The 245,247-nt window shown below is 46.4% G+C and overlaps 3 protein-coding genes and 1 pseudogene across 9 annotated transcripts; 2 read left to right on the top strand and 2 right to left on the bottom strand.

The window, feature by feature from the left end:
- Positions 1-5,510: 5,510 nt before the first annotated feature.
- On the bottom strand, positions 5,511-7,170 carry LOC308555662 (RNA-binding protein 8A pseudogene; annotated as a pseudogene). The gene is made up of 2 exons: positions 7,153-7,170; positions 5,511-6,047 (listed from the first exon to the last, which is right to left on the bottom strand). The product of its transcript is annotated as an RNA-binding protein 8A pseudogene (transcript).
- A 7,082-nt stretch (positions 7,171-14,252) lies between these two features.
- UIMC1 (ubiquitin interaction motif containing 1) lies at positions 14,253-104,939 on the top strand. 5 transcript variants are annotated; one of them, XM_081134634.1, is made up of 16 exons: positions 14,253-14,435; positions 26,503-26,657; positions 35,282-35,366; positions 45,807-45,931; positions 46,892-46,997; positions 47,309-48,048; positions 54,861-54,925; positions 56,881-56,957; positions 61,715-61,818; positions 69,694-69,847; positions 93,774-93,833; positions 97,713-97,791; positions 100,597-100,768; positions 102,852-102,915; positions 103,927-103,969; positions 104,500-104,939. In XM_081134634.1, exons 2-16 carry the CDS (start codon positions 26,511-26,513, stop codon positions 104,708-104,710), a joined length of 2,232 nt encoding a protein of 743 aa, XP_080990760.1. In that variant the 5' UTR covers positions 14,253-14,435; positions 26,503-26,510; the 3' UTR covers positions 104,711-104,939. The 5 variants fall into 5 exon arrangements, with proteins under 5 accessions (XP_080990760.1, XP_080990761.1, XP_080990763.1 ...); XM_081134636.1 differs by lacking the exon at positions 14,253-14,435 and adding an exon at positions 14,528-14,617; XM_081134635.1 differs by lacking the exon at positions 93,774-93,833.
- A 6,049-nt stretch (positions 104,940-110,988) lies between these two features.
- Positions 110,989-127,734, top strand: HK3 (hexokinase 3; the record flags this gene model as incomplete). Its single annotated transcript, XM_081135771.1, has 19 exons — positions 110,989-111,052; positions 113,697-113,818; positions 117,882-118,044; positions 118,254-118,408; positions 118,492-118,611; positions 118,704-118,799; positions 119,867-119,966; positions 120,048-120,231; positions 120,727-120,882; positions 121,036-121,269; positions 121,616-121,911; positions 122,022-122,161; positions 122,241-122,360; positions 124,657-124,752; positions 124,925-125,024; positions 126,580-126,763; positions 126,863-127,018; positions 127,185-127,418; positions 127,506-127,734. 19 exons carry the CDS (start codon positions 110,989-110,991, stop codon positions 127,648-127,650), a joined length of 2,865 nt encoding a protein of 954 aa, XP_080991897.1. The 3' UTR covers positions 127,651-127,734.
- A 75-nt stretch (positions 127,735-127,809) lies between these two features.
- Positions 127,810-184,070, bottom strand: UNC5A (unc-5 netrin receptor A). 2 transcript variants are annotated; one of them, XM_081135402.1, is made up of 16 exons: positions 183,619-183,903; positions 141,513-141,734; positions 137,561-137,704; positions 137,233-137,336; positions 136,946-137,126; positions 136,179-136,346; positions 135,511-135,675; positions 134,359-134,547; positions 133,950-134,252; positions 131,267-131,354; positions 130,848-131,016; positions 130,460-130,693; positions 130,179-130,328; positions 129,934-130,098; positions 129,162-129,340; positions 127,810-128,919 (listed from the first exon to the last, which is right to left on the bottom strand). In XM_081135402.1, exons 1-16 carry the CDS (start codon positions 183,686-183,688, stop codon positions 128,754-128,756), a joined length of 2,697 nt encoding a protein of 898 aa, XP_080991528.1. In that variant the 5' UTR covers positions 183,689-183,903; the 3' UTR covers positions 127,810-128,753. The 2 variants fall into 2 exon arrangements, with proteins under 2 accessions (XP_080991528.1, XP_080991529.1); XM_081135403.1 differs by lacking the exon at positions 136,179-136,346 and having other exon boundaries at positions 183,619-184,070.
- Between the last annotated feature and the right edge of the window lie 61,177 nt (positions 184,071-245,247).

Here is a 245,247-nt window from a genome sequence, read left to right as displayed (position 1 = left end):
GCATAGTGTTGTATAAATACTCAGTTATGTCAATATGGTTGATAGTAAATTCAGATCTTTTATATCTTTGCTGATTTTTATTTAGTTCTGTCAATTATGGGTGTGTGTGTGTGTGTGTGTGTGTGTGTGTGTGTGTAGATCTCCAACTATGATTTTGGATTTGTCTACTTCTTTCTTTGGTTCTGTTATTTTTTTGCTTCATGTATCTCATTTCTAAATACATAAAAGGAAAGTGATATTTTCAGTTAGGCAGACACTTCTATTAGTATGCAGTGCCCCTCCTATTTCTAGTAATACTTGTCTCAACGCCTGCTTTGATATTAATTTAGCTATGCCATCTCTCTTTCGTTTGTATTCACATAGTATGTATTTTTCCATCTTCTTCTTTTAATCTCGATAAACATATTTAAAGTGTGTCTCTAGTAAATAGCATATGGAAGAGTTTGTATTTTAAAAATCCAGTCTGACGGTCTTTTATTTAGAATGTTTAGTCCATTTCCGTTTAGCTTAGTTACTGATAGTGTGTTTATTTATTATTATTATTTTTTAATATATCTTTATTGATTTCAGAGAAAGGAAGGGAGAGGAAGAGAGAGAGAAACATCAATGATGAGAGTCATTGATCAGCTGCCTCCTGCAAGCCCCCGACTGGGGATCGAGCCCAAAACCCGGGCATATGCCCTGACTGGGAATCGAACCCCTAATGCCTGGATCCTAGGTCGACGCTCAGCCCCTGAGCCATGCCCGGCGGGGCAGTGTGTTTATTTCTATCACTTTGCTATTTTGTTTCTGTTTATTCCACCTGTTCTTTGTTTCTTAATTCTCTCATTTTTGTCTTCTTTCGGACTGAGCAATTATTTTGTATTACTCCATTTTTATTCGTTGCTTTGAATTATTATTCAGTTATTTAGGTATTTGATTATTATTTGATTATCCTTTTAGTAGTTACTCTGGAGATTATAATATACATCCTTAACTCATCATGGTCTACCCTAAATTAGTATTTTTCTCATTTCCTGAACAACGCTAGAAACTTTAGTTTAACACTTTCTCCACTATTGTTGTCACATATTTTGTTTCAATATATAAGAAATTTTTTTTTATCCTCACCCGAGGATATTTTTTCCATTGCTTTTCAGAGAGAGTGGAAGGAAGAGGGAGAGGGAGAGAGAGAGACAGAAACATCGATGTGAGAGGGACACATGGATGTGTTGCTTTCTGCACCAGCCCCAACTGGGGCCGGGGACTGAGCCTGCAGTGGAGGCATGTGCCCTTGGCGGGAATAGAACCTGAGACCCTTCGGCCCTTGGGCTGATGCTGTACGCACTCAGCCAAGCTGGGTAGGGCTGTGCCAGCGATTTGCAACACTAGCATGCCATGAGAATTTTAAACATTCGATAACTGACAATTTAGTCAGGGGCACTGACCTCTTTTTCCTTAGATTGTCAAATAAAAAAATGACAACAGGTAACACAACAATAGCCGTCTGGTGTAAATGCATCAAAATTATACCTTTTTTTTTTTTTTTTTGTCAGATCGGCAAAAGATATATTTTTTGGTGTGCTGCAAAATTTTCTTTTAAATATATTTCTATTGATTTTAGAGACAAGAAGGGAGAGGGAGAGAGAGAAACATCAATGATGAGAGTCATTGATCTGCTGCCTCCTGCACGCCCCCCTACTGGGGATTGAGCCCAAAACTTGGGCATGTGCCCTGACCGGGAATCGAACACTGACCTACTGGTTCTTGGGTTGATGCTCAACCACTGAGTCATGCCAGCTGGGCAAGAATTTTAATAATTAGTTTATATGTGCCATCAGATGAAAAAGATTGAAAATTGTTGCAATATGTTTTATTTATTTATTGTTCAAAATATTACAGATGTCCCCTTTTTTCCCCATTGACCCCTTCCACCCCGCACCCACTCCCTGCCCCAGGCCTCCACCACACTATTGTCATGGGTTGTGCACATATGCATATAAATTCTTTGGATAATCTCTCCCCACCCACCCACCTACCCACCCCCACCTTCCCTCTGAGATTCGTCAGTGTGTTCCATGCTTCTATGTCTATGTGTGCCATCAGATGAAAAAGATTGAAAAGCGCTGCAATATATGTTTTAAATCTTATGAGACATGATTAGTGTTGTTGTTTTAAGCTGTCGGTGGTCATTTATATTTACCTACTTAGTCATCCTTTCAGGTGTTCATTCTCTTTTGCAGTTCCATGTTATCATCTGGTTCATCTTCCTTCAGGCTAAAGAATTTCATTTAGTATTTTCTGTAGTGCAGATCTGCTCATGACAAATTAGCTCAGCTTTTGATTGTTAGAAAATATCCTATTTTGCCTTTATTATTTTAAAAATTCTGGTTAAAATATACGTACCATAAAATTTACTATTTTAACCATTTTAAGGGTACAGGTCAGGGGCACTAAGTGCATCATATTGTTGTGCAGTCATCGCCACCATCCATCTCCAGAACTTTTTCATCATCCAAACTGAAACTCTGTGCCCATTAAACACTAACTCTGTTTTCCTCCTCCCCACAGCCCTTGGTAACTACAACCACTATTCTACTTTCTGTCTTTATGAATTTGACTATCCTAGGTACTTTATATAAGTAGACTCATACAGTACTTGTCCTTCTGTGTTTGGCTGACTTCACTTAACGCAATGTTTTCTTTTTAATTTAAGAAAAAATTGATCTTACCCCCAGCTGGGCGTGGCTCAGTGGTCGAGCATCAACCTAGGATCCAGGAGATCGAGATTGTATTCCCGGTCAGGGCACATGCCCGGGTTGCAGGCTTGATCCTCAGTCTGGTGTGTGCAGGAGGCAGCTTATCAATGACTCTCTCATCATTGATGTTTCTATCGCTCTCTCTGAAATCAATAAAGATATATTTAAAAAAGAAAAAAAAATTGATCTTAGAGGAAGGGAGGGGGGAGGGAGAGAGAGACAAAGAAAGAGAGAGAGAGGGAAACACAGATGAGAGAGAGAAACATCAATTGGCTGCCTCTCACACTCGTCCAGACCGGGGAGCGAACCAGCAATATGGGTATATGTTTGGTGTAGGGACGACATTCCAACCAACTGCTCCACACTGGTGAGGGCAACATAATGTTTTCAAGTTTCATTCATGTTGTATTGTGTATCAGAATTTTCTTTTAAAGAAATTTTTTACTTATTGATTTTTAGAGGGAAAGAGGAAGGCGGGAGAAATATCAATTTGTTATTCCACCCATTTATGTATTCATTGGTTGACTCTTTTTAAAAAAAATATATCTTTATTGATGTCAGAGAGAGGAAGGGAGAGGGAGAGAGAGAGATAGAAACATCAATGATGAGAGAGTCATCAATCGGCTGCAGCCCGCAACCCGGGCATGTGCCCTGACCGGGAATCGAACCCCGATCGCCTGGATCCTAGGTCGACGCTCAACCGCTGAGCCACGCCCGGCTGGGCTCATTGGTTGACTCTTATATGTGCCCTGTGTGGGGATTGAACCCACAACCCTGGCATATTGGGAAGATGCTCCAACTAACTAAGCCACCTGGCCAGGGCCAGAATTTCCTTCCTTCTTAAGGCTGAATAATACTCCATTTTACGTATATGCCAATTCCAATTTGGTTTACCCATCCATTCATCCTTCAGAGGACACGGGGTGCTTCCACCTTTTGGCCATTGAGAATAATGCTACTATGGACGTTGGTGTTCAAATATCTGTTTGAATTCCTGCTTTCAATTCTTTTGGGTATATATCTAGAGATGGAATTGCTGCATCATATGTAAATTTTATGTTTAACTTTTTAAGGAGCTGCCATACAGTTTTCCACAGTGGCTAACCATTTTACATTCCCACCAACAACACATGGAGTTTTCAATTTCTCCACATCTTTGCCAAGGTTTCTTATTTTTCATTTTATTTTTGAAGGATGATTTTGCTGAGTATAGAGTCCTAGGTTGATAGATGTATTTTTCATCAATTTAAAGTGCCATTTTCCCATTCTGTTCCATTCCATGTCTGTTTTCCACTGTTTCTGTTGAAATGTTAGTCACCAATCTTATTCTTACTCCTTTGATCATAATATATCTTTTTTATGTGACTGTTTTTAAGAATTTCTGTTTATCATTGGCTTTTAGCAGTTTAGTGTGATATGTCCTTATAGTTTATTGTATTTATTTGTATTTATCTTAATTGGAGTTCAGGGAGCTCCTTGAATCTATGGTTTGATATTGCAGTTTTGGAAAATTCTTGAAAAATATTTGAATTCTTGGAGAAAATATTTGGAAAAATCCAATATTTCTTCAAATATCATTTATGTTTCATTCTCATCTCTCCCCCTAGGACTCCTGTTACTCGCGTATGTTTGAATTGTTCATCATGTGCTATAAGGCTCTGGGCAATGTGTATCCTGTATTGTTTCCCCTGTGCTTCTGTCTGGATATTTTCTACTGTCATTTCTTCTAGTTCACTAACCCTCTGTCCTACTCTTAACCTATTATTAAATTCACCTGTGGTGTTTTTAATTTTAGATACTGCACAGCATTTTTAGTTTTAGAATTTACATTTGCTATTTGTGTTATTTTTAGATTCCAGATATCTGATGCAGTTTCCTCATCTTTTTTCTATTTTCTTGAGCACCTTAATAATAGTTATTTTAAAGTCCTTTTCTGATGAATCCTACTGTCTGACTCACTAGCTGATATATTTCTATTGTTTGTTTTGTTCTTTTCATTTTCAGTCAGTTGTTCCTGTTTTTAGTATGACTCATACATAAGTTTTGATTAAATGCTGAGTATTATGGGGGAAAAAGTTAGATGTTTTGGTTAACGTAACAGTTTATGTTAACCAAGAAGGTTAAGATTTTTTTTCTGGCAGGCAGATAGGATTAGCATATTGCCTTTATCCTGTGGGTTCCTTCCTCCCTCCCTCCCTCCCTCCCTCCCTCCCTCCCTCCCTCCCTTCCTTCCTTCCTTCCTTCCTTCCTCCCCCCTCCCTCCCCCCTCCCTCCTCCCTCCCCCCTCCCTCCCTCCCTTATTTATTTATTTATTTATTTATTTATTTATTTATTTATTAAATTCTCACCTCAGGATATTTTTTCCATTCCTTTTCAGAGAGAGTGGAAGGTACAGAGAGAGAGACACATTGATTGGTTGCCTCCCGCACCAGCCCCAGCCAGGGCTGGGGATCAAGCCTGCAGCCAAGGTACTCGGAGTCCAACTGGGGACCCTTCAGTCTGCCAGGGGTGGGGTGGGGTGAGTGGGGTGGGGGGTGCTCTAACCACTGAGCCAAATCGGCTAGGGTGATCCTATGGATTCTTGCTTGACTCTTTTTTCTTTTCAAATGTTGAAAACAAAAATGGGACATTTATTTATAACTAAAAAACCCCAAACACTACTAAGCAATATGGTAAGAGATGAAACAGTGAGTTCCACCCTGGCTCTATTTCTCCAAGACTGCAAGGTCAAATGGAATCTCTAAAGAGATCACCTGGGCAACAGAGGACCTATCAGCAATGCTTCCGGTCTGGACTTCTGCTTTGTCTTCGGCCACCTCTCCTCTTGCCCTTGGGTGGACCCTGAACAGAACACCAGTCCACCTTGATCCACTGTCCCATCAAATCCTGGCCATTGAGTCCTTCCTTGTATGTTTCATACTAACTAGGGCATATCCCTCCGGGTATCCTGTACGTCTGTCCAAGTTGAGGTGGATGTTTTATATTTCCCCATACCCTACAGATTTGTCATGGATGTCTTCTTTGGTGGCTTCCTCGTGGGTTTCAGTGACAAAGAGAATATGGCCTTCAACAGTGTGTTGTGGGTGGGTTCATCTCCATCCTGCTCCATGCTATCATAATCCTCATATATCTTCTGCGCTAGAGACCCCTCATGCCAAAGCCATGGCCCTTCTGTTTCTTCCATTTTTCTTTCAGTTTGTGGATGCTCTCATCACCACCCCTATCCTTGGCGAAATCCTCTCTCCGGACCTCATGAAGATCCAGTGGTGCGCCATCTTGCCTTTCTTGTCTTGACTCTATTTTTAATTGCTAATTTTTAAAGCAATTTTAAAAATTGCTTTAATTTTAAAGATTCATCAAACATCCACTTTGACCAGGTACAAATGAGTTTTTCTGTTCTCTTTCTAAAATACCATTATGGAATAATTAATTTTTTTCATTGATTCAAAGTGTTTTAATCTTTGGTGAGCAGTAATTTAATCCTTGATTAGTAATTATTTAATCCTTCCCTTCCTCTAAAACGATCCCAAATATACAGAAAAGTTGCAAGCATGATACAAATAACTTTTCTTTCTTTTTTGTTTGTTAATCCTCACCTGAGATTTTTTCCCATTGATTTCCTAGAGAGAGAGAAGGGAGGGAGGCAGGGGGAGAGAGAGAGAGAAACATCCGAGAGAGATACATTGATTGGTTTCTTCCTGCACAAGCCCTGTCCAGGGGGGTGAGGTTGGGGTGGCGGGGGTGGGGGTGTGTGGGGATGGCGGTGGGATTGAACCTGCAACCCAGGTGCCTGTCCTTGACCAGGAATAGAACCTGTGATCCTTTGGCTAGCAGCTGACTCTCTAACCATTGAACCATACCTGCCAGGGCCAAAGAACCTTTCTTTTCTTTTCTTTTCTTTTTATTATAGATGTGGTTATAGTTCACAATTTTTATTTATTTTTTATTAATATATCTTTACTGATTTCGGAGAGAGGAAGGGAGAGGGAGAGAGAGATAGAAACATCAATGATGAGAGAGTCATTGATCGGCTGCCTCCTGCATGCCCCCCACTGGGGGTAGAGACTGCAACCCCGGAATGTGCCCTGACTGGGAATCGAACCTGGATCTCCTGGATCATAGGTCGATGCTTAACCACTGAGCCACTCTGGCCAGGCCTATCTTAGCCATTTTTAAGTGTTCAGTTCCCACCATCATCTCTAGAACTCTTTTCACCTTGTAAGATGGGAATTCTATACCCATTAAACAATAACTCCCCAATTCCCACCTACCCCAAACCCTGGCGACCACCATTCTATGTTCTGTCTTTATGTTTATTTCACTTAGCATAATGTCCTCAAGGTTTATTCATGTGTTAGCATACTGCAGAATTTCTTTACTTTTTAAGGCTGAGTATCCCACTGTATGTATTTACCACATTTTGCTTATCCATCTCTCAATGGATATTTGGGTTGCTTCCATGTTTTAGCTGTTGTGAATAATGCTGGTATGAACATGGCTATACAAGTATCTCTTTGAGACCCTGCTTTCAATTCCCAGAAGCAGAATTGCTGGGTTATATGGTAATTCTATTCTTTATTTTTTGAGGAACCTAAACACTGTTTTCCATAGTGGTTATACTATTTTACATTCGCATTAAGAGTGCACAGTATTCCAGTTTCTGCAGATCCTCACCAACACCTGTTATCTCTTGTGTTTTTGATGACAGCCATTCTAACAGGTGTGAGGTGATATCTCATTGTGGTTTAGATTTTCATTTTCCCCATGATTTTTGATGTTGAGTACCTTTTTATGTCCCTGCTGGCCGTTTGTTTGTCTTCTTTGTAAAAACATCTATTCAGATATTCTGCCCATTTTAAAATCAGATTATTTGCTTTTTTCCTATTGAGTTGTATGAGTTTTTTTATATATTTTGGATTCTTTGAATCCCTGCTTTCAGTTCTTTTGGGCATATACCAAGGAATGGAATTGCTAGATTATATGGTAATTCTGTGTTTATCTTTTTGAGAGACTACTAAGCTGTTTTTCACAGCAGCTACACCATGCTACATTCCCACTAGCAATTAATGGGGTTCCAATTTCTCCATATCCCGGACAACACTTGTTCTTTTCCATTTTTTATTTATTTTTATTTTCCTATGTTTTATTGATTTCGGAGAAAGGAAGGGAGAGGGGGAGAGAGAGAGAGAGAGAGAGAGAGAGAGGGAGAGGGAGAGAGAGAGAGAGAGAGAGAGAGAGAGAAACATCAGTGATGGGAGTCATTGATCAACTGCCTCCTGCATGCCTCCTGCTGGGGATCAAAAGCCTGAAACCTGGGCATGTGCCTTGATTAGGAATCAAACTGCTGACCTCTTGGTACATGGGTCAACGATCAACCACTGAGCCACGCCTGCCGGGCATACCACATCTTTTTTGTCTACTCATCTACTTATGGGCACTTGGGCTGTTTCCAGATCTTAGCTATTGTAAATTGTGCTGCTATGAACATCGGGGTGCATAAATTCTTTCTGATTGATGTTTTGGGATTCTTAGGATATATTCCTGGAAGTGGGATCACTGGGTCAAATGGCAGTTCCATTTTTAATTTTTTGAGGAAACTCCATACTGTTTTCCATAGTGGCTGCACCAGTCTGCATTCCCACCAGCAGTGTACCAGGGTTCCCCTTTCTCCACACCCTGGCCAGCACTTGTCGTTGGCTGATTTGTTGATGGCAGCCATTCTGACAGGTGTGAAGTGACACCTCATTGTTATTTTAATTTGCATCTCTCTGATGATTAGTGACTCTGAGCATTTTTTCATATGTCTCTTGGCCATCTGTATGTCCTCTTTGGAGAAGTGTCTATTTAGGTCCTTTGCCCACTTTTAAGTTGGATCGTTTGTCTTCCTTTTGTTAAGTTGTATGAATTCTTTATATATTTTGGACATTAACCCCTTATGAGGTGTATCATTGGCAAACATGTTCTCCCATACAGTGGGCTCCCTTTTCATTTTGTTGTTGGTTTCTTTTTCTGTGCAGGAGCCTTTTATTTTGATGTGGTCCCATTTGTTTGTTTTCTCCTTTGTTTCCCTTGCCCTAGGAGATGTATCAGCAAACATATTGCTACGAGAGATGCCTGAGATTTTGCTGCCTCTGTTTTTTTCTAGGATTTTTATGGTTTCACGACTTACATTTAAGTCTTTTATCCATTTTTTTAATTCTTCTGTATGGTGTAAGTTGTGGGTCTTGGTTACATTTTTTTTTTTTTTTTGCATGTACCTGTCCAGTTTTCCCGATACCATTTATTGAAGAGACTGTCTTTACTCCATTGTATGCTTTTGCCTTCTTTGTCTAATATTAATTGAGCGTAATGGCGTGGGTCGATTTCTGGGTTCTCTGTTCTGTTCAACTGATCTATATGCCTGTTCTTGTGCCAGTACCAGGCTGTTTTGATTACAATAGCTATGTAGTATAGTGTGATAACTGGTATTGTGATCCCTCCAACTTTGTTCTTCTTTCTCAAGATTTCTGCGCATATTTGGGATCTTTTTTGGTTCCATATACATTTTTGGAGTATTTGTTCTAGATCTGTGAAATATGCCATTAGTATTTTAATATGGATTGCACTCCATCTATAGATTGCTTTGGGTACTATGGACATTTTAATGATGTTGATTCTTCCAATCCATGAACACGGTATATTCTTCCATTTGTTTATATCTTCTCCATCTGTTTTTTCAATGTTCTGTAGTTTTCTGCAGGTCTTTTACCTTCTTGGTTAAGTTTATTTCTAAGTATCTTAATTTTTTTGTTGCAATGATAAATGGGATTTTTTTAGTTTCTCTTTCTGAGAGTTCATTATTGGTGTATAAAAATGCTATGTACTAGCTACTGGAGATATAGCAATGTGCAAAATAGAGTCCCTATTCTCATGGAGCTTGCACCATCTTGCAACTTGCTTTTTAAAAATATATATATTATTTTTTAATCCTCACTTGAGGATATTTTTTTCCATTGCTTTTCAGAGAGAGTACAAGGAGAGAGAGAAACATCGATGTGAGGGAGACACACTGATTGGTTGCCTCCCTCACCCACCCCAAATGGGGCCCAGCCTGCAACCGAGGTATGTGTCCTTGGCCAGAATCGAACCTGGGACCCTTCAGTCCACAGGCTGACACTCTAACCACTGAGCCAAACCAGCTAGGGCTGCAACTTGCTTTTTAAAGTTAATTTTTAAAGATCTATTTATGATGAATCCCTGGCTGGTGTAGCTCAGTGGTTAGAGTGTTAGGCTGTGTATCGAAGGATTGCAAATTTGAGGTCAAGGGCACGTTCCTGGGTTGCAGGTTTGATCTCCAGCCTGTCAGGATGCATGTAGGAAGCAACCAATTGTTGTGTCTCTCTCACGCCGATGTTTCTCTCTCCCCCTCCCCCTTCCTCCCTCTCTTCCACTCTCTAAAAATCAATGGAAAAAATATCCTCTGGTGAGGATTAGCAACAACAACAACAAAAAGATCTATCTAAGATGATACATTTAGATCTGGTTCATTTCTTTTAATTGTCCTGTTATTCTATTATATGAATATACTATACTATGTAATATATTATTTTCTTACTGATGGCCACTCAGATTTGTATCAGTTAGGATGTTGTCTACTGCAAGTAACAGAAAATATATTTCATAGTGATGTAAACATTAAGGATATTTATTATCTCACATCACAGAAAGACCAGAGTGAAATGGTCTCTAGGTATATGTATGTGATCAGGGCCCTCACCCTCCTATTTTCTGTTTTTGTTTTCTAAGCTGCGTATTAGTTCTCTTTTGTTATATAACAAATCGCCCCCAAACTTAGTGATGAAATGTTTATGAAAACATAAACATTATTTTTGTGGGTCAGGAATCTGGGCATGATTTAGCCTGAAGGTGCTTTGACTTAAGGTTTCTTATGAAGTTGTGGTTAAGCTGTGACCGTGGGTGGGTGGAGGGTGGGTGGAAAATCCTCTCCAACATGTGAGTCTCTCCACATGATTACCTCATGACCTGGCATTTGGATTCCTGCAAATTGAGCAAATTCAGAGGTTGAGAGTGCCCAGGAAGGAAGCCACAGTCTTTTTATAACCTAGTTTTAGAAATGATATCCCATCCCTCTGCCTTATTATATTAAAAAAAAAGAGTCATTAAGTGTAGCCCACCTTCAAGAGGAGGGAGAGGATTACACAAGAGTGTGATTGCCAAGAGGTTGGATGATTGATTGTGTTACCTGCTGGTTCAAAGTCTGTGTGCTGGATACTTCCAAAGGCCAGTATTCAAAACATCAGAATTTGGAATCAGGAAAGGTTTATGGATGGAGAAGGTGCCACCTTGAGAAGAAGGGGGCACTTATAGGTGCTCAAATTCGTCCCCAGAGGGTCCAGAATTCAGGCTTCTTTTATGTCAAGGGAAGGGAGAAAGGGAGGGACAAAGGGTGATTGACTACCTAGACATCTGGGTACCAGCAGGAATCCAAGAAGAGTGAAAAACCTCTAAATCTGTTTGTTCCTGGTCTGTTGACCCTTACTGATCTGAGTCACCCCTCTTCCACAGAGGTACCTTTTGGCAAGGGGCCGTTCTTCCAAAACTCAAGCCTCGAGCAGAATTCCTGTAATGGTTAGCTTATCTATAGCAGAAGCTGTTTGCCTAAAGGCCTGAAGGCCACAGGAAAAATGCAGGCTAGAATTAAGGTAGCGTCACAGAGAATGAGCATTTCACTCCATTACAATTGGAGGCCTTATTAGAGGCCACCTACCATAGGCTGGCTCTCCTTAGGGTTGCAAGTTGGCTGCCAACAACAACTGCATCACCAGTCTTCTCTGAGGTAGGATTCTCCAAAAGGACCCTTCCGGCCCTGCACTGAAACCTTTGCTGATTTCCTTTCTTCACAATTCAATTCAATCAACATGTATCTAGTGTTGCTTTTGGCCAGGCTCTTTGCTGCTTGCTAGGGTTACATGGATCATGTCTTCAGAAAGCTAACAAGTCTTATATAAGAAATAGATATATACGGCAGATAAATGCATGGGTGATTGAATGTCCCAGAAGCTGAGGAAACAAGCAGGAGAACTGAACTGGAGTTAGAGGCGGCAGGTGAAAAAGTGGTTTAGCTGGATTTGGGAGGATCGTTTGGAGGTAGGTGATTTGGGGAGATAGGAAAACAGAATTCTAAGAGTAAGTGTTACAAAAAAGTACTGAGAATAATGTGTAGTTCTACTACCCAACTGCTAACATTTTGTTATGTTTAGTTTTAGGTTTCTTCTTTTTAAAAAAGAAATCATTTAGGCAGGATAGTAGGAAGCTAGGAAAATTCCTTGGCAAGTGGAATGGGGAGACTGAGACAGATAGCTGAACAAACTGGCTAAGCACTTTACAGCCAGATACAGGTCACCTCTCTAGAGATAACATTTAAGCTTCAGTTGTATTTCAGCTCCAGGCGCAGAAAAGCAGCAAAACCAGGTGGGCAATGCCAAAACCAGCTGCAGTGACTAATGACCCCCTGTCCTGGCACCAACCAATCAGTGGGGACCAAGGCCCTGAAAGGATACTCCTGGAAAAGCTGATGAATATTCTATTGAGATCCTTCCCTAAGACCACCCCTAAACTCTCAGCCTTTAAAACCCTCAAAACTAAGGTCCCAGTATGAATTCTCCCTCTTGGAGAAAGACACAAGCCTGCGTCTTTTCCTGCCTCCTCTCCTTCCCATTCCCCCTCTTCTCGCACAGGCGTGCATCTCCTAAACTCTAAGGGTCACTATGAGACTTGAAACCACGGGAGCAATGGGCAGTGGCTATTGTCCCAGGCTAACCCCCTGAACTCGACTCCAAGGCCCCTTTTCTTGTTTAAAAAAAGAAATACATTTTTATTGATTTCAGAGAGAGGAAGGGAGAGGGGGAGAGAGAGAGAAACATCGAAGATGAGAGAGTCGTCATTGATCAGCTGCCTTCTGCACACCCCTGACTGGGGATCAAGCCCGAAACCTGGGCATGTGTCCTGACCAGGAATCGAACCGCAATCTCCTGGATCCTAGGTTGACGCTCAACCGCTGAGCCATGCCCAGCGGGCAAGGCCCCTTTTCTTTGACTTCCCAGTGAGCTAAAGCAGCTCCACCTAGGCTCATTTCTTTCCTATAGTATTTCCATAGAGCCAAAGCAGCCCCGCCTACGCTCTCCTGTTGCTTTTTTTATCCTAAGCCCTTGTGTCATTGTCCCCAGCTTTAACAAACATACTCTCAAAATCACCTGGATTCATGTTGTGAAATCTTTTCTGCATGAATCAAGAACCCACACACTATGGGCCAGCCAGAGGCAGACCCATTAAGAGCCAGGTATCCTTTCCAGTAATATCATGACATATCTGAAGTCCTGTTTATCACCTCTCTGCATCCATCCTGGCTTCCACTCCTCCTCTTTCTTGCCGTCATAACATCATTGCGTTGTGTGTTTATCTATCCATATAGTTCCTTTTTTATACATGTATTTTCTATAATCAGGATATACTATCATCCTGTGTATTTTTTAATTTACATATAGCATTTTGTAGTGTACGTATTTGTTGGCATGCTGCTATTTCAAAAACTCATGCTATGAGCTATCAAACATTGTTACTTATAGGACTCATTTGTTAGTTTTATTTGTTGTAATATTTTATCTTAGGAATATATCACATCTATGTGGTATTGGATATTTCTGCTGTTTTTATTTTTTGCAAGGGAGCAGGCTTGAACATGAACATGTCTTTTTGTGCACACCTGTAGCAGTTTCTTTTTGTACTTTTCTAGACATTAAATTGCTGGGTAATGCACATTTTAAATTTCACCAAAAAGAAAAAAAGTCAACCTACTTACAGATTATCATAAAAAAATAAATTTCAGCACAGCTGGTGTGGCTCAGTGGTTGAGAGCCGACCCATGAACCAAGAGGTCACTGGTTGGATTCCCGGTGAGGGCACACGCCCCAGTTGCGGGATCCATCCTCAGTAGGGGGCTTGCCTGCGACAGCCTATCCACCTTGATGTTTCCATGATGTTTTTCAACGACGTTTCTCTCTCTCTCTCCCTTTGTCTCTCTCTAAAATCGATAAAAACATATTAAAAAAAAATAAATTTCACCAAAAGTGGCTGTCTTGATTTTACACTTCACCTGACACCTCTGAGTTTCCCAGATTTCCCCCTCCCCTGAAATGATTAGGCTTGAGCATTTACCATTCCGAGAGTTTTCAAGCGGTCATGTGAACAGGTTAATTTCAGTGTAACTCTAGACACATGCAAAGAAAGGGCCGAAGGCGGCTGGATGCGTCAGAGAAAACACCGAAGGGTTAACGGTAGCGTTTGGGGGGCTCTGCGCTACTCCGGTTTCCTTCAAGCGCTAGCAGTTACTACAGGGAGCACGCACACTGCGAGGGCACCCGCAGGGCCCAAGGGGCCGCAGGCCGCCTGCACCTCGGGGTGGTGGCGCCCCTCGCCTCGCGCAGTTGGTACGTCCTGGCGCTGGCCTCCCCCCGCGGTGCGCGTTGGTTTCGTCACCGGACGCGGAGTCTGCGCGGGCCTGCGGAGCGCGGCTCCTGCAAGCACATCCCAACTTTGCGCGCGGGTCCGCTCGCCCGCCCCCGTTCCCGGCGTGCTGCGGCCGCTCGTGACCCCCAGCGCGCCGGGGGAGGGGCTCGGTCCACCGGCGAGGGCCGCTCGGTGAGTACCTGCGGCCCCCGCGCTCTCCAGTGCGCCCTCTTGCCGCCTCTTTCCCTCCCTCACCGGGGCCTCACCCTCAGGGGCGCCTCTGACCAACGGGCAGGGTCCGCTCGACGCTGAGTCGGGCCTCTGGGGACGCCGGGGGCTCCTTGGGACACGAGATGGCGCCTCCTTACGCCGAGGTGGGCCCTTCGAGACGCCCGTGGGCTTCCGCCCTAGGGTGCCGGGCCCACCCCCCTCACCCCTTCTCACCCCGGGGCCTTCATCTTCCCGAGTGTCCCCCTCGGCACTTCTTGCCCTCCGCTGAAGGGCTCTGCTCCCCGCCCGCCGCCCAGAGACGTCTTCCTCGGGCGGAACCCCGGGGGGAGGCTGCGTTCCGCCGCCTCCCGGAGCGAGGGTAACGGCCGCTCCGCCGCCGCCTTCTCGCGCCCCTCCCTCCGTCGGGCCGCCGCTTTGTCGGGGCGCGATGCTTGCGTTCACTAGTTACTTTGCCGGAAAAAAAGATTTTCTTTGGAAGTCCTTACCACTTAGACTTTCCCCTCTAGCAAAGCTGGTGAGTCTCGCCTCTGTACGACTGCAGACAGTGCTTCAAGCCTTTTGCACATACGCATTTGTTTAATCTTCACGAATAGGTGCGGGACCATTCTCTTCGCTTTACAATGATCAAGGACATCTCGAAGTGGTAGAGTTGGTTTTGATTCCAGGCAGCTTGACTCCAATGTTCTTGTATGTCATACTGAGATATAAGTAACACCCAGGAAAAAGTGGAAGTTTTATGTTCTGGCTTTATTTTTTTCTGTCAGGGAGGAGGCAGTGCTTTGTAGTTCAATCAAGTGCCTTTTGGAATCAGACACATCGTTCTTCAATTCTCAGCATAGCCAATGACCAACTTAACAACTGATTTTGAATAAGTTTCCTAACGTGTCAAATAGTGATAAAAATAGTTTATAAAAATAGTGGTAAAATAAAGATACCTGTCACAGTTATTGGGAAGAATAATCGTTATAATGCATGTGAAGTACCTAGAGTAGTGTACCAAGGACTCAATAAATAACTACAATTTAATTATTACTCAAAATGTGTCTTGTTACACACTTGTCCTAAACTGAGGCTGAGTGTGAACTGGGAAATAAAGCATCAGGGTGCGTGTGTGTGTGTGTGTGTGTGTAGGTAGGCGTAGTTGTGTATTTACCTTCTCTTTTTAAATTGGAGAAACAGACTGATGTGGTCAGTTGATAAAGAGCTGGGTACCAAAATTTCATTGAATAGTGACTTATTTGGGGTAAGTCAATCATAAAGTATTGTTAAGGTTCCCCTATGCCCTCAAGCTTTTGAAGCAATTTTGACAGGTTTGGTAGGTAGAATGTTAAGATTTTAAGTTATCTTGTCAGTGATCGTTCTTCAGATAGATCAAGATGATGGATGTGCTGAAAGGAAAAGACAAATAATATCCCAAATTGGAGATTTTCAATGACACTGTCAAAATGCTATCTGTGAAATAAGTTTCATTATTTGGTCACCTTTCCTGCTTTTGCATTCTTTTAGAGACATTTTATTCCTGTCATATTATGAAGAGGCTGTTGGCATGCAGACTCTACTCCTTCGCAGATGCTTATTGGTATTTCATTCTGTAGTCTCAGTTCAAGTAATTGAAGATAAGCCATTACTTTAGTGAGTTTTTCTTTTTGAAGGGTAAAAACTGAAATAAATAGTTGATTATATGCTAGCTTGCTTGTTTAAATTGGCTGGGCAGTGACCTTTTTTACTCTTAGAATTACTTCAGAAATAGTGTGGCTAAATCTCATGAAGCACTGGAATTTTGGAATCTGTATCTGTGTGATGCCTCTCCTTAACACTTCTTATTGATCTCTTATCTGCTATGATTCTTTGAAAATCCACTTTGGGCCCGCAGGTGGTTCTATCCTAGGGAGAAGGGTTTTTATTTATTTACAAATGTAAGAAATTATGTACATATATTTGGTGGTGTAGCTACCGTTGCTATCAGATTTGAGCATATTGGTTTAAATAACTCCAGGATACAGAAAACATTTAATAACATGGAAACTATTCCATATAAAATGTTTTCCCATGCTAATCCCCACTTCTAAGTCCTACTCTCAAATTCAAGGGTAACTGTAAGTCTTATTATCCTCCATATAGCTTTCTTCAACCTATAATAATTTTATTCTCTGTGCCTGTATGTAGCATTTAATAATTTTAATATATACTTTATGCTATTTATGAAAGCAAATATTTATGTGTGCATACTATCCATACATTATGGAGAAGTTCTGGTTAGGAGAGGTATAAAGATTAAGTCATGAATTATTTGAGTTAGATTTTGGAATCAAGAGACACGTGCAAGTGCCTGCTTTGTGACTTTGGGCAAGTTACTTCTCTGAACCTATTACTTTAGAAGTAGTGTTACTACTTAATAATCATGGTTACTGATTTCCGTCGTGGCCAAGCTGTGTCTCAATGGAAATGGGACGCGCTGGCCGAACGTCTCCCCAGAGTTCCCGGCGGCCGAGGCTGCGGAGGAGACAGCAGCTGGGAGGTGGGGACTGCCCGTAATGGAAGAAATTGATGGTGTTTTTATACACCAATAAGGAACTCTCAGAGAAACTAAAAAAAACAATCCCATTTACTATTGCAACAAAAAGTAAAGATGCCTAAGAGTAAACTTAACCCAGGAGATAAAACGCCTGAACTCAGAAAACTGCAAGACAATGAAAAAAGAAATAGAGGAAGATATAAACAAATGGAGGCCTATACCATGTTCATGGATTGGAAGAATTAACATCATTAAAATGTCTATACTACCTGAAGCAATCTATAGATTCAACACAATCCCTATTAAGATACCAACAGCATATTCCACAGATCTAGAACAAATACTCCAAAAGTGTATATGGAGCCAAAAAAGACCCCAGTAGCCACAGCAATCTTGAGAAAGAAGAACAAAGTAGGAGAGATCACAGTACTGGATATCAAGTAATTCTTCAAAGCGACTGTAATCAAAACAGACATATAGATCAATGGAACAGAAAAGAGAACCCAGAAATCAATGCAAGCCATTATGCTCAATTAATATTTGACAAAGGAGAAAAGAGCATACAATGGAGTAAAGACAGTGTCTTCATAAATGGTATGGAGAAAATTGGACAGGTACATGCAAAAAAATGAAACTATACCACCAGCTTACACCATACACAAAAATAAACTCAAAATGGATAAAAGACTTAAATGTAAGTCGTGAAATCATAAAAATCCTAGAAGAAACCATAGGCAGCAAAATCTCAGACATCTCTTGTAGCAATATGTTTACCGAGAAGGTGACATTTGAGCAAGGTCCTGAGAATATCTGAGGGAAGAGAATTTTAGGCAAAAGAACAGTAAGTCCAGGAGTCCTTGGCAGGATCATGCCTGGCATGTGTGAAAACAGCATAGAAGCTAATGTAGAGGGAGTGACCAGTAGGGTGATAGAAGATACGAACAGAAAAAGATGTGGGAATGGAGAAATGCAGATAGTGCAGGGCCTTGTAGGTCATTTTAAAGACTTTGGTTTTATCCTGATCAACATGGGAAGCTGTTGGGAGAAATTGCCCTCCATGGGTTTCTTGCACTCCTGTGTGTCTTGCTAAGTTTGCCCAGAATGCAAGGCCCTGACCCCTCTTTGCCCAGGCTATTTCTCAGAATCGTGCTTATAATGAGCAACCTTGAGGGATAAAGTGATATCTTTCTCCAGGACAAAAAGAAGGCTTGCTTAGTGCTTGCTATAAAATGGTGGGTTTCTTGAGCACAGTGTTCCTCTCCTGTAATGCAATGCGTTGTATATACACATGATCATTTTCTCATGGAATTTGAAGGTTATGTGAAACTTGATAAAATATGCTGATGTTTATGCTACTTGCCAGGCTATGAGTAATAAAGTCTTTGTTTTGGGGAAAAAAAATAATTATGGTTACTAAAGTTTTTATGAGGATCAAATAAAATATTAATTCACACATATTATTCAAAACTTTTAAAAAAGTATTGTTTAATATAGTGAAGTGAACCAGTCTCAACTGTATTGCTCAGTGTGCACATCCATGTAACTACCACCCAAATCAAGATACAGAACGTTTCCAGCATTCTACAAGGCTCCTTTGTGCCCCTTCCCAGTTAGTACTCTTCAAAGGTAGCCAGTGTTTGACTTGGTCACCATAGGTTAATTTTTTTTTAACAGCTTTATTGAGATACAATTTGTACATCATACAATTCACTCAAGTGTACAATTCAGTGGCTTTTAGTATTTTCACAGAGTTGTATAACCATCACAACACTCTACTTTAGAACATTTTCATTACCCCAAAGAGAAACTCCATGCTCCTAAGCCATCAATACCCAGTCCCACTCAGCCCTAAGGAATCACTAATCTACTTTCTGTCCCTATAGATTTTCTAATCTGGGTAGTTCATATAAATGGAATCATACAATATGTGTTCCTTTGGGGCAGGCTTTTTTCATGTAGCATTATGTTTTCAAGCTTATTCCATATTGTTGCATGTATCAGTACTTAATTCTTTTTTATTGCGGAATAATCTGTAATATGAATACATCACATTTTATTTATTCATCACATTTTATTTATCAGTTGATGGACATTTGGTTTGTTTCTAGTTTAGGGCTCTCATGAATAATGCTGCTATGTACATTTGTGTACAAGTTTTTGTGTGGACATAAGTTTTAATGTCTTTTGGTTATTTACCTAGGAGTGAAATTGCTGTGTTGAATGGTAATTCTAATTTTAGCATTTTGAGGAACTGCTAAACTGTTTTCCAAAGAAGCTTCATTATTTTACATATTCACCAGCAGTTTATGAAGGTTCAATTTCTCTTCATTCTTTTTTTTTTTTTTTTAATAAATTTTTATTGATATCAGATAAAGGAAGGGAGAGGGAGAGAGAGATAGAAACATCAATGATGAGCCCGGCCGGGCATGGCTCAGCGGTTGAGCGTCGACCTAGGATCCAGGCGATCGGTGTTCGATTCCCGGTCAGGGCACATGCCTGGGTTGCGGGCTGCAGCCGATCAATGACTCTCTCATCATTGATATTTCTATCTCTCTCCCCCTCCTTTCCTCTCTCTGAAATCAGTAAAGATATATTTAAAAAAAAAAAGAAAAAAAAACATCAATGATGAGAGAGTTATTGATCGGCTGCCTCCTGCACACCTCCTGCTGGGAATAGAGCCCACAGCCCTGGCATGTTCCCTGACCGGGAATCCAGATTCAATTTCCTGGATCATAGGTCTATACTCAGCACTAAGCTGTGCCAGCTGGGCTAATCTTTTTTTAAAATCTTTATAATTCTCTTTATACAACAGATACACATCCTGCACCATGTGCACTTGGGAACTCTAATGAATGAAGCAGAACTGATTAAAACGGAAAGTAGAAGACAATTTCAGTCTCTCTTTTAATTTTAAGTTTATTGTTGAAAATATTACAAATGTCCTCTTTTATCCCCCTTGATCCCCTCCAATCTGCAACCACCGCCCCCAGCCTTCACCACACTGTTGTCCATGGGTTATGCATATAAGTTTTTCGGTTAATTCCCCCACCCCCCCGCCTTCCCTCTGAGATTCGTCAGTCTGTTTCATGCTTCTATGTCTCTGGATCTATTTTGTTCATTATATTTCACATATGAGTAAGATCATGTGACACTTGCCTTTCTCTGGCTGGCTTATTTCCCTTAGCATGATACTCTCCAGGTCCCACCATGCTGTCCCAAAAGGTAAGAGAGCCTCCTTTTTTATAGCTGCATAGTATTCCATGGTGTAAATATCCAAGAAGATGCTTGATATGATTTTAATCTTCTTGTAGAGACTTGTTTTGTGTCCTAACATGTGGTCTCTCTTTGAGAATGTCCCATGTTCACTGGAGAAGAATATATATTCTGCAGCTTTGGGGTGAAATGTCCTGTAAATGTCAATTAAATCCATCTGATCTGGTGTCTCACTTAGAGTCACTGTTTCCTTGTTGATTTTTTGTCTGGAAGATATATCCAATAAAGTCATTGGGGTGTTAAAGTCCCCTACTATGACTGTATTGCTGTTGATCTCTCCTTTAAAGTCCTCTAGAATTTTTTTTTTTTTTCCAGCCTGTATGAGTCTTTTGTTCTGAGGTGTGACTCTTGTAAATAGCATATATTTGAATTTTGTTTTCTTATCCTTTCAATTACCCTATGCTTTGGAGCATTTAATCCATTTATATTTAAGGTTATTATTGATAGGTACTTATCTATTTCCATTTCATTTCTTTATGCCTATGTTTCTCTCTCTCTCTCTATTTCTACTTCTAATTACAGCAGTTCCTTTAACATTTCCTGCAATGCTGGTTTGGTGTTGCTAAACTCCTTTAGGATTTTTTTTGTTTGGGAAGCTCTTTTTTTCACCATCTATTTTGAATGATAGCCTTGCTGGATAGAGTATTCTTCGTTTCAGATCCTTGGTTTTCATTATGTTGAATACTTTCATGCCATTCCCTTCTGGCCTGTAGAGTTTCTGATCAGCTGACAGCCTTATGGGAGCTCCTTTGTAGGTAACAGCTTGCTTTTCTCTTGCTGCCTTTAATATTCTTTGTCTTGAATTCTTCGCTTTTTAATTATGATGTTTTTGGGCGTGGGCCTCTTTGGATTCTTGCTTGGGACTCTCTGCCTCCTGAACTTGTGTGACTTTTTCCTTGATGAGGTTGGGGGAATTTTCTGCCATTATGTCTTCAAACAGGTTCTCTAACCCTTGCTTACTTTTGACCTCCACTGGCACTCCTATGATGCAAATATTGTAATGTTTCATGTTGTCCCACAGCTCCTTCAGACTGTCCTGTTTTTTAATTGTTTTTTCTTTTTGGATCTCTGAGTGATTTTTTTCTACCCTGTCTTCTAATTCAGTGATCCTACCCTCAGCTTCCTCTAATCTGCTGTTTATTCCTTCCAGTGTATTTTTTAATTTCTACTATGTCATTCATTTTTTTTTTAAAAAAATATCTTTATTGACTTCAGGGAGAGGAAAGGATAGGGAGAGAGAGAGAGAGAAACATCAATGATGAGAGAGTCATTGATCGGCTGCAGCCCGCAACCCGGGCATGTGCCCTGACCGGGAATCGAACCCTGATCGCCTGGATCCTAGGTTGACGCTCAACTGCTGAGCCACACCTGGCTGGGCTATGTCATTCTTAATTTCCTGCATAGTTTCCATATCTTTTCTCATGCTGTTGAGCATCCTTATTACCAGTATTCTGAACTCTATATCTGATAGGTTGCTTATCTCCATTTCACTTAGCTCTTCTGGAGAACTCTTTTGTTCTTTCACTTGGGGCTTGTTATTTTGTCTCCCTATTTTGTCTGCCAGTTTGGGTTTGTTTCTATGTATTAGGTAGATCTGCTAGGACTCCCATTCTTTTGGATGGTCTCTGGTGCAGGCCAGTGTCAGACGCCGTTTGTGACTGGTGGGTTGGGTGAGAGGTTTTCAATGGGTGGGGCATTTGCTTTCCCCACAGGCAAAAGCTGCCTGGATAGTAAATGTCTACTTGAATTAGATGTCCTCTGCAGTATGGAGGAATAACTCAGCACAGGAATCCAAATAACTGCCATCTGAGCTCTATCTTCCAAGCCAGCTTCCCTAGATTCTCCTCATACAGCTCTAGTTCACTCTGCCCTGCCTATGCTGGAGCCCAAAGTGAGTGGCTGCAACACAGAACTCTGTGTGTTGGCCCTTTAAGAGGGCGCCTGCATTTCCAGCTTCCTCTTCCTGGCAGACAGAAACCTGGCCACTTTTTACAGCCAGATGGTATGTGGACACCTTTTTCAGTTCTGGTGCTGCGGTCTCTGCTTTACATCCTAGGTTATGAGGGTGCTCTCCAGTTAGTCTGCAGTTGATTATTCAGGATTGTTTTTCTATATTTTAGTTGTAATCCCCGTTTTGTCCTGGGAGAGTGTCAGTGTAGCTTCCACTCAATTTGCTGCCATCTTGGAATCCCACTACAGTCTTTCTGTTTTTTAAAAATACATCTTTATTGATTTCAGAGAGAGGAAAGGAGAGGGAGAGAGAGAAATAGAAACATCAGTGATGAGAGCTGCCTCCTGCTCGCCCCCTGCTGGGGATTGAATCTGCAATCTGGCCATGTACCTTAATGGGGAATCAGACTGTGATCTCCTAGATCCTAGGTCGACGCTCAACCACTGAGCCACGCCTGGCTGGGCCCTACAGTCTCTTTTAAAGCAGGAAGTTACTTATTGAGAAGATATCTTTTCATTCTTATATGGGTACTATTTGCTATAAAAGACGCTCAACCACTGAGCCACGCCTGGCTGGGCCCTACAGTCTCTTTTAAAGCAGGAAGTTACTTATTGAGAAGATATCTTTTCATTCTTATATGGGTACTATTTGCTATAAAAGAAAGGCCACTATAGCTAAGGAAACAGCATTTCCCACATCTAACAAAAAATAGAACATGAGAAAATGCAGTCATATCTGAAATCCTGGGACATCCAGCCTAATATTTGCCAGTTTGATCTTCTGTTAGATTCTCTTCCTATAAGTCTCACAATGGTAACATTTAAGTGAGCCTAAAAAGTAGCTCTGTCTCATTCTGAGAGAATGTTGCAAAGCTGGAAACTGGGGAAACAGAATGATCACTCCTTTCAAGGAAGAGATAAATAAACATAATGTTATTCCACTTTTCTAGATTCTTCTTATTCTCTCTCCCTTTTTTTTTTTAAGTTCTCACCTGAGGATATGCTTTTACTGATTTTAGAGGGAGAGGAAGGGAGAGGGAGAGAGAAACATTGATGGGAGAGAAACATTGCTCGGTTGCCTCCCACACGCCTCCCAACTGGGGATGGAACCTGTAACCTGGGTATGTGCCAGCTGGATTTGAACCTTTGACCCTTTGGTGCATGGGACAATGCTCCAACCAAGTGAACCACACTGGCCAGGTCTCTTTTCATTCTCTTTTTTATTTTTTTAATTTTAATTTTAATTTTTAAATATATCTTTATTGATTTCAGAGAGAGGAAAGGAGAGGGAGAGAGAGAGATAGAAACATCAATGATGAGACAGTCATTGATCGAGCCCGCAACCCGGGCATGTTCCGTGACTGGGAATTGAACCCCGATCGCCTGGATCCTGGGTCGATGTTCAACTTCTGAGCCACACCCGGCCGGGCTTCATTCTCTTTTTTAAAAATCATTTTTTATTTTTCAATAACAGTTGACATCCAATAGTATATTAGTTTCAGGTGCACATCCCAGTGATTAAACATTAACTTACTAAATGATCATTCCAATAAATACCCATCTGACACTATACATAGTTATAGAACATTATTGACTGTATTCCTTGTGCTGTGCTTTATATTCCAATGACTATTCCAGCCAATTTGTACTTCTTAATAACTTCACCTTTTTCACCCTTCACTCTAACCCCCCTCCCATCTGGCAACTATCAAAATATTCTCTGTATCTATGAGTTTGTTTCTGTTTTACTTGTTCATTTGTTTTGTTTTTTAGATTCAAGTATTGATAGTTATGTATTTATTGCTATTTTATTGTTCTCTTTTTGTTCTTTTTCAATCCTCATCCTAGGACATGTTAATTGATTTTAGAGAGAGGAAGTGGGGGGCAAGAGAGAGAGAGAAACATTGATCGGTTTCCTCCCATACCCTACTGGGGATTGTACCCGCAACCTGGGTATGTGCCCTGACTGAGAATCAAACCCACCACCTTTTGGCGTATGGGTTGACGTTCTTTATGTATTTCGGATACAGTTACTTTATTACATAGATAATTCGCAAAATTTTTTTCCGTTCTTTTTTTCCCTTTCAGTTTCTTTCTTCCTTTTAATCCTCACCAGAGGATATGTTTTTATTGATCTTAGCGAGAGAGGGAGGAGGAGAGAGACAGAGAGAAACATTGATGTTGAAAAACATCGATCCCGTATGTGCCCTGACGAGATTGAACTTGCAGCCTTTTGGTGTGCAGGACAATACTCCAACCAGCTGAGCCACTTGGCCAGGGCTCAATTTCTTGATATTATGGGTTGAAGCATGAAAGTTTTTAATTTTTTAAAGTATGTTTTTATTGATATTTATTTTATTTTATTTATTTTTAAATATATCTTTATTGATTTCAGAGAGAGGAAAGGAGAGGGAAAGAGAGAGATAGAAACATCAATGATGAGAGAGTCATTGATCGAGCCTGCAACCCGGGCATGTGCCGTGACCGGGAATCGAACCCCGATTGCCTGGATCCTAGGTCGACGCTCAACCGCTGAGCCATGCCTGGCCGGGCTTATTGATTTTTAGAGAGAGAGGAAGGGAAGGATAGATAGAAACATTGATGAGAGAAAAACATCATTGATTGGCTGCCTACTGCACACTCTCTTCTGGGGATTGAGTCTGCAACCCGGGCATGTGCCCTGACTGGGAATAAAACTGTGACCTCCTGGTTCCTGGGTCATCACTCAACCACTGAGCCACACCAGCTGGGCACAAAGGTTTTTAATTTAAATAAAGCCTACTTTCTCTATTCTTCTTTGTTTGTTTCTTATGTTTTTAATATCATATTTAACAAACCATTGCCTATTCAAGATCCCAAAGATTTATGCCTATGTTTCATTAACCTAAATCCATTTCTTGCAACTTTTTGTATATGTTAAGTAGGGGTTTAATTGCATTCTTGTGCATGTAGATATCTACATTTGTTGAAAAGACTATACTTTCTCCATTGAATTGTCTTGGCATCCTTGTTGAAAAGTGACAATGTGTGGGTGTTTTCTGGACTCTCAGTTCTGTTCCATTGATCTTTGTCTATCCTTGTGCCAGTGTGCCACAGTGTTTTGATAACTTTGTAGTAAGTTTTGAAACTGAGATATGTGAGTCCTTCAAATTTCCCCCCCTTTTTTTTCAAGATTGGTTTGGCTATTCTGGGACCCTCTGTTTCCATATGAATTTTAGGATGAGCTTGTCTGTTTCCTCAAAAAAGTCAACAGGGGTTTTATTAGGGATTATGTTGCTTCTGTAGAGCAATTTAGGGAATATTGCTGTCTTAACAATATCAAGTCTTCCAATTCATGAACAGTGGATATCTTTGCCTTTATTTAGATCTTTAATTTCTTTCAACAATATTTTAAAGTTTTCAGTTGCAAATCTTCCGCTTCCTTTGTTAAGTTGATTCCTAAGCTGTTAGAAATTGAATTTTTCAAGTTTCATTTTTGGATTGTTTATTGCTGTTGGATAGCAGTACAAGTGTTTTTTGTATATTGACCTTGTAGTGTGTAATTTTGTTGAACTCACTCATTAGTTCCAGTTTTTTGTGGATTTTAAAAAAATTACAAGATTATGTCATTTGCAGAGGATGATAGTTTTACTAGGATGTCTTTAATTTAATTTTTTTTATTTTATTGATTTCAGAGAGAGGAAGGGAGAGGGGGAGAGAGAGAGAAACATTAATGATGAGAGAGTCATTGATTGGCCGCCTCCTGCACATTCCCTGCTGGGGATCAAGCCCACAACCCGGGCATGTGCCCTGACCGGGAATCGAACCCCGATCGCCTGGATCCTAGGTTGATGTTCAACCTCTGAGCCACACCTGGCTGGGCTATTTCTTCTTGAATAATTGACCTGCTTAGAACCTTCAGTGTAATTTTCAATAGAAATGATGAAAGCAGACATTCTTGTCTTCTTCCTGTCTTAAGGAGAAAGCATTCAGTCTTTTATCTTTAAGTGTGATATTAGTGGTGGGGTTTTTGGAGAGGTATTTTTATCAGGTTGAGGCATTAATATTAAAAAAAAATTTAGATAAATTATAATATGCAGACAAGAAAACCAATTATCTAAGTCAATGTTTAAGGAACTAGGATAATTTGTTATATTATTCCTACTGAAATTTCACTATAGCGTAGTAGAAAAGTTCAGAAATCTAGTTTTACTTTTATTAGATGGGTATCTTTTTCTTTTATATGACTAAATTACAAATAGCATCTAGAAAACTTATACTTTGATTGAATTATTTGTCCTTGTATCTCAGACAGAAGGATGCCACGGAGAAAGAAAAAAGTTAAAGAAGCCTCTGAAGCTCAGAACTTGGAGAAGAAAGATGCAGAAACTGCTAGTCCTGTCAATGTGAAGAGGAAACGTAAATTGGAGGATGCATTCATTGTGATATCTGATAGTGATGGAGAGGTCAGTATTTTGAAGAGTGGAGCTCTGGGTCTCAAACTAGGCCTTGTTTTCCAAAACTGGCTTGTGTTGTGACTAAACCTTAATGCTAGCTTGCCAGATCATGCAGTTTTTACTCAACTTCATTTTGACTTGTAAATGGAATTAATAATTATTTAAAAGTAATCATACTGTTTGGCTGAGGATGGATCATGGTTCCTCAGTTTTGTAATGTATTAACTCAAGGTGATGTTTTAAAACTATTTGAATAACCTACATAAAATGTAAATCTTAATTTTCATGTGTCTGGAAAGTGAGAGAAAGAGGATGTAAATGCTTTTTAAATCTCTGGATATACACTGTCCAGTGTGTTAGCAATTAGCCACCTGTAGCTATTTAAATTAAAGTTAAATAAAAGAAAATCAGTTCCTTTGTTGCACTAGTTACATTTCAGGTGATCAAAGCCACGTGAACCTAGTGTCTGCTGTATTAGCACAACTGTAGAACATTTCCCTCATTGTAGAAACTTTTTAAAAAAAATATGTTTTTATTGATTTTTAGAGGGAGAGGAATAGAGAGATAGGAACATCGATGAGAGAGAAACATCATCGATTCCCTCCTGCACAACCTGAACTGGGGATTGAGCCTGCAACCTGGGCATGTTCCCTGACCAGGAATCAAACTGGTGACCTCTTGGTTCCTCTGTTGACACTCAACCACTGAGCAACATGGGCTAGGCTAGAAACCTTTTTTTAATGCCCATCCCCCCATACTCCTCCCTTTAGCAACCATCAGAAAGTTCTCTATATTTACAGGTCTGTTTCTGTTTTGTTTGTTCTTTTTTTGTTTTGTTTCATTAGATTTCACATGGGAGTGAAATTATACAGTGCTTGTCTCTCTCTCTCTGGTTTATTTCACTTAGCATAATACCCTTTATATCCATCCATGTTGTCTCAAATGGCAAAATTTCACTTTTTTTTCTCTTAAAAAAAACAGAAATCTTTTAAAAAATTTTTAGAAAGAGGAAGGGGGTGGAGGGAGAGAGAGAGAGAGAAACATTGATGTGAGAGAGAAACATTAATTGGTTGCCTCCTCACCTGCCCCAACTGGGGCCAGGGATGAACCTGCAACGCAGGTACATGCCCTTGACTGGAAATCCATCCTATGATCCTTGGGTGTGTGGGCCGATGCTCCAACCAACTGAGCCACACCAGCCAGGGCTAAAGCCTATGGTTTTAAAATGATAAAATTCAAAGTAGTGAAATCAATCTTACATTAAGTAATAAGATTGTGGTGGTTTAAATTTTTATTTAGATGAGCAGGAAAATCCTGTATTTCAAAATTCATTTTTTTTTTTTTTTAGATATATCTTTATTGATTTCAGAGAGAGGAAAGGAGAGGGAGAGAAAGAGATAGAAACATCAGTGATGAGAGAGTCATTGATCAGCTGCCTAGCCCGCAACCCAGGTATGTGCCCTGACCAGGAATCGCCTAAATCCTAGGTCGATGCTCAACCGCTGAGCCACGCCCGGCCGGGCAAAATTCATTTTTGATCCTTCTTGGTAGCTAGGTCCAGCAATTTTTTCTGTAGTATTATAGTTATCTTTTGAAAGAAGTGGAATTCACATTCATGAATTGCCTATGGGTTAATTTTTTTTGATGTGACATAAAATTCATAAGTTTTTAATCAAATTTGTAAGGTCTTGAATGTTAACTTCTTGTGGATGTGTAATATCAAGATTACCACCTAGATCATTGATGTTTATTACACAATTGGAAAACACATCACAATCTGTAGAATCTCTATTCTTCCAATAATTTAACTTTCATTTTTGTCCTTTGATCTTAGCTGCCATTGAATTCCTTGCACGGAAGCATTAAGTTCATTGAAAATACTGAAAATATCAGACAAATAAGCAAGTCTTGCTTTCCACTTTACAAAAATCTTAAAAAGTTACAGAAGCAGTAAGCATTTGTTTTGTAGTTCAGAATTCTCCACAGAACTTTTCCCTTTAACAATATATCTCTGCACGTAACTACAGTTGTTTATGATCTATTTACATATCACACAATAAAGAAAATATTCTTGAATTGAGTGCATTAGGCTTAGTCTTTTGTTTTTTTTAATCCTCACCCAAAGATATACTTTCCATTGCTTTTCAGAGAGAGTGGAAGGGAGAGAGAGAGAAACATCGATGTGAGAGAGATACATAGATTGGCTGCCTCCCTCATGCACCCTACCCGGGGCCAGGGATTGAGCCTGCAACCGAGGTACATGTCCTTGGCTGGAATCAAACCTGGGACCCTTCAGTCTATGGGCTAACTCTCTAACCCCTGAGCCAAACCCGCCAGGGCTAGCCTTAGTCTTTATGTAATTTACATTTTCTACTATGCAGAGTATTTAGTTTGGCTGACATTTTTTCAGTAATGGAAATAGTGCATTGATTAACATTCTGGCACGAGCTCCTTAACCTAGGAAATTTTCCCGTTGTTACTGCTGGCTACATAAAAATTTAAACGTTTAACCCTTTATGGTTTTAAATAGTTCAGAACGTAATGTTTGTAAAAAATAAAGCTGAAAGGATTTTTCTACCATCAAGTTCATCACACATTTCCTAAAAGTATTGCTGTGTTGCCAATATCTGCATTCATGAAGTTGCAGTGAAAAGTATGTTGCTAGCTTTATTTGTTTTATTAATTGGTCTTGCACATCATTCATTTTTTATGCTTCTTGGTAGCCAGTTCAGCAATTTTTTCTGTAATTATAGTTATCTTTTGAAAGAAGGGGAATTCACATCCATGAATTGCCTATGGGTTAATTTTTTAAAATTTGCTTCCTGAATATGTTAAGCTGTGTTGTCATTGGAATATGGTACCCGAGCTACCTTCTTTGCCTCAGACTCACCCATCATTTCTAAGTAGACAGCTTTGCTGTCTTTTATTAATTTCTTTACAATTCTATATAGTTTTTTTGGTCTTAGCAAATCCAGTATTTATAAGAAGTCTACAAAGTGCTAATATTTACATATGAAATATTAAGCATCTGTGTGAGCTTATTAATATACTCATAGAATTAATTTTGGACTTACTTTGTTTTCTATATATATGTTTAAGTTTTCATAGTTTTTTAGTTAGTATGTATTTAGAAATAAGACACCCCGATTGTTATACTACGTCATCAATTGTGGGTTCAAAACTGAACTCAATATGTGAAGGAGCATACTTTTTTTTAAAATTTATTTTTATTGTTGAAAGTATTACAGATATCCTCCCTTTTTCCCCCCATTGATCCCCTCCACCCTGCATCCTCGCCCCCCAGGCTTTCACCACACTATTATCTGTGTCCATGGGTTATGCATATATGCATATAAATTATTTGATTAATCTCCCCCCACCCACTCCCCCACCCCCGCCTTCCCACTGAGTTTCATCAGTCTGTTCCATGCTTCTATGTCTCTGGATCTATTTTGTTCCTCAGTCTATTTTGTTTATTAGATTCCACATATGAGTGAGATCATGTAAAACTGAATCAGGAAGAATCAGAAAACCTGAATAGGCTAATAACAACTGATGAAATTGAAGCAGCAATAAAAAAACTCCTAGCAAACAAAAGCCCTGGTCTAGACTGCTTTACAGGGGAGCTTTCTAATCCTTTAGTTGTAGGGTTAGATAGTTTACAAAACTTTTTCTTGCTTTTTGCGGTAGGCCTGTAGTGCTATGAACTTTCCTCCTAGGACTGCTTTTGCTGTGTTCCATAGATTTTGGGTGGTTTTGTGTTCATTTTCATTTGTTTCCAGGAAGTATTTTATTTCTTTCTTGATCTTATTGGTAACCATTCATTGTTTAATAACATGCTATTTAGCCTCCATGTGTTTGAATGTTTTTGAGTGTTTGTACTGTAGTTGATTTCTAATTTCATGCCATTGTGGACTGAGATGCTTGATATGATTTCAGTCTTCTTGAACTTGTAGAGACTTGTTTTACATTTAAGGTCATTATTAATAGGTAGTTATGTATTGCCATTTTAATTCTTTATGCTTATGTTTCTCTCTCTCTCTATTTCTACTTCTAATTACAGCAGTTCCTTTAACATTTCCTGCAGTGCTGGTTTGGTGGTGATAAACTCCTTTAGCCTTTTTTGTCTGGGAAGCTCTTTATTTCACCATCTATCTTGAATGATAGTCTTGCTGGATAGAATAGTCTTGGTTTCAGATCCTTGTTTTGCATTACTTTGAATACTTCATGCCTTTCCCTTCCGGCCTGTAAAGTTTCTGATGAGAAGTCAGTTGACAGCCTTATGGGAGCTCCTTTATAGGTAACAGATTGCTTTTCTCTATCTGCCTTTAATATTCTGCCTTTGTCTTGAATTCTTGGCATTTTAGTTATGTGTCTGGGTGTGGGCCTCTTTGGATTTTTGCTTGGGACTCTCTGTGCCTCCTGAACTTGTGTGACTTTTTCCTTGACCACGTTAGGGGAATTTTATGCCATTATTCCTTCAAACAGTTTCTCTAAACCTTGCTTACTTTTGACTTCCACTGGCACTCCTATGATGTGAATATTGTAATGTTTCATGTTGTCCCACAGCTCCCTTAGACTCTCCTCCTGTTTTTTAATTGTTTTTTCTTTTTGGATCTCTGATTGAGTGATTTTTTCTACCCTGTCTTCTGTTTCAGAGATCTGATCCTCAGCTTCATCTAATCTGCTGTTTATTCCTTTCAGTGTGTTCTTTATTTCTACTATGTCATTATTAATTTCCCGCATAGTTTCCATATCTTATGCTGTTGAGCATTCTTACAATCAGTATTCTGAACTCTATATCTAGATAGATTGCTTATCTCCATTTCACTTAGCTCTTTTTCTGGAGACTTCTCTTGTTCATTCCTTTGGGGATTGTTATTTTGTCTCCCCATTTTGGCTGCCTGTTTGGATATGTTTCTGTGTATTAGGTAGATCTGCTAGGACTCTCAGTCTTTTTGGAGGGTCTCTGGTGCAGGCCGATGTCAGACACAGTTTGTGACTGGCCCTGAGTACTCTGTTTGGAGCTATCAACAACCCTTGGCTTGAGGTCTCCTCTGCTGGGGCTGGGTGCAGTTGGACAGGACCAAGATGCACACCAAAGTCTGCTTTTCCAAGGCCTGGGTCCAGAAGCAGATCAGGCAAAGACTCAAAGCACCCTGAAGTCTGCCTCTGCCTGCAGGCTGATTAATCTGATTCACTTAATGAGCCTCAGGCTGTAGAAACTCCACAGGGTGGGGCGGCTGATTGTTATAAGTCTTAACCAGCCTCAGGTGGTAGAAACTCCTTAGTGTAGGGCGAAAGGTTTTCCAGCAGGGTGGGGCAATTGCTTTCCTTCCAGGCAAAAGCAGCAAAATGTCTGCCTGAGAGAGATGTCCTCTGTAGTATGGGGGAATGACTTGGCACAGGAATCCAGAGGGGTGCCCTCTGAGTTCTATCTCCAGAGCCCACAACCCTGCATTCTCCTCACACAGCTCTAGTCCACTTTGCCCTCCCTCTGCTGGAACCCAAGGTGAGTAGCTGCACATGAACCTTTGTCCTTTGGCACTTTAAGAGGGTACCTGCATTTCCAGCCACCTCGCCCTGACTGCTGCTTTCCACAGCCAGATGTTATATGGGCATCTTTCTTAGTTCTGGTGCTCTTGGCTGGGAAGCCCAGCTTGGGTTTACATCCCAGAGTCCTCAGTGGGAACCCCCCATGGCTGAGATATCCCTAGGGACCTTCAGCTGCTGCCTGTGGGAGCACAGCCAGCCCTCTCACACCTCTGCACTTCCTACCAGTCTCTATGTGATCTCCACTTTTCCTCCTTGGTTAGGAGGGTGCTCTCCAGCTCATCCTTAGTTGCAGTTGATTATTCAGGATGGTTTTCTATGTTTTGTAATTCCAGTTTGGTCCTGGGAGAGTGTCAGTGTAGCTTTCACTCAATCTGCTGCCATCTTTAACCTCAAGGATCATACTTCTGAGTAAAACTAGAATGAAACTTTTGTCCTTTATTTCTTCCCAATTACTTGGATCATTCTTTCTTTTACTGCTACTGCTCCATTCAGAAAGAGTTGACTTTTTTTGATGACAGAAGTCTGGTGAAGCTTGTTTGAAATCTGTAAATTAGAATTAAAAATAAATAATATGAACTTTACTGTTCTTATTTAGCTAATAGTATTTAAGTATAATTTAAAAAATAGGGTTGATTAAAAATTAAAATTGTAGTTCATGTAATAAGTTATAAATAAATGTCTATAATTTTTCAGATACTTATATACTTAGGATTTTAATAAATAACTTTTAAGTGTCACATACTATAATTTGATGCTTTTGGAAATGACTAGTCTACAGCTTTCACCATGGAAGTCCTCTTATCCTGAATGGGTGTTGTGGCAATGTCAGATTGCTATAAAACTTTCTAAATGCTTATTCTCAATTCCTATGCTTATTTTGTTACAGACTAGTAACAAGCAGTGTGCTGCTTGTCACCTATAGATCATTCATTGATTAGCATTGATTGAGGTTATTTATAGTCTTTTACAATGACAAAACATTCTACTCTGAACATTATTGTGCACACATCTTTGTGCTAATGTGTGAGCATATCTGTAGAATAAATTCCTGGAAGTATATTGCTGGACAAAGAGTATGTATATTTCTGATTTTAGAGGTAATTGCCAATTTGCCCTCTAAACAAGAATATTTCATCCATTATATCTCATCAGTGGTATGAGAGTAGCTGTGGTATGAGAGTGTTTCATAAAACATTTTCATTTTTACCTTTTATAGGTAAAAAAAAAAGTATATTATTATTTTGATTTGCATTTCCACAGTGAAGTCGAGCATCTTTCCATATACTTATAAGCCTCTTGTGTATGTTTTTCTATGAAGTGTCTTATCATGTCCTTTCCTATAGAAAGAGGCTAAATATTGGTCTTTTTATTGATTTATAAGAGCTCTTTATATATAGTCATGCACCACTTAAGAATACGTTCTGAGAAATGCATTGTTAGGAGATTTCATTGTTATGTTAACATCATAAAGTGTACTTAGACAAACCTAGATGGTAAAGTCTTATATACCTAGGCTTATATGGTATAGCCTATTGCTCCTAGGCTACAAACTTGTACAGCATGTTACTGTATAAAACAGCACAAGATTAATCATGCATAAAAGAAAATGATGCAATCAAGAGATACGGTAAGCAAAAGATGTATGAGGTTACTGCTGGTGTAATGTGGCATACTGTTTTATTGTAAACTTTTTTTTATAGTTAGAAGGAGTATACTCTAATGGTAAAAAGTATAACATAGTTAATACATAAATCAGTAACATAGTCATCATCATTATCAAGTGTTACTTACTATACCCAATTGTATGTACTGTGCTTTTATATGACTGGCAGCACAGTAGATTTGTTTACAACAGCATCATCACAGACATGTAATAGGAATTTTTCATCTCCATTATAATATTATGAGACCACTGTAATACATATAGTATGTTGTTGACTAAAATGTCTTTATGCAATGTATGAGGAAAATTAACCCTTTATCTGACAAATATGTTGCATACTTTCCCCAAGTTGTTTGCTTGCTTTTTGAAGTACTGATTGAAAAAAATGAGTATGTACTGAGTTAAAACATTATTATTGATTTTTAAACTTTTGTTTTGTTTTGATAATCCTCACCTGAGGATATTGTTTCCATTGATTTTTTTTTTTAGAAAGAGTGTAAGGGAGGGAGGGGGAGAGAGAGAGAGAAACATCGATGTAAGAGAGACACATGGATTATTTGCCTCCTGCAAGTGCCCCAACTGGGACCGGGTATTGAACCTGCAACCCAGGTATGTGCCCTTGTCCAGGAATTGAACCTGCGACCCTTCAGTGCTCTAACCTTTTCTGAACTTGGGTGCATGCTTACTATTTTGCAGATGGTTCAATTTTTACATTTGCATGTATATGACAGAAATAATGTCAATATATTATATATTTTTAATTTCTATGATATTTATTGGTTCCATATCTACATTTTTTGGTACTGTAATGAATCTTTTTAAAAAAAATCAATTTGAGAGAGAGAGGAAGGGAGAGAGAGAAACATCGACCTGAAAGAGAAACACCGATTGCTTACCTCCCAAATGCACCCTGCCAGGGGATCGATTGAACCTGAAGCATAGATATGTGCCCTGACAGGGAATCAAACCCGCAACTTTTTGGTGTATGGGACAGTGTTTCAACCAATGAGCCACCCGGCCAGCGCGGTACTGTAAAGGATCTTGTACTGATGTTTTATGTGAATACAGTGGTACCTCGGTTTTCTAATGTAATCTGTTCCGGAAGACCGACCGAGTTCTAAAATGTTTGAAAACCAAGGATAAATAGCCGACAGCTAGGCCTCAGGATCTTGCACTCAGCAGAAGGTGTGTGGCATGTTCGACTTCCGAGGCGTTTTCGAACACTGAAGCATTTACTTCGGGGTTTACAGTGTTCGTAAACAGAAATGTTTGGAGACGTTTGAAAACTGAGGCACCGCAGTGTTTACAACCACTGACTCTTCAGAGGCTCACTGGCCTCCTAGCTGTAGAGGAGTTTGAAAGAGTACTACTTTTCATGGTAGCCATCCTGATCATATTTCTTGTTTTGCAACAGGAACCAAAGGAGGAGAATGGATTGCAGAAAATGAAGACAAAACAGTCGAATAGAGCAAAGTGTTTGGCTAAAAGAAAAATTGCACGTATGTTTTCATTTTTGTGGTGAGAATAGTTTACAAATTATAAGTCCTAGTGTTGGCAGTGGTGAGAATGGCACCAGGTTAGACAGTGGGGTCAGGCCAGATCTTGGTTCAGCAACCTTGGTACCTGAGTTCTTGCTAGGAAATAATTCAGAGCCAAGACCCAAACTATAAGAGAAAGTTTATTTAGAAAGTCACAGAGGTAGAAGAAGCGAATGGTAGAAGAATTGGGCTCAGGAAACAAGTTACCGAGGCAAAAGAAGGGCCCTTGGAGCTTAGGAGAAAGAGAGAGGCAAGGAAAATGCACCTGCGGGGAAAGGGAGGGAGGGAAAAGGAACAGGCTTGCTCCTGGGAGGGCAAGTGTGCTGGGTCCTCTGTCCTAAAGGCTTTTTTAAGGCTGGGGACTTTAGGGGAGGTCCCAGAAGAAGGATCTCAGTAGAATATTCATTAGCTTTCCAGGTGTGTTCTTTCAGGGTCTTGGTCTCCTGCCAGGGCAGGGTGTCTTTAGTCAGTGCTGCTAGCTGGTCCTGAGGTCATGTCTGGTTTTGTTGCTTTTCTGGGCCTGGAACTGAAACACAACTGAGGTCTAGATGTATTTGATAAGGGCCAGAGCCTCATTGGCCTGGGGGTTTAATGCTTAAGGGCTATTCTCCAGCCCCCTTTTTCATTCCTCCTCTAAGAGGGTTTAACCCACATGACTAGCAATATGCCAGGGGTGGGAAAGGTCAGGGGAGGATCCGAACCTCATACGGCCAGCAATATGAAGGGTCAGGGGGCCTAAACCTTATGGCCAGCAATGTGCTAGGGGAGAAAAGATTACCCTGGGGGCAAGGTCCTGGTTTTCCCAGTGTTGCTGGTTGCCAGGTGCTTGGGGCCTTCCACCCTGGCCCATCATCCTTGCTCTGCTCATGTCTGTCTAACTGCGTACCACAATAGAATTAACGCTAGATTCATTAGGAAAATATTTTATTCAGGATGTATGTGTTTCTTGTTTTTCTGGATTCCATTAAAATTTTTAGGAGTTGCCCTGGCCAGTGTGGCTCAGTGGGTTGGATGCCATCCTGTGCATCAAAAGGTTGGTGGTTCAATTCTCAAGGGCGCATACCTGGGTTTTGGGCATGATTCCCTGTAGGGGGCGTGTAGGAGGCATGCCCCTTGTGCTCTCACATCAGTGTTTCTCCCTCTCTCCCTCTCCCTTCTCCTCTCTCTAGAAATCAATAAACTAGTCTTTCTCTTTTTTTTTAACCCTCGCCCAAGGATATTTTTTCCATTGTTTTTAAGAGAGAGTGAAAGGGGGAGATAGAGAGAGAAACATCGAGGTGAGAGAGACACATTGATTGATTGGTTGCCTCCCACATGCACTCCGACCAGGGCTGGGGATCGAGCCTGCAACCCAGGTACGTGCCCTTGGCTGGAATCGAACCCAGAACCCTACAATCTGCAGGCTGATGCTCTAACCACTAAGCCAAACCGGCCAGGGACAATAAACTGTTCTTTAAAAAAATTATTTTAGGAGTCATTATTACCTATTGCTTATACAATTGACTTCTTAGAGGCAGAATATTAAAATAAAAAATGTGACCTTCAGACTTAGGCACACTTGGATTTGAGTCTTTAGGCTTTAATCCTACTGTGTGGACTTCACTGCTTTCAGCCTACCTCTTTTTCCTTATCAATAAAATGCAGATAATATCACTCACTTAGAAAGTCAGTAAAACTGTAGGGGAAAAAACTCTTCTGTGTGTCTCCTCTACTCCTAGCACTTCACTCTGGTCATGAAATGTGTAGGGTTCCCCCCCTACACCAAGCAGTTCTTTAGCTCTGGCAGACACAGACCATGTGTCCTACAACTTAATTCTGACACTATCTCCTGGATAAGGACTTAGTCCCACATGGCTATACCCAGGTTAAGGGCTCATTAGTTCATCTAGTTCTTTTTAAAAAATAAAATAAAATCTTTATTAATTTCAGAGAGAGGAAGGGAGAGAGAGAGAGATAGAGAGAGAAACATCAATGATGAGAGAGTCATCATTGATCCGCTGCCTCCTGCACGACCCCGACTGGGGGACTGAGCCCGCAACCTGGGCATGTGCCCTGACCGGGACTTGAACCGTGATCTCCTGGATCCTAGGTCGATGCTCAACTGCTGAGCCACGCCTAGCCGGGCAGTTCATCTAGCTCTGAAGGGTTATTCAGAATCATCTTGGTCAGCCAACCATCTTCATGACAAGATTTGTTGAAAAGTCCTGGATTTTTTGCCAGAGCTTCATTAATTTCAGTTACTTCTCTTGACAGAGGAGAATATAATTCACTAGCAGGTTTCACACTTTCTAAAGCACCAGACTTACCTTGTTTGTTCAATTTTGTTCCAGCGTCAGGGAGACTACATTAAACAACATCTTTCAAAGCTCCCTGTGCAAAACTGCTGTTTCCCACTGTCCCAGTAACATTTTCTGTTGTTATCCATTAATCTTTGTGAATTTACACACCCAGAGCAGAGCAGGCTGTGTACAACGCCAGCATAGCCCCCATGCTCAGCCCCCAGGGCCTTGTGAGCACTGAGGCAGCCTGTTCTGTGCTGCTGGTAGCACCATGTTGGCAGGGGTGCAGGGGGTGGATTGCCGCACAGCTTCTCTGACTGGAACCAGCTGGCTGGACTGGGACACGGGCTAATAATTATATTTTTGCATTTTAATGTGATGCGAAATGTTCAGATATTTCAGTGAACTTTTTCAAAAGGTATGATAACTAGTTGAAATTATTACAACAGTTGATTGAAGATAAACAAGGCCTATTTTTCATTGTTAATTTGTGTTTTGGTGATTTAAGGCATAATTCTCAGCCTTGTAAAATTGATCAAAAACAATTCTTTGTTGTTAAATCACTGAATTATATCTAGACTTGGCTATTACTATGGTTCGATCTGTTGAATGTACTCAAGTTACTTTCAGACTTGAAATTATCAATATTAGTTACTTTTTGAGATGCAATAATCTTTATCAATTGATGGTTAAGTTTTTACCACCACTGCTAGACTGTTGATAGTTGTCTGGTTAGTAATTCTTGAACTTCATAGTCAAATTGGGCTTTACTTGTTTATTAAGTTGTGTCATGCTTTTTTGTCCAATCTGACAACTTCTGTCTTTTTCATATACATTTAAAGTAATTATTGATGTGATTCTATTAAAATCTATTTTGAAAGCTGTTTGTTCCAATTGTTTCTTTTTCTATCCTTTCTTACATTAACATTTATTTATTTATTTATTTATTTGAGAGAGGAAGGGAGAGAAAGAGAGAGAAACATTGGTTACATTTCATTGTGCATTCATTGGTTGATTTTTTTTTAATCCTCACCTGAGGATATTTTTTCCATCGATTTTCTTTTTTCAGAGAGTGGAAGGGAGGGAGGGGGGGAGAGAGAGATAGAGAGAGATAGGTAGACAGAGAAGGGGAGAAACTTCAATGTGAGAGAGACGCATCAGCTGGTTGCCTCCAGCACGCACCCTGACCAGGGCTGGGGATCGAACCTGCAACCCAGATACATGCCCTTGAATGGGAATTGAACCCATGACCCTTCAGTGTCTGGGCTGATGCTCTAATCACTGAGCCACACTGGCCAGGGCCATTGGTTGATTGTTATATGTGCCCTGACTGGGGATCGAACCCACAACCTTGGTTTATCAGGTTGATGCTCTAACCAACTGAACTACCTGGCCAGGGCCTTTTTTGCATTTGTTAAGTATTATTATTCTACTTGACTTCTTTTGAGTTATTTGTTTTTAAAAAATGTTTAATGGTTGCCCTAGAGTTTGCAGTACATATATTTAATCACAGTCACTTTCAAATACTGTTAATTTCTTCACATGTGGTGTAAAGACTGTGTAATAGTACACTCCCAATTTCTTTATACATTCCTTTGTATTATTTTTACTTTTACATGTTATAAATACACAATACCTGATACTCTTTTGCTTTAGATAGTTAATAGTCTTTTAGAGCAATGGAAGTAAGTAAAGAATTATATACTTTGTGCCATCTCAAGGGATCTTTCTTTGCTTAAATTCCAGTTTCTGTCCAATATCATATTTTTTCTGCTGGAAAAGCTTTTTTTTTAATGTTTTAATTTATCTTTATTGTTGAAAGTATTACAGATGTTCCCCTCCCCCCCCATTGATCCACTCCACCCCACATCTGTTCCACCCCAGGCCTTCCCCATACTATTATCTCTGTCCATGGGTTATGCATATAAGTTCTTAGATTAATCTCTCCCCAGCCACTCACCCACTCTTGCCTTCTCTCTGAGATCCATCATTCTGTTCCATACTTCTGTGTCTCTGGATCTATTTTGTTCATCAGTTTATTTTGTTCATTATATTCCATATATGAGTAATATCATGTGATACTTATCTTTCTCTGACTGGCTTATTTCCCTTTGCATAATACCCTCCAGGTCCCACCAGGCTGTTTCAAAGGTTAAGGGATCCTTTTTCCCCCCAGCTGCATAGTATTCCATGTCCAAGAAAATGTCCAATATGATTTCAATCTTCTTATAGAGACTTGTTTTGTGTCCTAACATGTGGTCTATCTTTGAGAATGTCCCATGTGCACTTGAGAAGAATATATATTCTGCAGCTTTGGGGTGAAATGTTCTGTAAATGTCAATTAAATCCATCTGATCTAGTGTGTCACTTAGAGTTACTGTTTCCTTGTTGATTTTTTGTCCGGAAGATCTATCCAGTAAAGTCATTGGGATGTTGAAGTCCTCTACTATGACTGTATTGCTGTCAATCTCTCCTTAAAGTCTTCCAGAAGTTTTTTTTCAGCCTGTGTGAGTCTTTTGTCTGAGGTGGGTCTCTTGTAGACAGCATATTTTTGGGTCATGTTTTCTTTTTCCTTTTTTTTTAAATAAGATTAAAAAAAAATATGTATCTTTATTGATTTCAGAGAGAGGAAGATGGGGAGAGAGAGACACACACATCAATGATGAGAGAGTCATTGATTGGCTGCCTCCTGCAAGCCCCCCATTGGAGATCGAGCCCACAACCCGGGCATGTGCCCTGACCAGGAATTGAACTGTGATTTCCTGGATCATAGGTTGATGCTCAGCTGCTGAGCCATGCCTGTTAAGCTCTATTTCTACGTATTACAGCAGTCCCTTTTAACATTTCTTGCAATGCTGGTTTGATATTGCTAAACTCCTTTAGCCTTTTTTTGTCTGGGAAGCTCTTTATTTCACCATCTGTTTTGAATGATAGCCTTGCCGGATGGAGTATTCTTTGTTTCAGATCCTTGCTTTTCATTACATTGAATACTTCATGCTATTTCCGTCTGGCCTATAGAGTTTCTGATGAGAAATCAGCTGACAGCCTTATGGGAGCTCCTTTGTAGGTAACAGCTTGCTTTTCTCTAGCTGCCTTTAATATTCTCTCTCTGTCTTGAATTCTTCCCATTTTAATTATGATGTGTCTGGGCATGCTTCTCTTTGGGTTCTTGCTTGGGACACTCTGTGCTTCCTGAACTTGTGTGACTTCTTCCGTGACCAGGTTAGGGGAATTTTCTGCCATTATTTCTTCAAACAGGTTCTCTAACTCTTGCTTACTTTTGACCTCCACTGACACTCCTATGATGCGAATATTGTAATGCTTCATGTTGTCCCACAGCTCCCTTAGACTGTCCTGTTTTTTAATTGTTTTTTTTTTTTGGTTCTAATTAGGTGACTTTTTTCTACCCTCTCTTCTAATTTGCTGATCTGATCCTCAGCTTCCCCTGATCTGTTTATTCCTTCCAGTGTATTCTTTATTTCTACTATGTCATTCTTAATTTCTTGCATAGTTTCCATATCTTTTCTCATGCTGTTGAGCATCCTTATGACCAGTATTCTGAACTCGACACCTGGTAGATTGCTTATCTCCATTTCATTTATCTCTTCAGAGGAATTCTCATGTTCTTTCCTTTGGGGCTTGTTTTTTTTGTTTCCCCATTTTGGCTGCCTGCTCGGGTTTGTTTCCATGTATTAGGTAGATCTGCTAGGACTCCCAGTCTTTTGGATAATCACTGGTGCAGGCCAGTGTCAGACACTGTTTGTGACTGGCCTTGAGTACCCTGTTTGAAGCTTTCAGCAGTCCACAGCTTGTGGCTCCCTTTTCTGAGGCTGGGTGAAAAGGACCAAGATGTGTACCAAGGCCTGCTTTTCCAAGCCCTGGGTCCAGAAGCAAATCAGCAAAGATTCAAAGCACCCAGAGGCTGATTGTTATTCACAGTCTCTTAATGAGCCTCAGGCTGTAGAAACTCCACAGGGTGGGGTGAGAGTTTTCCAATAGGGTGGGGCAATTGCTTCCTCCCCTCCCCCCAGGCAAAAGCTGCCTGGATAGTAAATTTCTGCTCGAGAAAGATGTCCTCTGCAGTATGGGGGAATGGCTCAGCACAGGAGTCCAGATAGGTGCCCTCTGAGTTCTATCTCTAGAGTCCACAACCCTGGATTCTCCTCACACAGCTCTGGTCCTCTCTGCCCTCTCTCTGCCAGAGCCTAAGGTGAGTTGCTGCACACAAAACTTTGTGTGTTGGCCCTTTAAGAGGGTGCCTGCATATCCAGCTGCCTCTCCCTGGCAGATAGAAACCTGGCTGCTTTTCACAGCCAGATGTTATGTGGCCTCAGTTCTGGTGTTCTTGGCTGGGAAGCCTAGCTTGGGGTTTAGACCCCAGAGTTCTCAGTGGGAAGCCTCCACAGCCTAGGTATTTCTCGGGAACTTCAGCTGCTGCCTTTGGGAGCAGTTAACTAGTTTCTCCCAGGGCAGGCCTTGTTCAAAAGAACAGAGTACCCTGCCATATTTCAGAATAGTTTCTTTTTCCCCCTCCCTGTGGGATGTTCAAGAGGAATTTCTCCCCGTATTTATTGTGAGAACCTGGTTGAGCTCTTAGAGGTAAAACTCACAAAAGTGTAGGGCCCCCCTATGACTGAATCCCACTGGAGATTTTAACCTTAAACTTGTCCACACTGAGCCTTCAGTAATCTTTCAATTGCAGTTTATGTTTTCTTACCCCAGCACTGGCTTCTGTGGCAGTTTCCAGTATTGAATCTTTGCTCTGATAAGCCATGACTCCCTGTATTTCCTTGTCTGTCTCTCATTCTTAGGCGCAGAAGTTTGTCCTGTGTCCTCCCCTCTCAGGGATCCAAGAATTGTTGACTTTTCAGTCTATTCAGCTTTGTGCTTGCCGCTAATTAGGGCAGAGTGGCAACTTGTAAACTTACTTGTAGAACCAGAAATTGGTGTGTTGACCTCATTGTATTTTCACTTGGCTTTTACAGACTGTATCATTTTTATATGTCTTTATGGTTAGCACTTTGTTAACTCTTAAGTTAACATGCCATAATTTACTTAATCATTGCCTTGTTTTAGGCATTTAAGTCAATGCTCTTAAAGATAATAGTGTGGGTGAACATCTTTTTGTTTATAGCACTTTTCTTTTCAGTGATTGCTTAGGGTAAATTGCCAGATATGGTATCACTTTGAGAATGTGCATCTATAAAGGTTATGGCACAGTGCCTTATTGCTTTCAAAAGTGTTTTTTTTAAAAAATATTTTTTTATTGATTCTAGAGAGAGAGGAAAGGAGAGGAAGAGAGAGAAACATCGATGTGAGAACACCCATCTGCTGCCTCCTACATGCCCCCTACTGGGGATTGAGCCCACAACCTGGTCATGTGCCCTGACCAAGAATCTAACTGGTGACCTTTTGGTGCTTGGGTTGACACCCAACCAACTGAGCCACACTGGCCAGGGCTCATTGTGGTTTAATTTGAATTTCTCTGGTGATTAGTGATACTGAGTATCTTTTCATATGTCTGGCAGCCATGTGTATGTCCTCTTTGGAGAAATGTCTATTTAGGCCCTCTGCCCATTTTTTAATTGGATTGTTTGGGTTTTATTAGTGTTAAGTTATATGAGTTGTTTATAAATTTGGATATTAACCCCTTATTGGATGAATCATTGATGAGTGAATATCTTCTCCCAGTCAGTAGATTGTCTTTTTGTTTTGTCGATGGTTTCCTTTGCTGTGCAAAACCTTTTTAGTTTGATGTAGTCCCATTTGTTTATTTTTTTCTTTGGTTCCCTTGCTGGAGGATATATGTCAGAAAAAATATTACTAAGAGCAATGCCAGAGTTGACTGCCTATGGTTTTTTTCTGGGAGTTTTATGCATAGAACCAATTTTTTTATTCAAATTTTTTCTCTGTTTTATGCCATTTTCTATTTTGTTGATTTCTGCTTTTTATATTTTTTTCTACTTACTTCGGGTTAATTTCACTATTTTTTAAAAGTGTGAGGTTTGGATCAGATTTTAAACATTTTCTTTTCTAATGTGATCATGTAAAGTTATACATTTTCCTGTAAACATTGTATTAGGTGCATCCCATTAAGGTTATTTCAAATTCAGTTGGGTGCATTTTTTAATGTTTGGATTCAATTTTAGGGATCTACCATCCTTATAGATTTTATTTTACTTTTTAAAAATATGTATAACATTTATATGATTTTATAAGTCAAAGACATGCAAAAAGGTTTAGTCAAAGAAGTGTCACTCCCTCTCTTATCCCTTCCACCTTGTTCCCAACTGCCTGTAGGTAACCACTTGGATTAGTTTCTGACTTATCCTTTTTGTGTCACTATTTTAAAAAATGAGCAGGTATATGTATTTTTGTTGTTTCTCTTTGTTACACAAAATGTAGCATACTATGTATACCCTGTTTTGTACTTTGCTTTTTTTTTTTAACTTAATATTATATCCTTGAAATCATTATATTCCCATCCTATAGGTATCTTTCTTATTCTTTTTTTTTTTTTTTTACAGTTATATGTATGTATACCAGAGTTTATTCAGGGAATATCGTATGTTGATCATTAAGTAGATTCCAGTGTTTCACAAATTCAAACAATGCTGCAATGAAAAATGTACTGCATATTTATCTTTCTTTTTAAAATATATATCTTCATTGATTTCAGAGAGAGGAAGGGAGAGAGAGAGAGAGATAGAAACATCAATGATGAGAGAGTCATTGATCGGTTGCCTCCTGCACACCCCGACTGGGGATCGAACCCACAACCTGGGCATGTGCCCTGACTGGGAATTGAACCTCGACCTCCTCGATCCTAGGTCGATGCTTAACCACTGAGCCATGTCTGGCTGGGTTCTTTATTTTAATTGGAAGTATATCTTCAGAGAAAATTGCTACAATTGGGATTACTGGGTCATATATGTGACTTGTTAGACATCGCCAAAATCCGCTCCATAAACATTATACAAAATAGTGATGGTCTATCATTTTTTTAAAAAACATTTTTATTAGCTGCTATACTTCTTTAAAGAGAAACTTCTCTTTATTTGGTTACCCAGTAATATGGCTTGTGTAGGAAGAGTAAAACAAAAACTTAGTTCTCTATCTTTTTGTTTTTTTCTTTAATCCTCACTTGAGGATATTTTTTCCATTGCTTTTTAGAGAGAGTGGTGGGGGGGGAGGGGAGAGAGAGAAACATCAGTGTGAGAGAGACACTTGATTGGTTGCCTCCTGCAGCATGAGCCTGCAGCCGAGATGCGTGCTGTGCCTTTGGCCAGAATTGAACCCTGGACACTTCAGTCTGAGGGCCTACACTCTAACCCCTGAGCCAAACTGGCTAGGGTGCTCTATCCTTTTATTTACCAGTTTTCAAAATAATTGATTCACTAATGTTCTTAAACAATGACCAGTTAGTTGTGTGTTTTTTAAAGTATCATTATGAACTCATAGATTTAAACATGTTTAATGTGTTTTAATTCATTGCATTCATTAATGCTCCAGTTGTGGCCAGTGGGAAGTGATGTTTGGAGATCACATTCTGGTCATTAGGGATGGTCTTTTCTACTGGGTAAATAGTCCCACCAAGAGGATTCTGATGAGTAAATTATTCTGGTTAAATGTCAAGCATAAAGCAGTGTGATATGTAGCAGAAAGCCCTGAAAGCCTGTTCCTCTGTTTATTCATGCACCAAATATTTGAGTGTCTACCAGTTGCCAGGCATTCTTTTATACGGGTTGGACAAAAGTAGGTTAATAATAATAATAAATGGTACAATAATTGGTAAATGAAAAATAAAAGAATAAACTTTCATGTACTCATAACTGTAAACCTACTTTTGTCCACCCCTGTATGCTGAAGAAAACGGGGAACAAAATAGGCAAAAACTGCCTTCATAGGAGCTCACAGTCTAGTTGACCCAGGGTTCTTGGAACTTTTGCTACTGATCTTGGCTAACACCTTACTTTTGGGGGTTTTCTTCATTTATAAGATCATAAAATTGTATTAAATGGTCTGTAGTGTCTTCACTTGAAAAGTTTAATAACTCTATTCCTTGCCTTTATGCTTATTCATTTTTTGTGGTGTCCCTCCCCTCTCTTTCCTTGTCCTACAGAAATGACAGAAGAAGAACAGTTTGCTCTGGCTCTCAAAATGAGTGAGCAGGAAGCTAGGGAAGTGAACAGCCAGGAGGAGGAAGAAGAGGAGCTCTTGAGGAAAGCCATTGCAGAAAGCCTGAATGTAAATATGCTATGTTGAAAAAGTTTGTGAGGATTGATAAGCAATATTCTTTTACTTTTACAGTGTTATTTGCATTAGAAACTAGCTGTAGTAGTTTATAGGGTTTTCAACTAATGAATATTTCGCACAATTTTTAAAGCCAATGTTGAATTGTTGATAAACCTCATTTGAAGTGTTTTGCTAATTCCATATGAAAGGGTTTTTTTCCATCTCACAGATTTTCATTCCATGGCTTAAGAGAACCATAGTAGTTGGCAGCTTCTGAAAAGAATTGCCTATTACCAAGAAACCAAAAGGGGCAAGATAAAGAACTTACCTCTCCTGTTTTGTGGAGAGAGCAAAGAGAAGGAGAACTAGAGGTGGGTTATGGAGAGAAAGAATAGGCAGCTTAAAAAATTTTAAAGTAATGTTAAATCGTGATTTGAATATGCATAGTTGAAATTATTTTAAATGTGAAGGATATTTGCCAGTGGCAGATCTTGAGCCATTTATGCCATGTACTTCTCTATATTAGAAAAGGGTTTAGTATAGTGATCTAGGACAGTACTTTGTACATAGTAAGCATTCAGTATGCATTGTGGAATTCATTTGAATTGAGCATCTACATTTTATTTATTTTTTAATTTATCTTTATTGTTGAAAGTATTACAGATGTCCCCTTATTCCCTCTCCATTGACCCCCTCCACCCTGCATCTGCCCCACCCCCAGGCTTTCCCCATACCGTTGTCTATGTCCATGGGTTATACATTTATGCATATAAGTTCTTTGATTAATCTCTCCCCACCCACTTCCCCACCCCCGCCTTCCCTCTGAGATTCCTCAATCTGTTCCAGAGCATGTACATTTTAAAGACGAGAATCTCTTAGGGACAGTGGCCTCCCCTTTTTGCCCTTCCTGTGACCCTTCATGTATAGCTATTTTAATAATAAACCTGGTCTGGTGTGGGATCACTGTTTCAGAGTTGCCCGCCTTCTGATGCTTCTGCTACTAGATCTCGACCTCTGGCCAGTGGACCATCTTCACAGTCCCACCAAGAGAAAACCACAGACTTTGGGATCACTGAAGGCATGTCTCCCTGTTCTGACTCCTTGCACTCATCAAGTATAACCATATCACAGGGATTTCATGCTGAGAGTAGATATACAGAAGTTCCCCAAATTTCTTTGGTGGTATTAAAGAGGTTAAATCAGAAAGTAGTTGAGATCTCACTAATATCCAGCATACTTTTATCTCCAAGGAAAAGCCAACATTTGGTTAAACCCAAAGAAGAGCCTTTTTTACCCACATTATGTAGTTCTTGGTAAGTGAGAACTTACCAAGCCCTCTTAATAAAAAACAGTTTGTCCTTAGCCCTACTTTTTCTCAAATACCTACAGGCATATGGCAGCTGGTACCTCCATCACTGTTTAAAGGCTCACATATCAGTCAGGGAAACGAGGCTGAGGAAAGAGAGGAGCCTTGGGACCACACTGAAAACACTGAAGAGGAGCCGGTCTCTGGCAGCTCAGGAAGCTGGGACCAGTCAAGCCAGCCAGTGGTTGAGAATGAGAACGTTAAATGTTTTGACAGATGCACTGGCCACTTGGCTGAGCACACACAGTGTGGGAAGCCACAGGAAAGTACTGGGAGGGGATGTGATTTTTACGAAGCTGCCCAGGGTAGGGGGGACATATCTAGGCACTCTCTGCCTGCCTCAGCAAATGCCAAACGTCTCCAGAACAGTGGGGGCACTGTGCACTACTTCTGGGGTATTCCATTTTGTCCAGCTGGAATAGACCCTAACCAGTATACCAAGGTCATTCTCTGCCAATTGGAGGTTTATCAAAAGAGCCTGAAAATGGCTCAGAGGCAGCTCTTTAAAAAAAAAGGATTTGGGGAACCAGTGTTACCTAGACCTACTTCTCTGATCCAGAATGAATGTGGCCAAGGAGATCAGGCTAGTGAAAAAAATGAAGGCATCTCAGAAGATATGGGAGATGAAGACAAAGAGGAGGAGAGGCAGGAGTCTAGGGCATCTGTCTGGCACTCAGAAACCAAGGATTTCCAAGAAAGCCCAATTAAAAGCTTGAAAGAGAAACTTTTGTTGAAGGAAGAACCAACAACCAGTCATGGTCAGGTAAGGGTCAGTGATGCTGTGATTAAGGATGATTTATTTACAGAGTAAAGAAAGATTTTAGCTATTCTTTTTTGTGATCTATTCCCCCTTATTTTTAACAAAACACATGCCCACTATGGAAAATTAGGAAAGGACAAAAGATTGTAAAGAAGAAAAAATTACTCATGATCCCAGCACCTAGAGAGACAGTCATCATTTCTGTGCATATAAAAATACTTTTTCTGTTTAATTTTTCAACAAAATGAAAATTTCTGTATAAGCTTTGTTTCTTTCCCCTACTTAATAGTTTATCTTAGATCTTTTCCTATTTATTAGCTATATTTGAAAATATTTTATCATATGAATGTACCATAATTTATTCTTTTGTGTTTTAAAATTTATATTATTTCTAAGAAGTTAAGTTTTTGAATGGGTAACAATGTTCATGTGGCTCAAAATTTAAAAAGATGTAAATAAAACATCTATGTCTTCGGTCCTTATCCCCAGCCAATCAATTTCTCTCTCTGGAGTGAACCTTTATGACTAGTTTTCTAGTGTGTCCTTTCAAGATATTTTATGTAGTACAAGCAACTTCCTTTACACAGATCACAGCATTGTCTACATATTTTTCTGCACTGTGCTTTTTTCACTTAATATCTCAGATCATTTCATAACAGTACATAAGGAATTTCTCTCATTTTTTTTTTTTTTTTGCATGTGTAATACACCATGTATGGGTAAGCTTTATTTTTAAAATTTATTTATTGATTTGTGTGTGAGAGAGAGAGATATCAATTTGTTGTTCCACTTATTTCTGCATTCATTTGTTGCTTCTTGTATGTGCCCTGATCGGGAATTGAACCTGCAAGCTTGGTGTTTCAGGATGACGCTCCAACCAACTGAGCTACTTGGTCAGGGCTGGATGAGTTTTATTTTATCCAGTGCTTCTATTGGTGGACATTTAGGTTATTTCCAGTATTTTACTATTACAAAAGCTACTGCAGCGATTATTGTAGAGGAGATGTTTCATTCACATGGGAGATATTTGTAGAATAATTTGTTGTAGATGTAATTAGTGGATCAAAATATATATGCATTTACAGTTTTGTTAGCAGTTGTCAAATTTTCTATCGGTAGAGGTTGACTAAACCTACACTCACTGCAATGTATGAGTACAAGCTTCCCCATACCCATACCAATACAGTAGTATTAGGGCTTCTTGATCTTTTTTAATCTTGAGAGATGAAAAATATTCTCTTAATGCAGCCTTAATTTGCATTTTTCTTATTATGTGTGTAGTTAAGACTCATTTGTATTTCCTTTTCTGTGTTTAGATCTTACAGGCATTTTTCTTTTTGAGAATCTTTTTCTTAGTGGTTTGTAGGCATTCTTTCTTTCTTTCTTTATTTTATTTTTTAAAATATATCTTAATTGATTTCAGAGAGAGGAAAGGAGAGGGAGAGAGAGAGATAGAAACATCAACGACAAGAGAGTCATTGATCGAGTCCACAACCTGGGCATGTGCCCTGACCTGGAATCGAACCCCGATTGCCTGGATCCTAGGTCAACGCTCAACCGCTGAGCCACGCCCGGTCGGGCTAGGCATTCTTTATATATTAGGGGAACTGGTCCTTTGTGATGTGAAGTACAGATAGTTTTCCAGTTTAACCTCCCCCATAATGGTCTATTTCTAATTTTGCTTGTGGTAATTTCCTATAATTTAATGAAAACAGCCCCTTGTTTGGGGACATTTAGGTTGCATTTTTAGTTTTTTCTGACATACCTAGATTGTATTATGTATGAAAGCTTATATTTAGTTTTGTTCTCTGAATATTATAAAAACAATTATATAATTTCAAAATTTATAAACTATAGAGTATTGTGTTTTATGACTTTATTGTTTTTTGTTGCTATTTCTGTTTTTGGTTTTGTTTTGCTGTTATCGTATTTGTTCTCTTATGATAAGGGTTCAAGAAATGGTAGCTATGAGCAATTTCATAGCTTAGTGTACAGAGTATGGATTTGAAGTTTGAATTTTGACTTTTTTGCTTTAGTAACTGTGTGCCCTTGAGCAAACCATATAATACTCTGAATCTAAATTTTTTACAACTGTAACATGGGAATAGCAAGTCAGTAGTTATAATGATTAAAATGAGTTAAGTGCCTAATATAATGCTTAGGACATTCAGTAAATGGTAGTTCTCTCCAAGGGACCAGAAGGTCATTCCTCGAGAGTACCTATGGGAATCATTCTTCCCTAGCATCCTCTTCATCCACGTATGGAAAGATTGCTGTATGTGAAGAGAAAGCATTTTTCGTAACAGTACTTCGAGTGACTTGACTCTTTTCCAAATGAAAGCTTATGCTTATAATAACATGTTTCATTTCTTAGTTTTTTGCATTTTAGAGATGCTTCCCCTTCAAAGAATAAACTAGCTCTATAATGATTTATTATAATTCAAGTTGTTAGCTTGAGAGATTCCAGGGGCCAGAGTTCTAGAGCATAGACTTGTCAAGTTCTGAGGTTTGAAAGCAGTGCCTTTGGAATAGCGTGGACGTGGTCAGGCTCTAGTGCCTGGCCTTATTAGAGTGAAGTTCTTTTACTTCATGAACAGACCACAAAATACTACAAATAGTATTAATTGGGACTATTTGGCTATAACAAATAAAATCAAGCTATCTTAATTAAAAAGAGGACTTTATCATAAAGAAACATGGTGCCTCATAAATTCTAAAACAGGATGGTAACCAAGCTGGGAGAAGGTACTGAGTCTAGAAAATCATATGTAATTTTTCTGTATCTCAATGCTATATTGTATTTACTTCATTTCCCCCCCTGCAGACTGTCTTCCTTTGCTTTTCTGTTTTACATGGTAGGTAGAAAACACTGGTCCTACAGCTCTCAAACTTAAATACAGATTATAGGAGATTTATTCTCTCCCCGTGCAATCTCAGATTTCTAGGGAAGGAACTTATGGCCCATTTGAGGTTAATAGTCCTCACCAGAACAGTTGGCTGCAGCCTGAAGTGGGTATGTGTCAAATTGTACAAATGGCTGTGATGCTATAATGCAGTGGTTGGGGTGAGGGGCAGTCCTCAGTAAAAGGAGACCAGGCAGACAATCTAGTGAGTATCCAGTGTAGTCATTAAATTAATTTTAGAGATCACTTAGAACTATTGAAAAATGTTCAAAAGTTGTAAGAATAAAGTTGAGCCCTAGCCGGTTTGGCTCAGTTGTTAGAGCATCGGCCCTCGGACTGAATGGTCTCAGATTCAATTCCAGCCAAGGGCACTAGCCTTGGTTGCAGGCTCAGTCCCCAGACCTAGTCGGGACTCGAGCGGGAGGCAACCAATTGATGCGTTTCTCTCCCTCCCCGCCCTTCTGCTCTCTCTGAAAAGCAATGGAAAAAATATCCTCGGGTGAGGATAAAAAAGAATAAAGTCGAGCCCAGCCCGCCTGGTTCAGTGGTTGAGAATCAACCTATGATCCAGGAGATTGAGGTTCAATTCCCGGTCAGGGCACATGCCCAGGTTGTGGGCTCGATCCCCAGCGGGGGCGTGCAGGAGGCAGCTGATCATTGACTCTCATCATTGGTGTTTCTATTTCTCTTCTTCACCCTTCCTCATTCTGAAATCAATTAAAAAATAAAAACAAAAAATAAAGTCGAAAGCATCCACAATTCTACCATCTAGTGATATATTCCTTCTTTTTTTCTATAGCTGTTTTTTGTATGGTTTAGATCATATTTTTGTCTTTTAAAGTTAACATGTAAACATTTTCTTATAATGTTAAAATTATTTATAGATTTTATTTTTAATGACTAATCTGGCTTATGAACTTACTGTATTTTAAATATTTTTCTATTGCTAGATATTTTGGTTGTGATAAACATCTTTCTAAATAAAATTTTCTTTATTTAAAATTAGTGTCCTTAGGGATAGGGTACCAGAAAAATGCTGGGTTAAATTATGAACATAAAGATTTATTACTTATTGCTAGATTGATTTTCAGAAAGATTGCTCAAATTTGTACTCCTTCCTTCCAGCAGTGTATCAGAATACCTACTGCACTGTAACCCTGCCAACATAGAATAGTATCTTTTTTAAAAAAAGAACATATCTTTATTGATTTCAGAGAGAGGGGGGAGAGGGAGAGATAGAAACATCAATGATGAGAGAGCAATTGATCAGCTACCTCCTGCACTCCCCACTGGGGATCGAGCCCACAACCCAAGCATGTGGCCTGACTGGGAATCGAACTGCGATTTCCTGGATCACAGGTTGATGCTCAACTACTGAACCATGCTGGCCAGGCTAGATTAGTATCTTTTTAATTGTATAGGCAAATAGTGAAAGTGTTATGATTGTAATTTCACCTCCTGTCTTGGTCTTTTGCTTTTAGGAACTGTGGGTAGAAATAATTTGTTTTTTAAAAATATTTTCTGTTGATTTTGGTTTTGCTGGAGTTGCCCACGTTTGAGACTATTTGGTTGATAGAGATAGCAAGACAGTCCCAGAAGTAGGGATTCAGAAAAACGTTCACCCTAGGGCAGATTACTTAGTCTATATGAAGGTTATAAAAGTTTTAGAATCAGATGTTAACTGGTTTCTGGCATCACTGAGATAATAGGGAAATTATTAATGAAGATGGAGAGATTATCTTGGTGACTGTACAGCAGGGAGGTGGAGGGTAGTATATTAAAGTGATCACTATTTTTCAGTGTCCGATCTTTAATTTTTCAGTTCAGATACTGGAATTTGTTTACCAGAAATGATCAAATTGTGTGGGGGTATGATAACTGACTTGACTAACCAAACTTCAAGCTGACACGAACACCAAATGACAGTTTGTTAATTTATTATGGAAGAGAGACATTTTTAGTGACTGGAATACTCAGGTCCATCATCTACTGTATCTCTTCCTAGGATGAGGTATATGGAAAGCTGAAATAGTAATCAGAAAATGGAAATTTTAAGAGATGATTTAACTAGTTTGTGGAAAGACTTGATAAGCTACCAGTGCCTAACAACAGAGGACATTTCTTTGGTGACCAGATGATATGTCTATTTACTTTTACTTCCCAGGCCATCGTGTTGAAGGCACTGCTTGATTCTGGATCTTTGAATTTTTCTTTTGTAGATTTTTGTGTGAACTATCCTTTTCCCATTAATGTACTTCTTCAGGCAGAATGCTATGTCTTGATTGGGCCACACTTTCCTTAGTTAAAGTTATATTGCTATCATGCTTCCCAGTCCACCTTGATTAAATTTGGGTATTTGAATCAAGTTTTGTTTGCTTGTTTCACTGTGTTATTTTCATATTCTGGAAGAACCTCACTTTACCACTGTCTTCAGATTACTGCTATTGAGGTACAAGTTTAGAAATTTAAAACGACTTCTTGAAATGAAGACATTCTTGGGATATTTCAAAATGGTTGGGAAGAAGATCATTTGAGGAAGCAACAGAACAGTAGTGATAAGAGCATGGATTTTGGAGTTAGATAGGTCCTAGTTCCATTTTTGACCAAGTCTGTGATTTTGGGCAAATTATCAAACCTGTCAAAGTTTCACTTCCCTCATTTCTAAAATAATCATTTCCTCAAAAGTTCTTGTTAGGAGTAAAGGTGATTGTCATAGGCATGGCATATAATAGGTGCACAATAATCTTTTTTTAAAAAAGATTTTAAAACTTACTCTGGGAAAGGTAGAGATGCTTTAGCCAAATGTAGAAGTTGAGGTATCTTACAACTTCTTAGTGCCTTGATTGCTTCTGAAGCCCAAGGCTTAGTGGACACTAGGTGTCAGTATTTAATTTTTTTTGAGATTTCAGGAATGAAACTGGTTTGTCACTACTGAATTCAGACAAATAGGTGAAGTATTTATTGCTGTTGTATTTAGTACTTCTGACAGTTTGTTCAACCCTTATTTTTCATAATGGCTACATTACTGATCATTGTACAGCTTTATCTTCCCTTTGACAAGGGATTCCTGTTTTTTAGTATATTTCATCATTTACCTGAGTAGTAGAGAGATGCCTAACTTGTTTAGGTTATTTATACCCTACTAGGAGATGGTTTAAATTTCAGCCAGTAGCTTTACATCTATTGGAAGAAGCCTTACAGCCCAGGACTTCCTCAGAAGTCCACCTAAGTCAGCAGTAGCTGCTTTTTCTGTGTTCTTCTGTGCACCTACATTTAATGAGTTGATATTTGCAACAACTCTACCATTAATCAAAGAAAATAGTCTTTTTCTTATCCAGTCTCCCTATCTGTTATATTTCTAGTAAAAGGAATCTTTATAACCTTCCTTTTGGGATGTTCTCTGTTATGACTCTGTTGTGCCCAGAGAGATGTCATTCATTGATTGCAGTGTTTTTCCCAACTCAGTATTTCCCATGAAAACTGGACTTTTCTCTCTATCTCCTCCTCCAACAACAAAAGCTTTATAATGCTTTTCTGAAATCATAATTCACTTGACTCACCAATTCATATTTATATCTTGCATTTACAAAGTGCATGACATATCTTACCTTGTTCAATTCTTATAGCACTGTGAGGCAATTGTTAATACTCATTTTAAGATGAGGAAACAGATTTAGATGTGACTTACCCAAGATTACAAAGTTAACAGGTGATTCACCCATGATTTAAATCTCAGTCTTTTGACTCCACAGGATATGCTCTTTTTACTGAAACTTACTGACACTGTAAAATGTTATTCACATTGCTAACTGCTGAGTGGTAATGTTGAACAATTAGTTTTTTCTTAAAAAACGGAAGAGAAACTAGTTCATCTGTGCCTCAGTATTTAGGATGTTATGTATTTCTCTGCAGTCTTCCCAAGGGCTATTTGCTGAGGAAACTTCTGAAGAAGGAAACTCTGAACCTGCCTCACAAAGGTAAGATTATATGTTATGGGTCTGAATTCTCCTCTGATGGTGCCAGAGTAAGAGAGATGAACCACATGAGTGAGACTTGGGGGACAGCTTGCCAGGGATTTTTTTAGCTCTTTTACAAGTACAGACTCGGAGAAATCATTGTCTTCTATATGCATCTCATATAAACCTAGAGTATTTGGGTGGAAGAAATATTGGGGCTTTTTTTGTTGGTTTTCTTGTCCAATCCTGTCATCTAGTACAAATCCCATTTACACTGTTTCTGAACAGTGGTTACATCCTGCTTTTCTCTTAACCACTCCGCTAGCTTCCTAAGCCAATGTGAAGGCTCTAACCTGATTTCTTTACATTCCTTCTAGTTCTATCCCCTTTGTTTTCTCTGCTTATGCTTATTTTACCCAAATATCTAAACCATATCATCTTTTAAGTCTGCTCTTAAGACATACCTCCTCTTTGAAGCCTTCATATTATTCAGGCCACACACAACCTGTATCACTCTCACTCCCTATCCTGTGCCACTTTTCATCTGATTATATCTCATCTGTCCCTTAAATGGTACTATTTGTATTACCTCCTTAATTATTTTTGCTGATTGATTGATGAGGTTACTTTCCTAGGTCTTCTCACTTTAATATATAAGTAGGTGATTGGTTATAAACTGTATTATTAGCTGGATCAGGCTTCCAATAGCTTTTCCCTTTATCTGGTAGTTGACCTTTGGGGATTACTCTGTCTCCCATATGGAAGTAGAAGGCCAATTGCCATTTGCTGTAATTTAGTTGGTGTTCTTAGGTTTTTGGTTAATAGGAGTAGGTATTTCTTCCTGAGTTGAAGCATATGGCTTTGGTTTGATTCTCCTGCTGTTAAGACAGTTTTGGAAGTGATTTGAACTGGAGTAGGCCTTCTGCTTCCTGCAGGCCTCTTTGCTTTGTTGTAGTGAGCCTTGTGCAGAGCAGATGTAGGTTTTAATAAACAATTATATGCTTTTCACCAGGAGAGAGTTGGAACTGCAGGCAATGTGGTTTGACTTCAGATTGATTAGTCTATTTTATAAATGTCAGCAAATTGTTTTGTGATGGACCCTTTGAATAGAGCAGAGTAAACTGTCTGGTTTGGGTTTATAACAAATGCTATGAAATGTTTTAGTTAGAGAGAGAAATCACTTGTGGTTTTCTATCAGGATTTAGTTATTTATCACAAATCAGTAGTGGTTATTTTCTCTGTGGTTCTTGGTTGATGTGAAGATTTGTGTCCTCTTGTAAACTTGATCAAACTAATCATAAAGCTCTATGAAGCAGGTGCTCAGATCTCTTAGCCATGTGTTCTTGTGTTAGAAGAGATTGCACTCCATGAAGAGGCAGGGTAAACCAGGAGGTCAGATGAGGACAGCCATTCATAATTATGTTTTTCTCAGAAGAGATTTTCAGATTTTGTGGGCAGATTTTTGCTGCGCCAGTTTGGAATTATATCTTATTTTTGTTGCCTACAAAGCCACATCTTGAGATAAAGAAGAAATTTAACAGCAAGGTGCTGGAAAAGCTAGTGTGTTGTCAGGAGAATCTTCATATTTTCTCTCATGAGTTTACAAATCTCTAGTTTTCGGAAGGCTGAGATGGAGGCTCTGAAACACCTTTGACATCCTTATATTGGAATGCAGTTTTTGTCTTCTGTGATATTCATAGATAGTCCTTACCCTTCAACCTTCTTTTGTGAAGACTCTAAAAGGGGGTTCTTTTCATTCAGGAATTTCACTGGAACCAAATTTGTAAGCATGTTTATTTCCCCTATTTTTGGCCGGAGTTTTCACTACCGTTTCCTTGCTTCCCTGTTGAGCCTTTTTGGTATTGGACAGCAGGTATCAGATTACTTGTGGCTTTGTGAATGACTTACCATTGCTTTAGGTGCTATGTTCTGATTTATTTTACTGGGAATTCATTTGGGGATTGGTTCTTTTCCAGCATTGCTGCTTTGACCAGTAAGAGAAGCTTAGTCCTTATGCCAGAGAGTTCTGCAGAGGAAATCACTGTGTGTCCTGGTAAGCACCCCATGTGATTTGACTGAATTTCTGATCCCTAGCTGTCTTTGTGCTATTAATTTGCCTGACTTTTCCACCCCACTCCCAGGATGTTTATGTGTGATTGATGTGTTTGTGTATCACCACACACATACATATGTATATACCATACATATTCACACACATACACTTTTTTTTTTAATAGACATTGGCTCTGATTCTCAACCATTTCTCAGAGATATTTGAGTTTTGAAATTAACATGGCTCGTTTGTTGTCTTTGCTGACCAGCCTCATCAGAGATGGCAGCAAAGTATCAGGAATAGGATGCAATTGTACATTCAGAGCCAAGAGGACGTTATGTTGGTTTTGGTTTATGGATTCTCAAAGTTGGGCTGTCCTTAAATCTGCCTGTCATTGAGCAGATTTTTCTCAGAGGCTTTTACTAGTTAGTTTTACATTGCCACTCATTGCATAGGGAATCAAGAAATTGAATTTTGTGCATAGTTCTATCATTGACTTATATTTTTAATCTCAGACAAGATACTTAAACTGTTTAAATTCTATACTTTGATTTTTGTTAATTATAAAGATGAAAAGATATGTGTACCTTGCTTTAGATACAAGAGCTCTTCATTCAAAGATGCACATGCATAGATTTTGATATATAAATAATTTTAGATGGATTAGGGTCCCACGATCTAAGAGAACTTTTGGGTTGAATTATTCTGTGCTATGAAGAATTATTTTGTGTTAAGAACCACATTTCATCTCTACAATTAACATATGTAAGCAATTTGTTTTAGCTTGTATTTTTTGTTTTTGCTTTTCTTAAATGTTGGGCCCATTGTATTTATCAGTAACCTTATTTGTGTGAGATTGAATTACTTCCTATTAATGTTTAAACTCTTGGGCAGCAAGTGTTGTACAAATATTATCATAAGTCATATCTAGTTTTCCCCTGGGAAAATCTGTCAGGGTCAGAAAGACTAGTGTAAACCAAGTTTGAGTTTTTGTGGAAAAATAGTTGAAAGAAATCAAGGAAACTCTTTAGTCCTGTAAATATTTTTAAACATTTGACAGCATATCATTAAGATCTTTTTTACTCATTTTAAAGTTTGACTCTGTTGATTTTAAAAAAAAAATGTTTTTATTGATTTTCGAGAGAGAGGAAGAGAGAGATAGAAACATTGATGAGAGAGAAACAACATCAATCGGCTGCCTCCTGTATACCCCCTACCGGGGATCGAGACTGCAGTCCGGACATGTGCCCTGACTGGGAATCGGACCAGGGACCTATTGGTGCATGAGACGACTCTCAGTCCACTGAGCCACACTGGCAGGGCTCTATGTTGGTTTTTATTGAAAGTGGTTTCTTAATTTGTTTGAAATGTTTTTGGATTATTGACTACTGAGAAGCCCCACTATCAAGTGCTCCAGTTTTGGCAGGAGCACTTAGGAATGTTGTGCTATCTCTGTGAAAAGAAAGCTTTACCCCCCCCCCTCTGTTTAGGACTTCTGACTTATGCCATTCTGCTCAGAGTCACTCACTCAGTCTGTCTCTTTAGGTTGATGGCATGTGACATCACCCTGGGATCTCACAGGAGAAACCTGCAAATACAATAATCTTGAAAGCCCTGGTTAATAAGAGAGGAAAAAGCAAGCCCTTTATGACTGAGGTTAGATAACTTAGATCATGACTTGTCACTAGCCTGCTAATTAAGTCCAGCTGTTTGCTGACACAGCCACTTTTAAATGAAATCACAAAAGGTTTTCATAACCTGTTCCTTTTGCTAAGAAAGTATAACCCCTTCTTCATGGAGTCAGACTCCTGAGTCTCTAAATATATATATAATTCTTCTAAATATATAATTTAAAAGCTGTGCATTTAAATTGCCTGAAAACTTTGTTCTAAATGGGCGAAACACAGATTGGGTATAGTAGTCCATCTTATTTCATTTTACAGATTTCTGATTGTCCTGATATTGAAAATTATAGCATCCTTTTAGAGTTACTCACTTTGTTGAAGAAGCAGATTTATAGCTTTATGTCCACATTGTGCATGACAGTAGCTTTGTTTATTTCTAAGGAGCTAATGCCCTCTTAAGTTGCTTTTACAGTTGAACATTTCAGCCATTTACAGAAAGCTTAAAGACTTTATTATTACTGTAATGTAAGCAGTGAGCAGTTATTTTCTGATAGACTGAATGTCTCTTTTGGTAATATTTCTCAGGGAAACTTGACAAAAAATTTGAAGTTTATGTACTGTAATCCCTTTTTCAACAAGGTGGTAAAATTTTGTATGTGTGTGTATCCAATTTTCAAAAAATTGTGATTTATTAAAATATATTAAACATGCCCGGCCGGGTGTGGCTCCGTGGTTGAGCGTCGACCTGGGATCCAGGTGATAGGGGTTTGATTCCCGGTCAGGGCACATGCCTGGGTTGTGGGCTCGATCAGTGACTCTCTCATCATTGATGTTTCTATCTCTCTCTCTTCCTCTCCTTTCTTCTCTCTGAAATCAATAAAGATATATTTAAAATATATATATATAACACTAGAAATGTATTTAATCCTTTTTTGATGATTGAGAAGATATCTCAGTATCTTGCTGGTTCTTTATTTGCTCAACATTTGCAATTTATTTTATTTGAGAAGCACAGAAGTACAAGTTAGATGTATAATGTGTATAGTGTAGATCACAGAACTTACTGGATTTGTGTTCTGAGATAAATTTCTTTTCCAGATTTATTGTCCTTCTTTGAAATATAGTTACTGTTCTTTTGTTATATTAAGAAATAGGGGGCTATACCAGAGGTTGGCAAACTTGTTCTATAGCAGGCTAGATAGTAAATATTTAGGCTTTGTGGGCCATACAGTTTTTGTTGAAATTCAACTCTGCCATTTTAGCACAAAAGCAACCATAGACAATACAAAGAAGAATGAACATGGCTGTGTTCAACTAAGTATTTATTAACAAAACCAGGCAGCTGGCTGGGTTTAGCCCATGAGCTAGATGGTATGCTGAACCCTGAATTGTGACACTAAGAGGGACCTCATCTTTCATCTCCATATTTCCAGTAATTTGTACAGTGCCTGGAACTTGTTGAATAAATATTTGTTGAATTAGTGTTGAATGAATAGATGCTGTTTAAAGAATATATTAAAGAAAGGCATATCTTTGTTCAGAATGTATTTTCTATTTCTGCTTCCAAATTTTTGTCATCTCTAATCATCCTTTACCTCAGAACTAACATTGGCAGGATTTTGTTTTCTGTCAAAATAAATATACTTTAAAAGCACAACTATGCTGGAAAGAAGCCAAGTGGATTAATTGATGAATGGATAAACAAACTGAAATATCCATACAGTGGATTACTATACTAAATGAAAGAAATCAGACACAAAAGACGACATACCATGTAACATCTAGAAAAAGCAAAACTACAGCGACGTAAAGTAGACTGGTGATTGCAAGGAGCCAAGTGGGAGAGGATTGAGTACAAAGGGGTACACTTTTGGGGTGATAGAAAGGGAGAATTTTTGGGGGTGTTAGAAAGGTTTTATATCTTGGTTGTGGTGGTAATTATATGGTATAACTGATACATGTATAAATTTTATATATTTGTCAAAACTCATCAAATTCTATGTAGTAAACCATCGATTTTGTGGACCTTGATCTAACAGACTTCAGATTTAATGGGCAGAATTTCCAGTCCATATGTCATGTGTGAAAATCAACACCCTGTTAATTTTCAAATGCTTTTATTAACCAAGATTTGCTTACAATTAAGTTAACAGGTTATTTTTTTCTTAGTTCATTGTTATTTTTAACATTTTATTAAATAGACCATATGTTGGAAAAAACACTAGTAATTTTGCTGACATAAATAAATATTACATATCTACAACTATAGTCTACATACAGTGGTACCTCAGTTTTCGAATGTAATCTGTTCTGGAAGACTGAGTTCTGAAATGTTTGAAAACTGAGGGATCAACAGCCAACAGCTAGGCCTCAGAATCTTGCCCTCAGCAGAAGCCATGTAGCATGTTTGACTTCCGAGACATGTTTGAAAACCGAAGGGTTTACTTCTGGATTTATGGTGTTCATAAACTGAAATGTTCGTCAATGGAGACGTTCGAAAACTGAGGTACCACTGTATTTAAATCCAAGAGTTGCCACTCACAAACAATGTTCGGGGAATGATTGGCATGTGATCACACCTCATGTAATTGGTTCTGTTGTCATGTGACTTCCTTTAGCAGTTTTAACTAATGCCAATGTTCTGATGTTCGATAACCCATGTCCCAGCCATGTGCATTTGTTTACTCTTGGTGACTGGTGAATACATGCATTTCCTAGACCTATTCAGTGTAAATTTAAAATTATATATAGAAAACTTTTCTGTGAAATTAAACTTTTATACATGCTTAATTTTAATTACACAAATGTGTCTACATAAGTAAAAACAGGTAAACTAATTTGTCAATTTTTTAACATTCAGAAAACCTACTTACAATATAATGGACTTTCAGCTTTAATAGACACCCCGTTGCCTGAATTAGTCTGTTATATCGAGGTTTTACTGTACAGAAAATTGCTGAATTCTATTGTATGTAAATTATGCCTCCGTAAAGCTGTAAGAAGAAACAAGCAAACTGGATGTACGTGGCCACCGCGGTTTTATCATACCCTTTAGGGGAAATAGGTGTTTGTTTTTTCAACTGTGAAAATACAAAATGAAAATTAATGAGATTTATATTTTTTCAATTACAGAGACACAGCTAAGTTCCCCTGAAACTTTTGACCTTGAAAGAGAAGCCTCTCCAGGTAGCAGAGACACCCCAGATGAAGTAACAATAATAATGGCAGATGAGGAGGTGAATATTCTGTTTAATTTTTCTCAGTGTTCTTTTTCTATTGATCGTCCTCTGTCTGATGCTATATTGACCTTGGTAGAAAGACTTAGGTGATGGGGGGTTGTAGCTTTTAGGACACTTACCTCAGAGAGGGGTTCTTATAGTTAAGATCAGTTCAGCATTGTTTCTAAAAACAGTAGTGACAGACTGATAATCTCAGAGGGAAGGGGTGGGGGTGGGAAGAGATTAACCAGAGAACTTATATGCATATATGCATAACCCATTGACACGGACAATAGTTCGGTGAAGGCCTGGGGTAGGGGCAGGTGCCAGGTAGAGGGGACCAACGAGGAAAGAAAGGGGACATCTGTAATATTTCCAACAATAAAGTAAATAAAAATAAAAATAAAAATAACAGTAGTTACCATTTCTTGAGTACTTTAACATGGTTTATTATTTCTATTACAGATGGGAAAATGGAGGCTTAGGATGTTTAAGTAGTTGGTTCAAATTCAAACTGCTAATAATGATAGAACTAGAATTTGAACACAGATTTATTTCTAAAATCCGGGGTATTTTCCATTATATATTGATGAGTAACAGAGATGAACAATCTTGGAAATAGTCGTTATATATATTATGATATAACTAAGTTTCAGCCCTGATTTCTTTCTGTCTTTTTTAAAAAAATATATCTTTATTGATTTCAGAGAGAGGAAAGGAGAGGGAGAGAGAGATGGAAACATCAGTGATGAGAGAGTCATTGATGGGCTGCCTTCTGCACGCCCCTCACTGGGGATCGAGCCTGAAACCTGGGCATGTGCCCTGACCGGGAATTGAACCTCGATCTCCTGGATCCTAGATTGATACTGAACCGCTGAGCCACACCCGGGCCCGGATTTCTTAATGTGATCAGAAATGCAAAGTCAGAATAGCAGTGTGATAAAATAAGCAAATCTCTATTTGTAGTATTGCCTTTACAAACTTCACATATCTGGCATTAACTACAAACCTGATTGATACAAGTTCGTACTTCTTTTTAAAAAAAGTTTAAATCATTTTTTATTTTTCAATTACAGTTGACATACATACAATATTAGTTTCAGGTGTACACCCCAGTGATTAGACATTATCTAACTTACTAAATGATCATCCTTATAAATCTTGTGCCCATCTGACACCATATATTAGAACATTGTGTTTCCTGTGCTGTACTTTACATCCCCATGACTGTTCTGTAACAACCATTTTGTACTTCTTAATCCCTTCACATTTTTCACCCATCTCCCCAACCTTCCTCCCATCTGGCAACCATCAAAATGTTCTCTGTATCTATGAGTCTCTTTCTGTTCTGCTTGTTCGCTTATTTTGTGTTTTTTTTTTTCGATTCAATTGTTGATAGATATGTATTTATTGGTATTTTATTGTTCAGATTTTTGACCTTTTTTTCTTCTTCTTAAGGAAGACACTTTAACATTTCATATAATACTGGTTTGGTGGTGATGAATTCCTTTAGCTTTTTCTCTGGCAAGCTCTTTACATGTCCTTTGATTCTAAATGATAGCTTTGCTGGGTAAAGTAATCTTAGTTGTAGATCCTTGCATTTCATCACTTTGAATATTTCTTGCCAGTCCCTTCTGGCCTGCGAAGTATCTGTTGAAAAATCAGCTGACAGTATTATGGATGCTCCCTTATAGGTAACTAACTGCTTTTCTCTTGCTGCTTTTAAGATTCTCTCTTTGTCTTTCACCTTTCGCGTTTTAATTATAATATGTCTTAGTGTGTGCACCTGTGTTCATCTTGTTTGGGACTCTGTGCTTCCTGGACTTGTATGTCTTTTTCCTTCACCAGGTTAGGGATGTTTTCTGTCATTACGTTTTCAAATCGGTTTTCAATGTCTTGCACTCTCTCTTCTCCTTCTGGAATCCCCATGATATGGATATTGGTATGCTTGAAGTTGTCCCAGAGACTCCTTACACTGTTTTCATTTTTTGAATTCTTTTTCCTTTTTGCTATTCTGATTGGATGTTTTTGCTTCCTTATATTACAAATCGCTGGTTTACTTCTCAGCTTCATCTACTCAACTGTTGATTCCCTGTAAATTATTCTTCCTTTCAGTTAGTGTATCCTTCATTTCTGACTGGTTCTTTTTTATGTTTTCCATGTCCTTTTTATGATTTCTATGTTTTTTTTTTACTCTTGAGGTTTTCTCTAAGTTTACCTAATACTCCCCTAAATTCCTTGAGCATTCTTAAAACTATTGTTTTGAACTCTGTATCTGGTAGTTTGCTTGCCTCCATTTCATTTAGTTCTTTTTCTGGAGATTTTTGCTGTTTTTTCATTTGGGATGTTTCTTTGTCTCCTCATTTTGGCAGCCTCCTTGTGTTTGTTTCTATGTATTAGGTAGAGTGGCTACATCTCCTGGGCTTGGTAGAGTGGCCTAATGTAGTAGGTGTTTTGTAGGGTCCAATGGCACAGCCTCCTTGATCACCCTAGCTGGGCACTCCAGGTGTGTCTCCCCCAACCCCTTGCCCTGTGTGGGTGTGTACACCCTCATGTTGTTGTTGAGCTTTGATTGCTGTTGGCACATCAATGGGAGAGATTTACCCCCAGGCAGACTCAATGCAAGGACTGGCCATGACCACCATGGAGGGTCAGCTGTGCAGCCTCCCCCCCCCCCCCACACACACAGAGCAGGACTTCCTTCAGTGGGGCTCTGGTGCTTGCTGAGTCCATTCCTTGAGTCTTGGGTGTGTCACTGTGGATGTGGTTGGGTGGTGTTTCAACATGGCCTGAAATTGTCCACCAGGTGCGTTGGCTTTGCCTAAAATCAGCCGCCACTTTTTCTGCCGAAGGTCACCCAGCTTGAGTTATAAAGTGATCTGCAGCTGCCTGCTACTTGTGCTGGGCTTGGAGGTGCCGAGGAGAGGCCAAGCTGCAAATCATAGCCAGCTGCTGCTAATGCTGGGCCTAGGGCCACTTAGTGAGAGATATGGGGCATGCTGAGACCAGATGCTGCTTGTTTGAGAGATTTTAGGAAAGTATGAAGCATGAACCAACATAGGCTGTTCATATGGAAAAGGCACTGGAGACAGTTTGGTGGGGCAGGGCCTTGGAATCACCAGGGCTGGGCAAACAGTGGTTGCCAGGTTGATGGAGACTCGGATATGGCTCCTGTCTCTATGGGGGGGATGGCTCATCAAAGGAACAATGGCCTCTGCCAGCACTTTTCTGGGAGAAAGCTGTTCCCTCAGTTCTTGTCCTGATGTCAGACACTTCAGTTCCTCCTCGTATGTCCCTGGTGCCTTTGGAGCTGCTATCCCAGTGCCAGTGTTCAGAAAGAGTGAACTGGAGTAAGTCCTTGTGTGGATCCTTTAAGAGGAACTGCCTGGGACTCCAGAAGCCCTCGGTTATCAGTCCATCTCGTTTTTGCTGGTTTTTACAGTCAGAAGTTATGGGGACTTTTCTTCCTAGCACTAGAACCCTGGGGTTGGGGGACTAGCATGGGGCTGGGACCCCTCCTCAGGGGGGACTTCCTCAGCTGAGATACCCCTCCCAATTTTTATATGCTACATGTGGGTGTGGGACCAGCCATTTCTGCATCTCTGCCTCTCTTGACAGTCTTGATGTGGCTTTTTTAAATCCCTAGTTGTAGGACTTCCATTCAGCTTGATTTTAGGTGGTCTGAATGATGGTTGTTCTCTAGTTTAGTTGCAATTTTGATATAGTTGTAGGAGGATGTGAGCACTACTTTTACCTACACGGCCATCTTGACCGGAAGTCCAAATTCATACTTCTGATAAAGATTCTCAGTGTATATTTTACATATTTGAGTCTATTTAGTTACCAAGAATTCCTTTGAAGAATTTAAAGTCTTTAAAATCTGTTGATGTGAAAAGCATCCTGAGAATTAAACTAATTTTTCTGTGGAAATAAAGATTTTGTTTATATTTATGTATACTCTTATCCTGAGTACCTTAAAAAGGCTTCATTCTCTTACTCCTTTTTATATTCTAGGTTTTTTTGAAAACAGTTTTTACAGTAGAAGTTAGATCCCCTCCCTAGTTTCTGCACTGCAGGTAACTGGGTAGAAATTCTGCTTTCCTGAATCATGCACACTGCTTCGTTCCCTGGAACCTGATTTGTCACAACTGACAGACCAAGATTCCCTGATACCAGTGGTGGTAGGAAAGATGATGACACTCCCTGCAGCAGAGCAACTAAGGACAGATCTTACTAGATAATGTCAAAATGGCCTCAGGTCTTTTTTCTAAGGAGGGACCAGAGCATTCTAAATGGAGATGGGGGACCAGAGTATTATTAACACAGTCATCTTAAGGTATAGAAAAAGCCCTGCAAACCTTTAATTAATCAAGGCTGACTTCTTACCCATCCATGACTGCAAAGGAGACTGTTCTGTGTTTGGTGCAAAGAGCATGAACCCTATTTAGAATGTATAGTTTATATGTCTGCACCACTACACATCAAATGGATGTAATTGTATGGCCTTTCTCACATTGAATGTCCTCCTTTCCAGTTGCTGTTTGCTGATATCAATGGATGTCTCTACTTTGAGATACTGTAGTGTTTCAGTTGTTGAATAATCACTTACTAGTTATAAGTCACTTACTAGAAAGATATAATGTGTACATTTTACGTACACAAAGATAATATAGTGGGTGTGGATTCTTGCCCTTGGAATCTGTGTATAGGATCATTTGTCCTAAGATTTCCTGTTTGTTGGAAGGTGATATGGTATTGTGCTAGTGTAGCTTCAGCATTGGAATTGGAAGACATGATTTTGAATACCAATCCCACCACTTAACTTTGTGACCTTCAGTAAATTATTTAATTAATCATTTTATTCATTTATGTAGCAGATATTTAGAATTAGTATGCTGGAATCCTGTCATTGTTTTAGACTCTTGAGACATTAAAATGAATAAGGAAAAAACAGTCTTTGTCTTCAGAGAGTCCTATTAAGGGAAGAGATAGACACATAAACAGAAAATTATAATTATAACGTGGTCTGACAAATATAATGATGGAGATATGCGTAGGGCATTAGGGGAACATACAAGAGGAATGCTTTTCTGAATTCCAGTTTTTCATGTGTAAAATGGAGACATTCACTAGCTTTCTCTGAAGATTAAATTAGATGAATATAAGACACACAGTAGAGATTTGGCAGAAGTAGAAGTATGTATGTGGAACCAGTTATTTTACTGCTTTGTAATGTATTGTGGCTGTTCATTGATATTATTTTATTAATGACAGAATTGCTCAACACTATTTGAGGCATTTGGAATACTTGTGGCAGAACTGTAATTCCTCTTAATTTGATTTCCTGCAGTGGTCAGGTTCCTTTGGAAATAATGTTTTCTGAATATCTTGCCTGAGAGTTTCCCTTAGTTAGAGTCTCAGATAATCTGTTTTCAGAAGAGTTAATGGATATTATTCATAAACAAATAGTTGGTTTAGTCAGTTGGTTTTTAAATAAATTGTATTAAGAGACCTATGACAAGAGGGAAAATAACTAAAGGGACAGCTTTCTTAGCTACACATGAAACAGGTAGGGAAGGGCAGGGAGTTGGTGATTTGTAGGACATACTTTTGTTTTCATTAGGTTCATTGCTTGAAGTGCAGTTTCTTTTGAGGCCAGAAGGTAAGAGACCTTTATGAGATCAAGATTTGGTGTCCAACTGCCTCTTTTGAAAAATGGCTGTATAGTATTTTAAAAGAAATAGAAGCAGTTCTGCAGACTTAATCCCTGACTGTGTGGTCCTAATAAAAGTTGCTTTGCTTGTTTTTTGTTGTTGTTAATCCTCACCGGAGGATATTTTTTGCATTGATTTTTAGAGAGAGTGGAAGAGGGAGGGAGGTGAGGGGAGAGAGAGAACGAGAGGAACATTGATTTGAGAGAGACACATTGATTGGTTGTCTCCCATGCGACCTGACTGGGGCCAGAGATCACACCTGCAACCCAGGTACGTGCCCTTGACAGGAAATCAAAACTGTGACCTTTCGGTGCACCACACTGGTCAGGGCTGCTTGTTGTTGTTGTTTTCTGCTTGAGGTTCCTCCATTATAGTTATTATTTAAATAGACCATTTTAATGGTACTGGAAAAAATCTTAGATTATTTTCTCCCCTATACTCAAATGGCTTTGCATGCACAAGATGACTTTTCATTGTAAAATTTATGAACAGAAAAACCTGGATTCATAAAAAGCTCAGTGACTAAGCTTGGGATAAATAACACCTAGAACTTTTAGACCCACCTCCTAGAGAAAAGGAATAGAATCGTGTGGTCTCCCAGTACCTGGCAGAGTCGGCTTCTAGAAGCAAAGTGGAAGGGGGTCACTTTTGCTTTTGCCATACCATGATGGGATGGAAATACTCAAGGTTTGATGTCATACAGGCCTGGGTTTGAGTCTAGGTTGCCTACTTACTAGCTTTGTGATCAGTAGGTTATTTTGTCTTTCCAAGCCTCAATTTCCTCTTCTGTAATACTGAAACTAGTGATACCTTTACCAGTTGGGTTGTTGTGACGGATGGAAACGGAAATTGCTTGGCTAAGCCTGGCGTAGTATAGGAACTCAACCACTGTTAGTTCCTTTCTTGTCTTTCTTTTTTTCCCTTTTAGAGCATATCTTCTTAAGTACAAAACACGTGTGTCGAAAACAACGTATTTTGGCAATTGTAGAAACTGTTTGACTTGGAATTTAGATGACTTGTTTCCCTCTCTGCTGGATCACATTCACAAGCAGTAGATTTCAGGGATGGCCTAAACTTAGAGACAACCCTCTCCTCCCCCAGACCCAGTTGTTTCAGAGCTCAAATTATCCACCCATTGCAGTTTTGGTCCTGTTTTGTTCTTGTACTAGAAGATGGTTTATTTTTTCCCTGTAGTAAAGCATAATGACAGCCCAGGTGCTCCTTGCTCTTAAATAGAAGCAGTGGCTATGCAGGACAGTTTCACATTGATTGGACAGGACATGCTGTCCTTTGAAGCAAGTATTAGGCAGTAGTGCTGCAGTGCTTACGCATACTGTTGAATTAATCACTGCAGAGTTCTCAGTTCTGACCTGTAAAGGTAAAATAAAGCTGCCTCTGAGAGACACCAGCAACTGTTGGAAAAATGGTGACTATAGAACAAGGAGAGGAATAAGAGAGATAAGGTATAAGAATGGCTTCAGCAGAATTGTCTTAATGACTTTCCTTTGGTCCTCTTAAATATTTGGGTCTTAGTTTTATTTCTTCTTTCAATCCAAAAGTCATAAATAAAGCACGAGAGGTGGTGTGTCTTACTGGTGTAAGCTGAGACCTAGGTTCTTAAATTTTAGTTGTGCTTCTTTTGCTTAGAGCTCTTTTGTTTTCTAACTCCTTATATATGTTTCATCATGTACAGTGTCACAGTTCTTTTGTGAGATTGAAAAAGTGTCTTTAAGGTGCTGTTGCTAGACACTGTTGAAACACTGCACACAGAGTATACTGACACAAGGAGAACAGTGCCTTGCAGCACGGTAGAGAGGAATGCCCTCAGTTTTTGGAGCCAAATAGTCCTTGGTTTGAATTTTAGCTCTGCCACTTATTTGTTCTGTAACTTTGTGCAATTTGCTTTACTGTTTTGGACAATGCTTTTCTCATTTGTAAAAAGGGTATGTGAGGATTAAATAAATGATATATGCAGAGTACTTAGCACATAGTGGGCAGGCACTGAATAAGTGTTAACTATGTTATCATATCTGTCAATCCTCAGTCCTGAATTTGCAAACTGATTGGTATTGTCTCTTTGAAAGTAAATGAAGTATGGATAGAGTTTCTTGCAGTTCTTTGGGGGAAAATTATTTTTTAAAGTAAAGCTGTTACAGTTGCTGCTTGTCATATTCTTTAGGTTGGTAACAGGGAAGATGCTGAGAAAGAAATACCTTCTTCTACCTTCTCATCCAGCACCAAGGTATCCTGCCCACTCTGTGACCAAGGCTTCCCACCCACAAAGATTGAGCGACATGCTATGTACTGCAATGGGCTGGTGGGGCAAGATACAGGTAAGGACTTACCTGTCTGTGTGATGGTTTTGTAATTTTATACAATACAGTGCAGAAAAGAGAGTTCTTCAAAGTTCCAGTTGTTGTTTTTTGTTTTGATTTATATCTAGTTAAATTTTTAGTACTTTTCATGTTCTTTATTACTTTGGCAGGTATGTTATTTTGTGGCACATAACTGAGGAGAAGGGGAAGGGGAAAATCTTTTATCATTTTAATGTTTCAACTTGCTCTTTGCCCAGATTCAGTGCAATGCCATGGACTTTGCATTTCAATTTATATATTCAAATATTGAGATTCCTATGGAACTTGAGGAACTAATTTTCTAGAGCTGCCCGTTTTCAATTCAAAATAAGTACCTTGTGGGTCTTTGTGTGTGTATGTGTGTTTGTAAGTAAACTCTACCTAAAGACAGCAGCTGAAAAATACTTCTAATTTTCATTCATGTGCTACATGTCTCTGCTGCATCACCCTGGACCTATTGGTTATTTAAAAAAATGTTTAAATTTTTGGTTAATCTTCACTAGAGGATATTTTTCCCATTGATTTTTACTGGGGGTTGGGGGTGGGTGCGGGAGAGAAACAACCGTGTGAAAGAGACACATCGATTGGTTGCCTCCTGCATGCACCCCGACTGTGCCAGGGATTGAACCTGCAACCGAGGTATGTGCCCTTGATGGGGAATCGAACCCGCATGCCTTCGGTGCATGGGCCAACACTCTACCCACTGAGCCACACTGGCCAGGGCATTATTGGTTATCTCTTATTGAAGAGTGCACCAAAAACCTTTTGTTTTTTGTGAGGTTAAAAGCCTTAGTTTTGGTGCAGTGTGAGATATTGGCCCTTGAAGTACCACTCTTGATCTTGCTTTTCTATGACCTCAAATTCTAAGTATAATAGCATCAGTACAGTTTTCTGTCATATAACATACTGATGTAACCATACCTTACATGATTGGTAGTGTTGCAATGTTTTTCTCAGTGCTACTTGATTCCCATAAGTTAGAGGTATTTAATCTGAAATTGTGAGGTATTTTGTAAGATTTTTGGGAAAGGTACGTGTTATTTAATTTTTCTGAAGCAATACATTTCTTATGTATTAAATAAGGAAATACCAAAACTTATAATTTAAATAAATTTGTTGATTTTTTTCTGATTATGAAGTAGTACATGTCCACCGTAGTAGTAGTAATAATAATAATAATAATAATAATAATAATAATGGCTTACATTTATTGACTACTTAAAATGACTCAGGTGCTACTTACATAGGTAGGGCCATGCCATATATATATTTATTTATTTATATATGTGTGTGTGTGTATATCTGCAACTTGTCTTTTTAAATTTAGCAATAAATTTAGGTCTTTCCATGGGCAGGTAATTTTTACATAGTTGAGATCAGACTATATATAACATTTTGTATTATACTTTTTCTATTTAAAGCATAAAATTTCCTTCATGAGTCACTAAAAGTTAGGTATAAAAATATTTTTAATGCCTATGTAATATTTTGTAATTCGAATTGCCTCTATTTACTTAACTGTGTTTAGAATGTTGCAAGTTGCCATGTACATAGCACTGAGCTTCTTGTGCTTAAAGTTGTTGCTGTATTTTGGGGTCATTTTCCAATGATATATTTCTAGTTTGGGTGGTAGTAAAAAAGATGGGATCTAGATTTCAGTTAATCTGAGGTTGAATCTCACCTCTTTCGCTAGTGTGTGACCCTGTGCTAGTTTCTAAGCTTCCCTTTATGCATCTGTCAAGTAATAGTAGTAATGGCCTTACTTGGGTTTTGTGAGGTTAAAGGAGATATTTTAAGGAAAATGCCTCATACAGTGCCTAGCACATAGTAAGTACTTAAGAACTTTTAGCTGCTGTTACTGCTCCCAATAGTGAAATACTAGGTCAAATATTTTGTCATCATTTTTAAGGATCTTTATGAATAGCATTGTAGTCTTTTGAATACAATGAAAGGTGAAGACCTAAACCTGATTATCAAAACGTTTTAATAGAAGAGTACTGAAGGCCTAGGATTCTAGATGCAGTTTAATTTGACATAGTTCTTTAGTCTGATTTTTAGCAGAGAGTTCCAATGGCTGAAAGAATTCTGGGGCTGGACATTTGGAAACCAGAGAAGGGAGAGACTGTCCTGTGTATCTCACTGAACATGCTTACCCAACTAGTATTACTTGTCTAAGCCAACAATCTACTTAGCATTGAGGTCCAGAAATAAATGAGTTTAAGAAGCTGAATGCCTTTTGAGCTCTAGGAATAGATGACATTCTTCTGGTCAGAATTACTAGATAAGGAGTAGTCTAGAGCAGCTCCGATTTATATCTTCCAGACTGAACTCTGATAGTTTATGTTTAAACAGGAAGCTTTAGTATTCACTGTGGTCAGACACCTTTCAGCTATATGTATGATATTTGCTTTTTAAGCCTGTTCTTCCTTGAGTGGTGGGGTAACTCACAGCCCCAAATACTTGCTGTTGAAATTGATTCAGGCTTGTTTCTGACTTTTCTCAAACCAAATCCAGACTTATACCACCAGAACCAGGTCATTCTCATTGAACTTGAGAAGCTGACAGTAGAGTGAGACTTGCATTGTCATTCATTCAGGGAAAGCCTTCAGGTTCTCTTTATTCCCTTGGGCCAAGGGTTAGTGACCCTCTCTAATACTATTTAATTGGATTTGCACTCTGGTCTTGAGGACTCTTTCAGACATTATAGATATGTGTTTTCTTATATAACTGGAAGCTCTTCTATTTTTAGCACTGTATGTCTTGTAGCTCTGATCCAAATGTCTCAGACTTCCATCCAAAGATGTCTACTGTATCCTGAAAGAGAGTCACACTTTCTTTTTCATAGGGAAATTTGTTTTAAAAATTAGCTCAGAAGTATAATTAAAGGCAAACTTCTTTTCAATACCAACTCGTCTACCTAAAATCAGAAATTTGATTCCTTTCTATCACGTACTGCCTTCCTACTTAACTTTAATTCATCCGGATACTTACAGAACTTTTTTTAAAAAAGGTGCTAGACCTTATGAGGGTTACTAAAGAAGAGTAAGACAAGATTTGTGTAGTTAAGAAGCTTGCCGTCTCACTGAGGAGATAAGCATTAACCTAAGAAATTAATTGCAAGGTGACACAAAGTGAATGACTATGTACTCAGATGAATGTCCTTGACAGTAAGTGAAATAGGAAAAAGAAGAGCTGCAGTGAATAGGGATGCTGTCTCAGAGAGGCTGGGCTTAGCCTGAGCTGTAAGGGCTGAATAGGTTTGGACAGACCCACAGGAAAATGGGGGACCCTATATCCTCTTATGGGTCAGATAAGATAGGAAGCAAGGGAAACAGCACTAAACAAGCTTCCTCTTCATCTTCCTAGTAGTGTTAGCTTGCTAACCTAAATCACCCTCTCTGGTGACATTTTAGGCCCTATAAGAGAATTTGGAGGAGATCCCATTCTCTGCTTTTCTGGGAACAGAATGTGGGGCTGCAGGTGGGGTGGGAGGTTAAAGGAATTATGCGAAGCACCTGCTAGTGTGCCTAAGCGTAGGTCCTCAGTAAGTTTTCTGTGTATTTGGTTTCTCTATCAGCTTGCCTGCTCCTGTCATCCTTGCCAGAAGTAGTGATTGTTCTGGTTCCTCTCAGCTTTATATCTGGAGACAGAGGCCAAGCCCTCACCCTAATTTTGTTATCTTTGGTAAAAGGAAGCCACTCCTGCTATGGAGTGGAAAAAGTTACTTTTGAAGGTACATCACCCAGGCTGGGAGGAGACCATTAGCCCATAGGATATGGAAAAGGAGAGAGACCTCCCAGAGTTAAGTACCCAGCTTTCCCCTCCCTGTTTTCCTCTGAATCTGATCCATGACATGCTTAGCGTGGCTGTGTAAAAAAAAGTAATTAGAGTCATTTACATGAAGTGTCTACCATTTATGACTAGTTACTGTGCAGCACAATAACAATTATGCATATCATTAAATATGTGTCTGATTAACTTTGCTGTAAGTTTTATGTTATTATAATATGTACTACACTCTGGTTACGTTGGCCCAGTCTGCTCACTCTATTGCTCAGTGACATTGCTATCTATTCACAACTATGGACAAATTAGAGTGGTTTTTAAAGGCACTGTTTGTGAGGGGAAAGGATTTGCTAAATTAATCTAGACTGGGACAAAGGCAGGTTGCCTTTGCTCTGGAAAATGTCTTTGAGACCATTTATTTAAGCACCTAGGAAGCATAAGGCTCTTCATTGTTCTCAAACTACTGTATACCAGATACATTAAACAGAATATTAGAGTCCCTGTTCTCAAGGAGCTTGGGATACTGACAATAAACAATATGTCAAGTGATGATAAGTACTTGGGGGAAAAAGAGAGAGCAGGGAAAGGAGGGGGTGTGGGGAGTCTGAGGTCAGGCGGTAGCAATTTAAACCTGAAAAGACACTTCTCCAAAGAGGACATAAATATGGCCAGTAGACATCTGAAAAAATGCTCAAAGTTAATCATCAGAGAGATCAAGTTAAAACCACACTGAGATATCAATAAATCAACAAATAACAAGTGCTGGTGAGGATGCGGAGAAAAGGGAACCCTCATGCACTGTTGGTGAGAATGCAGACTGGTGCAGCCACTGTGGAAAACAGTATGAAGTTCCCTCAAAAAATTAAAGTGGAACTGCTTTTCACCTAGTGATCCCACTTCTGGGAATATATCCTAAGAATCCCAAAATACTAATTTGAAAGAATATATGCACTCCTACGTTCATTGCAGCGTTATTTACAATAGCCAAGATCTGAAAACAGCCCAAGTGCCTATCAGTTGATGAGTGGATAAAAACGCTGTGGGACATTTACACAATGGAATACTACACAGCTGTAAAAAAGGACATCTTACCTTTTGGGACAGCGTGATGGACCTAGAGATTATGATAAGTGAAATAAGCCAGTCAGAGCAAAACAAATACCATATGATCTCACTTATATGTGGAATCTAATGAACAAAATAAACTGATGAACACACAGAAACAGAGGCATGGAACAGACTGACAGCTGTCAGGGCGGGGGGAGGGGGAGGACTGGATGAAAGAAGGTGAGGGGATTAGCTAAAAAACATATACATAACACATAGACCCAAACAACAATGTGGTCATAGCTAGAGGGAAAGGGGGGTGAGGGGCTGGGTGGAGGTGGGCAAAGGGGGGGAAATGGGGATGGAAAGAGACTTTGCTTGGGGCAATGGGCACATGATGCAGTGTGCAGATGATGTTTTATTGAGTTGTACACTGTTGAGTTGTCCACTTGAAACCTGTATGGTTTTGTGAACCATTGTCATCCCAATAAATTCAATTAATAATAAAAAAAGTAGGTCAGGGAAGAGTCCCTTGAGAGGGTGACATTCAAGCATGAGACCTAAAAGAAGTAAGGGGATAAGCTAAGAGGATTTCGAGGTGGAGAGGAGAAGGTGTTACAGGCAGATGGAATGATAAATGCAAAGATGCTAAAGTGTGAGCAGGCTTGGTGTGTATAAGGAATGACAAAGAAGCCAGTGTGGTTGGAGTGGAGTAACTAAAGAAGAGATAAACAATGAGACCAGACAGGTAATTGGGGAGGGGGACAAGTGAACAGGGCTCTTAGGCCATAGTAAGGACTTCAGTTTCTACTCTCATCAAAGGAGGAACCATTGTAGGGATTTGAGCAAATAACAAATTAATATTTCAGCAAAGGGTCACTCTGGCTGCTGTGGAATGAATAGATTGTTGGGATGAGGGACAAGGGTAGAAGCTGGGAGAACAACCACTGTTTTATTTTTGGTAATATGATAGAGTGGGAGAAACATGGGCGTGGAACTAGGTGGAGCTGTCATACTTGTCAGGATAATATCTGAGAAATTACCTTACCTCTTTGAGGATCAGGTGCCTCATTTGTAAAATGAGTCTGACATTATCAGGATTGTCATGAGAATCTGAGACACTTCATAAAGTACCTAGCACTGTGTCTAGCTTGTAATAGGCATTCCATAAATGGTAGCTGCTGCTAGTATTGAATATTATTCTTGCCTGTGTGGCCTCAGTAAGGTCTATGAGAAGCCATCAGCCAGGTAGAGTTAAGGGAAAGATGAAAGGCAGGGAAAGGCAATCCTATAGTCAAAGTGGTAAGAATAAGCTAGTGAGAAGTAGATCATAGGAGAGTTAGGAAACTGAAGGCATCAACTGTATACACGTTGGTCCTAGATCATAGTAAGGACTTCAGTTTGAGTTAGGATACTGCCTGGAGTGATTATCCCTTCATGGATATCTCCTAGGAAAATAATGGTGTGTAAGTGGGTAAGTAGAACTAACAGAAAAGGACTCAGGCCTAGAGTAGGCTTGACTTGAGTAACTCAGCAAAAATCATAAGACATTTCTTTAATTGGACAAAATTGATTTTTTTCTTTAATATATACCTGCATTTGCCTACTTGAATGTAATTTGTACCTCATTCAGTCCTCTCACTTGTATTAATGTGGCTTTTGTGGTAGCAAGGACGATTAGATTAAGTATATTGCTGTTGACACCTAACTAAAATGGTGTTAACTCTGTGCTCTTGGGAAATAGCATAGGTTTAGTAGAAATAACATGGATTTGGGATACAGACTGACCTGTGGGGAGATACACAAGTCCAAACACTGAGATTACAGTGTAGTTGGGTAGATAAGACATTCACATGAACACCTGTAATACAAGGTCAAATCTACTAAGGGACATACAGATAAAGTCCTGTGGTGTTTCAGAGGAAATGTGATTAGAGAATGAGAGGGAAGGGCATTAATGTAAAAGAACAGTAGACAAAATCACATAAATAGAAGAATGTGAAGGGTGTATCGGAAAGAGCAAGCAGTCCAGTGTGGTGGTGGCGTGGGCGGTATGCAGCGGTGGGTGACTGGAGGACAACAGATCTAACTTCAGTTATGTGGGTTAATACGGGGCGAAGTTTTTTTCCAACTGTAAAATAACTATCTGTATGCTTACCCCATTGTAGTGTGTAGGACTCTTTTGGATTCAAGTGTTGGAAATATAATTAATTAACCTTAAGCAAAAAAAGAGAAAGTTTGCATGATAATTGAGAAGTCTGGTGTAGGCTTTAGGCAGAGCTAATGTTTCTCTCCATCTTTTGACTCACTTGTCTCTATTACACGTATTTGATAGGACCTCCCTCCCTCCCTCCCCCCCTTCTTTTTTTTGTTAATCCTCACCCGAGGATATTTTTCCCATTGCTTTTTCTAGAGAGAGTGGAACGGGGGTGGGGGGGGTGGCGCAGAGAAACATCGGTGTGAGAGAGACACATCGATTGGTTGCTTCCCGAACTTGCCCTGACCAGGGCCGGGGATCAAACCTGAAACCCAAGTACATGCCCCTTGACTGGGGATGGAACCCAAGACCCTTTGGCATGCGGGCCAGCGCTCTAACCACTGTGCCACACTGGCCAGGGCTCAACAGATAGGCTTTTTTAAGGGGAGAGCAAAATGGCTGCCAGCAGCTATACACTTTTAGCCTTTAATGGCAAGAAGGAGACCACATAAGTCAGTGTAGAGAAAGATTGATTGACTGATTTTAGTGTCCACCGTAATGAAGTGGATGTGTATATATCTTTTATAAGTCAGAACAAGTAATGGAAAATCCTATTAGTATCTATCAGAAAACTCTATCAATCACAATAACAGAAAACACCGTTAACAATGGGTTTACATATAGTGTTTTTTTCCTCACATAGCAAGAAGTCTAGAATGAGGCAGTGGCTCAGTGATATAGTGAGAACTTAGGCTTTTCTCTTTTGGCTCTATAGTCCTTCATTGGCTTCTTACCGACTTAGGTTTCAGGATGGCTGCTTCATCTCTATACCTCACACCTGTGTTCCAGGTAGGACGAGAGAAAGGGTAAAGGGGAATGTAGATTCTGACTACTACTATTACATTAAAGTGCAATCTAATACTCCTATAATCTCGTGAAATTGAGTTTATTCCAAATTATGGTAGAATTAGGTCAGTTATAAATATTGCGTTTGCTTGGTGTCTTTTATGTGTGTTCAGATGTCTCTATGTGTATACAATTACACTATCTCTGAAATCATTGATTAATTGGCTTTATACAGTGATTCAACGTAACAAAAATTTTTGTGGCCTGCTATTAGTGAAGAATTGTGTTAGGTGCTGGGAGGAGGAGTGCTCTAGAGGTGGTAAGGGATATGATACAGAGCTAAATGGGACCTGAAATTTGTATTCAGGGAATTCACAGTTCAGTGAAGCAAACAGATTTGGGCACAACTAAGTATGATACAAATCAGTTGAAGTGCTAAAATAGAGGCACAAACCACTCACAGAAGAGGAAGGGATTACTTCTGATTGGTGAGAAAAAAGACAGGTTCTTACTTCAGTGTTCCTTTACCTTTTTTTTCTATTAAAGATATAGATCTAAAATAGCAATGAGCCTTGAAATATATAAATTGTCTGAATTTCTGGTGAGTTATTTCCTTAAATGGGATTGTTGGATTATATGTATAAAGTTTTTAGATTGTTTTTGGAAGGTTATAATCATTTAAACTCTGACTAGTAGCAAATGAGTGTTCCTCTCATCATACCATTCCAAATACTGAGAAATACTCTTTTTTAAAAAAGCATGGCGTATTTCTGGTAATCAATGACATTTTATTATACTTCATATTTCTTTGATTAGTAGTAAAGTTGAAATTCTCTTTTTTTAAAAAAGCCAATTTGTATTCTTTCTTTGAAGAATTGTTCTCTGAACTTCACCTAAGTATTGGTTTCTTGGTATTTTTATTATCAGTTTATGAGTTTTTTATAAGGCAGTTACCTTTTTTAAAAAAAAATATATCTTTGTTGATTTCAGAGAGAGAAAAGGAGAGGGAGAGAGAGAGATAGAACATCAATGATGAGAGTCATTGATTCGCTTCCTCCTGTATGCCCCCTGCTGGGGATCGAGCCCGAAACCCGGGCATGTGCCCTGACTGGGACTCGAACCCCGATCGCCTGGATCCTAGGTCGACGCTCAACCACTGAGCCACACCCGTCCGGCCAGGCGGTTACCTTTTGCTTCAAAGGTGCTTTCCAAATTTTTTCCACCCACCCATCAATTTTTACTAAGTTTCCAGATTTATGCAGCTGGGATGGTAACTCCCTTTTGTGTGAATACTGTCAAAGCTTTTATTTCTTGAAGCAGAAGCAGTGCTGATCCTGCAGAAAGATCTAATCGGTGTGAATAGAAGTGGCAATGATATAGGAAAAAGAGTATTGGAATCCATGCAGAATTAAGAGGGGGAGTGGGCAGGACAGCAAGGAGAAAGAGTAAAGAATTCATTGCTGCTGATGATGGAAGGAGGAAGCTAAGAGGTAGAAGGAGGTGGTGGCTTGGTATAGGGGTCATCATAGTTGTCTTCTGAAAGTTTTTGTTCAACCTTTTTGTGGGACATTTCTCATAGCAGCTCCACTCTGATGCATTAATAAAGCTGCTGTATGATGTGGCATGTGAGATGGCAGTCTGAATGCAATCTGTGTCTTCTTGCGTCCTCAGTGCCTTCGCTGTTCCCATCTTGTTCCTTTCAACATTGACTGTCTTCGCTTGCTTTGACTCATTGTGCCTTGCTGCTGAAGAGCCAGGCCTCCTGATTTCTTTTAGCAGCTTTTTTTCTGCCAGGTGTGCGTATTTCTTCCTTGAAAAATAAAATAGCTCTTATTAACACCTGAGTTAATACCCAAAGCATTATGTGTTGAAGGAATATTAACAGCTAAAAAAAAGAACTACTTTAAAAACCACTTTAAAGAAGTTCTCTCACTTCATGATCTAGTCATACTTTTAAATTTAGGCATCTAGAACAGCAATTTTCAACTGGTGTGCTGTAAGAGGTACACTGGTGTGCCACAAGAATTTTTAAAACATGCAGTACCCGACTAGTCAGGGGCACTCACCTCTTTTCCCTTAGGTTATCAAATAAAAAAATGACAACAGCCAACACAGCAATAGCCATCAGGTATGAATGAATGTAAATTACACCTATTTTTTTGTCAGATTGGCAAAAAATATATTTTTTGACGTGCCATAGAATTTTAGTAATTAGTTTATGTGTGCTGTGAGATGAAAGGGGTGACAACTGCTGATTTAGAGCATTTTAAGAAAGAAGAATGGTCAAGGAATTAATATTAGATTACTCATCTCCATTAGAACTGTTTTAGAACTAGTCAGGACTATAATTACCGTAAAGGGTGTTGTTATTTTCAATTTACCTGTGTGGAAACTGGTATCAGAGGAGTTTAGTACTTGTCCAGCATCAGACATTTAATAAGGAGCAGAGCTGGGGCCCATGCCCAGGTCTACCTGACTCCAGAGCTAGCATTCTTCTTCATTGTTATGTTCTATCTGCCTTCCCGTGTGTAGATACAGGGACATACATAGTCAGGGCAAAGTTTGAGGAGACCATAGACGCCTCAGTCAGTTTTAGGAAGACAGTGTACTAGAATACTTCACCCCTGAATGTAAACATGAAATCTTATCTCATCAGTATTGACCTTGTCAGCTTTTCCATTACCTGGAAGAAACAGTTTGATGGATTCAGACTATTTCCTGGTAAACTGAGTTAATGTGACATAAGTCACCTCTGTGAAAGTATATGTGCAAAGTCAAAGGATCAGATGAACTATCAGAATTACTTCTATGGTGGCTATGGAGATTGACCACTCACAGACTGATTTGCCAATAAAGAATTTTCTAAGGGCCCAATATAAAGGAAACTCTTGATAGCAAGGTATTTTTCCCATTAAGCAAAAGGATTTAATTTGCTAAGTCTTTATAAATCATATCTAATTTTAACCAACAATAGCTACCATTTACGAACACCTGCTATATGCTAGGAGCTGTGCTTTTTGTAAATTCTGTTTTAATTCTCACAACAAACTTTTGAAGCAGATACTATTCTACTTTTGTAGAAGAGGAAACTGAGGCTTGACAGGAGTATTATTTTCCCAAGATCACATGCTTAGAAAGCAGCTAGAGCTGGGATGTACAACCAGCTTTAATTCAAAAGCTTATGCTCTAAAGAGTCATCCATGAAAGTTCAGATTAAAAAAATGTTTGAGAATACTAAATCCAATATGATAGTCAATATATTGTTTTAAGAATTTATGGTAAGACTGTGTGGTATAAGAACAAAATAATAACAGTTTTGAGAATAAAGGTTGCTTCTTGTGTAGAGACAAAGGATGGGATCAGGAAGCACACAGCTAATTGGTTTTGGTAATGTCTAGTTCTTAAGTTGGATTGCTTATATATTCTTTTGTACATATTATAAAACGTTTTAAAAAGCTCACATATATTATGTTCCATTGTCATTCATTTCACTTTCATAGGAACCTTGATAAAACAGCCACTAGTAAAATTCAGAGTTCAGAGATTTTCCTCCATATGAAATTCATTTAGTATTATCTTAATTTAGGCTTTGATGACAATATTCGACCACTGGCTTTGACTGCTATTAATGATTCTTTAGAAAGAGGCCTCTTGGGGTTTTTCTAGGTCCTTATATTTGTGCCACCAATTTCTTTAAAAGACAGTGGCCAATTTAAGCTTGATTATTGTCTTGCAGAAGGACTTTGTGTGTATTTGTTTTACTTTTAATTACAGAAAAATTGAAACATAAAAATTGAGAGAATAGTAATACCTTGAAACTCCCATGTGCCACCAAATCATCAATTTATGGTCCCTGTTGTTTCATCTCTATTTCATCCACGATCCACCTCCCCAGATTATGTCAGATCAGATCCTAGATATCATATTATGTGATAATGAAATATCTCTTTTTAAAAAACACCAACCATAATATTATTACACCTGAAAAGTTAATATCATCAAATATCTGGTTTGTTGAAATCTCCTTGACTCTTATAATTGTTTTTTACAGGTGGTTTGTTGAAATCAGGATTCAAACAAGGTTCACACTTTGCAGAGAGATTTTAATGCTAATATCTCAGGCTCTCCTAATTTATATGGGAGTCAAACCCAAAAATGTTTTCTTTTCTAAAACATTAATGATGTATACTCATAAGCTTAACATTGTTATTGAGAGTGTCACAGTCATTTTTATTCCTTCAACATCTTTTTTTTAAACTATGTTTTTTGTTTTTTATTTTTTAGAGAGGAAGGGAGAGGGATAGAGAGATAGAAATACCAAAGAGAGAAATATCAGCAATCGGCTGCCTCCTGCATGCCCCCTACTGGGGATTGAGCCCAAAACCTGGGCATGTGTCCTGACTGGGAATCGAACCAGGAACCTCCTGGTTCATGGGTTAATGCTCAGCCACTGAACCACACCAGCTGGACCCTCAGGAAAGTATTCTTTGAAAGCAAAAGTTGACACACTTTTCTTAAATAGACACAAAGTAAATGTTTTAGGTTTGTAGGCCATTGTGGCCTCTGTTGCAGCTACTCATATCTGTCACAGAGACTTAACTCTTGTTATATCATGAAAGCAGCTGTGGACAATAAGTAAGTGAATGAAGTGGCTGTTTTCCAATAAAAGTTCATTTTTAAAAACAGGTGGCCAACCCCTGATTTTTCTCTCCCTGTTCTATAGCATTGGTTCTTCAGAATGTATTTTATAAATCACCAGGGTTCTTTGGAAGTGTGGAAAGGGCTATGTGGTCAGGATGAGTACTCGTATAACAGTCCACCTTTACCACCCACCTCATCCAGAGTTCTACTTTTTTGTATTACATATAGGATTTCAAATGAGATGTTACTTAAGCACAGCTTGGGACATAGATTATGCACTTGAGAATGTTACAGTAGGTTTCTTTACAGTGATCTTCATCAGCTCTGAAGACGAGAATCTTACTTTCTGCATCAATGATTCTCAACTTTCCAGTATGAAGAGCGGTTTGTTAACATCATCACATTATCTTATTAGAATTTGTACTTTTTAAGTGTTTTACTAAGAAAACAATAAAAGATGGATGACACATTAAAAAAAGTTATTTGAAAATAGGGTTCTCTTGTTTAGGAAAAAAAAAGTTGAAATTTATGGGTCTATAACATATTCCTGGTCTTTATAATAATAGTGACTATAATTACTACTGGTTTGTGCTAGTCATCAGGCACTATGTTGGTATATTTACCCTTATCTCACCTGATCTTTGCAGTAACCTTACAAATTAGATTTTATCATCCCCAGGGAGAAGTAGTTGGTCAAAATCACTAACTAGTAAATTGGATTTTTTGACTTTTTATTATTGAAACAGGAGTTCTTCATATGTCCTGAACACCAGTCATTTGTTAAATATGTTGTACTGATACTTTTTTCTAGTTTGTGACTTGCCTATTCATTTTCTTAATGGTGTCTTGATGAGCAGAAGTTTTAAGATGAAGCCTAACTTATCAGTTTTTCCTTCTTCTTTTTTCAATCCTCACCTGGGGATATTTTCCTTTCATTTGAGAGAGAGAGAGAGAGAGAGAGAGAGACAGACAGACAGACAGACAGACAGCAGTGTTCAAGAGAAACATCAATCAGTTACCTCCCATATGCACCCCAACCAGAGATTGAACCAGCAGCCTAGATATGTGCCCTGACTGGAAATCAAACCCGCAACCTTTTTGGCCTTTTTGATGTACCAGACGGCGCTCAACTGAACCACTTGGCGGGACAGTTCTTTCCTTTTATGGTATTGTTTTCTGTTTAGGTTCATGACGCATCTTGAATTGATTTAGTTTGTAAGGATTGAGGTTTAGTTCTTCCATATGGATATCTATTTTTCAACTGTTTGTTGAAAAAGACTTCCCTTTCATTGTTTTACTTTAGTGCTTTTGTAGAAATTCAGATTACTGTATAAGTGAGGGCTTGTATCTGGGTTCTCTGTTACAGTTCATTGATCTATTTGTTTTTCCTTATGCCTATACCACAAATACCTTGACTACAATAGCTTCATAGTAAGTCTTAAAGTCAGATACCTTTGTTCCTACTTAAATTTAGGAAATAAGTCCTTGCCAGGTGACTCAGTCAGTTGAAGTGTCTTCCCACACACCAAAAGGTCTCGGGTTTGATTCCTGGTCAGGGCACATACCTAGGTTGAGGGTTTGATCCCTGGTTGGGGTGCATACAGGGGGTAACCGATTGATGTTTCTTTCTCACATAGATGTTTCTCTTTCTCTCTTCCTCTCTCTCTAAAAATCAATAAAAAACCATATCCTTGGGTAAGGATTAAAAATATATTTAAATATTTATATTTTTATATTTTAAAACTTAAAAAAATTTTAAATTACAGTTGACATTCACTATTATATTAGCTTTAGGTGTACAGCAAAGTAGTTAAACATTTATATAACTTATGAAGTGATTCCCCTGATAAGTCTAGCCACCCACCTGGCACCATACATAGTTATTAAAGTGTTATTGGCTATATTCCCTGTGCTGTAATTTACCTCCCTATGACTATTTTGTAAGTGCAGATTTGTACTTCTTAATTCATTCACCTCTTTTACCGAGCTCCCTAACCCTCTTTCCATCTGTCAACCATCAGTTTGTTCTTTTTATCTATGAGTCTGTTTCTGCTTGTTTATTTTGTTTTATAGATTCCACATGTAAGTAAAATCATATGGTATTTGTCTTTCTCTTTCTGACTTATTTCACTTAACATAATACCCTGTAGGTCCATCTGTGTTGCTTATTTGGGGTTTGTGGACCTTTGAAAGATTTTAGGAAAGTCTGTAGCATGGGCTGAGGCTGGCTGCTTATGAGGAACAGCCATTGAAAGAGGTTCGGGTGGGTGCACAAGTTGGGTGGGGCGGGGTCTCAGGAATCAGCCGGGTGAGGTGAGCAGTGTTAGCTCTTAGCAGAGACTCAGATTTGGCATCTGCCTGTGCCTGTAGGCTGAGTGGGTTGGAGGTATTCAGTGAACTGCCAGCACTTCTGTTCGGAAGAGAGCTGCCCTTCCAGCCCTTGCCCTGAAGGCAGAAGTTCAGTTCCTCCCTGTATGTACCTGGCAGTTTTCAAGTTGCTGTTCCTTTGAGGCTTAGGACAAGTGGTTGTGAGTGAGTAGTGTCTTTGCGTGGGCCCTTTAACCAGTAGCCTAGGTCTACAGTAGTCTTCAGTCTCACCTGGACGCAGTCCCTGCTGATCTCCACAGCCATATGTTGTGGGGACTCTTCAGGGTGCTGGTGCTCTGGGTTGGGGAGCCCAGTGTGGGGCTGATCCCCTCACTCCACAGTGGAGATATTCCTCTGCATTCTTAACTGCCACATTTAGCATCTCTGTTAAACTACCAGCCCACTTAGTATCTCTGCCCTGCCTACCAGTCTCAACCCAGCTTCTTTTTTATATCCTTAGTTATAGGAATTCTGTTCAGCTAGTCTTCAGGTGGTTCTCAAAGGTGGTGGTTCTGTAATTTAGTTGTAATTTTGATGTGCTCATGGGAGGAGGCAGGCCAACATTTATCTACTCTGCCATCTTGACTGGAAGTACCTTTGTTCTTTTTTAAGATTACTATGGATATTCTAGTCTTTTGCATTTCCAACTTGTAAGTATGTTGTTTTTAACTTTGTCTATGGTAATATGCTTTTTCTTGATGTGCATTTCTTCTGCTAGAGCAACTACACATGGTTCTAGCAATTTCAGTTCTTTTATGCCTGCTGTATGCCTGGATATCTTTTTCAGTTCATTTACTTTTAAATATTTATGTTTTTATTTATTATTATTATTTGATCCTCACCCAAGAATATTTTTTCCATTGATTTTTAGAGAAAGTAGAAGGGAGGGAGAGAGACAGAAACATCAGCATGAGAAAGACCAAAGACACATCATTTGGTTGCCTCCCTCACAAGCCCCAACTGGGGCCGGAGATTGACCTGCAACTGAGGTATGTGCTCTTGACTGGGAATCAAACCTAAGACCCGTAGGCCTGTAGGCCGACGCTCTAACCAGTGAGCCAAACCAGCCAGGGCATATTTATTATTATTATCATTTTTTTGTTAATCCTCACCTGAGGATATTCTTTCCATTGATTTTTAGAGAGAGTAGAAGGGAGGGATGGAGGGTGGGGGAGAGAGAGAAACATCCATGTGAGAGAGACACATCGATCATTTGTCTCCCGCATGTGCCCTGACTGGCCCTGGGGATGAACCTGCAACCCAGGTACATGCTCTGGACTGGGAATCAAACCTGCAACCCTTTGATGTGCAGGCTGACGCTCTAACCACTGAGCCACACCGACCAGGTCAGAAAGTTGTTATTTTTGTTTGTTTCATAAGACAGTTAACTGGGTTGGAATCAAACTGAAGACTGTTGTTTTGGAAGGCAGTTTAAATCTCAATTTGATTATTTTATCCTTAACAGGAGCTCATCTAGTGCCTGGGTGGTTCTGGAGACAGCAAGAGAGATGGGCAGAGTTTATTCATAGAATGTAGAGTTTCTCCTTTCTGGTTTTTTCCCCCAGAATATTCCTTAGTTTGGATTTGTCTGATGTTTTCTTATGATTAGATTCAAGTGAAACATTTTTGGCAGGAACATAACAAAGGGAATGTTACATTCTTCTAAATGCACCATGTCTCAGTCAGTTTGGGCTGTTCTAACAAAGTACCATAGATTGGGTGGCTTATAAACAACAGAAATTTATTTCTCACAGTAATGGAGGCTGCAAGTCTGAGATCAAGGTGCCAGCATGGTTGGGCTTTGGTGGGGTCTCTCTTCTGGGTTGCAGATTGCTGACTTCTTACTGTGTCCTCTGGTCGTAGAAGGAGAGAACTCTGGTATCTTCAGCCCCTGTAATAGCACTAATCCCATTTCATGAAAGCTGTACTCTCATGCCCTAATCACCTAATCACCACAAGGTCTCACATTCTAATATCACATTAGGGGTTAGGATTTCAACATATGGATTTGGGGGGGACACATTCATTCATTCCATAACATATCAGGGAATAAGTGATATTAGTTTGTGCTGTTGGGGTTGTTAAATTCAAGCCTGTCTCTTAGGTGGTGCCTATCAGGTTTTCTTATGTAAAGGTACTTTTTTCCCTTTGCCATCAGTAATGTTATCTGTGGGGTAATACTTTGAGGCTGTATGACTATCCTGTTCCCAAATAGACATTCTCAAGTGGTTTTAGCACCCATTGGTAATTCTTGCTTAAATTAATTATTACTATAGTAGTAAATGGTGATTTTTAAAAATTTCTGTCAGTCTTCTGCATTAATTAGCTGACATTCTTCTATAGAGAGGAACTCTCTCTCCCCTCATTAATGTTTTTTTAAATGTGGTATGAACTTATGGATTCATTTTTTAAATTTAATATATTATGATTTATTTTATTTTTTTAGAGAAAGTGGAAGGGACTTTCTCTAAAGTCCCTTAGGAGGAAGGAGAGGGGAGAGAGAGAGAGAAACATCGATGTGAGGGAGACACATTAGTTGGTTGCCTCCCACACTCACCTTGACCGGGGCCAGGGATCAGACCTGCAACCCAGGTAAAAGCCCTTGACTGGGAATCCAGCCAGCAACCCTTCTGTGTGCAGCCCGACACTATAACAATTGAGCCATACCAGCCAGGGCGTGATTCATTGTTTTCAATAGTCATTTTGACGTTCAAATTGTTCCAAATTTGAAAGTCCCTTCAAGTTGTCTTCTATCACCTCTTGGTATATGGCCATTTGATTTTTGAGCACCTCCTTACTTTTATTATAAAAGGTCATGGGGTTACCTTGACTTTTCCTGCTTCAACCCTGGAATTTGCCATTTATTAAAGGGTTCCACTCTTAATCATTAGCCTGTTTTTGCCTTCTAACAATTTTTTTAAAGTAGTACATCTTTATTGAAGATTTTAGGGAAATTTTACTCACAAAAAAATTATCCATTGTCCACTTCTATCCAAAGCACTGTGTTAACAGTTTGATGGGTATGCTTTCCTTTTTTGTTTTTACATAGATAGCTTTTTTTTCCCTCTTTTTTAAAAATATGTCTTTATTGATTTCAGAGAGAGGAAAGGAGAGAGAGAGGGGGAGAGAGAGATAGAAACATCAGTGATGAGTGAATCATTGATCAGCTGCCTCCTGCACGCTCCCTGCTAGGGATCATGCCCGAAACCCAGGCATGTGCCCTGACTGTGAATCAAAGAGCGATCTCCTGTATCATATGTTGATGTTCAACCGCTGAGCCATGCCTGGCCGGGCCATATGTAGCTTTTAACAGTAGGTTTTATTTAGATCCAATTTTTATTTTTATTGTTTAACAGTATAATGAATCCCTCTGAACCCATTTTGCAGCTTTAACAATTATCAACATATGACTGGTCTTTTTTCACATATAACTTTTCTCTCATTCACCCTCTACTAGATTTTTTTGAAGTAATTTTCAGGCCTATTATTTAATCTATAAATATTCTAATATGTATCCCTAAAAGATAAGGACTATTAAAAAAAATAAAGCCATAGTACCATTATCACACCAGTCAGCATCTCCCTTTCCTCAGTTAGCTCTTAGTGTGTTTTTTAACGGTTCAGATTAGGGTTTAAACAGAGTTTACACAATACATTTTGCTTATATCTCAAGTTTCTTTTAATCTATGTTACCCTCTTTTTTTTTTTTTTTTTTTTAATGGTTTATTTGTTAAAAACTGGTTTTTGTCTTTTAGAATTTCCCTCCTGGATTTTGCCGATTGTACCCCTTCTCTATCTTTAAAATGTTGTTCTGTTCTAGACTATAATTTCTGGAAACTTTAGTTAGATTTGAGGTTGATCAGATTCAATTTATTTAATTTTTTTGACAAGAGAACTTTGTAAGTATTATATATTTTATATTGCATCAGATTGGGAGGTTACATACTATCTGGTTACCTTTCTTTTATGATGATAAGATTGAACAGTGGGATCAGACTAATCTATCTATTAGAAAGATCAGCTTTCAACTAATGGTCACTGTTGGTCATTGCCTAGACTTGTTTTCATTTAGGGTGTCCCTCAATATTTAAACAATTTTTTAAATGAAAAGTGGTATATGCTTATTGAAAAAAATTGGCAACATAGAAAAATAATCATCCCCAAATAATCACCCAGGTCCCCAACCTACCCCCGCCTGCCGAATTACAGTTGATATTTTGGTATATTTCCTTTTAGTCTTTATTTTGAATTCCTGCATAGTATTTTATCCTGTATTTGAACATTGGGTTGTTTAAAATTTTTATTGTTATAAATAATGCTTTGATAAAATATCTTTGTCTTACGATCTCATCTAAATTCAGATGATTTCCTTGGAGTAGATTTCCAAAGTATAATTCATGGGCCAGAAGATATGAGTTATTTTAAAATACTTGATATATATTATCAAATTGCTTGAATAAAAATTCCAGCTGTTAAAAAAAATGATTGAGCTATACATTTTATACACAAGTACTAGTAGGAGCTAGACAAGTGGCTGTTTTTCTAAGACCTCTAAATTATTCAATACCTCATGGACTGAGAAATTTCGTTCATAAAAATATAATGATTCTAGACCCTTTATTTTCATATCCTAAATAGGAATTGTGGTCTAAGGATGTTATCAGTATTGACTTTTCCCTTGAGCCTCATGGTAGGCAACACTGCTAAGAATAATTTTATATGAGTACTTTTGTCTTTGTATGGAAAGGTGTTGAACAAGCTATGTTAACACTTCAGATGCAGGGGCTAACTACAGCAGCCCTGGAGATTAAGGTCAAGAGCTCAGCTTTCAGGTGTACCTCTTGAGAAATAAAGCTTCTCTCTAAACTTGAAAGGAAATTGCTATGACTTCAGTAGGGACGGGGTCCTCTGTGGCTTCTAAGCAGCAAAGAAGGCAGTTTGGTATTATACTGGCTTTGAAGTAAAACAGACTTGGAATCAGCCTAGACCAGGTATTTATAGGATTGAGGCTTCTGAGCCCTTACTTACTGGTCTGTAAAGTGGACCTAGGGATGCTTGTCTTTTTTAGAGTTATTTATACTTAGGAACTATTGACATAATCATTAGGATTTGGGGGTTAGAAGCTATTCTAGTAGAATAAGACTGTTAAGTCTAGTATCGAGAATACAATAAGTATTTATTTGGTGGAATGAGGCAGATAGGGCCTTCCCATTTCAGGAGTTATTTCAGGCTGTAGAGACATTTTCATCTAAGTTATAAAAATATTCTATTGTTCTTAAAGCCAAGAAAGTACTCCATCATACTTGTGAGTAAGAAACTGCCTTGACAGATTGATTCATTAAATATACATTTATATTGAGTGTCAATTTTATGCCAGGAATGTGAAATTCTGAAGTGGTGAAGAGAGATTCTGCTGGGATATGATTAATAGGTAAAGCAGTAATTAGAATGTTGTATGAAAAGTGCTGTAATAGATATGGACATAGGGTCCTATTCAAGTGCAGAGATTGGAGCCTTCTTGGGTCAGGAAAGGCTTCCTGGGTACTGCCACTGGTAATGCTGGGCCTAGTTCTTCTTTGAGCAGTGTGAAAGATGGGTTGGAGGGCCTAAGACTGGAAACAGGGAGACAAGCAATGAAGCAATGCCAATGGGAATGTACAGATTTGAGAATCTTCTGGTGAGAGAATCAGTCAAACTTTGTGACAGGGTCAGGATGAGAGAAGGCAGCTTTGGCCCAGGTTTCTAGCTAAGCTTACTGTAGGATGCTCAACTTAGAGAGTCTTCCTGAATAATTCATAAGATGACAGTGCTGTTTATAATGTACTTATTATTTATGCTTCTTTAACTGACAGCTCCAATATTTATTTAACACCTACTATAACCCAGCTACTGTTATACAAGCTGAGAATACAGCACTGAACAAAAGAGATCTGTGTTCTCATGAAGCTTACACTCTCAAGGGGGAAACAGGTAAATAAAATTTAAGAAAAGTAAGGCAGGAACAAAGGATAGAGAATAACCAGGGCAGGGAAGATTTGAGGGGTGCTCTTAAATAAAAAGATGAAGGAAGACTTCTTGAGTCGATATTTGAATCGCATCATTCCAAGTAAAGAATATGTATAAAGGCCCTAATGCAAGAGTGTGTTTGGCATGTTTCTTAGTGTAGCAGGGAAGCCACAGTTAATGAAGTGGGATGAATAATAGGGAAAAAGAGAAGAGAGATAAGCAGTGGTCACTTCACACAGGGTATTTGCACTTTATTCTAAATATGATGAAAAGCCATAGTAGGGTTGAGAGCAAGGGATTGATGTAATCTAACTGGCTACTATGTGGAAAATTAGTCTGTAAGGGACATGAACAAAAAGTAGAAGCAAACAGACTAAAGCAGGAGGCTGTTGCAGTGTTCCAGGCAAGGTCTAATGCTTACTTGGATCAGTAATAGCTGTGAAGTGAAGAAACTGTCAAATTTGGGATGTATTTTGAAGATTGAATCTACAGGATTTGTTGAGTGTAAGAAAGAAAACTCAGGGGTTTTGCCAAGGTTTTGCCCCAAGCAACTGGTTAATGGTGACTCCATTTTTTTTTCTTTTTAAATATATCTTTATTGATTTCAGAAAGAGGAAGGAAGAGAGAGAGATAGAAACATCAATGATGAGAGTCATTGATCGGCTGCCTCCTGCATGCTCCCTGCTGGGGATCGAGCCCCAAACTCGGGCATGTGCCCTGAATGGGAATCGAACTGTGATTTCCTGGATTCTAGGTTGATGCTCCACTGCTGAGCTGTGCCTGGCCGGGCGGTGACTCCATTTTTTGAGATCTGGGAGATACAAGGGGTCCAGAATAGGCAAAAAACAGCCTTGATAAAGGACAAAGCTGAGGGTTTACACTTTCCAATTTTACAACTTATTAATCAATACAGTGTAGTACTGACATAAGGATAGATACATAGATCAATGGAATAGAATTGAAAGTGCAGATGTAAAACCATACATTTCTGCGCAGTTTTTGACAAGGGTATCAGGACAATTCAGTGAGTGAAAGAGTCTTTTCAACAAATGTGGCTGGGATCAATGAATATCCACATGCAAAATTAGTGGTATCTACCTCATACCATATATAAAAAAAATGGATCAAAGACCTAAATGTAAGTGCTAAAGCTATGAAACTCTTAGGGGTCAATCTTTATGACCTTAGATTTGGCAATGGATTTTTAGATTCTTAGACACCAAAAGCACCAACAATAAGAAAAAAAATAAATTGGACTCCATCAAATTTTAAAACTGTTGTGTACCAAAGGACATTATCAAGAAAGTGAAAAGAAAAGCTACAGACTGGGAGAAAATACTTGCAAATTATATGTCTGTACAGTTCTGTATTTCAGAATATATAAAGAACTCTTACCATTAAAAACAAAAACATAAACCAATTAAACTAAAGGAGTTAAATAGACTTTTCTTCAAAGAAGATATACACATGAAAAGATGATAAACATCATTAGTCATTAGGGAAATACAAATCAAAAAGCACAGTGAAATAACACCTCATATACCCAGTAGGATGGCTATTAACAAACAAACCAAAAAAACCCAAATGTTGGCAAAACTGTGGAGAAATTGGAACCCCAGTACATTGTTGGTGGGAATGTGACATGATGCAACCACAGTGGGGAAAAAAACCAGTAAGGTACTGACACATGCTATAACATGAAAACATATGTTAAATGAAGGAAGCCAGTTACAAAAGCCCACATATGTATGATTCCATTTATAGGACATGGCCAGTATCCGCAAATCCACAGATTAGTGGTTTCCCAGGACTGGGAGTTTGAGGAAAAATGGAGAATGACTGCTAATAATAACATATTCCTTTTTCATTAACAAAAATGTCCTAAAATTGATGTGGTGATGGTTGTTCATCTCTGTGGATATACTCAACACCATTGAATATATGTGAATTATAGCTCAATAAAGTGGTTATATTGAAACAAAAAAGAATGACAATGGCAGAGTCAGGATGGGCATTGGAGGTGTGAGGATAGTGGAGAAGATGTGAAATAGCCTCTGGGAGAGTATAAGAATAAACTGACTATGGAAACATTAGGATTACTAAGCAATACTTGAGGGGCCACTTGAGGTTTGTGGTGTTAAATATAATGTGAGCCCGGTTGGCACTGTTGTGTTGCTTAGGTAGGAACATATAAGAGGTGGAGGGCTAGATTTAACCAAAATTGGGTTTTGCCAGGAGTACAAGAGAAATTAGAAATAAGCTGAGGGAGTATTCAAGGGAATTGTTAATGTAATAACTGAGATCTAAGGTAAGAAGGAAATTGAGACCATAACAAGGTAATGAACACTGAAAAGGTGATAGTTTGGAATTAGATATCCTAGAGAGGCTGAAGAATTATTGGAGTTGGGGTACTAGAGGGAGTGAATTGGAAAAGCTCGGTGATGGTGGTCAGAGAATGGGCCATCTGAAATTGAGAGCTTGCAAGTGGCATGATTATTATTGACAGGCTCAACCAGGGTTTCTCATCAGAACCACAACACAGAAAATGAACAGATTGTTATCCTACTTCTCCCAAGGATGGTACAAAAAGTACTAACCATTCTAAGTGCAGCAGACAGAGGTTAATTCATCATATACAATGCATGCCGAAGAGCATTAGGCTTGCTTCTCTCTCAGAACCCCCCTTGAGAAAGGCTGGGACGGTATGATCCATGAACTAGATAGCCAAGAGGTTAAGGAACTGAGAGGCAAGAGTATTGGATGGATCATACCTTAGGTTGAAATGTATAAAATCTGCAACTTCATGTGCTTCGGTGTAATACAGTATATACATATTGAAATCACCAAGAATGATGGCAAGAGGTGAAGAGAAAGATGGTAAGTGATGTGTTAAAATTTTTAGTGAATGGCTGGAAGTGCGGGTGGCTGGTGGGGGGCAGGGGACCAGGAGAATAGGAGATGACTACTTCAGGGTTGGGTAGCAGGGGTAACACCATGGTTTGTGCTTCAAACTAGGTTTTCCCAGTAGGCTGGAATCAACAGCGAGGAAGAAGAGGATGTCTACCCCAACTGCAGGTCAGTAGCACTGTGGTGTAAGGAGAAACAAGCCAAGTGCTTGAGAATGTGCAAGAAGCAGTATCCTCAGAGGACAGCCGTCTTTCAGTGAGAGCAAGAGGAAGAGAACTTTCAGAGGAGGTTGAGAATGTCGGGGGCTTTGTTGATCACCGACATGAATTCCAGAAGGCAGAGTCATTTCCAGAGTAGGAGAGGGTAATTCAGTCAGATTAGAAAAGTCCTCCCAGATGACAGATTAGTTATGTGAGGATGAGAATCTTGGGGATGAGAGATGCCAGGGAGGCTTGGATTTCTTGTGGTGTCCGCGGTAAATGGACTTAAGGCATGCTTTATCCTAGTTATTCTTAAAGGAGCAGTGCTGGCCAATGGAACTGTCTGTAATGATAGAAATATCCTAGATCTGTGGGGTCAAGTATGGAAGCCAGTAGTCATGTGGCTATTGAGCACGTGAAATGTGGCTCATGGGACTGAGGAGCTGAATTTTAAATTATATTTAATTCTAATTAAGATTTAAATTTAAATAGCCACATTGCTCAGAGAATGGTAGATAATTAATTCTAATGATAGCCTTTTTTTGGGCACTAGATTCTTAGTGCCAAATGGCCAGCAACATTGAGGCAGGAACCTGCAAGTGAAGTGCACCTTTCCTTCTTCCTCTTACATCCCACTGAGGAATTGCCTGGCTGGAGGAGGGGCACTTTTAACAGGAAAAGTTATTTTTTGCTGAGGTGGTTTTCAGGTTGAGGGAGATAAATTGAGGATGACAAATCTCTCTTCTTTGTATATAATTTCTACTGTCCTCAAGGAGTCATTGTTTTCACTGTTATAGTTCTAGTCCATATGTTTTTATTTTTGATTGCTTCTCTTTGGATTTTTGGAAACAAATGTGCTGATATTTACATAGTATTGATAATTGCTCTATAATTCTTTGGTTATTTGCTGTTTGCTCTGTTTGTACAAATTAGTATGGGAACCACTTAAAACTGACACCTAACCCAAATTAGAGATAGGCTGATAAGTGCTTATTCTAAGATGGGCTTAAATCTTTGGCTAAGGCTAAGAAATAAGTCTGGAAGAAGAATATGACAATTACAATTAATAACTTATGTTTGCTGAGTGCTTTCTGTGGGCTGAACACTCTTACAACTTACTTGGATTATCTGATGGGATTCTCACCAAAACTCATGAGGGTAGATGCTGTATCATCTCATTTTGTAGGTAAGTCAACTAATACTCAGGTCAGGTTATTTGCCTATGCCTACTCTATTCCGCTAGGCATTACTGCTTCCTTTTATATTAACAGTGCCAAGACGAGTCCCAAGTGCAGCTCCTCAGGGTGTTTTCCATCTCTCAGGTTTTAGTGACACTCCTCCTCTCCTCCGTTTTGCTACTGTCCTGGTGGTGGTTTCCCTGGTAGTTGTCCTCAGACTCCATTGTTCCCTTTTGAAATCGTGGGCTGTTGTCACCAGCAGCAAGGGTTTTGGATTTTAGTTTCATACTGAATTCCCTCTGCCTGCTGCTAGTTGAAATAGCTGTCTTAACCCTCATAAACTGGAGGTGGAGGCTCCTTTAAGAGCAACTTAATACTTTTCCATTCCTTTGTAGGGGTGGTAGGTTTCAAAGGAAAAACTTAGCTGCAAGGTCCATCCTGATCCTAACATTAAATAATAGAATTAGCATGTAGTTCCCAGCCATCTGCAAATCTCTCCCCTCAGATTCTTTTCTACTTGCCCACTTACCACTTACTACTTTTTCTCTTCCCATCCTTTACCCTCTTATTTCCCTGGAGAGGCAGCCTGCTCTTGGAGAAGAACATGTGCTTCTTTAAAGTCAGACTTGTGTTGCATTCCATGGTGGTTGTTTTTTTGGTTTGTTTTAGCTTTGTGATCTTGATCAGGTTACTTAATATTTCATCATCTATAAAATATAGATAATGATATATGCCTTGTAGGGTTTTGTTCTAAGGATTGAGATTATGTTTATAAAGTCCCTGGTACAGAGCAGGTCCTCATAAAAGAAGAGCTCTTTTCTCCCCCTTGAATCCATTGCTGTGATTTAATTTGGCAAATATTTAATAGTGTCTAATATGTGCTAGATTCTGAGGATGCTGAAGAGATCAAAACAAAACTCAGGATCTCTAAATTCAGAAAGTTGCATGGTGTAGAAAGGAGATGGACATACGAACAAATAACAGGAATGTGCTAAGTGCAATAGCGATATATATAAAGTGCTAGAAGCAATTAATTTTTTTCCAGCCCTGTCTGTAGAGTGGTTTCCAAGTATTTCTTTTGGAAAAAATACTTGGTAGTCAAGATGGGGGACAAATGGAAAGAGAGAAAGAAAAAAACAACCCTTAAAAGTTTCTGTAATATGTGAGGTGCCGACCTTTTAAGAATTGATTTCAGCAAGGCCCTTGATAAAATCTCTCATGAAGTCCGTGTACATAAGATGGAAAAATGTGGACTGGCTGATAGAATAGAAGGAGGACTTGAAGGTGGCTAATACAACTATGTCCAGGATATTTTTTCTCCTGTAGTACTTTATTTTTACTTATAAAATCTCTGTGTTGAAAGGAACCTAAGAAATAGATTGCCTACTCTCTCTGTATTCTGCTCTTTTTCTCCCTTTTAATTTTAATTCAACTGTACAGAAAGCATGTAGTGAAAAACATACCTCCTTCCTCTTCCAGCCCCCAAGGGTTCCTGTCATTCTCCCCAGAGACCAACACTGTTAATAGTTACTTGTGTGTATGATCTTGTTTTATTATGCCTCTATCTTTACACTTGGTGTTATAGTTATTTGAGTGTATATGCTGTTTCCCTTAATACATTGTAAGCTCCTTAGGAGCAAGAACCCCACCTCATAATCTCCCCAAATTACTTGCACATTGAAGATTCTTTATAAATATTTGCTTGATTAAGTATTTAAAGGCAACTTGGACTAGGGAGCAGAAGAGAGCCTCCTCTGGTAACATTCTATAGTTTTCCGTCTTTGGCCATATCCATTACAATCATTTTCCCCCCAGTGACTTGGATGAAGATGTAGAGATGCTTGTCATATATGCAGATGACACAAAGCTGGAAAAGAGAGCTAATAACATTAGATGACACAATCAAGATTGCAGATGAACTTGATAGGCTGGAATGTTCACCTGTAAAGAAAAGGGACAGCCCTGGCCGGTGTGGCTCAGTTGGTTGGATGTCGTCCCAAGCACCAAAGGTTGCCAGTTCGATTCCTGGTCAAGGGTACATGTCTGGGTAGTGGGTATGCAGGAGACAGCTCATCAATGTTATGCTCTCACATTGATGTTTCTCTCTTTCTCTTCCTCTCCCTTCCCCTCTCTCTAAAAATAAATTACTAAAAAAAAAAAAAGAACAGGGACAAATATAAAGTTCTGTGTTTAAGGGGGGGAAATACCTAACAATGTGGTTACCCAAGGATAGAATTAGGAGATACGTCTTGATAACATTTTATTTGAAGATGACTTGAGGGGGTAAGAGATGGACCTTAATTGCCTTTAAGTTCAATTGAAGTCAGTCAGAATTTGGTTGGAAAAGTATAAATCTCTCCCTCAGGTACTGCAGGTTGGGGAGTACACAAAAACCTGCCTTGGTGTGGACTAGGTCTTTAGGTCTCATGGCAAATAGGGGATAAGTAGATCTCATTAGCAAATATGGGCATATCTTGTGGCTGGCAGTTTCAGTACATACGATACAGGCATTACTCTCTGTACTAGAAAGGCAGAGGTTTCTCAGACAGTGCCCATCTCCCAGTGGAATAGGATTTTAAACTTTGCCTCTTATACATTTTGTCTTTTATATTCAGAGTCTACTGCAGACTAACAGTTTTTCTTCTCCTTTTTTCTTTTTTTGTTGAAAGTGTTGACTTGGAGACAAATAGAGGCCCAGAGCAAGAGCGACAGTGGGACAGCTGCCCAGACTTCCCTGGACATTGAGAAGTAAGTTCAGTGTTCAGGGAGCTCTTGTTTAACATACCATTGCTTGGACCAAAAAGACCAATTCTTCTCTTATCCTGGGTTTCTTTGGCCTGCCAATCAGTTTGTTGCTTGGATGCCTGAATTTCTTTTTCTTATTCCCAGTTTATGTCGGTGTATGTGGCCTCTGTATATCCCTTTTTATTACCTTAAAAAATCCTGCTACCCACTCCACTTCCACATTGCTCTTAACTTTGGAATCAGAGCATAAGGGAAAACAGTAAAGCTAAATTTCAACATATCAGTAGTGGTTTAGGTTACAGTGATTTAGTAGAATACAAGAAAGCAAGAAAATGTGTCACACTTAAACCAAATTAAGGATGCTGAGTTGTATTACTAATGTCTGCAACTTCAGTTTTGTTTAACAATATCTGTCAAAATAAACTCATTCCTTATAACTTAAAATGTGTGTGTGTGTAGTAGTTTATTATGTACAGTTAATCCCACTGTTTTGGCTGCATTAAACTAATTTTGAAATTAAAAAAATTTTTCTTTGAATTTGCATATTGGTGTTTGGTGCTTTTGGGAAGCAGGGAGCTATTTTGAGATATAATGGTAACAGAAGTTGAGTTGCAAAAGGTTGGGCAATATGAAAGACTTCCTTGGGTTGTGGTTGCAGCTTGGCTAAGAAAGCACATTCTAAGGGGTTGGGTTTGAGTGGTGTCTCCCAAAAGTAAAGATATTACCAACAATGCATTAGAGCAGTTAGTCATTAGGCAGAAACGTTTATCTTTGAAACACAGATTTAGACCCTAAATTTTAGAGTTGCCTTCCCTAATCCAGTTGAGTGGAGTTATCACTTGCTCCTTTTGGAATCACTGTCGTGTGGACATTCCTCTAGGACTGTATTCATCACAGTGTATTGCAGTAATTTTGTTTTGTTCGTTTTTGACATTTCTGTTTCCCTTGCTAGGCTGTTAGTTATTTGAAGGCAGATACTTGCCTTCATTCATGCTTTATTCCCCAGCATCTAATAAAATGTGTCTGAGACAGCAACAACAATACCTATTTGTTTAGCACCTAATACTGTGTACCAGCTACCGTGCTAGGTGCTTTATTTACTGATTTACTGTATAACTCACAATAACTGGTAAGGTAGTTACTCTTTTTTTCTTTTCTTTTTTTTAAATAAACTGAAGAGAAATTGTAAGTAACTGGTTGAGATCATGAGGGCAGAACTGACAAAGCCTACCTGACTTACGCTCCTTCCCTAGTGATACCGTCTCTCACATAGTAGGAGATTAATAAATGTTTTTTGCATTAAGTGATAAATAAATACACTGGTCTGCATTCCTCATAAGGAAGAGTTTTACTTGCATTCTTCCAGATGATTAATATTTTAAAGACCTCCAGAGAAATTCCTCCTTAGAGGCAGTCCAAATCTCCCTTGCTGTAGTAATTGAGTAGTAACGGCCAGAAAGAGAAGTCTAAGGTAAGGTAGCAAACTTTGGAAAGTTTTCTGTAGCTTCTTAAAACTAAGATGATCTTATGAGTCGTGCAGACCTGGCTTCTGACAATTATTAGCTATAGGACCTTGAGAAAAGTCCCTTCTTTTTTCTTTTTTTTAAATATATCTTTATTGATTTCAGAGAGAGGAAAGGAGAGAGAGAGAGATAGAAACATCAATGATGAGAGAGCCATTGATCGAGCCCGCAACCCGGGCATGTGCCCTGACCGGAAATCGAACCCCGATCGCCTGGATCCCAGGTCGACGCTCAACCGCTGAGCCACGCCCGGCCGGGCGAAAAGTACCTTCTTAATAGGGCTGGAGAATTAGTTGGCAAATTGTGTTTGAAGCACCTTCCACCATTATTAAATAATAAATGTTCATTTTCTTCCTTTGTCCCCAATGATTCCATTTTCACCGATGTCCAATAAGCCTTACCTCAAGGACACAATTTCCTCTCCACAAACTCAACTGTTACAAAAAGATAAAAATAATTATGGGTGCCCTGGCCAGTTTGCTCAGTGGTTGGAGTGTCAGCCCTTGGACCGAAGGGTCTCGGGTTTGAGTCCGGCCAACGGCATGTACCTTGGTTGCAGGCTTGATCTCCAGCTCTGGTCGGGGCCTGTGTGGGAGGCAACCGATCAATGTGTCTCCCTCACATCAATGTCTCTCTCTCTCTCTCTCCCCCTTCCACTCTTCTCTCTCTCTCTCTCCCTTCTACTCTCTCTGAAAAGCAATGGAGAGAATGTCCTTGGGTGAGGATTAAAAAAACCCACAACTGTGTGTATGAAATTATGCAGAAGCCTCTGGCAGAACCACATGCTTTTGGTAACTTCCTAGTTGATGTTGCAGGTTGTAGAATTAAGGAAGTTGGCATATGGACAGACTTGATTTACTAATCAGACAAGTTCATCTACCCTGGTGAAACTGTCATCTTGATTTAATGCTATTGGTGCTCCCTTTTCTGTCTAAATTTTAACTTCCCTTTGAAAAAACTATTACACTTAATTTCAGAAGAGTTTGACAGAATATTTTATGTCTGAAGAGCAATCAGCATTGTTTGAGATAGTTAAAAGTGCTGATTTTATTACCATCCCACTGCTGCAACAGCAGGGTACAGAGAAACAGCCAGGGAAGACCACTAATCACTCAGTCCTTTTGATTGTCATCGGGTTAGTTTTATTGGCGGTCCTGCTGAGCAAATCTGCATTGGTTGACGTGTCTCTTCCACAGAATAACTTTGAGATGTAAAAACACAATTTGAGACAGTGGCAAAAGCAAATCTTAAAACTGCTTTCCCCCTCTTCCTTCTGATTGGCTAGGAATGAGAAGTGTTATCTCTGTAAATCCTTGGTCCCATTCAAAGAGTACCAGTGTCATGTAGAGTCCTGTCTCCAGCTTGCAAGGGATGACCGAGGAGCTGGGCCTGCGGAGAGTGGGAGAGTCTCCTCAGCTGTGCGGGGGAAGCAGCGGCAGTGGCCGAGGAAACCAAAGGTATGTGGAGTGTTTTAACAGGAGAGGCTACCTAACCACCTCCAGTTCTGTTCTGGGCTTTTTCTCCCCTCCTTTTCTCTCTTGTTTTCTTCTGTTTATCTTGAAACAAGATTTGTGCTTTAAAAAATTTTTTTTTCTTTTAATTACAAATTATATATGTGCATTGTAGAAAATATGGGAAGTGTTTCTTTTAAGTATGAAGATATTGAATATAAACTATAATTGAAAAAATAAAATAAATTTTAAAAGTATGAGGAATCAGGAGATATTATCAACCATAATTTCTTCCAATCTTTTTTTCTATGTATTTTTAATGTAGTTGGCACCATACTGTGTGTGTGTTTGTATGTGTGTGTATACACTTAACATTGTAGCATAAACACCTTCCTTGTTGTTTTGTTGTTGTTGTTAATCCTCACCTGAGGAAAGTTTTTTCCATTGCTTTTCAGAGACAGTGGAAGAGAGAGAGAAAGAGAAAGATCAAGAGAGAAAGATCGATGTGAGAGAGAAACATCGATTGGTTGCCTCCCGAACGTGCTTTGACCTGGGCTGGGGATTGAGCCTGTAATCGAGATATGTGCCCTTGACCTGGAATCAAACCTGAGACCTTTCAGTCCTCAGGCTGGCACTCTAACCACTGAGCCAAACCGGCTAGGGCTCTTGGTTTGTTTGTTTATTTATTTATTTATTTAAATATATCTTTATTGATTTCAGAGAGAGGAAGGGAGAGAGAGAGAGAAACATCAATGAGAGAGTCATTGATTGGCTGCCTCCTGCACGCCCCCCTTGCTTGGGATTGAGCCTGCAACCTGGGCATGTGCCCTGACTGGGAATCGAACCCCGATTGCCTGGATCCTAGGTCGATGCTCAACCTCTGAGCCACGCCCGGCCGGGTGCTCTTGGTTTATTTTTAAACTATTTTTAAAAATTGCTCTTAATGTTTGTATCACACAGTCACTTATTCATTCTCATTATTGGACACTCAGGTTCTTTCCGGTTCTGTATTATAAGACTGTGTTTAAAATATTAATCAGTCTTTATACCACTGATTCTTTTTTTTCTTTTTTCTTTTTTTTTTTTTTTTTAATGTTTTTATTGATTTCTAGAGAGAGAGGAAGGGAGAGGGAGAGAGGCAGAAACATCAATGAGGGAGAAACATCAACATCTATTGGCTGCCCCCTGCTGGGAACCAAGCCCGAAGCCCCGGCATGTGCCCTGACTGGAAATCAACTGGTGACCTCTTGGTGCCTTGGTCAATGCTCAACCACTGAGCCACACCAACCGGGCCGATTATTTTCTTAGAATAGATTTCCTGAAGTGGAACTCTTAGGGCAGTGGATATAAACATTTAAAAATCTTGTGAAACATACTGTCAAGTTGCTTTCCAGAAAGGTTATCCAGTCATACCCCACTGCCAATATGCGAGATCAGCTCTCTTGAACGCTTTGTGTACCTGGCCTAGGAAGCTGTTGGGTCTGGCCCCTGGTTGCAGGGAAGATGGATGTGCTTTCTGGGCTTTGTGATTAGAGATTAGGAAGAGCAAGTCTTGGCTTAGGGATCAGAGATAAAACAGCAGCTCCATATTCTAGGCTTACTCACATAGCAGTCACTGTACACTAAGATAAAGAAGCCATTATCTGTCATGACAGAAGAAAGGGACCCCTGTATGAATGGGGTGGTTTGTGGTAGTGATTTGGAGTTGAGTTTTATAGATATGTGCTTATACCATAGAGCCAGTTTATTATTCTGATTACTTCCCCTAGAAGTTACCTCAAAACCATTAGTTTCTATTTTAAACCTCTCCAAATTTGTTATAGGTCAAAGGCTACTGTTGTTTAATATGATCTTGGTGGATTAATTTTCCTTCACTCATATCCATTCTTGGATAATATTGGCATAAAGATGTATTCTCTTCATCATGGTTTGTGTTTTTACTTGTGTACCTTCATTTATTAGAAAGCAAAAGACTTGCCTCTTCACATCTTTCTTCTGGAGACAGGTGTGATTTAGGCTAAGAAAGTTGTATTTTAGATTCTCTGCTATGCGGTAACCCTTCCCTTTCATCTATTTATCTCTGTCACAGGAGAAAGGCCGCAATGAAGGCCGACTCCTCAGTCTCTTGGAACAATCTGAGCACAGGACTGCAGGTGAGGACCCCAGGACCAGTTTTCTGGGCTTTTGGCTACGGCTCTCCAGTGAAAAGAACCACAGCCAACTCCTTATTTGTTGGAGTTATGTAGGTACACATTTGACCTAAGTTGCTGGCCTTTGAGATTCAGTTCAGGTCATCTCTCCCTGAGGAAAATGGGGAGATAGCCTGTCTTATTCATCATGTATTTCATTTCAGGTTTTGTAAAGCTTAAACTTTTAGGACTGCCTGTTGAGCTGGGAAAATACATTTCCAGATGACAGGGCAATGATACAAGTCCCAAGTACCTTCTAAAGGAACAGCATGGGAAATCAGGCATGCCGACGTTACTGCCTCCTCCTAATGTTTTGTGCTTCATTCATATGTTACCTTTAGCTTAGTGTACTAACTTATGCTCCTGAGGGTTTGTAGGAAGTAACTCTGTCTTTTGTGCCTAGTAATTAGGGAGCAGTAGAGTAGATTGGTTACGAGCATTGTATAGAGTTAGTAATACCAACTTCACAGATTGCAAGGATTATATCTAGCAAAGCTCCAAACATACTCCCTGGCACGAGTAGGCCCTTGATAAATGTTAGCTGCTGTTATTACTGTGGTTGTTATTAGTTGCTATTGTTAAAATTCACTAGATGCAGATGGACGAGGAACTTTTGGGTAACCATTTCTGATGACTATAAAAAGGCAGCTTCTCTGAGCTGCCTCTCATGTCCTGCTGCCTCTAGATCAACAGGTTGTCATTCTCTGCAGGTGGCAGATTTCCCTTGGCAATTCCTTGTTCCTCAAGTCCAGATTTGAAGGAGATTTTATTCAGAGGTTGTTCACCTCAGTACCTCTGCAGCTGAGTCTGTTGGATCCTAAATGCTCACATTCCATTCATCTGGGGATTGAGGAACTGAGCTACATGGATAGGCCTGATGAAAAGCAGTGTCCAGAATACAGGAAGCACATGATCAGTGAGAAGTGCTATGAGTACAACATTACTAACATTATTACTTTTTCTCTCCTATCACAGATGCAGAGATAAAGAACAAGTCTTCAGAAACAGTGGCCTTCAGGTGAATTGGGGTGTGCATTGAAGTGTGGCTGTCAGCAGTTCTAGACAAGTGCAGGCCTGGTCCTGGCTTCTGTGTATAGTGTGATACTCAAAATGTTGAAGGTAGAAATCACTGTGGACCTCTCTCTGCATACCTCTGTGACCCCCCCCCCCCCATCTTGGCTAAGAATTGAATAGTAGCTCAGTTCACCTATGGTGTTAAAACAAGTAGAGCAAAAGCTATTTCTTATTCCTTTCCACCTCTCTATCCCCACCCAACTCTGCTCTTCTGACTTGGATTTCAAGCAGCTGGGAATTTGGGTCTGAATCCTCATTCTCTCACTGCCCAACTGTGTGGCTTTAAGGTATATGATTTACCTGGTGTCCTCATTTGTAAAAGGGGAATGGTATTACTTATCTGGTTGGATGATTACAAAGATTATGTGAATTAATAATATATGTAAAAGCCCCTGCTACAATGCATGACGCATGCTTAGTGCTTATTATTAGTAGGTGTATATTGAATTCTGAATTTGTTCCCCTTCTCTCTAGGGTACCCTCACCGGGGATGGAAGAAGCAGGCTGCAGCAGAGACATGCAGAGTTCCCTTGCACATCTTGACTTAAATGAGTCTCCCATCAAGTCTTTTGTTTCCATTTCAGAAGCCACAGATTGCTTAGTGGACTTTAAAAAGCAGTTTACTGTCCGGCCAGGTAGCCGGACACGGTCCAAAGCAGGCCGAGGAAGGAGGAGAAAATCCTGAATTTCTAGGGTCCGAAGGTTGACAAAACCATTAGCAGTAGGGATGGACCATGGTCATTAAGCTTTAGTGGCCCCCAGTTCATTGTTGAGCAAGTTTTGATACTACAGTTTCCACCACTCAGCATTCTGGTTTTTGTGTTTTCTATGATCTATACAAACAACTGTGTATAGTATTCTGTTTTATAACAGCTTGTTTGAATTCATTATAGTTAAAAGAAAATTTAAATATATTTATCTATGTATGAAATCTTATTTCAGTGAGATGGAGGTCTTCCTTTTTTCCCTCTGTGTTACAGGGTTTTGGGTGGGGATATTTTAATTGTGGGGCCAGTTCTTGGACTCATAATTACATGTTTCTGAATGAATTTTTTTACTGGTCTTTGATAACTGTCTATATTCACTGGATGTGTAGTGTATAACACCAAACATTGTGTGGTTATTCCCTTGACTTTTTCTGACACCATTCTGCAAGGGGCCAGGGCACTGAATTCTATTCTTTATCCTGCTATCCCTACTGGTAGTTCAATGACCCGTTACTTCATTTCGTTGCCTCACCCAGTTAAGAATTCTTAGCCAGCCCTGGCTGGGTGGCTCAGTTAGTTGGAGTGTCGTCCCGTGCACCAAAACGTTGCAGATTGGATTCTTGGCCAGGGTACATCCTTAGGTTGTGAGTTTGATTCCCAGTCAGGGACATGTACGGGAGACAACCGATTGCTATTTCTCTGTCACATCAACATCAATGTTTCTCTTTTTTCCCTTCCTCTCTCTACACATATCCCCAAGTGAGGATTAAAAAAAAAAAAAAGAATTCCCAGCCAGAGCATAGGACCTTTGAGGGATATGTCCTGCCATTCTTTCCAGGAATTTGTAAGTGAGCACTCTGTTTTTAGTTACTTCCTATGCAATTATTTTCTTTCCTAGTTTAACCAGTGGAGATGCCAGGCATATTCACTGTTAAAACCACAATTGGTTCTCTTGTTGTCAGAGGTCACAGCAGTAACAGGAAATAGGTTCTATTTCAGTACATTAGTAGAAAGTGCACATTCTCAGTCACATTGCCCAGGAGCTTCCAGAGCAGAACAGAGATGTGGTCTGTTGTCAGTGCATGAGCAGCCTTGGAGGGTGTTGGATGGCAGAAGGACTATCTGAAGATGACCAAACAAGGATGTTAGAAAAGCTAGCTTTGGCCCAATCTGATTTGAAGATGTAATGAAAAACTGTGGGAGGTGGTTGGTGAACAGGAAAGGATCCTGGGACAGGATAAACAGGGACATAGTCAGACTCTCCTAACTTCTGATTTATCAAGTCCAAAGTTACCTTTTCCTTTATTTTAAAATGAAAATGAGGTGTGTGTGAGACTGGGGAGCTCAGAGATAGCTAGGATGGAAGGCGCAGCATAGGCCTTTAAGGAAGGCACTGTTTCCTGTCTGGGTGCCTTGCACGCAAGACCTTTCAGTTAGACGGCGGGATGGCTGGCTCACTGTCCATTCCTTCCATCCCTTGGTGTTGGATGGCACTCACGGTGAGGCCAGCATCACATAATACCAGTTATTTTTTGAGCAAATACTATGGTTCAGGCAGTGTATGTACCTTCATTTAATCCTCACAGCAGTCCTGTGAGGTAGGTATTATCCTCCCCAAGTTTCAGATGAGGAAACAAAGGCTGAGAACAAATAAAGCCACTTATTGTCGATGGCAGTGATACTCCAGTGCCCCTCCTCTTGACTCCTAAAGAAAATGCTATATTTTGACTCTAGTATTATTTTCCTTCTAATGAAAATTAGCTTATCAATTATGTCCCATCAGCTTAACTCTCACTAGTCTTCTCATTAAATAGCAATTTATTGGAGGTGTTCTACAAGTAGGAGATAGTATGTTATCTTTTGCCTAAAGATAAGAAACAGGAAAGGGCTGATTCCACAAAGTGAATTATTTAGCTTAAAACTGAGCAGTCTACTAGAACATGAGTCAGTGGCAAGTCGTTGGAGGAGGGTGTAGATAAGCAGGACCGGCGACAACAAGCTTTTTGTTAGTTAATGGGATTGGGGAAACAGCCACTTCCTCAGTTCCCCTTCCCCATCCCCCACTATTTTTGGTAAAGGCTGCTGGTCTGTCTTATCACCCCTCCTCCACTGGTGGTCCTGTGGGAGGGGCATTGCTGAGCCGGTGCGGAGACAAAGTCACTGGAAAGAATGTCATACCAACCTGAGTCTGAACTCCTGCTTCTGATATAAGTTAACCTTTCTGAGATCTAGTACCCTTGCCATAAAATGGGAAAAAATCTTACAGTGTTCTCAGGGTTAAGATAATGTGTATGAAGGCATAGTATCTGTCACATATAACGTGATGCTAGTTTTGTATGTCATAAATAGTGTTACAGTGAGAGGTGGAAAAGCCAGAGAGAGGGGTGGGGTGCAGGGAGAGGAGGAAACAGCTCTTGGAGGAGCGAGCCCTCTACCTTAGCTCCATCAGCCACTAGCCTTCCACAGCAAGCTCAAACCCTGGGTATCTAGAGCTCTCCTAGGGGCCCTGGTGGGTTTTTTGCTTCTTCCAAGATGAGAATCACCTGTTCTTGTGTTGCCGACTCGTGGAGATCTAGGAAGCTCCGTGAACTTCACAAGTGGTTGCCATAAATTGGGAAAGAGAGGAGACTTTTCTGTGTTAGGCATTATGATTGTTATTTCCTCTCATCCCTCTAATAGCAGAGGCAGTGCCTTGCCCATTTCCCCTGGGTACTCACCATTCTAGTGCATACCACACATGGTCCTATTGCAAGAACCTTTGACTCTGCCGTAGCACTCTTCTAGGCTTGTGTGGCACAGGCTGGTTGTGCCAGGTAATTAGGGCCCCCGAAGCAGCCCTCAGCCAGTGCAAGATGAAAGTTGGATAAATACCACAGCTTCCTCACCTCTCATGTGAGTGCATTTTAACCAGTTCCCTGTAGGGCTTAGCTCGCAGCAGCAACTTGATTACATACACTCATTGGCTTCCTTCCCTTCCTACTTCACTGTCAACTCCTCTGTCAGTGCTTCCTATATCAGGGCCGGAACTAGCCTGCACTCTTGGGTTCACGTAAGGGTGAGGTTGACACTTTTGTGAACTCGAGGGCCTCTGGAAATTCTGTAGCAGGGCACCTTACATGCATCATCCTAATCCCAGCCCTGGCCTGGATAGCTTCCCAGTTAAGCTGTTTGCACTCAAATTTGATCTAATTCTGGGGAACCCAAACTAAGGCAAATGCTATGGAGAAATTAGTCTCCATGTTTTACACACAAACTGAGGCTCAGAGAAGTGAAGAAATATGCCTAAGGTCCTACAGCTGGTAAATGGGATGGTATTTGAACCCAGGTCTGTCTGACAGCAGAGCAAATGCTCTCTCTACTTCACATACTACCTCCTACCTTTTCCGTTGAGTCACAAAACAGTGGAGATTTCAGATTTGGATGGGCTCCTTCCCACCTGTGAGTCAGGGCGGCTTTGGCCCTAAGTTGATTTAGCAGGTAGAGACCAGGGGAAGGGGAAGGCAGGTAGTGCTAGGTGGATAGTAGTACCAGTGGGAAGATGGAAGCATGTGTAAACCTAGTGGAAAGGCCACTGAAACCATAGGCACTAGGAAGGCAGGAAGAGGTTACTAATTTCCTCTCAGTTTCAAAAGCCCTGGACTATTGAGGTTGTGGGAGGGCTCTTCAATTTAACAAAAATTAACATACTTACTCCTTGTCTGGTCTAGAACTGGGTCCCACAGCTCTAAAGATGAATAAGAAGCATATACTTGGAGCCCACAGTTGTCAGTGCAACGATGGGAGAAAATCCAAGACACTATGGGATCCATAGGCCACTGGGGTTAGGGCCAGGAGGAGTTTATAGGGGAAGCATCAAGCATCGGGCGGTGACTGAAGTGTGATTTAAAGGTGGAAAGGCTGGAAAGGGCAAAGAGGGAGTCATCCCAGAGAGATCAGCATGAACAAAGACCTAAGAGTAAAGCAGCTTGATGGATGTAAAAGCTGCAAGGCACAACCTGGCATGGAGGGAACTGTGGGGAGCTTATTGAGTCTGTTGGCCTTATTGCGGGACACTGCCTGCTGTGAGAAGCAAGCCTGGGGGCAGCTCAGAGCAGGGAGGGTCTGGCTCCTAGCCCAGCAGTAGTACTCTGGCTGTGGCCCACCTTTCCTCCCCATTTCTTAGTTCCTTCTGGACAGCTGGAGATTGGCACTAAGGGGCTGAGAGAGCCTTGTCAGGATTTGTCCTTCCCCTTGTTGGTCAGTGGCCATCTGGTGTCTGAAGAGGACTGCTGGCCACTGCTGTGCTTCTTGCTACAGCCAGGATTGTCAGCTGTTCACAGACCTCAAGTCCAGGTTGCCTCCTCCCTCCAAAGGCCCTGACATAGACCTTCCCTGACACTTAGCCTAGGGTTCTGGGACTCCTGCTCCTGGGGAGATGGACATAAGATTTCCAGAAACAGACGAGGAGCCCTGCATTGCTTGTCAGGGGCATATCTTCACTCTGGGTTGGGACTGCAGACTGGCTGTCAGCATGAATCACAGCTGGGCCTTTCACATTCAGTTCCATGTTCTCCTCTGCCAACTGAACAAAGACGAACTCCAGGCTAGGCAGGGTACTGTCATGGATGACTGTCCTCTCCACTTCCAGCCCTGAGTTTCCTGCCTTTCGGGGCCTGATTGGTACCCAGTGAACTATGCAGCAGGGCTGATGTCTGGCATTTCCAGGCCCAGTCAGTGCCAAAACTCATACAAAAGCTACTGTCCCTGGTCTCCATCATCCTGTTGTCATGTGGAAGTCATGTACTATCTGTGGATAACGGTAGGGTTACTGCTGATGAGGTAGCCTGAAGTTTTAATTTTTTAAAATAAATCTTTATTGATTTCAGAGAGAGGAAGGGAGATGGACAGAGAGAGAGAGAAACATCAATGATGAGTCAGCATTGTTTGGCTGCCTCCTGTCTCCCCCCCCCCCCCCCAGTGGGGATTGAGCTAGCAACCTTGGCATGTGCCCTGACCGGGAATCGAACTGCGATCTCCTGGATCCTAGGTCGATGCTCGACCACTGAGCCATGCCCGGCCCGGCTTGGCTTGCCTCAAGTTTTAAAGTATCTGCCTACCAGTTTTCCTGAAACAAAAATTGGTGCAGTATGTTGTCTTCTACCATGGTGGATGTCTTAGTTCGATTGGGCTGCTATAACAAAATGCCACAGACTGGGTAGCTTATAAACAATTTATTACAGTTCTGGAGCCTGGAAGGCTGAGATCTGGGTGCCTGCATGGTCAGGTGAGGGCCCTCTTCTGGTTGCAGACTTCTGGTTGTGTCCTCACGTGGCGGAAGAAATGAGGGATCTTCTGGAGCCTCTCTCATGAGGAGACTAATCCCTTTCATGAGGGCTCCATCATCATGCCCTAATCATTTTCCGAAGGCCCCACCTAATACCATCACCTTGGGCATTACGTTTTCAACATCAGTTTTGGAGGGACACACACATTTCATACCATAGGAGCGAGCACAGTGATGCCCCAAGTTTCTGTGCTGTCAAGAAGACTAGTTCAGGGGAAAACCAACCTGGTGGCCAACAGCTTGACTAGAGCCTGAGACTCCCCTTCCCCTTTCAGTAGAGAAGGCCTATGTTGCAAACCTACTCTCCCCCCTTGGCCTACAGACTAAAGGCTGGACTCCACAGTCTAGCTCCCACCACTCGCACCACGTGGCCCCATCTACATGTATCCTCATTAGGCCCTTGGAGCCGTACTCCATTCCAGGAAGGTGCCTGGTGCTCCATGATGTACATGCTCCCCTTTCTCAAGGACCACCTCTGCCAGAACACCACCATTCCTTCAAGGCTCAGCTTCCTCAACTTGCCCTGCCCACTCGAGGGCAGTTAGTTTCTTCCTCTTCTGTGCTCACATGACCGTTTTACTCGCTAGTACTTACACATTTTGCCAAATTGTCCATTGGATTGCATATTTCCCAGGCTAGGCCCCTTCATTTTCTTTCCAGGGGTGAGCCACCACTTCAAACTGAGTGTCTGTAAAATGGAAAGAACTCCCAGCATTGCAGAGGGCATGTCCTAGGGCCCTTGACTTAGTTCAGGGCTCCAACTTCCTGCTGTCTTCTTGCTTAACTTTGCACCATGGCCCTGCCTACCCTGGGCTCCTCTTAGGGCAGACTCAAAAGGAAGTGAATTAGCTGTTGTCTAGTAAGAGGGTGGGACTTGGGGACATTATTACTCTGGTCACTTGTTTCACTTTGGGTACAAACCAAGTCAGTGGGATGCCTCATGTTGAGAGAAAAGAGCTCAGGCCTGAGGAGACTGACCAACTGCTGCTTTCCTTGGGTAAGAGCCTCTGTTTCGTTCCTACCTGCCTCAGCCCCAACCCAACCCTCATCTCTGCTGTTTGGCCCATACTGGAGGAGTGGAGGCTGGAAAGACTAAGCCTTTGGTCCTCAGTGGTGGATCCCTCCCCAGCAAACATCTTTGGGATGTCTTTCCAAAGGCAGGCTCATTCCATGTAGCTGGCTCAGCTGAGCTGAGGGAAGCCAAGAGGCCCACAGTTCTTCAAATGTGTATAGATCCTGGGCTGGGGGCTGGGGATCTAGTGATATGGGAGACATGTCCCTCTTTACAAGGACTCTCAGCTGGAGGAGACAGACATGGACACATTTACTGAGAGGGTAAATGCTAGGGTTTCTTGGGGGAAGTTTCACAGTCCCCCTAGACTGTCATGGAGAAGTGCTGAACAAATGTCAAACAGAAGAGGAAATGAATGAATGACTGAGCCAGCTGGGCCTTGAAAGGAGGGTGAAAGCTCACACTGTGCGTAGCCCTTGACCCTTTCCAAAGGTGATTGCCTCAGTTACCCCATTTTAATCTTTGAAACTGTAATGTATGTGGAACTAACATTCCCATTTGACAGATTTAGAAACTGAGTGTCGGTATGTGTGACTCAGGGAACATTAGTTAGAAACTGATTTCTTGGTTCTCTGAATAAGACCACCTGCCCACCCCCAGTTTTATGATGGGTGCTGATGGTGCAGAGATGACTCAGACACGGTGGCTCCAGACTCAGGGAATGCTGAGTGGAGGCAGGACAGCAAGACTGGGTGAGGCTTGTCTGTGTATAGCCTGGGTGTGAAGGGAAGTAGTGAGAGGAAGCTTGGTTGGAGGACAGTGTGAGGGACCTGTAATGCCACAATAAAGATTTTGAACTTTTTTTTTCTGCAGTGGAAGCCATCGCAATGCGACAGTTGACTTCCTTAGGGGAGATAGATCTGGGGAATGACATGATAAAATCCATTTTAGCACAGTCATTCTGGTGACTTGTTGAGAGTTGGTGGGGTGGGAAGGTGGACAGACCAGAGCAGGAGAAGGTGGAGGACAGGAGAGTCATGGGCAAAAGTGAGGGGAAAAATGAATGTGGCTCTGACTGTTGAGTTTGAGGAGCCTCTCCAGCATCGATGTCTAATAGACCATTAGAACTTGGGATTTGGCTCAGGACAGGTATATTTAGGAGCCCTTACAGAGGAGTTTTCATCAAATCATGGCAATGAGTGAGAGAAAGAGGGAGTGTGGAAAGAAGAGCTATCAGAAACCTGTGAGCCCCATTGTCTAAGGGGAGAGGAGAGAAGGGGTTAATGAAGATGATGACAGATTTAGGAAGGGGGCCCAGGGGAAACTGGCTGTTGAAACCAAGGGACAAGAGGATTTTGTAGTGAAGAGTAAGCTCGTGGCTTTGCATGCCTGAGAGAGGGCAGTACTGGTGGGTACTGAGATAAAGGCAGTTAGGAGACTATAGGTGACCACACAGAGTGATGGGAGTAGAAGGTGGGAGGGGTGGGACGGCATCTTTCCTGCAGTTTGCTCTTCCAGGAGGAGAGGCGGAATGATTTGGTGGACAGATGCCTTCTGCCCATCTTGGGCCCTCCACTGCCTTTCTTGTTTCCTTCACCCCTGAAGGGCACCCAGATCACTGAAGGCTCCCCTGGGATCCCCCTGGAACAGTAATACTGCCTTTAGCCTGAGTGAGCACAACACCTGACATTCCTACAGTGCTTCAGAGTGTGCGAAGGACTCTCAGAATCATTGCGAGCTGAACTTTTTTTCCTGTTCTAGAAGAGGAAATTGAGGTTCATAGAGTTTCCATTCAGCTAATTAAACCTGAAGACACTGAACGAAGTTCTTTTGAGACTGAGTCACTTGGGGCAGTGGCTCTGAGACCCTTTCAACTCTGCACTGCTACCCCTCCCCAAACCCACGCAGGAGCTGAGGTTTAAATTAAAATTCCCAAAGCATTTTCCCAGGTGTGATTCCACGTAATTCTCACAACAACCTCGTACAAGTAGATATTTCCTTCTGTGTTACAGAGGAAGAAAATGAAATTCAAGTAAGTCATAAATGACTTGCCCCAAGTTTGTGCCACTAGTGGGAGCCCTTACTGAAGCATACATCCCCGCCCCCACCCGCCTTCTCCATCTCCAAGAAGAAATCCATGCCCTTCAGCTTGGCACAAAGACCTTCTGTGGTCCAGCCTGCTTGTTGCTACAGCACATCACACCCTTTCTCCCAAAAGCTCTAGCACGTTCCTGAACTCCCAAGCACAGCAGCATGCCCATCTCAACAGATGCCTATGTCCACCCTACTGTGACTGCTGTAGGGCTGTGAGACCCCTGAAGGTGGGGCCCAGATTGGCTTCGTTCTGTACCCCAGCCTGCAGCAGAGTAGGCATCAGGAACCGGTAATGCGAATGAATGACCATGAATGAAAGGCTTTGGAAATATCAGCTCTTTTATTACACATGCTTCTGGAAACTGACAGCCTTCTGGTTGGCTACTAAGGGATCTCTGATGGTCAGAGGTTCTGAGCTCTGCCCATAACTTCCTTCCTGTCCCCTTCAAAAGGAAGAAAGTTAAGGGTCTGAGTCACAACCTCCTAGGGCCTGTAGAGTAAGTGGTTCACCCAGGCTGCCTCTTTCCTCCCATAGGTGGCCACTCTCAGTTGTGGAACCACATGGCTTCCATTGGTCCTGAACGATTGTGGCAAGGGGAAGGAGCCCCCGGCTGCCCCCAGGAAGGCTTGCCCTGCTCCCCGGACAGCTCTAAGCTGGTAAGTTCAGCACTGGGTTCCTGTCCTGTGCCCATTGAAGGCTGCCAAGAGCAGGATTGACTGAAGATGATGTGGGGCCATGGGATCACATCTATGCAGCCCCTTCCAGTTTTCAGAGCCTTTCATATCTGATCTGGTAACTGTCTCCTACGAGGCTTCACACAACTACAAGGTGGGGATTAGCAACTCACTTTACAGCTCAGGAAAAGGGAGCGCAGAGCAGTGATGTGCCTTGGGCTAAGGCCTGACAGGAGCCTGAGCTGAGCTGAGCTGAGGTGTTTCAGCCCCAAATATATTGCTTTGGCCACTTTGCCACATAGGCACCACCTCTCCCCAAGTGGGTTGACAGCCTAGAAAGGACCCTCCCGGGTTTTCTGGTAGAAAGCTGTGTTCTTCAGGCCCTTCCTCTCCCCGCTTGTCTAGTTACCCCTGCCGGCCTCCTGCCCCTCCACAAGGCCATGCAGCCGGGCGCACAGAATCCAGGCTACAGTGCAGCTTACTACATACGCTTCCCGTTAGCTCAGAAGCGAGTCCCTCTTTCTCCTGTCATCTTGACCAAGATTTAGAGCCTTTGCATACCACATCCTTGGGCAGGAAACATTTGTGTAAGTCATTTCACATCCCTTAGTCTCTGTTTCCTCATCAGTAAAATGGGGGGAAAGAAAATCGAGCCTTCCCACCCCTTGGAGGGTTAAGTGAGTTACAGGAGATAATAAAGGACAGAGGGGGCCGTGTGACAGGGTCCTCTAATCATTTCCTGCAGCTGCTTTAGTTTTCCAGCTTGTTCTGACATCTGCTGGACTTGGCTTGTTACCTAAGCTGTGGGGCACACCCCTCACTGCACCTTCTGCTTCTGCTTCCCGTGTGTCCAGCCCCCGCCCCAGCCCCCGCTGTACCCATGTTCTCTGTGCTCCGCCCGCCGCTGGGCCCAGTGAGCAATGCCACCCTCCACTCGCTTTATGCCCCTGCGTCCTGGGGCTCCCGTGGCCGTCCCACATCTGCCCTGCCGACTCCAGTGCGCACACCTGCAGTTTAGACATTCCCTTTGGCTTTGGGGGACTTCACAGGGATATCATATTTCCCATGGCCTTGGCCCCCACCTCAGCACCGCAGGCTCACCCTCTGCTCCCCTTCTCAGAGTCCCTTCCCCAACCCTCCCCCCAGGTCTCTTTTTGTCACCAGAAGGGCAATAAATCAGCCTCTCCAGGTCGGCCATACCTCATGCTCTGAGGAAAGGAAACCCACGTTTCAGTGAGCATGTCCTATAGGCTGGCCACTACTCCACCCCTTCTCAGTCCTTGCAGAAAAAGTGGGTGCTATTTTTCCTGCTGAATAGAGCAGGAAATCTGCTCAGGGGTGAGGCAATGGGCCCAGACTGACCGACAGTCAAGTTGGTCGAAGGAGCCCACTTTGAAGCTGTATTGGATTCAGCCTCTCTTGTGCTTCGCTTTTCGCGCTCTTGGCTGAGGTCTCTCCCTATTCTTCCCTGGGGGAGGTTGTGGGGGAGACTCCAGTAGCTTCTCTTGGCTGCTGCACACCCACCAGAATTGGCCAGGGACGCCCTCCTGTCTTTCTCGTGGTTTCTGCCATCTCCTTCTCACTCCTTTTGCACCTTTCACTGGACCCAGGACGAAAAGGAAGAAAAACATCCATCTGCCCAAGCCATCAACTCCGTAATTCTGCTGTTATCATTAAGCAATAAAAACACACCCCTCACACCTGAGCAGCACTTTACACTCTCACATACATGATCCCCTTTAATTCCTATGCCCCCACAACCTCTCAGCCAAGGAATCCTTCCAGAGCGCCTCCAGCCCCCATGCAGCTGTGACTAAGATGGCCCTGGCCCTGGAGGCATGGGGGGGGGGGCGCTGCTGAGTATAATTATTCTCTGGGTTTTACATAAGAGGTGACTTGTTATCTCAGAGAGAAGTTTGACTTGCCCAGGGCCACACGGCCAGGAAGTGGCCTGGCAACACTCAGATGTAAGTTTTCTCACCCCAGGTCCTATGGGGTTTCTTCACTGCAACTTTCATCAGCTTTGGGGTCTTTTCAGAAATTGCTAGTTTTTATAAGGCTCCATATTTATGTAGAAATAATCTCTGCAGTCAGACAAATCTGGGTTCAAATCCCACCCTGCACCTTAATAGTGCTTGGCTTAGGCAGATGACTGTCCCTGTCTGAGCCTCAGTGTTCTCATTTGTAACGGGAATAACCCCTCTGAGCATTCCTGGCTGCTGTAGGCATCTGCTGTAACATAAACACGCCACTGAACACCTGGCACTCCTGTGAGGGTCATTTGCCCCCTTAGGGTTCTGTCTCTCATCACTTCCTAAAGCGAGGGGTGGGACGGAGTCATCCCATCTCCCTCAGTGGGCAGCTTCTCTTCCCAGTCTCTCCCAGCCTCCTTACCTAGGTGTCCCAGCAGTTACTTTACAAATACAGGTCCAGTTTGGGGCAGCAGGTTACAGGAATGGAATTCCTGTGCAACAGGAGGTGGGGGCCTGGGAAAGGCTAAGCCCAGGAGAACGGGGTCACCGGCTGGGACCCTCCAATAAACCCAGGGAGGCTGCTGGGCCTCTGAAGGACAGGCCAGAAGGTTGTCCGGAGGAGGTTTCCATGTAGAGGGGAGGTCTCAGGGCCCTTTTTAAGCTCCCCTCAGTGGGCTTCTGGTGGAGAAGAACCCAGAGTGTTCTGTCCTCTGTTTTCCCTGCCTACTCACCCCTCCTTTCTCTCGGATCTGCTCCTGGCCCAGCCTCCCCCTAAATTCATCCCCTCGCACTGCAGAAAATCCCTTTATGCTCTTTCTCCAGATTTTCCAATGGCTTGTTTCCTTCCTTCATGTAGGTCACCTCCACAGGAAGGCCTTTCCCGACCAATGTCCAAAAATACCTCTACCTCCCTGGTCACTCTTGACTTGCTTTAAAAAAAAAAAAAGCTCCCATTACTACCAGGCCATCTTATTGGTTTATTTGCTTATTTTCTGTCCCTACACTGGAGTCTGAGCTCCACAAGGGCAGCCTCAGCTGGCGACGCAGCATTCGGTGCTTAGAATGGCGCTGGGCGCGTAGGTGGGCCTCACCCAGGGTCTGCGGGAGGGATGGCCCACTGAGGGGAGGGCTGTCCTCCGAAGCAGGGCCTCCAAACTCTCCTTACCACCTCACCTTCAGACTCCCGTCATATTTTCCTGACTTCTACCCTCTTACCTCAGTTTCCCTCCAGTCACACGCTGATGTTTGGCTTGGCAGGTTTTGAGGCATCACGTGACCTCTCCCTACCTGTCCTGCTCCTCTAAGGGAGCTTTCCCAGGTGTGACATAGCCCCAGGCCCGCAAGGGTTCTGGGCTGGGAAAGCCTTGGGGGAGGACTCACAGGTCCTAGGACCACCACCAAGCCTACCTGGGTGAACACACTGGGCTCCCAGACAGATCTCTCCTTATGGAGGCCCAGCGCCCCCCAGCTTCAGCACTGGTCTATTGGACAGAGAGGGACAGACAATGAGGGCTGGGCTTGCTCAGGCTCCAGAATCAAGTGGACCTGGAGAGGGAAGCACCTGAACTTGGAGTTTGTTCATGCATGTGCTCATTCATTTGCTCCTTCAATGACAACTCGCTGAGCAGCTTGCTCAGGGTACTGGGGACCCAGAGCACATCAGTCTTGGTGTGACGGGAGAAAGGCCTTGCCAAACCCTGAATTCAAAGAAGTAGAAAGGGCTGGGGGGTAGTGAGCTGAGGAGCCATGAAGGGATGGAGCAGGAGGAAGTGTGTGGGGGAGTCTTTCCTCTAGAATGGAGCCGTCTGAGGGCATAGGATCTGGGTGCAGGCTGTAAGTGGCCAGAGAGCCAGAGTGTGGGAAAAGGTGAGGTGAGGGGCTGGGTGGTACTGGGGAGACCAGCAAGGCTCAGAAAGGGCTCAGGCCAGCCCTTTGGAAGCAGAGGAAGGGATGCTGGTCTGGACAGGTGAGAGGAGGTATGAGCCGGGCAGGGCAGGCCTGTCCTGGTTGGAGTCGGGGAACTTGGCTAGGCCAGCAGGGCTCTGTCCAGACGTCAGCCTGTTTTTCTCCAGGTACAGGAGTGCCTGAACCAATTCAAGGTGACGGGCACACAGTTGCGGCAGATCCAAGCCAGCCTTCTGGGCTCCATGGAGCAGGCACTGAGGGGCCAGGTCAGCCCTGCCCCTGTAGTCCGGATGCTGCCCACATATGTGGGGTCCATCCCACATGGCACTGGTGGGTGACATAGACTAAGATGGGTGGCCAGGTCTGGGGGGAGGGCTGTAATCTGGGGAGGGGGAAGTTTCTTATCCCTGTCCCTATCTCTAAGGTTCCCATTTCTAAATTCCCTTGACAAGACTTTGCAGGCCTTGGGCATGTTTCTGGGAGGCAGAGGGCTTGATATCAACAGCTGCATGCCTCTCTGTGACCTGCTTATCCCTCAGAGCAAGGAGATTTCTTGGTGCTGGAGCTGGGAGCCACGGAGGCTTCATTGCGTGTTCTGTGGGTGACCCTGACGGGCATTGAGGGGCACCGGATTGAGCCACGGAGCCAGGAGTTTTTGATCCCCCAAGAGGTGATGCTGGGTCCTGGTCAGCAGGTGAGGGCTCACTGCCCAGGCTCTGGGACCACAGGTGGCTGGGGCTCCGGTGGGCAGAGCTGAGCCCCTCACGTGTCCCACAGCTCTTTGACTTTGCTGCTCGCTGCCTGTCTGAATTTCTGGATGCGCACCCTGTGGGCAACGAGGGCCTGCAGCTTGGGTTCAACTTCTCCTTCCCTTGTCACCAGACGGGCCTGGATAGGGTGAGAAGAGGCAGAGTGGCTATGGGCCTGGTAGGGGGAGGGGCTGCAGCCCCATGAAGACTGTTGGAGTGACCCCACTTTTCTGCTCCCAGAGTACCCTCATTTCCTGGACCAAAGGTTTTAAGTGCAGTGGTGTGGAAGGCCAGGATGTGGTCCAGTTGCTTCGAGATGCCATCAAGAGGCAGGGGGTGAGTGAAGGCAAGGGGGATGGGATGCCGATGTGGCCTGCCAATGCTTCTGGGAGGGCCTCCTCCCCTCCCTTCCCCTCTCCCTCTTTTCATTTTAAAAATATGTTTTTATTGATTTTAGAGAGAGAGGAAGGGAAAGGAAGAGAGAGATGGAAACATCAATGATGAGAGAGTCACTGATTGGCTGCCTCCTACATGCTCCCTACTGGGGATTGAGCCTACAACCCGGGCATGTGCCCTGACTGGGAATTGTACCAGTGACCTCTTGGTTCATGGATCAATATTCAACCACTGAGCCACACCGGCTGGCTGGGAGAGCCTGCTTTTCTTTCCTGCTTATATCCTTTATCCAGTTTAACCCTGGGATAAATGCTGCTACTATTTCCATTTTCTAAGTAAGAGACTGAGGCCAAGAAAGGTCATATCAATGCTTAGGACCATGGGGGGGAAACAAAGATGAAAAGCATTGACCCTGTCCTCATTCCAATAAAAGATTGTCCCTGTTAGGAGGTGGTTCTGATGACTCTGGGAGCACTGGAGAGGGCCCATTGTGACTTGAGCAGGGACTTGAAGGAGGAGTTTCCCAGATGCATAAGCTGGGGCTGGGGAAGATCTAGCTTCAGAGAAGGGCATATGGAAAATTCTGGTTGCCTGAGGAGGCCAATCTGTCTGGATTAATGGTCGTCATGCTGTGTGAGTGGCTGGAAGTCAGGGCTGGGAGGAAGGGCTTGAGGAGTCAGGCCAGGATGAGGGTGAGCCAGCAAGGGGCCTCCAGTGCAGTCTTCAAGGTGCCACACTGGCTCACTCTGGTCCTGGTCCTGTGGGGGCCACTGGTGTTCTGGAGAGGATGGCTGAGGCTGGGAGCCACAGAGACCCCAGGGCCTGAGTTGGGGGTGGAGTAGCCAAAAGAGTGGGGGATGGGGGAACCTCCCTAGAGGGCCTAGAGTGCCTGTGACACAGATGTGTGGGGCATGTGGACATGTTTCATGGACTCTGGGTATCTCCATCAAAGACAGGGCCCCAGCCCGGCCCAACCCCCAGGTTTCCCTGCTCCGCCCTCTGTCTAGACCTACAGCATTAATGTGGTTGCCGTGGTGAATGACACAGTGGGCACCATGATGGGCTGCGAGCCTGGGACTGAGCCATGTGAGGTCGGGCTCATTGTAGGTGAGCCGTGGGCCATTTGTGGCGGTGGGTGGGAGGCACGGTTGCTTGGTGGGCAGGCCCTGATGGGATTATCTCTGCCAGACACTGGTACCAATGCGTGTTACATGGAGGAGGCGCGGCACGTGGCGGCGCTGGATGAGGACCGGGGCCGCGTCTGCGTCAGCATTGAATGGGGCTCCTTTGGTGATGATGCGGCCCTTGGGCCAGTGCTGACCACATTCGACCACATCCTGGACCAGGAGTCCCTGAATCCCGGTGCCCAGAGGTGGCCTGACCTTCTGCTCTAGGCCCTTTACTGCTCTTCTCTCCACCCCCTCAGCTGTCCCTGTGCTCCAGCCCTTAGGGCCCAGCCTCTCCCTCTCAGCAGCTCCAGGTTGCTCCCTCGGGGGCCCTGGCCAGGCTCAAAGAAGGAAGGGCTCAAGGTTCTAGAACTCAGAGTTTTCAACCCTTGGCCCTCCCTTATTCCTGACTCTGGCTAGCCCTGACAGGAGTTGGAGATTGGGGGTAGCTGAGCAAAGTGTCCCCACCCTCCCCTTTGGGTCCTGTCACCCCCCAGAAGCCCTCTAAACCTAACCTAAGCTGGAGGTGGCAGTGAGGTCTGGGTAAACACCCACCTGTCTCCTAGGAGACCATTGGCTTCTGGAACCTCCAGTCTGGGGACCCCAAAGAAAATGACCCCTCCTTGAGGGCTCTTGCAGTTGGGCCCATGTGGGCCAAGGGCTTAGGAAAGCCTCTGTCCAGCCACCCTTCTGTCCGGCAGGTTTGAGAAGATGATTGGCGGCCTGTACCTGGGTGAGCTGGTGCGGCAGGTGCTGGCTCACCTGGCCCAGCAAGGGATCCTCTTTGGCGGCTGCACCTCCCCTGCCCTGCTGAGCCGAGGGTGCATCTTGCTGGAGCATGTGGCTCAGATGGAGGAGTGAGTGTGGGAAGATAGTGGGATTAGACAACGGGATTCTCCGCTAGGGAGAGGGAGGGTGCTCTGTCCCCCAGGGGGCCGTGGGGCTTTGGGGAAAGGGGGACAGGGAGCATCTGCGATACTTGAGCCTCATAGCAGCACCCTGTCCCCCAGCCCCTCGGCTGGGACAGCCCGTGTGCACGCTATCCTGCAGGACTTGGGCCTGAACCCGGGGGCCTCAGACGCGGAGCTGGTGCAGCACGTGTGCGCGGCCGTGTGCGCGCGAGCTGCCCGGCTCTGCGCTGCTGCCCTGGCGGCCGTCCTCACGCGCCTCCAGCACAGCCGGGAGCAGCAGACGCTTCGTATCGCTGTGGCCATTGGAGGCCGAGTGTTTGAGCGACACCCCAGGTATTGGGAAAACACAGATCCTGCGTAAGCAGGTAGCAGGAACACGTGTGTGTGAGACGCACCCAAAGGGCACTCTGGTACCGTGGCTGCAGGGCAGTGGGTACAAATGTCACCCAAGCAGAGTGAGGCCAAAGGGAGGCTGGGGGCCAGAAGAGGTTAGAGGAGAGAAAAGATGCTTCTCCTTGGGTGTGCAAGGGAGGGGTCTCCAGGGGCACTGGGCATGTAGTTGGTGCACAGATAAATTCAGAATTGAACTGATTTGAAATGATGGGGACTAGGCTTCAGTAACCCGTGGGGGTCAGGGCCTGGTGCCAAGCCAGGGTGCGCCTCCCATGTGTCTGCATAGGTTCCTCAGCATCCTGCAGGAGACAGTGAAGCTCCTGGTCCCTGAATGTGATGTTTCCTTCATCCCTTCTGTGGACGGGGGCGGCCGGGGTGTGGCAATGGTGACCGCTGTGGCTGCCCGCCTGGCTGCCCACCGGTGCCTACTAGAGGAGACCCTGGCACCCTTCCGGTTGAACCGTGAGCAGCTGGCAATGGTGCAGGCGCAGATGCGGGAGGCCATGGCCAAGGGGCTCCGAGGGGAGGCCTCCTCCCTCCGGATGCTGCCCACTTACGTCCGGGCCACTCCTGATGGCAGTGGTGAGGACCTGGCTTGAGTGTGTGGCTGGGACGTGGGCTCCTGGGGCTCACAGTGTGTGCTGGGGTGAAGCCACCACTCTGTCCTGACACTGAGGGTTTCTGCCCCACAGAGCGGGGTAACTTCCTGGCACTGGACCTAGGGGGCACCAACTTCCGAGTCCTCCTGGTACATGTGGCCACAGAAGATGTGCAGATCACCAGCCAGATCTATTCCATCCCTGAGTGTGTGGCTCAGGGATCTGGACAGCAGGTACCCACAACCTGGGGCTGAGTCAGGGGCAGGGGAGCGCCAGGTGCCCCCGCCACCTGCTGACTTGCCCCGCCCTCAGCTCTTTGACCACATCGTGGACTGCATCCTGGACTTCCAGCAGAAGCAGGGCCTGAGCGGGCAGAGCCTCCCCCTGGGTTTCACCTTCTCCTTCCCGTGCAGGCAGCTTGGCCTGGACCAGGTGAGAGGGGGGGGCTGGGAGAAGCCATCCCCAGGGGCTTTCCACCCACATGCCCTTCATGGAGTCACAGGAGGCTGGGGAGAGGCTTCAGGCGCCCTGGACTGGGGGAGGGGCAGGCGGAGGTACCGCTAGGCTGAGCCTGCACTCAGTTTCCCTAGATGTAATGTGTCCGAATGGATGGATGTGGTCAAGTGGCCTGGAATCCAGGGTCATGAAGAGGGAGATGGAGAAGGGCACGGTATCCCTGGGGGCTGCCAATAAGCAGGAGAGTGGAGCCAGGTTCAGGTCTGGGCACTGGGGAGCAGTGTAGGCCCAGATCTGGGCTCACCCAAGCACTTGTGTTCTGGCCAAGGGAGCCTCGGGGAGCAGCATTTGCTCCAGTCGCTCGAAGGGGCTGTGCTCACACAGGTTCTTTGCCCTCTCTCCCCTTCCCAGCCTTGCCAGTGTCCCTCTCAGTGCCTGGCTGGGGTTGGGCCCCTAACTGGGGAGGCAGAGCAACAGGCACTCGGCACACCCCTCCACGTGTCCTTCAACAAGAGCACTAGACTTTTCGGGCACACACCTGAAGCCTGTCATGGAAACAGCTCTTTCTGGACCTCTGGTCCAAGTTCCCAGGAGTACTGTCCTCAGCACCCCCAACTTCTGCTGAAAAACTGCTATGATGAGGGACGCACTGTCCCTGAAGGTGCCCACTGTGTTCTTCCCATACCTCTGCCTCCTGGGCTCCAACCAGCCCTGTGCGGCTGTTGCCCTCTGCCCCAGCTCTGACCTCCCAGATGCGCGTCCCTGCCCTCTGCCTTCCTCTACCCCTCACACTCCACAGCATCTCTGCTGGTCCCCTCTCTCCAGGCCTAGCAGCTGGCGCCTTTTGATTGTTTCTTGTAAGGTATGAGAAGCAGGTGGGACTCAAGATGCAAAATCACACATGCAAGAAACACTATCCTATTGATCTTCTATCACTGAATTAAGTTTCTGTGTTGAGCCCACATTCTTCGGAGTGGTGAAAACTTGATGTTGATCAATTCAGAGGCCCCCTTCCCCAGGTAGCCCTCCCCACCCTCCGCTGCACAGCGATCGCGCTTTGGTGTAAAGAATGTGCAGACACAAAGGGGAAACTCTTGGGGAGACGCCCAGGCCTCCACCATCCGGACTCTGCCACGTCCTCTCCTGGGTCTTGACACCTCCTTGGGCAGAGGCCGCCTCTGCGCTCAGACCACCCAAATCCCTTGTCTCTTTTCCTCCCCCGAAAGGGTGGGCCCAGGGTGGAGGGCATGGAATGCCTTTCTCCAGAAGCTATCCGAAACCTGCCTGTGACTGCCGCACCTCCCCTTCCCCAGGCCAGGGGTTCTTTGTCTCGTCCTGGAGCAGGGAAGCTTTGCTATTTCCCACGATTTGGTCTTCCCCAAACTGCCTTCTCTCTCATTCACTCTCTCACTCTTTCTGGTTTCTGTTTTTGGGACAGTGAGCACAGAGCACCCTAGATGTGGTCACATAGGAAAAGTGATAAAACAGAATATTACTGGGGGAAATGTTGGTTAGTACTTCTAAAGTCTCCTGCCCTAGAGATTTTCTGACCTGCTCTCCATGCTTCTACTTGTGGGGAGCAGTCATTTTCTCCTGTCAGCGGTGGACTAATTCCCCTGCCCCTCGCGCAGAGGAAGCACACCAAGGAAAGTACAGTCAAGCCCCCGCCGCTAAGTTCACAATTTAAGGCCAATTTCTCACAAGTAAGATGCATCTGTCTTGTCCCCTCACGTCCTGCCCAGGTATCTGGGTTCTGGCTTTTCTATTTGTCCTTCACTTACATCTGGAACACACGAGTGCCTCTCCCTTGACACGGCTCTGTCCCAGCTCCGAGAATTCCTTCTCTCAAGCGACCCTGGGTAGTTCTTTTTGGAAGAACAGAATCTGCTGTCATGTGGACCCCCTGAGCCTTCTCCGTTCTCACATACAGCACTTTTTTGACCAGCTCCATTCCTTCCTAACCTAATTACAAAGGGCCGTTCCTTCTGGGCAACTGTCTTAAAATGGCCACACCCTGAGACCATCTGAGCATTCTGGTACTAATCTAGAAGACATAGGCTGAACAGTTATGAATAGGTTTCTTCACACTGGAAGGCTTCTGAGGAGTCGGCAGGGGGCAGAGGGCAAGGCCCTCAACTGTATGACAGAGTGGGCCTGGGATCCTGCTTATGGAGGGGGGACATTGTATGCTTGAGGGGATGCAGGCTTTGGGGAGGCCAAGTGAGATTCCAAGGGGCCTCCAGCTTCCTGCCCTGCCTTGGTTCCACCCCAGGGCATCCTCCTGAACTGGACAAAGGGTTTCAGTGCATCAGGCTGTGAGGGCCAAGATGTTGTGCGTCTGCTGCGGGAAGCTCTTGGGCGCAGACAGGTAAGGAGTGTGCCTCCAGGGGGGCTTTGGGACTGAGGCAGGCCTTTAAGGGGAGCAAAGGGCCTCTCACTTCTTAAGAGGAGGACCCTCTGCAGGAGAGACCTCTGGGTCCAGCACTGGTTGCCGTGACGACCATGTTGCCCAGCAACTAACATCATCCTCTTGTGTGCAGGCAATGGAGCTGAATGTTGTTGCCATTGTCAATGACACAGTGGGAACCATGATGTCCTGTGGCTATAAGGACCCCCATTGTGAGGTCGGCCTTATCGTTGGTGAGAGAGTCCTGCTCTTTTGTGCCCCTACTGCCTGATGCTAACTGGATGTTTCTCTGGCCTTGGGGGTGTGGGATCATTCCCATCTGACCCAATGGGCCCCTGGAACACTCTATTGGGCTAAGAGTCTGGAGCTGGGGTGTCTAGCCAAGCTCAGCTGCTGGCTCATTGCTCTCTGAGCCTCAGTTTGCCCTTCTATTAGATGAATCAGCTTTGGCATCATATAGATTTGGGTGGGAATACTGGCTCTGTCACTTCCACCTGTACAACCTTGGGCAGGTCACCAGCGCATCAGTTTCCTCATCTCTAAGATGGAGATAATAACATGTGTCTTGAGGCAAAGAGTGGCACAGTGCCTGGCTCATGGTACTCTCGGTGCTTGGAGCTGGGTGGGGCCGGGAGTTGACAGAGAATGAGCTGTGAGGGTCCTTCAGGTTATCCAAGATTCTGAGTCTTTATTAAACATCTGTCCTGTGGCCAGCTGGGGGCTTGGTGAAGGGGCAGGAAAATACATAAAGAAGAGGGGAAACACGTGCCTTCTCAGAACTGACCGTTTAGCAGGGGTTAAGCCAAGAATAGCATGTGGCAATCAGAGAGATCTGAATCTGAATCTGTAGCCAGGGCGACAGGCTGAGCTCAGAAAGGAAGGGGTCCCGCAATGAGTGGGACTTGCAATGAAAGCCTTAAAAGAAGAAGGGATCTGGCTAGGTGGAGGAGGGCTCCCACAGGTCCTCAGGCATCAGTCTCTTAAAGCACGAGGTGCATGATAGCCTCTCATGGGACCGGGAGCTTCTTGAAGATAGAGCCTGGCATGGGGAGGTGCTCAGAGAGGTATGCCCAGGTTGCCATGGGAATAAACCACTGGATGGAGGAAGTCCAGGTGGGGCTGACAAAAGGTCCCCCTGCCTAGAGCTGACCGTGTGTTGGGGATAGGAAGGGGATGCCTCTGCCCTCTGCCTGGAATACTGTTCCTTTCTGTGCTTCTTGGCTTCAAGGCCAAATCCCAATGTCGCTTCTTCTCTGTAGCCTTTCCTGACCCTCTAGGCAGGACGATTCATTGGGACTCCTTGATTTGGGCACATACAGGCAGTATCTGAGTTGGCTGCTCATTGCCCTGCCTCTGGCCACTGTGGGCTCCTCTTGTCTGACTCCTGTCTACATGGGTAACTCTTGGCCCAGCACCTGATAGTCTGACTAAAGACCCGAAGACCAGTCTGGGGAGTTTAGGCCTCTCTCCTGCAGGCAATGGGGGGCTGTTACACATCTCCCAGGGGAATGACATGGCTGGTGGCATCTTTAGGAGTGCCTGGGGTAGCATGAGAGATGCACTGATGGTGGTGCTGGTAGGGGAAGTGGTGGCCCAGAGGGCTTGGTGCTGGCAGAATCTGCAGAAGGAATGTTGGAAAGGAAGACCAGGACCTGGGGCAGGGCATGAATGTGCGGAGATGGAGAGGTAAAAAGTAAGCCGGAATTTTGCCATCTCAGTGCAGGAAGGGCTCAGAGGGGTCTTGTCTGATTTATTAAATGGCTCCCACTTCATCTGGCCTTTCTGCAGGAACTGGCACCAATGCCTGCTACATGGAGGAGCTCCGGAATGTGGAGGGAGTGGCTGGGGACACAGGCCACATGTGCATCAACATGGAGTGGGGTGCTTTTGGGGATGATGGGTCTCTGGATATGCTCAGCACCTGCTTCGATGCAAGTGTGGACCAGGCGACCATCAACCCTGGCAAACAGAGGTGTGGGCCGGGCCGGGCAGGGGTGGCTGGTGGTGACTTCCACTGGTGATAGTAGTTGGTGGGATCTCCTACCCTGTGGGCACACACACTTTCATGCAGGTTTGAGAAGATGATCAGTGGCATGTACCTGGGGGAGATCGTCCGCCACGTCCTCTTGCATTTGACCAGTCTTGGAGTTCTCTTCCGGGGTCAGCTGTCCCAATGCCTTCAGACCAGGGACATTTTTAAGACCAAGTTTCTGTCTGAGATTGAAAGGTGCTGAGACCTGCATTACCTCCTCCCACTTCTCAAAGGGTCTTTCTGTTCACTTTGGGTGGAATGCTCGTAGGAGGGAGATTCACCCTGGAGGATGGTGGTCATAGAGATGGGGGAGCTAATGCCGGACCCTACCTCTCTGTGCTCTATTCCTTCTTGTCCCCAGTGACAGCCTGGCTCTGAGACAGGTCCGAGCCATCCTTGAGGATCTGGGGCTGTCCCTGACCTCGGATGATGCCCTGATGGTCCTGGAGGTGTGCCAGGCCGTGTCCCAGCGGGCGGCCCAGCTCTGCGGAGCGGGTGTGGCTGCCGTGGTGGAGAAGATCCGTGAGAACCGGGGCCTGGAAGAGCTGACTGTGTCTGTGGGAGTGGATGGGACCCTCTACAAGCTGCACCCCCAGTGAGTCTGGGTGCCAGGCTGGGTGGGGAGACATGGCCAGATAGGGCCTGGCTGGCCTGGGCTCACCTCAGCCCTTCCCCTTCACAGCTTCTCTCGCCTGGTGGCGGCCACTGTGCAAGAGCTGGCCCCTCGCTGTGTGGTCACCTTCCTGCAGTCAGAGGATGGGTCGGGCAAAGGTGCAGCCCTGGTCACTGCTGTTGCCTGCCGCCTGGCCCAGCTGGCCCATGTCTGAAGACGTCTCCAGGAACCAGCTATGCTGGACTAGGGCCAGGGACCCAGTTGTCCCCCAGCCAGGCCCAGCCACCCAGGACTCTAAGAACAGCCTGCATGTGACCCCTCTGTGGCCACTGGCCTCAACCTCTGGCTTCCCCGAGAGAAGCAGCACTTGGGTTAGCAATATATATATAATTTATTTACATTCACGTCCGCTAAAATCCCTACGCGCCCCGGCAGCTGGGCAAGGCTGTGTACATAAGGCCAAGTGTAAGTGCGTGAATGCACTTAAGACAGAGTCAGGGCACGAGCTTCACACGACAGGCCCAGGAGCGGGCACGCCACGGCACGCACACTCGCCATTGACCAGCCCAGGACTCCCGTTGCATATTCACACGCCCCATCTGGGCAGGCTCCTCCTGGCTGGGGGAAGGGGGGATCATGGAGGAGCCTTTGGGTGTCCCTGGGTGGGTGGGAGAAGGGCAGCATGTGAGAGGCAGATGTGGACTGATACCGGGCGTGAGAGATGTGAGTGGCCTCCAGGTGTACAGCATGAGATGTGTGTGCGGGGGAGGGTGGAAGCTGGTGAGATGACACACGAGACATGCGTGGGCACATGCCTGTGTGGGGGTCGTGTGCCTGAATCCAGGGCCGCCCCCCCATCCGGCTGTGGCCCTCAGTCCCACAGGCTTGGAGCCGGGCCCCTCAGACGTGCCCCTACCTGGCAGGCACAGAAATGTTTGCATAAGGTCCAGCTCAGGCAGGAGCTCCAGGGCCACATCCCTAGCCCAGCGTGTGCGCGCATGCCGCGCGTGTGCGGCCCCCGGCCAGAGGCAGGGGGAGAGGTAGCACCACACACATACACACACACAGATGGGCTGGGCCTGGTCTGGCTTTCGGCCCTCAGGGCAGGTGGCAGTGCCAAGCCTGGCCTGGCAGGCCACGGAGGGGTGGGAGCGTGGGCAGGGTCTGAAGGGCCAGTGTGAAGGGACAGTGTCCACCAGGAGGGGGCCTGTCCAGGCAGCTCCCCTGGGTGTGGGGGAGGGGCCCCATCAGGCTTCTGCCTGTCCCTGGTGGGTCCCAAAGCTGGTGAGAGTGTAGGTGTTGGGGGCCTGGCTGGCCTCAGCATTCAGCCTCCGACACTGTGAAGAGGCCACCGTCTGGCTGGCCCAGTCCTGCCACTGCTGTCGCCAGCTGGCTGAGGTTGCCGTTGGGGAAGTGCCTTGCCTCCCACAGGTTGAGGATCATGGCTGTGGGGCTGGGCTTGGAGGCAAAGAAGCTGAGATGGCTGTGGACGGGAGGGGAGGAAGGGAGTCCATTAGTAGCCTGGCCTCACCCCGGGCTACTGCCTCCTGCCACCCAGCCCACCTAAAGGCAGGGCATCCCCTCTGTCATGCATACTCAATGCCCTGGCTGCTGGTAGATGGGGCATAGGCTCCATAGAGTGTCCTGTCCACCCCACCCTTCCTACCCTGCCAGTCTGGGCTGCAGGTGGCCTTTGCAATCCCTCCCTGCCCATCTCCCATGCACCTGTCCAGGTGGAGTTTCTGGGCCAGAGTCCGCCAGTCGGCACCCCGGCTACAGGGTGGGTCCAGGCTGGTAATGATCTTCTGCCGAATGAGGAAGGGGATCTTGAAGGCACTGGGGCCCACTAGGGCTGGGACCCCCCCTTCACTCTCCAGAGCCAGCAGCTCAGTGAATCTTGTGTCCTGGTGGTGCAAAGAGGTGAAGGTGTTGTTAGAACTTTCCCTGGCCCAGGCCCACTGAAACCTCCTGCTGGGGGAGTGCCCACACCACCCCAGAGCATGGTGCCACATGAGCACTGGGGCTTCCTGGGCATCCCCTCACTGGGGCTCAGCTGTAGTGACCTGTCCAAAGTCACACAGCCAGTGAGCAGTGGAGCCATCTGGCCTCACTCCCCTCCTTTCCACCGGCCCTCTCCCAGTCACCCCCGCCCAGAGTCTGCTGAACACTCAGGACTCACTGTGCTCCTCTCACCGCCTGTGTCCTTGAACTCAGTGCCCGTTGCCAGAAATGCTGCCCTTCCCTTGGTGCTGCCTAACTCTTACTGATCCTTCGAAGCCCAGGACGCTCCACCCCTCCTCTCCTGCTGCTCCCACATCCTCTTCAGTCCCTTCCCAAGTCCCACTGCATCTGTCTGCATCTGCCTGTCTGCACTTACACCTCTCCTTGGAGACTCAGAGGAAAAGGCCAAGTGGTTTCTGGTTTCTAGGAGGAGGTGTCAGGGTAGGCCTGGGTGTGTGGCGCACATTAGGGCAGTGCTGATGCCCTCCCTGCCCACCTTGGTGATATTGAAGTTGATGTTGAAGCTCTGCCCGTCACCCTCCACCTGCCACACCCACACCTTGCAGGCCAGGTCACTGGTGCTGGGGCTGACACGCTCCAAGGTGAAGGTGCAGTGCAGGTACTGCTGTGTGCCGTTCCAGATGTGATAAAAGGGGATCTCCTGGGGGGGATGCAGAGGGGCAGCGTCAGGCGTGCTCGGTGTCTGGTGGGCCCAGCTCCAGGCACCTTGAGCACCCTCACCTGATAGCTGACGAGGAGCTTGCTCTTCCACAGGGAGCTGGGCACGTCGTGGATAGACAGGCGCAGGTTGTGGTAACTGTCCTTCAAGTGTAGGACTCGAGGCTCCTGGATCAGCTGTCCTCCCAGCTGCTTCTCCAGCTGCACCACCTCCTGCAGCGCCCCAGGTGGTCAGCCGAGCCTGGGGGTGGGGAGAGCCCCCTACACCTTCCCGAGGGCCAGGGGCCCTCCGCCCTCAGTGCCAGGCATGCCACCTCCCTGCGGCAGGTGGGGTTGGGCAATACCTTGAGTGCATCTCGGGTGTCCTGCAGGCAATAGACTCGGATGTTGTACTCCAGGGAGGTGCAGGCCACGGGGGCAAACAGAAGCAGCTTGAGGCGCTTGGCAGCGGCCACACTGAGGGCCTCTCCCACCAGGGCAAAGCGGCCCAGCTGCTCCGTGAAGATGTAGCAGGTGCTGGCCTCCAGCTGGCAGTAGTAGAGGTGGGAGGGTGCCTCCTCACCCAGGTGCAGCACGTCCTGTGGGGAGGGCCAGATGGATCAACTCATGGCCAAGTGCAGCTCCGAGGGGTGGCCAGAGACTGGGGACAGGGACTTGGATCAAGGGCCAGGTGGGAAGCTGGGCTCCACTGGGTGTCTGTGTTGGCTCCCTGGGGTGGGCAGTGAGGCTCACCTCCCAAGTGCCCTCGCAGGACTGCTTTTTGAGGCGCAGGCTCCAGCTCTCAGGGCTAGGCTCCCCGCAGTGGTCCATGGCAAGGATGACAGGCCGGGTGAGCAGGACTCCGGGGGGCCCGCAGCTAACGATGGGACTCAGCAGGGTCTGACAGCCGGCTAGGGGCAACCTCAAGTGGGGAAATATGGGTGGGGAGGGAAAGGCATCAATGGGCCATCCTGGAACCGGGCAGGATGGGGCAGGGCAGGGGCATCCAGGGTCGGGAGCAGAGCTGGGTTGAGCTTAGGGGCAGCTCTTCCCCAGGCCCCCCTCAGGCCAGACGGGACAAGACCCAGCAGTGGTTGGGCAGGGGCTTTCCTGGTGACTGCAGGCAAGGGGCAGGGTCCACCCAGCCTCAGGGGCAGGGCCCAAGCCCACACCTCACGTCCTCCGGCTTGTGCAGCGTGAGGTAGATCTCGTAGATCTTTCCGCGGGGTATGGCATCTGGGGGAATGAGCAGGCTGATCCCTGTGACAGAGTGAGGGGAGGGCCAGGCTTACCAGGCTGCGAAGACACCAAACACCCCACCCTGCCAGCCCCTATATGAGTCTCCCTTTGAGGACTGATCAGTGGTAGCTTGGCCTGGGGATAGAGGTGCCACAGGGACTGTCCAACTACCCACACAGATAGGAAGCTGAGTCACAGTAACCCCAAGAGAGGCCAAAGAAACCTGGGTGGGAAAAGCATGCCCAGTTAGCCTGGGTACATAAAACACTGAAACAAAAGGTGCCAGGTATGCTGTACCTCCCTCCCCCATGGCCCTCCTTAAAACCTTCTCTTTATTCCTACTGGATAAAGTCCAGTTCCCTGGCCTGGCATTTAAGGCCTTTCACCTCTGGCCCCAACTGCCTTCCCAGCAGCCTCACCAGCCCAGCCTGTGCTGCATGCTCGCTGTTCAGGAACCACTGCCCGGAGCTGCCTCTGTCTGGCTGCCCTGCCTTCCGGCCCTGCTCAGGCTTCCCCCACCTCTGGGGATGGCAGCTCTCTGCCACCCTGAATGACTCTGCTCTTCAGTTGGCAGTGGCCCCCTGCAGGTGGGGCCCGGGCGTTGAACGACCTTGCCTGCCTAGATAGCCCTCCCTGGTCTGGGAGCCACTGCACATGTGTCTTCCTTTCTGGCTGATTTACTTCTGCCCCAGCACTTGCAGGGGAAGCATCCGAAAGTGCCTGCTGAGGGAGGGCAGTTCCAGCGGGGCTGCAGTGAGGCTGGACACAGAGGACAGAGGCTGGGAAGTTGCTCTGAGGATGGCGAGGGGTGGTCGTGCCCCACCTTCCTGCCCTACATTAGAAGAGGGGACAAAAATTCTATGACTTTATCCCACCAAATCTGAAAGCACGTGCATGCTTTCCAGAGTCGGCAACTGGGTGGGCCGGCCGGACTGTCACCACGTTCCCCTCTCAGGAGGAGGGAGCCAGTGATGGGGTATCACAGCTACTGTTCCCTTCGCCAGCCAGAGCTGCCTCCTGGTACCAGCTCCCAGTGTTGATGACAGTCCCAGAGACCTGAGTGCGAACACATCTGCATTCTTAGTCAATAAATGCTCACCCCAAGTACAGGTACTCAGGAAGGGGAGGGGAAACCACGGGTCCTGCTCTCAAGAAGCACCCAGCCCAGCGCGGAGAACAAGTGGATGGCAGTAAAGAGTCCTGGGCGCTGGGGGAGACCGCCCCACAATGGTCACTGAACACCCCTGTGTGTTCGCCCCTTCCTAAGAGCTTGGCATGGAACATCTCACCTCATCCCTGTGGCAGAGACGTGAAGCACAGAGAGGGAGGGTTGCCAGGCCAAGACCCGGTGGATGGGGAGAGCGACTCGTGTGTGCAGAGCGCAGCAGGGTGTACGTGGGGGCTGGGCGCCCGCTGTGGCTGCCATGCGCAGGGTAAGCATGCTCAGGAGGGAGGAGGCCACCACAATTGGCCAGCAGGGGGCAGGCCTTTGTGGCCTTGTCACGTAGGCTTTGTAGGGGGCACTGGGGAGCCCTGGAAAGGGTTCAAGCAGGAGAGGGGCATGATGAAGTGTGGCTTCACTGGGTGAATGCCAGGAGCTGTGAATCAGATGACAGGCAGGCGCAGTGGTCAGGGCCAGGAGAGGCAGGGGGAAGACAAGCAGCCGGGGGATGCAGGAGCATGTGAGGAGGAAGGACGATGGGATGAGTGTGTGACTGAAGCTGGTGTAGGGATGAGGCGGCAAGTGACGAAAAGCAGGAGGTCAGGGTGACTCCTAGTTTCTGACTCGACTGTGCTGTCCCTGAGGTGGGGAAAGCCAGGAAGCACGAGGTTCTGGGGGAGGGTGGGAGACAATGCTGTTTTAGGCACAAGGAATCTGAGGTTCTGTGAGACATCCAGATGGAGCTGCCCAGGAGGCATCTGGGTGTACAATTTTGTTGCCCAGGAGAACTGTGGCTGGGAATTAGGAGTGGGAGTGAGCTGCACAAATATGGCGATTAAAGCCGTGGAGTGGGAGAGGGTGCCAGGAGGGAGCTCTGACGAACACCTACATTTAGGGAACAGGCACCCAGAGAGGCTGAAGAGATGCCAGAAAATCAGGGCTATGTGGGGTCATCTAAGCCGAGGGAAAAGAGAATTTCAGGGTGGGAGTGGCCAGCCACACCAGAGGCGATGGCGCTTCTTTGAAAGATGATCGTGGATTCTTTAACGAGGTGTCTCAGAGACCCTGTCAGAAGGGTTTCTGTGAGGTGGTGGGTGGGGGAGCCCCATCAAGGTGTTTGTCTTCTGCTGTTTCTTTACCTGCCCCACCTTGAAGCCAGGGCCCTCCCAGACCCCGGCACATGCAGGCTGGCCTCGTACATGAATGGACAGAAGTCCTGTGTCCTAGGCCACAGGGGGGAGACAGCTCTGGCCACAGCCTCAGTGCCAGCCCCACCACCAGCCGCAACTGGATCATCTCCCAAACTTGACATTCTTTCCTTGCTGGCCTAGCTCAGCGTTTGGGGTGAGGCTGAGTGGCACAGGAAGGACATCAGGGATGTTCTCCTCCGTGAGGGACATGGAGACTGCTCTTGCCTCTTAGAGCTCCCCGGGGCTCTTTCAGGCCCTTCCCACCTGTATGAGGGATCATTAGCCGGCCCCCGAGGAAGTTGAAGGTCCCGTAGGCCATGTTACTGATGCCACGCGGCAGGGAGCGGAAGTAGTTCTGGGTGGACAGGCGGGAGACGAAGTCCTCAGCCTCGGAGGTGGGCGAGCTGTGGTGCAGTGTGTGGCGGCCACCACTCAGCGGGCTGAGCAGGTGCCCGTTGGTTAGCTGGAATTTGGGGCTGGGCCCGTCCTGCCGGGGACACAGGCTGCCCTGGTAGGTGGTGGTGGTGGTGCTGAGGTCTGGCTGGATGGTGAGCAGATGGGGATTGTCTGCAGGATAAAGACAGACTCAGGGAATGGCATTGGCGGTGGCCCCGTCCGGGCAGACCCTGGCATGGAGGCCAGGGCAGGAGTGCTGGGGGCAGAGGCATCACACCTGCTTTGCTGGGCTTGATGCTGACGGGCTGGAAGCCCGAGGTGAGGATGGATGAGTCGGCCACGTCTGAGTCCAGCCCCTCCTTCTTGCGGCAATAAATGAGAATGAGGACCAGCAGCAGCAGCAGGAGGCACACAGCCACGGCGACGAGGCCCACGTAGAGGGCCACGTCCTCAGGCCCAGAAGCAGCTGCAGGAGAGAGAACGACCTTGGAGGGGCAGGTGCGGGAGGCGGGTAAGGAGAGGTCAGCGGTTCCCACTCCTTGGGCATCAGCACTACTGGGGCAGCGGATGCTGGCGCAGGGCGCATGGAGTCAGCACGCATGCATCCCAGCCCTGCATCTGCCCACCACCTCGCTGTGTCACTCTGAGCAAATCACATCCCACATCCCTCACAGGCTCAATTCAGGCTGAGGTTGCTGCTCCCAGAGAAGGGTGAGGAAGAGACACTTCCCCAGGCAGCCTTGGATGGGGCTGCGAGACTGAACCCACTCTTCTGGGGCCCAGGGCAGCTGGAGCTGTGCCCAGGACCCCCAAAGCAGGGGATCTGCTTCCTGGAGGGGTCTGCCAATCTGGTTCCTGGTAGGTCCCTGCCAGGGCTCTTCTTGTCTGCCTCTCTAGGCCTGGGGCAGGGCTGGGGAGGGGTGATTGACTGCCTAAAGGGAGCTGTATTGATTTTAGAAGGGCTTTGCATAATGGAAGAAATGTCCATCAGAAAGGAATTGACACAGATAATTAGGTTTTTAATTGAAAGAATGGGGGAGGGTGTGTTCTAGAGAAAAAAATCCAACAGAGATCTTTAATTGTTAGTTATGGCCTTGTAATTAACAGGCCTCACAAGCCTGGTGTCCCCACAGGACTTGCGTATGCACTTGGGGGACAGGGAGGGGTGAAGCTGCAAGAGGCGGGGGAGGGGCCGCATGTGCACAGTAAAAGCTCAAATGTATGCATGTTTTGGGGGAGGTGAGAGATGTATTGGGGTGTGTAGGGGCACATGTGTGGGTGTTTATGATGGGGGTCCTCCAGGGTCCTGAGCTTTGGAGAGGGGGTGCAGACTGTGGCAGGGGACTAACTCCTTTAGCCACCACCTCCCTGGAGCTGGGCAGGGCTACCTGGCAAACTCAAGAGGACTCCCAGGGCAGAGAGGACTCACTGTGCACACAGAGGTCGCTAGTGCAGTTTCGGGTGTCCAGGTCAGCACCCCGGCACTCCTCACCTCCGTTGCGGGGTGCTGGGTCAGAGCACTCACGGCTCCGCCAGTGGGTACAGTCAAGCCCACAGGCCGACCACTTGCTCCACGGGCTCCAGCTGCCATCCACTAGACGAGAGACAGACACGAAGAGAGAGGAGATGGCACTGTCAGCCTGGGGAGCCAGCTCAGGTTCTGGGTGCAAGGCCAGGGCCAGGCCCAGGCCCACCAGTCTGCACGCCCTCTGGTGTCCACCTGGCCTGGATGACACATGTTAATGATGGGAGGCAAAATGACACCTGCCTGTTTGGCTATACCCACAGCAGGGGGCTGTCCTGGCCCTGGGGCAGTGAGGGTGCCCCTGGCAAAGCCCTGCCCTTGCCCCACACTGACTGTACCTGTCCTGACTGTACCTCAGACCCTGGGACTCAGACCCTCTGCCGAGACTGAGCCGGACATGGACCGAGCCCTGCCTCCATCACACTGAACCCCATCCTGGTCTTGGACTGAGCCTGGCCCTGCCTGCGGGCGGGTGGGATGGAGCCATGGGGGGCAGGCTGGTGGGTGTGATGGAGCCAGGGCACGGAGATGGCGAGGTGAGGAGCGATGCGGGAGGCAGCAGCCGCTGGTACCTGGGCACAGGGTGGCGCAGGCTGTTTTCTGGACATTCTGCCCCTCACAGAAGGCGCCCCCGTTGAGAGGCGCCGGGTTGGTGCAGCTCCTGCTCCTTTTCTGCCAGCCGCGCCCACAGCTGGCGCTGCAGACGGACCACTCGGTCCACGTCGACCACCCACCGTTCACTGGCCGGACAGAGAAGGACTGGGGTCAGGGAGCGGGGGCCTCTGCAGACATGCTGGCCCAGGGACCAGGGCAGGAGGGCTGGAAGGGGAGCCCTGGAGGGGAGGCTGCACTCTGCCAATAGCCCCTGGGGCTGGGCTGCCCAATCCACAGCCCCTTCCTTCCGCCAGCAGGCGCTGTGGCCACTAGGGGCAGCCAGTCCTAACTGTAGCTCCCAGGCCGCTCTGGCTCAGACCCCAGCCTTTCAGAGGGGGCAACTCCTGCACCCCCTTCCTCTGCCTGCTCCTGGGGGTGCCCAGGACACTACTTCCCACCCAAGGTCACCTTTCCTAGTCTCCCTCTGAACCCTCATCTCCTTCTGCACAATGCCCCCTGCCCACAAGTAAGCCAAGGGATGGCATGGCCACAGACGACCAACCCACCCCACACCTTCGCCCAGACGGGTCCTTCGGCTTCTCAATAGCCGCAGCAAGGTCCCTGCCCTTCTCAGTCAGGCCAGAGCCTGCCCACCTGGCCTTGGCTCCCTGGGGAGCCGGTCACAGTGCCACCCTGAGGACACCTTCTGTGCCTCCCCCTCCACATCACCAGCGCCGGGGCCCACCATAGACGATGACAGCAGCCGAGGCGCTGCGGCGTCGGGCTACGATGTTCTTGGCCACGCAGGTGTAGTTGGCCGTGTCGGCCAGGCGGGCCTGTCGCACCACTAGGCTGTGCTCCCGAGTGATGTACACGTTGGGGTCCAGGGACGGGTCCACCAGGTCCTCATTCCGGAGCCACTCCACCTGGGGGAGGGAGCCACACCACTGCACTGCCTGGAGTGAGAACAGTCCCTGGGGGGTCAGTCCGGGGACTGGGCAGGCAGGAGCTGAGCTTGGGAGCCCCCCTCACCTCTGCTGGGGGGATGCCTTCTGGTGGGCGGCAGGGCAATACGATACCCTGCTCCAGGGACACCTCCTTGGCCAGCGGCTCCTGCTCAAAGTTCTTGCGCAGGTCTGGAAGAACAAGAGTGTCCTTCAGCCTGTGCGCCCGGCGCCGGTCAGCCTGGCCAGCGCCGTGCCTGGGTCCCACAGGAGCCATGGCGCATGGCAGGAGGATGTGCCAAGTGCCCATAGACCCTTCCTCCCATCAAGGCAGGACCCGAGGCTTTCTGACAGGATCCCCTCCCCCAGTGACACCCTTGCACCACCCCTGCCTGAGGGCAGGGCCCTGGACTCACAGGCAATTCGGATGTAGGCTTTCTGGCTCTTGGTGGTGCCTGAGGAGCTCCAGGCCACACACTGGCACCAGTACTCCTCCAGCCCAAACACCTTCTCCACCTGCTGCCTCGAGACATTGATGCGGACCTCCATGGAGGGCAGGCCTGGGGACGGGAAGGGTGGGTAGCTAGGGCCCAGGGCCACACCAAGTCTCCCTGTTCCAGTTCAGAGCAGACACTGGGGCAACTCTCAACTTAGAGGGAACTCTGGGGGACTCAGTTTATATGCCCTGAAGGCCAGGAGTAGATTCTTAGCACTTTCATTCTTTATACTTCGTTACCCAGGGGCCTGTCTCCCTGGAGTCACTTAAAGAAATGTCCCTAAAAGGGCTTCCGGCAGCAGGGGCTGGCCCCCCAGGACCCTAGGAAGAAAGGGTGGGGCAGACTGGCCAGCTCTGAGGGCTTTGTGGGTTGAAAAAGGATGAGGAAGGATCTGGTTCAGCTCCCTGGGGGTTAGCAGGTGGATCCTGACATGTGATAACATAATAGCAGCTATTAACAATATAATTACCCCCATTGCCTAGTATGATAATAGACCCCTGGGCTTAGCGAGCAATTCCTACACGCTCGCTTATCTTCCGTCATCCACACCCTGGACGTATAGCTCCCACTATGGATGAGGGAACAGAGGCTCCCAGGAGAAGGGCTTGTCATAGGGCCTTCTCCTATGGCTGTCTGAGTCCAAAGCATGTTGAGGGTGCCCTGTAGTCACGCTGGGGTGGGCTGGGAGTACCCAGACCATAGGGAGAAATGTTGGCAAGGGTGGCCCACAGGGGGAGGCTGACCTTGGATGGATATCAGGACCTGCTCTGCACCAGATGGGCTAAAGGACCTCTCTCAAGAATGGACTCAGGCCCCTGCCCTTGGCCACACTGGGACCCAGGGAGTGGGGGTGTGAGGAGGACCCAGACCTTCTATGGAGCCAGAACGGACGCAGCCCTCCTCTAGCCTCCTGGCCCTCGGCCAAAACCAGTGTCCCAGGAGTGAGAAAAGACTGTTTGTTTCCAATTTCTCCTCCTTCTGACCCCAATTTCCCTCGGGTCATTGGCTTATCAGAAAGAGGGAGAGAGGCCGGGCAGCAATGTGTTTCCATTGTTAACAGAGAAATTCAATTAGGGCTGCATTGCAGGAGGAGCAGTGGTCCAGCTGAGCTGGGAGGCTGTCTTCTCTCTTAATTTCTCTACTGTGTCTTCCCTGACCCCTGCCCATACCCCTCCTCACGAGTCTCTCCAGACCCCGCCTAGGTCCCCTCCTCACGAGTCTCTCCAGACCCCACCTAGGTCCCCTCCTCACGAGTCTCTCCAGACCCCATCTAGGTCCACACCTCGCTCCTGCCGCTGGTTAGCTCTCACAAGAGATTGGGGGGCACCTCTGGCTGAGGTCATTATCTGGGTTCACTGGGGGTGTGGTGAGGGCTGAGAATAGAGGGGCCCTCACAGGGTCTGTGTATAGAAGGGGCCCTGGGCACCAGCCACCTGTCAAGCACCCCAAGTCTTGAGGCATCTGAGTAGAAGCCATGCCCACACTCCAGGGGTGCAGACCTCCAGAACATTCTGAACTGGGAAGTTTTTCTCTCCCGTGGACAGGTCTATGGGTGGGCCACACCATCCCGTGTGGGGGTGGGTGAGCTCACGCACGGCCCGGCAAGTCAGCCTGGGAGAACAGCACTAAATTTAAGTGTGCCTATTTCTTTCTCTCTGCCTCCTCCCACTTCTGTCCTGCCACCTCCTCGTCTCCTTCCTGCTGCCATGAATGAGGGCCAAGTTTGTCCATCATGTTCCACTTCCAGGCAGCACCCTTGAACCCTACAAGATCCAGGAGGGTGGTGCACCCAGGGGGAGACTCAGACTCTGCCCTGACCGGTCCATGAGTTGAGGGGCTGTGCCTGCTTCCCTGCAGGTCACAGAGCAGCCTGAATCCTGGGTGCAGTTTCTGGGCATGGCTGTGTCTGCACCTGCCTGGTAAATGTGAGCAGATGCCAGCCTTGGGGAGGGACAGGGAGGAAGGGAAGGTCCCTTCAGGCCCAGGAGCATGTGGGGTGTGAGCAGGGGGATGTGGGGAGGCCTGGCGGGGAGTGTGTGCTGGGTATTTATGGAGGTAGAGGATTGACAGGGTGGGGGCTCTGAGGCCAAGTTGGGGCTCAGGTTCTCACCTTCTCACCAATCTGTATCACTAAGGGAAGGAGACCAGCCCCTGCTGACCCTGGGAGGATGGGGTATGAGTTCTGTGCACACCAGAACGCCTGATTGGAGCCTTTTTGGGGTCCTGTAGGAGCCAGAGCCAAAGCCTCCATCCCATCTCTAATCAACAGGCTGGTTCTGAGGGCTGAATCACACTCGGCCTAAACTCGGGGCTTGTTAGCTCTCATCCAGGTTATTGTGAGAGCCACCTGTTCTCCCGGGCAGGAATTGCCCTTCTTCAGCCTGCCTCTGCCCAGCACCAACTTCCCACAGTGCAAGTCTGTCCACAGCCCACTTCTGTCCCAATCTGGCCCCACTGCTAGCCTGCCATTCCTACATCAGCATTTCTGGTCCTTGGCCTGGGAAATGCTGGCTCCAGGTTGGTTTTAAGATGAAGCTTGTATAATACTCTTCTCTGGGATCCTTCCTGGGTCACCCAGTACCTCCTGCCTGGAGCATGGGTCACCTCTAAGGGCCCGAGGTCCCCCGCCTTGGCATCAGTGTGAGTTATTCAGGGCACAACCTGCCTGTCCCCGGCTGCACTGTCACTCTGGCCTCACTCTGCTGGCCATACCCCACAGGGAGTATGTGTCTCAGGTTGGCCGAGGCCTCTGGAGGAAGGCGCTCAGGACTTAACTTGAGGGCTCCACAAAGCACCAATGCTACGGGGGAGGAGGGGAACTTAACTGGGGTCCAGTTAGTGAGGAGAGGCTGTTGTCAGCTCCACTGGTCTGCTCATGGGGAATGCTGGCCCCCACTGCCCACCTGCAACCTAAGGCCCAGCTGGGGGCGGGGCATGAGGTCTCCTACAGAAGGGGCACTTCTTGGGTCTGCTTGTTGCCCTGGAAACTCTCTCTCCATGGCTCAGCCAAGTCCCACTGGTTCCCTCTCCTCCGTATCTCTGGATCTGCCCCTCCCTTCAGGCCCCCACACTGGCCCTGAGCATCACCCATAGCTCTGTCCATGTTACATGGCAGCTGGAAATCCCATGGGACTGTGACCTCACACCAGAGCCAAACGGGTGAGGCTACTGGATGACACTACTGCCCCCTTTGCACACCCCACACTCTCCCTGCTGACCCCCAACTTGCATGCTGCTCATCTGCCTCCAGGCCTTTGTTGTGTTGTGTCCCTTCTCTGGGACACCTTCCCCTTTTCTCTCCCTGACCAGTTACTATGCCCCCTCCTTTTCCATGTCACCTCCCCAGGCAGCCTCAGTCCTGCTCTCCTCTGGCTGCCATAGCCCCCCGGCCTCGCTGAGGTCAACATGCTGCCCACCTTTCTGTGGGGCTGTGTCCCCAGCACAGAGCGAGGGCTCAAGGAATGTGTAAATGAATGAAGAAATGAATGGACGCAAAAGTTAATAATCACAGAGTGTTAGTCCCTGAATTCTTCAATCATTTGGGACCCACTCCCTCCAAACCCCCTTTTTTTGCTGGCACAGCTGCCCGGGCACTGCTTGAGCTGACAGAGCTCCTCCATCCATGGCCCCCAGGGCATTTTCAGGGTCTTCCCTACTATTCCCCCACCAAGCTGTGAGGCCTGGTGGGGGGACTCCCAGGACAGGTGTTGGTGTATGCACAGAAGCCCTGGGCGTGGAGTCCTGCCTCTCCCGGGGATCTGGGTGGTGGGCAGAGCGGTTTACATCCCGGCCTCCTGCTCACAGGCTGCAGAGGGTGGCTGAGGGCCCCTCTGGGCCCCCTGCGGTCCGCCTGCCGCCCAGCCCTCCTCACCGCTGCTCCCATCCGTGCTGCGCTCAATCACGTGGTCCACCTGGCGCACCCACTCCCCGTTGCACTTGAAGAAGATCTGCGTGGCGGGCGTGGCCTTGCACACCAGCAGCACTGGCTTGTTCTTGACGATGTACACATCTTCGGGCTCCACCAGGAAGTGGGGAAGCAGGTCTGGGTTGGCGCCGGGCACCGGGTTGGCCACTGTGGCACTCTGCTGGGCACCTGCAGCAGGGCAAAGGCAGAAGGTGAACCAGGCCTCTGCTGGCCTTTCGGGGTTCTCAGGGGGTTCCCTGCCCATCCAGGCCATGGGAAGCCAGCTGCTGGGGCTGAGGGAGGAGTGAGGCAAGTCACCACTTTCGGCCCAGAAATCTTGACTGCTAATATTCCCCTCACCCACCTCAGTGTCCCCCTCTGTAAAGTGGGGGAAGAAGCAGCCCCTCCCCACTGCTGAAGACTGTGGAGAGATGAATGAGACAAGGGCGGCAGTAGTCAGGCCTGTTATGACCCCGGTAGGAGTTAAGGGATTTGGTGAGGCAACCCTCTGTCCTGGGGGGGGGAGGGGGGGATTCCAAGGAAAGCTGGAGGGAGGAAGAGGACCCCAGCAGGGTAGGAGTTCCTTCCTGTGTTGCCCTGGCTGCCTCCTGGCAGCTTGAGGGTTGATCCCTGGTTCTGCCCCTCACACAGTAGGTGCTCAGAAAATAACAAGTGAATGGAGGGGAGGGGGCAGAGCTTACAGGAGAGGCCCCACCAGCAGGGAGCAGAATGAATTTCTGAAGCCCACGTTCCCCCTGTTGGCACAGAGGCCCATGCGGACTGGTGTGTGGGGAAGGCCAGGTGTGGGTGGGTTGGGCTGCGGGTGGGCTGGGACAGGATGGGAGCCAGGAGAGTGTGTCTGGGAGCCTGAGGGACCTGGGCCACGTCCCACCCTTCAAGGAGACCTGAATATGGGTTTCCTTCTAATTTTAACTGAAAACCACAACCATCCCACAAGTCATTTGTTGCTAATTACACAGGTAATTGGCTCTGAGGCTTTGGCAGAGGTAAACCCCACAGCAGTGTGACAGGCTGCTAAACCGGAAGGGCCCCTGAGAGGGTGGGGATAGGGTGGGGGAAGCAGGAGGGGGGAGTGAGGACACCCTCAGCCTCCCCACCCAGCTGCCCACCAAACAGGCCCCTGATGGCTTGGCCCCCCTCAGGGCTGCAGTGCGGTCCCCATCAGCACACACTCAGTCTGCGTGGGCCTCTATGCCAACAGGGAGAACGGGCTTCAGAAACTCACTCTGCTCCCTGCTGGTGGCACCCTTGGGTGAGTTACCGGCTTGCCTTCCATGCTATGGAGGTCCTGTCTGCCCACAGGGGAGTCTGGAGGCGCCTTAGAGGTCAGCCTCCTGGCTCCACTACCCTTCCCACACGCAGCCTGAAACTTACAGAGGGCTTCTAACAGGGGGCCCTGATTCCTTGGGCTTGGACAGACCCCTCTCTCTTACCTGCACAGGGATCCTCTTTCTAAGGTGGGTTTTGGCCCCCTCCCCCCAAGACTGTGATTTTGGGGAGGGGATCTGCGCTTGGTCCTGTAGGTGTCCTGGGCCAGGAGGGCGAGCTGGGAACACCTGCTGAGAGGCTGAGAAACCTGGTGTGACTTCAGGAGAGCCCCCAACCCTGCAGCCCCTTTCTTCACCTGAAGAATGGGGAGAGGGAGAGAGAGCACCCAATCCCCAGGGCTGCTGTGGGGATGAAATGAAAAAGGCACTCAGTGCGTGCTCAGTAAATGTTGGCTGCTGTCATACCCAGTGCTTTTGCCCTGATGATGGCAGAGTTTTATCTCCCTCAGTGCAGGAACCCTCACGGCAATCTCTTCAGGGGTGGGGCTGCTGAGGAAACAGGCACAGAGCTGGCAGGTGCCTCGCCCTCAGGATGAGGGGTGGGGGTGGAGATGCAGGCAGAGGGGAGAAGTCATTTAGATATCTTACAAATGGGGACTCTGAGGCCCCAGGGGCATCACCCCAGACACCCCAGCTCCGGCCCTGGACTCAAAAAATGTCTTGGAGCAGCCTTGTGCCCCTTTTGTTATTGCATTTGCTCTTCACTGTCACTCAGCAGCCACTTGCAAGTCCCTGACCCAGGCAGCTGGCTCAGCCAGGGTGGGGCTGCATCAGGCTCCGGCTGCAAGGTCTAGAGATTGAACTGGATGGGAAGCCTCTGAGTATGGACTTGGAGTGGGTAGCTGGTAGGTCCAGTGGCTTCTCTAGACATTTATCGGGGAAGCCACAGAATCTCAGTGGACTCTAGGCCAAGCTTGACTTCTGAGCAGGCCCGCAGGGGGCTCTGGGGCAGGGGTCACAGGCTCTGGAGGGCGTGGGAGCCCCAGTGGCAAGTGCTGGCCTGCCTGGGCCCTCACCTTGTCAGAGACTCAGTGTGAGGTCCTGTGCCTGCCGACTGGCTGGGGGTGGGCAGGGGTCCTGCCTGGGGGTGTGGGCAGGGAGTGGGTGCGTGGTCCTCCAGTCTCCCTATTGATCACCGCGCCAAGCACTGCTCACGTCAGCCGCCTGCTGAACCCAGCACAATCCCTCATGTCTACATTTAACTGCTAATGAAAAATAAATGTACTGTGACCAATAAGGGACATAGCTCACTTCTCCAGGGCCTCCGTCATGCCACACTGGTGTGACCACCCCTCCCCACTCCGGGGGGGGGCACATTTATTGGGTAGAACCCAGGGGCACCTTCTAGGTTACAGCAATGCCCTCTAGCAAGGACACTCTGAGGCCATGGGTGGGGGTAAATTCAGGTTCCACTGGATGTCCTCTTAGGGCTGCAGAAGTTGCCTGGGCAGCCAGAACTGCCTTCCCCTCCCCCTGGCCCCTGAGTCCACTATGGGACCTCCACCCTTGTGGTCAGCACCTGCAACCTGCCTGACACCCAGTTAAGCCTCTCGCCTGAACCAAGGCTCAGTGTGAACCTGAGGTCTCTCCCCTCCATACTGCAGAAAACTAGAGTGAGCATTTTTCCTCTTTTACAGGAATCCTACACTTGTCTATCAAAGACAACACAAGGCAGTGCATGCTCACTGCCAAATGATCTATAATCCTTTCAATAGGGCAAAAGCTCTCTAGTTCACCTAAGTCCTCACCGCTCCCTAATACCCCACTCTGGGCTTGCTTCTATTTTTTTATTTTATTTTATCTGCTTGGCTTCCATGGGTATTTCAGGATGGTGCCAAGCGCCTCTGGCTGGTATCTCTGAGCCTTCTATTCTGGCTCAGTCCACTCTCCAGCCTTCCTGTGTAGAAACACTAATCCCTCCTAGGCACTGCCTCCCACCTCCAGGTCTCTGCCCATGGTCTTCTGTCTGAAACACGCTTTCTTCCTCCTCTGCCAGCACCTTCCTACCTTCTCCTAAGGGTCCAACTAGACTGTCACTTTCTGGAAAGAGGGGTTCCCCACCTCACTTTCCCAGGAAACCACACACACTGTTTAGCCCTCTCTGCATCTGGGACCTGTCCTCACTGGCACTGTCGCTCCTACAGCAGGAGGAGCAAGTGAGTGGCTGAGGCCTCTCTCCCCACCACCAGACTGTCCACCTCTGGTCCCTGCTGCCCAGTTCAAGGCTGCCTAGTCTGATGTTAGTGACTGGGGGCTTGGAGGGGGTGCCTGTTGGCGCTCCTTTTGGGACTGCTGAGGTCACAAACATGGAAGAAATGCTCTGGCTGCGGGAGGTACAGGCAGGTGCAGGGCCCTCTGCCTACCCAGGCCCTGCCACTTCCTGAACCCCACACTCCCCAGTTTTCCAGAGGGAGGCTCCATCCACCATACCCCCAGCTAAGGCTTTCTCACCCTCACAGGACGTGGCCCAGCTGCCCCCTGGAATTCAGATAGAAGGTCTCTTTCACTTACTAGTGGTCCTGATGGGCTCTTGGTCACTGGGAATTGCAGAGGGGGCTGTGAGGATGGCACAGGCCCTGAAGGGGGAACCCCACTTCCAGTGAGTACTGATGTTGGTTCGCTGTCCCCCACTTTTCTCAGAAGGGCACTGACACCCCTGCTCTGTCTGCTCCATTCAGGATGGGAGCAATGATCTTAGCCATGATCTGTTGCTGGCCCTGGGAAGACCACATCTGTGTGTGTGTGTGTGTGTGTGTCCATGTGTGTGGGGAGGTTGGGGGCCAAGGTGGGGATGAGAGACCAGTGGAGTGGACCATGGTGGGCCTGCCTCAGGTGGTTCATCTGGGAACTTCCACCCAGCCTTCAAGTTTCATCAAATGTGTCACCTCCTCCAGGAGGCCTTCCCGGACCTACACTTTTTGTTACCTGCCCAAGTGCCCACCCTGTCCCCTGAACCTCCCTCTAGGGTACACATCACATTCAGGACTAGGGTGGATTTGTTTGCACATTACCTCTGCTCAGGGTAGGAACCCAGGTCTGGCCTGGATATTGATGGAGTATTTGCTGATTGACTGAATGGCCACCCCTCTTCCCCCTTGAACTTCAGAAGATCTGCCCAAGAGTGGCCATTTTACTCTTGTTCTGCAGGGAGACCCAGAGGGGGTGCAGAGCCACCCACAGGCAGAGTCATGGGCAGGGAGAGGGCTCTGCACTCCAGGCTGCCCCCGCCACACCTCAACATGCTACTGCTCTGAGGTTGAGCCCCCTTTTCTCACCTGTAGTCTGGGATGATAAGACCTCCCCGTGTAACTCTGAGACCCAGGGTGGGTGTGAACGTGCTTTCAAATGTTTTATTTTTAAAGGCACCATGAAAATATGAGGTGTGATTAATCAAGCTATTAATGAACTTGTATTTACTGAGTGAGGACTCAGTCCCTGTGAGCAGGGAGGAAGGCTGGGGGCAGGGTGTCCTTCCACTACTTCTCAGGAGCAGCCTTGCCCAGCCCTGTCTGTCACCTGCTCCTTGAGGGACAGCAAGGGGGTGGGGCAGCAAGTCCCCCCTTATTCTACTTCCCTGGGAATGTTCTGGATTTGAAATGTGGTGGAAGAGGGGGCTGGGGGCCCAGAAGCCTCTATCTTTCTCCAGTCTGACCCTTTTCTGGCTGCTTGTGCAGCACTCATTTTGGGCGCCTGTGCTCCAGGCTGGCCTTGCCAGATGTGCATTTAGAAGGTCCGCTTGGGGCCTGGGTGTCGCACTCCACAGGCCCCGGCAGGGAGAGCAGAATGCCCCAGGCCAATGCATTGCGCCCTTCCCCTGATGTTGGAGGCCCTGCTGGCCTGGGGCCTGAGCTGCCAGCTGGGGCCTGGCCTCTAGGACCCCCCTCCATGTGTGCCTTGTGGGGAGGCCTCTTGACTGTGCAATTCCTCAAGGGCTTGTATACATTCTGTTCACAGCTCTGTCCCTCTCCCCCTTCAGCTAACAGCACTGGATTTTCTGTAGAAAATGCCCACCCCCACCCCATTCAGGCCATATGGTCATTCAGTCCAGGTGGGCTGACGCCATCTCTGGCCCCAGAGGTGGGCATACGGACACTGACTGGCTCCCGGAGCAGGTCACTTCATCCCAACAGATGGGATTCTAGGATTTGGGCTGGGCTGCTGGGAAGAGAGAACCTCCTTCTGCTGGGCCAGTGTTGCAGGCCACAGGGAAGCCGAGAAGAAGGGGAGGCTGTGTACAGGTGTGGAGTAGGGACATGGAGAGTGGAGGCAACCAGGGAAGAAAGGATAGACACCTCCTGGCAGCATTGAGGCCTGGGATTCCACAGACCCCTGGATTCCTTTCTTTGGCTGAAGCCAGTTGGAGTGAGACCCTTTTACTCCATCTGCTATCTGTCTGGGTGACTTCTACTCACCCTTCAAGTCCTGCTCAAACACCCCCGGCCCTAAAAAGCCTTCCTGACCCCCAGACATAGCGGGCCACACCTCCCCTGAACTTTCACAAGCCCTGAGCGAACTTGCCTTGGTGCCTCACACAGCATATTGTCACCATTTATGAATCTGTCAGCACCTTGAGGGCAGGGACTGAATGGTGACATCCCCCCACTCTTTGCGCATCCCTATAGACTGGCCAGGGTCTGACATAGTGAGTGCTCAGCAAATGTTTGTTGAATGAATGCTGAACTACATTCCCTCATCCAGGACCAGAGCCCGGAAAGGAGGGCTGGAAGTAGAGGATACGCATTCTGATTTGGCTGGGAGCTAGCTCTGCTCATCTTCCAATCAATCAATCAATCAATCAATCAATCAATCAATCAATCAGTTAGTCAATTCCAGAAACCCATGCTGGACTCAGGGGAAGCAGAGACTGCTGTGTAGGATCCAGGGGAGGCAGACGGGGCCAGGAGTCATAACCAGTGGTGGGGGCCCCAGGGATGCCGACAGGTGGGGAAATGGGGATTTGCATTCTCCTGCAATCCAGTGGCCTGAGATGGCTTCATGGGTTATTTTTTAAACTCAAGACAGTCTATGATGTGGAAGCTTCATTCAGGGGCTCTGAGGAGCAGAGGCAGAATCTAAGCTCGCTGTAAGACAGACAGACAGACAGACAGACAGACAGCTACGGGGGGCGAGGGAGTAAAGGAATGATGGGGTGGGAGGCCCTGAGATGACAGGGCCACATAAAGAGCCCTGAGGTTTCAGGAGGCAACTCAGGCATGGACCTGCCTGGAGGTGGCGACGGGATGCCATGGGGCCAGAGCAAGCTGGGGTGTGTGTCCCAGAATTCTTCCAAATCCAACACATAAAAACCTGTGCACTGCCTGCCAGCCGCTTCCTGGGGCTCACTGACTGCTCCAGCCCCCTGTGCAGGCCTCTTGCTTCTCAAGCCTCAGTTTCCTCATGTAGGGTGCACCCTGCACCAGGACAAGGTGGGTCAGGACTGCTCCCTGCCCGGGGTCTCAGCGCCTGCCCCTCCAAGCTCCTTTCTTCTTTCCCCTCTTTGCCCTTTGGTCTATCCCTTTGCCATCTACTGCCCTGGCTGTCGTTTCCAAAAGCAAGGACTCCCTGGAGGGCAGGGGCAGGTCTGAATCCAGGCTCTTTTGCCCCGGGGGTGTTCAGTGGACAAGGGATAGGATGACTGTAGTCTCTCCTGCCTAGGAGTGTGCAGGAGGTGAAGGTGACCAGGTGGGGGTGACAGTCCCTCATGGTGTCCCTATGAAGGGATGGCTGCTCTCCTGGCCCCTGCTCTCACACACGGGTGTGCAGCACTCTGGTTCCCATGGTGATGTGCGCGTGAAAGTGTCAGAAGCAGCAGCCACCTCCCCAAAGCACCCTCTTCCCCGGTGGGCTCCCTGTCACAAGGACAGACACAGGCACCACGAGGAGGACATGCATACAGGCTAAACTGCAAAGGACAAAGAGGGCAGGGAGGGGGGTGTGGAGAAGGCACCACTTCAGCAGCTCAGAAGACAGTCACACAGAGTGGGGCGTGTGGCTGGGCAACACTGCCTGCCACCAGCTGCCACAGACCACGCAGCTGCACTCAGGTACCTCCGATCAGCCCCTCCTTTTGCAGATGAGGACCGTGAAGCTCAGGACTTGCCTACGGTCACAGAGTCACAGAGGGCAGAGTGGGCTCTCGTCACCTCCCAGTCCAAGGCGGGCACAGGGTGGGCAGGGGTCTGGGTGTTTCCTAGACCAGTGTCTGGCTCACCCACCACACCACCCTCTGCTCACTCCATTTACGCCCTGACCCTGTTTCTCAAACCCTCCAAGTGGATCCCAGCACTGGGTCTTTGCACTTGCTCTTTCCACTGCCCCTGCTCTTCATGGGTGCTCCCTCTAATCCCTCACGTCTCGGCTCCAATGCTGCCTCCTCCCAGAGGCTCTCCCTGACTGCTGTACCCCCACCCCTTTCCTAGTCTGCTTTCCTCATAGCTATCACCACTATCTGAAGTCATCTTGTTACTGTCTGTGTCCCCTTCCCCTGAAATGGGTCACAACAATGGGGACCACACTTGTCTTCTCCACGGCTGTAGTCCAGAGACTGGCACAGGGACTGTCACACAGCAGGTGTTTGATAAACATGCGCTGAAAGCAAGAATGAGAATGAACACATACTGGTCTTTCCACTCTGTGCTGAGCCCAGGCCAGGTGTCGCACCTTTTCCATGGCTCGGAGACCCAAACCCACTAGTGAAGGAGACTCCGAAACGACCCGGATGCCCGGGGGTGAGGGCTGCGATGGGGGACAGGTCCCAGCAACGCCCTCACAGGGCCCCTTCCTGCCCCAGGGCCTTACTTCAGGCCAGAGAAATAGTTAATAATGCTGAGGCCTAAATAAGCATTTGATTAACAAACGATAAAATAGCTATTGTGTCCCCGAATTAAGCTATAATTGTGGCTGATAATTGGCTGGTTAGAATTTAATAAGCTGCAATTAAATAGAATGGAATCCAAGGTAATTATGTGGTCGCACAGCCCAGAGAGAACTGGGGAAGGGAGGCTTTCTCCTGCTTTGGAATCTTCTGCTGGTGCAGTGCATGCTGCTGTGTGTGTGTGTCTGGAGAGAGAGCGAGAGAGCGAGAGAGCAAGCGAGAGAGAGCAAGGGTAGGCCTCCACCCTCCACCTGGCAGAGGGAGCCAGGTGGGCCTGGCCCATCCCCTTCACCACTGCTAGGCGGGAGGCCTGCACGCAGGCTCGGAGCCCTGCCAGGGTCTGTGGCAGCTCCAGCTGAAAGAGACATAAAAGGACCCTTGGCACAGTTCCCTGCAGGAGGGTGGCCCTCCTGTCTTCCTAACGAGAAAACTGGGCTCAGAGAGGGGAAGGACTTGCTCAAGGTCACACAGCGATCGGTAGCCAGGCTGGGCCAGATTCTCAGATTGCCAATGGATCAAAGGTAACAGACTGGCCAGCAAGCTGGAGGATGCACCCCCACCCCACCAGGTCCCCAGGCACCCCTCCCCATTTCCATTCATGTCCTTCACCAGGTAAGCATACAAGCTAAGTAAGGACAGTGTGACTGTTCCACACACGCACCCTTAAGACAAGGTGCTCCCTGCCCCATCTCCCAGTCCCCTCTTCCAAGGCTGGCCCACCTACCCAAGGCCCCAGTGGCTGCAGAGCCCCCAGGTGGCCTCAGCCCAGCACGCACACCCCTGCCTCCAGCCCCCAGACCCCGGCCTCCAGCCCCCAGCCCCCAGCCCCCAGCCCCCAGAAGAATGGCATCGCCAAGTTGCCGTTTATGACCCATCAGCATTTTTACAATGTTGCTGGCAATTAATTTAATTAAAGACCCTGTCTCAGATATGGTGGCATTTCATATCTCACTGGTTTAATGGGAGCCTGGCCAGAGCAGGAGCCGGGTGTGGTCCAGAAGCAGCTGCACTGCTCCCCAGCCTGGCTCAGTCTGGTGGGCACAAAGCAGCGCAGTTGGGGCCCCTGGACAGAGCCCAGAGACAAGAGGGAGGCCACACAGTGACCTGGACCTGTCATTGTTGTTGGGAGACACTGCCCACAACCACGGTCGGCACATGCACACCCACAGGGGCTCTCACACACATGTGCACGTGCTCACACACACACACACACACACACACACACACACACACACACACACAGTCATACCTCTACAACTAACTTTACATAGGTTTTCTTATTTAACTCTCACGACAATTCTAGGAGCCAAAGAACTATTTTATTTGTTTTTGTTTTGTTTTTTTAAATCCTCACCCGAGGATATTTTTCCATTGCTTTTCAGAGAGAGTAGAAGGGAAGGAGGGAGAGAGATCAATGGAGAGAGACACATCGATTGGCTGCCTCCAGCATGTGTCCCGACCGGGGCCAGGAATTAAGCCTGCAACGAGGTACGTGCCCTTGATCAGAATCGAACCCGGGACCCTTCAGTCTGCAGGCTGATGCTTTAACCACTGAGCCAAACAGGCTAGAGCCCAAAGAACTATTTTAAATCCCCAACTTCCAGAAAATGAAGCTGAGGCATGGACAGGAGGAGTAAGCAGTGAGGGATGGATTCCTACCCAGGCAGACTGGCTAACAGGCCCCCATGCTCCTAACCAGGACAGGCAGTCAGCCCGGTGCTGTGCGAGCCACAGGCCACACTCCAGTCCCCACCCCACGGAGTGCCCAGTGGCAACAGCGCCACCCGGCAAGTCCTGGGCACACAGCATTCCAGAATCACGCTCACCATCCTTGGTACACACACCAAGCCCCTTACACACGCACGGTGCACACCACCACTGTCCACAGTCCTCCTGGCTAAATTTGGCTGGGATGGCTGATGCCCATACCAGGATGGTGACCTGGCAGCCCCTGGTCACCAGTCACCCTGTGACCCATTCTCAGCAGCTGACACCACCTGGACCCCTTCTCTTATAGGGACCCAGTCACAGATCCAGGAAAACCCAGTCACAGATCCAGCAGCTACTGGTAGCAGCAGTGGCGGGGCACATGTTCCAGCTCCTCCTCTATGCAGCCCCCTGGCTGTACCCCTCCCTCTCCTGGGGAATCTTGCTTCCATGCCACCCCCTGTGCCAGCCTCTTGCCCATGGCTCCTCAACTAGGGCCTCAGCTCTCTTCTCTGCTGAGCTCCATCCCAACACTTTCTCTTTCCTTTCCTTCCCTGTCTCTTGATGTTCCCTAGAACCTTACACCTGCTGTGCCAAGGCAGGCTCAGCAGCTCTTCCCAACTCAGCTCCCCCAAACCCGCACCCAGAGTTTGCTCTGTCAGCAGGGCCATGCCCCCAAGGAGCCTCAAGGGGAGTCTCACGGCCTCCTTGCTCCCTGACCATCCACTACTGCAGCCCTCAAACCTCTCCTACCCACTCTCTCCTCTCTCACTCCATGGATACCCAAGTCACTCAGCCCCCCCCCAACTCACTCAGCCCTCCCACCCCCCAATGTGTCTTCCTGTGACGACCTGCTGGCTTTGGTGGCACTGTTAACTATGCTGCCACAGAGCTATTTCTAGAAAGAAAATCTGATTCCATACTTCAAACCCCTGCAAGGGTTTCCAGCGATTGCAGGGTAAAGATTGGCTCCCCACACCATCACACCCCCAAACCTGACAGAGCAGCCTCATCCCTGGGCACCAACCCACATCTTGCAGCCTGCTCAGTGCATCCCCTCTTCCTGCACAATAGGCCCCTCACCCTAACTTTACCCTTAAACTGCAGGGTACCCTGCCCACTCCCAATGCCCCTCAGTCCTGTTAATTCATAATTCAAGGTGTCACCTCCTCCAGATGCCCTCCCTGGTTCCTCTGCACAATGGAAACACAGCTCACTCCTCTGGCTCTGTGGTTGAAAGACCATTATCTGACCGATGTACGCTAGTAATGCAGGGGGGCTGCCTCCTCCTTTAGGCTGTGCACCCTCAAGTGCAAGCAGCAGGCTTGAACCACCTTTCTCAGCAGTGTCCAACTCAGGGACTGGTAAGTTGGGGGTCAGTGACTATGGTTGAGTTGACATGTTCTCCCCAGTCTTTGCAAGCTCCAGGGGTGGCACTGTATCCTTTCTGTCCCTGTCAGCAACTGGCCCAAAGCATGTACTCACTGAGGGAAGGGTCAGAGACCTCAGTTGGGTATCAGGATACTGAGTCTCCAGTCCCTACCTACTCTGCCTTTACCTTGCTGTGTGGCCTTGGACAAATCACTGCCCTCTCTGGTCCTCAGGAAAGTCAAGGGTGGCAAACTCAGGTGCCTTTAGGGGCTGGGTGGGGGTCAGGAAAAGTGGAGAGTAAAATGCTCAGCCCAGCCACGACTGCCACCAGAGGCTGGCCAGCCAAGAGGTGCCAGATACTTTTCTTTCAGGAGAAGCTGGAAATCCATTTTTATGTGAAATTTCCTGTTTAAAATGATGACAACTAATTTAAACATTTAAACACTATGTAGGCCAAACAAGCTGGCAGGCCAAAGCCAGACTGGATGGTGTCCAAGGTCTCCTCTGACTTTACAAATCTAAGGATCAGGGTCATACACAGCAGGGCGAAGCAGGGAGTCCCCAGTCCAGCAATGCTCTGGTCTCCTTCCCCACTCTTGCCCCCTCCAGTATCCCGTCATCTTTTCTCCCCCACCCCCGAACCCCTCTTCATCACAGCCTCCTGAAGGAAGTCCCCTGGCATCTGGGCAGAGGCTGGAGGGGTCTTCTGTCCATCACCCCAGGTGGTTGGGATTTCATCGTCAGCACAAGCTACATCCTTGCCTGAGACTTGAGGGTCTTAGAAAGAGCCCCTCCCTGCTTGAGAAAGTGGTGGGGTCAGGAGAAGGGGACAGACTGTGGGCTGTCCTGCCTTGCCTGCCTTTGGGTGGGGCCTCAGATCCTGACCCAGGAGAAGGCTGCTGGAGACAGAGACACAGGTAGGGGTGTGTGTGTGTGTGTGTGTGTGTGTGTGTGTGTGTGTATGGGGGAGGCACTCCACAGAGGAGACCCCATGCAATGACCCCCACCCTGGGCAGGCAGGAGCCCAGGCCCGGCTGTGGCCTTCCAGCTGGGAAGAGGGTGTCTGTCCGCGCCCATTATATCCGGGACAACACAGTAATGAGCCCTCACCCCATTTTAATTACCCGCTGTCCAAATAATTACCAGCTTGTTTATTTCACTTAATGGCAGCCATATTTTTTCTCCTGATATTGATTCCATGTTTTCCTGGTGTGTTCATTATCTTTCCTGCCTCCTTAATGGCCTCTGAGGTTTTGCCGGTGGAGGAGAGAGGGATGGAGGAAGCGCAGACCAAAGAGAGAAGAGAGGTGGCCTTGGCCTTGCTGTGCAGCCCGAGGCAAGTCACTGCCCTCTCTGGGCCTTGAATCTCAGAACCCCAGATCCCTGCACATCCTCTTGTCCTTGATGCAATCAGGGTGGGTTGTTTTAAAATGAAAATGAGGAGGAAAGGGGCATCAGAGGAGAGGGAAACTAGTGCATCCCTCCAAAGGGCCACTAAAGGGATGGGCAGATGCAGACAAGCCTGAGGGTAGAAGGGATATAAGGGGGGGGAGGGGTGCTGGGCAACCCTAATGCTGGGATGAGGGAGCGGGTGCCTCTGGAGAGCAGCTCGGAAAAGGCTGCAGTGTGGAGGCCGCTGCTCGGTTGGGGCTCAGGAGAGGCCTCCTGTCCCTATGTCCCCCAGGTCTTGTGGGGAGGAAACAGGAGCCTCTGCCCTCGTGAAGCCCAGTTCCTACCTGGGTCTGACCTTCATCCTTGGCCTCTGCCTCACCTGCCTGCCATTGCCACGGAAACGTGCATGACCCTGTGATGCCATCCAGGCCGTGGAAGAGCAGCTCATTTCTGATTTACAGTAAGGAGGGCTGGGGGCAAAGGGGGAGGGAAAGGCCAGGGTCTCTTTGGGTGAAGATTCAGAGCCTCTTGAAGGTGTCATTAGCTCTTAACAAATCACTAATAATTGCATGAATATTTAAATCTTAATAAAAAAAATACAGTGGGCCCAGTGAGTCTCTGTGTGGGTATTTATTGCTATTGGGCCAGAATATATAAAAGTTGGTATTGGTCTGATTGAACTGCTGTTGCCGCCACAGCTAAATGGGTAATTGGGAGTGAGAGACGCTATCAGCGGATATAAATTACATACAGTAAACCGAGGGAATTAACTGAGGGTTTATTATCAATTATCTCCGTGTTTGTTCCCCTTAAAATGAACTTTAAGTACATAAATGAGAAATTTACAGGTCTCAATGAACTGAGGGAAGCTAAGGCTGCTGAGGGCCCTCTCCCTCGGTCCCTGTTTCCTGGTGGAGCCCCCACCCATGGAAGGCCCTGGAGGAGGGCTCACAGGTCAGCATGTGGGACACACACACCAGCTGTCCTGCCTTGCGGGGGGCAACGGTCAGTCCCTGAGGCCAGCCCTGACCCTCTTCTGAACCTCCATCCCAGAGAGGGGCACTGGGTAGGAACGGGCATCCCAGCTGCTGTGTGTGGAGAATCAGCTGGAGCCCGATGTTAGCTGGACATGGACAAGGCAGACCTTCATCTGCCCCCAAACCAGAATGGGGGCACAAATGGAGTGGGAGGTCGGGAGGGGTGCGCAGTTGGGTGAGGGTGGGAGTCAGGTGCACCTGTAGAAGCTCGGGGTGGGCAGAACATTTGTGTAGTGGCTGGGTCCATCCCCTGCTGAGATGCACACTCAGCCCACAAGCCAGCTCACTTCAAGGTCAGCATGACCTCCTTCTGGGCCAATTTACCACCCAGCAGCCTCAGCTCCCTCTGGGGTCTGTTACCACAACTGTGCCGGTTCAAGCTGGTGTCCTCAGCCTCTCCTGACAAGCCCTGGGCTGTGGCCTGGATTTACCAAGTAGGGCAAACCCAGGTCTCTCTTTCAGTAGCTCACCCACTGGTAGGGGACAGACATTGGCTAGGTGTCAGAGCAGTGAGTTCAAGGTTACAACTCACAGTTCTGTCAGAGAAGCACTGGTGGCAGTGAGAGCACAGAGCTGGGGGCCTGATCTGAGGCATCCAGGAGGGCTTCCTGGAGGTCTGGAGTTATCAAGCTGTATAAAATACCTTGATGGTTCAAGGGTCTCCAAGGATGCTCGACTCTCCTCCATCAAGGAAAAGAAAGCCACCTGTTTAACTCTTTGCCTCTATCCAGCCTAGTTCTGTCTCTCTCTTGCCCTCTGGGCTCTAATTCTGCCCTTCACCCTGTTCCTGCTCAGTGCTTAGTCTGGCTTTCACTTCCACCTCTTCAATGAAACCTTTTCTCCCATTCTCCAAGGACACCTTCATCTGAATCAAGATCCCTTGCCTTCAGGGCTCTGCTGAGGCTTCTCCTTGCCCACTGTCCCTCTGATCTGCTTTCTCCTGGCTCCTGGAGAATGGCAGGCTTCAACAAAAAGTCTCCAAAATCCCCACTACAGGACTTTTGGGCTCATCCCCACAGGACGTTTCCTCTCAGCTCTGCTATGTAGCGACCGCAAAATGGTCAGCTCCCCATGCAAACAGCACTGTCGCTGCTCACTGCCCCAGCTGGAAACCTGCTGGATCTGCCTCTTCAGTCTTTTTTTCTCCTTTCCCTTCACGTGTCTCACGCCACTGTTCTCTCAACTGACCATCTAGCATCCAGGCTTTCATCTGTTCTCTTAGTAGTCCTGCCTTGGAGCCATTGTACTTTCTGTTCCCTCTGCCCAGGATGCTGTTCCCACTGATGCTGTAGCTCACTCCTCATTGTCTAGATCTCAGCTCATGGCACCTCCTCAGAGAGGCTTTACCTGCATGTCCCATCTAAAACAGTCCCTCCACCACCTCTGAAAGTTCCCTGTCTGGCTTGTCTCTTTACTGTCCATCTGCCTGGGACTGGGTGGGAAGCTCCAGGAGTGGATGGCCTACGTGTCTCATTTACCTAAAACAGGGCCTTACACACCAGAGGCCCTCCAGACATATTTCTGAGTGAAGGAATGAGGATGTTTCTGGAGGATCTGCTCATCCCAGGGCCTGAGCCCTGGGGCTTTGGGGATGCTCACTGTCCCAGGGAAATTGGCATGTTTGTATGCAGTATGTATGCCCTGCCATGGGGACAGCGGGGCAGGGGGGAGATGTGTGCTGCCTTGGGGAAAAGGCAGGGGCTCCAACGGGGCAGTAGGGAAGGGCATTCTAGGCTGGGGGAATAGGAGAAGCAAAGAATTTGAGGCAGGACACAGCTGGCGGGAGCATGGGTTGGATTAGATAGGATTTGAATTGGTGTCAGGGCACTGAGCATGGGAAACCAGGGAAGGTTCTGGAGGAGGGCCTATGGAATCAGAGAGTTGTAGAGAGGTGGCTTTGTTGTGGGAGCAAGGGAGTGAAGGCCGTTGCCACAGTACACAGGGGGCTGCCTGACCCGGAATGGATGGCTGGGAAAGAGGAGTGGATGTGAAAAGCACGTGGGGGACAGGTGAGGAGAGTAACCATCCTGGCTGGGAGGTAGGTAGGGGGCAGTAGGAGATGGCTCTGTCATTTCCTGCAGGACTGAGTGGGCAGACGGTGAGGTAGACAGGTGTAAATAACTGGAAAAGCCTTGGCCTGCTGCTGGCGCTCAGGGGAGGAGATAGGTGCCCTCTAGCAAGCTGAGAGCCGTTAACCCAGCCTGCCACCGGCCCATGTGTGTGATGACTGCTGTGTGTTGAGAGCACTGGGCCAGGAGTCCACCGCTGGACTGAGCTCCAACCACTGTGACCCCTGTGAGCAGGGCAGCTCTTGAGCAAGTCACTGAGTCTCAGGCCTGCTGGGGCCTCTGTCTTCCAGTTAGGACAACAGGAGACCAGGTTGGTTTTCAGAGGCTGAAAACTGCTGGTCCACAGGTTTAAACCAACATTTGAAGACTAGGAAGTTTACACAAACAATGGTTTCCACCTCCTGTTGAAGAAATGGAAGCTGAGGCTACGCCAGGCCCATTGTCCCCTAAGCCACAGCTGGCTGCGCTCTTTAGGTATGGCACAGTTCACCCCAGTTCCCTCTGGCCCTTCCCTCACCAGCCTGCTAGAAACAGTGGGTGACCATGTTGGGCTCAGGCTGGTCTCTACTCCTACCTCTGTGGGTAGAAATAAACTTCCCTGGATAGGAAGCAGGAAAGCCCAAGAACAGCGAGGCTGGGTGTTGGTGCAGACATGTGCCCACATCCCTGGGATTCCATGGGAGGGGGGATCCCATGTGTGCCCCACACCCTACCAAGAGAACCCTGGTGCCCGTGGGATCCCAGTCTGTCTCAAGGACATGACAAGGCCTGAACTCTGGTCTGTCTGCTAAGACATTTCTATTAGTTTGGACCTGAGTTCACTTACACCTTTTATTTTAAAAATGCTTTCCTCCTCCAAACACAGCCCCATTTGCTTAACTCTCTCCAGCTTTCCACCTGGTTTCCATGCCTCTGGGCCCCTCTACCTCCCTGCCGCCTCCTGCTTGTAAACAATCCTGTCCTCTGTGCCTATAATTAGCCCTAAGTAGAATAATTCATAGCAAACTTTATTTCTCGTGGCATCTTTCTTGATAACATGTTGCTGAGAGCCTCACAGGATCAGCAGGAGGGAAACCAGACTCAGGAAACAACTGAGCGCACTCCCTGGCTCGACTGTTCGCACCCACGGGAGCCGTGTGGGCCAAGAAGACCCTTCATGTCCCCTGCTGGCAAACTGGGTGGAGGATGGGTGCCAGGGCACGACCAGGGATGTGAATGACTAATCCAGAGATTCTTCTGTGGATGGTCATAATCGTAACGGTAACAATCACAACAACCGCTAGCACATAGTGTTGACTGTCCAGCTCTGCCTTTTAAAAATAAGGATTGTCTTTTTCGTTTTTTTCCAAATAAAATAAAACTCACTCCCTTTAAATCTATAGTTTGATGAGTCTCATCAAATATATCCACTACCACAATCAAGATAAAGAAGTTTGTCCCCTCAAAAACATCCCCCAAGCCCCTTTGCCATCAACCCCTCCTTCCAACCTCAGCAACCACTAATCTGCTTTCTGTGGCTGTAGTTTTGCCTTTACTAGAATGTCAGAGATGAAATTCTACAGTGTGCAGTCTTTTGTGTCTGGCTTCTTTCACTTAGCAGCACGCCTCTGAGGGTCGTTGATGTTGCTGCTCAAGTTGTGAGGTGGACCCTTTTATTGCTGAGCAGTGTTCCACAGCAGGCGTGTCTGCAGCTTGTTTGTCCGTTCACCAATGCTGCTTGTAGATGCTGGTAATTACAAAGGTGTTGTGAACCTTCACATACAGGCCTTTGGTGACACATCTTCGTTTCTATTAGGAGTGGGATTGTGAGGGCATATGGTAAGCACATGTTTACCTTGATTAGAAATGCTTTGTTTCATACACTACATATACTTGTATATAACATCTCACTTAATTCTCTCAACTTTTTGAGTTAGCTACTATCATTATTCCCATTTTACAGGTGACAAACTGAGTCTCAGAATGGGGAAGGAACTTGCCCAAGGTCACATTACTAGACATGGCAGAACCAGCAGCCTGGCTCCAGGGTCTGTGTTCTAAGGCTCCAGCTATGCTGCCACTCAGCCCTGGGTGAGGGTCACAGTGGTGGGCAGAGCTCTGACCCTGGAGCTGAAGGCCTGAGTCTGAGCTCCAGCTCCACCTCTGGTGAGCAGTGTGCCCACACAAGTGCCTCAGACTCTGATGCATTCCTGTTGGCAAGCAGCACCCACGATTGCCTGCATCATTGAACAGCTCTGTGGCTCAAAGGAAATAAATTGGAGCAGACATTTGGTGCTCCCTGAAACTTTAGCTTTGAGGTCATTACCATGCTGTTCTGACTCCAGGGCCTTATAAGTTTAGCAGACTTATAAGAGACAAGAATGGTTCCTGACACTCCCATTGCCTGCCATGGCTTTCAATGCACAACCAAGTCACACTGCATCCATTCAGTGCAGTCATTTATTCCCCTCTGCTACAGACCGAATGTTTATGTCCCCCCCTCAATTCCTATGTTGAAACCCTAACCCCCAAGGTGATGTATTAGGAAGTGGGGCCTTTGGGAGGTGATCAGGACATGAGAGTGAAGCTCTCACGAATGGGATTAGTGCTCTTATAACGAGGTCCTAGAGAGCTCTCTTGGGCCTTCCACCATTGAGGACACAGGGAAGAGACGGCCATCTACGAACCAGGAAGCTAGCTCTCATCAGACACCCAATCTGCTGGTGCCTTGATCTTGGACTTCCAGCCTCCAGAACTCTGAGAAATAAATTTCTGTTTATAAGCCATCAAGTCTGTGGTATTTTTGTTATAGAAGTCCAAATGGACTGAGACCCTCTGTCCGGAGGATGTTTGTCTGGAGGATGATGTTTTCCAGTGAGGAAACCAAAGCCCAGACACCAGAGTGAGGGAATTAGAGGGTGGCAGCCCTCCCTACCATGGCTGCTCAAGGACAGTTGGGGCACCCATGAGGAGGGCATGAGTGGGGGAAGCAGGATGTTCTCCATAGCCCCACCCCCACCTTTGTAAGGCCATCAGTGTGGGGTCACCTGCACAGGTCTCCTGTCATCTAGTACCGTTTGGCCCCCTGCAGAATGAGGTTTCTCTGAAGTTGGCCTGGATACATTAAACCCCCATTGGTTAGTGATTTAGAAGATGGTCATCAGGGAGGCTTGGGGCCAGGTTGGGGAGAAGCCTCCCTCTTGTCCTGCCCATTAGCTCCCTCCAGGAAATGCTCAAAGGGCTCACTAAGGACAGAGGACCCCCATTTGTCCCTTAAATGAGCCCTTGGCCACCCTGAACTCTGCTCCAGACCAGCGGCTCATGGACTAGGTGAGGGTCCCTGTCAAACAGAGAAAAAGATCAGGAGATGTGGTCCCCCCTTGCTGACCCTCACTTGTTGTTAAAACAAAAGCACAGAAAGGAAAGCGCTGATGTGTTACCTTACTGAGGGAAGCTGTAAGGCTTGCTAGTGGGAATGAATAATAGTTCTGGCCCTTCCCTAGACTCACAGCTCAGCCCCTGTCACTGTACCTCTCACATCTGCCACTCCCAGCTCCTCTGAGTTTCTTCCCTCCTCCTTCTGACACTCAGCTCCAGTCTTCTCTCCCTTAGATTAGCAGTTTCCTTACAAGTCCTTCCCACCAACTCCCCCACCCCTGGCCAATGCCAGAGAGGCCTGAAGGTTAACATGTTGAGAAGGAGACAGTGAAGCCACAGTAGGAAGAGAAACCCAGGGTGCTGCCTGCATCATAGTGTCTGCTCTGGGAACCCCACAGACCCTCCCCCAAGTGCCCCCACTTTCAGGCTAAGCCACCTCCTCCATGCACATCCTCTGTGATCCTGTCACATTTAAACTGGCCCTGGCAGGGCAGCTTCAGCAGCAAAGACTATCCACAGACTGGTCAGGTCTGAGCTTTCACTGGAGGTGATGGTGGGGACAGCTAAAGCCATGTGAACCTAGGCACCAGGGACAGCCCTGAGCCTGCCCAGTAGCCAGCCCTCCTGGCCCGCCTGCGGTTCAGCGATGCGGTTATCCCACTCCACTGAGCCAATGTGACAGAGCCCATCCATCACCCAGCTCCAGCACAAGTGCCCTGGGATGCACGTCCACTCCCCTCACTGCCTGTGATCAGAGAATGGTGAGAAGACAGGAGGGAGAAGTGAGCCACGTGCAGGCAGGGATCAGAGCAGGCAGACATGAAGGGAGTGGCAGGAGAGGTGCTGGGAAGTCAGTAGCGTTTGAGAAGGGTGTTGAAGGCAGCACAGGGTTATCAGTAGGTGGGACGAGAGGGGACCAGCAGGTGCAAATTCACAGAGGCAGGAAATGAAACAACACGCTCAATGATTGGACACTTGTTGACTCCTCACCAGCCTCCAGCCCTCCCATTCTCACAAACAGCAGCTCCATTTCTTTAGGGATCCCCTGTTGTTCCATATTCAGTTGTGTGGTTGGATGGAAATGGTGCCCCAACCAGCTCCAGGAGTGGGCCCTGATTGGCTTAAACCAATTGTATTTCCTGCCCTGGCAGTGGTGATTGGTTTGGGGGAGGCATGGGAACCAGTCAGTGAGAACATGTGCTCCCCTAAATGGTAGTGGTGGGGTGGGGGCTGGGCTGCTATAGTCGTTTCATTTCCAAGGCAGGGAGGGTATGGAGTTGCCAGGGGTGCCATGAAGAGGCCAAGGATGTGGCCAACACCAGAGAAGGCAGAGCAGAGGTGGAGAGAGCAGTTCCAGAGCAGTACTGTTTGATCTGGGGGATCAAGCCTCGCCTGAAGTCAGCCATACCTTTGGGCTTTCCAGTTACAAGAGTCAATAACATCCACTTACTATTTAAGTCTGTTTGAGTTGAGTTTTCTGTCATACTGCAACCAAAATATTCTTAACTGAGAATCCAGTTTGGCTGGAGTGTAAGGAACTGAGAAGAGAGGTAAGAAACTAGAACTGGCAAGATGGAGCAGGGACATTTTATCAAAGGGCTTGAATGATGGGCACTGCTATTTATTTCCATGGGCACTTGGGAACCATGGAAGGCTTTTCAGCAGGGGCATGACTGGATCTCACTAGAATCCTAGAACCCTAAAATGCCATCTGAATTGGGCCTCACCATCCCTACTCCTTACCTCTCCAGCTTCCTAGCACAAGTTGAGCAGCAGAAGCAGGTTTACCAAAAAGCGTGATCTGTTCATTCTCCATGGGCCTGCCAGGCCATCTTGCCTGGAACAAGCTCTGGGGACGTCAGGGGAAGCCCGTGGGATGGGAATCCACGTCCTGGAGAATGGAGGCTTCACAGGGCAAGTTTGTGTTTTGTTCAGCAAGGTGCTCCCAGCTTCTAAAACAGTGACTGGCACATAGTAGGCCGGTGCTCAATAAATCTCAGCGAATGGATAAATGAATTCCAGGGAGGTGGCAGCGGTTATCTCCCCAGGGGAGCTGGCGGAGGGAGGGAGGGAGGGAATCCGCAGTCTCAAGACCTGGCCGCGGCGCGCGCGGACCTGTCCGCGGTGCTGAAAGCGCGCGCCGCGGCCAAGGCCGCTCTCCGTGGTGCTAACACAGAGCTCACTGAAAGCTACACAGCCCGTCCCCGGAGACTTGGAAAGGGCTCAAAGCATCTTAGGAACCTCGGTGGGGAAGCAGACTCCAAAAGCTTGCCTCACCTGCTAATTCCAGTCCCCCAAGACCTTCTGCATGAGACAGATAACCTGGCATAGACCCAAGCAGCCATGTTACCTGGTGGTGACTCTGTCTCCAGTGTGAATATGAGTCCATCCTCAGATGCCCAAGCTCTCCAGGGTTGTGGGGCTCTGAGGAGCTTGAACGTCAGTCTCCTCTCTGCTGGGGTCCCTGGGAGAGGCAGTCACTCAGAGACAAGCTCTGGGCAGGCAGCCGGAGAGAGAGGCTGCATGCCAACAGCATTAACTATAGGGCCTAACGGGAGCTTCCAGTCCTCACTGGCCTAGAGGCACCACCAGGCAAGGTGCCTGCACTAGAAGATAGTACAGAGAGGGAAGGGGTGGCTGCTCTGTGATGATAGGTGAGCTGCAGTACAGGTCAGCCCTGCGAGAGTGAGAATCTGGGAGTGGGGCTGGGGAACTCTGTGCAATGGAGTTTAACAGGGGTGTGGGAGTGGCAGTGGGGGTGAGGGACTGGGGAAGTAAAGGGAGTGGTGAGAGGGGACCCATCCTCATCAGATAGGGTCAAGCTGGTCCTAAATACAGACTCTCACACTACACATGATAAGGTTCCAGGTTGCTAGGTCTGGCCCGGGCATTTGGCTCTGCTGGGGACTTTCTCCATGACATTATCCTCACAGGGTAGAGGCTGATTTTGCCCAAGAACTACTCTGACTCTGAACTTATCTAAACCTTTCTGCAAACAATTTATATTTCCAACCTGTATCACCTCCAGGGAAATGATTTTCAAAGTTTATTCCCTGCTGAGTGCTGTAGGAAATTTCCTGTTACAGGTTTTAAAACACTTACTTCTCCTGAGCTTTGGTGGGGGCCAAGCATGGGGAGGCGTTCATTCTGTTAGGCTGGGATTTAGTGAAGGAGCCCATATTTCCTTCTCTGTGCCCTTTCTGATTTTATAGACTTCTAACATATTCCTTCTTAGCCTCTCTCTGTACAATGAAGTTGTCCCAGATGGGCTAGTGATTTTATATGACAGCTCCCTCCTCATCACAACTCTCTTGATAACAACCACTCAGTTGTACTGAACTTTATAGTTACCTACACATTGTCATCTGTGTGAGATCTCAGTCTCTCTTAAACCCTGTGAAGCAGGCCCTTGGGGATCTCTACCTCCATTTCACAGATATATAAACTGAGGGTCAAGGAAGGGAAATTAATTACCCAGATCACATAAGTCTGTATTAAACCTCAAGTCCCCCCCAATCTCTGGCTGGTGCTCCCCTAAAAAGGCATGATCACAAGCACCCCAGATTGTTGAGTGCAGGTACCCCTCACTCATGTGTTGGGAGAATGGAACATTTATGGCTTGTTTCAAACTCACTTCCCAACCATGTGCAGCCTTCTATTGTCCATCTGGGTCCCTCTTTAGGAAAGAAGCTCCAAATACCCTCCCCTGGACACCATCCACATCATTTCCCCAGAACTAAAACTCGTTGGTCATTCTCTGCCCAGTCTACTGCATTTCAAGATACAATTTTCCTAAAGCTTATCCCTCCCCAGCTTGGCATTTTACTACCACCCAGGAGAGTTTCGATTTCACTGCAAACTTGGTGATTTCACTGTACACAGCCTCTTCCAGATCTTTTATTTAAATGTTAAAAAAAAGATTAGCTCCAATTCTTGGCTGAGCTTACATCTTACACTCCTCTATCCTGAAGACTGTTTATTCATTCAGACCTTTTGTTTCCTTTCTTTGTCAGCTCCTTATCAATGATAAAACAGTTGCTTTGAGATTCCAGAGAATCCATTTTTAAGACACAGTTACACATGGGACCCACACCCCAGAACACTTGAGATAAACACAGTCAGAGGACAGACACATACACCCTTTATCAAATCATACACTGATACTAATGCTGGTGCCTTGACCCACACTCTCAGGCACACTGTTCACCCCACACTCACTCCCCCCTCACTCACACACCTGAATGTCAAGGGGAGACTCATGCTGCCCTTTGATGAGCCCAGCGATTTCGTATGTTTGACAGGAGGTAAGGGGATGGAGCCAGGCAGGGAAATGCCAGCACATGGGAGAAATGGATTGGAGGCTCTGGAGCATCTGGAACTATTGGGAGAGGATGAGGGAATTCCCTGAAATTTGGACTGGGTGGATAGAGAATCCTGGATGAGGACCTCTCTTGGACATGGGAAGGGAGCCCAGTTAGTCGCCCAGCTGCTCCCCCCTGGGAGCATTCAGGCAAAACTCACAAGCTGAGCACAAACCAGACCAGGCAGGCAGCCTCTGCTCACACTTAGAAGACAGACAGGCCTGGAAGGTGGTCCTGAGCTCCCAGGGGCTAGCCTTGAAGGGCAGGCATTACTGCTTTTCAAGCCTGCAGTGAGGTCACCTTCACCCATGTGTACACACATCCTCAGTCACAACAGCACCAAGGTCCACCTCCAGGTGTACAAGCCAGCCCCAGGCCAGAGGCTCATCTAGTGTGTGAGAACACTTGTTCCCCCAATCAGGCCACCCAGAGACCACCTCTCTCCCTGGCCACACTGCCTGCAGAGTACAGAGGTTGCCCATGGTGCAAGGCAGGGGCCTGGAATTTCCAAATGCTTCCATGAGAAGCAGTTGCCTCCTGAAATCCCGAAGGGGTGATGACTCTCAGCCTTGAGAGTCATAGGATCACCAACCAGCACTCAGAGCACTCCAGTCCCTCTCACACTCCATTCTGCTCCGGGGCAGGCATATTGGCACATGTCTCCTGTAGCCGCCTGGCACAAGTTGGGCCTAGCCTGCCAGCCACTTTGGCCCAGCTAAAGGGAATGGATCACCGAGGCTGGTCCCCACAGGAACCCTCACAGCACACATGAGGCTCCTCAGAGAACTGGGAGGGATGAGAGAGGGACACTGGCAAACTGAACTATAATCAGGGACACCATCTCCCAGCACCAGGGGAGAGCTTCTCCCTGGGAGGGCAGGATGGGGGGCTCAGACTCCTGCAGGGACACAGGCAGAGGCGAGATGGAGGGTGGGAGGCAGACACCTCTGGACAGCCTGTCTCTGAGCACACAGAGCCCTGCTCTCTTCCGCCTCTGTCCTGCTGCTCGGGAGTCCAGTAGTCAGATCCTTTTTGCTCTTTTTTGTTCTCTCCTAGCATTTTTCTTCCTCTCGGGGTCCTCTGAGAAAGCTCCATAGAAAGATCTTTAAATAAATGGCCCCTCCTGGGCCCTGGGGAATATATTAGAGCTCGGAAGTGATGGCCAGAATGGGGGAGTAATCCAGGAAAGACAGAAAGACATATGGTGCAGGCTGGGTCGCTAGTGCCAACCATGTATCTCGGCAGAGCTGGGGAGCATGAGCCACTTTCTCACAGGCAGACGGGACAGGGACTGAGACGAGAGAGGAGGGCACCATGCCTCAGCCCCTTCTGTGTTCTCTTCTGCACTCCCAACAGCACGCAATGAATTCATCTCTTCATTTGTTCTCTGGCTCGTTGCCCATCTCCTCCAGCAGAACATGGGCTCTAAGAGGGCATGCGTGCAGCTCCCCCATTCTCCCTGGCCTCTCCAGGACTGGCTCAGAGATGGTGCTCAACACACATTTGTTGAAGACATGAGTTGAGGGATAAACAAATGAGTAGGTGAGGAATAAATTAACGAGTGAAGCCACCCTGGCAAACCCACGCTATCCAACCTGCTGCACCCAAGCCCGTCTAGGAGACAAAGCCAGGCTCCTGCGGTCGTTCAGAGAAGCCCCACCTCAGGCCCGAGCAATGGCCTAAAAATGCTCTTGAGTTGAGCTACTCCAACTTGGCCCCAGCTCCAGATGTTCCTGCTGGGCCCTGGGCTTTATCTAATTACCCACATCCTGGGGCAAGAGTGGCCACTACATGGGCCAGTCCCGTGCTTGGCACTGGATGGGGAAGAGATGGTATAACAAGGTAGGAGTCTAGGCAGAGGCGACCCCCTTGCAGACCCCTGACTGTCCTCTTGCTTCTTTTCTGCCTGAGGGGTGACCAAGCCCTGCCCGTCTACCTTCACCCTGGCTGGCACAGTCCCTGCCATGCCAGCCCTCGCCTGGATCATTCTGGTACTGAGCTTTGCTCTCTCACTCACTGATCTGCCACCAACATCCTTCTAAAACCTGGGTCTGATCACGTGGCTTTCCTGATTTAAAATCTTCAGCAGCCTCCCACTGTCTCTGGGGTGGCTCAAAACTCTTTGGTGCGGCGTTAAGGGCCTTGCGTAACGTGGACTCAACTTATCTTCACAGCCTCAACTTCAGGCCACCATTACCATGGCAACACTAGGACAGTAGCTAACGGGTCTCGAATTCTTACCACACACCCTGGCCTCAGCCACACACTATGACACTGGCTAATTTGCTCCTCTCATTCCATGGCATAGGTGAGCACTGTCCTATTTTACAGATGAAGAAAGTGAGGTAACCAGAGAAGTTAAGTGATTTGCTCCACGCTGAACAGCAGTAACAACCATGAGAATTATTATTAGAGCTGAAATGCACTGGGCATGAACTCTAGTTCTGGCACTGTTCCAAGCGTTTCACAACTGTTACCCCATTTAGTCTTCAGAGCAGCCCTCTGAAGTCAGGCTGCCAGCCAAACACTTGCCTTCTCCACACCTTGGTTTCCACATCTGTGAAATGGGAGCATGATGACAGCACTCCTCAAAGCTCTGCTGTAAGGCTTCAATGGTACTGCATGTGAAAGTGGTTAGGACAAAACAGGGCCGGTTCCTGAGCAGGGGTATCACGGTGGGCTTTAGAAAGATGCAGGCACAGCCTTGGGGCCGGGTTGGTTGGGGACAGGGTGACAGATGAGGCACTCCACCAGGAGGCAGTGGCCGGTGGTCAGGCTCTAAGCGGTAAAGGGGGTAGGGGAGGATGAGACAGGTTCAAGGATACCTGGTTTATGGGGAGGACCAGCTCTGGGCTGGAGGATGGGGGACCACAGCAGAGCAGGGTTGTGGAGAGAGGGAAGACAGGCCCATGTGCCAGCCCACCCCCAACACTGGCATGTCTTCCAAGGAGCAGAAAGAGGGGTGGATCCAAGGTTCACCCTGCAGGGGATGGAACTTCCAGGACACTCCTGTGTACAAGCTGTCTTGAGCACTCTTGGGCCGAGAAGGCAAGTGTCCCTGTGTCAGTAGAACTGTGATGGACAAAAAGGGTGCCATGGCCCCTGGCATTGGAGACCTGGCCCCAGGAACAGGGACAAGAGGCCCTGGGGACTCCATACCAGCCGACTGGAGTTGCGAGCTGCAGTCCCGTAAATTGCACCCTGGACCAGGCTGGCAGTCCATTAACATGAAAGGTTTTATCGTACTTTACAGCCTTGCTGTCTTGTATGTGACAGCAGGTAATTAAAACAATAATTGTTTTCTGATGTCGCTTCTGCTGAACGATAAAAGCTTCTAGTTATTTTCCTTTCACTGGGGTAAGTGGTGGGAGAGGTCTGATCTGTGGGTGGGGTGCAGGGCCACGAGTGTTGGGGAGGCCCAAAAGGTTGAGGAAGGGCCTCCTGTGTGGCCATGACAGAGAGAGGCCTGTAGGAGGCTGATTCTCACTTGGCAAAGTTCTGAGCACATCCTGTCGCGACAGTACACACATGTGGCCCCTGCAGGCATGTCCTTTATGCCCAGACCTCAGCTGTCCTGTGAGCAGCTCTGGAGAGGGCCACCTGCTTGGGAGCCCCCAGGAGGGGAGGAGAGGATTCCTGACCAAGAAGGTTGGCAGCAGCTGGGGTCTGGAGGAGTTGGTTTGTCCAAAGTCCTAGGGCACCCCTCAATAACTCCCATCTACCCAGAAAGGGAGACACTTGCCCACTCCTTGCCACCTCCAGTCCCATGCCCAGGAAGCCCACAGTGGGTACAAGGTAGTGGCTGGCGTGAGCTCTGCTTGCGCTGGTGCCCATGAATGACATCACGCTTGGGGCTTCCCTGCCCCCACTGCCCCCAGGCCTGCAGTAAATCACTCTGATGCTTTAAAACAAATACTTCTTAATCACTAAAAATTGAAATGATTTCATGTGAAAATGTTAATGTATTCGGAATCACAGCCGAGCACTGCGTCTGACAAATTAGCACCCAGCCCGCCGCATTGTTTGTAGCTACATTTATCCTGGTGACGAGACACACGCACAAAATGGAGCAGAGGGGCTGCCAGGGCAGCTCCAGGCTGGGGGGGGGGGGGGTTGGAGGAAGAGGGAAAGGACAAAGGGAGCAGGCGTCCCAGAGGAGAGGAGCAGCCCAGCTCTCCCGACAGCCAGCCTGACCCACTGCTTGAGGTTAGAGGGCCAGGGAGAGTTAGTAGGGTCTTGTGTCCCCAGATGCCCCGGTCCACTAACCTGCCCTTTGATGCCAATCCTGGACCATGAGACCCAACCAGGCGGTGCTGGATGGTTTGGTGGCAGGCTCCACCCAGACTCAAGCACTTATAAAGCATGAGCACCATGAGAGAGGAAAAATAATTTTCACAAGAATTTAATATCAGAAATAAGCATGTGGAGAAACTGGAACCTTGTGCATTGCTGAGGGGAACATAAAAGGGTGCAGTTCCTGAGGAAAAGTTTGGTGGTTCCTCAAAAAATTAAACCTAGAATTACCATATGACCCAGTAATTCCACTTTATATGTCCAAGAGAACTGAGAACAGGTGTTTAAACAAATACTTGCACACGAATGTTCAAAGCAACATGAAACATGATAGCCAAAGGGTGGAAACGACCCAAGTGGAGGATGACTGATAAGCCAGCTGTGGTCTCTCCACACAATGGAATACTATTCAGCCAAAAAAAGGAAATCAGGACTGACACATGCCACGCTGTGGAGCAACATTATGGGAAAACATTACGCTAAGTGAAAGAAGACAGTCATGAAAGGCCACATATTGTATGATTCCATTTACATAAAATACCCAGAATAGGCAAATCCATAGCAACAGAAAGCAGGTTGGTGTTTGCCAGGGGCTGGGGAGAGTGGGGAATGGAGAGTGACTGCTAATGGGGTCTCCTTTGGGGCTGATGAAAATGTTTTGGAACTAGATAGAGGTGATGGTTGCATAACATTGTGAACATACTAAATTATATATATATGCATCAAACTGCTTGAGAAGAGGGTGAGACTCCACTTCATTGGACTTCAGCTCATTTTACAGGCTTGTCGCTGATATTGGGAGGTGGTGGGGACAGAGGCACTGAGACGGCAAGATGGTGCTGAAATGGCCAGTCCTGCCTTCTCCCCACACCCTCCCCTGCCCCTGCCTGCACACGCGCCCCTGCCTCAGGATCAGCTCCATGATAGCCCACACTCGGTCATTCTAGATCATTCTCTCCATTTCACAAATGAGGCAGACAGTGTGTCTGGTCCGGGGCTCACACTCTGAGCACAGAGCAGACCTGGGGCCCAGCCTCCTGACCCTCAGTCCAGGGCTGTGTCCAGCCACTCCAGACCTGGGCTCTGTCATGCAGCACTTCCCGTCACTGGGGTCTCAAGTCACATGCCACCTCCTCAGAGAGGCCTGACCATCCAGTCTAACTTGCCTAACTTGCCGCCCACCATGCCCACATCCAGCTTACTTGCCTTCTAACTCCTGAAGGGCAGTCCTCATTCTCCGACTCTATTGTTTATGGTCATCTCCTCCCACTAGAACATGAGTTCCTTGGTGGAGATGCTGCCCGCCTTGCTGCATGTGCATAGGTCCAGCACATAGTAGGGGTCCCATCAATGCTTACTTACTGACTGAAGTGCCCCATCTTCACCCAGTCCTGTCCCCCAGTCCATCCTCTCAGCTTCCTTCAAAAGCTCATGGGGCTCTTGGGTGGCTGCCGCGTGATGTGAGAAAGTCACTTGCCCTCCGAGCCTACCTACAGGGAGCTTATGCGCAAGTGCTTTGCACACACTAAGCACTCACGCTTGTCCTGCTCCCGCTCCTCCTCCTCCCAAGCCTTCAAGGACCCCAGCCTCTTCTGGCTCTGACAGCCTTCCATCCTGGCTCTATAAATCCTGAGTGGCCTCTGCATCCTGCCCACCCACCTCTTCCCCAGTTCTCTATTGTTGGCTTCGTGTTTCTGAGCACTGACCCTCAAGTGGCTCCTCCTGCCTCCGATTGGCTCGGGTATCCTCCAGGGATTGGCACAGGCGTCCTCCAGGCTCATCTGCATGGCCTTTCCCCACAGCCTTCCTCACAGCTGCCTCCTCTTCCTTCTCAAAACTTTAACTCCTGCCTGGCCCGGTGTGTCTCAGCGGTTGAGCATCGACCTAGGATCCAGGAGATCGCGGTTCGATTCCCGGTCAGGGCACATGCCCGGGTTGCTGGCTCAATGTCCAGTTGGGGGCGTGCAGGAGGCAACCGATCAATGACTCTCTCATCATTGATGTTTCTATCTCTTTCTCCCTCTCCCTTCCTCTCTCTGAAATCAATAAAGATGTATTTAAAAAAACAAAACAAGCTTTAACTCCTCCCGGGGCTCCCATTGCTCACTGCTTGTCAGGAAGGTCTTTCTTAGTCTCCTGTGTCTTCCCTGCTGGCTCTGGCCCTGCCCTCTAGGGTTACTCAGAACAAAGCAAATCCATGTCCCTCCTGCCTTCAATGCCCTGAATTAAACAGGACAGCCCATTGCCACCCTGACCTTCTGAAGACCTTTCTCCTAGGACATGATTTTACATCTGTCCCTCCATTACCCATAGCACCCGTGAGCTCTCACCACCCTGTTACCTGGCCAGAGCCAGTTTCTCTTGCTTGTGGCCAAAGTGCCCTGCCTGATGGCCATGCTCTGGGCGGGGCCTGGCAGAGGGAGTTCCTGGTGGAGCCCCCACCCCATGGAGCCCTCTTGTTCTTTCAGCTTCTCCCTCATTGAGGCTCCCTGTTCATTTTCTGTTTCTGACATCACTTCCCAAGGCTCAAAAACTCTGAATCATGTTTATCTCTCCCCTATCCCTCGCCCCCCACATGCAATATCCAGAGGCTCCTCCTTTCCATGTCTCCCACATCCATCTCTCCTACTCCATCTCTGCTGCTTGCTTGCTGGAAAGGGAGCCCTCATCATTTCTTGCCTGGATGACCGCTGCAGCCTCCTGGCTGGTCTCCTTGCCTCCAGCCTCTCCCTGCTCCCATCTATCCTCCATGCGCTGCCAGATAAATCTTCCTTAAACACTGCTCACTGCCTGTCACTCTCTAGCTCAACGACGTAGCCCTGCTGCTTGCTGGTCCCCCACAGGCACTGTCTGCTCCAACTGGGCTGTGCCTCCCAGCTCCCCTGTACACACACTGTCACCAGGGAATGCCTGGACGCTCTTCCCCCTCCCTTCACTGTCTGGCCCAATCCCACCACATGCCAAGGTCCCAGAAAGAGTCCCTCTCCTCCTCTGGCCTTAGGGCCACCACAATTCGGGATTAGAGGATGGGGAGGTTGGCCAGGGACCAGTCCTGAAGCCATAGGCCAGCCTGCAGACCATCAGGTAGGTTGTCCTTGCCTCGCCTGTCTGAGCTCTTCAATGTCACTGAGGCCCCTACATGTCCTGGGGACTCACCTGGCTTCCAAGCTGTCAGGAGTCATACCTAGACAAGTCACTCTGGGTGAGTCATCCTTTACCACGTCAACCTTCCTTCTCAAGCCGGCTCATGAAAGCTCGTCAGCCCAAAATGAGCACTTGCCAAGATTTTAGACCTTCAGGTCCTGCCCTTGATGCTCTCTGCCAGTGCTGTCAACCAAGGACCCTGTGCACTCCTCCAACCAACACACACACACACACACACACACACACACATACACACATACACATACTCTTCAGGGCTGTGTCACAGAGGGAGGCCAATAGTGAGCATAGCTGCTGCTATCCACACAGCACTGGTACCAGCTCCCCTTTACAGAGCTGTCACTGTGGGCCTGGTATGGAATAATCCAGTTCGTCCTTGAAACCCTCTGAAGTAGGAGCCTTTCATTTCTCACATTTTCTGGGTGAAGAAACCTAGACACTGAGAGCAAAAATCACCTGCCTGAGGTCACTCACTTTAGGATTCTAACCTAACCATTAGCTCCAGAGCTCTGCTTCTCAACCACAACTCTCTGGTACCTAACCGACTCCCCACCCCTCAGCCCACCAAAAAGCCTGGTGCCCGAAGGGAGCAGCCCTTCCAAGCCTGGGGAGGTCAATGGGTCTTGTAGGTAGAGGGCTAAGGAGCCTTTGCCATTCTCTTCAGGTGACCAGGGAATAGCAATGTGCTGGAACCAGCTCAGCCTGGCTCAAGAGAGCCCATCGTTAAAATTTCTGGAACTTTGCAAGCAGTCCACACTGCATTGGTAGCTTGAAATAGGATGTGGCGGGAGTATTTATACCATGAAAATTGGAAAATCAGTCCCCAGCCCTCCCAGAGAGCCACTGTTAAATTCACTAGCACATCTCTGCTGGGAGGGAATGCTGACCACCCTCAGGACATCCTGGACTATGGGAGGTGGGCTTCAGGCAATTCACACCAAAGACAAGCCCCCCAGTGGAGCCAGGGGTATGAAAGGAAAGGGTCTTGGGAAGACTGGGTAGGTCTCAAAGTTGAAATTCTGGCTGTGATCCCAAAGATCTGGAGGAAGGAGTCTAGGAAAGTGTCAGGGCAGCTGCAAGACATCTAGGTAGGCTCGGAGTCTGGCCAGACATGCCCAACATGGCCAGGTGGCACGAAACCAAGCACAAAGTCACCAGTGAGAGGTACAGACTAGAGAACTGAGCAAGGAAGGCTGAGGCTTGTGGGAAATGCAAAATCTACGTGGGAACGGAGGGGGGCTGGAAGGAGGAGAATCAGGAAAGGAGGGGCCTGCTGATGGGGGGGCTGGGAAGCTGGCCTCACCACTCCACTGTTTTGCACCCGAGGACACTGAAGTGGAGAGTGAGGACATACTCTAACAAGAAGGCACTCAAGACCAGTGGTTGTCCTGAATGAGGTCAGGCCTCTTGCTCCTGGTAAACCCCCAGGTCCTGGCAGGGGGCCTGCAGAACCTGCTGCTGACCTCGGAGAAAGTGGGGGTGGGAGTGGTCATGGAGCAGGAGATACATGAACTGCTGTCTAGTTTTCAAAAAAGGAAGTTGGTTTTGGTGAAGGCATCTTTTAGATTCACTGAGTGCAAGCAACACAAACCAATTCTCATAAATTTAAGCAAAAAAGGGAAAGTACTAGCGAGAAATTGGGTTGTTAAGAGAAGGAAAAAGAGGCTTAAAAGGGGGATCTGAAGCAGAAAAGGAACTAGGACAGGGAAATGACTTGCTTGTCTCGCATGGGTCCTGCTGCTGAGATGAAGGGGCCCCCAAATGCCCACTAAGGTTGCATTCTGGTGGGACTGGGAATGAAAGCTGGACAGATATAAAACCTGACAACTGGAATAGTTATAGCCTGGTAAACCTGATGCAAACCTCAGGCACGATTCCTGCTAGGGCTTCTTAGTCAGCTGCACATGACCAAGGGAATCAGGGACACAGACACGCTGGGACCCCCACGGACCCAGCACACCAAACCAGCTTCCCTTATTACAGGGCTACTGTTCAGGCAGATCAGGGCCAGACTGGAAACTGTGTGTCTGGATTTCAGCCAGGCACCTGATAACATATCTCAGGATCAGCAAATGGAGATATATGAACCAGATGACAGTACATTTAAGGGAATGTAAAACCTGTTGAATGCCCAATGCCCAGCATTGTTTTCTAGCATAGCCGATGTGGATCCAGATTCGGGTCTTTACCTTTGAGCCTCAGGCTGTGTCCCTGGTGCTATTCAACATTTTAATTAAATACTTGGGCAAAATGTATTGATGGCAAACTGGTTAAATCTGAGGATGATGTGCCCATTCCTTTTCAGTGGATAGAAAGCTGTGAGTGATGGCATATAGCCCGAGTAACAGGACAGGGGTATTGGTTGCTTGGGCTCAAGCTCAACTGCATAACCATAACCCCTGGCTGTGCGGACTGGTTCACACACGGCACAACACTTGAGCTGGACCAATGAGAAAAGGCACTGACATCTGTTAGATGGCTGAGGGAAGAGATGTTTTTCATCCCCTCACTCCCCACACCCCCAAATTGGGCCTGCAAGGATGTAATTCTGGTAACTCCTGGCAGCCACCTTGGGACTTCGAGGAGAGAGCTTGCTGGAGAGTGACACCAACACCCCAAGAACCTAGATGAAAGATCCTGGTCACAGTGTTCTCCCTGGTTCCAACCATGCCTGAAGCCAGAGCTGCTAGCCCTGGCTTTTCAGTTCATGCACCAATAAATCTCCTCCCCCCCCTTTTTTTGCTCTAAGCCAATTTGGGTTGGGATTTCCAATATTTGCAACAGATACACTTAATATCCTATACTAGTCTATTAGTTCGCATTGGGGCATTGTGTCACAGTGGGATGAGCTCCTGGGATTGACATCTAGAGGCAGGTAACAAATACTGGGGGGGGGGGGGGCGCTCAGAACCATGCTACATCAGGGACACCTGAGAGACTGGAGATGCCAGACAGGAGTTCTGTCTTAAATAAAAAGGAGGAAGCCATCCTGAGTGGCCCCAGAAGGAAGAGCCAAGAGCCATTTGGGGGAGCTTATGGGGAAGGATTCCCCCTCATTATAAGTAAATGGCTTTGAAGGTGAAGACCTGTGGCCTCCGGCAAGTCAGAAAGCCATCTCCCAGGGGGTTTTGTAATACAAATCCTGTGATCTGGACAACAACCCTGCCCAGGTTTGGGAAATGAGAGGGTGGGGGTTCAGGAGGCAGGATACAAAGGGGAAATGGGCTCAGGGAGGTGAGGGGATTAGCTCCAGAATCAAGGTCTTTTAAGTCCATGGCCCTGACAATACATGGCCACATGGGAGGGACCAGAGTGGGGGAGGAGTCAGGCCAAACAGTAACAAGGTCTCAACTCTGTCACTTCTGAGCCTCAGTGTCCTCATCTGATGAATGGAACTAATCTCACCTACCTCATGGCTGTCAGATGATTCAGACAGAACCCAGCACACCATGGTTACCACCAAGTTAATTAAGAATAAAAAAAATGTGACAGTCACGGAAGGCTCCTGCTCTTCCTGCCCCAGACTTCTCTCCTCTTAGCAGGAGAATGCTTTTGGATGTCAAAGACCTGGACTGGAACCCCAGGATGGCCAGGGGTTTGGGACGCCGTGTTCTCCCTCAACTGTAAAATGGGACGACCACAGCGGCGCACTAGAGGCCCCTGACCTACAGGAGGTGCTCAGGGGGTGGGGTGTTCGCCTCCCCTCCGCGGCATAGTCAGCCCTGTGCCCTGCAAGACCTACAGGCCCCAGGCTGCCAGTAGGGCCCACTGCCCAGCCACGTCGCGGGGCCCAGGAAGGCGGCGGGGCGAGCGCGGGGGCTGCAGCTGGCGCGGGAACCGGGAACGGCGGAGGCCGCCCGCCGCCTGCCCGGAGGCTGGACGCCCGCTCCCCGGGTAGCAGCCGAGCGCTCAGCCAGGAACTTGTTAACAGGCCCCGAACAAAGAGCCGCTAATCCGGCGGGCTGCCGCAGGCGGGCTGGCGGGCGGAGGGACCCCGCCCCTTCTCCGCGCCGCGGCCGGATTCACCGCGCGCTGCCCGCCCGCGCCGGGCGGGGCGAAGGCGGGAGCCGCGGGGCGGGCGCGCGGGCCCCGCCCGGACTCCAGCTCCCATTGGCTCAGGCGCCGACGCCCCGCGGCCGCTCGCGAGTCCCGCAGCCCGCCTGGCCCGAGGCCCGCCTCTAGCCCAGGACCCCCTGCCAAGTACAAGGACAGCGGGGTGCGGCTGTTTTAGGGAGAAGGTAGGCTCTGGTCACTCGGGGACGCTAAGTTAGCGCTCCTACCTGCCTGCGTCTGGCACCATTTTTTTTGGAGGGGGGGCTGGAAAGATGCAGATATGGGAAAACCAACAGCCCCTCAATTCCATTTGGTCTCTGCCTCAATTAGAAGGGGGTAGGTCTAATTCGGGGTGTACTCCCCTGCAGGCTGCCAGCTGGACATGCTGGGGTGGAAAGCCCGGAATTCCACCTGCCACTCTTGACTAGAAAGGTGTAGAGCAGAGGTGGAATACAGGGTCCAGAGCTCCTCCCCAGGAACCCTGTAGCTGTCCCTCAGGCTGACTACCCCTCCCCAAATCCCAGCCATATATTTGCCTGGAGCTCAAGGTGACCCTGAGCCTTCCAGACAGACACAGCTCTGACATCCAGGCTTGAGGAGGGGTTGGTCTAGGGGACTCACCCATCAGGATGCTGGCACTCCACGATCTTGCCATGGTCCCACTCATAGGCAGGGACCTCAGAGCCCCCTCCCCCACCTGAATAGGACCTAAGACTTGCTCCTTTGTTACCTACTCTGGGGATGAGCAGCTGCCACTCAGGCCTTTCCTGATCTCTATAGTCACCTCCTCTCCCCATTTCAAACGGGGCTGGGATGGGCCAGCCAACCACCACACTTTGGGAGTACACACTAGGGCTTCTGTATGCCCCATCCCTAGGCATCAAAGGGGCAGAGAAAAGATGCCAGGCCTGTCCTCATCCCAAAATGGAGGCCTTCCCTCAGGCCTCTGTCCTCCCACGTGGACCCCTAGGTGTACCCTCTCCCACAAAGAGGGCACCAAGGACTACCCCACTCCTCTAAGGAAGGGACAGAACAGTGCCCTCTGCTGTATCCATCACCATCAATTGCAAACATTTATTGAGTTCCTGTTGTATGCAAGGATTAACACACATCAGGATATCTAATCTGCACAACTGCCCTTTTATGACTCTGTTTGAGTACCAGGGAAACTGAAGAAATACAGGGAGGCATGAATCCACAGGCAGGACTAGGGTGAGGCATGGGGGATACCAAGAGCACTCACCCTCAGGGGCTCACCCTGTACTTGCGTGACTTAAAGTTTGCACCAGAGGCACCTCCCTTGCCTCGCCCTAGTCCCAGCCTTGGTCCAAACCAAGACCCTAGAGCCTGCCAACTGAACCCATCACCTCCTCCACATTCCTGAGGTTCTGGCTCCTGGGGCCAAAGGCTGCTGCATCTGACATTAGCGCCTTTGAAGGGGGTGGGCCTCAGGCACTGGCACTCTGATCTTCTGGGGGTCCTAAAGGGCTGTTTCTGCCACTGAGGGTATTCACCAGCTAAAGCAGAACCCTGCTTCCTGGGTTGGGTGCAGGGACTCAAAATTCCTACTTCTACCTTACAGCCACCTTCAGTCCTGCGGCAGCAGCCACCTGGCTCCAAGGCAATGCAGGCAGCTGTTGCCAGGGTGGTTGGTGGATGTGGCAGGTGCTGGGCAGGTGTGAACAGTTCTTGGGGGAACCTACTGTTGAGGGCACAGTCCACCCCAGACTCCCAAGGCAGCCACCCTGGGCACCAGCCTCTGCCCCAATAGTCATCAAGTCCAATCCTTTAGTATACAAAGAGGCAAACAGCCCAGAGAGGTTAAGTGATTTGTCCAATATCACAAAGTAATCAAATGGCAGAGCCAAGACTAGAACTGAGTTCTATCCAGGGCTTCCTCCCCTCTTTGCTGCCATGTTCTGTGTGTCAAAGATGACCATCAGCACACAGTTCCAGGACAAGCTGAGCCCAAATCATCATCTTCACAGAATCCCCTAAGAAAGCTCTGTACACAATGAAGGATTTTGTGTCTGAATCAGGCCTGAGTCTCTGCAGGAGGTGGTGAGTATGCAGATGAGGGGTGGGGGCAATGACCCCCACCTGGGGCTTCTGCCTGGAGCTAGAGCAGTAAAAAGTGAAGCAGCTCACATAAGGGACCTTCTCTCCTATCTCTGGGCTTGGGCCCTGACGCAGCTTAGGACCCCACCTGTCCTAAATTGTGCCCCTTCAAATGCCAGGAAAATGAAAGAAGGAGACAAACAAGTCATAGGTGCTTGCTCCAAGTCAGGGCCTACCCTGGGGTCCTCTCTCTGTGTTGCCCATCAACTTATTACTATAACCCTAAGAAGCAGATGTGACCCAATTTAAGAGATGTGGGAACAGGCTGGGGAGTAAAAGTTATTTGTTAGGTGGCTTAGACTGAAACCTGGGCCCATCTGCCTCCAAAGCCCTGCCCTTTCTACTCCACCTGATAGGAAGAGGGAGCTGAGGCTCCCCAAAAGGCAGGAAGATCCTCCTATGCCACTCCCATGGGAGCAGACAAGAGGAACATGGGGTGGGCTGGTACAATTGGTCACAGGAAGCTGAGCACCTATCTGGGTGGCAAGGATGGTTGGAGACAGGGGCCAAGCTCTCCTGGGGTTCAGCCTCAACCGGGACCCAAGTAGGTGCTGCACAGAGCAGCTCAAGTCTTGATGTCAACTCCAGCCCTGAGGATAGGGGTGGGGTCTGAGGAAGAGGCCACCAGTACAGGTTGTCCATTCAGGATGAGCAAGGTCATGGCTCGGTGCCCCTCAGCTCTACCTTTCAGAGGTTTGAGTCTGCAGCTCTGGGACCCAGAATGAAGTTACTCATACAAGAAGACACCCATCTGGGAAAATCTATGGCTGGGAGGGGGAAGGGTGAGCAGGGAGGTTCCTAGTAAACATACATGGACATACAACCTTCGTGAGGAACTCACAAACACGGACACTCATGAAAGCTGGCTTGCCGTCAGGGTGAGGGGCCAGGGCACAGCTACCCCATGGTAGAGTCTCACCTTGCTCATCCCAGCCCTGGACAGGTGCCATTTCCAGCCCTGGAGCAGGGCACGCTGTGTTTGGGGACAGGAATGGGGAGGGCTGCTGAGGGGGGCACAGCAAACTTCTCTCCCCTTCCCCAGTGGCAGCAGCCAAAGAACCCAAATTCGAGAGGAGGAAATAAAGAGAAAAAAGAAGCACTTGACTGGCCGTGACCCGGAGCATGTTGGGGGCTGAGAGCGGGGTCCTAGTGCCATAGACAATGGCAATACTTGTGGGAAATGCTGGAGTGAATAAGGTGGCTCAGGCCAGAGGCTTCTGGCAGCTGCCCCAGGCCACTTGGCTCCCCAGGGCCAAGGAACCAGTACCTCCATCCTGTAGCCCACTGAGCTCATCACTATGCCTCGGCCCCTACCTGGGCCCTGGGAGGAGCTGGGGAGGCCTTCTGGAGGGGGCTGGATTAAAGGTGGGGGCTGAGATAAGCAGAAGGGCACACACAGAGCTGAGGATGTTGGGGTGTAGGACGGGGAGTGTAGCTGGCAGGGCAGGGGGTACAAGGTTCTGCAAGGCAAGGGAGTTACAGTGAGGAAGCTGGAACCTGTCCAGGGATGTGGGTGAGCAGCCCACCAGCATTCAGAGCAAGGGAGAACATCTCCCTCCCAATGGATCAGCCCAGTGAAGCATGGTGACTTGGGGGGTCCCTAAGCCCCACCCCTCCCTGGCTTGGGGTTGGAGGCAGGCACCGGGGAGGCACAGGTTCAAGCCTGGGCACCAGGGACATTAATCTAATTGGAGGAGTCTTAGGAGGGCGATGAATGGGGGTGGCTTAGGGGAGAAGGGTGAAGGAGAAAGGGGCTTGGGGGGAGTGACAAAAGAGAGAGACACAAGCAATGTCGCAAGTAGGACTGAGCTGGAGGACTTGGTGACAAATTAGAAATGAAGCGTGAAGGAGAAGGGAGAGCTGAGGGAGACTCTAAGGTTTCCAGCCCCGGGGCTTGGGGAATAGGGAGAGGGGGATGGCAGGGCCCGTGGGAGGGAGGGGCAGCAGGAGATGTTTGGCCTGGAATGAGCAGGCCCAGGCTTGTATGTGTGTGGACAAGCCCAGCACTGGGGCCTTCACCTGGAGAAGGGGTCCCCCACCTTTTAGGCTGAATGATTTGAGTCCGCAGATCTGTGACCTGGAGCAGCACCAGGCAGGAGGAAGGGATGTAAGACAGTGGGGGCCATGGGAGCTTGGGGTGGGTGGTGGCTCCAGCCTGAGGCCAAAGCTGGCTGCTCCTAAGAACCAGGTCAGTGCCTCTTGGTTGGGGTTTGGTACCTGAACCAATGCCAGTTCCTGGGCTCCTGAGGGAAGCCCCTCCCACCACAGGCAAACGGAGTCAGAAGACCAGCCCTCTTCTGGAGATACCTGGGGGGCCCCAAAGCCTAACTCATCCCATCTGCAAGGCAGAGTGAATGAGAACAGAATATTTCTTAGCCCTAAAGAATTAAGACACCCTCCCCACAACCAACTGTTCCAATTTGGGGGTGAGAGGTGGACAGAGGGGTCCAGGACCAGCCCTGAGGATAGGGGTGGGCCTGAAGAAGAGGCCACCAGGACAAATTTTTGGGGTCAGGATGGGCCAGGTCCCCATGGGCTCCTCCCCTAGGACTGTGGAGATATGTGTGAAGAGAAACATACAGATGGGTATGGCCCACAAGGGCAGAGAGGCAGGTGCCAACTGTGACTGGGAATGAATGGGAAAATCCTGTGAGACAGGTGGGTCCCTGTGTATAGGGACACAGAGAAGGGCCTATCAGGTGAGTATGCTGAAGGGACAGGCTTTTTGTGTGGCCCAGGGTGGACGCTCAGCCTGGGGAGCAGGAAGCTGCCATAGTGCTGGCCACCACCTCCCCCCGCGCCCCCTGCTGGCTGTCCCTCAGCCACTTGCACACATTTTCTCCCCAGGCTGATGTTCTCCAGTAGCTGATGGGTGGTGTAGGGGGAGCCAGGTTCATCATAGGGCCAGCCTGTCTGGGCACATGTGCCCGGAGCCTGTGAGGAACAATAGTAATGGCCCCAGGTGAGAAGTAAGGCCCCTCTGTGCCCTTCAGCAGCTCCTTCCACAGGCCTGAGTGGATGCCCGGAGGCTCTGCTTCAGGGCAGTCCTATGGCACATGGGCCCACCTGCCAGCTCCCTGGACAACCTTGGGCTAAGCCCCAACAGGTGCTCCACCAACCAGTGATGCAGTCCCCTGACTCTACAGTTTCCTGAGGAATCCATGTGGCAGGCCCCCACCATGGTTGTGGTTCTCTGTCTCACCAGCACCCATCACCCCCTTACCTACATATGCTCACCTGTGCAACTGCTCACAACCATCACATATGAGTGGCAGGCCACACACATACCAGTGCTGCATACATTGCTAGGCCCCGTCATCACCAGGGCACACATGCCAACTCACAGCCCTAACACATGATTACGTGGGCAACATGCAGATATGACCACACAGCCCTCTCACATGTCCGACGCAGTAAACCTTCCCTGGGCATCTATTCGGTATCTGACAACACCTTCCCTGGGCGAGGAGCATGAACACTTCCAGCTAACAATGGTCAGTGGTGAAACCCGCACCCTCTGAGGGTGGCACACACACTCTTAACATGCACATGTGTGCAAATATGAACACACACCCAGAGGCAGTGCAGCCTCCTAGCTAGGTCAGGATTAGAAGGGGAGGTCATGGGGCAAAAGGGTTTGTTAAAGTGAGGATTTGGGGGGATGATGGGGTGAGAGAGAAGGGATATAGAGTGGATGGGATGCAGTAGAGGGAGGACTTAGGGGGCAGGATGGGAGGGTGGCCAGACAGTGGTGGGTGCAGGACGTGCTACGCAGAGTCCCTTTAAGGAAACAGCTATCAGCCTCAATCATCGGGCTGGTCTCTGAGCAATCACTCATTGATCTCCGATCAGTCTGGCTTTGAATCTCAGGAATCCCAACACTCCCTCCTGACACCCCTGGGATTAAAAATGGCCTGGCCAGGCAGAAGGGCACCTCACAGGTTCTTGGAGCAGCAAGAATCAAGAATTGCTAGGGCAAGCCCCATGGCCTCTTAATCAAATAAATGACCCCCCCCCCCACACACACACATAAATAAGTTCAGCTCTGCTAAGTGCATGGGTGGGGGGCAGAGATCAGGAGGTTGCAACAGCTCAGCCTGGGTGGAAGCGCAGGGAGAGCAGACAAAGGATGCAGGGGACCTGCCTCCCCCGGCAAAGGAGGTGGGTTGAGGGCTGAGTTGCCAAGCAGGTTAGGGTGGCCAATGGGACATAAAGGGAGGAGGAAGGGCTGTGTAGTAAAAGGGAGAAAGGAAAGCGGAAGTGAACCCACCATACACAACTGTGGCCCCCACGCGCCAGGTGGGGCCAGGAGCCACAGCCCCAGTGAGGGGCCCGCAGTGCTCGCGCCGGCTGCAAGGGCTGGGGGCTGGTGTCTGCGCCTCCACGTCTGAGTATGTACGTGTGCGAGCGTGTGCGGCGGGGACAGAAGAGGACACTGTGTTCTGGACGTGGGCAGAGGCCAGGTGCCAAGCTAGGAACTGTGAGTAGCTGTCTGAGGCAGATGCTACCGGGAAGAGGTATCTTAACCGCCCTTCTTGATTTCCTGGGGACTGGGATGTGGTCAAAACCCTCTAATCTGCGACCCTCAAAGTCAGGCTCCCGGGGGCGTTGATTCAAACCCCTGACCCTGCCCTGGGGCCGGCAACCAGCAAACTTCCCTCGCCCGGAGGCGTGGGGCGTCTGTACTCGCCAGTCCCGCGCGCTGACAGCTGCTCTTGGACTTGGCAGAACCCAGGCTTCAGGGAAAGCGCGCGGGGAAACTGCGCAACAATGAGAAGCGGCCCCCGCGTCCTGCCTCGCAAAGTTTGGCCTCGGGGGACTCCCAACTGGGTCCGGCAACGGGGGTCAGGGACCACCCCCCATTCCAGAGCAGCGAGCGTTTGTACGCACTGTCCCCCACAAACCTCCCCAGAACGTGCACGTGACTCACCGGAACCGCGGAGCCAGGCGGCAAGGACTATGCCCAGGAGCGCTGGCCACAGGCCGGGCCGGATGGCCATGGCCGCGGGCAGGCGGGCCGGTCGCGGTGGCCCGCAGGCGGGAGGGCGGCTTTCAGCGCCTCAGCCCAGAGCCCCAGCCCCGGGCGCCCTCGGGGCCCATGCCAGCGGACTGCCGGGCGGCCGGTTACGGGGCGCACGCGGCGCGTGGCTCCCCTGGGCACCCGGAGCGCAGCAATGCAGCCGGGGCGGAGCGCAGAGCCAGCCGCGCCGCGCACGGAGCCAGCCGCCGAGCGGAGCCCGCAGCCAGGGAGCGGGCCGGCGGGCGCCGCAAAACCCGGACTGGAATGTCGGAGCGGGACAGTGGCAGGGCGGGGCGGAGGAAGAAAGGAGGGGCCGGGCCCCCTCGCGCTATGCATGCGGGCCACAGCCAGCTCCGGGGATCCCTCTCGGCGAGGCCCTAGGCTCCTCCGGGGAGGGTTTGGGGTGGTGGGCGGGGAGGCCTCCCACCGCCCCGCGGGGTCTCCTGAGACAGGGCCAAGAGTCTGAAACCCGGAGTGGATCGCTTCTCGGATCGGGGCTCTCCCGGGCCCGCCAGCCTGCGCACAGGTGGCTCGGGAGGGGCGCAGGGCTGCAGCGACCGCGGAGCAGCGCCAGTCTGCAGAGAGCAGCCCGGGGCAGGGGTGCCCGGGGCAGGTTCCACTGCAGTCCTCTCCCTCCACCCCCCACTCCGCCTCCCGGCCGCGCTCCGAGGCCGTCAGCGCGCCGCGGTACGCCTCCACCCGCGGCTTGGATAGGGGACTGCGGGAGAGCGCCCGGATTCCCGGCCAGCTCGCAGAGGTGCCCCGCAGGCTAGACTCGGGGCCACCCGCAGTCCCAAGCACGTAGGCTGGTGCACCTCGGCGTTACCCAAGGTTTCCCTAACCCCACTGCGCCGTTTGCCTACGGAAAACATCCCAGCGCGCCGCGTGTCTGACTGGGAGCGTGGTGTTTGCGCCCGGAGCACACACGGTGCTGGAGTCGTGGGCGTAAAGAAACCAGCTGGGCTTTGGGAACTAGACAGAGCTGGGGTACTGCCTAGGCGCTACCGCCTTCTAGCTCTTTGACCTTGGGCAAGTCACGTCTCCTGAAGCCTCCAGTAACCACCGCTGCTGGAGTCTCCAGTTCCCCACCCCCATTCCCTAATCCGGTTAAAATAAACAGAGGGTTGCCTTAAAAGAGAAAGGAAATGACAAACGCGCACTATGTGCACGGAGCCAGCGGTCAGAAAAAGAGAGGGTCCTGCCCTGGATCGGGAGGGGGATGAGAAGGTGAGGGCAGGGTCGCAAACTAAAATGCCTACGGTGGCCTGGCGATAATATACATTGGTGCTACACGGCAGGCGATATAAGAATCGTCTTAGCTTCCACAAAGAGATATGAGGTCTACTATATTTCTTGAAACACGAGGCCCTCTCTCGGTCTTCTTTTGTTTCCCACTATTGATAGAAAAGGGTTATGAGAAATGTTTTTGCTTTCCTCTTTACTATTAAAAACATCAGCCAATGTCCAGATACACATCTGCAGGCACTGAGCTTCAGTGCCAAGGAGGGAACACCAGCACTGGGCACCCAGCACAGGACCCCATCTAAAGGGACAGCTGGCTCTTCTGCTCCAGGTGCCAGTTGGGGGTGTGTGGAATATGGCCCAGTACTGGCCACATCTTCCAACTTATTCATAGATTTCAATAGAAGCCATTGTATGTGAAATCTTCTGATCTAAAGTCTTTAACTGAAAAATAAAATATTTAAACTTCATGTGGGCCCAGATGAAAATGTCCACAAATATGCACCAGCTTCTGGGTTTTGAACTCTGCTTTGGGGGTTGCTTGTTTGTACTTTGTGTCAGGAGGGCCTGATCTAGCCAACTGGAGAGTGTGTGTGAGAGTGTGTGTGTGTGTGTGTGTGTGTGTTAGGGTGAAACAGTGTGTGCCCAGGCCCCACCCTGCTCCCAGGGAAGAGGTGGGGAGGGGAGGGGAAACAGTAGCAGAACCTGCATTTGGGGCTCATAGGATGGAGGAAATGATTAGGAACTGAGGTTTGGGCACTAGTGGGAGAATGAAGGAATGAGGTTGGGGGCTTGGATATAGATGTTATCATAAAGGTGTGCTGAACTCTGCTATATTCTTTCCTACCTTTATAAATACAATCCCTTTAAGTAAACATTATATCCCCATTATACAGTTGAGGTAACTTGGGCTTGAAGGAAGGAAAGTGCCTTACCCCTAAGGCCAGCCTTATTCAGCGATTGCAGGGCTAGCTGAGATGGGTCCCTGGGAGGTTTGATTTACATTTCCTCCTGCTGCATTTTCTGCTCTGGGATTAAAATTTGGGAATAAAGGTTAGGATACAGGAAAGGAAAGGGTCTCCTCTGTTCAGTTTGGTTGATCTGCTCACTTCTCTGGTTCTCTCTCTCTAAAGAGAGACTAGGTTATGCTGTGGTAACAAACAGTCCTTAAATAGCAGGGGCTTAAATCAACAAAGGTTTACTTCTTGTTTGTCCATTATGGGGCTGCTGCTCCAGATCATCCTCACAGGCCGACAAAGCAGCCATTCTCTGAAACACTGTTGGTCCATGAGGAAGAGGAAAAGGGAGCTCTGGAAAGACACCCACTAGCAATCAATGGCTCAGCCCAGAAATGACCTGTATCACTTCCAGTCACAAACCATTGGCCAGAACTGGCCCCCCAGCCCCACCCCAAGAGGGCCAGAAAGTGCAGTCCTGCCATGTGCCTGCAAGGCAGCAGCTAAAATACATGGCGAGTGGTGTTCATGATGACCACAGTCCTCAAGCCCAGCATGACTTGCCCCCTGCCTACCTCTGTCCTGGCCATGTGGCCTCCTTTGTGTTTGTCCAGCATCCAAGCTCATCCCCACCTTCGGACTTCCCATTTGCTTTACTTCCTGGAGCACTCTGTCCCAGGATAGTCAGATGTTGGATCCTTTTAGTCATGCAGATCTCAGCTCAGCTGCCCCCTTCCAAGTGGTACTCAGGGAGTGTTAGGAAAAGGGGCAGGATGTCCTTGCAGAGATGGGGGAGTACACATTTCACATGAATTCTGCTTAAGAATCAAGAGGGCTGTCAGAAAGGTCTTGTCTCAGACCTAAGGTTAGATGGCCAAATGGAAGGAGGGCTCCTGACATCTCCAACCTCCTTTGCACTTGAGTCCCAGACTCCAAAGGAAGGGCCAAACCCCATCTAGGTAGTACCTGTCAACAAGTGTCTGTAGCCCTCTTGCAAAATCTCAGTGACAGGGCATAGGTTTCACTCCAACCATTCTACTGCCCAGGAGTTTCTTCTCTCTGGGGAACAAGAATCTGCCCCTCATTGGGTTCATTTTCTGGAACCACATCAAGCATGTCTGCTCCCTCTTTTGCTTCTGTTATTTCAGACCTTTTCTTCTTTTGTTTCAGAACACAAAGTCTGGGTCTATCCTGAATTTCTCCCTCCTGGCCAAACAGTTCTGCTTCTGTCACTGGCATGGTAGCTGGGCTCTGGGGCCCAGTCCTGGACACCCTGGCCCCACTTCAGGTGCTCTCCAGCAATGCTGCTCCTCTGAAGGCACCTCTTGAAGGGACTTGCACATCTCCTGCCCACATGGCCTGATGCACAAGAGGTGTCCCAATCAGCTCTTGGCTGTGACATTGCACTATTAATGCCCACTGGACTGGGGGACCTCAGAGCTTGTGGTGAGGCCATCACTGACTTGGAGGTGTGCCAGAAGCTCCTGTAATGGTAGTTAACATGCAAATCTCCAGGTCATGCCCTATCCCAATACTATGTCTGGGAGGCATGTAGTAATCTGCACTTTTACCAAGTCCCCTGCCCCCTGCCCCAGCTATTCCTACTGGTGCCAGTGATCTGAAGACTGCACTTTGAGGTACACTGCCCTAGGTCTTTGCCATAGGTGCTGCCAACAACTGGGTGCTCCCAATCTACCGTTGAGTCCCTGGCTTTCTGAATTTAAATGCAAAGACTTCATTTCATCACAATTCTATTCCATTGTATTACAACTAATCCCTTTTTTCCATATGGAGCTCTTTCAGAATGTGGAGGCTGTCAGGCAGGGTACTTGTTATTTTCTTCAGCTTCCTGTCACTCTCAGATGGGATTAGGAAGTCATAGATACTTTCAAACACGTCCTTACTAAACAGGTGGCTGAGGGCAGGACCAAGGACAGAGCCTAGCGGGCCGCACTCCAGACTACTTTGCAAATTGTGCCAGGGCAGCAAGTCAGCTTCTGTTTTTGTCCACTTGGGAAACCTCTAACCACACCATCGTTCAATTTACATCTCACTGCTGCACCCACAAAATAAATGGAAATTCCCCGCAGAACCCCAGATTCAGGACCCTCCAGCATTGCCCTGATCCACCAGGCCAATAACCCAATCAAACAGGAAGTTAGTTCAGCAGACAGGACTTGCTCTTGGCAACCCCACATTGGCTCTTGCCCTGATCCCAGCATTCAAACGTGCTCACTGCTCAGCATCCAGCTTCTGTCTTCTGTAAGCAACATCCTCCTGTCTTTCCTTTGAGAGACACCCCTCCCCACTGCCACTGCACTAGATTCATGTGATGTGACCCCACCCCAGTTCCAGAGGATGGCACATGCTTCAGGCCTGGCCACTCAGCATCTACTATCCCTCAGGGATTCTTTTAGGGGCGCACATATGACCAAAGCCAAGCCAGTGAGGTTCATTTCTAGGACTTTTGTTGGAACTAAGGAGAGAAAGAATTTTTTTTCTTGCTGGATTTGGAGTAAGGAAGAGGAGATTCTGGAGCTGTTGATGTGAAGAACACATGTCTGAGACTAAAACCTGGGCAGAGGAGAGCAGAGCCTGGAGAAGAGAGAGATGCTGAACCCTCATTTATCATTCAAGATCTCTGGACCCAGCTGCTCCTGAAGCTATCAGATATGTCCCTCCTTTTCCAGTTACATTAGTCAATACATTCCTTTTTTGTTCATTTGTTTAAGTCCATTTGTTTCTTTTATTTGCATTTGAAAGAATGATACAGAACTATCCTTCCTAGATGCCTGTTCTAGAGCCTTTCCCAGGATAATACAAGCATTTATTAGTGCATACTGTTTGCAAGGCTCAATGCTACCCATTGAGGGAAGCTGCAGCCTATGGGAGAAGACATAGGTGTCCTCCCAGTTGTAAGTTAGGGTGGAATGACAGCGGGATCATCAGGCAAGTGAAGAATGTGTGGGGGTTAAGCGGGAAAAGAAAACTAGAAACAAACCCCTTCAGAGGAACCCCAGCAACATCTGGACCAGTCCCTTCTGCACACAGAACCCCAAAACCCAACCCCAAATACCCTAAATCAAACACACACACACAGTATGCCAACACCCACTAAGTCTCTGCTCCTAACATAAACACACTTCCCACACCCAACTAACACGTGTATGCCTGCAACTGAATGCAATCAATAAAAATGCGTAAGATCCCTGTACATCTTTATATACATGTAAAAACACTTCCACATATCCCCGTTCTTTTCTGCACAGGCTCTTCATGTTCGTGCCTGGGCCTCTGCCTAAGCACAGCAACTGAGATCTTGTCTTGTAGCTTTCAGGACCAAGGGCAGCGTCATATTATTATTTATTTTTATTTTATTAAATATATCTTCATTGATTTCATAAAGAGGATTGGAGGGGGAGAGATAGAAACATCAATGATGAGAGAGTCATTGATTGGCTGCCTCCTGCACGCCCCCTGCTGGGGATCAAGCCCGCAACCCAGGCATGTGCCCTGACCGGGAATCGAACCCCAATCGCCTGGATCCTAGGTCGACACTCAACTGCTGAGCCACGCCCGGCCAGGCAGAAGTACATGCTATTATTGTCCCCATTGTATACAAAAACTGAGGCACAGAGAGGGGATGTAACTTGCCTAAAGCCACTCAGATGGTCAGGGATAGAACAAGGATTTAAATCTAGATGCTGCTTTAGAAATGTTTTCTGAGTGATTGCAAGAATATTCAAATGGTTTTATTGGAGATATATGCTCCTATAATATATGTGCTATCACACACACACACACACACACACACACAGAAACACATACACACAGAAATATTCACACCCAAAGACAACCCTTCCGGCTCCACGAGCTCCGTGGCATCTCAGGCTCAGGTTTCCCTGGCTACGCAGCCCGTTTCCAGTGGGCACTCAGGCAGGCTTGGAGGTGAGGCGTTTCCTGCTGAGGGGCCTTGTGGAAAGGAGGGGGCGGGACATTATCAGGAAGGGGCAGGAGTTGCTGGGGAGGAGGGGGACCGGGTTGGACCAAATGGAAATCTGGCACCGTGCCCTCTGCAGATGACCTGATGAGCATTTTGCAGAGTTAATTTCATTAGTGTCTCTGGGAGATGAACAATTAGCAAGATGCTCTGATGCCTTTAAAAGCTTAAGAGAGGGAGAAGGATGCCTTCCTGGCTTCCCCACCAGACTGCAGTGTCCCTCTGTCCCTGCTCTTTCTCCAGGTTCCCTCCATCTCCATCTCCCATCCACTCTCATCTCACCTTCCCCCTCCTGCCATCGTGCCCTGACTCAGTTCTCCCCCTAGCCCACCTCACTCCTCAGCCACAGTTATGGCCCCTCCCTCCCTCTGCCAGGCTCCCATCTGCCTCGTGGTGACCCCTTGCTGGACAACTGCCCACAGAAAGTCAATTGGTCCCCTGTGTTCTGATCACTCAGACACCTAGGGCTGGGGCTTGGTACTGGTCCAGAGCCTTTCTCTGGCACCCAGAAAGAGCAAGGCCAGGGAGGAGGCCTCTGTTTTTTATTGATTTTGTTACCAGTTCCTTGGGAACTCCAAGACAGGGTTCGAACCCTTGACAGCCTAGAGCTCCAGTTCCAATCCCAGGACTGGTCTGGTGGGCAAGGAGAGGTAAACTGCCTCTTGTCCCAGTTCCTGGCACATTGAATCCCCAGAAGAGGTGGGAGGTTGGGGCTTCCAGAAGGGAGGCCCAGGTCAGTGTAGAGGGGCATCTGTGGCTCTATCAAACAGATGGAAATGGGGTACAGGCACCTTGGGTCAGTGTTCTAGACTCAGGCCACATGGTTCTGGTCTTGAGGACACAGTCTTCATCATGTTTTCTCTAAGTCCTGGTCAGCAGGATGGGTTCTGGTCGAGCCGCCAAATCTCCTTTGGAGGAGCCCTGGGGCAGCTGATATAAGGAGTCTTTGATGGCCAGGGTCCCAGCCTTTGTGGGTTGATTCCAAGTTCTCGAGGACTGGGAGGGGCTCTAGACAGACCCTCTCCCCTCAGGTTGTTCCTGATTGTTTTAAACTCCCTTCTGCCCAAGAGTCCTCCCTCAGCCATGGTGTCAGAATCCCCTGGGAGCTTGCTAAAACCCAGATTTCTGGACTCCTTCCCAGGTTTCCTATGGGATCTCCAGGTGGGGCCCAGGAATCTGAATTTTCATGGGGTTCCAGCTGGGCCCCCAAGGCTGGGAATCATGGCATATAATGTCAGGGTCACAGGCCCTTCAAACCAGAAATTCTTGCTCTACATCAAGAATTCTCAACAGAGGCAATATCACCCCCAAGGGGGGTGGAAATTGGTTCTTCCAAGATGGGGATGGGTGAAAAAAAATATGACTCTCTTTATTTAAAGCACAGACCTATATACAGTCCACAAACAGATATACAGTGTATATGTGACATTACAATTTCAGGGGGGGCGGTTAGAAAAAAAATGTCTACTAGTCTCCTTATGGGGGCAATAGTGAAAAATAGGTTGAAAAACACAGTAAGTTGAGGATGGTGCTAAGAAGCATGAGCATAACATACACCCCACGCTACACACCCAGACACACACGCACACACAGATGCACACGCACCTGTGCACCTTCCATACCATGCAAGGAACGCTTCTCTCTCACGCACACGCAGATGCACACTCCCATCCTCGCCCTCCCACACAGACATCAGGAGGCTCCAGTAACACTCTAGTAGTGAAGAGGAGACTAGGTGAGGATTTTAATAAGCTTTCAAATAAATAAATATAGAAAAGCCCCTTTTACCAGCCCTCCTCACTTCTTATTAATGTGACATCCCTGGCTTCACGCTTCTTGAGAACAGAGGAGCCAGGCAGTCGTCTTGATGCATGTAGGCGTGTTTCTGAGATGCTGCGTGTTCTGCTCATGGCTGTGAAGGAGAATGTGTGTGTCTGTGTGTGGTGCGCAAGTGTCTGTGGAGTGTGTGCTGAATGTGGGGTGGGTGACTGGTCAGGAAGGAGTGTGTGTGCGCGCACATGAGTGTGCACATGGGGGGCGACTCTCGGGTTCTTAGCCAGATGCTTGGTCTCTAAATTCTTCCTGTTTATCATTGCTTACGTTTGCCTACGCATTGTGCATGCTCCATAAATATATGCTGGCTGGCTGGCTGGCTGGATGGATATCTTATTACGAGGCATCTTAACGTCTCTTCTCTTAATTAAACCTCATAAATTGTCCCCTGTCTTATGTATTACCATGCTCATTTTACAGATGAGAAAACTGAGGCTCAGGACATTAAAGGCAGCCCCTGCAGCATCACCGTCCAGTAAATGATAGTTGAACAAAGTCTTCTAGTCAGTTCCAGGCTTTTTCCAGGGCACGTTGCTACCCTACAGGCACTTGGGAAACCCAAGTGGAGTGGCCCAGGCTGAATTCTCTGTAGCCACATTGCATCACTGCAGGAAGGCTGCTGAAGAGGCAGCCATGCTGGAATCCAGAACCCACGGCAAGACCCTCCTAAGAAGTTTCTGACAACCCCCACCCACTTTTTTCTCTGTTCCACCCCTGGCCTCAGAGCCCACTGCCCTGTTCCCCTGAGGACCCGCTGAAGGTAGCGAACAGCAGATGGGTGATGCTCAGCCAGCACAGCAATTCTGACTCACTCCCTCAGGGGCTGGTACATACTGTGTGCCAAGGTTAATTAAACTGGTAATTAGAAGGAGAGATGCTTAATCTATCTGGTTAATAAAATAACCCCCTTCCACGAGCACACGGACGCTGTCACTTGGCTGGGAGGAAGCAGAGATGCCGCAGCCCTGGCGCTATGGGATCAGTGGAGCAGAACGCTCCCTCTTCCTCCCTCCTGGCTCCCCACTCTCCCGGCCCCCATAGTCCTGGAACCAATTCCTGGCTCTGCCTCAGCCACCTCAGGAGGAAGCTGCAAGGAGGGCCAGGTCTGGGAAGGCAGCCGGAGGTGCCCTGTCCTGGAGAAGCTCCAGGGTTTGTCTGCAGTAAGGCCCAACTAGAGGTGGGGGGAGGGGCTTCTATGCCAGCGGGGACCCTCTCATGCTCTTTCGTGGGCCTTCATGCCACTTCCTTCAAGGGTTAGGTCTGACCCTCACACTCTAAATTACGTCCTTGGTGAATATCTTTTAAAATTAATCTTAAATTTTTCATATAAATCTCAATTTCTCCAGGGAGGGAACCACAGGTGAAAGTCTGGAGTCTAGCCTTCTGGGCCTTTCTCAGCATGTACACAGGTATATATATTGATGTAACTAGACACAGTTTTGCTTAATTTGAGATTTTTTTACAACATGGCACCTTACTGTATGTGTCTTTATGCAATGTGCCCCCCTAACAATGATGTGGAGAGTTGATGTTTTCTTCAACCAGACATCACCAAGATGGAATTTTCCAGATAGGGAGAGGAGCCTCCCTTTGCCCTTGGGACCTCTTGCTAAGAATGGCCAGGGACATGCATCAAGGCATCCTCTGAATACGGTCTCAGCCAGTGGGTTCATCCTGTTCCCGACAGGGTCATCGCCCACTGCCCTGCCTACCTGAATGTTCCCCTGGACCCTGTTCTAGGACTGGAGTGAACCAAGGTCACAGCAGTGCCAGCCCCCAACCCCCCCCCCCCGGGTCTGTCACCAAGACACCAGCACCAGAGCAGATCACAGAAGGCTGTCCTCATGTGAGGCTGCCACAGTACCACCTTGGTAGCCACCCCCTGCCAACCTCACAGGCCCCCCCCAGCTCAGGTGTGGAGTCCTCAAAGAGCCAGGCCACCTTCCACTTCCCACCTCCCGAAACAGCCCTGGAGGGAGAAGGCCTGAGTGACACACCTCCCTGGAGGCTGCAGTGAGGACTAAGCTCACCTGCATAGCTGCCAGGCAAGGGGGGCAGCAAGCTCTCTCCCAGCTCCTGGCAACAGCAGACCCAGCCGATGGGCAGCAGTCAGCAGGCGAAGACGGAAGTGCGCCCATGCAGGGAAAGGGTTTTAATAACCTCCTAATGATCGGTTTAATGGGCTTTAAAGTCAGGTGAATTCAGTGACTAGAATAGGTGGCACTAAGGCCACAGTGCATGAGCTGATGTGAAGTGGGGGTCTGGATGGAGGTCTTTAGCTACCAGAGCTCCAAGTCAATTCCTAGTCTAAAGAGGGTAACAGAGCACACTTTTTTTTTTAAGGGCAAGAAACAGGTTAGAGAGTGGAGGCAAGATTAGACAAGACATGAGCTCAGCCCAGCCATCTACCCACCTATTCACTCATCCATTCACCCATCCACCCATCTATCCATCTACCCACCCAGCCATGCACCCATCCACCCAATCCACCCATCCACCCAGCAACTCAGCTGCCCAACTATGTACCCAGCTCTACCCTTTCACCCATCCACTCGCTCACCCATCTCCCCACTGACTCATCCAGCCCGCCTACCATCCAATACACTTATTCATTCAACAAGTATTTATTCTTCTCTTTTTTTATCCTCACCTGAGGATATGTTTGTGATTTTTAGAGAGAGAAGAAGGAAGAGAGAGAGAGAGAGACACTGTTGTGAGAAACACTGATCGATTGCCTCTAGTATGGACCCTGACCAGGGATCGAACCTGCAGCTTAGGTATGTGTCCTGACTGGGAATCGAACCTGCAGGCTTTTGCTGCAGGGGACGGACGATGCTCCAACCAACAGAGCCATCCGGCCAGGGCCACAAGCATTTCACGATCCCCTAGCATATGCGAGGCCCTTGTACTGTGTGTAGATCCTGCTTTCTTGGATCTGATTATCCCAGTGGGGGTGGCAGGCAGGAGAGGAACTAACAACAAATAAACCAACAAATAAACCAATGAGGTAATTGCAGCTGGTGAACCCTCTAAAATGGATAAGTGAGAGAGAGGGGGGAGAAGATGTGGAGGGTGTTAAATCCAAATGTGGCCAGGGGGGTCTCTGAGAAGGAGATGTTTCAGCGGAGACCAAGAGTGATGAGAAAGTAGCAACTATTTGGAGATTTGGGGAAAAGTGTTTTGGGTGGAGGGAACAGCAAATACAAAGCACCCAAGAAGGAAATGAGCTTGGTGTGTTTGTATGACCAAAGGAAAGGCAGTGCAGCTGGAGCACGTGGGGATGGCAGGAGGGGCCAAGACGAGATGGAGTCCAAATGGTGAGCAAAGACCAGATCCCAAGGGCCCTGGAGACGGGGAGGGGAATCTCCACTATTCCAAGAGCAGAAGGAAGCCAGTGGAGGGTTTAGGAGGGGAGTGTCAGGGTGTGATCTCTATCTGAAATTCATTCTCTGGCTGTGATGACTGTAAAGGGGTGGTGAGGGGACAGCCGATGATTTCTAAGCACCTTTCAGCTCCAGAATCCTGTAGTTCCCGCCCTGCTCCTATTCTAAAACAGCGTTAAGGACAATCTCTAACATTTGGAGGGTGTTTTCACTGTTTACAAATCATGTTCACAGAACAATTCTATTTAACTCTCACAGCAGCTCTAGTCAATACTCTCCCAAGGAAGTAGCCTCCTCTGAGCCCCTGCAGGGCAGTCGCACAGTGGAGCTTCCTGGGACCTGGAGCCCTAAAGAGTGCTGCTCTGCAGTGCCAGCTGGAAGGAGGAGGGTGCCACCATCGGCCTTGTCACCAAAGTCTGTTATTTGCCAGTCTGGCTCCCAGATCCTCTTTTCTGGTAGCAGAACTCCCATTTTCCTTTGGAGAGCCTTGACCACCACCACTCAGTGTTTTTATGGTTCAGATGAAGCCCCCAGTTTGTACCAATGAGAATCAACCTTGGGACTTAAGCTGGGGCTTATACAGGAGATGCTCCCTTTCAGGTGGGATGGGTCGTCTGTCAGCGTGGAGGCCTGGAGTGGCTAATGGACACCCATTGATGAAAGCCTGCCTAAGAAGGGAGCCCCACAGAGGAGAGAGACTTGTTCTGTTGGAGCAGCTTGATCCAGTTATGCCTGAAGCCAAGCCTCCCCTGGCTGGAGGGCTTTTCAGTTATAAGAGCCAATGAATACCCTTTTGAGCTGGAGCCAGTCTGAGGTGGATTTCTGACCCTTGAAGCCAATGGGTCCTCATCAGTTCACATTTGTACAACCCTTGAAGAATTATAAAAACATTCTCACACATAGGGCTTGGCTCATTCTTAGAGCAACTCCGGGAGGTAGACATGTCATCTCCATTCCACAGAGGAGGACAGCAAAGCCAAAGATGAGATGTGTTGCCAGAAGCAGGGGTAGGACTCGAATCCAAGCCTTTGGTCAGTTCCACCCTGAAGGTCTCCTCCAGGAACTTCTTTCCAGTCAAAACCAGACCTCCGTTCACCTTTCCTTTGTCTACCAAGGACTGGGACCCACTTTCCTGGCTTCTCTTTCCTGGCCACTGCCCCTTCAGCCTTCTGTCCACAACTTCTCTCTGCTGTCATCTCAAGCAGGCAAAGCCCTTTAAAGAGTGTGACTGTGAATGACTCCAGGGAGACAGAAGGGGGCCCTAAGACCTTTCTCTAACCAGCTGGGATGCCACGTGCCACGGAGGAGAAAGTATGTGATGTGGAATCACAACCCTACTCTTTTTTGTAAGCAGTGTGACTTTGGACACTTGGAACCTCAGCTGCCTCATCTGTAAAATGGGGCTAATAATACACCATTTTCAGGTGATGAACATTAAATGAGGTAAACTAAAGAAACATGTGGAGGAATGGGCATTGGCCTCATGAGCCCCCTGGAGGTCTCTCTGGTCCTGACCTGTCCTCCAGCTGCATTGCCTTCTGTCCTGTTTGGTTTCTTGGGCATGTGCTCCCCTCCCCCACTCCGCCCCTTCCTCTGTGACTCACTCATTCACAGAGTAATTTATTGAATGCCTATTGTGTCCCAGGCTCTGCCCCCAGACAGTGGGAAATAGCAGTGAACAAGACAGGAGCTGCATTTTAGAGGGAAAAGACAGACTAAAAACATGCAAAAGAAATATTTTCACATAGTGGTATGTACTACACAGAAAACAAATGAACAAAACCCAGGGAGATGCGACAGTGCCCGGAGGAAGGAGGGAGCACTAATTAGGTCGTGGAAAGCCCTCTCTGCTGAGACCTAAATGAAGAAGAGAAGGTGACTAAGGCAAGAAATGATCGTCTGAGTGTCCCAGTGAGAGAGCACAGCAAGTGCAAAGGCCCTGAGGTGGGACCGGTTGAAGGAACAATAAGGCAGGTGTGGATGGCGGACAGTGAGTGAGGAAGAGCTGGGACATGTGTTTGGAGAGGTAGGCAGGGCAAATCCTGGGCCCTTGTAGGCCGTGGGTAGAATCTGAGCTTCATTGTGTGGGCAAGGGGAAGCCATGGAAGGGGGAGGTAAGCAGGGAAGAGACAGATCTGATGATCATTCTTGAAAGAGCAATCTGGTAGTTGTGGGAGGATGCATGGCAGGGGCACAGAGGAAGCAAGGTTGCCAGCCTGAGCCCCCCCCCAGCTCAGCTCAGCCCACCCCCAACCAATTAGACAGTTTGGGAGCCCCCAGCTCTGGGCACCTGGGGAAAGATGCACTTTGACAACCTTGAGCAGACACTATGGTTTCTCCACCAGCCTCCTCAGCTTCTCCTTGATGATTCACCCCCAGATAAGTCCCTCCACCCCTGCGGAAATGGTCTGCAGTTTCTATTACTATCAACAATAAGGGCACACCTCCTCAGGCCTCAAATAATTTGTGCCAAGGGAAGGTCTCTACCCCAAATGCCAGAGACAGTTTTCTTTCTCAGTAGCATCTCGGGATTTGGAAGATCCAGGTCTCCTCTACCCCACTCCACCCCATCCCTTGCCCTCCATGGTTGCAGGAAGCAGCTGTGTGAGCACCACGGTGTGCACGAGGGGACACTGTGCCCATGTGCCCACAGATCCTTGCCTGGAAGAGCTACTGACCTAAGGCTGGAGGCAGGGAAGGATCCTGGTGGAGCAGAGGAAGGCCCCAGGCTATGGGAACCACGCCACTGCCTGTCTGTTCCCATCAGGAGAGCCATCGGCCTCAAGGGCTATTTCATTTGTGTTTATTTGTCTGTCTGCCTGTGTCTTGCTCTATCTTCTGGTGTGTCTTTCTCTCAGCCATCAGTTACCCCCTCAGCTGGAGCTAGTATTTCTTTCTTTCTTTTTTTAAAATATGTCTTTATTGATTTGAGAGAGAAAAAGGGAGAGGGAGAGAGAGATAGAAACATCAATTGATTGGCTGCCTCCCGCACTCCCCCTACTGGGCCTCGAGCCCACAACCAGAGCATGTGCCCTGACTCGGAATAGAACCATGATCTCCTGGATCATAGGTCAATGCTCAACCACTGAGCCATGCTGGCCGGGCTGGAGCTAGTATTTCTGAAGACAGACACAGCCCGCATCTTTCTCCCAGAGGCCAGGCATACACATGCTCTGGCCACGAGGCCCCACTGCCTCTCTGGGAGCCTGTCCACACCTCGTGAGAAAGAGCAAAATCAGCTCCTCAGCAGCACAGTACTTTACAGTTTGCATTTCTCTGTCCCACACATGTTTAATTATATCCCTACCTTGTTCCCTAAGGAGTTCAAGGTGCCAGTCCTCTGTGTGTTCTTTGCAGTGATACTGTGGGGTGGGCAGGCAGTGGCCTTGCCCATTGGCAGCCAAGGACCCTGAGGTTCAGAGGGGCTTTGCCAAGGCCATGCAGCCAGGGAGCGAGCTTTAGGGGCAGGACTGGGGCTCAACCTCTGGCGTGGTTAAATTGCTATTACAGGAAGTTTCTGGAGCCCTCCCTCTCCGGGAGGTTTAGAACTTGCTCTGCCTACAAGTGTCCCTGGCCACAGCTCTGTCATGGGCTCAGTAGGCAAAACAGGACAACTCCTGGCTCTCTCAGACCCTGATCCCAGCTTAAGTCCTTCTGTCTGGAGTTCCTTCAGGAGGCTTCAGGGAGCAGAAAGTTGGGGGACCCCACAGGAAGTGGGGGAGGGAAAGGGGACTGAGAGTCTGGGCTAAGGTGGGGGGCCAGGCAGGGTGGTGAGGGTGACAGTGAATGCCCCTGCCTGTGCAGCCTGACCATGAGAAGCTGAGGCCTGACGCGGTCTGGAGGGGTCTGGTGGGCGTGGTGGGGGAAGAGAAGGGGCTGCCCAGCTGACAGCAGGTGACAGAAGCCCAAGCTGCTGCCATTGCAACAAAAGAGGGGAGCAAGGGAAATGACGAGGCTTGGCAACCACTCTCCCAGCTGCTCTGGGTTTGAAGCTGAGCCACTTTGCTGGCTCCAGCACAGCGAACAGGTGGCAGCAAGATTGGCACAGCCAGGAAAATTCATCTTGCGGAGGCCAGCGTGCAGCAGAATGGGAGAGGAGCAGCCAGACGAAGGGGGGGGGGGAAGGAGAGAAGAGGAGGGGCTGTGGGAAGGGGACCCTCCACTCCACTCCACAGGCCCAGCCACCCCTAAGACAGGTCTTCTCTGCTTCTCCCCCATGGGCATCTACATGTGCCCACACAGCTACCTCTGTACACCCAGACACTCAAGAGCCTTCAAAGACCCTCAGGGCCCACAGGCTGGCCAGGTCTCCTACCTGAAAGGTGCTCACAGGACACCTGCCTTCCCCTTTCACCCTACTGCCCATATCTTCTAGCCAGCTCCCCTCTCCAGCTTGTGCCTGCTGGGCTGCTTGGCACAGGGGACACTTGAGCACCTGGGGTGAAGGGAGGCACCTGGACCTCCCAGGTGGGCTCCCAACTCCAGGAGTGGCAGGCCAAGTTTTCTTGCCTGGTTTCTTGCTCTTTCTGGATGGGAGCCCTCAATGCACTCTGGGGTGTCCTGTGATTTGGCTAAGAGCAGGCTTACTCCATAGCGCCCTGGCTCATGACCACGTGGGCTCCACCAGAACCTCATGAGTTCTGCCCGAGTGAGGTGATGTTTGCCACTCAGCAATTGCTAGGCTGTGCATGGTGCTACCTAAACACCCAGTTGATAAAAAAATAAACCAGGTGGCCCTGGCATTCACTAGGTTCACATTTGGTAGATGTCTGTGAAGAGTCTACTCTGGGCCACGCACTGTTCCATGTGTGAAAGACACAGTAGGAAAGAAGAAAGACAAAAGTCCAGGGCTCATGGTGCTTACATGGTAGAGGGACAAGTCAGACAAACAAACAAACAAACAAGATAAGTTTAGATAGTGATCGATGATGTAGAAATAGAGTGATGTCAAAAGGAACTGGAGAGGTGGCTTTCTATGTGAGGTGGCAGGGGAGGGCTTCTCTGAGGAGGTGGCATTTGGGTTGAAACCTGAATGAAGAACTGATCATAAAAAGGGCAGGGGAAGAGTGTTCCCAGCAGAGGGAGCTGCATTACAAATGCCCTGAGGCAGAATCACCTTAGACTGTTTGAGATATAGAAGGAAGACCAGTGATGTTGGGAGCAGGTAGGGCCTGGATCATGCAAGACCTGAAGGCCATGGGGAAGAGCTGAGATTTTATCCTAAGTGGGATGAAAAGCCTTTGGAGAAGAGGTCCATCTGGTGGCTGTGGGGTGGACACACTGAACCAGGTGGGGAGAGGCATCGGGAGACCGGGCAGAGGCAGCTGCTGCACTGGAGGGGAGGTGGGGAGGAGTGAGAAGCAGCTGGAGGTTGAGTGTACAGCACTGCTCTGGTGTTGGACACAGAAGAGGAAGAATTAAAGATCAGTTTGGGGCTGAGCTGCGGGAGGGGGCATTCTCTGGGCTGGGGAGGATTGGGGACTCCCGTGTAGTTATGGAGGGGACATAGAGAACATTCTTCTCTTCCAAAAGTACAACCCAAAGGGGATTCCCACACTCTGCATGGCCCAGAGCAGTGCCCCTGCCCCACGTTCCCAGTTGGAAGGCGAATGTCCATCTTCACCCCACGGACACATTCTCCCAGACCCCAGCTCTCCTGTGCGTTCTGAACAAGTCATGTCCCTTCTTGAAGATGGACGGCACTTTACAAACTCCATATGCTCAGTTTTCTTTTATTATTTTAATTTCTAACTACTTGGGATGGTTTCCAGCATTGGCTTCTGCTGTGATTCTGGTGCCAGCAGACACACTTTGCTCTCTCCCCCTCCTCATCCGTCCCTTTATCCAAACCACAGAGATTTCTTCCAACCCACAGGAGAGCTGGAAATCAGGAAGGGAAATTCAGCCAGCGTGTGGGTGCCCCAGGAGTCTCATCAAAGATGGCATAGTCCCCAGAGGCAGTGGGGGCAACAGGCAGGACCTGGCCTGGCAGGTGGGAGCCCAGGGTCTTGCTCAAATGGGGGGTGGGTTTAAAGATGCTGTCTAAGAGGCTTCAGCGGCCATTGGAACCTGCACCCTGGCCCACACAACCATCCCCCTAGGCCTCTCCCACAGGGGTTGACACCCCCCTCTTCTCATAGTAAGCCCTCAGCACCCACTTCCTCCAGCAACAGACTTTCTTTCTGTTTCAAAGACAACTCCCAGGAATTTTTGCTCTGCCCTCCACCTGGAGTGCTCTCCTCCCAAACCTTTACAAAGGTCACCACTTTTTGCCCCAGTGTCACCTCTTCTGCAAAACCCTCCTGGATGCCCAAACTGATTTGGCTCCTTGTGATGAGCTAAAATCTCATGTGTTGCTTTGATGACATGTTCCCACAGGAGCAGGAAATCCATCTTCGTTCTGTTTTCTGCTTTACTTTCAGTGACCGGGACAGTGTCTGGCAGGGACTAATATGTACTTGTTGAATGAGTGAATGAATGAATGAATGAATGAATGGGTTTGCTACCCGTCTGCTCCTCCTGCCAGCTCCCATTTGTGGAAGGGACTTGGGATGTTCCGGTAACTCAGAGTTAGGTATATGGAAGAACAGGACAAATATTGACTGGCCACTTGTGCCAAGGGCAGTATAAGTGACCTCATACAATGCGTTACCCTATTTTATATGCAAGAAAATGAATGCTCAGATGAATAAAGGGACCTGCCCAGAAGCAGACACCTCACAAGCAGGGGCACCATGGTTCACATTCCCTGCTTTTCTACCCACCAGGCTGCAGATGGACCACAGACAGATGACCAATTTTCAAACAAGTGGAATAATCAGTGCACTTAGCACCCCATACTGTTATTGACCGCAAGTCAATGGCACTTTGATGACTCAGAAGGCGAAGATTTCAGGGCCTCACGGGGTCCTTTCATGCTGGGCCCAGATCTCCTGCGTGGGGCCCTCCTGTGCACAGTGTGGGGCCAGCATAAAGCGGTAGTGACTCTGCTGTGCCCTGGGGCTACCTTCTAAGATACACCTCTCTTCTCTGCAGACCCTGCTTTGCTTTTTTGTTCTAAAGAAAAGGGGACAGTTCCCTGATGTGGGGTTTCCTACGGTGTGTCATCATGACCAGCAGGAGTCTCCAAACCAGCCTCAGCTAGGAGGGATGGCAGCAGGACTGCGTTCCTCTGTTCCTTCAGCCTGCTGCAGTCCTTCCCAGGTATCTGCACTCACTGCCGGGTTTCAGTGAAGTTTGACCCCACGGGTTTGCATTCCCTGCCTGGATCCACATGCGTACAGATCACTGACCACCATCTAACACACCACACGTTTTATTTATTTTGGTAACGTCTTGCCCCCTTCCTGTCCCCATTAGACTATAAGCTCCATGAGGGCAGGGTTTTGCCTGCTTGGAACCTGGCTGAATTCCCCGCATGTGCACACAGCAGGCAACCAGCATTTGTGCAATGAAATTCCCCGAACGCGAGCCATTCACATCCCGCCTTCACAGTTTGGGTCACATCTGTGTCCCACTTGTCCTATCTAATATTTGTCTTTCAACCAGCCACCTTTTAAAAACTTAAGAAATGAAATGTGAAAGGATGCTTTTTATCACTGTCATAGATGGAAAGCCAATATTACTTGCCATAAATAGAAGACAACTGTTAAAATAAATGCCACAAAAATAAAACAGTGTGAGGAAATTTGAGCAAGAGCCTCTTTGGTGGAAGGCAAGAAGCTGAGGCCTGCTCTCTCTCTCTGCTGGGAGGAGCGGTCAGTGAGTGCGAGGGAGGCACCAAGCCGAGGCTTCGTCCTTGGCAGAAGGCTCCAGAGGGCACTGCATAGGGAGTAGCTGCCTCGCCATCTGGGTGAGAGTGTGACTCGACTCCATTCTCAGCACCTCCGAAAATCCAACCCTGCCATAGCCCTCAGCCCACACTTTAGGGAACATGGAATCTGGAGAACTCGGTAGGGGAGGTGTGGAGAGACTGCTCCCCAATCACCTGGTGCTTGTGGCTGCTCTAGTACCTAAGGTGTTTTTGTGCAAATTGGGAAAAGGTGCTCTCTCTTGGAGTAGGTGACACCCTATCCCCTGGATCCGGCCTTCTTGCATCCTGCCCCCAGGCTCCCAGGGCCTTTGGGTCGTATCTCCCTCCCAGCATGTATCCCTGTGCTGTCCCGTTTGCATCACTGTGAGTTGTCTGAGCCTGTCTTCCTCACCTGACTGGGACCTCCCTGCTGTGGGGACAGTCCTGATTGTACCTGTGTCTTCCATCACTCTTCCTCCCCAGGATTCAGTCGTGTGGGAGCATAGGCTGGGGCCAGTCTATCCCAATATGACTGGTTTTCAAGAAACATTTGTGGACTTGAATGGAGTTGGTGATTAATCAAACTCCAAATAGCCAACATTTGCTGCTGTCCAGACAAATAATATCAAAAAACTCATTGGCCCTCTCTGCCTGGGTTTTTTCCTAAAGTTTTTCCAGCACCAGTTGGGTGGCTGGATACTCTGCTCTCCCAGATCCTTAGGAAGAATTTTGTCTTCCTGACTCCTGAGCTGGCTGTCCTGATCTTTTCTCCGTCTGGTCCAGCCCGCGGGGAGTTTTAGTTAGAATGCTTTATGTTGCAAGTGACAGGAAATGCAGGCCCACTTGGCTACATCATGGGGGAGTTGATTGAGTTATGTAGTTTTAGTCTGCGGGTAGCATTAGCATCAGGTGAGGCTTGGCCCAGCAGCTCCAAAGATGTCACCAGATCTTGCTTCTCTGCATATCTCTGGTCTGACTTCCATGTTGTGAGCTTCACCTTGGGCTCCTCATAGAGCCTACCCTGACCCCCACCTTGAGCATCTCCAGGTTATTGCTTCCTGGCAGCAAAATGGCTGTTCTCACTCTAATCTTATACCACATCATTCAGGAGAACAACGAAGCTCTCTTCCGGACATCCAAGGAAGACAAAGAAGACCTTGCTTTCCCACAAACACTGGGAATATTGTCAGGTCTCATCAGCTCGGATTGGGTTGCCTCACCATCTCTGAACCAATAGCCACAGCCAGGGGGACAGGATATGCCGAATAGCCAGCCCGGGTCTGCCCCTGAGGGTGGGTGTGGAGTCAGCTCACCAATCATAGGCTGAGACATGAAAGGGTGCACCCAAGGGGAGTTCAGGGACTACTATTTCTAGAGAAAGAAGGGATGGATACTGCGGGAAACCACAGATGCCCTGAACATGGGGGGGTAAGTCAAGCAAGCCAACTGTGAGTCTCTTTGGACTTTTCTAACAGCTTCTCTTTCTCCCCAAGATTCAGTCGCGTGGGAGCATGGGCTGCGGCCAGTCTGTGAATGACATGATCCTGGGTCTGGAAAGGACACGATTAACCACCTGGGACTCACCTCCAGGCCCTCCCCCACCAAAGACATAGAAGGTTAGGACTGAAGGAACCATCAGCTCAGGGGTCTTAACCAAGGATCCTTGGACAGATTTAAGGAATCTGTCAAATCTCTGGGCTCCTCTGTGTGCACTTTTTTGGCAAAGGATCCACAACTTAATGAGGTCTCATAGGGAGCTGCAGCCTAAAAGGTTCACTGAGAGGGGTAGCTATGTGCTTGAGGTTGAACAGGAGCTAGAAGCAAAATCCAGAAGAGAACCTGGTCTTCCAACTCCCCTGACTCTCTGTGTCTCGGGGGATGTCACCACCAACGTTCTCACTGTGTGCCAGGCAGTCCAGGTGCCTCATCTCATGTAACTGAATCTTCCCATGTGCCCTAGGATGTAGCTGCCCTCCCCATTTGTCAGATGAGAGAATCGAAGATTTGCTCAAGGTCACAAGTGGCACAGTGGGTTCAAGCCCAGGTCTGACTCCACACAGCCCTGCTCCGCAGCACATGGAGCTGCTTCCCTTTATTTTATTGTCATCATTCCTTAGAGCCAGCTGATGGGGTCACAAAGCTGCTAGTTTAAAGCCTCTAGAAGGGAGCCAATTTTTGCTGTACCACTAAGGACACCATCCTGGAGACAGCCAGGCACCTGGCTTGGCTTCCGATGAGCCTGGTGATTCTCAGCACGTTATTTACCTCCCAAGGCTTAGTTCCTCAGCCTGAAGTGGGACTGACAATCCTTCCTTTGCAAGGATGTTTAGTGGGTCTCCAAGGGTCCTTGTTGTGACAATTCCACGTGCATGGCCAAGACTGATGCAAGTACATACAAAGTTGCCCTTAGTCTTGGCCGACCCATAGCATCTTTTAGACGTCATCTGGTTGCTCATCAGAACCCTGCTTCTTCCCTATGTAGGGATGATTTCCCCACAGCCCACACAGGAGGTAAGAGAATCATCCCAAGTGACAGCATAGCTCAGAAACCCAGCTCACATGTCAGGCGTTTTGCATTCATGATCTCCCTCATCCCCTTAGCCCCACCAGACAGGTGCCACGGACATCCCCATCCTGCAGGCCAGGACATGGTACCTCAGGGGCGAAGTCACTTCACCCAGGTGACAGAGCATTGGTGGAGCCAAGATTTGAATCCAGGTCTGTCTGAGGCCAAGGCTGATGCATTTCCCCTCCTTCACTCACTGTGAGCCAGAGGGCAAAGTCTTCTGCTGTTTAATTGAGGCACTCGGGACGGCTGCAAGGCTGGCCTGACCATAATTTAATTTAGACTTGTTCCTTGCAAGCTTGACAAGAAGGTGCCAGGGGCCATGGCCTGGTTGGGGACAGACTGGCCCAGCCTCAGTGCTCCTCCCTCCCTCCCAGCTTGCTGCCTCCAAGTCTCATCCTGCACAGAGGTCACGGGCCCTGCTACCCACTGCAGGGCCCGGCTGCCCATGGGCTCAGTATGGGGGGTGACCCGGGAGGCTTCTGGCTCCAGTGCGCGGAGCCACCGCCACCACACACTGCTCCAAAGGCCCTGAAAACCATAAAGCAGCCAAGGAAAAATGACAGCAGGCAAGGAAACGAGCCACGGAGGAAATTAACTCACACCCAGGGAGCCACGCGGCTTTCTGCTGACAGAGAGGGCCGGCTACCTCATAAAACTAAACATTTAAACTCTCTTCTTTACAATAATTACAGGGCCTCCAATGCCTCTCCCCCCCTTCGGGACAGTGAAGGGCAAGAGCTGGGGCTCAGGAGGAGGAATGGAGAGAGTGTGACTGCCAGAGCAGGTCCCCTCTGCATGGGGGCTGGCCGGAGAGCCAGAGAATGTTAGAGCTGGACAGGGACTTGGAGACCGACTGTTCCAACCCCCTCATTTGACAGATGAGAAACCTGGAGGCCCAGAGAGGGTTTGGACTAAGTGAAGGTCACCCAGCCAGCTATAGTTAAGATGACTAAAAGCACTTCTCTCCCGTGGCAGTGAAAGTCGCTGCCCTAATTCCACAAACATTTCCTGAAGCCCCTCCGTGAGCCAGACCTGTGCCGAAGCCCAGTGAAAAGAAAAGGGCTTGTCCTTGGCCCCAGTTAGAAAGGGAGCTCCTGAGGCCTAGGACCACATCTGTTCAGAGCAGCAGCCCTGAACCCCCTGAGAGGGGACAAGTGTCCTCACCCCCTGGCCATCTGGGGCACCCCCAGGAAGACTGGTAGCCCATTAGAAACTTCCCAGCAGCAAAGAGCCTCAGGAGCCCAGGGTGCCTGCCAACAGGGGTGGGTGTCAGACTTCAAGCCATAGAGGACAGGGCTTCTCCTCTCAGCTGCACCAAACGCTCTCTGGGCCTTTGACCCCAGCTTCTGTCTCTGTCCTGCCTTGAGGGCTGCCCATCAGCTCTGCTGTGGAGGACCCCTGCCATCTGTGATCCACACACCTGCTTCGTAGCCCCTCTGGCCCCCTCATCGCCCATTCCTCACTCAGACTCCTCTCCCAGCAACAGTTTTCCTCTCTGGCTTGGCAGGCTGCCTTCTGTACTTCAAACACTCCCCCCTCCCTCCCAGCGTGAGGGACAGCTGTTGTTTTTTTTCTGCATGCATCTGTCCTTCTCTGTGGGACCACCCCCACCCTTGCTCAGTTCTTGAGGTTTGGAAGAAGCTAATCACTCAGGGAGGGGTGGGGTGGCACATACCCCAGGCCTGGCCAACCAGCGTATCTCATCACAGAGAAGAGTTTGGAGATGGACAGGGGACCCAAATTCTATTTGTGGGATTGTGGGAGGGTTCCTCTCTTTCTGCTTGGACTGCTGAGCTGCGAGTGTAACCCTGATACTGCAGAGCACTTGCTAATGAAGCCAACACAGAGGAAAGTGACCTGAGATGGGGACTTATGGCTTCCTGATGACGTTTTGAACAAAAGGATCCAGCCATGCCTGAAGTTACATGAGCCAGGAAATAACATTGTTTATAATAATTATTATTAGTAGTATATTATTATACAAACTATATTCTATATAATTATGTTATTTATTATATAATTATTGTGATTTACATATTGTGAATAGTAATTTTACTATTTTGCTTTAGCCAGTCTGAATTTAGTTTCTCTCACTTGCAACCAAAATATTCTGAGTCATATGGCAGTTTAGGGGCCCAACTAAAAGTGTAATGGTCTCTCCCCAGTTCCTTCCCACCGAGCAGCCTCAGGCCCTGCCTGAACCTGAGTTTTTGGCCCTGTCATTTTACACCCTCTACAAGTGAAAGTCTGGGTCTTTTAGGTATGTTCAGAGTTTCTGCTGTCTGTCACTCTGCCTTGAGCAGAAGGGTCCCACTGTTCTTGCTCCTGCCTCTTAAAGTTCATATCGTGACTTTTCCCAGACCCTGGCTGCCAAGGTGAGCAAGAATTCAGCTAATTTAGTCAGGCCTAGAGCTGATATTTTCTCTGGTGAATCATTGTACATGTAGATCTGTTAGTACAGACTTTCCTGTAGCACATTGGGCTATTGAAAATGAAAAAGGAAATTAGGAATGAACATAGTGGCTCCTGCACTACCACCCAGCCCAGCATCCCCCCTTCTCCTCACTCTCTGTGCCCCAATACTTTCCCTCTGGAACCACCCCTCTCAGGAGGTGGGCACCTTGGACAGGCACCTGGCCAAGGCTTGCCAACCCAGAGCCTGTCATCCCTAACACAATGATGTTAAAGTGGACACATGACCATGAACAAACCAAAAGAATTTCATCCAGGGACATTTATCACAACCATTAGAAATGAAGTCCTCTCATCCCTCTGGTATATTCAGCTTGCAGAATATAAATCCAGAGCTATTAGAGACTACTGTGGAGAAAGAGGCTGACAAAGACTAAAGCCAATGCAGAGGAAACTGACCTGGGTGGGGGAGAGGGAGCAGAGTCCTGATGACAGTGATTTTACACCTGATCCAGCCATGCCTGAAGCTGCAGCTCATGCCCTTTGATTCCTCAGTTCCCTTGTTTTCTTGAGCCTATTTGAGTTGGGGTACTGACTCTAACAAACAAAAAAGTACTGATTAATAGAGGAAAGTATTCCAAATAAGTCATTTTAAAGAAAATAATGATGAGAACAGTTTATGGGGTGCCAAAGTCATATATATGACTGGTATAGCAGACAAGATAAATAGCGGGATTAACAGGTCAAGAGGAGACCGGCTCCTCTGTGCAAGCCAGACCCTGAGCCAGGGGACCAGAATATGCGTACGCTGTGACTCTGAAGTGATGGCATGGCTTCCACCACATTTACCAGGAGCTTTGTGCAGCTTTAACTGGCTCAGGTTTTTCCTGCCTTTTCCGTCAGAAAGGAACACATGAGGCACCATTAGTTAGCAGGAGCCTGAAGGCGGGCTGCCCACACACCTCCATGCCCAGAGGGGAAGAGGCAGGGAGCACAGGCTGTGAGTCAGGTCCCCCGTGAGTCAGGTCCCCCTTGGGTCCTCCTTCTGGCTCTCCCAGTACAGCTGTATAAGCTGTGCCCTGAGCAACTGCAGGGAGCACCATCCCATAGACCACGTTGGGTGGGGTGGCCTCCCCGGAGCACTCATTTGGTGACCCTGCCTGTTCCCAGCCCACTGCCAAACACCAGGCTGTCAAAGAAGTCTATCAGGAAGACACATTATCCAGGAAAAGAATTGTTCTCAGGACCCAAGTTCTCAACAAATTGCTTCTGGAGTTCTATTTACCTCTATTTCCCCTTTTTGCACAAAGAAAACAAGACAAAGATGGCTATGAAAATTTTCCCAAAGGAAGTTTCCAGGGATCCTTAACCTTCTAAGTTCCTTCTTTCTCCCCCCCCCCCCCCCCCCCCCCCCCGCTCAAAACTGCTCACAGCAGCCTGTTGAATTAAATCCAAAGTTTTTGCCCTGATTCTAAATGCCTCTGGGCCATGCTCCCCAATACCTTCCTAGAGACCGACCTTAGCATGCCAGGCATTCCGTCTGCTTGTTGCTCTCTGAGCACCTCTGATGGCTGCCTACTGAGCTGTGCAGGGGGGGGGGGGCACCCCTGGTCCCAGTGCTCCTGCAGGCGCACTCAACTGTAAGGCAGAGGCCCAGGGGCCTGGGTGTGTGCTCATGAGCACCACCTCCCAGGCACAGAGCCGAGAGAGGAGGGGGGGAGAGTGGCAGAGTGGGTGTGGGGTGAGAGGTATGGGGAGGGGAAGGGTGCTGTACTGGCTTCTGGTTGCTGATGTAATAAATTATCACCAAGCTGGTGTCTTAGAACACACGTATTTATTCTCTTACAGTTCTGGAGGTCAGAAGTCCAAAATGAGTCTCACTGGCTGAAATCAAGGTGTTGTGTGGGCTGCATTCCTTTTTGGAGGCTTTCAGAGAATCCCTTTTCCTGCCTTTTCCAGCTTCCAGAGGCTGCCCGCATTCCTTGGCTTGTGCTCCCTCCCTCCATCTTCAAAGGCAGCAGTTGCCATCTCTCTGGTTCTGACTCTTCTGCTTCTTTCTCTCCCATTTAAGGACCCTGTGTGCCCCCCAGTTACCATTTGTCCCATGCTACACTAATATTTTGGGGGTTTTTGTCCCCCCACTGTATTAGTTTCCCAGGCTGCCTACTTACAAAGTACCATAAACTGAGTGGCTTGAACAGACATATTTACTGTCTCACAGCTCTGGAGGTCGGAAGTCCAAGATCAAGGTGTCAGCAGGGTTGGTCAGCAGGGCTGTGAGGGAGAATCTTTTCCATGCCTTCTCCTCATTTCTGGTGGCCTCATGTGTTCTTGCAGATGACACATGCTCTCGCTGTCTTCATATTGTGTCTGTGTCCAAATTTCTCTATTTTATAAGGACATTGGGCATATTGAATTAGGGTCCACCTTAAGGACCTCATTGCAATTTGATTACCTCTGGAAAGACCCTATCTCCAAATAAGGTCACATCTGAGGTGATGGGGGTTAGGACTCCAACATATTTTTGGGGAGGAGAACCTAACCCATAACACCCACTCTGTCCCTTCAAAGTCATACATGTGATGGCTGGCTGCCTCTGTTCTTAGCAGTGAGGACCCAGTGAAGTGTTCTTAGCTCAGTCAGACCAACCTGCTACAAAGATTTTGCAGGTGACAGCAAAGAGAGTGCCTTTGGAGGGAACAGGGCCTGAGTTGGGGGGTCATGAGGTGGCCTGGGCCAGGGCAGAGCAGGTGGGACTGTGAGGAGGTGGCAGGGTCAGGAGGGACCAAGGAGGTGACATTCACGGGCTTGGCGGGATCCTGGAGGGGAGGAGAGGGAGGCAGATGTCATGTTTCAGGTTAGAGAGGACAGTGGCTGGTTTGCTTTTGCTAAGGGAGGGAGCAGATTTTAGCAGAGGTTTTGTACAGGGTGAAAACCGCAGGCTGAGATGGGGAGAAGACAGAACTGTGCACACAGAATATCCACTGAAAGAGAGCTGGGCCCAAGCTGGCAAAAAGAAGCAGGGGGCAGTTCAACAGGCAGGAGGACATGAGGGGCACAGAGAAGGGGGATTGGATCATCTCAGGATCTCAGCCTGTCAGGCCTTGCATGGCCTTCTGAGACCTCCTAGCCTGGGCAGACTGGTTTGTTGGTGCCAATCTTTCACCCTCTCTGTGTCTACACCCATTCTCTTGTGACTTTGAAGTTCCTTCCCCCACCCCACAAAGCTGAGTGTCCCCCTGACCTTTAACTTTGAATTCAACCATACACAGCTTTACCCAGTGGAATGTGGGCAGAAGTGCCTGTTTCAGGCCTGGGCCTTTAGAGACCTCTTCATGTTCCCCCTTGTCCCCTTGTGCTTTTGCCATCACTATTTGAGGACATAACTTGCTACTCTACTGGTCTGAAGAAGAGAAATACATGGAGCAGAGCCACACCCAGTTGGCCACCTCACGTAATCCAGGCTGAATCTGCCAACACCCGGACAACCATGAATGCGTGAGGCAAATAACGCTTATTGCTGTGTGTTCCTCAGAGCCTAGTAGTTGTTTGTTGCTTACTAGGAGCTGACTGAGGTACAATCAAATTACACCATTTTTCAGATGAGGAAACTGAGGCCTTAAGAAATTAAGACTTGCCCAATGGTGTGTAAATAATAAACAGCAAAGTTCTCTTGACGTCTACCCAGAGGTATTTTCTTTCTACTCCATTGCAGTGACAGTCACATGACTTCTGGTTTGTTCATTCATTCATCCATCAGAAGTGTTACTGGAGATACATAGATGACTTAGGTCTTTTCTTGGCCCTCCAAGACCTCTGTGTGGTGGCGATGGGAAGACAGACCCCAAACAGATAATGATAAATGTGGTAAGTGAGGTCATAGAGATGTGCTAAGGCACCAAGAACAGGTGCCTAGCCCAGCTAAGGCAAATCAGGGCAGGCTTCCGGGAGAAGGGGATGTCTGAGCTGAGACATAAAAAATGAGAAGGAATTAACCAGGCAGAGCTGAGGAGGGAAAGGGCTGGTATGTGTGTGGGTTAGAGGTGAGACACAGCCTGGGGCTTTGTGTGGGTAGGAGCCTCGTGGATGGAGAGCTGTTCAAGCCATTCAGGTGAGGCAGGGAGTGGCAGGAGATGGGGCTGGAGATGAAGGTGGGGCCCACATCCGGACCTTTTGTTGCCTGAAAAGAACTCAACCCTTTCACCAGCAGGTGATTGGGGGGCCTGTGTGTGTATGGCCTGGGACCAGTCAACTCATTTTCTGGGCCTTGGTTTATCCCTAAAACGAGGGGTGAACAAGAATGTCTTTAATGTTCTCTCCAGCTCTAAAACCATTGTGGGGCATTGACGGGGATGGGCACACCCCAGAAGAGGCCATTTGTCCTGGTAGCGGATCCAGGCCATGAGCTGAGGAGACAGGACCCCCTCTGTCTGCAGAATGGGGTTTGGGTGGCATTTCAGGGAACCAGGCCCTCCTCCTCTCTACTTTGGGGAGGAGCAAGAGCTGTCCTCTGACCCAAAGGCTTGTCAAGGGACATGAAAAACATGGACAGGTTAGACATTCAACACTCAGGATAGGAGCATCCAGGTGGGTAAAGTGACTTTCTGTTTCCCTCCCTCCTCTTCTCACAGAAGGAACCTGAGGACTGGGAGATGGGGCGGTGGGATTAGTCAATGACCAGAAGGGAGGAGGCCTTTCAGACAGACATCCAGGCTCAAAGAGCCATGTCCTTGCACCCTGCTTCAGAGCCCCAGACAGAGGCCACGTAGAGGACAGACACGTAACTCAAGCATCCCCATTTAATAGAAGGGAGCCAACCCAGCCAGGCTGGCAAGAAAATTTTAGGGAATTGATGTTATTTTCCCATTGACTATGTTCTGCTAGAAAAGATTTTGGTTACAGGGTAATCAAATCACACTTAAGAATTCTTCTAAAAGATTACTTTTATAATGAGAAAAATGTACTTTTAAAAAGGACTCCGTGATATAGCCTCCTTGGAGGGCAATTTGCCAATCCTATGAAAATAGGAAAAGCACATGCTCTTGGATGGAATTCTACTTGTGGGAATTGGTCTTGCAGGTGTTTGCACACACATGCACACCTGTGTAGGAAAAGATGCCCTTCGCAGCACTGTTGGTGGTGGTAAGAGATTGGAAACAATCTCAATTTCATCAGCAAGAGAGGGGGCAGGCCAAGCAATGGTACATCCATATGGGGAATACTACGCGAGCATAAAGAAGACCATAGTAGCTGTCTGTGAGAAAGATTTTCAAGCACCACTTAAGTGAAAAAAGCAAGAGGAATTAATTGAGCATGAAAACAAGGGGGAGAAATACAGAGAGATGGGCAGAAACTCTGAATTAGTTTCCTGTGGTTCCATAACAAATCACCACAGTCTGGGTGCCTTAAAACAACAGGAATTTATTCTCACTGTTCTGGAAGCCCGAAGTCTGAAATACAGGTGTTAGCAGGGCCATGCTCCCTCCTGAGGCTATGGGAAAGAACCCATTCCTTGCCTTGCAGTTTCTGATGGCTGCCAGCTTTCCTCAGCTTGTGGCTACATCACCCCAGTCTCTGCCTCTCTGCCTCCAGGGTCACATAGCCTCTTCCTCATTCCCGTGTCTATTTTATAAGGATATTTTCATTAGATTTAGGTCCAGGATAATCTCTTCATCTCCAGATCCTTACTTAATTACATCTGCAAATATCATTTTTCCAAATAAGGTTACATTCACAGGTACCAGGCATGAGGGCTCCAGCACATCATTTTAGGGACCATCTTTTTTTCTCACTATAAAAATAATCTTTTAGTAGAATTCTTAAGTCTGATTTGATCATATCCTTTAACCAGAATCTTTTCTAGCAGAACATAGTCAATAGTAAAATGACATTAATTCCCATGACAGATTCCAGCTCCATGGGAGAGCAAAGGCCTCTGGGAAGAGAAAGCGAGAGACCACGGGTCCAGGTGAGTGAAGACTTGCTTTTCACGATAACTCTTTCCCAAGAACACACCTTACCTTTTCTTTTTCTTTTTTTTTAAAAAAAATCTTTATTGATTTCAGAGAGAGGAAGGGAGAGAGATAGAAACATTAATGATGAGAAAGTCATCATTGATCGACTGCCTCCTGCATGCCCGACTGGGGATCGAGCCCGCAACCCGGGCATGTGCCCCGACAGAGAATCAAACTGCAATCTCCTGGATCCTAGGTCGATGCTCAACTGCTGAGCCACACCTGGCCGGGCAACACACCTTACTTATTTTGACAAGCCTCAAGCAATAAGTAGTCCAGCAAGCCAATGTTCTGGGCACCTTCCTAAGGCCTTTTGCACACGTCATCTCACTGACTGCCCTTAGGTGAGACCCTGATCAGAGTGTTCAGCTCCCCAGGGCAGGGGTGGGCTGTAAATGTCTTTAGTGGGTCCCATAGCTAGTCCCATAGCAGGTGTCAGGAAGGAACTGCTGATGGAGTTTGAAATCCATATTCAGATGAAAAGTGGTAACTCTCAGTTTCACTAAGAATGCAACTCAAGATATTCGTATTTCGGTGGACTCAAAGCAAGTCACACAATGAAAGTCCCAATTGTGAAAATTTAGTTCTCAGGGTTGCCCACGCAGTAGCAATAGCCCTTGGGTCTCTCAGGGGGCCAGCCCGGGATGCGGTGGGTCTGCTGAGGCTGGTTTCCCACGTCTCTCGGAGGCTTCTCTGCTTGCATATTAAAATGTAAGAATTATCTCGATTTCCTCAAAAAATAGTCTCTCCTTCATCTTTTCTCGCCCCTGATCTGTGTTTTGTTTGCCTACTTTTGATAAAAGGAGCTCTGAGGAGTACATTCCTTTAGTCTTAAATCTCCAAAGAGAAAGTCAACTGGGAAAACATAATGATAAATGGCAGCTGACACTTGGCCTCAGGGGGAGGAGACCTTGGGGCTGGCTGGGACTGCAGCAGAGGAGAGAGCTCTGAGGGGCACCCAGCGCAGGCCCAGCACTGAGGCCCAGGGCCACCAGAGCTTCTGGCTTTTCAAGAGAAGCTGGACATTCACATTTTAATGTAAACTCTCCCAATAATTTAAAGTAGGAAAGTGATTTAAATTTTTTGTAACTGCTGTGTAGGCCAAATAAAACATACCCGGCAGATTCAGCCTCAGCCCTCGTTTTAGAACCTCTGTCCTGATGCATTAGCACTTTAAGTCCTGACCAGCCTCAAGCCGCGTCTCCTCTTCCACTTAACATTCAAGCAAACCCTTACGCCTTTTTGTTTGCTTGTTTTTTGCATTTTTCTCTGTTCTTAGACTAACAGCTTCATGTGGTGGTGACAAAATGGCCCATGATAGTGTGCTGGGCTGGGGACTCAAAGCCCAGGGAGATCCAAGCAGAACCATGGGCTCCCAGCTTGCAGCTTGTTTGGGCAGGATGGGGGCAGTGTCTGCTCCCTGGCTAATCGCCGGGTTGTTTTGGACATTGCTTGTGTAGACTGTTCTGTTCTCAACCTAATAATGCCATTTTTAGTGACTCATTAGGATCCTCATTAGGAGTTGTTAGCACATCAAAACAGTGTTGGTGAGGGCTGGCAGAGGGCGGCTTCCTGGACATTAGCAGTCATCCGGATTTCCCTGGCAGCAAGGAAAGGACAAAATGGCAACAAATAGATTCCCAAATGCTATCAGTTCAAAGGGTGCTGTTTCCGCAGTGAGCACTTATTGAGCACTTACTGTATGTGTGTATTGGCATTCAGTGGCTTTCCCTGGGACAGGATATCAACTTGCACTCTCTCCCTAGCTCAGCCACTCCAACTACATCAATCTTTCTACTTTGCACACACGACCTTGTCCCTGCCTCAGGGCCTTTTCACTTGCTGTGTCCCCTGCTTGGCATGCTCTACCCAGCCGTCAACTCCAAATATTCCCTTTCTGAAGATTTTCTCTGACTCCCTGTCTGCTATTGCAAACCCTCACCCATCACTCTCCAGACCACTGCCCTATTTTATTTACCACATAGTACTTTTTACCAGTTGAGATGATTATATTCTCTTGTGGTTTACAGTCTGTGTCCCCTCCCCCAAGAATTCCAGCTCCATGAGGGCAAGGACCTGTTCTGTTGGGTCCTCAGTGCCCACAAGATGCCTGGCACAAAGTAGGTGTTCAATTAATATTTGCTTAACAAAAGGGAAATAATGAGGAAGATACAGCCCCCATCCCCTCAGCCCAGGGTCACAAATGATCTGGCACATCGTGTAGACCCTTCCATTGTGCATTTCCGAGGAATAAATCTCATGGCTTTATTAAAGAAATCTGAGAGGTGGCAGAAGGAAAGATAACACATGAATTCCTTCAGTTCACTTTCTCTCAGCAAGGTTCTACCTGTGTGAGAGCACCAACCCTGCCCCAACTCTGTCCCTTCTGGTCAGTGCCTGGAGGGAGCTCAGGTGCTGCTGCAGCAGATAGAGCTCAAGCAGGTGCATCCCAAGGCCAGGCTGTGCCAATAAATTATTTCTCTGAGTAATTAAGATGGAATTAAAAATTAATTCTTTCCCTTCAGCTGATTGCATTTCGAGGGATAAACTAAGTGTTATGGCTTTTGTGAAATTTTTTCTCCCTAAATTAAATTGGATCTTGTTTTCAGAGGTGGAGAAAGTGAGGGCACTGGGATTAATCCAGCAGCTAAAGTCCCTGGGGAAGGAACGAAATGATTCTGTCTTGGGAGTAGGTGAACATGAAGGTATGGGCACTCTGCCCACACAGTGAACTTTGCTCCCTCGGGAGCAACTTGAGTCCACGTTGGAGACCCAACAATTCTGATCTGCTCTTGTCACTGTAATGTAAGAAGTCAAGCTGCCTTGTCTATTCCTATGGGGAAATGAGCTGGATCAGCCAGAGTCAGACCTGGGCTCCAGGCTGGCTCTGCAACTTACTGGTGGCAGCTTGTCTTCGGCAAACTCTTTCTCTCCCTGAGCCCCAGCTTCCTCATCTGTGAAATGGGTGTAAGTCACCTACCTTCCAGGGGTGTCAAGCATTATGTGCTAAGTAATTAGCCCAGTGGTGTAGGTATTCCATAATGTGTGGATCTCTCCATTCACAATCTTACCCTCCAAGCTGCAGGAGAATTTCCTTTCTTTCTTTTAGATTTCATTCATTCACCAGGGTAATGTATTTCCACAATTTAAAAATCAAAAAGTTGCCCTGGCTGGTGTGGCTCAGTTGGTTGGTTGGGCTTCCTCCCGCACACCAAAGGGTCACCAGGTCAATTCCCAGTCAGGGCACATGCCCAAGTTGCCGGTTCCATCCTTGGTTGGGGTGTGTGCAGGAGGCAGCGATCGATGTTTCTCTCACATCGATGTTTTTTTCTCTCTCTCCCCCTCTCCCTCTCCTCTCTCCTCTCTCTAAAATCAATAAAAAGTATTTAATGATAATAATAAATAAAAATAAAAAGGTAGAAAATGATATACAGTGAGAATCTCCCTGATACCAGTGTTCCCAGGACCCCGGCTCCCATCTGCAAAGGCAGCCAGTGTTATCTGTGTCTTGTTTATCTTTCTGGCCATATTTTATGCACCCATGAAATAGTATGTTCACATCACCCTCCCCTTTTTGTTACACAGAGGGCAGTGTGCTGGATGCATCCTCGCCCTTTGTCTTGTTTCATTCTGGTGGGGTTTCCCCATTCAGCACTGTGTTTTGGAGAATGTTTCATAGTGGTGCATTAGCATGGTTCCTCAGCCACTTCTGCATCTAGCTAGGCCTCCACTGCGTGAATGTTCCATGGTATATTGAACCAGTCTCCTCTTTTTTTAAATCCTCAGCCAAGGATATTTTTTGCATTGATTTTTAGAGAGAGTGGAAAGGGAGGGAGGGAAGGGGGGGAGGAAGAGAAACACTGATGTGAGAGAGACACGGTGATTGGTTGCCTCCCACACACTCCCTGACTGGGGCTGGGAATGAACATGCAACCCAGGTACATGCGCTTGACTGGGAATTGAACCACTGCCCTTCGATGCGTGGGCCCACGCTCTACCACTGAGCCACACCGGCCAGGGCTAAACAGTCCCCTCTTGATGGACATTCATTTTGTTTTCAATCTCTTAATGTTCCAAAAGTCAGGACTAATCCTAAGACTATAGAACACTTCTCTTCACCCCACACCTCACCACCACATCACTGAAGTCCTACTGACTACAGTGTCTTTTATTCAGTACATCATGTCCAGTTTTCAACAAAAAATCACAAGGCATGCTAAAAGGTAAGGAACACAAGATACAGAACAAGCATCCAGCCAGACTCAGACATGGTAGAGCGCTGGAATTATCAGATTAAACTAATTATGGTTAATACGCTAAGGAATGTAATAGAAAAAGTAGACAACATTCAAGAACAGATGGGTAACAACAGTGTGGTGACTGTGGGGGTGGGGGTGATGGGTGGAGGTAGCAGGGGGCATAGAAGGGATAAAAGGTGATGGGGAGAGAAACATATGGGTGATACAAGCAGAGAGGTGGAAATTCTAAGAGAGAATAAAGAAATGCCATAAATTGAAAAAACTGTTACAAAAATGAAGAATGCCTTTGTTGGGCTTATCAGTAGAGTGGACACAGTCAAGAAAAGAATCAATGAGCTTAAAGACAGTCAACAGAAACTTCCCAAATTAAAATGCAAACAAACAGCCCTGGGCGGTGTGGCTCAGTGGTTACAGCATTGGCCTGAGCACCGAAGGGTCTCGGGTTGGACTTCCGGTTAAGGTCATGTACATGGGTTGCAGGTGGGGTTCAGTGGGAGAGCAACCAATTGACGTGTTTCTCTCCCTCCCTCCCTTCCACACTCTCTAAAAACCAATGGAAAAAATATCCTTAGGTGAGGATTAACATAATAAATAAATAAATAAACAAAATGAAAACAAACAAACAAAAAACACCCAAAGCAATGAAAGAGATTATCTAAAAATTGTGGGTTAATTACAAAAGGTGTAATATATACATAATGGGATACCAAAGGAGAAGAGAGAGAGAGAAAGGAAAGAAACGGAAGACGTATTTGAAGCAATAATGACTGAGAATTTCTCTAAATTGATGCCGGAAACCAAACAACAGATCCAAGGACCCCAGAGAACACCAAAAAGAATAAATGCCCACCAAATTACACCTCGATATATTATACTACACTTCCAAAAATCAACGATAAAGAAAAACTCTTGAAAGCAATGAGAGAAAAGAAAGCATCTTACTTATAGAGGAGCAAAGTTAAGAATTACATCAACTGCTCAGGACTCCTGTAAGCAGGAAGCTAGTGGAGAGCAATATTTGAGATGCTGAGAGAAATCCACCCCCCAACTTGGAAATTATTCTTTCAAAGTAAAGGAGAAATAAGGACCACTCAGACAAACAAAATTGAGGGAATTTGTCACCATTATACCTACTTTATAAGAAGTGTTAAAAGCAGTTCTTCAGAGAGAAGGAAAGTGAGATGGGTCAGAAACTCAGATCTACATAAAGAAAGAAAAAGCATTAGAGAAAAAATAAATGACAGCAAAATAAAATCTTTTATTCCTTTAATTCTTAATTGGTCCAACAGATTTGTTTAAAATAATAATAGCAACAATGTATGTGATGATTATAGCTTATGGATGAGTGAAATGAAAGCCAGAAAGAAGGGACAAGAGGGAGGAATTAGGTATTTGAGCTATCTGTGGTATAACACTATTTGAAAGTGGACTCCAATTCGTTGTAAGGTTAAAAAGAGAAGAAGAATTGATATGCTAAGAAAGGAGAGAAAATAGAATCTATAAAATGCTCAAATAAAACCACAGGAGACAGAAAAATAGTGGAAGACAAAAATAGGAAGAAAGAATGAGGACAATGAATGGAAAACAGTAACAAATACAGTAGATATCAATTCAACTATATCAATAACCACTGTCCATTGCGTAGCAGCTTCATTCATAACTGCCAACACTTGGGAGCAACCAAATGTCCCTCTGTAGGTGAATGGACAGATAAACTGTGGTACACCTAGACAATGGAATATTATTTAGCACTAAAAAGGAGTAAGCTGTCAAGCCATGAAAAAACGTGGAGGAAACTTAAATGTATATTGCTGAGTTAAAGAAACCATGTGGAAAGACTACATACCGCATGATTCCAACCATATGACATTCTGGAAAAGGCAAAACTATGGAGACAGTAAAAGAAATCGGTGATTGGAAAGCAAAGTTGATCCCACAATTCCTAATTTCAGAAGTTACTACAAAGCTACGGTATCAAAATAATGTGGTTCTGGCATAAAGACAGACACGCGGATCAATGGATGGAATAGAAAGCCCAGAAATAAACCCTCACATATATAGTCAAATGATTTTTGACAAGGATGCCATGACATTCAATGGGGAAAAGACAGGTTTGCTTGTGTGTGTGTGTTTTTCCAACAAATGGTGTTGGGAAAACTGGATATCTACATGCAAAAAGAATGGAGTCGGAAACTTGCTTTAAACCATGTACAAAAATTAACTCAAAATAGATTAAAGACCTAAATGTAAGAGCTAAAACTATAAAATTCTTTAAAGAAAACTTCATGGCATTGTATTTAGCAATAATTTCTTGGATATGACACCAAAAGCACAGGTAATAAAAGAAAAAACTTATAAATTGGACTACATCAAATTTAAAACTTTTGCACATCAAAGGACACAATCAAAAGAGTGAAAAGTCATGGAATATTGGCAATTCGTATATCTCATAAGGTGTTAATAGTAAGAATATATAAAGAACTCCTACAACTCAACAACAACAAAACAAACAACCTGATTAAAAATGGGCAAAGAACTTTGTGATATTGTGATATCCTAAGAAATATATTTACTTGGTCTTCATCCCTGGTTCCTGACACAAGAGTTTCAAAGTCCCTTGTACTCTGCAGAATGGTAAGAACGTCTTTTTGTTTGCTAATGGGGTAACTGAAGCGTGTTAGCTTCAGGATGGGGCTGGTGGCCAGAGGAACCAAACCATGTGATTAGAGGGTTGGAACTTTCAGCCCCACCTCCAACCTGCAGGGTGGGAAGAAGGTCTGGAGATTCAGTTAATCATCAATGGCCAATAATTTAGTCAATCTTGCCTTGATAATGGAATCTCCATAAAACTCTAAACAACCAGTTTGGGAAAGCTTCTGAATTGAACACATCCACGTACAGGGAGATGGCACACCCCAACTCCACGGGCACAGAAGCTCCTGCACTCAGGACCCTTCCAGACCTTGTCCTGTGTCTCTTCACCTGGTTGTTCATCTGTATCATTTATAATATCCTTTATAATAAAGCAGTAAGTGTGAGTAAATGTTTTCCTGAGTTTTGTGGCGTGTTCCAGCAAATTAGGGAACCTAAGGATGGGGGTGAGTGGGTTGTAGGAATGCTTGATTTTGTAGTCAAGTCAGACAGAAGTGTGGGTACCCTGAGGACCCATGACTTGCACCTGGCATCTGAAGTGAGGGCAGTCTTGTGGGACTGAGCCCTTAACCTGTGGAGTCTGACACTAATTCTGGGTAGTTAGTGTCAGGATTGAATTAAATTATAGGACAGCCAGTGGTGTCCAGAGAGTTGCAAAATTGGTTGGTATGGGGAAAAGAACTCCCACACATTTGGTGTCAGCAGTGTTGTAGTAGAGAAACAAATTTTCTTTAGACTTGAATAGACAGTTCTCCAAAGATATACAGATACCCAATAAATACATGGAAAGACACTCAAAATCATTAATCATTAAGAAAATGCAAATCAAAGCCACAATGAGATAACACCTTACACCCATCAGGATGGTTACTATTAAAAAAAAAAAAAAAATCCAGAAAACAACTGCAGGTGAGGGTGTGGAGAAATTGGACCCGTTGTGCACTGTTGGTGGGAATGTAAAATGGTGCAGCCACAATGGAAAACAGTATGGTGATTTCTCAAAATATTAAAAATAGAATTATCATCTGATCTAGCAATTCTACTGCTGGATATATTCCCCCCAAAACTGAGATCAGGATCTCAAAGAAATACTTGTACCCCTATGTTTATAGCAGCATTGTTCACTGTAGCCCAACCTTGGAAGCAAGTGTCTGTCGACAGGCAAAATGTGGTACATAAATACAATGGACTCATTCATTCTTAAAAAGGCAGGAAATTCTGACGCATGATACAATATGGATGAATCTTGAGGGCATTATGTTAAGTGAAATAAGCCAGTCACCGAAGGACGAATACTATATGATTCCACTTCTGTGAGGTACTCGCAGTAGTCAAATTTATGGAGACAGAAAGCGGAATAGTGGTTGCCAGGGGCTGGGGGAGGGCAGAATTGGGAGTTATTGTTTTATGGGTCAGCTTCAGTTTTGCAGGGTAAATCGATTTCTGTGGATGGATGGTGGTGATGGCGCACAACAATATGAACGTACTTAATGTCACTGAACCGTACGTTTAAAAATGGTTAAGATGGCAAATTTTATGTTATTTGATTTTATCACAATTAAAAAAGAAATTTCAGTGGTTGCCAGGGGAAAGAGGGATGAATAGGTGGAGCACAGACAATCTTAGGGCAGGGAACCAGTTTTGTACGAAACCATAGCGGTGGATACATGCCATTATACATTTGTCAGGATCCATAGGCTGTACAACACCAAGAGCGAACGCTAATGTGAACCACGGGTTGACAGCGGTGTCAATGCTGATTCATCACGAACGTACCATGCTGATGCCAAGCATCGACCGTGGGGAAGGTTGGGGCAGTGGTATCTGGGGACACTCTGTATTTTCTGCTCAATGTCGCTGTGAACCTAAAACTGCTTTAAGAAACAAAGTCTATTAATTCAAAAAGAAGATATGTGCATGTGTAACTGCCTATATCATCAGATCGTCCTTCAGAGGAGTTGTACACACCAGCAATGTACGAGAATGCCTGTTTACACACACCAACCTAGTGTGCCATCCAACTCCTGGTCTCTGCCAGTTTTTGGTGCCTAGGAGTAATTTCTTATGAAGTTTTTATTTAAGTCTGACATACCTAAAGGAAAAAAAAGCACACATCATAAGTGTACCCTTCAATAAACTTTCAGAAAGTGAATGCATATAATAAATATCACAAGATCGAGGTTATAGAACATTATCAGAGAGTCCAGGCCTTCCTCATCCTTCCTTCCAGTCACTATCTTCCCTCCCCGTGGTAACATTTAACTTGACTTCTATCACCATAGATTAGTTGGCCTATTTTTGCCATTTATATAAATGCAATTTTATAGCATGTGCCCTTGTGTCAGGTTTCTTTTACTCAACATAATGTTTGGGAGATTCATTCATGTTGTTAGGTGGTTGTGGTTCGTTCATGTTCATTGGTGTGTAGTATTCCACTGCATGACTATCCTGCAATTTACTTATTCATTCCACTCTTGGTGGTCATTTGGGTTGCTTCTTGTCCGGGGCCATTACAAACAGTGATGCAATGAGCAATCTCAGACACAACGTTGGTGCAATATGCACTCATGACCGTTGGGTAGATGTCTAGAGGTCAAGGTGCTGGTCATAGAATACGCATATTTCAATTTTAGTAGATAACGCCACATGGTTTCCCAAAGTGGTTTTTCTGATTTACCCTCTTGCTGTGATAAGAATTCCAGCAGATCCTTATCCTTATGAACAAACACTTGGTAATATCAATCTTTTTAATTTTTGTAATAGTTATCTTGATGTAGTTTTAGTTTGTATTTCTAAGATGACTAATTAGACCGATTTTATAGGCCAGTTAGATAGTCCCTTTTGTGAAATGCCTGTTCAAGTCTTTTCCTTATTTTTCTATTGTCTTATTTCTTTTACTCCATTTGTTGGAATTCTTCCTGTGTACTAGATGGACATCCTTTCTCAGTAATGTCAGAAAATACCTTCTCTCCATGACTTGACTGTCCACTTTTTATTTTATTTTATTTTTGTTTAAAATATTACAAATGTCCCTTTTTCTCCCCAATGTCCACTGTCTTAATAGTGTCTTTTGATGAACTGAAGCACTTGATTTTAATGTAGTCTAGCTTATCAGTGTTTTCCTTGATGTTAGTGCCTTTCAATAAACCTTTGCCTTCCCCAAAGTCACAAAGATATTCTCCAATGCTGTCTTCTCGAAGCTCCATTTCCCCCAGTATGAATATCCTATTGGCACTGCACCATTTATTGAAAGGCCATCTTTTCCTCACTACTCTGTGATATCAACTTTGTAACAAAGGTCAAACATTCCTACATATATATGGAGATCTGTTTCTGGACTTTATTCTGCCCATTGGTCTATGCGTTTACCGTTGTGCCAATATTACACTTTCTTAATGACTGTCGTTTCTGTTAAGTTTTGGAATCTAATAGTGGAAGTCCTCCCACTTCATTTTTCTTCTTTAAGATTTTTTCTTGAAGCCTATTTTTCACCCTTTGTCTTTCAGTATAGCACTCAGAACTAGCCTGTCAACTTCAACAAAAACCCTACTGGGATTTAATTGAAATCCTGTTGAATCTATAAGTCAATTCTGGGGAAATTGCACCTTTATAATACTGAGTCTTTCACTCCATAAACATGGTATCTCTCTATTTACTTAGGTCTTCTTTAATTCCTGTTAATAATGTTTAAGAGATTTTAGCATAGAATTTTATTCATCTTTTGTTAAATTTATTCCTGGACATTTCAATTTATGGTACTATAAATGTCACCGCTTTTTATTTATATTTTTAAATGTTTTTATTGATTTCAGAGAGAGGGAGAGAGAGATAGAAACATCATTGATGAGAGAGTCATCGATTGGCTGTCTTCTGCAGGCTCCCTGAAAAGGGATAGAGGCGGAAACCCAGGCATGCGCCCTGACTGGGAATCGAACTGTGACCTCCAGGCTCATGGGCCAATACTCAACCAACTGAGCCACAGCAGACTGGCTGTCACCACTTTTTAAACTTCCATTTAAAATTTTTTACTGGGCTCTGGCCAGCATGCTCAATGGTTAGAGCGTCAGCCTGTACATGGGAGGGTTGTGGGTTCAATTTCTGGTCAAGGGCATATACCTGGGTTGCAGTTTCGATCCCCGGCCCCGCTGGGGAGTGTTTTTAAAATTTCATGATTATTTTAATTTTGAGCCAAGGATATTTATAAGATTACTTTATAATTTCCAGAATTTGGAAGTTTTCTTGGAAAAAAATTTTTATTGGTTTTTAGCTTAAATCCAATATGGTCAGGAATTTCAATCTTATGAAATTTGTTGAGTCTTGCTTTAAGTCATAACATATGGTTCATTTTGATAAATGTTCCATGTGGCATAAAAAGAATGTGCATCCTGAAGTTGTGGGGCTCAGTGTATAATATGTCAATTAGGTCAAATTTGTTAAATTTGTTTATCAAATATTCCATATTCTCACTGATTTTTTGGTCTGCTCATTTTCAACATTAGTAATATGTTAAAATCTCCCATTGACGATTGTGGATTATCCATTTCCCCATTTGGTTCTATTTATTTTTGCCTTATATAGTTCAAGGCAATATAACTAAGTGCATGAAAACATATAATTATTACATTTTAACCTAAATCATTAAGAAACGTATCTCACTTTACCTAGTGAAATATTTTGCTTTAAATTTTACTTTATCTGATCCTAATGTAACTACCTCAACTTATTTTTGTTGTCAGTATTGTCTTTGGTGTATACTTTTGTTCTTTCCTTTTTTATATTTGAGGTTTGTCTCTTGTAAATAACATATGTTTTTAAAAAAATCTAATCCAAAATATTTGTTCTACTTTAATTGGAATAATTAAAACATTTCATTTTAATTGGAATATTTAGTTCATTTACATTAACGTAATTATATATGCAATTGGGTCTAAATCTACCATCTTATATTTTGGTTTTGTTTTTGCTACTTGTCCCAACTGCCCCTTCCTTTGTATTAATTAAATACTTATTTTATTTCATTTTATTTCCTTTCTCTATTAGCTTGTTAGCTTTAGCAATCAGCTTAAAATCTCTTCCTTGGCTTAATGAAGTCTAATGTAAATTAATAATTTTGTCATTTCCCAGAGTTACAAGGACTTTAGGACACTTAATTTGAAGTACTCTCCTCCCATCTTTATGCTATTGTAATTTTAATTTTGATTCTCTATTTTAAACCCTAAAAGACATTTTTATTGTTTTATAGAGACAATAATAATTTAATTTTCCTTAATATTTACATTTTCTGTTGCTCTTCTTTCCTTCCTCCATCTCACTGTTCCTAACTGGGGTCATTTTCCTTCTGCCTGAAAAACTCCTCCTAGTATTTGCTTCTGGGCACATCTGCTGGTAATGAATTATCTCGCTTTTTGCTGGAAATGTCCTTTCATTACCTGAAGGATATTTTCAGTGGAATTTGAGGTCAGCAGTTATTTTCTTCCGGCATTTTTCAAGATTTGAAATCAAATTTTGATTTCAAAGTTTCTGTTGAGAAGTCAGTTATCAGTCTTATTTCTGTCCTTTGAAAGTAGTTGGCATTTTATCTCTGGCTACTTCTAAGGTTTTGCTTTGTCTCTGGTTTTCAGTGGCTTTACTGATATACCTAGGTGTGGTTTTCCTAGCTCTGCTTGAATCAATATCATGTTATCGTCTGTATGTTTTTCAGAAAATTCCTAGCCATTATATTTTCAAATATTGCTTCTGCCTACTTTTCTCTCTTCTTCCCAGATTCCAAATACTGATTACATTAGCCCTTTCACCATGACTCATATGTCTCATGTCCTTTTCTGTAGGTTTTTCACCCGCCAATCTGGGATATCATTCTATTCTGTCTTAGAGTTCTACAATCTCCCCTTTGGCAGTGTCTAAACCTAATTATTTAGTTCTTGATTTTAGTTATTGTGTTTTAAAAGGATTTTTTTCTACTTTATACAGCTTTATTGGATTGTAGTTGATATAAAAAGAACTTTACATATTTAATGTGTGCACTTTGAACGGGCTTGACATGTATACTCCTGTGAAACCGTCACCATAATGAATACGGAGGTGGGCAAAAGTAGGTTAAGAATAATAAGAAATACAACAATTAATTAATAAATAATGATAGAAGAATGAACTCTGTGTTTTGAGCACTCACAACTGTAGACCTACGTTTGCCTACCCCTGTATAAGTGAGCTTAGCCATGGCCCCAAAGTTTTCTCGTGCCCTTATCTATACCCTCCCTATCCCCTTTTCTAGGTAATAACTGGTCTGTTTCCTATCATTATAGATTAATTTGCATTTTCTAGAATTTTATATAAATGGAATCATACAATGTACATTTATTTTTGGTCTTTCTTGTTTTTAACTCAACATGATTATTTTGAGATTCATACATGTTGTATTAATATGCATCATCCCCCTTGTATCAGTAGCTTATTCCTTTTTAGTGCTGAAAAGTATTCTATTGCATGAATAGGCTACAATGGGTTTATTCATTGCTTGCCTTCAGATTTTTATAGTTGTCAGCTATTACAAATAAAGTTAATATGAACGTCCAAGTACAAGTCTTTGTGTAGACACATGCTTTCATTTCTCTTGATAAATCCCTTGCAGTAGAATGGCTGGATTCTACGGTAGTTGCGGGTTTCAATATTTAAGAAACTGATAAATCATTGTTGAAAATAAGTGTACCGGAGGAGATCCAAGATGGCAGTGGACTGAGTGGAAGCTACACTGACACTCTCCCGGGACTAAACTGGAATTACAACCAAAATATAGAAAACCCATCCTGAATAATCAACTGCAACTGAAGACGAGCTGGAGAGCACCCTCATAACCAAGGAGGAAAAGCGGAGACCACATAGAGACTGGTAGGAAGTGCAGAGGTGCCAAGGGCTGGCTGGGCCCCCACAGGCAGCAGCTGAAGGTCTGGACAGACAGCTCAGCTGTGGGGGTTCCCACTGAGGAATCTGGGGCTTAAGCCCTAGGCTGGGCTTTCCAGCCAAGAGCACCAGAGCTGAGAAAGGTGCCCGTATAACACCTGGCTGCAAAAAGCATCTGGGTTTCTGTCTGCCAGCGAGAGATGGCTGGACATGCAGGCACCCCCTTAAAGGACCAACACACAAAGTTTTGTGAGCAGCAAATCACCTCGGACTCTGGCAGAGGGAGGGCAGAGTGGACTGGAGCTGTGTGAGAAGAATCCAGGGGGGCTGGCTGGGGGAGTAGATCTCAGAGGGCACCCATCTGGACCCCGGTGCTGAGTCATTCCCTATATGGCAGAGGACATCCTTCTCAGGCAGACATTTATCTTCCAAGTAACTTTTGCCTGGGCGGGGGAAGCAAGTGCCCCGCCCTGCTGGAAAACCTCTGAGTTTCTACAGCCTGAGGCTCATTAAGAGACTGAATAACAGCCTCTCGGTGCTTTGAGTCTTTGCCTGATTTGCTTCTGGACCTAGGGCTTGGAAAAGCAGACTTTGGTGCACATCTTGGTCCTGTCCAAACACACCCAACAGAGGAAACCAGAAGCTGTGGAGTGTGGAAAACTTCAAACAGGGTACTCAGGGCCAATCATAAACAGCGTCTGACATTGGCCTACACCAGAGACCATCCAAAAGACTGTGAGTCTTAGCAGATCTACCTAATACATTAGAAACAAATCCAAACAGGCAGCCAAAATGGGGAGACAAAAAAACAAGCGCCAAATGAAAGAACAAGAGAATTATCCAGAAGAGCTAAATGAAATGGAGATAAGCAATCTGTCAGATATAGAGTTCAGAATACTGATCATAAAGATGCTCAACAGCATGAAAAAATATATAGAAATTATGAAGGAAATGAAAAGTCACATAGTAGAAATAAAAAAAAAAACACTGGATGGAATGAACAGCAGATTAGGGGGAGCCAAGGATCAGATCAGCGAATTAGAAGACAGTGTAGAAAAAAATCACTCAATCAGAGAACCAAAAAGAAAAAACAATTAAAAAACAGGAGGACAGTTGAGGGGAGCTGTGGGACAACATGAAACATAACAATATTTGCATCATAGGAGTGCCAGAAAGTAAGCAAGGGTTAGAGAACCTGTTTGAAGAAATAATGGCAGAAAACTTCCCTAACCTGGTCACGGAAAAAGTCACACAAGTTCAGAACGCAAAGTCACACAAGTTCAGGAGGCACAGAGGGTCCCAAGCAAGAAGAATCCAAAGAGGCCCATGCCCAGACACATCATAATTAAAATGCCAAAAATCCAAGACAAAGAGAGAATCTTAAAGGCAGCAAGAGAAAAGCAATGTTCCCTACAAAGGAGCTCCCATAAGGCTGTCAGCTGATTTCTCATCAGAAACTCTATAGGCCAGAAGGAAATGGCATGAAGTATTCAAGGTAATGCAAAACAAGAATCTGAAACCAAGAATATTCTATCCAGCAAGGCTCTCATTCAAAATAGATGGTGAAATAAAGAGCTTTCCAGACAAAAAAAAAAAAGGCTAATGGAATTTATCACCACCAAGCCAGCATTGCAAGAAATGTTAAAGGGACTCCTCTAATAAGAAGTTGAAATAGAGAGAATGAGAAACATAGGCATAAAGAAATAAAATGGCAATAGGTAAGTACCTATCAATAATAACCTTAAATATAAATGGATTAAGTGGCCCAATAAAAAAATATAGGGTAGCTGAATGGATAAGAAAACAAGATCTAAATATATGCTGTCTACAAGAGACCCACCTCAGAACAAAAGACTCACACAGGCTGGGAAAAGAAACAAAACAAAATAAACAACTTCTAGAGGATTTTAAAGGAGAGGTCAACAGCAATCCAGTCATAGTAGGGGACTTTAACACCCCACTGACTTTACTGGATAGCTCTTCTAGACAAAAAATCAACAAGGAAACAGTGACTCTAAATCATACACTAGATCAGATGGATTTAATTGACATTTACAGAACATTCCTCTCCAAAGCTGCAAAATAAGCATTCTCCTCAAGTGCATATGGGACACTCAAAGATAGACCACATGTTAGGACACAAAACAAGTCTCTACAAGTTCAGGAAGATTGAAATCATATCAAGCATCTTCTGGGACATTTACCCAATGGAATACTATGCAGCTGTAAAAACGAAGGATCCCTTACCGTTTGAGACAGGAAGGTGGGACCTGGAGAGTGTTATGCTAAGCGAAATAAGCCAGTCAGAGAAAGACAAGTGTCGCATGATCTTACTCATGTGTGGAAATCTAATGAACAAAATAAACTGATGAACAAAATAGATCCAGATACATAAAAGCATGGAACAGACTGTCGAATCTCAGAGGGAAAGTGGGAGTGGGGAGAGATTTGCCTAAGAACTTATATGAATATATGTATAATTCATGGACACAGACAATAGTGGGGTGAAGGCCTGGGTGGGGGGTTTAGGTTGAAGGCAATCAATGGCAGAAAAAGGGGGATATTTGTAATACTTTTAACAATATGGGTAAATTAAAAATAATAATAAAATAAAGTAAAGTAAGTGTACCAATTTACATGCCCACAGTGTATGAAAATTCCAACTGCTCCACACCCTCACCAACACTTGGTATGATCAGTGTTTTTAATTTTAGTCATTCTAGTGGGTATGTGGTGGAATCTCGTTGTGGTTTTAATTTGCATTTTCCTAATAATGAACATTGAGCATCTTGTCATGTGCTTATTTGACCACCGTATATCTTTTGTGGTGAAGTGTCTGAATAAATGTTTTCCCCATTCTTAAAATTGGGTTGCTTATCTTGTTATTGTGGTAATAGTGTTTAATATATCCTAGATACCAGCCTTTTGTTTATATATATATATATATATATATATATATATATATATATATATATTCTGCAAATTTCCTCCTGGTCTGTGGCTTGCCTTTTTGTGTTCTTGACACTGTCTTTTCCTCCCACTCTGAACAGTTTTATTAAAGTATAATTTACATATTTTGCAATTCACCCATTTTAAGTGTACAGGTCAATACTTTCTAGTAAATAGTACAGTTGTTGACATATCACCACAATCCAGTTTAGAACACTTGCATCACCCCTAAAGCTCCCTTGTGCTTGTTTAAGTCACTCCTCACCCTAACATTGACCCCAATCAGTCATATGTTTACTGTATCTGTATTTTTGCCTTTTCTAGAAATTTTATGTAAATAAAAACACACAACATGTATTCTTTTCCATCTGACTTTTTTCACTTGGTAAAATGTTGAGGTGCATGTATCATATTGCATTTATCAATAACTAATTTCTTTTTTATTGCTGAGTAGTATGCCATTGTATGGGTTCACCATTTGGTGAACATTTGGATTGTTTCCAATTGTTAGAAATATTATGAATAATGCTGCTATGATTATTCACATGCAAGTCTTCATGAGGACTTTTTTTTTTTAATATACTGTATCTTTGATTGTTTTAGAGAGAGGAAGGGAGAGGGGGAGAGCGAGATATAAACATCAATGATGACAGAGTCATTGATCGGCTGCCTCCTGCACACCCCCTACTGGGGATCAAGCCCACAACTGCAACCCAGGCACGTGCCCTGACTGGGAATCAAACCTTGATCTCCTGGATCATAGGTCGATGCTCAGCCACTGAGCCACGCTGGCAGGGCTGAACTTTCTTTTAGGAGTAGAATTTCTGGGTCATATGTAAAGAGTATATTGAACTTTTTAAGACACTGTCAGACAGAATAGTGTCTTTTGAAGAGTAAGCATTTTTCATCTTGAAATTCAATTTATAGGTTTTTTTTTATAGTTCATGTTTTTGTGACATATTTAGAAATCTTTACCAAACTCAAGACTACCAATATTTTCTTCTAGAAGCTTTATAGTTTTAGTTTTTCCATTTAAATCTATGATGCATTTCAAGTTAATTTTTGTCTACAGTATGAGGTTAAAATGAAATTTCTTTTTTTTTTTTTTTTTTGGCATATTGTTATCCAAGTGTTCCAGCAATATTTGTTGAAAATAACATGCTTTACTCATTAATTCCCTTAGTATCTTTGTCAAAAATCAGCTTACATGATCTGGACTCAATCTTCTGCTGCATTGATCTCTAAGCCTGTCTTTACATCAATACTACAATGTCTTTATCAGTCTTAAAATAAGATAGTGTAAGTTCCCCAAATTACTTTTCTTTCTCAAAATGTTTGGCTGTTCTAGGTCCTTTGTATTTCAATATAAATTTTAGAATCAACTTTTCAAGTTCTACAAAAAATATTGCATTGAAATTATAGATCAATTTGAGAATTGACATCTTAACCACATTGAGTCTTCTGACCCATGAACACAATATATTTCTCTAGTTATAGCTCCTTTAATCTCTCAACAATGTGCAGGTCTTGCACATCTTTTGTCAAATTAAATTTATCATCCCTTTTATCATTTTTAGAACTTTCAATTGATTATTTTTTTATAGTTTCCAGTTCTCTGTTTAAATTCTCCATCTTGTCATCTAATTTGTTGACTATATTAATTAGTTATTTTAAAGTGCAATCCTGATACCTCATATATCTGGATGCCCATGGGTATGTATCTAATGTGGGTTTTTTCTCTTGACTTTTGTCCCATTCTTTCTGCATTTCTGTTTTTCATTGACTCTCAGACATAATAGAGAAACATGGAAAAAATAATTTGAGGCTCTGGATGTTGTTATCTTCCTCCAAGAGAACTTACTTTCACTTCTGCCTAAGCCAGGAGCACCAGTCAGCTGAGGTTGCATTTACCCAATCAGGAACTGAGATCATTTGAACAGACCTGCTGCCCCTGAGAGAGGGCTAATTTAGTTCTTGGTCATTTACTCTTAGTGTATATCCCTTTGGGGTCTGAAATGAAAGCCTAGGTTGTTTACCAGAGTTCTTCTATTTCTTAAATTGTAGTGAAATATATATATATATATATATAAACAAAATTTTTCATCTTAATCATTTTTAAAATGTGCAGTTCAGTGGCATTAAGTCCATTCATGTTACATGCAACCATCCCTTCCACCCATCTATAGAACTTTTTCCATCTTGCAAAACTAAAACTCTGTATCCATTAAATTACTCCCCACTCCCCCCTCTCCTCAGCCCCTGGCAACCACTATTCTCCTTCCTGGCCTAGTGAACTCGCCCACTCTAGGTATCTCATACAACGGAATCATACATTATTTGTCTTCTTGTGGCTGGCTTATTTCACTCAGCATAATGTCCTCGAGGTTTATCCATGCTGCATTATGTGTCAGAATTTCCTTCCTTTTTAAGGATGAATAATATTTTATTGTGTGTATACACCACACTTTGTTTATTCATTCATCTGCTGGACACTTGGGTTGTTTCCACCTTTGGGTAATGAACATGGCTATACAAACAGGACCCTTACTTAAGAGACCCTGAACTCAACTTTTGTCTCTCCAGTCCTCGGAGTTGCCAAAACTCTTTCCAGCCTCTCAGTCCCTGCTTTAGGACTAGAATTTGCCTCAAGAGATAGAGCGCTGCTAGAAACCAGGCTTCCCTCTCTGAGCTCCCCTTCTCTCTGGGACCTGGAGCCTTGATAGCTCTCCAATATCTTCAAACAGTGGGTTTTTATAAAATTTCATCCAGTTTTTCTAATTATTCCCAATAGAACTATTGGTTTGATACAAGCTAGTCCATCATAGCTAGAAGCAGATGTGTCCATATAATTTTAATTTTCATCTCTCTTGTTATGCATGAGGTTAAGTGTTTTTTCTGATATTTAAATGTCGTTTGTATTTTCTTTGAAATCCTTTCCCATTTTTCTACTGGGCCTTTCTTCTTATTGGTTTGTAGACATCTGCTACATGTCTGGGAACTTAAGCTTTTGTTTTTGCCTTAGAAAGAGCTTTCTGAAGCCAGTTCCAACCTACCATAGACTCCAGTCACTTTTACCTCTGAGACCTGGTTTCTTCATCTGTGAAATGGGTGAGAGGACCGGCCTTCGCCACATGGTCTCAGTTTCCTTTTGATCTGTCATCCCTGGCTCGATTATCTCCTTTTATGTACAGGAGACCAAAAAATGGGGTGGGGGCAGTTAGTGAGACAAAAAATCCTTCGGGCATCCCGCCTCCACATTCCACTGTAAATATGTGTCAAACGCTGCTATCTGGCTTCAGAAGCATTGGTCACTGTGACGGAGGAGGGGGGCCAAGGAACTCCGTGTCGGTGCCTTTAGACCTGGGCCCCCAGCTATGTAGCACAGGGCCACACTTCCCAAGCTTCAGTCACCCACATGAGTTTTGCGCTATTATTTACTTATGTTTCCAGTAAGTTGACTCACTTGTTTTTAATCTAAATTCCTTTAGCCTCATCCTAAAAATAATGTGTGTGAAATCACAGGTTTGCTGCACTAGGACTTTTTTTTCGGATATAGAGTCGCACAAACAAATAACAATTATAATTTTAAATGTTTTTTGTGGACCCCCCCTCGACCCTTTGGAGCAGCCCCCAGCCTAGGCTCTCTGGTCTGGTGGCCAAGCCCGCCAGGTGCAGCCAGAACACCCGGAGCCTCCGCCCCCTCCCTGGAGAACTTTGCCCAGCCATTATTCAGTCACTACTCATTATCACCGGGTACTGCCAATGGGTCCCCACACAGAAGCACAACCCTTCCTGCTTTGTGGCTATGGGCTGATTTTGTACTGAAGTGTTTGCAGCTTTTGATGAGAGGTGGCCTACGACGACCCCCCAGACAGAGGCAACTTGCTACAGATACCACCTGAGGTCCCCCCAAATTTGTTTCCTTCAGAGGCTGGTTCTTGCAATGCAGAGCCTCTCTCTTCTTCTGTGGTTGGTTATTGCTTTTAGCCCAGAGCCATCACAAGACTCAGAGAGCAGATACAGCAGGAGCTATAAAATAAATTATAAAGTCCAAAATGGAACGCACTTAAAGTGAGCTCTGAGTGAAAAATAGGTAACGCTTTAGAGCTGTTTCATAAAAGAAACCACCAGCCCAATATATCACTGGATCTTTTAAACTGTGCCACCTGAATAGATTCAATACTGATTTTTTTTTTTTTTATGTGACCAGTGCAACTGATATGTTTGAGCGGTTGTATCATCTCTGTGCCAGACAGTAATTAACTTATCGCTTCTTGTCTATTTGGGACTACATTTGATTTCTTGTGCAAATATTAACGAAGACCCTTTACCCATGGTTTTGCTTTCCATGGGTTCATTACCCCCAGTCAATCGTGGTTTGAAAATATTAAATGGAAAAACCAGAAATAAACAATTCCTAAGTTTTAAATTGCATGCCATCTGAATAACATGAAAAAATCTCACCTGGCCTACTCTGTCCCACTCAGGACATGGCTCATCCCTTTGTGGACACGCTGGACAACTCCATGCTGTAGACTGACTTCCTGCCCACTAGTCACTTAGCCTTCTCAGTTATCAGATCCAATGTCATGGTATCACAGGCTTGTGTTCAAGTCACCCTTATTTTACTTAATAATGGCCCAAAGCACAAGATTACTGATGCTGGCAATTTGGATATACCCCAGAGAAGCCAGAAAGTGTTTCCTTTAAGTGAAAAGGTATGTCAGTACAGGAAAAAGTATAGTATATATAGGGTTCGGTACTACCCGTGGTTTCAGGCATCCACTGGGGCTCTTGGACCATATCCCTTGCAGATAAGGTAACCACTGTACTGGTTTTCTGCCAGGCGCTGGGTTCCTAGTGAGTCACACCATCTGCAGGGAACTCAGGGTCTGGGGGACAATTTGAAATCATCCCTGGAAACTTCTGGCACAGTCTTTGAGATACTTGAAGGGCAGGTTTGAGGACCTCTGGCCTGGGAGTTTCCAGGAAAGACTTACTGGACCACAAAGCTCCAGGCTTTTCTGCCCCTTTTCAGAACCTTTCCCACCCCTGGTGAGCACCCTGGCCTCACTGCCTGCAGTGGAACTCACGTGAGTGACAAGCACAGCCTCACCACAGGGCCAGGAGCTTCTGAGTAATGGAAAGGTGAATTAGCTGAGTTCCATGGTGACTGCACCATCCCTCTTTTTCTGGATGTGTAGCTGGTATGGACGCCAAAATTGAGAATCGAGTGTTTTCCCAAAGGGACCCCACCAATCTCTCTAGATGCACGAAGTGGCCTCTTAGTCCATGACTGGGCGTTGTGCCCTACAGTCATGCCGGCTCTGTGGGAGATTTCAAACTTGTTCCCACATGTGCTGGGGCAGGACACCTCTTTCTCTTTGCACCATTGTTCCCTTCAATGTGTTCCCATGCTCCATTCTGGAGGATGGCCAGAGCCAAAGGGTGGGCTATGACTCCTGGGGCTCAAACAAGCGTCACTCCTATCCAGAGCACTGCTGGGGAGCAAGGTGACCACTGACAATTCATGATTACTGGCGACGACCAAGACCACTCAGGGTGACTCAGCTTCTACGCTGTGGCCTGGTGGTCTTCCTGGAGGAGGTAAGAAGGAAGGGGTGTTGGGGTGAAAGGGAGGCACATGATGCTCCTCCATCACAGGATCTCAGCCCCCACCTGCCTCCTTTCTCCTCAGCCTCAGCCCAACGTGTTCTCTCTAGGGACACAAAACCCCTCGTCCATCAGCACCTTCCTCTTGTGCTTGGGCCAGTAGCTTTTGAGCCTTTGCAGCCTGAAGTCTGACTCTACAGCAAATGACTCATGCTTGGCTGAGGAGGTCGGGAGAGGAAAGAACCCTCAGGGCAAGGAGAAGAAATTCGGTGGCTGCAGGGGTAGGTGGGTGGGAGATAAACACACTGATGAAAACTTCAACACGTGTGAGCTCATTCACTGAGCTGCTTGCCCCCAGTGAGCCAGGGAGGAGCTTATTGCTCAGGTGAGAAATGAGGACTGCTGGGAGGTTCCAGAAAGGGGAAGCCCCTTAAAAGGCCTGACCTTGGCCATGAGGGCCATCCAACCAGCTCTGGCTGGGAGCTGAAAGCAAGAGGCCAGGCAAGGGGCTTGTGAAATTCTCTCCCCTCCAGGTCTAGGGGCAGCCTCCCCTTAGACCAGATCTGGAGTGGACAGGCTGTAGCCCTGGCTCAACAAAACCCTGAACATTTTGAGTATGTCAGGAGAATTCTGAGGCTTATACAAGGAAAAAGGAATTATTGGATGGCTGTCAGGGCCTCCCAAAATCAGAAGGAGCCCAGGGGACCAGGCCTGGGGGTGAGCAGGGAGTGAGATGAAGAGGCAGGAAGCCTAGAAGGTGGTTTAAAACCTTGTCAGGGTGGTGCTGTAGCCACCAAAGTGCCAGAGCCTTGGGGAAGTGGAATGGGCCCTCCTGTTGTTCCTACTGTCTCTAAGACACCTGATCAAGAGTCAAGGTCCCAGGAGAGGGAAGCTGATGGGAGCTCAGGCTCCAGACCTGTACCCTGGCTGCCTCTGGGGTGGGGGAGGGGAAACAGGGTAACTTTGTTTCTGCCCTGCCTGAGGCACCCAGATACAGGGGAAATTTGGGGTGATATCCATAAAGAAGGTGGGTTCTGAACAGCCAGAAAATGGCAGATGGCCACCGCAGTCAGTTGGGCTGCTTTCCTGTCTCCTTCCCTTCCTGTGCTCTGCTTCCATTTTCCGTTTAGCATGTGTGAGTTGTAGCATGCAAGCTGGATTCTCAATCAGAGGCCCCACCTGCCCTGTCAGCTGCACTGGAGAAGAGAGGAGAGTATGAGGAGAGAGGCTGCACGCCCTGAGCTGTGGAGCGGTGGCCCCCTGCATCTGGTGTCCTGGAGGGCCTCCTCCATGGCAGCAGTGGACACCTGAGGTTCGGCTGGGCAGCATCTATTCACCCCTCTCTCCTATTCCCCTTTGGGCTTTGGGGGTGGGCAGTGGCTGGGACCCCAGCCAGTCCATTCATTCCATACCCCAGGCACAGTGGTTGGCTTGCAAAGGGGTATCTGGTCCAATTTCAGCCAGTGGCATCCAGGGTTAGCCAGCTCTTCCTTCTGAAGTGACTCCAAGAGGAAGGGAGCGTGAGGCGCAGCCATCTTGCCACCACAAAGGAACCACCAGAGCCTCTGAAGGCCCCACACAGAGCTTGAGATTGAAGCCAGCCCAGCGGCAGGCAGGTCCCAGAGGGAGGGAGGGAGGGAGGGGGAAAAACTGGGCCCCCAAACTCCATTTGATCCCTGGATCCAGCTGTACCTGAAGACCACCCTCCAGCTTTACAGTTATGAGAGCCAATACATTTCCTTTTTTGCATAAGCTAGTGTGGGTTGGGTTTTCTGTCACTCACAAGCAAAAATGACCTGACAATAAATACAGTGAAATGGAAAGACGCCCTTAGTACTCCCAAAGGCTCAAGTGAGAGGTAGGAGTGTGTGTGCTCGTGCAAAACATTTTTTTTGGTTTTAATTTCAGCCCTACTCAGCTGTGCTAAATGAACCTAGGGAAGGAAGTCAGAGTTTTAGAGCAAGAAGCCACAGCATAGAAAACTCCCATGGCAGTAGGGACAGATCTGACAGGTCTTCCTCAAGGGGAATGTGAAATATGGGAGGGGGCAGTTAGCCAGAGCCTCCTCTCGCTGCTGCCCAGCCCCACCTGAAGACCCTCCTTCTGTAGCTTTTCTGTTTTATTTTTAATAAGGGACCTGATTCTTTCCTCTGATATGTAATCTCAGATTTTAAATGCAGCTTGACTCAGCTTTCAGAGTCAACAGATAATACTATAAATACCTAGTATTTGTGAAGCTCTGTCACTGAGGATCCTCTCCCTTCCTCCACCCCTCCCCTTTCCAGTCCCGCCTACCTCATCGGTGCCAGAGTAGAGCCACTACCCTCAATCTGGGTCTGCAGCTCACCTTCCCTCTGTGGCCTCTGTCCACTCATCCTGGTCTTTGGGAACCACAATGACAGCAGCCAAGACCCTGCTCATAGAATCGCCCTCAGCTGAGTCATCTCCCCTGGTGTTCACACAGCCCTCTGCTCCCCACCTTCTACCTTGCCCACCTCTGATGCCAGTTCACACCCCATTACCAGCCTCTCCTCTTGCACTGAAATATGCCCCCACCCTCCCAGATCACCCTTCATTTCCACCTTCTCACCTATCTAGCCCATGGTCCTGCAATTTCTCTCTTTAAGCCTCATTGTACAGAGCATTAGTTCATTCACATGAGCTCAGTGCCACCCATGGCAGGAGTGCTCCTGCTCCATAGTGGATGTCGGAAGAATGATTTTCCTGAACATCGTACTCCCTCTAGGACTGGTTCCTCAGGGATGGGGAAGCTTTTTTCTGCCGAGGACCATTTGGATATTTATAACATCATTCAAGGGCCATACAAAATTATCAATTTAAAAATTTAGCCCGCTATATTTGGCCAAACATTTAATTAACTCACCCCTAATGTGATGGCTGAAGCTGCTTCTCTTTGGTGAGGCCTTGGCAGGGCCAGACCAAATGATTTCATGGGCCCAATACAGCCAGTGAGCCAGGCATTCCCCACCCCTGCATCTAGGTCATCACCCCTTCCACACTCCTCACCCCTGTGCACACACACGCTCTTTCATTCACAAACACCCACGCCCACACCCACACCCACGGTGTCTCCTTGCACACACACACACCCACTCACCCTGCCTCAACACACACACACACTCCCACTGTTTCTGATCCTGCAGATGTGCGCCCACACACCCCTAATGTGAAACAGGAGAAAATTTTGTCTTCTGCAAGTTTTTATCCTCAGGTGGGTTGGGTGGGGTGGGGGTCAAATACAGGCTACTTGCAAATCTGAAGGAACTTACTTTGGTTTATCCTACAGACATCATTCAATTCCAGAGAGGGGCAGGAAGTCGAGAGAGGAGGAGGGGGCGAAGAAATGAGAGAGGGGTCTTCATTATGGGCAAATCATTGGTTCACCTTGCCAGTCACCCAGCACTTGGCATCAAGTCCCAGAGACCCACTAACAGTATTAATTCGCTTCCCAGGTGCTTTACAAACATGATTTCAATGTTGGAAAACCACTGATCGATGTTTACTATTTAGTTGTTAGGTGTACATCCCGGTCAGATACTGCACTAAAGCACCACCTGTGGTGTTAATTTAAATCTACACAAGCCAACAGGTAGATGTTACTATAACCCCACTTAACAGATGAGAATACTGAGGCTCTGACTTGCCCAAGGTCACACAGTGAATGTGGCAGAATTGCAGCTTGAGCTGCAATTCAATCCTAATCATAACCGCCAAGCTGTGATGCCTGATGCTTTTGAAATTTCCATTAGATCTGAAAATCTCCACTTATTTTGCCAGAGCAGGTGGCTACAAAATAACTTAGCTGTTCTCTGAGAGAATAAAATTATCTCATATGTATGTGTTAATAATTTGTTGTTCTGAGCGTTTCTTTTAAAATTCACTAAATGTGAGCTTCCCGTGGCTAGAAATATATTTGAATCATCCTTCTTTCTCAGTACTCTGCACAACAGTACTTGGCACATACAAAGTGCCCAGTCAGTGTCCAACAGAAATGAAAGAAAATAAAATCCAGGTTTAAAAAATAATAATAATAAAAAATAAAATAAAATACAGGTTTTTTGTTCTAGACGTTGTCTCAAATAAACTCATAAATAAGGGGAAAGGGGAGGCCAGCAATGACAAAAATAACACTAAAGGAGTAATTCCTCGGGGGTCAAATGGCCTAGCCACTCTTCACAGATCTTTAATGACTTATCAAACTTTCAGAGTCTCTAATCTGGTTGGACAGGCCACATGCAAGATCCATGTTCCTGGTTGCATAGTCTGCAACCTGATGAGCCCTCAGGTTCCCAGATTCTGAAAACCCATCTCCCCCCTGAGTCTGTGTCTCTCACAGGCCTGTGTCCTGCACTAGCCCACTTGTGCTTATTACGCACTTAAATGGGTAAAGCATTCCTTGCACACTTGACAATATGATGCACAGTGGAAGGGCATGTATCCTGGACACGAACCTAGGTCTGAATCATGGCATAAGTTTTCTTATCTGTAAGCCGGTGCCCTGCTCACCTGGCACGTAGACATGAGCATTGGGGATGATATATACAAGACCCTGAGCATGGAGACTGGTCACCAGTAGGCACCGGGAATAGCAGTTGGTCCCAACCCCTTTTTTGCACGTTTCTGCCATGGTTGCTGGTTCCCCTGGGTGAATAGAGGCAGCCCTGAGCCCAGGACCTGTCGAGGTGCTCTCATCTTCTTAACCTGATTCTGCTCAAGTCTCAGCTTTTTGTAATTTCCCAAAGATGGCTCCCCACCAGGGACAGACCAGCCTTCTAATTCTTGAAGTGAATTCCTAACCCCCCTCCTTTCATCCCTGCCTTGTTCCCATTTCCAATCTGCTCCTTACCTGACCCTTGTCCCCCACCCAGCCCCTGGGACCTGTGAGATAGAGCCAGACAATGGAAAATGGAATTCAGTCATACACATGGGGGGAAAAAGATTATGAAAATGAAAAATAAATAAATATGGATGTTGAGGACCTAATTCTGATAAGCGGATTTTCAAAATTAGCCATTTGCAAGAGTAGATTAAATGCATTTAATGTGGTGGGTGGAAAGAAGTTGATTAAGATGCACAGCAAACCCTGTTTCAGCAGATTCTGGGGTGAAGGCATTGCAGGCCCCCTTTGCAGTGAGCTTGTTTGCCAGGATAAATGCTGAATGCCTTTTAAGAGCACTAATTTGCCATTGTTGTGCTGGTAAACAGGCCTCCTAGAAAGGGGCCACTCGCTGCCTTCTGTACGTGAGGCAGGACAGGGAGGGGACTGCTGGGGGGACAGGCTGCCAATGGGCCAGCTGAGGGAGTGTAGGGGGACCACCCACTCTCTTCAGGGAGGGGATGCAGGAAAACACCAAGGACAAAAGAAAGATACTGGCTTCCCCATCACCTTCCCTAATCACCCCCCCCCCCCCCGCCGCCACACACACACACACACACACACACACACACACACACGTCCCCTGCAGTGAGAATCCTGATCCCAGAATACCTTGCATCTCCTTCCATGGCAACAGTCACCCTCCCTCCCCACAAGCCTCTGCCTCCTTCCTTCCTTCTCCTTCTCCCTGCAGCCCACTCCTGTCCTCAGAGCCAGGCCTCCCGAGAGGGTTGACACACCCCTCAGGCAGGAGGCCAGTCTGTCCGTCCTCTGAGGAGGGTCAGGCAGGCGTTCACCTCGCAGACACCAAGCTCCACCAGAGCCAGAATCCCAGAATGACCAGGCCCTGGGGCATCACAGTCAAGGACTTGAAAAGAGCTCTGAAGAGCTCTGGCTGGATTTTAGGTTTGAGGAAACAAAAGAGAGAAGGAATATTCTTTGTTGTCTCCCCCTGGCAGAGAGGCAGAGAGAAGCCAGTGATCTAAGCAACACATCCAGATTTGCTCAAACGGGATTCCGGTGCCCAGACTCGGATACAATATTAGTTCCTTAGAGGACCCGAGGACCCAAGTCACCACATGACCTTATGTCACAGGCCTTGCAATATCTGCCCCCACAGGTCCTCCTTCTCGATGCTCCTGCCACATCAGCCATCTTTTTGCTCCCTTTGCAGTCTATGCCCATTTCTGCCCCCAGAACTTTGCACTTGCTGTTCTCTCTGCCTGAGAGGCTCCACTATTCACACTAGGCCAGGAACTTGGCATTCAGGTCCCCAGAGAGGTGGTCCCCCACTTTCTGGCTGTCACTCTCTATCTGCCCCTTTGTTCTTGCCTTCACAACAGTTATCACTATTTTCAGTCACTTTGTTTCACTGATGTGTTTGTGAGTTGATCATTTGTGTCCTTGCCCTGTGAAAATAGGGGTCTTGCCCGTTTGGAAGAGCTGTATTCCAGCATCAAGAATGGACTTGCCCAAGATCACACAGGTGGGAAGTGGTGACTCCAGGACTAGAAGCCTCATATATCTGCCTCGGAGCTTTTCCCACTCCTGACAAATCCCACCACCCAGTACCTGATGGGGATGGAGACGGGTCAGTGACAGGCTCCCATCTGTGACAGGTGCTATCTGAACTACTCTCGGGAAGCCCTAAGACAGGATACTTCCCACCCCCCTTGCAAGCAGGGCTCAGAAGAAGCTGAACAGAGCAGGTGGTTTCTGCTTCTCTCCCATTTCACAGACGAGACAGGTGAGGCAGGGAGGTAAAGTGCCCAGCCAAACTCCCCAGCTCATAAGTGGCAAAGATGGGGCTCAAACCCAGGCAGTCTGGGACAGCGAGGAGGAAGTTAAGGGGTAGTTCTGTTTCCAGAATTGTGACATGTCAGTCTACAGTAGAGGGTCTCAAACATTTCGATGCAAGAAAATCTCTGGAATGGTCCTTTGAAAGGTCAGGTTCATGACCCTGCCTCAGTGACTCTCACTTTGCAGGATCACTTAGTGCCCCAGGTGACTCTAATACAAGAGCTACAGGGAACCCCACACTTTGATGAGGGTGTCCTGGCCAGAGGCCAGAGGAGCCACCACTGCCATCCTCCTCCTCCTCCACCCCACTCCCCACCCCTAATGCAATGGCGACCTTGCTGCTGTAGTTGATGAACTCTGCAAGTTCTTGTGCAGCTCCCTGTGAGGCGATGGGGTGGATAAACAGGAGGAAGGAAAGGCATCTGGTCAAACTCTTCCATCATCTCCACACCTGGCTGGGACCACCCTCCCACCCCCAGGGAGCAACATGGTCCCATCAGCAGTGAAAAGTGCAGGGGGTGATTAGGAAACTCGGTGTGAAGGGACAGGGTTGTCTTCCAAAAAAAGTTAGTTTCAATTCAGAGAAGAATGGCTCCTCCACGAGGCCCCTTAGAAGATGTATGCTGAACTCAGCGTCCCCTCAGGTCTTTGCTTAGTTAGGGCTCTTTCAAGCAGCCCCTGGTCCTTCATTGGAACCAGCCCTGTGCCAGCTGAGGGTGGGTGTGAGGTCTGGATAGGGCCCTCCAGACCCAGCTGGGGAGCCCGGCAAGTAGACGAGCCAGGCTGTCCCACCTTTGCTGTCATAGCCCCAAGAAAGGATGCTGAGCTCTGTGTGGTGCTGCCTAAACTGGCTCCCAAGCTGTTCATGGAGAAGGGCCTGAAATAGAGGGCAGGTGTGGCTGTGACCGCCCTGCTCTGTCTGATGTGCACATGCTAACTCCTCTCACTGCCTGACGGTCACATTTCTCACAAAACTGGAGCTTTGTGGACGCAACAGTGGATTTGAACATCAGAAGTACAGCAAACATTCACTGAGTAGCAGCCTCAGGCCAGGCTCTAAGCCAAGTGGTGGACAAGGGTAGTCTTCTCTGCGTGAAGTTCTGAAGCACCAGATGCTAAAGTTGTCCCCAACTCATGGATAGGGAAACTGAGGCCAAAGAGGCCAGCCTCTCACCTTCCTCCAGGCCTCCTCCCAGGCCCGTGTCAATGAGGACAGGAAGTTTCTGTGGAATATGTGTCAAAGCCCAAGTACAGTTGGAGAGACGCTGAGGATCACCTGGGACATGTGCTAGTGTGAGCCAGTTGCTGAAATACTGAGTAGTTTCTGCCTCCGCTTCCCAGAGGCCCTTGGCTCCTCCGTCCTGGCCACTCTGACCTTGTGGGCCTCCGGGGCCCTTTGAACCTGCACCAATTCATGGCTGGCCACAGCTCTGATGGGTCAGCATCAGGCCCTTCCGGTTGTTAATTATTTTGACTGTCACCCAGGGTTTCAGGAGAGGATTTGTCACAGATCGGACCTGAAGTCCTCCCTAAGCTAAGAAAATCTCTATCCTCGCTGAGGCTGTCTGCCTGGTGCAGCAGAAAGACCTGGGCAGGAGCCTCAGATCATCATATATCTGGACTTGTGTCTGCCTGGAAACAATCCTCTTTCTAAGCCTCAGCTTCCTTCTCTGTCCAAACCAACAACAAAAGCTAATGCTTCCTCCCTCCCTCGCAGAGGCTCCTCCAGGTAACTTCGCTGGCCACCTGGAGGCTTTGCTGTTGTGAGCGCTCAGAGCCCCCAGGCACGAAGTTCCCTGGCTCCTTTACAAGCGAACTCAGCTCCCACCCCCACCCAAAGCCTGTTTTTCCTGACAACCAAAATTGCAGAATTAGTCTTCGGTTCTGAACAAGAGCAAAAATCATTAGAATTTTTCATCAGAGACTTGCTTTCATCTGTATTTGCCAAACCCCAGCCCGGGGTCTCTGTTGCTCGTTATTTGTATTTTTCCTTTGTCACTGACGAGCTGTTTTCAAAATCCAGTTTCCCGTGTTCCAGGGAAGCTTGGGCCTCCCACACGGTGCTCAAACTGGCCTTCTCTGGCTCCCATGTGAGGGGAGAGGGAATTGAGATTCCAGATGGCTTAGGGAGCCACGGTGGGATGGAGGAGACAGAGGGAGGGATGTGAGGGAGGGGTGTGGAGCGCCGAGGCAAACAAATTCTAGTCCAATTACCCGTAGCAACCTTGCCCCCCCAGGAGGGAAGATGGCTGGAAAAAATACCAAAAT

This window comes from Miniopterus schreibersii (genome assembly GCF_964146895.1).
Source record: "Miniopterus schreibersii genome assembly, chromosome: 4".
Lineage (NCBI taxonomy): Eukaryota > Metazoa > Chordata > Mammalia > Chiroptera > Miniopteridae > Miniopterus > Miniopterus schreibersii.
The sequence above is the reverse complement of the archived record's forward strand: the minus strand, read 5'-3'. Positions and strand labels throughout refer to the sequence as shown.

What these genes read in the sequence shown, in the direction of transcription:
- UNC5A (XM_081135402.1), bottom strand. Translation starts at nt 183,688, where the DNA reads ATGGCCATCCGGCCCGGCCTGTGGCCAGCGCTCCTGGGCATAGTCCTT. An exon ending in CAGCACGGATGGGAGCAGCG is followed by an intron (nt 137,705 to 141,512) that starts GTGAGGAGGGCT and finishes TCCCGTCCCCAG; the next exon opens with GCCTGCCCTCCATGGAGGTC. An exon ending in AGCCTACATCCGAATTGCCT is followed by an intron (nt 137,337 to 137,560) that starts GTGAGTCCAGGG and finishes TTGTTCTTCCAG; the next exon opens with ACCTGCGCAAGAACTTTGAG.
- UIMC1 (XM_081134634.1), top strand. Translation starts at nt 26,511, where the DNA reads ATGCCACGGAGAAAGAAAAAAGTTAAAGAAGCCTCTGAAGCTCAGAAC. An exon ending in GGCTAAAAGAAAAATTGCAC is followed by an intron (nt 35,367 to 45,806) that starts GTATGTTTTCAT and finishes CTTGTCCTACAG; the next exon opens with AAATGACAGAAGAAGAACAG. An exon ending in GATGTCTACCCCAACTGCAG is followed by an intron (nt 93,834 to 97,712) that starts GTCAGTAGCACT and finishes TTTTGTTGAAAG; the next exon opens with TGTTGACTTGGAGACAAATA.